The sequence below is a fragment of the Vulpes lagopus genome, chromosome 7 (assembly GCF_018345385.1).
Source record: "Vulpes lagopus strain Blue_001 chromosome 7, ASM1834538v1, whole genome shotgun sequence".
Classification (NCBI taxonomy): Eukaryota; Metazoa; Chordata; class Mammalia; order Carnivora; family Canidae; genus Vulpes; species Vulpes lagopus.
The window spans coordinates 71,512,559-71,770,354 of NC_054830.1; the positions used below are offsets into that span (position 1 = coordinate 71,512,559).

The 257,796-nt window shown below is 39.2% G+C and overlaps 1 protein-coding gene, 2 non-coding genes and 1 pseudogene across 7 annotated transcripts; 1 reads left to right on the plus strand and 3 right to left on the minus strand.

Annotated features, from left to right (window-relative positions):
* Positions 1 to 2,649: 2,649 nt before the first annotated feature.
* SLC44A1 (solute carrier family 44 member 1) lies at positions 2,650 to 204,394 on the minus strand. Of its 5 annotated transcripts, none has more exons than XM_041761058.1 (16): positions 204,212 to 204,394; positions 150,446 to 150,535; positions 140,520 to 140,662; positions 113,576 to 113,712; positions 100,966 to 101,059; positions 93,433 to 93,602; positions 91,410 to 91,499; positions 86,311 to 86,450; positions 84,922 to 85,108; positions 83,841 to 84,006; positions 81,947 to 82,103; positions 81,141 to 81,224; positions 68,826 to 68,963; positions 61,163 to 61,399; positions 58,949 to 59,029; positions 2,650 to 3,518 (listed from the first exon to the last, which is right to left on the minus strand). In XM_041761058.1, the coding sequence occupies exons 1-16, from the start codon at positions 204,245 to 204,247 to the stop codon at positions 3,504 to 3,506; spliced, it is 1,965 nt and encodes a 654-aa protein (XP_041616992.1). In that variant the 5' UTR covers positions 204,248 to 204,394; the 3' UTR covers positions 2,650 to 3,503. The 5 variants fall into 5 exon arrangements, with proteins under 5 accessions (XP_041616992.1, XP_041616991.1, XP_041616994.1 ...); XM_041761057.1 differs by lacking the exon at positions 2,650 to 3,518 and adding an exon at positions 53,510 to 55,935; XM_041761060.1 differs by lacking the exons at positions 2,650 to 3,518; positions 140,520 to 140,662 and adding an exon at positions 53,510 to 55,935 and having other exon boundaries at positions 204,212 to 204,231.
* Positions 204,395 to 217,453: 13,059 nt separating this feature from the next.
* Positions 217,454 to 217,525, minus strand: TRNAR-CCU. The gene has a single exon. It is a non-coding gene; the product is annotated as a tRNA-Arg (tRNA).
* A 21,185-nt stretch (positions 217,526 to 238,710) lies between these two features.
* On the plus strand, positions 238,711 to 239,771 carry LOC121495501 (annotated as a pseudogene).
* Positions 239,772 to 245,733: 5,962 nt separating this feature from the next.
* On the minus strand, positions 245,734 to 245,871 carry LOC121496417. Its single transcript, XR_005989223.1, has one exon. It is a non-coding gene; the product is annotated as a U4 spliceosomal RNA (small nuclear RNA).
* Positions 245,872 to 257,796: the final 11,925 nt, after the last annotated feature.

A 257,796-nucleotide genomic window follows, 5' to 3' on the forward strand; every position in this document is an offset into this window, starting at 1 on the left:
AAGTGCTTACCTAGAATAATCCCCGATTTATGGAAAGTACATAGTATATGGTAGCTATCAATTATTTTTATTTTTTGAGGAAGAGAGCAAGAAAAAGAGCAGGAGCAGGGTAGTGGCAGAGGGAGGGAGAGAGATAACCTTAAGCAGGCTCCACTCCCAGCATGAAGCCCAACGAGGGACTCCATCTCAAGACCCTGAGATCATGACCTGAGCTGAAGTCAAGAGTTGATCACTTGACTGACTGAACACCCAGGTGCCCCTATCAATTATCATTTTCTAAAATAAACCATTCTCCTGAGCACAGCACCAGGAAATAATGGTGTCTGTGAGCCCTTCGGTATTACTGTGCTCTTATTGTCAGGTTCAGATGGTGCCATGTCAGCACTTCCGAGGGAAGTAAATCTCTTGAAATCCACCTCTCATTCTGCAGGGCACTATATGAACTTTTCCTTAGCAATAGGAGTTTTCAAAGGCTGGGGGTGGGGGCGGATGACAGAACCAAAGCTGGACGGGGGAACGTAATACCAGCAGACATGACGGGAAGACAAAACCCTCTCCAAGCCAAGGAAACAGCATGAGCGAAGGTGAGAACCAAGAACTCCCCTGGGGAATGGAGATAGGAGATGAAATGAATGGAAATAGGAGGCCTCAATGTCCTGATACCGGGGAAGTATTAGGAAAACATTGGAACATCTAAGTCATGGACTGTTCTGCAGCATGAAAAATTTTCTTTATGAAAACTACATGGTAATGTGAGAGAACGCTTGTATTACAATTTAAAAACAAAACAAGGGGACAGCCCTGGTGGCTCAGCGGTTTAATGCCGCCTAGAGCCCAGGGCCTGATCCTGGAGACCCAGGATCGAATCCCATGTCGGGCTCCCTGCGTGGAGCCTGTTTCTCCCTCTGCCTGTGTCTCTGCCTCTCTCTCTCTCCTCTCTGTGTATTCTCATGAATAAATAAATAAAATCTTTAAAAAATAATAATAAAAATAAGAAAATAAAAATAAAAAAATAAAAACAAAACAAGGGAATCCCTGGGTGGCTCAGCAGTTTGGCACCTGCCTTCGGCCCAGGGCATGATCCTGGAGTCCTGGGATTGAGTCCCATGTTCAGCTCCCTGCATGGAGCCTGCTTCTCCCTCTGCTTGTGTCTCTGCCTCTCTCTCTCTCTCTCTCTCTCTCTCTGTATGTGTGTGTCTCTCATGAATAAATAAAATCTTTAAAAAACAAACAAAAAGGAGCTTACTAGAGTATTTTTTCCAAATATAAATGGATAGATAAGGTCAACTGTAGAAAAGTAAATAACATATTTATAAATTTTTCTTTTGTGGGCAGCCTGGGTGGCTCAGCGGTTTTGCGCCACCCTTGGCCCAGGGCATGATCCTGGAGATCCGGGGTCGAGTCCCACATCAGGCTCTTCTCCGTCTGGCTGTGTCTTTGCCTCTCTCTCTCTGTCTCTCTCTGCCTCTCATGAATAAATAAATAAAACCTTTAAAAAATTTTTTCTTTTGTTTAGTTTTAACTTAGGTACAGTGACATCATATATAAAGCACAGCCTGGTTTCCTGTTATCAAATACTTTTATATGCTTACTTTTCTACTTATATAACAGTGAATCAGGGGTGCCTGGGTGGCTCAGTTGGTTAAGCATCCAGCTCTTGATTTCAGCTCTGGTCATGATCTCTGGGTCTTAAGACTAAGCCCCGTGTTGGCCTGTGGGCTAAGCGTCTGCTTAGGATTCTCTCTCTTCCTCTCTTTCCCCCTCCCTGGCACCCTTGCCTCAGCACATACTTTCTCTCTTTCTCTCTCTCTCTCTCTCTCTCTCAAAAAAAAAGGTGAATCAAAGAGTGGGGGGATTGGTGAAATAAACAATGGGGATTAAAGAGCACATTTATCATGATGAGCTCTGAGTAATGCATACAACTGTTGAATCACTATATTGTACACCTGAAACTAATGTAACACTGTATGTTAACTATATTGGAATTAACACTAAAAAACTTTAATGAATCAAAGACTAGTAAATTGGCTTTGAAATATAAATTCAAATTTGGCATGACTTACTCATGATTTTTTTAAAAAGGAAAGGAGTGGAAAGAGAGATTAGTAGGGGTCAGATTGTTGTGGTCTCTAAATTCCAGGCTGGAGTATTGGGATTTGAGCATGTTGTAAGTGGGAAACCACTTACAAGTTTATGAGCAAAGAGTTATTTTAGGAAACCTGATTTGGCAGGAGGAATAGGAAGGGCATGAGTGGGATGCATCTGGGGTGAGGAGTTGACTGGGGACCCAGAGGCTCAAACATCTCCCTTCTACTCCCTATCCCTTAACCTTCTGGGGTTAGATCTCAAACCCTCCACCCCCATTCAGACTTGGACACCACCATTAGAATACAGTGATTACCTCTGTATTACAAATCTTCAAGTAGTTTTTCAGTCCAATGGAAAAAAAAACAAATCAGCCTAATGAAAACTATTGGCTTTCTTCCTAAGTCATCTGAAACAGGGATCAGCTACCTTTTTCTGGCAACACCCAGATAGTCAATATTTTAGGCTTTGCAGGCCGTATGATCTCTACCACAACTATGCAACTATGCATGAGAGTTGCATGAGAAATCAATCATAGACAACACATACAGGATTGGAGATGGCTGTGTTCCCATAAAACTTTATTTACAAAAAATAGGTTGGGGGCTGGATTTGGCTCACAGGCCATAGTTTATCAATCTTTCATCTAAAAGCATATTATGTTATTTTTCTTAGAAAACAATTCTGCAATTATTCAGTGCCTCTAAAGCCTCCCTGACCCTCCCTCTCAGACACTTCCTACATATACCCCCATCCCTGTCTCTAGTTATGAGAGGAATACCAGTAATGATATGATGGGCTAATTATCCCTGCAGTAGTCATAGGCAAAGCAATGTGTTAGAATGAAGGGGCTTTAGACCTAGATCTAGACTTGAGCCTTGACTCTGCCAACTGTGTGATCTTATACATAGTGCACAATCCCTCTGAGCCTCCATTTCCTTGTAGGCAAAATGGATAAAGTAGGTGTTTTGTGAAGCGTAAATATTTTAAAGCATTCAGCCTAATGACTGGCACGGAACAGGCACTCAATAAATAGTTATGAACCCACACTGGCTCTATAAATAGCCTGAATGAAGAGAATTTCATTGTGGATCTAGTCTTCAGGCCAGTAGTGGCGCTTGAGGGAGAAGCAGCAGAGATCACGCAAACATACACAAAGCTAGATAAGAAAGCAACACCAACTTTGAAGACACTGCTGCAAGACAGACTTGCATCAAATTCTTCTGATGAATCATTTATTAGGCAGCCCTACTGTGCCAAATCCACTTGGCTGTTGGTGGTTCAGCAACATGGTCCCCCGCTTCCATTGAAGTAATAAGATCCTGCTCTTCATCCACAGACTCTCAACAGCTGGTGAGTGGGAGATCCTCATGTAAACAGCCTCTTCTGAGTTCATTCTTCCGGGCTCATGGGACCAGTCACCTTCGCTTCAGCTGAAAAATAAACACATCAAGAAAATGAATGCTTCTCTCCTAGGGGAACACAACACAATGAGAATCAATCAATAACAAGAAATAGCATGGGGTCATCTTTAGAGAAGACACTGTGAAATGTAAGAAGGCGAAACACACACACACATACACATGCACACACGTGCACACAGATTAACAAATAAGAAAAGAGCTTGAGTTCAAATCTTGATTTTTATGCCACTATCAGCTGTCTATTTGTGGTCAACTTAGTTAACTTCCATGCCTACATTTCCCCCTGTATCCAATGAAGATAGCTGTGGTATGGTCCTTTACAGTTGTTGTGAGGATTAAGTGCATTAATAAATATGAAGTGCTTAAAACAGTGCCTGACGCAATAATGAATGTCCAGTTAGTGTTTGCCAATATTGGTATCAGCATTATTCTTTGTTGTTTTTTTTTTCAACATTATTCTTTGAAAAAGATGTTTTCAGAATAGCTGAACAATGAAGTCAAACACATAGTGAGTCAAATTCAAAAGTAATCTGAAAAATCTGAACCTTTCGTACTCTCAAAGACCCAAACCTGAAATTCAAATAAGACTTTGGATTTCTCCCCCCTGTGACTCAGCAGTAGGACAGGTCAAACCAGGATAATAGGTGTTCCCACTGTTCAATTCAAGAAACAGTGACTGTGTAAAGTGTACCAAAGTTGACAACTATATACTGTGGTTTTGTAAAAGGATATCCTTATTCTTAGGAAATACACAATAAAGTCATTAGGACTAAAGGGTGGGGATCCCTGGGTGGCGCAGCGGTTTGGCGCCTGCCTTTGGCCCAGGGCGCGATCCTGGAGACCAGGGATCGAATCCCACGTCGGGCTCCCGGTGCATGGAGCCTGCTTCTCCCTCTGCCTGTGTCTCTGCCTCTCTCTCTCTCTCTCTGTGACTATCATAAATAAAAAAAAAAATTAAAAAAATTTAAAAAAAAGGAATAAAGGGTGATGGTGTATGCAAATTATTCTCTAATGGTTCAAAAATATTGGGTGTGTACACATACATATAAATAAATAAATAAATAAATATGTATATAGAGAGAGAAATATTTAACAATATGTGTAACAAGAGTTTATATAGTGTTCTGTGTCCCATTCTTATCCCTGTAGCTTTTCTATAAGTTTGAAATATTTTCCAAAAAAAAATTCTTTTTAAACCCATTAGGATGGGTTAAAAATAGAAAAGAAGCATTGACTCCAGCTCAACGATCAAACAAGTGCAGTGCGGATGCAAGGACAATCAGAGGTGACAAGATGCAGTCCAGACAAGATGCCAAGAGAGCTTGGACTTGAACAAGGGACATAAAGTAGTCCTAGGATTCAAATGTGCAGTGGAGACAGGCTAAGATCTGCTAAGAATAATATTGCTTGAAACCCTTGCCCTGAGTTTCATTTTAGGTTTTTAGTCTTGAAGCTTTTGTTCCATATGCCAGTTATTGCCTTTTTGCTGATCCCCTGCCACAGATTTCTCCCCATCTTCAACGCATTCTGCAAACATCTGATAGAATAAATCCCTAAGTCATTGCTCTCACTATTTCAGTTCCTCAATTAAGAAATTACAATGCTGGGGCACCTGAGTGGCTCAGTGGTTGAGCGTCTGCCTTTGGCTCAGGTCATGATCTCAGTCGTGGGATTGAGTCCTGCATCAGGCTCCCTGCAGGGAGCCTGCTTCTCCCTCTGCCTGTGGCTCTCTTGAATAAATAAATAAAATCTTTCATAAAAAAACAAAGAAAGAAATTACAATGTTTTCCTATGTATCATACCACCTTTTCTAAGCATTGCTGTCTCATCAGTTCCATGCTTTATGATTTTACATATTTCGATTTGCAGTTTCAACTTCCAAGATTTTTTTTCCTGCCACTGAAAATAACAGAACCTAGGATTAGACTGACATCCGATAGTGGTTGATGTGTTAGTTACTGTTGTGCAGTCTGAAAACTAGGCTCAAGCCAAAGTTGTAATTTATCTGAAATTGAGACAAAAGTTTTTCCTCCTTTTTTTAAATTTAAATAACCTTTTCATTTTAGAATAGTTTCCGGTTTATATAAAAGTTGCAAAAATTATATAGAGAGTTCCCATATACCCCACACCCTACTGTTTACATTTTATGTCCCTATTGTTTACATCTTATGTCACTATGTACATTTGTTAACACTAATGAGCCCATATTGGTATATAGTCATTAATTAAACTTTGTACTTAATTCATATTTCATTCATTTTCTTTAATGTCCTTTCCTATTCCAGGATCCCATCCAGGAGACTACATTACTCCTTTTTAAAATTATAAAATATTGATTAAGAAGCTAAATATAAATAATGTGTGTAATCTGATTGAATAAGATTTTATACAACACTTTAATGGAATCATTATCTTTCCTACTGCTCTTGAACATGAAAAAACCCACAGCATCTAACTCATCCTGAGACATGATTATAACATTCATTTCAAGGCTCCCTGAATTTTCCTGTTATGTCAGATCCCCAGATTTCATGTCCAAGACTAGATCTAATTAGCTGATCCAAGGAAGTTTTGCTTCCTATACAGTATACAGCAGTTTTCTACATAGAGATTCCTGAAGTCTCATGTTTAGTACAAATACATGGTGCTAAAATAAGCTCTCACTACCACCTGTGGAAAGTACCTCAGTAATATCACTGCCGATATTATTCCCTCACCAGCCAGGGGTATTAGAGTGTCCTTTATGAAAAACTGTGGTATCAGCTGCCATTAAGCTGCCAGTAACTCTTCTCTGATTCAGTTTTAGGGAGTCTATTCACCTTGTTCATAGAGCTCATTAGCTCACAGAGCTAATTAATAGGCAAAGTTTAATGGATTTTTCTAGCCTCCAATTTGACATTGGCTCTGCATTCCTTTCGACACCCTCATTTTCCTCTGCATAGCTGGAGTAAAAAAGAAAGCGTTCATGATAACATCCAACCAAATGGTCATTTTTTCCCACCAGGAGAGGTAATTTCCCATTCTCTCTCTTAAGGAAGAGAAAGAAAACCCCTTTGTACAATTTTTTGGATGGCCCCTGAACTTAAATACAATGCCCTCTAGTATCTTACTAGCAAATAGTATCCTATTAGCAAAGAGCTAATAGTTATAAAGATTTCAGATAATAAACATCTTTGACAGCAACTCTTTCCAAATGAAATGCTTGGCATAGAATTTTAAACAGCCAACATAGGATCTTTACCAATTCTGTTTTTTAAAATTTTTTTTTTTTAATTTTTATTTATTTATGATAGTCACAGAGAGATAGAGAGAGGCAGAGACACAGGCAGAGGGAGAAGCAGGCTCCATGCACCGGGAGCCCGTCGTGGGATTCGATCCCGGGTCTCCAGGATCGCGCCCTGGGCCAAAGGCAGGCGCCAAACCGCTGCGCCACCCAGGGATCCCTGTTTTTTAAAATTTTTAATGTTTTCCTTGTCTGTTTAAAAACCCAGCATAAAATTAAAGTGAATCTTTACAAAAAGAAAAATTTATTCATAATCTCACCATTGTAGCATACCTATTTTAGATTTATGACTTCCCTTTTATCTTTGGCCAAACCTGTGTTCTTCTCACCTCACATTATATTATAAACATTTCCTATGTCTCTGGTATTCATGTATATTTGTAAAGGTTACATAATATTTCATTAAGTAGATGTATAATTATTATTTAAATGTTTCCCTAATGTGCTTTATAAGGGCAAAGACTTTTGTCTGTTTTCACCATTGTACCTTGAGCATTTAAAACAGTGCTAGCAATGGCACCGGTGTGGCTCAGTTGGTTAATCATCTGCCTTCGACACAGGTCATGACCCTAGGGTCCTGGGATGGAGCCCGGATGGGGGGGTCCCTGCTCATCAGGGTGTCTGCTTCTCCCCTCCCCTCTGCTTGTGTTCTTTCTCTCAAATTTAAAACAAACAAACAGTGCTGGCAAAAAGTAGACACTAGGTACATATTTGTTGAATAAATAGCGAATTTAAATGGTTTCAAATTTTACTCTCATTTTTTTTATAATCCTGCTTTCTTTTGACCTAATTTTTCTCATTCTACCTCCTTAAAATAAAAACAGTTGATCAAAAAAAAAAAAACAGTTGATCATGATTATCATTTCTTTTTATGTAGAAAACATTTAGAATGATCAGTTGTCTTCGATTATGATCTGGTATAATTGGTATGACTGCATGTAAATCCCTTGTATATCTGAAATGTCTTTATTCTACTCTCACATAGATTTCACAGTCTGGATAGGTGGAGAATCTACAATGGAAACCACTTTCCTTCATAATTTTGCAAGTGTTCTTTCATTTTTTTGTAGTTACCATTTTTTTTGTAGTTTCTGTGTTAGAAAGCCATTGTCATTCTGATTATTGATCCTTTTTCTATGTATAACAGTTTCTCCCTGCCCCTCCCCCTCCATCTCCCTCCTTCCCTCCCTCACTCCCAGGCGCCTCCCCCACAACCTCTCTGGAGTGCCCTGAATTTGGACGTTGAATTCCCTGGAATGAATCTCTAATTTTATCTTTTCCATCTTGTTTTGCCCTACTTTCTGAGAGATTTCCTCAAATTCATCTTCTAACTCTTCTACTGAATTTTACATTTTTATTCTATTGCTAACTTTCAAGAGCTCTGTTTTTCTGAGACTCCCTCTTTTATATATAAAGCTATTTTCACTACATAATCTTTTCTATGATCTATCTGAATTTAGTACTTTTTAAAAACAATTTATTATTTGAGAGAGAGAGAGAGCATGCAGTGGGAGGGGCAGAGGAAGAGGGAGAGAGAGAGAATCCTCAAGCAGATTCCCCCTGAGTGCAGAGCCCACTGTGGGTCTTGATCCTAGGACCCCAAGATCATGACCTGAGCCAAAATCAAGAACTGGCTGCTTCACTCTGGAAAACTGTGGAGGTTCCTCAAGAAGGTTAAAATAGAGCTAACCTATGACCCTACTATGCACTACTGGGTATTTACCCCAAAGATACTGATGTAGTGAAATGCCAGGACACCTGCACCACAATGTTCATAGCAGCAATGTCCACAATAGCCAAACTTTGGAAGGAGCCATGATGTCCTTCAACTGATGAATGGATAAAGAAGATATATATATATATCTTTATCTCCTATATATATATATATATGTGTGTATATATATAATCTCCCTCATGCCCCATCTCAGTCAAAACACTCCACAAAGTAACCATTATTCTGTTCTCTTTTATCATAGATAACTTTTGCCTGTTCTTAAACTTGAGTTAAATGAAATCACACTGTATATACTCTTGTGTTTAGCATTTTGCTCAATATTTCATCTGTATGATTTCTTCATGTTGTTTCAAGTTAGCTGTAGCTCATTCTTTTTTCACTTCTGTGTAGTATGCTATTGTTTAACTATAACACAATTTATTAATCCATTTGACTATTATAAACATGAATTATTTCCAGTTTTTACTATTTTTTAAAATGGAAGTATAGTTGACAATACTTAAAAAACAACAGAGTTTTTTCCAGTTTGGGCTCTTTTTAAAATTTTTTTATTTGATTTTTATTTTTTTTTCAGTTTTGGCTCTTATAAATAATCCACCCGTGAAGATTATTAAACATAACTTTTGGTGCATGTATGCATGCACTTTCATTGAGTACATACACAGGAGTGAACTTGCTGGATCTTAGGACATATATTTATTTTTAGATTTAATAATAAAGCCAAATAAGTTTCCAATGTGCTTACACCACTTTATTTTCCCATGAGCAGTAAATGAGAGTTCCAGTAGCTCTACAACCTAGCCAACACCTTAAATTTTAGCCATCTTGTTGGCTGGGTTGGGTAGTAGTATCATTGTGGTTCTAATTTGCATGTCCTAGATAAATGAAGATGTTACGCAGCATTTTATATGCTCATTGGGCATTTGGAAAGTGCCTGTTCAAGTCTTTTACTCATTTGGGGTTTCTTTTATTCTATTGCAGAGGTTCTTTATACATTTTGGATAGGAACTCTTTATCAAATGTGTTTTGAAAATGTCATTTTTCCAGTCTGAGGCTTCTATTTTCTCTCTTTCCATGGTGTCTTTTGATGAACAGAAGTTCCTAGTTTTTAATATGGCAAATTTAAGACTCAATTTTAAGCAACTTAAAAAGGAAAATTTTTATTTAAAAATCAGGGCTGTCTTGGGGTGCCTGGGTGGCTCAGTCAGCTAAGCATCTGACTCTTGGTCGTGATCTCAGAGTTGTGAGATAGAGTCCCGTGTCCAGCTCCAAGCTCAGTGTGGAGTCTGCTGGAGATTCTCTCCCTGTGCACCTTCCCTGGCTCATGCTCACACTATTTCTCTCTCTCTTGAAAGAAAGAAAAAGAAAGAAAGAAAGGAAGAAAGAAAGAAAGAAAGAAAGAAAGAAAGAAAGAAAGAAAGAGAAAGAAAGAAAGAAAGAGAAAGAAAGAAAGAAAGAAAGAAAGAAAGAAAGAAAGAAAGAAAGAAAGAAAGAAAGAGAAAATCTTTAAAAAAAAAATCAGGGCTGTCTTTCTGGGTTTGCTGTAATGTACTGTAATAAAACTTGTGCTGAGCAGAAAACCATCTTTGTTCCAAAGTTCAGGGTTACGATTCTTGTTCCAGCTGTGATCATAATAGAACATTATCAGACACAAACTACATACCATGCTACTCTATGATTTTTGGTACCAGGAAAGAAGAAAAGAGGGATCCACCTTTGGTTGTTCTTTCTGGAAGAGCATATTGCAAAAACACTTTGGTCCCTAAAGACAGAAGAACAAAATTTCCAGGCCCAGAGAATCATTGTCACTGCCCCCCTTCTTTATACCTTGCTTATTAATGACATGATATCATTTTTGGATGTTTTCTTCAATCTTTCAGATGCTTCCTCCCAGCTACCTTCAGCAAAGTGAAATAGAACAACAGGCATTCTATTCTATATCAATGGTAAGGTTTTATCACTTCTAATAAGGAGTGGTCTGAACAGACAGTTGTTGGCCTACAAGGTAATCATTGACAAAAGAGTAGGCCTATAAAGCAATTATTCAAAAACTAGAGCCACCATTTAACTGTTTTTAACCTATGAAAAATGATAATATAGCCAACTTCCTGTTTTTGGTAATCTTGTAAAATGCTGGAAGTATGCCAGAAAAAGAAGTCCTCAATGGTTTACTGTGCAAAGTACAGAATAGGAACTCAATTAACATTTATCAGATGAATTTGAAGGTACTGTGATGACATGTGGAGTTATACCTGCTTAAAATTTACTAGGCTTCAAATTCTCTTAACTATACCCTATGGACTGGAATTTGGGTCTTATTTGACCATTTGTCTCTAGGAGGCTCTTGGAACTGGTCAGAGTTACTCTTTTCAGGTGCAATTCTGAATGGGAAGAATAATTATTTTAAAAATAATGTTTTCCAAATTAATTTATAAATCTAGTAGTCTTCTAATTAAAATTGCATGACCTTTTTGACAGTAAACAGTTATTAAGTGATTCTATATATCAAAAGATAATAAGTGGCATATGGAAAAATTAGAGATATGAACCCGACAGGGAATGTGGTGGTGGTGTTACTATTTTCTGTAAGTAGTTCAAGGAAGGCCTTACTGATAAGGTAACATTTGTACTGAGACCTAAAGCAAGTGAGTGCATGAGACACGTGGAAGCAAGTACAAAGGTCCTAAGATATATACCTGGCTATACAAAGAACAGCAAGGTCCTGGGGGAGGTCTCATGGCTGAAAGAGAGTGATTGAAGGGAGAATGGTAGGAAATGATTTGAGAGCAGCAGTAGGGGGGTGAATCATATAGGGACTTTGAAATGTAGTCAATTTATTTTGAGTGAGATGGTAAGCCTTTGGAGAGTGTTGAACAGAGGACTGATGAAATCTGACTTAGATTTTAAAAAGATCACCCTGACCCTTGTGTTGAGAATAAAATGTAAGGGGACAAGGCTGGAAGCAGGAAGATGAGTTAGGAATCTGTTGCCATTTTCCAGGTAACAAATAAGGGGTAGCAGCAATGGAAGAGGTGAGAATGACTGTATTATGGCTCTCTATGGAAAAATAGAGTCCACAGGAGTTGTTAATGGATTGGGTGTGAGGTGTGAGAGAAAAAACATGGTCAAGGATGATTCACAGCTTTTGTTCTCAGCAAATGCCAAGGGCAGAGTTGCTATTTACTGAGAAGAGTTAGGTTTGGGAATGTTAAGTTTGATATGGTTATTAGAAATCCAAGTGGGGGTGCCTGGGTGGCTCAGTCAGTTAAGTGTCTGCATTTGGCTCAGGTCATGATCCCAGAATCCTGGGATCAAACCCCACATGGGGCTCCCTGCTCAGCAGGGAGTCTGCTTCTCCCTTTCCCTCTACCCCTCCCCCTGCTTGTGCTCTTTCTGTGTCAAATAAATAAATAAATAAGTAAATAAATAAATAAAATCTTTGAGAAAATAAAAAAGAAATCAGTGGAGATGGCAGGTAGGCAATTGGAAAGGCTTAAAAGTGAATCTACATTGCACCTGGAAGAATAATGGGCAAGAGTTGCTATTAAATAAAATTTCAAAATAAAGATTAAGGTGGGAATGGCTTCACAGATATGAAAGTGCAATCTAAAACTACAATAAACAAACCTGGCACAGGAAACCAGAGAGATTGATGAAACAAATATGCCTTGAAACAGTTCTTACAGGGCTTCTCCGCATTTACAGATTTAAGCATTGATGTTTTACTATTTGCAATGAGCTCCAAATGTTGGTGATGATTAATCTCTAACTTTGTTTAGGTATGCAGTTTTTCCAATGGAAACTTCTTTATTATTCTTCCCTTAATATACACAATTATTGTCAAAAAAAATTAAAGTAATACAGAAAACTTTACCCCCAAATCCCTTTAGCTTTTGAGATAATCTGTTTTTTGTTTTGTTTTGTTTGTTTGTTTTATTCTTCAGGTCTTTGTTCTAAAGCATAATCTGAATTGTATGCCCTGTGGATGTGGAAGTGTATCATTTAGTTGTGAGTGGAGCCTCACTAAAATCCACTGTGGAGATATGAATGCAGCTTTGTTTTATTTTTTAATCAAATTCCCAGTAACTCATTACAGGTTAAAACAAATGCAGCTTTATTTTTCAGATTCCCAGTAACTCATTAAAGCTTTCTACATCATTCAAGAACATTGAGATTTATTAAAAAATGGAATAACTTGGGACGCTTGGGTGGCTCAGCGGTTGAGCATCTGCCTTTGGCTCAGGGCGTGATCCATGGTCCCTGGATCAAGTCCCACATCAGGCTCCCCACATGGAGCCTGCTGCTCCCTCTGAATACATCTCTGCCTCTCTCTGTATCTCTCATGAATAAATTAAATCTTTTTTAAAAATATGGAATAACTTTACCAATATCACGGTCATAATCATAGCAACTAATATGTACTCTATAGACTACTTCCCAGGTGACACACCTCATGCTAAATGCTCTGGATGCACCATATAATATAATAGAGCCCTCTCTACAATACAATCCCTCTTTTATAGGTGGAGAAACAGGATTCAATGAGCTAAGTAATTTCCCCAAACAAACAAACAAACAAAAGCAGAGCCAGAGGCAGAGCCAGAATCTGAACCCAAATGTGGTTGATCACAAAGTCCAAAATCTTGGCTACTACTATCTTTCTTGAAAATATTAAGGAGTCTACTGCATACAATAAAACATCTTTAAAAATCAGTGAGGGAAGGGATGAATAATTCAATAAATGATTTGGTGGAAATTGGTTAAATATTTAATATGGACCTCATTTCATGTTATATAACAAAAAGACTTCCAGCTATTAATAAATATGAAAAATGAAAAATAAAACCACTAGAGACAGGCATGCCTGGGTGGCTCAGTGGTTGAGCATCTGCCTTTAGCTCAGGGTGTGATTCTGGGGTCCTGGGATCGGGTCCTATGTCACTCCCCGCAGGGAGCCTGCTTCTCCCTCTGCCTGTGTCTCTCCCTCTCTCTCTGGTGTCTCCTCATGATATCAAGAAAGAAAATCATTAACAAAAATTAAAAACTGACCCTTACATATAAATAAATAAATATATATATATATATAGAGAGAGAAATATTTAACAATATGTGTAACAAGAGTTTATATAGTGTTCTGTGTCCCATTCTTATCCCTGTAGCTTTTCTATAAGTTTGAAATATTTTCCAAAAAAAAATTCTTTTTAAACCCATTAGGATGGGTTAAAAATAGAAAAGAAGCATTGACTCCAGCTCAACGATCAAACAAGTGCAGTGCGGATGCAAGGACAATCAGAGGTGACAAGATGCAGTCCAGACAAGATGCCAAGAGAGCTTGGACTTGAACAAGGGACATAAAGTAGTCCTAGGATTCAAATGTGCAGTGGAGACAGGCTAAGATCTGCTAAGAATAATATTGCTTGAAACCCTTGCCCTGAGTTTCATTTTAGGTTTTTAGTCTTGAAGCTTTTGTTCCATATGCCAGTTATTGCCTTTTTGCTGATCCCCTGCCACAGATTTCTCCCCATCTTCAACGCATTCTGCAAACATCTGATAGAATAAATCCCTAAGTCATTGCTCTCACTATTTCAGTTCCTCAATTAAGAAATTACAATGCTGGGGCACCTGGGTGGCTCAGTGGTTGAGCGTCTGCCTTTGGCTCAGGTCATGATCTCAGTCCTGGGATTGAGTCCTGCATCAGGCTCCCTGCAGGGAGCCTGCTTCTCCCTCTGCCTGTGGCTTTCTTGAATAAATAAATAAAATCTTTCATAAAAAAACAAAGAAAGAAATTACAATGTTTTCCTATGTATCATACCACCTTTTCTAAGCATTGCTGTCTCATCAGTTCCATGCTTTATGATTTTACATATTTCGATTTGCAGTTTCAACTTCCAAGATTTTTTTCCTGCCACTGAAAATAACAGAACCTAGGATTAGACTGACATCCGATAGTGGTTGATGTGTTAGTTACTGTTGTGCAGTCTGAAAACTAGGCTCAAGCCAAAGTTGTAATTTATCTGAAATTGAGACAAAAGTTTTTCCTCCTTTTTTTAAATTTAAATAACCTTTTCATTTTAGAATAGTTTTCGGTTTATATAAAAGTTGCAAAAATTATATAGAGAGTTCCCATATACCCCACACCCTACTGTTTACATTTTATGTCCCTATTTTTTACATCTTATGTCACTATGTACATTTGTTAACACTAATGAGCCCATATTGGTATATAGTCATTAATTAAACTTTGTACTTAATTCATATTTCATTCATTTTCTTTAATGTCCTTTCCTATTCCAGGATCCCATCCAGGAGACTACATTACAGTTAGCTTCCTCCTTTTTAAAATTATAAAATATTGATTAAGAAGCTAAATATAAATAATGTGTGTAATCTGATTGAATAAGATTTTATACAACACTTTAATGGAATCATTATCTTTCCTACTGCTCTTGAACATGAAAAAACCCACAGCATCTAACTCATCCTGAGACATGATTATAACACTCATTTCAAGGCTCCCTGAATTTTCCTGTTATGTCACATCCCCAGATTTCATGTCCAAGACTAGATCTAATTAGCTGATCCAAGGAAGTTTTGCTTCCTATACAGTATACAGCAGTTTTCTACATAGAGATTCCTGAAGTCTCATGTTTAGTACAAATACATGGTGCTAAAATAAGCTCTCACTACCACCTGTGGAAAGTACCTCAGTAATATCACTGCCGATATTATTCCCTCACCAGCCAGGGGTATTAGAGTGTCCTTTATGAAAAACTGTGGTATCAGCTGCCATTAAGCTGCCAGTAACTCTTCTCTGATTCAGTTTTAGGGAGTCTATTCACCTTGTTCATAGAGCTCATTAGCTCACAGAGCTAATTAATAGGCAAAGTTTAATGGATTTTTCTAGCCTCCAATTTGACATTGGCTCTGCATTCCTTTCGACACCCTCATTTTCCTCTGCATAGCTGGAGTAAAAAAGAAAGCGTTCATGATAACATCCAACCAAATGGTCATTTTTTCCCACCAGGAGAGGTAATTTCCCATTCTCTCTCTTAAGGAAGAGAAAGAAAACCCCTTTGTACAATTTTTTGGATGGCCCCTGAACTTAAATACAATGCCCTCTAGTATCTTACTAGCAAATAGTATCCTATTAGCAAAGAGCTAATAGTTATAAAGATTTCAGATAATAAACATCTTTGACAGCAACTCTTTCCAAATGAAATGCTTGGCATAGAATTTTAAACAGCCAACATAGGATCTTTACCAATTCTGTTTTTTAAAATTTTTTTTTTTTTAATTTTTATTTATTTATGATAGTCACAGAGAGATAGAGAGAGGCAGAGACACAGGCAGAGGGAGAAGCAGGCTCCATGCACCGGGAGCCCGTCGTGGGATTCGATCCCGGGTCTCCAGGATCGCGCCCTGGGCCAAAGGCAGGCGCCAAACCGCTGCGCCACCCAGGGATCCCTGTTTTTTAAAATTTTTAATGTTTTCCTTGTCTGTTTAAAAACCCAGCATAAAATTAAAGTGAATCTTTACAAAAAGAAAAATTTATTCATAATCTCACCATTGTAGCATACCTATTTTAGATTTATGACTTCCCTTTTATCTTTGGCCAAACCTGTGTTCTTCTCACCTCACATTATATTATAAACATTTCCTATGTCTCTGGTATTCATGTATATTTGTAAAGGTTACATAATATTTCATTAAGTAGATGTATAATTATTATTTAAATGTTTCCCTAATGTGCTTTATAAGGGCAAAGACTTTTGTCTGTTTTCACCATTGTACCTTGAGCATTTAAAACAGTGCTAGCAATGGCACCGGTGTGGCTCAGTTGGTTAATCATCTGCCTTCGACACAGGTCATGACCCTAGGGTCCTGGGATGGAGCCCGGATGGGGGGGTCCCTGCTCATCAGGGTGTCTGCTTCTCCCCTCCCCTCTGCTTGTGTTCTTTCTCTCAAATTTAAAACAAACAAACAGTGCTGGCAAAAAGTAGACACTAGGTACATATTTGTTGAATAAATAGCGAATTTAAATGGTTTCAAATTTTACTCTCATTTTTTTTATAATCCTGCTTTCTTTTGACCTAATTTTTCTCATTCTACCTCCTTAAAATAAAAACAGTTGATCATGATTATCATTTCTTTTTATGTAGAAAACATTTAGAATGATCAGTTGTCTTCGATTATGATCTGGTATAATTGGTATGACTGCATGTAAATCCCTTGTATATCTGAAATGTCTTTATTCTACTCTCACATAGATTTCACAGTCTGGATAGGTGGAGAATCTACAATGGAAACCACTTTCCTTCATAATTTTGCAAGTGTTCTTTCATTTTTTTGTAGTTACCATTTTTTTTGTAGTTTCTGTGTTAGAAAGCCATTGTCATTCTGATTATTGATCCTTTTTCTATGTATAACAGTTTCTCCCTGCCCCTCCCCCTCCATCTCCCTCCTTCCCTCCCTCACTCCCAGGCGCCTCCCCCACAACCTCTCTGGAGTGCCCTGAATTTGGACGTTGAATTCCCTGGAATAAATCTCTAATTTTATCTTTTCCATCTTGTTTTGCCCTACTTTCTGAGAGATTTCCTCAAATTCATCTTCTAACTCTTCTACTGAATTTTACATTTTTATTCTATTGCTAACTTTCAAGAGCTCTGTTTTTCTGAGACTCCCTCTTTTATATATAAAGCTATTTTCACTACATAATCTTTTCTATGATCTATCTGAATTTAGTACTTTTTAAAAACAATTTATTATTTGAGAGAGAGAGAGAGCATGCAGTGGGAGGGGCAGAGGAAGAGGGAGAGGGAGAGAGAGAATCCTCAAGCAGATTCCCCCTGAGTGCAGAGCCCACTGTGGGTCTTGATCCTAGGACCCCAAGATCATGACCTGAGCCAAAATCAAGAACTGGCTGCTTCACTCTGGAAAACTGTGGAGGTTCCTCAAGAAGGTTAAAATAGAGCTAACCTATGACCCTACTATGCACTACTGGGTATTTACCCCAAAGATACTGATGTAGTGAAATGCCAGGACACCTGCACCACAATGTTCATAGCAGCAATGTCCACAATAGCCAAACTTTGGAAGGAGCCATGATGTCCTTCAACTGATGAATGGATAAAGAAGATATATATATATATCTTTATCTCCTATATATATATATATATGTGTATATATATATAATCTCCCTCATGCCCCATCTCAGTCAAAACACTCCACAAAGTAACCATTATTCTGTTCTCTTTTATCATAGATAACTTTTGCCTGTTCTTAAACTTGAGTTAAATGAAATCACACTGTATATACTCTTGTGTTTAGCATTTTGCTCAATATTTCATCTGTATGATTTCTTCATGTTGTTTCAAGTTAGCTGTAGCTCATTCTTTTTTCACTTCTGTGTAGTATGCTATTGTTTAACTATAACACAATTTATTAATCCATTTGACTATTATAAACATGAATTATTTCCAGTTTTTACTATTTTTTAAAATGGAAGTATAGTTGACAATACTTAAAAAACAACAGAGTTTTTTCCAGTTTGGGCTCTTTTTAAAATTTTTTTATTTGATTTTTATTTTTTTTTCAGTTTTGGCTCTTATAAATAATCCACCCGTGAAGATTATTAAACATAACTTTTGGTGCATGTATGCATGCACTTTCATTGAGTACATACACAGGAGTGAACTTGCTGGATCTTAGGACATATATTTATTTTTAGATTTAATAATATAGCCAAATAAGTTTCCAATGTGCTTACACCACTTTATTTTCCCATGAGCAGTAAATGAGAGTTCCAGTAGCTCTACAACCTAGCCAACACCTTAAATTTTAGCCATCTTGTTGGCTGGGTTGGGTAGTAGTATCATTGTGGTTCTAATTTGCATGTCCTAGATAAATGAAGATGTTACGCAGCATTTTATATGCTCATTGGGCATTTGGAAAGTGCCTGTTCAAGTCTTTTACTCATTTGGGGTTTCTTTTATTCTATTGCAGAGGTTCTTTATACATTTTGGATAGGAACTCTTTATCAAATGTGTTTTGAAAATGTCATTTTTCCAGTCTGAGGCTTCTATTTTCTCTCTTTCCATGGTGTCTTTTGATGAACAGAAGTTCCTAGTTTTTAATATGGCAAATTTAAGACTCAATTTTAAGCAACTTAAAAAGGAAAATTTTTATTTAAAAATCAGGGCTGTCTTGGGGTGCCTGGGTGGCTCAGTCAGCTAAGCATCTGACTCTTGGTCGTGATCTCAGAGTTGTGAGATAGAGTCCCGTGTCCAGCTCCAAGCTCAGTGTGGAGTCTGCTGGAGATTCTCTCCCTGTGCACCTTCCCTGGCTCATGCTCACACTATTTCTCTCTCTCTTGAAAGAAAGAAAAGAAGAAAGAAAGAAAGAAAGAAAGAGAAGAAAGAAAGAAAGAGAAAGAAAGAAAGAAAGAAAGAAAGAAGAAAGAAAGAAAGAAAGAAAGAAAGAAAGAGAAAATCTTTAAAAAAAAAATCAGGGCTGTCTTTCTGGGTTTGCTGTAATGTACTGTAATAAAACTTGTGCTGAGCAGAAAACCATCTTTGTTCCAAAGTTCAGGGTTACGATTCTTGTTCCAGCTGTGATCATAATAGAACATTATCAGACACAAACTACATACCATGCTACTCTATGATTTTTGGTACCAGGAAAGAAGAAAAGAGGGATCCACCTTTGGTTGTTCTTTCTGGAAGAGCATATTGCAAAAACACTTTGGTCCCTAAAGACAGAAGAACAAAATTTCCAGGCCCAGAGAATCATTGTCACTGCCCCCCTTCTTTATACCTTGCTTATTAATGACATGATATCATTTTTGGATGTTTTCTTCAATCTTTCAGATGCTTCCTCCCAGCTACCTTCAGCAAAGTGAAATAGAACAACAGGCATTCTATTCTATATCAATGGTAAGGTTTTATCACTTCTAATAAGGAGTGGTCTGAACAGACAGTTGTTGGCCTACAAGGTAATCATTGACAAAAGAGTAGGCCTATAAAGCAATTATTCAAAAACTAGAGCCACCATTTAACTGTTTTTAACCTATGAAAAATGATAATATAGCCAACTTCCTGTTTTTGGTAATCTTGTAAAATGCTGGAAGTATGCCAGAAAAAGAAGTCCTCAATGGTTTACTGTGCAAAGTACAGAATAGGAACTCAATTAACATTTATCAGATGAATTTGAAGGTACTGTGATGACATGTGGAGTTATACCTGCTTAAAATTTACTAGGCTTCAAATTCTCTTAACTATACCCTATGGACTGGAATTTGGGTCTTATTTGACCATTTGTCTCTAGGAGGCTCTTGGAACTGGTCAGAGTTACTCTTTTCAGGTGCAATTCTGAATGGGAAGAATAATTATTTTAAAAATAATGTTTTCCAAATTAATTTATAAATCTAGTAGTCTTCTAATTAAAATTGCATGACCTTTTTGACAGTAAACAGTTATTAAGTGATTCTATATATCAAAAGATAATAAGTGGCATATGGAAAAATTAGAGATATGAACCCGACAGGGAATGTGGTGGTGGTGTTACTATTTTCTGTAAGTAGTTCAAGGAAGGCCTTACTGATAAGGTAACATTTGTACTGAGACCTAAAGCAAGTGAGTGCATGAGACACGTGGAAGCAAGTACAAAGGTCCTAAGATATATACCTGGCTATACAAAGAACAGCAAGGTCCTGGGGGAGGTCTCATGGCTGAAAGAGAGTGATTGAAGGGAGAATGGTAGGAAATGATTTGAGAGCAGCAGTAGGGGGGTGAATCATATAGGGACTTTGAAATGTAGTCAATTTATTTTGAGTGAGATGGTAAGCCTTTGGAGAGTGTTGAACAGAGGACTGATGAAATCTGACTTAGATTTTAAAAAGATCACCCTGACCCTTGTGTTGAGAATAAAATGTAAGGGGACAAGGCTGGAAGCAGGAAGATGAGTTAGGAATCTGTTGCCATTTTCTAGGTAACAAATAAGGGGTAGCAGCAATGGAAGAGGTGAGAATGACTGTATTATGGCTCTCTATGGAAAAATAGAGTCCACAGGAGTTGTTAATGGATTGGGTGTGGGGTGTGAGAGAAAAAACATGGTCAAGGATGATTCACAGCTTTTGTTCTCAGCAAATGCCAAGGGCAGAGTTGCTATTTACTGAGAAGAGTTAGGTTTGGGAATGTTAAGTTTGATATGGTTATTAGAAATCCAAGTGGGGGTGCCTGGGTGGCTCAGTCAGTTAAGTGTCTGCATTTGGCTCAGGTCATGATCCAGAATCCTGGGATCAAACCCCACATGGGGCTCCCTGCTCAGCAGGGAGTCTGCTTCTCCCTTTCCCTCTACCCCTCCCCCTGCTTGTGCTCCTTCTATGTCAAATAAATAAATAAATGAGTAAATAAATAAATAAAATCTTTGAGAAAATAAAAAAGAAATTCAGTGGAGATGGCAGGTAGGCAATTGGAAAGGCTTAAAAGTGAATCTACATTTCACCTGGAAGAATAATGGGCAAGAGTTGCTATTAAATAAAATTTCAAAATAAAGATTAAGGTGGGAATGGCTTCACAGATATGAAAGTGCAATCTAAAACTACAATAAACAAACCTGGCACAGGAAACCAGAGAGATTGATGAAACAAATATGCCTTGAAACAGTTCTTACAGGGCTTCTCCGCATTTACAGATTTAAGCATTGATGTTTTACTATTTGCAATGAGCTCCAAATGTTGGTGATGATTAATCTCTAACTTTGTTTAGGTATGCAGTTTTTCCAATGGAAACTTCTTTATTATTCTTCCCTTAATATACACAATTATTGTCAAAAAAATTAAAGTAATACAGAAAACTTTACCCCCAAATCCCTTTAGCTTTTGAGATAATCTGTTTTTTGTTTTGTTTTGTTTGTTTGTTTTATTCTTCAGGTCTTTGTTCTAAAGCATAATCTGAATTGTATGCCCTGTGGATGTGGAAGTGTATCATTTAGTTGTGAGTGGAGCCTCACTAAAATCCACTGTGGAGATATGAATGCAGCTTTGTTTTATTTTTTAATCAAATTCCCAGTAACTCATTACAGGTTAAAACAAATGCAGCTTTATTTTTCAGATTCCCAGTAACTCATTAAAGCTTTCTACATCATTCAAGAACATTGAGATTTATTAAAAAATGGAATAACTTGGGACGCTTGGGTGGCTCAGCGGTTGAGCATCTGCCTTTGGCTCAGGGCGTGATCCATGGTCCCTGGATCAAGTCCCACATCAGGCTCCCCACATGGAGCCTGCTGCTCCCTCTGAATACATCTCTGCCTCTCTCTGTATCTCTCATGAATAAATTAAATCTTTTTTAAAAATATGGAATAACTTTACCAATATCACGGTCATAATCATAGCAACTAATATGTACTCTATAGACTACTTCCCAGGTGACACACCTCATGCTAAATGCTCTGGATGCACCATATAATATAATAGAGCCCTCTCTACAATACAATCCCTCTTTTATAGGTGGAGAAACAGGATTCAATGAGCTAAGTAATTTCCCCAAACAAACAAACAAACAAAAGCAGAGCCAGAGGCAGAGCCAGAATCTGAACCCAAATGTGGTTGATCACAAAGTCCAAAATCTTGGCTACTACTATCTTTCTTGAAAATATTAAGGAGTCTACTGCATACAATAAAACATCTTTAAAAATCAGTGAGGGAAGGGATGAATAATTCAATAAATGATTTGGTGGAAATTGGTTAAATATTTAATATGGACCTCATTTCATGTTATATAACAAAAAGACTTCCAGCTATTAATAAATATGAAAAATGAAAAATAAAACCACTAGAGACAGGCATGCCTGGGTGGCTCAGTGGTTGAGCATCTGCCTTTAGCTCAGGGTGTGATTCTGGGGTCCTGGGATCGGGTCCTATGTCACTCCCCGCAGGGAGCCTGCTTCTCCCTCTGCCTGTGTCTCTCCCTCTCTCTCTGTGTCTCTCATGAATCAATAAAGAAAATCTTAAAAAAAATTAAAAACAGAATATAAATTATACCTTAATTTTTTTAAAGATTTTATTTATTTGGAGAGATAGTGAGAGAGAACACGAGCAGGGGGCAGAGGGGGAGGCAGTCTCCCCACTGTAGGCAGCCCGAGGTGGGGCTCAATCCGAGGACCCCGAGATCATGACCTGAGCCAAAGGCAGACGCTTAACTGACTGACCATTCAGGTACCCCATACCTCAATTTTGAAAATAAAAAAATTGAAAAAATAGAAGAATATATAGGTAAGTATTTTATTGATTTAGGGGAATAAGGAAAGACTTGAACAAAAAAACTGGGAAAATAACACAAAATAAATCAATTTGTCTATCATAAAAATTTAGACCATTTATAGATAAAATATCACTAACAAAATTAGACACATTATAAATAAGTAAAAATATTTGCAATGAATATATGACTGAAAAGATGCTAATATCCCTAATATATAAAAATAATTTATCCAACAGTAAGGAAAGCAGTGATATCTCAATAACAAAATTGGCAAAGGACATGAATAGAGAATTTACAGAAGAGGAAATATAAAAGGCTGATAAATTAATGCAACATATTTAATTCACTAATAAAGAAATGCAAGCAAAAACAAGAGAGTGTCATTCATCTTCTGCCGTTAGGGTTATCAGAAGTGAGTGAGAATGGTGTCCTGAGTAGCTGCCAGGTGTGGGAAAATGGGGACATTCATAGACCTTAGTAAGTATTTACCTTAGTAAATTGGTACCTTTCTTGAAAGCAATTTGGCAATATGTATCAACATTCATAAAGAAGTACCTTTACCTTTTGATCTAGTGATACCATTTCCAGAAGTCTATCTTAAGGAACCAATCAGCAGTATGACAAATACATCCTACAATCAAAAGATTAAAATAATCTAAAAGTTTAATGATAAAACATTAACATAAGGAAATATAAATCCACTATTATAAATCATGTTTCTGAAGAATATTTAATATCTGAAATATGTTTATGTATATGTACATCCTATATATAATGTTATATATAATGTTTAAATGGCGAGGACAGGATATGAAAGCTTCTATGTGTATATATTTTATTATCAACTCTGTGGAAATGAGACATATGTGTAGATAAATATTACATATACATAAATATATAGCAGGAAATAAACATCATAAAAGTAGTTAATTCTGGTAAGGGGGATACAGCATAGTTTTTCTTTCCTTTCTGGAAATACTTGCTACATATATTGAAAGGAAAATGAGTTACTTTGATCATCAGGTTAAAACTTTAACTTAGGGGCACCCGGGTGGCTCAGTGGTTGAGCGTCTGCCTTCGGCTCAGGTCATGATCCTGGGGTCCTGGGATCGAGTCCTGCATTGGGCTCACTGTGGGAAGCCTGCTTCTCCCTCTACCTCTGCCTCTCTCTCCATGTCTTTCACGAATTAATAAATAAAATCTTTAAAAAAATAAAAATAAACCTTTAATCTAACAAGAGCCTTTTAAAAGTTCATTTCTTGTGGTGCCTGGGTGGTTCAGTTGGTTAAGCATCTGCCTTTGGCTCGGGTCATGATCTCAGGGTCCTGGAATCAATCCCCACATTGGGCTCCCTGCTCAGTGGGTAGGATCTGCCCCTCCCCCCTCTCATGTTTTCTCTCTCTCTCTCACCCTCTCTTTCAAATAAATAAAATTTAAGAAAAAAAAGTTTGTTTCGTTTTATCTAATAAGTCATTCAAGTTCCAGAGATGTAACCTTAACAATGGGCAGAAATAAAGACAAAGATCTCTATACAAAAGTGATCGTTTTAACATTATTAATAATTATCTAATTTCGAGGGGGAACTACTAATTTCAATTATAGAGGAAAGACTGAAGAAAATATAGTACATAAAATGAAAGAAGATTATAAATCTATTATAGCCTTGTTTGCAAGGAATTTTTAATAACACACAATAAAATTCTCATATTTTATGTTAAGGGAAAACAGAGGATAGAAATTATTTAATAGGTATCTAACTTACTGTAACCTTTTATTTTTAATATGACCTGAATTAGATAGATAGTAGATAGATACACACACACACACACACACACACACTCTCCCTCTCTCTCTCTCTCTCTCTCTCTCTCTCATTTATTTATGTATAGCCATTTATTTACTCCTTTATTTGCTTAGTTTTCAATTTATCCATTTAACAATTTCTTTACAGAGACTGGGCTTGAATCCAGGCTCTGGCAAAAAATAACTGTGGACTTTGGGCAAATTACCAATCTTCCCTTAGCCTCTATTTTCTCATCTGTAAAATGAAGACCATCCACTGTGCAAGAGTAAATGAGATAATATATATAAAGACCCACCACAGTGACTTAATCATAGAATGTTTTCAGGAAATATCAATTGATATTATTTGTTATTTTAGAAAATGAAAAAGATTTAGGAAGCAAAGTGGTGAGGAACCAAAAACGTATGGGCGGAGAGAGACCTTCACTTCCTCCCAGGCAGGGGAATTACTTACTTCATAATTTAAAAATAAAAGCACAAAATATATTACATTTCTAGGGCCTAAAAGGAATGTAAATGCCAACGTAGATCAAAGATCAAATAAGAAATAACGTCAGGAACGATGCAATGCACTGAGTAACCTCAGCAAATTCTCTCATGCGGCTTAATGACTATGATATCGCCCCCTTGTGGATTAGCGATGCATTTCACATCCTAGGGAATTAGAGATTTTATTTAGAAGTAATTTATATATAAAGCCTAAATTCTACAAATATTCTTACCAAAAAAATTAACATGTAACTAGCGGATATCAGACACAAATTGTTCAAGCACGTAGAAATGTACTAAGTGATATAATAGGGAGTTTGGTTAACAAAAGAAGCCATTTAAAAGTATTTTTTATCATTTCATCCCACTTTTTAAATATCTAAGTTAATGTCATATCATTAGTATTTTAAAGGCTGTGGCATCCTTCATAATGATTTTTTAATGGTTACCTACCATTTTATTGAATTGTTGTGCCACAACCCAGCTCAACAATCCCATAACACTGGACATCTAACCTATTTCCAAGTAAAATGTCAGTTTACTGGGACAGTTTCTGTACAGATGGATATTAATGTATTTATTTAGTTATAAAAACCAAAATGTGTTCTTATTATGAAGATAATACACACTCAGTATTTAAAAGATAAGCAAACATAAATTATAATTTTGCAACCCAGAAAACCACTGTTGCACCTTGCATATTTTTTAATACACACAAATGTATGTGTAGTATATATAGTCACATTTTTTATTTAATTTAATTTTTTTAAGATTATATTTATTTATTTATTCATGAGAGACACAGAGAAAGAGAGAAGCAGAGACACAGACAGAGGGAGAAGCAGGCTCCATGCAGGGAGCCTGATGTGGGACTCGATCCCGGGTCTCCAGGATCACGCCCTGGGCTGAAGGTGACACTAAAGTGCTGAGCCACCCAGGCTGCCCATATTCACATTTTTAGAAACAAAAATGGGATTATATTACTACATAATCTGCTTTTTTCATTTAATTTTACATCATGTGCCATTTTACATGCCAATCAATATTATTTTATGACAAAATGGTACTCCATTTACAGATTAATTAATGGCACATGTGTACTACATACTACTAAGTTCTGGTGTGTGTATTGTTGAATGTGATGATTACAATTTGATGGAGGTAGTAGGCATTAAACAAACAGGAGAAATAGATGCAGGTGGCCGAATTAAAAGGTAGGCCACCATTAAAAATTCATTATGGAGGATGGCACAGCATGGCAACATACTTGAAGGCCCTGAGGTGGAAAATTTCTTAGCAAGCGCTGGAAACCGAAAGATGGTGTCTGTGGCTGGCATTTGTTGAGGCCGAGACAGCAGGAGCTGGAGGGCACCCACACCATGGCACGGAGTAGACACCACCTTGTCACACCATGGCAGTTACATGATCCGATTCACGTTTGAGAAAGCTCACTCTGCTTATCCTGTGTGGGAGAACGGACTGGGGGACAAGAGCATACGACAGGAAGCTAGTTAGGGGAGTACCACGGCAATCCACCTAAGAGGGGACAGGGCCCAGAGTAGTGTAGAGGTAGTAATGGGTGCAGATGAGATATGGTGGCGTTGGGGGGGAGGTGGCAGGAAATACCGCATCCAGGGTGGCTACTAGCACTTGTGGGGTCAGAGGCAAGAGGACCCATTCTTTTCCCATCCCTTGCTCCAGCCCCCCTCTGATGCTCCCTGCAGACTCCTGAGCCTACTAGTCCAAGATCCATCCACACCCCTGCCACAGCCAGGATCCACCCTTGGAGGAGGTACCTGGAGAAGAAACCCATTCAGGCCTTGTTGAAGGAGAGAGTTCTGGGGGCTTGGGTTTCTTCAGTGTGGCCTCAGGGGAAGGAAGTGGGCTTTGGGGGGCCATGTCCCTTCGGCTCTGTGGACTTCTTGCCCTCTGAAGGGGTCCAGAGGGAGGAGGGCAGGAGTGAGGACCTGATGCTCAGTGCTACTTCAGGCGGTACTGAATGCATCTAGTCAAAATTAACTTTGAAAAATCTCATAGACCATCCATCAAGCATAGTACAGTATGTTTTATGTGTATGATCCTGTATCATTGTTTTCTAATTTTTCCTTGTCCATGTTTCTCTATGTCTCTCAGTTAATTTCATCCTACCTGATGTTGATGGAGTCATCATTACCCGCTTACCGTTATTGGAACAATGTATTTCCTCGTATCATGACAAGTAAACCCTTGAAACCTTCACAACTGTTTCATACACTGGCTTTTAGACTTGACGGCATCTAGTGCCGGCTTGGGCTAACATAAGATGACTTCCTGTGTATTTTGGAAAATGATAGGATTTGGAATAACAGTTGAAATGGAGGGAGGGAAATTTAGGAATGATTCTAGCTTCCCAGCCTGAGCAGCTGGCTTAACAGTCATGCTATTTACTGAGATGGGGAAAACCAGAGGAAGAACAGCTATAGATGTATTGTGATTCACCAATCTGATTCCTTCTTGTTGGACATTTAGGTTGGTTGAAATATCTTCTCACTGGGAACAATGGTTTGTGGCAAAATCTTTTTGCACGTCTTTAATTTCTAAATACAGAAGTACTTGATTAAGGGATGTGCACATTCTTCAGATTTTAATGCACATCGCCAAATAACTTTTAAAAGAGCTGTTTCTGCACACTGTTAACCTTAGGGCAGATTTTGAACACTGAAGTTCTAAACTGTCCTCCTGCTTTCCTTCTCTCCCTCCCACTTTTCCTTTGTCCACTCAATAAGTAGCCTTTGTTGAGTACCTACTATGTCCCACACAGGGCCTGAGATAAATCTAGCTTTGTTCCTCGTTGGGGGCTGGGAGATGACTGGGGAGAAGGAAAAGCTATGGAAGATTCTAGAGTTTTTAATTGGGTGACTTGTATATCATGCCCCAAACTTCTTCTTTAGGTCTGGATAGTAATCTAAATAAGTTAAAATTCTTTCTTTGTTTAGATTGGTGATGGCACTCGAAGAATTTTGAGAGAAAATGTTTAACTTCATGCAGACCACAAATAGGACACCAAGTCCAGGTTTTGCCCCAAGGAACTATAATTTGGAGGGCATTATTTTACAATGAGCTTTTAAAACATAATGCAAATTTTACTCTTAGCCAGTGGCCACATCACCTCACCAAGACTTGTGACAGGATTGCCCTAGCCAGGGGTCTGTCTCTTGGCAGCTGATGGAACAGGAGACCCCACATCAGAGCATGAGGCCCCTAGGGGCAGTTCTTACATTTGAAGTAGGAAATGTACTTCAAATTGAGAATGAGTACTTAAATTGGTACTGGAATGAGTACTTAAATTGCTAGATTTGACTTTGAGCTTGAGTTAAAAGAGGTGCTCGTGGACGTCCTTATTGTTGTAACTCAGGAAAGTCCAACCCAACAACACCATCTTGCCTCCTGTCAGCTGGCACCTAGTAAAAGATTTCAGCAAGCATAACACTGAATCTGTGGCTAGTTATTGGAAGACTTGGGCCCTATACACGGTTGGAAAACATCATACCCAGGCGCCAAAGAAATTACAAGGAGATGCCTGGAGGATTACGAACCTAAAGCAAGACTGGATCATGAATATTGTTGCTCTCTTCTCTGAACGTGGGCTATTATATAAACCCCCATAATCCAGAGGTCTGTTAATCACTGTGGATCTAACACTTCAGTAACCTGCTAGAGGCCCTCTGATCTGAGTCATTGTGTTCTTATCTTTAAAATGGGAACTGGGGCGCCTGGCTGGCTCTGCCGGTAGAGCATGCGACTCTTGATCTCAGGGTTGTGTTTTCAAGACCCCCATTGTGTGTAGAGGTTACTTAAACACGAAATCTTTAAAAAAATAAAAATCAGAAAATAAAATGGAGGGAACGCCTGGGTGGCTCAGTAGTTGGGCGTCTGCCTTTGGTCCAGGGCATGATCCTGGAGTCCCAGGATCCAGTCCCACATCAGGCTCCCTGCATGGAGCCTGCTTCTCCCTCTGCCTGTGTCTCTGCTTCTCTCTTTCTCTCTGTGTCTCTCATGAATAAAATCTTTTTAAAAAATAAAATAAAATGGGAACAATTCAGTGTCTCATGATTTATAAGGATGTAAAGAGATAATCCACATAAAGCCCATAGTGCTGTAGCTCTCACTTAGTAAGTGTTCAGTAAATGGTGGCTGTTCCTGGAACAACATGCACCATACTAGCACATCTGATTCACAAAAGACTAATGCGTTTTATTTATCAGACCATCTATTTGAAAACCAGAAGGATCATTCCCAGGTATCGTTTTATAATGAAAAAATAAGTTAACATAAAATGATTTTTTTAAATGCCTAACATCTGCCTTCTTAAAATATATAATGTAGTTACACCTCTGGAACTCTAGGTATCTGTCAGTTTATTCAAATTCTGCTGAACACTTTTTATCTCCCAAAATTATGCTATCTACCTATGTCTTCAAATGGGCTTTTGCAGTTCTTTTCTTGGAGGCATATCAAAGCAACCCAAAAGCAGATCTATCTAGACCATGCTATTTAAATAAATATTATATTGACTATAATCAGCTCAACTTTCTGACACTGGAGACTTCCTTACTTTGGAAGAAAAGAAAGGGATGTGTATAGAAAAAGGGATATGTGATTTCCAGTGAAAGGAAAGAGCCTTTGTAACTCCACTCTGACTCCTGCATGCACACATTTCTGTTTCCAGGACAAATTACGAATCTCATGATAACTTTAATTTTCCATTCCCAATAGTAGGCCAACGCTTCGTAAATAACAGAAGTTACAGATAACCATGATTTTTATTTAATTAAGTCCTGTGTCTTCCTCCCTCTTCCTTGGAATCTAACAGGAAGTTAAACAGGACATTTGGTGTCTCCCCTCTCTTTCTGCCCCAATGGGGGGTGGGGGGGGGTGGTTGCGGCTGCAGGCAGCAGGATGCTTTCCATCCAGACCAGGGGATCCTGGACTGGATGGGCTCTGGGGACCATGGCATCTGTCCTGAGTAATAGCAGACAGAAGAGCCCTCTGAGCAAATGATTGACAGGTTTCAAACAGCACAGGCACCAGCTGTTCCAAAGACAGCTGAGTATACTATGAAGGGTGCAAAGCACCAGATTCTGCTCTCCAACCGTCAAAGCAGGCAGCATGCAAACATGCTGCCTTCTACGAGGACTCCTAAACCGGTTAGAAGGTAGGGATTACTAAATTAATTTCTATTAATAATTTAGCCATTGTATGTACCTGTAAATTAGAAGTTCCAGAGCAAACAAGGTGCTTCCTGGAGTGTAGTGTGTTCAAACCTTTAAAATCCCAGATGGGGAGATACGGTCTGTCCAAAGGCTCTTTCTCTTGACTCGTGTATTTCCTGAAAGGTGCTCCCTTTGTAAAACTACAATGAAGGTACAATCTCCTTTCCAACCCTTTGAGCTTATTAAACACAAAAATAAAAAAAAATTGCTTTGGGAAGCCTGGGTGGCTCAGTCGGTTAAGCATCTGCCTTTGGCTCAGGTTGTGATCCCAGGGCCCTGGGATAGAGCCCCACATCTGGCTCCCTGCTCAGCAGGAAGTCTGCTTCTCCCTCTCCTCCTGCTTGTGCTCTCTCGTGCTCTCTGTCAAATAAATAAATAAAATCTTTTTTAAAAAATTGCTTTGAACATACTTTAAAATCCTTCAAGTACAATAAAGCAGAGTAATGTTTGAGTATCATCATTATCTCCCCATGTCAGTCACCAGCTTTGTCTGTGGTAGGTAGCACTAATATAACATATAAACACCCCCTCAGGCAGGTGTATATTATATAATTTATATTAGTGCTATTCGGAGGTACCGAAGGTGTGCAAACCAGCACAATTCCTACCACACATCTGCATGCCACCATTAGGATTCTTCATCTTCTAAGTCTTTTTCTTTTGTGGTTTTTCAATCTTTTGTCACTTGACTCTTTTTTGATTGTCATGTCCACGGCCAAACTTTGTTCAGGCACAATTTGCCAATATCTCTGCATTTCTGGGATATTAAGAGTAGATGACTACCACAGAACAGAATATATACAATTTTGGGGAACTGTCTCCCCAAATGTTATCCCTTGAAGTCAAAGATTAACTTTGGACCAAATCTTTGAGAGTAATGTCCTTTAGGCTGTTGACCTGGCTAATAAGCAAGAACCCTCCATCTGTTAGGTAATACCTGTTAATAAGAAAGTCACACTTCGGCATGAGTGGCTAAGAGACCCTCTCCTGATTTGGGGCTGGGCCAGTCAGGCACAAGCTACTTATCTGTGCTGATGGGGCAGTCCCACCCCCAGGTCAAGAGAGCCTGGTTCTGGGGATCACATCAGAGTTATGGTCCATGGCCAGCGGTGAGCAAATATTGACAGGACTGGATTCCTCTCGGAACAGCTGGTTAATGACCGTCAGACTCCATACTTGAAAGAGCTCAAACTCTTTACAGAGCGATTGGGACAGAAAATCTGTAAGCTAAGAAAAGGTCTCTTATTTAATTAACCTGTTTCAGAGGTAAACCCCATAGAACAGCACAGAACAGCATGAACTAATAGCCACTTACCACTGTTGCAGTCTGAATGCTGTGTGCTTCCTGGTCTTTTGATGATTCATCGATATCAAGGGAAGGAAAGAAAAAAGGGAAAGGACTAACATTTATTAAGGGCCTGCTGGGTGTTGGGTACTGGTCTCAGTCATTTTATACATATTTTTCTCACTCAATCCTCAAGAGAAGGTATTATTAGCTCCTTTTGCCCAGTAAAAAAAAAAAGGAAAAGTTAAGTGGCTTGCTAACATAATGGCAGGGAGGAGGCAATATTCAAATTCAAGTCCATCAGTTGAAATCCATGCTCTTTCTGCTGGCTCAGGTCAAGTGTGTAAGGATATATACACAGTGTGGCTGAAGATGGAGCAGAAGGGAGGAGGGAGAAATAAAAAGATTGTGTTTGTCCATCTTTCACGAGGAAAAGTGTTGATTATGTAGCTTGAACACAAGGTGAGCACCTTATGCTGCTGTGAAAAGCAACATGGAAATATATCCATTATCACTTATTATTTTTTAAAGATTTCATTTGTTTAATTATTTGAGAGACAGAGAAAGTGCACAAGCAGGGGGAGTGGTGGGCAGAAGGAGAGGGAGAAGCAGGCTCCCCTCTGAGCAGGGAGCCCAATGTGGGGCACGATCCCAAGATCCTGGGATCATGACCTGAGCTGAAGGCAGACATATAACTGACTGAGCCACCCAAGTGCCCCAATCATTTATTATTTTTAAAAGGTGAACAATTATGCACAAAACAATGAATTGGTTTCTTTCCTGCCTCTGGCTCTATGAACCAGTGCTAGCTTTGGGTCCTGGGAAGGATACTTGAGGGATTTTGTGTGACAGGCAAAGCTTCATGGAGGGTCCTGTTAGGACAGGAAGAGAAGGCAGTGCAGAAGCTCTGAAATAAAAGGCATGATGGGGCGCCTGGGTGGCTAAGTGTCCCACTCTTGGTTTGGGCTCGGGTCAGGATCTCAAGGTCATGAGATGGAGCTTCCAGCTCCACGCTCAGCATGGAGTCTGCTTGAGATTCTTTCTCTCTTCCTCGCCCTCTGCCCCTCCCCCTGCTTTTGTTATTTCTCTCTCTCAAATACATAAATAAGTACGATCTTTAGAAAAAAGGTGCAGAAATCCAGGCCTGCCATCTATCTACATAAAAAGAACCTCCTGTTTAAATACACAGGCCAAATCTAATTACTAGAATGTTAAGAGATTTTCCAAATGGACTAGAACATTTTGTGTTGAATCTGCACAAAATTCTCAACTACTGTATACAATCTTCAGGAATTTGGACTCAGATTTGACCCATTAGTTACAAAGGAAGTCCTGTACTTACTGCATTGATATTCCAATGCAATAAATTATCTGATAAAAAGCAAATCTTAGGGATCCCTGGGTGGCTTGGCGGTTTAGCGCCTGCCTTTGGCCCAGGGCACTATCAGGTCCCGCATCAGGCTCCCTGCGTAGAGCCTGCTTCTCCCCCTGCCTGTGTCTCTGCCTCTCTCTCTTTCTGTGTCTCTCATGAATAAATAAATAAAACCTTAAAAAAAAAAAAGCAAATCTTAAATTTCAACTTTTCAGTGGTCATTCACACCTATAGGGTGAAATCTAATCCTCTTGGCAGGTGGATGAGGCCCAGCCTGCCTCCTTGGCCCCAGCACCCGTCACTTGCAGCCTCACTCTTCATAAGAGCAAATTAATTGGAGGTTACCCCGCTCCCAGTGCAGACACCCCAAATCCCATTTCACACCTCTATGTTTTAGCACATACTTGTCTCTATTCTCAGAACTTCCGACCTGGGAATGTCTGTGTAGGATTCAGAAGAATGAATTTGTTGCAGGCTTCATCATATTTCTGGATTCCACCTCTATCCCCTCACTGCTTCTACACATCACACGCACTTCCATGGCATTGACCACACCCACCCCCTCTCTATTCCTGAACTTTGAACTCCCTGAGAGGAGGGCCGGCATAGAGTAGGTGCTCAGTAAGGAAAGGAACCAATTACACTAAGATATCTTGAAACATTTTCCTCTTTATCCTGCCTGGAGTCTTCAGTGAGAGATAAAAGTTGGCTTCTCATGATTTCGTTAAAACAACCACAAAGAATGAGCTCTCTAGTTGAAGTTTCAGTAAATCAGAGGAAATCCAAAACTTGTCAGTGTTTCATAGGAGCATGAAATAAGAATATTTGGGGGCCTGGGTAGCTCAGTCAGTTAAGTGTCTGCCTTTGGCTCAGGTTATGATCTCAGGGTCCTGGGATCAGGCCTGCATCAGGCTTTCTGCTCAGCGGGGAGTCTGCTTCTCCCTCTGCCTCTCCTCTTGCTTTCTCTCTCTCTGTAATAAATAAATAAAATCTTTTTTTAAAAAAAGAAATAAGAATATTTGCTCTAAGAAACATATAAGATAATTGAAGGACCATATTCTTCAAGAATCTCTTGATTCTACCCAGAGCTAGTGAAAAGAGGACAGAAATGTGAAAGCAGGTGTCCCCCCAATACCTGGGGTTTGGGGATATTATTCACTGCTGTTAGAATTCAAACACTAAAATGCAGCACCCACAGTATTGTAGGCCCCATAAGAGAAAACACCTGTGCAGTTGGAGGGGCTGGTGCGTTTGCTAATTGTCACGAGCAACCAGCAGGTGTCGTCAGACACAAGCACATCTGCTACGGCTGCTTCCTCGAGGATGACCACCCAAAATCCTGCTCCAGCTGGAATTCCTGCTCCTTTCTAAGGTCCCATCCCTCTTTGGAAGCTTTAACCAGAACAGCCAATATACACACCGGTGGTGCTAGAGTTCATCACACAGGAGAGCCGCTGGGAGGGCAGGGATTGTCAAAATGCGGATTCCTGAGGCCCAGCTGCAGAGATTCTGAATCAGCAGGTTTGGAGTAGGGCCTTGAATGAAAATTTTCCATTTTAGGGACGCCTGGGTGGCTCAGTGGTTGAGTGGTGGCCTTCGGCTCAGGTCGTGATCCTGGGGTGTGGGGATCCCATCGAGGAGCCTGCTTCTCCCTCTGCCTATGTCTCTGTGTCTCTCATGAATAAATAAATAAAATCTTAAAAAAAATTTTTTTTAAATCAAAATTTCCATTTTAAGCACCACCTTCTTATCCTCCCTCCATCCTCCATTGTGATGCACTTTGAGAAACACTGATTTGCACCCCACGCAGCGCATATGATAGCATCTCCCAGCCTTGACTCAGGGATAGTCAGGCTGGAAAGGGCCTCATGTGTTCATTCATTCCCCCAACATCTACTGAGCCTTTCCTGCTTGCCAGGCTCCACTGGGTACCTTCACAGAGGCAGCCCCTCCTCAGGCTTGAGATACCCCCGGAGGTGATCTGACACGGCCTCCAGGAAGGACTGAAATGGTCCTTTCTTATATTCACCCCATCAAAGAACCCAGACTTCGATACAAGAGGAAAAAAACCCTCCTTTCGCATGAAGAACACCAACCACCACATTTACAAAAACTCTGCCAATAACCTGATCCCTAATGGTTAGTCCCTAGGACATACAGTCGAAAAGGAATCCTGTTACCAAGATCCATTCTTTAAAACACGGACAATAATAAAGCCATTATTTTAAAACAAAGACAAAAATAATAAACCCATTAGTATCTGAAAATCCAAGCGCTGCTGAGTATAGGTTCTGCTGTCGTGTTAACTTTGCAAACCCAAGATAAATAGAAACCCTAGTAGTGGAAGAGTGGGATAAATTACTTTACTACGAATAAAACATAAACTAAAATTCCATTAGAAACTTAAAAATTGGCATGACATGGTTACCCAGGGGGGTTCAGGGAGAGCGCTTTCTTAGAAACTAATGAAGATCGTATATTCCGGTGCAGTCTACGGCTGAAACACACCATCTGTTCAGTGACCAACACTTAAATGCCCTGAGCCCACCTTTTTTTTAACGAACTTTCTGACTTTTGAAAAGTTTTTGTTCTAGAATGGACTTTAAAGGCCCTTGAATCCAACTCTTCACTCAACACTGAACACTGCTTTATAACACGGCAGCTACAAAAGTGCTGGGACGCCCGGGTGGCTCAGTGGTTTAGTGCCTGCCTTTGGCCCAGGGCGTGATCCTGGAGTACCAGGATCGAGCCCCATGTTAGGCTCCTACGGGGAGCCTGCCTCTCCCTCTGCCTGTGTCTATGCTTCTCTCTCTCTCTGTCTCTCATGAATAAATAAATAAAATCTTAAAAAAAAAGAAAAAGTGCTTCCCAGCCTCTGCATGCATTCCTCTAGGGTCAAGGAGATCACTTCCTTTCCCCCAACTCAGTCCATTTGTTTCTGGGAACTTCCTCCTCACCTTCTGACCGAGAGGCAGGAAAAGCCAGTGACTCCACGAGCAAGCCTTTCCTGACCCCCTCAAAGTCAGCATGGTGCCTGGGCTGGGACTGCATCTCAGCTGCACAGGCAAGAAACCTGTTACCGTGGCCTAAACCAGGAAGGCATCAATCTTTCTTAGGTAACAGGAAGCACAAAGGAAAAGCTGTATAAGGAGCTGTCCTCCAGGAGCTAGGCTCCTCCCATCTTTCTGCTCTGCCATCTTTCACCTGTGGTTCTTCCTCCTGCTTGTAAGACGACTGCTGCCAATAACCTGATCCCTACTGGTTAGTCCCTAGGACATACAGTCGCAAAGGAATCCTGTTACCAAGATCCATTCCTTAAAACACGGACAATAATAAAGCCATTATTTTAAAACAAAGACAAAAATAATAAGCCCATTAGTATCTGAAGATCCAAGTGCTGCTGAGTATAGGTTCTGCTGTCCTGTTAACTTTGCAAACCCAAGACAAATAGAGGCAGGCGTGGCTGCATTCCAGACAGGGAGAAGGCAGGGAAACCTGGAGGATGGGAGGCACTTCTATTAGAAGGCAAACCTTCCTTGGAATTCTCTCTTATATTTCACCTCATATCTCTTTGCAAGAATGAGGTCACATGACCACCTCAGACTTCAGTCTGAGAAGGTGGGTGTTTTAGTTGGGCACTTGGGTGACTGGAACAACATCTGGGTTAAACTCACGGGGAAGAAGGACAGAACAGATATTGGGTAGGACAATTAGCAGTCACTGCCAGAGCCTGATAGTAATAGGTGATTAACATGTTAGTTGGCTGATAAAATCTGTCTTTCTAACCATTAGAACCCTTCAAGGCCTTAGGACAAGATTATAGAAACTCTTCTTTCTCTGTAACATCCCTTCGGATAATTGAATACAGTGATCATTTCTTTTCACGTCCCTCACCCCAAGATACCTCTTTTCAAAGTAGATGTCTTTTCCAGGCTTGTCTTTGAAAACATTCTCATTTGTTTATATTCCGGGTGCGGATTGACCTATAAAAACTAATGCAGAGTCATCGCTTCCTTCCTGCTGGACACCGTGCTATTATCAGAGGCCCAAATCCCTTGAACTGAAACATCCCACTATCGATTTATACACAGCATGCCTTGAACTCTGATGCTTGTGGGGCAGGGGTGGGGCCATGGGGACACATACATATACCCTGTGAAGCCACTCTGCTGTCTCCTTTACAAGACATTCCATTCAGGAGACCCCAAGGCCATATCAACCTCATTTGGGCCATTGCAAGGCTGGTTTTATGGACCCAAGGAAGCACTTTACACAATCATTGCTAAACTTCACGCTGCCAGATTTAGTCCATTGCTCCGGAGCTCTGGTTGTTATCCAATAAACTATACAGCTAGCTTTTTTAGCTCTAAGTCACTAAAATATGATCTATTTTTAGTATTAGTTAGGATTGTGCTCAGCTGTAATGGCAAAAAACAAAACAAAACAAAAACCCCATTCAAATAACAGTTACTCACAAGTTTATTCAAGAAGTGTGGAGGGTGGGGGTACCTGGGTGGCTCAGTTGGTTAATCATCTGAGAACTCTTGATTTTGGCTCAGGTCATGATCTCAGGGTCATGAGATCAAGCCCAGTATCAGGCTCCACGCTGGGTAAGGAGGCTGCTTAAGATTCTCTCTCTCCCTCTTCTTCTGCCCCTCTACCCCCTGCTCCTTGCTCTCTATCCCCTCTTTCTCTCTCTCTCAAAAAAAAAAAAGTCTGGAGGTTGTCAGCCCAGGGGTGATATGATATGCCAAGTGTCAAGGACGCAGGCACCTTCTACCTTGTTACTCTATTATGAACTTCTGCAAGTTTCAAGGTCACTGCATTGTCCACGATGGTTGCTGGACTTGTAGCCATCATGTCTGAATCCCAGCCAGCAGGGAAGAGGAAATCAAGGAGGAGACAATGGCCCTTCCTTTTAGACATTTCCTGGTAATTACATATCATTTCCACTTATATCCCACTGGCCAGAACTGAGTCACATAGTCATAACTTAGCTGCAAGTGGAGCTGGGAAATGTAGTCTTTGTTCAGAATGGCTATATATCCATCTAAAAAATCAGGTAAATGTCACCATTAAAGACTGAAAAAAAAGGATATGGGGAGACAAGTTGTAGTCTTGCCCACTCCTTCCATTTCCTTCTTTCTTTCTCCCTTCCTTCCTTTTTCTCTTTGCTGTTTTTTTTCTTTCTTTCTTCCTTCCTTCCTTCCTTTCTTTCTTTCTTTCTTTCTTTCTTTTTCTTTCTTTTCTTTCTTTTCTTTCTTTCTTTCTTTTTCTTTCTTTCTTCTTTCTTTTCTTTTCTTTCTTTCTTTCTTTCTTTCTTTCTTTCTTTCTTTCTTTCTTTCTTTCTTTTTTAGTAAGCTCCATGCCCAACATGGGGCTTGAACTTACAAACCCAAGATCAAGAGTCACATGCTCTACCAACTGAGCCAGCCAGGCGCCCCTCTCTCCATTTCTTCATCCACATCAGCGGGAAAAATATTAAACTGTCCAAGACTAAGGCAAAAGACCAACAACAAGAGTTAATATTTACTGAACATTCACTGTATGCCGGGAGCTGCTTTATGCATTTTGCATGTAATAATGGAGTTAATAATCATTAAAAAAAAAAAAAAACTCTTTTACACTGGACACTATTTCTCTATTACCTAAGTGGAAAAACAGAGGCCTAGAGAGTCTGAAGCCCAAGATCATATAGCTCCTAAGGGACACAGGTGTGCTTGAATTGGAGCTCATGCTCCTAATTAATCACTGTAATGCACTGCCTTAGGGCGATGTGTGAGAAATACAAACTTCTGTCTTCTTTCAGCAACTGTTATTTTGGGGTTTTTTGTTACTCACATCTGGCGTCTGCCGCCTCTATTGGAGCCCTCCCTTGGGTTGAAATTAATTAGCAAGTCTTAGGTTTGGTCCTTCAATTAATGACTATTCCACCCATATTTCTTCTCAGGTCTGCTAAGCTCCTGAGAGCCTTGTTCTTTGTAATTTAGATAAACAGGAAGGGCTCCCAGAATCAGGCTTATGCTGAAGAAAAATCCGAGCTCTGACCTAAATGCAGGCAGCAGGTGTGGCAGCCCAGCCAACACATCATGGCAGGATGGAGTGCCTTTTGTATGGTAACGTTCAAGGTCTTTGCAGTAAGAAAGACCTCAGGTTGAATACTGGATCTGCCATTTGCCACCAGAGAAACTCCTTAACCTCTTTGTCTCTCAATTCCTCAGATAAGACCCACTTTGCACATTTGTCCTGAGAAGGCAAACACATCTACATGCATGCACAAGCACACATCTCTGAACCATATGTGGTTCTGCTATGCTATAGCACAGAATCTGGTGCCTGGTAGGCACTCCTTGCTTTATGACTTTGATGAAGACCAGTGAAACTCCAACGCACTGTTGGAGCTCCAGGCATCCTTGGAGGAGAAAGAAATGTGAAAGATTAAAGGTTGAAAAGATAGTGAGGAAAAGAAATTGTGTTACACTTAAAAAAAAAATCTTTTTTTGACTTCTGGGAATTTATCCAGAGGAACAAATACAGCTGAAGAAAAAACATGGATGCTAGATTTTCAGAACCATCTCTGAATAGCTAAAACCTAAAAGCCACTACATGCCCACACTAGAGAAAGAAGAACTTAGTACACAGGGCACAGCTGCTCAATGGAACTCGGGGAAGCCATTTGAAAGGAGAGGGATTAAGCCCTTGTAGCAGCACAACAGCATATTTAGGAACAGGATTTAACATACGTGAAAAAAGGAAAACATAGTGATATGACATATGGTTGCAACTTTGCATATATAACTATATATAAATGTGCATATATATATATGCACATTCCTTTTTTTAAAAAAATATTTTATTTATTTATTCATGAGAGAGAGAGAGAGGCAGAGACACAGGCAGAGGGAGAAGCAGGCTCCATGCAGGGAGCCTGATGTGGGACTCGACCCTGGGACTGGATCCTGGGACTTGATCCTGGGACTCCCTGGGCCAAAGGCAGGCGCTCAACCGCTGAGCCACCCAGGCATCCCAATATGCACATTCCTATGTAGGATTAGAAATCATATGTACAAAATAAAAATAGAAGTGGCACAAGGACGTAGGCAAGGGGTGGAATATTTTCAGTATTTCTGTATTTTGTATTGCCGTTTCAATAAAACAACAAAAAAGCATTGTATAGTGCCATTAGGTGAAGTCAGCTTTCTGTATTTTCAGTAAAAGCTACCACAATGAGTACTTGTAGTGCCTAGACTTTGGTTTCTAAATACCAACTTCCATCAAAAGGAACCAGGGTTCCTTTAAGAATTAGTGATTACAGAGCTGAGCCAGGGCAAGCCCAAGATGAGGTTGGAATATCTGGGTTGTGTTAGTAAACAAGAAGTACTCAAAGGCTCATAGAGACAAGTCAAAGTATACAGAAGCCAGTATGGATGTGCTCTCATTGGGCAAATGTGAGACAATTCAGGCATAAAGACAATGAAGATAGAAAAAAAAATCCATAATTTGATATTTAGTCAATGAATAAATATATAAGTGGGAGAGAAGATAAAAAGTTCTTCCTTCCAGTAGAACACCAACTAATAAACATAGAAGGAATGATGGTATTAGAAAACCATCATTAGGCAAAAGTCACAGTAGTGGTTGTTTCAGAGAAGAATCACGAAGAGTTGCTAAAGCCAATGGGTGAAAGGTTGATGAGAAACAGGATCTTGACATAGTTTCAAAATACCTCTTCATGGGACACCTGGGTGGCTCAGCGGTGGAGCATCCGCCTTCGGCCCAGGGTGTGATCCTGGAGTCCCAGGATCGAGTCCCACGTCAGGCTCCCTGCATGGAGCCTGCTTCTCTCTCTGCCTGTGTCTCTGCCTCTCTCTCTCTCTCTCTGTGTCTCTCATGAATAAATAAATAAATAAATAAATAAATAAATAATCTTAAAAAAAAGTATCTCGTGAAGAGGTTTTTTTTTTTTTTAAAGATTTTATTTATTTATTCATGAGAGACACACACACAGAGAGGCATAGGGAGAAGCAGGCTCCATGCAGGGAGCCCGATGTGGGACTCGATCCCAGGTCTCCAGGATCACACCCTGGGCCAAAGGCAGGTGCTAAACCACTGAGCCACCCAGGGATCCCACGAGATACTTATTAACTACAAAGGGAGAAATAGCAAATTTATAGTGGAAAGACCAGGGAGATCCACCCTAACCAGATGATCAAAGCTAACATCACCAATAGTGGACAAACAGATATTACGCGCCTCCTGATATGAAGCACTGAGAACAATACAACGTGATGTCTGTGGTAACCCTGCCAATAATGCATAACTTAATCTAATCATGAGGAAACTTACACCCAAATTGAAGGACATTCTATCAAATAAATATCCCGACTCTTAAAAAATGTCAAGGTTGTAAGTGATGAAGACTGAGGAATTGGTAGTTCTTCACCTTTATTCTTTTTCAAGATTGTTTTGGCAATATGGAGTTCTTGGGAAAACTCCATATGAATTTTTGAATTGCCATTTCTACAAAAACAGGCCACTGGGATTTTGATAAGGATTGCATTGACTCTGTCAACCACTTTGGGTAGTATTATCATCCTAATAATATTAATTCTGGCTCAGTTGGTAGAGCATGTGACTTGATCTCAGGGTTGTAAGTTTGAGCCCCATGTTGGGCATGGAGCCCACTTCAAAACAAAATTTAACTCTTCCAACCCATGAACATAGATATCTTTCCATTTATTTATGTCTTCATTTCTTTCAATGGTATTTTGTGTAAACATCTTGTTTACGTTAAAAATTAAATTTTTATTGGTTAAATTTATTTCTCAGGATTTTATTCTTTTTGGTGCTGTGAATGGGATTGTTTTCTTCATTTCCTTTTTAGATGGTTCATTGCTGCTGCATAGAAATAAAATTGATTTTTATGTATTGATCTTGTATCCCACAACAATGCTTACTTTAATTGTGTGTGTGTGTGAATTCATCATGATTTTCTATATATAAAATTGTGTCATCTGGGAAGAGAGATAATTTTACTTCTTTCTAATCTGGGTGCCTTTTTTCTTGTTTTTCTTACTGAATTGCCCTGGCTGGAATGTTCAGTATAATGTTGAATAGAAATGGCAAGAATAGGCATGCCTGTCTTTTTACTGATCTTAGGGGGAAAACTTTGCATCTTTTACCAATGGGTATGATATTAGCTGTGTGGATTTCATAAACACTCCTTATTAGGTTAAGTTCCCACACTGCTACCACGGTGATTTTCCCCCCTAAAATGCTCAAATCATCAAACAACTCTTCTGCTTAAAATCCTTCAGTGAGTCTCCATTTTCTTCAGCATAAAATCAAATCCTTTAGCATGACCCACAAGACCCCCAAGACCTGACTTGCGTTGAGTTCTCCAATTTCAGGTCCCTGCACCCATTCTCTGGTACATGTCATTTCTTTATACATGCTGTTCCCTCTGCTTGGAACAGAGAACCCACCTCCCTTTCTCTAAGGTTTACCTCATGCCATCCCATTTCTCTGTCCCTCCACGCTGCTGAGCTAACTCCATTGGAGGGTCTGGCTCACTCCATTACAATCATCTGCTCATCCCTCTGCTTTCCTAAATGCTGTGAGACTTTTGAAGGCAAAGCCTGGGTCTCTCATTTCTGTGTCCTTAGCAAATATAGGACTTGGTAAACGTCTTTGGAATAAATGAAGAGTCTTTCCTGTTTAATACTTAAGAATGTGTCTTTTAAGTCCCAATAGAGGAGGATCTGGGTAAGGATAAAGTAACACACTCAGTTAAAGACTCAGGGAGTTACATGCTGGGACTTTATCAGCTCAGCACTTCCAAACCCCAATTTGATGGTCATATGCAGATTAATTTTGCTCTCACAGTAACTTGAATAATACATACACTTACATCAAAAAATAATAGTCTATAAATCTCGGTGTTTTCCTCTCTTTTCAGGATGCCAGGAAGCTCAAAATATTAATGCCTTATTTTGCTGTGACAATTAGTCCTAGGGTCTAGCATATTTGTTTCTTCTCGCTTATCCTTTGCTTTTCTATTTTTTTTCTTTATTTATAATCTCTACATCCAACGTAGGGCTCAAACCCACGACCCCGAGATCAGGAGTTGCATGGTCCACCAATTGAGCCAGGTAGACACCCTTGCTTTTGTATTTTTAGTAATCTTGTTTTATAGATGCCTCTTTGGAAAAAAGTAGAGCACATATATGTAAACATAAAATACACCAAATATATTGCATTATTTTTTGTTAGTGTAGAAGTGTGCAGATGATTAAGGTAACAATCGGCAGATCAGAGATCTAAGGCCATGGAGACAGTTTGCCTGCAGCTACCTGAACTGCACAGCCATTGTTAGGTTGGGATCTCTTAACTGAAAACCAGAAATTAGGTGGATTTCTTTTATCAGGGAGTGAAAAAAATATTTTGTTGACAGAGAGAATTTTCTTCAGGCCCTCACACTCTTCTCCAATTGACTCCTTCTTATCTCTACAGAATTTTTGTATCAGATAGCATTAAGGAGAAAAGGTAAATATTTCTGATATTCACTCAAGTAGAGAATCAGAGCCTGGATGAATGTGACCACCCGGTGCAAGCCCCTATCTTTAAGTGCAAAGGTGACACGCACCACTCTGAGTATAGACCTCCACAATTTTTCTTTCTCCCCACTAGTTGGTCATCAGGCCTGTTAGATTTTCCCCTGGAATATTCCTCTTCCTCTTCCTCCTCATTCTCAGGTCTCCTTCTTCCTGTTCCAGGCTCCTGACAGCTCTTGGTTCAGATCTGAATGCACATGCAAGACTCCTGTATCCTCTCTGGGGTCACAGGCACCTCTAGCTACATATCCACATATTCTTGGCTTAGGACATGCTGAACAACTGGTGTTCTTCCGTGTTGCTGTAGGATCGCTGCTATTCCTGAGTAGAATCTTCTCCCCTTCCCCCGTCTCTCCTTTCATCATCTGGCTAATTCCTGCTCATCCTTCAAGTCTCAGCTCAGGTAGCTCCTAATGACCCCAATACCTCCCTATGTGCTCCCAAAGCACCCTGTTCTCATCCTAACACTCACTGCTGCCTATCTCCCTCATTAAGCTGTGAGCTACCTAAAATCAGGGAGTGAATATTCACCACTGAGTTCCCACATTATAAATCTGGTTGACCAGAGGAGGTCTCAGGAAATGCTCGTTGAGTTAAAGTGGACACACTTAGCAGACTGCTGTAGATATGCTTAGTAAATGCATCTGAAATGGGCCTTGCTCATTACATTTTCCACAAAATGTGGGACAGGATCTCACCACTCCCACCAGTCCATGCTTTTTTTTTTAAACCTAATCCTTCTAAATTCATTAAGTCCCTCCCACTCCTTCCCCTGATCTTTCCTTCGTCTAATAGAAAAAAAAAAAAATTCTTAATCCATTTGGATTTAACTTAGATTTGTTTTCAGACTGAAAGTCAATTGTTTTTAACACCATTTATTAAATGAAATTTCTTTCCTTATTCATTTGAAGTCCTTAGCTTTTATTAAATTATTATAAAAATATAATTTGTTTTGGGAACTATCTCTTCTACTCCATTAGATCTATTATCATATGGGTTTAGTTACTACCATTTTATGATACTTACCTAGCTATTTGCTTTTTAATGTGACTATGTTTTTTCATATTAAGAAACTGTAGAGGAATATTTTAAACATACAAATAAGCAAAGAAAAAATAAATTATCCACAATCCCATAATGCAGAGATAACCATCACCATCATTTTGATATAAATAGAGTGGCTTTCTTAGCTGACTTCCACTTCATCATCTTGCCAGATTAACTGCCATTCTCCACTCCCTTGTAGAAGGAACTGGTTGATTTCATAGCAGGCTGAACGTTCCCAGGGGCACTGTACACTGTTTTCGGCATCAGTGGACTATGTTTAGCAAGAGTCAGGTGTGTTTATTCCAACATGTTATGCCAGGTGCAGTGTTGATTCTAATGGTATGGTTATTTACATTATACATATTGATTAAAACAATGAGTATGAAGAGAGTAATTGCAATGAAAACTGAGTTGAATGCTTTGCTTTGGAAAGACTATAAAGATACTAAAAATATTACTCTCAAATTCTGTGTGTGTGAGGATTATAACAAATGGAAAGAAATTATAAAAATCTGGGAGTCCATACACAGCTGGCTTCATATGCATGTCTAAACTCCCTATCCACTTTTAAAAATCGATATTCCACTTATTACATTTTTAGGTGGTTACATTATCGGTGTGGTTAATGAAAAAAAAAAGGACAAAAGACAAATTCAGAGGAGTCAGTCATAAAAAAGAACTACACTATGTCAAAGATTGGCCAATGAATACTTACTTGTATTTAAACTTTTTCATTAATAATGATTCTCTTCATTAACCAATTTTTTCAATTAACCGATTAAGTACCAGCGCTTACAGAATTGCATCTACTGTACCATCAGTTATTTAAAAATGTATAAAAATATTGATTTTGCATAAATGAGATCAGGCTGGAAATACTGCTTTATCCTTTTTTCATTGACTATACTGTAGACATTATGTCAAGTCATTAAACATTACTCATCTTTAATACCTGCCCAGTCCTTCCTTATTAAAGTTCTATTCAACACTTCTTTTTATTAGGCTTGTAAAACTATGTACCTTTCTTGATTTCCTCTTTGCAGGACTGACAGACAACTGGGAATTCAGTCTTAATGCGCATCCTTGGGTTTCTTACGCAGCTAATCTTCTTTTCCCAATTTTCATTTGCCTTTTATTTTTAACTTTGTTGTTAAATTATTTGATTATAAGCTGTGAGAATCCTTCCTAGCAGATGGACAGTAGATCAAACACAAACTCTTAATATCCTGTCTCCAAGTGTAAAGTTATATGATAAGTATGAATGACTAAAAGCCCTTTTGTTTTGCCTTGAAGGCCATTCCTTACTGTCGCCTCTCTAGACTGACATACCTGGCCAGGGAGCTGATAACTATCCAGAAAGCTTTAAGACTTCTATTGAAATTGCTGATAAGTCCATGAAATGGTCTAATACCTTAGCTTTGTGTTTTCTGAAAACCCAAATGCATTCTAGGTGCATCTTCTAAAGTTATTTTTCTCAGGATTTGAATAGTTAACGCATAATATCAAATTAAAGGCACAAAGCACATTTGCTTTCACTGCTACTTGCCACAACCAACCAGAAAACACAAATGATGTGAAAAGGCACTGAATAGTTTCATAGCACTTGATCAAAGATCTAAGGCCAAAGATTCTCATAGGACACTGGCTTCTTTCTGAACTTTTCAGCACCTGTAAGAGCTTCGATCTATACAGCTAGTTGAAGCTCAAATTTCAATCCTTACTTACATATTAACCTGGAGTGTGCAAATAGTAGCTTCCTGGAAGAAATCCTATAGATTTTTCTTTATTCTCTGAAATTTGAAATTGAATACAGAGTATACTTTCCACAGTCAAAGAAAAAAATTCTGGGTTCCTTTTAGGAGACATGAGGCTTTTCACAGGATCTTTAATCACTAGGTGGTCTATAGAACAAGAAATTATGTATATTTACATCAGAACCACCCAAAAAAAGAATTAGCAGTCTGGAATCATTAATATACTCCAGTACCTCAAGTACCTCCAGTGTTTGAGGAGGCCTCACAAATGTTCTGTAACAACTTTTGGCAAGATGGGTACAGATAAACATCTATGATCTGGGCATCATTCACATTTGCTAATAAAAAGTAGTCTGTACAACAGCATCTTAAATAAAGTCCAAAACTATGAAACAAATTAGAAGTTTATTGGTATACCAAAAGGTCTTCCACTTATGCACATCCTCTTCTTTAGTTCCCAGTACCATTTAAAATACAATTAGTTTTAAACAAGCTTGCTTTTTCCAAACTTTAATGGGGCACAACCACTGCATAAATGATGGCATACCACAGTTTCACAAACCCACTAACAGCACAGATCCAGGCTTCCATTTACGTGCAGGGCGTACCAGCCAAAAGTGTTTTCCATTGTAAATGTTATCCAACAGGCTTTTTTCTACTCCACCTAATGACTTAATTCAGTTGTAACCTTAGCATTCACAGGGCAAGTCAGATTCAAGCCTGGTCGGGCACTGGATGAACTTGGTACTTCTTTGGTTTGTAGTGCATTTATATTTTGTATCTCAAAGACCCTAGGATATGCTGAGAGGTGCTAGAAAGGAAGAGCTGGGAAATTCTAGGGTACCCTTGCAGCATAATGACCTAATCTGAAGACAAGATGTTGCCCAGGATCACTATTTCTACTGAAGAGTAGAATATGCCACCCCAAAATATGACTCTACAGTCTACAATTTCAAAACATGCCACCCCAAAAATGCCATTGTGGTATATTGATCATTTTGAACTGTAGGTACTTGAAAAATAGCAAATGCAGGAAGAGGCTTTCTCTGAATGCTCCTTATCTGCCTAAAGACAGATCCTCCAAAAGGAACTCTAGTGTCATCAATTCTCTTCTTGGGAGGTTCATCAACGAGGGAGAATGGACTTATCACTGGAGACAAGAAGTCGACACCATACCCAGGCAAACTCTCTCACAAACTCTCTTACCCCTTCTGTATTCTTCTAAGGGCCCACTCATCTTCCCTGAAAATCATCTCCTCTTCTCCATGAGACCTCCCCTTTCCCTAGTAAGATGGTGTTTAAGCTTGAATTCTAAGTCACCTTGGCGGGGGACGACTCAATTTTCCCTGGGTATCTCCCATGTATACATGAGGTATACATGTTAACACATTTCTGCCTGCTTTTCTCTCATTAATCTGTCTTCTGTCATGTAGGGGTCTCAGCTAAAAACTCAGAAGGGTAGGGGGAAAATTATTTTCCTCCCTTACAGTGCTATTTATCACCATCCTGGGCATGGGAAAGGGTTCCAACACAGTAGACAATGATATTCTTTCCTATAAAATTTTATTTATTACATAAAAAATTCTATACATTTTTTAGACTAAAATACAGTTTTCATTATAATTCTGGCAACTGAGTCAGTACACAGAGAAAACTTAGCATTGGATCAGCACTTTTTTTCTAGTTCATATTTCTGCACAAGAAAAACATTTCAAAGCTCCATTTCATATAGGCTCATTGTACTCTGAAGCCAGATGGAATTCCATCCATTTCAGAGCTCTTGTAAGTTAATTTCCCAGCAAGATTTGATAACTCCAGAAAGTTAATTGCTTAATATACATATTTTTAAAGTCCTCTGAGAGCATAATGCTCTGTCTGTAAAGTCTGCACTGTGTCAATAATGACAGTCACAAATAGTAGGGCTACAACCGTGTCTGTGGGGCATGTTCAAGCACCTACATGTTTGTTTCCCCACCTGAATACAGTGTAGTGACACTGTGATAAGGAAAAGCTCAAAATAACGCTAAAGTAAAGGATCCCGAACTACAGAATTCATGGAAGGCTGAACTGTGATCCCATAGTTCGTAATGGACAGACAGGACGTGATACAAAAATTCATTTTGACACTATGAAATAGGATGCAAATGGCAAAAGAAAATGACAAAGACAAAAAAAGGCATCAGATAGAGAAATATGTGGTACCACAACATACTTCTCATGCTGGATCACACAGCAGTGAGCAATCGAGACACTGATGCGTGTTTTCTATTCATATCACCCCTTACACTGCACTTCCGTACACTGGGCTGGGCCTGACACTGGATATAAGGCTCAGAGCTTGAGCGATCAATAGCAGGTCCCTATTGCACTGACTCATCTTAAAGCTTGGCTGCCTCTTCTAGGAGCTCTATTCTCATCTCCAGAAGTTCAGATGGGCTGTGCCAGCAAGTACTTAAAGTTGGACCTTTGGTCTTCAGAAGATATGCTTTTGTCTTTGGTTGTTTTTCCAGAGCCCCTATTATTTTGTTAGGTGCCCTCTATGCTTTTCTCCCTACTTTTTTATTAGTTGTAATATTTGTCCTCCTATAATCAGATCAGCTAACAACCCACTGAACTTACCTCACTGGGTACAAGACCTGTTTGAAGTGTACTCAATGGTCAAGAATGTACTGAGATAGTACAATTGAAACTTCTTTTCATTATGGAGCTCCCAGTATCCTTTTATAAGAAGGAAGAAGTCAGAGAACCTCAACAACATAATATAACCTTGTAGCACTAAGGCAACATAGAAGAAAGGTAACTTTCCCCATGCTAAGTCTCTGAAAACCAAAACTAGCACAAAAACAAGAGGAGCCAAAAAGAACTCTGAGCAGACTACTGGAACGCAGAGGATGGGGAAAATTTACTGAATGGTCCCTGTCTCAAATCATCAGCCCCCAAAGTTGTCCTATTATTGTCTCATTCCTGCGAGGTATCTAACACAATTTATGAATCCTGGCCTGATGATCAACACGGCAAATAGAGTGCTCACATTTTCTAGTAGCAGGTAGAATGGTCCGTGGGATGCTGGCTGTAGCTTCCACTCAGTTCCATGCCCATTTATTCAAGTCTTCTTTTCAGTGCTTACTTTTACTCACACAGAATGGTTTAACACAAATTCCTGAAAAAAAAATATAACTAACTCCAACTACATTCCAATCTGATGGGATGGGTGGATCAGATTCAGATGTGAAGATCAGAACATTCTCTCTAAGTCATACACATCTACAACAAAAGGAATATCAAATGTAGATACTTACACTGGACTTAGGCCCTTTTGCACCCGATATGGGAATTTCCACCCATGGTCTCTCCATTTGCTACTGCAGAAGGTTCATTAAAGCTCTTCTGGAGGTATGGGGTCGGGGAGGGAGCTGAATTTTCTCCTTTCTTCTCCAGCCAGTTATGAGATTCCCACTGCTTTCTTCAGCTTGAAAATGTAGGTAACGGTTTGATGTCTGACTATAAATGACTCACTGGAACCCAATCTTAAAAAGAACTTCAAACTCCTTTAAGGATTTCTAGCTGCTCCTTTAAGGGCCCCGAGGGCCCTCAATGTAGATGCAGCACCCTAACTAATAGTAAGGTTGAGATGTAAAGAAATCTACATGCTTCCCTAAAGAAGACCGGGTGGCTGCGGGGCAGTGGAGGCACAGTCTCATTAGCAGAGTGGCCAAAGGCTGCTCTAGGGGGTGACTAGAAAGGCAAAACAAAGAAATACCTCCCTGATATAAGGAGGGAGAAAAATAACTTTTGAATTCCCTGCCCTCCACCCCCAGCATCTGCTCCTCCAACTTTCTACTAAAATGTTATCAACTGTGAACTATACTGAGTTTGCTCATTGATCATCATCTTCAACTGTTCTTGGTCATGATGACTGATATATTTTTAGACAGTGATCTACTGATAACGTTTGTCATATCTGAGCAATAATAAAAAGAATTGAGTGTTTTGGTAGATGTGATAATTATAAGGATTCCTTCTTGGATTTTCTTGTCCATGCCCAAGAATTTGGTAGCTTGCTAAAATCCCCTCTCCGACACACACCATCATACCTCCAAGGAAAGAAATCTTACTGTCCTGAAGATTCAGTGTTGACCATTTTGTTACTCACTCAGATTAGTGTGGTTTCGATTTCCAAAGCTGGTACTAAATCAAAGTCTTCAAGTTATACAAATGATTCCAAGACAGAAGTTGGTAAGTACTATCTTAGAAGTATCTTCAGTGGACGGCCTAATCACTACTTTATTTCAAAACATGTTATCACACCAACATTAGAGCAGCTTTTGATTTGTGTGCATTAGGCTCCAAGGGGCTGGTGGGGTGGAGGCTGGCAGATGGAGGGCCCTGAAATTCTATTACCATTTTAAATGTTCATAGATGTGCTATGAGCATTTGAGAGACAGTCCATTGCTTTCATAAGCTTCTCAAAGGGGCCCATAGTCCTCTCAAAAGATTAAGAACCTGCTTAGGAATATCAAATATTAAAATCAGGTCTTAGCAAATAAAAGTGAAAATTTTCTGAAACATTTAGGAATTACAATGTTTTCATATTCAGCCAGATATTGACTAAACCTTTAGTTTAGTCAATTTAGTAACCGAAAAGCTTTATTATTCTGAATGCTCCGGCCTGGAGTATTTATTCCTCATGAAATCATTTTAGTTGTAAAATTGAGTATCAAAATGGGAAAACATTGTCTAATATTTTGGTTCCTAATAATTTCACGTCTTTTCCACAAATTTACTAATGAACTCCTTTAGAAAATATCAAACTTAAATCCTGTCCGTGTAATTTACAAAAGTGATCATTGTTCATGCAATACTGAAACTGAACCATGATTTGTCTTTTTTTACACATATAAAAATCACGAAGATGGGAAGAAAAGGTACTATAGTATTTCTATAGAAAGGTTTTCCACAGAAACTCTCAAATTTAAAAACTTGGCATTGAAGTTTTCTGTAAGAAAGATATTTTTAAAGATTTGAATCTTGGATTAAATTTTTCCTCTTAAAATGTAGAGAATAAGAATTTGGCTCACATTTATGAAATCTGAATGGGGAGAGTGTGCTATTTTAAATTGACAAGCATATGCAACATGCTTAGTTTTCTGATTTGCTTTTTAAGTTTGTTACAAGCTTTAGATTTTTCTCTTGACCCATTCAAGGGTCTTGCTTTCAAAATTTAGGCTATGTGCCACTAATCAAAGATGAGCTAACTCCAAAAGCAGCCACTGTATCTGAACAGTGCCTACTTTTCAAAAGGGCTAATGTGCATACTTAGTACACAAAGACACATGAATATGCATTTAAAGCAAAAGGCAGTCTATGCTGTGAATATATAACACATTTATATATGTATTTACTTTGAACCTGCAATTTTCCAATATATATTCACAGACCACGTCTTAACAACTCTAAGCAAGCCCTTGTACTGCACTCCTGTCAGATGGAATATATGAAAAGAATACAGAAATTAACTGTGGCAGGTGCATCAATAAGCCTCCAGACTCTCAGGATTTTTTTTTTTAAGTAGCAATAAAAAAAGCAGTAGAGAACTTATTGAAAGGTGAAAGCTTAAAGACTTTTCTGAAGGAAACTTCTCACAGGCTATGTTAAGGCTACTGGAAACTCCAAAAATTCAAGTGAGAAGGTTACTGACCAAAGATAAAATTAAATGTTTGGGTCACCATAATTGGCAACTCTGGTTTTGGAACTGACCGCATAGTTTTGTTTTGTAGGTGGAGTGGGTGGAGAGGACCTCCTGAAATGGATTTTATTAGCTAGTACAGGTGCCTGGTGGAAATGGCTGAAGCGCTGGGGGCACTGACATGGCCTGATATTTGGTGCCAGCAGTTCTGGTGGGAGAACATTGCTCCGGTGTAAAGCTGCAGCTCAGGACCAGGGCAAAGGCAGGGGTCAGCTCTTCACTACCCCCTGGTGGGATGAAATCCTGAAACTGCTCTGGAAAGACAAGGGCCCCTGGCAGATACCAAGGTCAATGGTATCAGAAATCAGCAGCTTAATGTTCTTTGCTGAAAAAAGAAAATATAAGAGTAAGGGGATATTTCTAGAGAAAAAAACTTATTTCCAGTATAATTTTAAAATAGACTTAGTGAGGGCCTCCTCCCCAACCACTATGGAAGAAGTTTGGGGAACAACACACAGTTAAGCTACTTAAATTGCAGTACGTGGGGTTTAATCATGCTATAGGATAGGATAAAAGCTCTAATCCTAAACATGAAGCATTGCATTAAATGATTTAAAGGAACAACCTGCTTTGAGCTCTGCTCATCCATGCAAGGATTATATAATCTCAATGCCCTAGCTAAATTCCTAATGTTTACCTAAGGCGCTGGTTAAGCCTCCCATAGAAGATGGGTCTTGTGGATTTATAACTGAAATATATAACCTTTTCCCTTCCATTTTATATTACAGCAGCGCTTGCTCTTGAGGCAGGAGCCTAGAAAGTCTAAATCATGTATCAGAGCCTTTTTCTGATAACAGAACCCACAGTGATACTCTGGTCACCATGATCAGTATTTACAGTAGAGAACCCTAACTGTGACTCTGGAGATGTAAGTACTGAACACAGTTTTGAAGATCCACCACAGAAAAAGACACAAACCACAACACAGAGTCAATGGCTTATAAAATTATTCAGGTCACCACATATCACAGATAATTTTTGTTTTTCATCTATTCTTCGCACTTGGGCAGAAGATGGAGGCAGTGAGCGAATAGCAATAAGGCAGCCCAGAGCTAGCTGGAGAATGACTCGCAATGAATGAAAGAGGCAGCAGGAATATCCAAACATAACCTCAAAACATTTAAATATTGCTAAAAAGCCTCTGTGAGGCTTTATAACACGTATCAAGGAATGAAGCTCATAAGAGAGTGATATTCTCTGTATTAAATATCTCTCTGCGTGTGCCCGTGTAATGTATATATGCACAGATGCATATATCTACTTACATGGCACACAAATTTACTTAGGGAAAACAGCCTGGCAATTAATTTGAAACTCAAATGACATGGTTACACATAGATCATAATTTCTAAACACAATGTTAGTAAAACAAAATTTATTTGTAAAACAGGACCTGTTATATAAAATGGCACACAATCAAGTTATACAAAAATACAAAATTTCTTTCTGATTACAGTTCTAGTTGCAAATGATAATTAGAAAGCATTCCTGGTGGCTTCCAAATAGCTGAGATTGCGAGCAAATGCAACAGGGAGCAGCAAGAGTCCATGATGTTGGGATGTCCAAGTGAGTAGAACCTAATTTCCAAATTCAAGACTTCCATCACGTCACTTTGGAGGGACATCTCCTAAAATAGCTAGCTCCTAGAATGTCTTCTGTTCTGATACTCGTCTTCCAAACTTTTTCCAATCCTAAATTTAGTTCCCAATGTTTCTTAATGTCCAAAATCTGTGTGGCTATGAAACAGAAGGTATTCCGAATTTTCTCACATTATTTGCTCTCTCATCTATTTGGATAATTGTTAGTTACATCATTATATTTATTCCATTTCAAATGATACAAAAGAGTACAATGATACTGTCTGGCTGATGTTAGATGTTAACTTCTGGAGAATTACTGTTTCAAAATAGCTATTCTCACAATGTTGGTTTCTCAGGTCTTGCCAAGATATGAGCTCTTAACTGTGTGTTTTTTTTTTTTTTTAAATCCAGACTCTTATTGCAAATATTCTGAAAAATCAGAAATATTACATGAGCTTTGAAAAGAAACCAAGGCATTTAGCAAATTTTAGCCTAGCTAGAGTAAAGAACACGGATACTAAAAAAACAAAAACAAAAACAAAACAAAACAAAAAAACAACCAAAAAACAAAAAACAAGGAAACAATTTACCTTTTGCAGCAATTTAAAGGTCTAACCCTTTGAAAGCAAGCACATGAGCAAATCGCTGCTTATTAAGCCCTAGTGACATTAATTGTATGCATTTCCATAATACCGGTCTAATTCACTAATTCTGGTAGGAGGCAATGCTTTCTTTCAAAAGATTCTTCTTCTATGGAATGATAAAATGCTGAGGCTTTTTTTTTTGTACAGAGCCTGTATTTAGTGCAATAAGTTTAAAAAATTTGCTCTGAAATATTTACTTTACATTAACAAAAATAGCTTTTTTTAAAAAAATCGTAACAAAAAGGAGTTATCGCATAAACAGATCATGAATTATTCTTAGCAAATTACACTTTTTTTTTTCTTAAAGCATTCACCATTACAATAAGCAGAACAATGGAATATTAGCCATTCATATCTGGTAAGCTTCAGGAATAAAAAAGAAAAACAACAAGAAACAAAAAACCCCAAACCCATTCCCAAAGAAAAAGAATATTCAACACTTGAGGATCAAAAAAATATAACCAATTCTTCAGTGAAACATTGTAGGATTCTGGATACTGAATGAATTGCCTAGGAGAGGAGCACCTGCCAGTATGTTTTCAGATTTTACAGCAAGCATTTGAATAAAATGGCCACTTAAGCCTGAAGCCACTGAAGTTCCTTAGAAGCAGAAGCCCAAGCACTGGAATCTGCAATGCTTTGTGTTCCATGATTCTCTCCCTTTTTTATTCCTCCCAGCATTACTTAATCAGCAAATCAATACACAGAAACTTAAAGGCTAAAGTTGCTGGGCACCCCAGCTTCCCTTCAAATCAGGCACACAAATGTGTGGAGGATGCTACTACAGTAAAAAATGAAAAAAAGACAAACTATAAGAACAAAGTTTGCATAAGAAAGATTATCTACCCTTTTCTTTTTAACCTACTCTCTTATAGAAGCTTAGGGTAAACTACAAATACCTGAGGAGTTGGTTACTTTTTAATGTTGGCTGACAAATGCATGAGCTATTATGAAAATTCCCATATTGAGTCCACTAGTATGTTTCTAAAAGTAAAATGACATGGCTTCTTTGATTGGGGAAAACTGATTGGAGTATCTCCTTATTTATCTGAAAGCATATGCCTAGTCTCATACCACTAGGACTTATGCATCAGTAAAATAAGACCTTGATTTTATGCATACATCAGGGAAAATCACCCCTGAATAAACTTTAGACAGAGAATTCGGTACAATCATTTTACCTAATTTAAATAACTAAAGTTAAAATCTCCTCTAAGTTATTAAAAATGTTAATCAGATATGAATCTTAACATTTCCATTAAGACAATTACAATTGAAAACATTAAATGACGGCAGTTGCCTTGTAAAAGCCACCCGTATGAAAGGAGTACATGTTTGACAAAAATAAGCATAAAAAAGGTATTAAATCCCTGTTCCTTTTCTCTGATTTTGGCTGATTATGTGTGTGTGTGTATATACATATACATATATATACACACATACATATACATATATACACACACCCACACACACAAATACATAGTTATGTGTATATATTGTTTTGGAATGTCAATGGGTTCCATAACGGTCGGCTAGGTTCAAGCAGAACTTGCTCCCGAAGCCTAGAAAACAAAGTCATACAGAGTATAATCTTAGACAATTACCATTAAAAGGAGATCATGAATGATGTTACAAATACATAGATGGTGATAAGCGGCAGCAAAGCAAAATGGACTGAGAGCCTTTCTCCTTGAACTTCTCTATTCCAGGGGCTGTAATTCCTATGAATGTTGAAAATCACACTTCCTTTTGGGGGAATCTTTGAGATATGTAGAAGAATACGTCTATGGCCTAAGTTGCTATAGTGTTCAGGTTTCTTTTCTCCCCTTTCCTCTATAAATTCTTTCCTGTACGCGGAAGGCTGGAATGTCTCTTTCTTAAACTTCTACATCACATTTGATCAATTTTTCTAAAATCATTTTCAAAGATTTATAGGATGACCTCACAAACCTTTAAAGTTTCCTTAACTGGTGAGGTTCTCTCAAAAAAAAAAAAAAAAAAAAAAAAAAAAAAAAAAAAAAAGCCCAAGAGTTAAACTGGAAGTACTTATTTACTTCAATGGTCTCCTGTCAAAAGGGAAACTTAAAACCTCATTTTTCCTGAATGTTATTCTATAGGCAAAAAGTAAACCCTAAATTAAAATATCCCATCAAGAAAGAAGATAGACAAGTGAACTTAAAGAGCAGATTGTACAGATACAGCAAAATAGGTATGACACTTTTACAGAATTTTCATCTAAGGGAACAACATGTGAATTAAACCAAGCAAATAAAAATAAGCAATCCTAAATTCTATCAATCCCTAAATTTGAGTGACGAATTTCTCAGATAATTATTTAGGGACACATCCAAGAGAGTGGTCAACTCTTATCATGCTAATTTAAAAAGAGAGCTAAGAATCAGAGCTACTGGTTATGCTTCAAATTTTTAACTACCCTGTAAGCAACATCTCAACTTCTCTCCTGGGAAGTTTTTAAATCATATAAAACATCATTCTTAGAGATCAAATGCTATAATGTCCAAAGCACCAGAAGAACAATGCACATAAAAGATAGATTTGGGGACATAGTGGAGGGTTTTGCCATTAATCAGCAAGCAATGAACTGATGAACAACATAAAATAAAAGCAAAATATGAATGAAGATTTTAAAGCAGTGTTTGAGTTAAGGGACATTAATTTAAAACTGAAAGTAATATTGGAAAAAAAAATCTTTCTAAATCTTGGCTTCCGGTAGAATGCCCCATAACTTGGGCAATTCTCCTAGTATTATCGCCAATGAATTAGGGGTTTAAGTAAGAGAATTCTGCATTCTGGTCTACCGCAATTTATCTTTCACTAAAGAATGATGCAGAAATACATATGCCAATTCATGGTCAAACTAAGCTAGTCTAGACCTCCAAATACTTCTCCCTTTTAAAAAATGATTATTACCGACAAATGATTTAATAGAAAAGTGTCAACCAGTGGAAAGGCAGAAAAGGGAGAGAAAAAATGGCTTGCATTTTAAGATTTTATGTTTTACCTTTTTAAGTTATAGGCTGGGATCCTTATTTACTGAACAAGAAAGACGAACAGTGGCAAGAAGAAAGCCTTCCTCATTTCCCCATGCCACCAGAAGGTTGGCAAGAACCTTTATTGCTGTCCCCTCAGCCAGTGTCAAGTAAGAGGGATACAGAAAGAAAGAAAGGGAAGGCAAGTAACCAGACTGGGGGGGTTGCTGATGCCCCTCGCTCACTCAATGCAGTTCTGGTAGATGCAGGCTTAATTAAAACTAAGAGCTCGACATCCCTTTACTTATGATTAGAGTGATCTGTACCTTGGGAAGTAAACATTGAAGTCTTGACTTTATAATCATCAATGCTATTAAAAGTAACACCAAAACATGCCCTGGAAGGGGTTATGGAGGAAAGAGTTTATTCTAAACATTCTGCTGAGGTTTTAATTTAGGTTGAATATACAATTATTTTGCATATCCATATAGCCTTCCTCCCTCCCTATCTTAAAAGGACCCATTTTCTTTACTCTTGTATACTTAAATAGGGTTGTTTTATATTATGTATTTATTCTTAAGATGGAAACCTATGAAATCAACCACTTACTACACTATAAAGAAGAAAGAAGAGTCTTCATCTCATACTTTTGGAGGTTATGTGCAATTAGAAGGCACATTATTTAAAATGAACTGTTTAAGGAGGTAGGCAATCATATAATATCTTGTAGTAACATGCCCTTTAAGAACAATACATTTGTAAAATATGCAGTAATTACACAAATATACGCAAGAGACATCTGTCATTATGCAGAGGTGGGAATATCTGTGGGAAAAGCAACTCAGGACTCTTTTACAGTGATTAAGTTGCTTTTTTTTTCTTCAAATGAAAGTAGAGTACTTATAATACATATATCACTGACCAGAGATCATTTATCCTTCTCACAATTAAGCTGAGGTTAGAGAAGACCAGGTTGTCTTACTGAGCGGGAACGTGAGTGCTGATGGAAATAAACCTTGTTGGCTACTGAAAAATAGCTTAAGAAACAAAGAAAGTACAATCCAGGCAACAGAAGAAAAAGTCAGCAAAGGGTAAAAGACAGGAACAGAAACAAAACAATATTTAAAAAGTGGGGGATATGAATTTTAGCAAGTTGAAAGGAATTATCACCTTCCAAAAATGACAAAAATCAGACTGTCCATTCAACCGTATAACCACATGTTCAGTCTGATGAAAACCAAACACTGACAGTTAAAAAGACACCCCCCCTTGAGCCCCCCGCCCACCTCCCTGCCCTGCGTTGAACCAGCAGTTTTACTTTAGGGACAAAAGAGCCTCTGCCCACCACAGGCACAGGAAAACGATGCTGTTCCTTTCAGCTTACTTTTACAGAAGGTGACCTCAGTTGTGACAAGAATTCTGCAATCCAGGTGATGGGTAAACACACAAACAGAAAGAGCAGCACGTCCTGCGTGATACAGATAACCAAAGCTTCTCCCGAAGAAGTGCAATCAGTGAAGACAGAGAGAGAGAGGAAGTGAAAATGAAACTCTTGGAGGCCGGCCACCGCCTCATCTCCACCTACCATCGGTTTTAGCTCTCTGGCATCAGCAACGCCTCCCTTACCAGCTTCTTTCATTGCTTTTCTACTGTTTTCCACAAACTCCTGCAAAATATGGACCAGATTGCATGAATTCTTGGGTCCTTTCAGATGATGGTTGGTAGATGACTTCTAAGGAGCATTTACATTTTTTATTCTATGTTAGTAAATGGATGGCCTGAAAACATAGCAGTAAATTATATTTATTAACTCTACACAAGAGCTGCTAAATTTGTGTGGATAGGCTGCAATTTGTCAAGATAAAATCTTTTTGATCCATTCGTTGTGACCATAATACTGAGGCTCAAGGTGAGAATGTTACTTCTATTTGGAAGAGAAAATACCTAACTTTTTTTTTTTAAAGGACTGTTTTCCCAGACTTAGGTTATTGTTTTGTTGTTCTACTTTTTCCAAATCAAGGTTAAACGGAACAACAAGAGCATTTTACTCCATACTCCAGCATTTACGCCCTCTCTTTAACCTTAGAAGGTAAAAGAAAGCATCGATACTACTATGTCCAGAACACAGTTTTTACCAAGCCATAAATGAGCTACTTAAAAAAAAAAAATGCCTATCTGGCTTTGAAATTACTCCATAAAGCAGGAAGACAGGAAGTAACAACCAGAACTTGTGGTCAAAAGTAGTTAAAATGGGATTGTGCCCCAAAGGAGACATTTCTATCCTGTCAAAGTTTATGGAGTACTTCTCTATTAAATATTTCTCATCATTCTTACAGGAAACACTAAAAGAAGAAAAAGTGTATTTTTTTAACTCAGCTTCTGATCAGGGGTTTAAAAAACAAAAACAGATTCTTCTTCCTTTTTTTTTTTATCTACACCCACATGGCACTGGAATTTATAACCCCGAGATCTAGAGTCACATGCTCTACCGACTAAGCCAGCCAGATATCACCAAATTCTTCTTCTAAATGCCTTCATCAGCAGGGAGGTAGAATGCTCACAAGTCAAATTCCATCATGAAGACAACCAGTTAGAATTATAATTTAGACATTATGAAAAAGTCCAAAATTTAGCTGATGGTGTTCTCAGTGAAAGAGATCATCAGTACCAAATATGTCCGTTAAATCATTTACAACTTTTGCAATTGGGGGAAAAAAAAGGAATCTATTTTATTTATTACCACATTTATTTTAGATTTAACTAGATAAACCATACTCCTGGGCAGAGGACTTGTTATCTTAGTGTCTAATATTTAGTCTTCAATGTTACCTACTCTTCAGGTAGGAATATTTCACTGCTTAACAGCAAAGTATTATTATTAAGAAGTATCCTTAATTTGGTAGCATTTGACATTGGTAACAGTATTTGAACCATTTAAATACGGTTTCTAAATTTTTAAAAAATTTCTATTGAGATTCGAAAACAGGGAAGCTGCAGAGGCTATATAAGTATAAAGAATGTAAATGTTAATACCTGTGTAAAGATGTGGATCTTGACTAATGGAAAATAATACAATCAGGGTCTGTTCATCTGTATTCATTACGCAACACCCTCAATTTGGCCTGGCATACTTAGGATAGTGAGTTTTAGTGGGGTTGATGGCAATAATATTTGGAAAGGTGATAGATGGAGAAATACAGACAGGTACTACAACCTAGGAAGTCTTTGAGCTCCACTTTAGGAAAGGGCACTGAGAACATCAGTGGTCCAATGTTCCAATTCAAGGGCTAAAACTCGGTTTAAAAAGTCAATTCTAGGGATCCCTGGGTGGCGCATCGGTTTGGCGCCTGCCTTTGGCCCAGGGCGCGATCCTGGAGACCCAGGATCGAATCCCACGTCGGGCTCCCAGTGCATGGAGCCTGCTTCTCCCTCTGCCTGTGTCTCTGCCTCTCTCTCTCTCTCTCCGTGTGTGACTATCATAAATAAATAAAAATTTAAAAAAAAAAGTCAATTCTATTCCATCTAATAGCAGAGAGGGAGGCAGTAGTATGACATAATGTGAACTCAGGGCTAAAGTGGGTATGGCTACAGCTTGGTGTATTTAAATTTTCCCATCCATGCCAAGGATGGGACCTTCTTCCCTGATTTCCCTATGACTAACCTCATTCCTGAACACTACAGGTATAACTCCAAATTACTCAGTTACATATACTAGGAGTGAATTACAGAGAACGTTTTGCAAAATATTTTCACTAGTATTTTTACCCCTAAAGCAGTCGAGGGCATTTGAAGTACTTACCATCAGCACTTTATCCATATAGAATTCTCTGCCAGGGCTCCCATCATTGTATTTTGTATCAATGGCAAAACACAAGAATAATACATCCACTACCATTTCGTAAATGGACAGGAAGCAATGAGCGACTAGGAAAGCAAAGAGGCAGACGATGATCAGAGGCAGCACCCATACTGTGTAATCTTGCTGGTAGTTGAGCAGCATAATCCCAGCTAAGCCTGTGCTGCAGACTATCAGCACCTGAAGCAGAGAGAACAAAGAGGACACTTAATAGCCTACAACAGAAAATCACCATTTCTTCATCATTTGCAGACTTCAAGTTCCCTTCAACATTGTAAATGATGGTCGCATACATTCATTCTACCTCAAGTTAGGAAGTATAATTCACATATATCCACAGACACGTATACATATATATCACATAAATAAAACAGAATCCGTTAAACACGTCTGGTTTAAATGAAAAATAGTCATGTTTTCCAAATGTTATGCTGGTTCCTTAAAACTTCCCATATTTAAGCACCTTTAAAACTTCCCATATTTAGCAATTTTTAAAATCAAGGTATGCATATTTTAGAAAATTCCTCTAGTAGCACTTAGAAGAAAATTACTGACATTCCAGGGTGTTGCTAAGTACTTTTTTCTAAGCACTTTTACATATATAAAACAGTATTATATATGAATCATTAAAATCTATTCATTAATATTTATAGCATCATTCTAAATGTTTCATAAATACTTAGCCACATAATTTCATTTTAGGGCTGATTTAAAATTTGACTGGGCTTCTCCAACTGGAGACTTCTATTGTTTTCTGGTATAAATAATGCTGCAACAAACATCTCTAAGGGTTCTTTCTTTGTTTCGTATTTTATTTCACACAGCATACGTGGTGAATTTAATATGATTTGCCTTGAAATTTAGATTTGGATTACCTTGTGAGGAAAGAGGTTGCCACAAACATCCATCATAGAAGAATACAAGAAATAGCCAATTTGCTTATTGTCAAGAATGACCTACTCTGATCTTTCCCATGCAGCACTTTACATTTCTTGTGGTTCTTTTAATACATTTTAGTTCGGTTTTTCAATCTCTATGAATGGTTTATGGCGAACATTATCATCCTCATTTTATAGACTGGGAAATGTGCTCAGAGATGCTAGGCAACCTGCCCAAGGTCACAGAGTAGAAGAGCAGACACCACCCAAATAACGGTGTTACAATGCCAACTCCAGCACTATTTGTAGGTAAAAACTCAGGAAATGCTTGGATTTGAATATAAAGCAGTAACAGGTTTTATTGAATCCTGAACAGAGTTTTGCTCAGCCCCTTACTTGGCCTACCACCCAGCATTAAATAACAAAGGAAAAGAAAGAATGCTCTAGAATAACAGCAGCCTTTCCTTGTCCAGTGCTGAGAATGGTTTGATTGAGAATTCTCTTGCCTTTTCCCTACTATTTATCCACACCAAAGCACCTCTCCCTCATCATTTTAACCAAGAGTTATAAGGCATTAGGTGAAATATTGATCAGGCTATAAATGACCCTTCTCAGATTTAGGGAGCAAATCTGGGTTTGTCCAAAATTTGAAAGACCCTCCACCATTTTTTGAGGCACTCAGGAATCCTCTTTAATAGTTACTTATTTTCTGGGGTGACTTCTACAGATAGCTAATTATATCTGTTTTCTTTCACTCTTTTTGGTTTTTAGAATCAGTTATTTCTTATACTCATCTTCAAATTTTTGATATTCATCCTGCAGGACTGAGGGTCTTTTGCTCTCATTATACCACCCGAAGTTAAGCCACATTTGAAATGTTAAAGTCAATTAAAGGGAGAAGGTATGGCTCAGACAAACCAATGCTGAGACCAAAGCTGTTGAGGTGGGAGGCTAGATATTGTCATATGAGAAAAATCTTCAAGAATTAATGATATTTAGCCAAAAAGGTCAAAGAAATATAATAATTACTTCCAAATATTATGAAAGGGTATCATCCATTTATTCAAGCAGAGGATACATTAACGGTTCTCAAACGATAGAGGAGATAGGTATCACTTGGGGAGTTTGTGAATAACACAGATTCCTGGGCCCCACCCCTAGAGTCCAATAAGGGGAAGCCCAGCAATATTCATTTAAAAAGTACCTAAGGTCATTGTGATAAAGTCCACAGCCTGTAAGAAGTACTGGTCTGTATCAGTGATCTCCATACTGATCACAAATACCCGAGGAGTATTTGAGGGGATCACCTAGGACTTCAAATTGTCTTTCTCATTTATTGAAATTTTTTAATACTATGATTTAGAATACATAAATTATTAAACACAGCACATATATTAATAAATATAAATATATTAGGAAGTGGGCTCAAAACTTTTTTCTAATAAGACATATGATTTAAAAAGTTTTGACTCTTCTGCAGGAAGGAAGGGGTGCTAGTTTTGTAATCAGAAAGATGTAGATTTGAATCACAGAGTTAATACTTTTTAGTTTTGTAACTCGAAGCAAGGTCAAATTTAACCTGAGTCTGTTTTTCTGCCTTTAAAGGAGACATAATAGTACACACATCCCTAAGTATTAAAATAAGGCATTCTGAAACCGTACAGTGCTTGGCAATCATTGTTTTTTCCTTTCATTTCCACCATAAATCTTGCATTTATGATGTCCTTTCCACATGGAACTCAAAGTTTTGAAATATTTTGTTTACCAGTAAAATAGCACCTATAAGTAATAATTCATATCCTCATTTTTAATTAATCAATACCAAATAAACTTCCAATGATTAATGTTAGAAAAAGTATTATCAAATAGAGATAAAATAATTTCACACAGAAGTAAGGAGCTTGAGATTTTGTGGGTATTTTTGTATAGTTTTATTGGGCAAATATGCACTATCTACTGGACTTGAAAATGTTTAAATAGCTTGTAAATCTCTATTTTTATCTGTGGGGGCCCTATAGGCCAGTGATCACAGTTCACAAGCCACTACATTAGAGGACCTAAGATCCCTCCCAAATCTAATTTACCATGCCATGAAACTACTTGGGTTCCATGGAAATGGGATCCATGGCACTGTCTTTGGTTTTCTTTTAAATTTAGGGATTTTAAAATTAAATCTTAAGTTTTAAGACAATTTTGAATTCATGGGTAGGTGTGAGAAATAACACAGATGATTCCATGTACCCTTTACCTAGTTCCCGTCAATGATTACATCTTGTAAAACTACACTATAGTATTGTACAATCTCATAACCACAGTATTGACATCAACATAGTCAAGATACAGAACATTTTCATCATCACAAGGATCCTTCACCTTACCCTTTTTATGACTATTCCTATTCCTCCCCCAACCCCATCTCTAACTGGGTGACCACAAATTTGTTCCCAATTTCCACAATGTTGTCATTTTAAGACTGTTTCAAGCCCCACATTCGGCATAGAGCCTACTTAAAAAAAAAAAAAGGTATCTAAGAATGTTATATAAATGGAATCAATACAGTATTTAATTTTCTGGATTGGAGTTTTCCACTCAGCAAAATTCCCTCATGATTAATCCAAGTTGTATATTATCAATAGTTTGTTCCTGACACTTTTATTTTTTTTAAATGACTTTATTTATTTGAGAGAGAGTGAGTGAGTGAGAAAGAGCACAGGCAGGGGGAGGGGCAGAGGGAAAAGCAAACTCCTTGCTCAGCAAGGAGCCGGGATGACATGACGTGGGGCTTGATCCCAGGACCCTGGAATCATGATCTGAGCCAAAGAACAGACAGTAGGTGCTTCACCAACTGAGCCACCCAGATGCTCCCTGTCCTTTATAATGCTTATTCAGATCTACCCACTTGAACTATCTGATCAGAAAACTATTTCTGCATACTAGTAGCCACTTTTAATTGTAACGAAAGAAATGCTTTCAAAAGATTTCCTGCATTCTGTGATCAGAACTACATTTTTAAAAAGATAACTAAAGAATATTTATCTCAGTATGTTGAAAACCCAGAAGACTTTATTCCCCTCTCAATTTTTTCCCTCCTTTTTTAGTATCTCGATTAAAAAATAATTTATCATCCGTGGCTTTTTTACAGTGTTACAAATTTTGTATTATTCCAACTTATATGTTTCTGGAAAGCAATTTAGCAATGTACATCAAGAAACCTATTATGTACTTTGACTCATTAATTCCACTTCTATGATTCTGGGCTCAGGAAATAAGGATCGACACAGGCAAGGATTTGTATACAAAAGTTTCACAGTATCATACTTTATATTCATAAATGAGAACAGTTTAACCGTAAAAAGAAATTGGAGGTTTGGTTAAATAAATGATGATACAGCAATTGCTTAACCATGTTTAAAACATTTTTAATAAAATAGGAAAAGCTCATAACATAATATGAAGTGAAAAGAGGGATATAAAGCTGCCTTTTCTACTAGATTTTAAATTCTTTTTATTGACTAGTATATAACCAGTACCCAGAAAAGTCCCTCACACATTAGTAGTGGGCATTCTAGAATATTTGTGGGATGAAAAAAAGGTTATGATAAAACTAGAGAAAAAATTTTGACAGGTCACTAAGCTGCTGAAAAACTCAAAGTCAATTTTAAAATATTGTATTCTATCATCTCTATATTTCTCCATTATAGAAAAATCCATATTTATTTATTTTTAAAGATTTTATTTATTTATTCAGAGAGAGGTGGAGACATAGGCATAGGGAGAAGCAGGGTCCCTGTGGGGAGCCTGATGTGGGACTAGATCCCAGGACTCCAGGATCACGCCCTGAGCCAAAGGCAGACACTCAACCGCTGAGCCACCCAGGCATTCCAAAAATCCATATTTTATAGAGATTATTATGGTAACATAGGGGAAGGGGTTTCGAATCACTCATATTTTCAATATCTAAAGATATTTTCAATTCCAAAGATAATCATTAACATTTTGAGATAGTAATTCTTTTTCATATGTACATTCTTAAACAGTACTTAACAGTACTAACAGTTTAAGTACTTAAACAGTACTTAACAGTGATAGTCCAGTAGTTTTACTCAGCCTTTTCGCTTATCATATTATAAACTTTTAATGAAAAATATGGTCTAATAGGTGAATAATAGTCTGCTATTATTTCTAACCATTTCTCTATTGTTAGGCAGTAGATTTAAAACAATTTTTTTTTTAAACTTAAATTCAATGAACTAACATGTAGTATATTGCTAGTTTCAGAGGTAGAGGTCAGTGGTTCATCAATCTTCTATAACGCCCAAGGCTCATTATATCACATGACCTCCTTAATGTCCATCACCCAGTTACCCTGTCCCCCAGATCCCCACCCTCCAGCGACCCTCAATTTGTTTCCTAGAGTTCAGCATCTCTTATGGTTTGTCTCCCACTCTGATTTCATCTTGTTTTATATTTGTCTCTCTTCCTCTATGGTCCCATTTTGTTTCTGGAATTCCACGTATGAGTGAAATCATATGATAATTATCTTTTTCTGATTGACTTATTTTGCTTAGCATAATACCCTCTAGTTCTATCCATGTCATTGCAAATGGCAAGATTTCTTTCTTTCCTTTTTTTTCTTTTCCTTTTTTGATGGCTGGGTAGTATTCCATGGTGTATATCCATATCTTCTTTATCCATTAATCTGTCAATAAACATCTGGGCTCTTTCCATAGTTTGGGTATTGTGAACATTGCTGGGTGCAGGTGCCCCTTCAGATTAAACATTGGGGTGCAGGTGCCCCTTCAGATTACATCTGTATCTTTAGGATAAATGCTTAGTAGTGCAATTTGTTAGGCAGCAGATTGTTTGCAATTGGTAACTATTAGAAATAATACTCTATTTTTCTGTATTTAGAATTATTTCTAGTAGTGGTTTACCATCAAGAGAATTCCTGAATCAAAAGACTTCTTAAAAAAAAAAAATCCAAGGGCAAACTTAATGTCAGAGCATAGTGACTTAAAACTGAGAAACTAGACAGACCTAAGTTTGAACTCCAGCTTTGCCACATTCTAGTTCTTTAAATTTGGGCAACGTATCTAGTTCTCCTAACTTTGGTTTCCTCTGCTATAAAATGAAGGTAATAACAGTGGCTCACCTTACAGGGGAGGATGATTAACACTTCACATAAAATACATTCCTCAGTACCTAGTGCTGAGCAAGTGTCTCCATCAGAGTTTACTAAAATCACCATCATGATCAAGTGCTGCTCCTGAATATAATTTTCTGTTACTTTTCTAATATGGCTTCTCTTTTATTTTAATTGCTCTGTGTACACATGTTCTTACTTTAAGTTGCCTCATATCCTTCTTAGCAGTAGATAAATTATAAATATGTAAAACATAAAATAGACAAAAAATCTGAAGCCTTCTTAAATTAGTCATATAGCATATAAATAACAGCAATAGTTAATAAGAGTGTCAAACACTACACTCAGTCCTTAACATGGATTAACTCATTCAGTCCTTACTATAAAACATTTCCTCTTGTAAGAACATGACAAGGACAAATCCAACAGTCATAATGTAAGTTGAATTACAGATTCTCAAAATAACTGCACAGTTTTTTAATAAAACTTTTCAGATGACAGTTGCCTGAGAACTTGAAACCACACTGTGCTATCCATGCCTCTATACATCAAATATTTTTTCCCTTTCAAAAACATTTTCAAAACACAGTAGCTGGAGTAACCTAAATGTTTAGCAGTAAGAGGATATTTAAGAATGGCATTTGATAAAATACTTTCCATCATGATAATGAATAATTATGAAGATTATCAGGGCAATATGAGAATTGTATATGATATAATATGAAGTACAAAGGACAGAACAAACTGGTATGATGCTATGATTGTTATTCTACAGAAATATAAGCCTACAAAAAAACACTGGGAGGGAATATATGAAAATGATATTATTAGGCTATAATGGTGTCAGCTCAATTTTTCAAATTTTCTGAGTATTTAATGGTTCAAACTACAGATACAAAGAAATCCATTATATTGTTATTTATTATTTTGCAGATTTTAAAAGTACATAAAAATTACCTCTTTTCAGACACTTTAAGGACAGGTAAGTCTCACTTCCTAAGAGCTCTGTTTTAAAGGCATTTATACATAATAACAGTAAGAGCCAACATTCATCGAGAACGTAAAATGTGTTGAGCACTGTCTTAGGTACACTACCCATATTATGCATCTAATCCTCATAGCCCTACAGGTATGACTCTATTATTATCCCACTTTCATACACGCACAAATTGAAGCACAGAATGGTTATGTACCCTGCCTTGGTCACACAGCTAGTAGGTAACAGAACCAGGATTTAAACTGACGCAGTCAGACTCCTGATGCAGTACCCCTAACCACTAAGCAGACTGGTTCTGAATTCTTTACAGATCAAAATATGTAAGAAGAAACATGGGCAAATTACTTAACTGCTGTGTCTCCGTTTCCCCATTATAAAAATGAGGATAATATTAGAACTTCCTTTACAAATTTGTTGTTAGGATTAAATGAGCACCATAGATACTTAGAACAGTATCTGACACAAATTAGGGCTTTGTAAGTGCTTCTTTTATATTACATATATTTAGTATTTTGGTGAGCAAGATATTTTTCATATATAAATATGCAAAAATTGACTTTATGTTTCAGATAACATATTTGGTCTTACCTTGCCTAGGAATAACATGAAATCCCCCACTGTGTTGATGGCAGCCACCCGTAAAGCATTCTCCACCAGAATGACAAAGGCATCCTTCGCGGAGGTGCAGAAGTTGGTGCTGTTGATAGCTGTGGCTGTGTATGCATTCTGGACCAAAGCAAAAAACAATATTTTCATCAATAAATGTAATTTTACTCTGTTAAGATATAAACCAAATAATATGATTAAAGCATAGCTTGTGAAAACAGTTCACAGTTAAACTCACGCCTTTGGTGAGATATAGGTTAAGACTTAGCACAAGGAAATGCTAGACATTTAAAAAAAAACTGATATGGTAAAAAGAGCTTTTTGGTTGGCTTAGTTTTAGTCCTTCTAAAATACTGATATTTATTAAAGCATGCACAAACCTTTCCAACATCCATTAAGTTCTTCCCTGCCTTAGGTAAATCAAACATAATTTAACCTTTCCTAGATGTCTCAGGTTCATCATTATGAATATCAGTGATGCATTATTACCATTCCAGTGATGCTTTAAAAGCTACACAAATAGGTAAAAGGCACAGGGATGCTGTGTTGTTTTATCTGGAACACCTGCCATCTACCTCTTTGGTGCCTTCCACTATGCTATCATTTCTCACAGTACTTGTGGTAGACAGCGGTTTGTTGCAAACATACCCTCCTGGGAGTAGGACCCCACATCCCCTTTGAGAAAACAGTCCTTCCCCATTCTCTTAGAGTCTGAGTGAGGGACACTAGCTCTGGCTCTGGGGGTGGGCCTAGACTGATGTCAGCTGATCAGCATGTTTTACCCACCTCCACAACAACTGGTTCTGGGATTGGTACATACACTAATAGAGCCAATGAAAGCAAAAGATGTTCCCTAGGGCTTCTGGGAAAAAATAAGTTTCCTTTCTCTTCCACAGGAGCTCCTGACAAACCAGCTCTCATTTTCTTGGATAGCAATGTGTGAGGGTATGAACTGCCATGGCTGTTTTGCCAACATAATGCGAAGAGCCTGAAGCTGCTGGAGGTCCCAATATGAAAGGGAGGGCAAGGCTTCCATCACGGGGGCGGGGGGCGGAGTGGTAGGGGGAGAGAGCAGAGAGAAACCAGTTACTTGTACCTGGTGACAATGTTTGCATGATTAGGAGCCACATTTCTGGACTTTCCAGCCACACAAGCTAATACATTGCTAAGAATCTTTCCTCCCAATCTCTCTCCACCCCTTCCTCATGCTCTCTTTTTTAGGCCAGATTGAGCTGGCTTTCTGTCCCTTGTCATACGGAGTCCCAGCTGACACACTTTTATTCAATTATACCTGCTTCTGCTGCTCCATGTCCTCTCTGACCCTCTGTCACAGACTCTGATTTTTTTCCCCCTTTTTATACTGCATTCTAGAATAGGATTGACATTTTCTGGGAAATGTGAATAAATACTAGAACATCAAATACATCTAAGTTTTAAGAAGGGAAAGTATGTAGACTTTGTGACTAAAACTTATCCTGGGGAATTTTTGGTTTAGTGCGGACTTAAATTGTTGGTGAGTCCAGAATGTTACAGCTGTTGGAAAACTGCCATATAAAGGGCTTACTTTACATTGTCCTCTTTTTTTTAAAGATTTTATTTATTTATCTATTTGTTTGTTTATTTATTTATTTATTTGAGAGAGACAGAGTGAGAGAGAGGGAGAACATGCACCTGGGAGCAAGGTGGAAGGGAAAAGGAGAGAGAGAATCTCAAGCAGACTCCCCACTGAGTGTGGAGCCTCATGTTCAATCTCATGACCTTAAGCCAAAGCTAAGAGTTAGACACTCAACCGACTGAGCCACCTAGTGCCCCTGTAAGGTTTTTTTTATTTTTTTTTTTTTTTATTTTAAGAGATTTTATTTCTTTATTTGAGAGAAAGAGAGAGTGAGCACAAGTTGGGTATGGAGCAGAGGGAGAAGGAGACTCCCTGCTGAGCAGGGAGCCCAATGTGGGCTTGATCCCAGGACTCTGGGATCATGACCTAGGCTGGAGGCAGATGCTTAAGGGACTAAGCCACCCAGGTGTCCCTAAAGTCTTTTTCTTAAACTGAAGTATACTTAACATACAATGATACATTAGTTTCAGCTATACAATATAGCGACTCCACAACTCTGTAAGTTATACTCTGTTCACCAGAAGCGTGGCTACCATGTGTCACCATACAGTATGACAATACCACTATCTTCCCCATTCTGTACCTTTCATCCCCATGACTTATTCATTCCATAATTGGAAGCCAGTACCTTTCATCCCCATGACTTATTCATTCCATAACTGGAAGCCAGTATCTCCCAGTCCCATTTAAACACTGAGCTTGGGAGATATAGTCTTTAATTTATGAATGTTCCTATTGTATGCTTGTTAATAGGAATTTGGCATGAAATTTGAGTCACCAAAGAATTAACTTGTTATTTTACAGTTAAATTCATCGATTGAAAACACAGAATATTATAGGGCCAAGGAAAGAAGACTATACGGGTAGGGCACTACTTTTTCAGCGAGGAGGCAGTAGGATATAATGATGCTCTTTGAGAAAGATAACATGATTTTACTACATATCACTCCATCAAACAAACCAGGGTAATTTGTTATCAGAATATACTACTTCATTATGTTTACAGTTCTTTTTATCTCAAAAGCTAATATATAGAGTGTTTTAAAGAAATAATACTATTAAATTGTTCTGGTAGCATTAGTTTGCTGCTTGCTCTCATATATTGTCATCTGCCATTGCTTCTTATCAGCTAAAAGATAGCAGGCACCAAAGAGTCAACTACCTAACTGCAGTGCAGTGGTCTACATTTTACCTATAAAGCTTCTTTTGAAATATTCTACCAAATGCCTCAATGATATCAAAATAAACTATACTTTTGATCTTATGTAACAGTAACTCTGCTGAAAAATGATGGAGAAGAACTTCCCAGGCCTGATCTCTTCTCAAAGAACCAAGACCAACCAGTTCCCTCTATACTCAAACACACAAAAAACCCATTTAACAATTTATTCTAAAGCAGAGATTGTCAAACTACAACCTGTGGGCCAAATCTGGCCTGCTGTCTACTTCTGTAAATAAAGTTTTACTGGAACACAGCAATTTTCATTTGTTTACATAGTGTTTATGGCTGTTTTCATGCTACAATGGCAGAAATGAGCAATTGTGACAGAGTCTATATGGCCACAAAGCCAAAAATATTTACTATTTGGTCCTTTACAGAAAAACTTTGCTGTTGACTCCTGTTCTAGAGTATTGCCCAGTATCAACATCAACCTTGTTTATAGTCCACGAACCCCATCTTCTCATCCCTTTTGAAATACAAACCACATTTCCTCATTTCCAGTCTTTTAGTACCTTTCTCTACGACTTCTGACAACTGACAGATGTCTGTGGTGATTTGAAACAGAACATCCCATAAGGAAAATACCTTATTTCCCTTATTCTAAGACATGATCAGGAGACTAATGAACCATTTAATTAATAACAGGTTCTCAGGGGGAAAATACCTGCCATATTAACTATGTATTATTAGATGCTTTCCGAAGCTTAAAAAAAAAAAAAAAGGCACTATAATATCTAGAATCAAGGATACCGGATAACCCATTTAAATCAAATAGTTACTCTCTTAAACTTTACCTCCTCAATGAGTATCAAGAACTCACTCTTAACTAAGCTATTCTCCCCTCCCAGTTTGTTTATTTACTTATTTTTTAAAAAGATTTTATTTATTTATTCATGAGAGACACAGAGAGAGAGAGGCAGACACAGGCAGAGGGAGAAGCAGGCTCCCATAGGGAGCCTGATGCGGGACTCGAGACACAGAGAGAGAGAGGCAGAGACACAGGCAGAGGGAGAAGCAGGCTCCCATAGGGAGCCTGATGCGGGACTCGATTCCAGGACCCCGGGATCACAACCTGAGCCAAAGGCAGACGTTCAACCACTGAGCCACCCAGGTGCCTCTTTACCCTTCCCAGTTTGACCATGACCTTCTTTGAAAGATATAGAAGCAAGAGAGGATCCACATACCTCCAACCTCTCTCCTCTGTTATCATCAGACCAGCAAACTCAAAGAGGGTCTAACATCTCCAAACTACGCCACAGAAGTTTTGTTTTTCAATAATTCAGAAGAAATTATTATTCCTCCTCTGACCTGCTTCTTTCTTCTCTTCCCATCCTGCCCCACCCATTCCATCTACCCTTTGTGGACATGGAAGGAGGCAGCAATAATTTCTTTTCTCCACTCCTCAGTTTCAGGGTTGGATATATCACAGAAATTTAGCTTTCTTGGCAAAATTCCTACAGATCTGTGCAACTCCTTTGTATTCAACCTAACTGAAAAAAAGTTAAGTGGATATTTCATAAGCTCTTTCTCCCACTCCTAAGGCAGGAAGATGAGCTGCATGTGACACACAAAGGTCAAGATGACCTCTTCAGGAATAAAATTGTGCTACAGATCACAGCAGGCCAATGAAACTTTCCTTTCACTTCTATACCTCCTAGTCTGAAAGGATTCACGCTAAGGCTCTCAAGAAATTCTGAGTTCTCTGTGGCTTTCCCTATTACTGTTCTCTGAACTTTCTGTTCAACTACTTGGTTGAGATTTTTACAGCCCACCTACCTTCACAGACAACCTTCCTGATCTTGCGCTCAACTGCCCACAGAGAGGCAAATGATGAACATTTAGCCAGTGCCCAACATCTGCTCAGGCAGGATATAGGCTTGAGACTGTATAACTCCCAGAAGGAAGATAAAAGGTGATTGCCATCCAGGAAGCTTTTTAAAAGGATGACTGTTAGGCCCAAGGGGTCCCTGGTAGCATTTGTATGTGACAGGATGAGGTATAAAAGTCCTGGTCGGGGCACCTGGGTGGCTCAGTGGTTAAGCATCTGCCTTTGGCTGAGGTCACGATCCCAGGGTCCTGGGATCGAGTCCTGCATCTGGTTCCCTATAGGGAGCCTGCTTCTCCTTCTGCCTATGTCTCTGCCCCTCTGTGTTTCCCATGAATGAATGAGTGAATGAATGAATAAAAAGAAAAAGTCCTGGGCATGTGGAAGAAAATGTTAGGGTAGAAGGTCACCATGTAGATAACCCAGGCCTGCTTGGCCACATGTTCCGGAATACTGCTTCCACATTTTCACACCTTTCTTTTCTTCACTTACAGAACTAGAAATTCTCTTGAAATTTAAAATCTGTATATAATAACTCACTTACTAGGGCAAGATAGACAACAATGGTAGGAAAAGGGAAAAGGTACATGCAACTCTACGTGTGGATCATTATAAATTAAATAAGGGAAAATATAGTGAAAATTATCCCTTTCTTATTTTGAGTGAGGAATGGGGGACAAAAAGCCCAACAACCTATACCATACATTTCATTTAGTTTGGTTCCTTTATTTTTTTTTAAAGATTTTATTTATTCATGAGAGACACTGAGAGAGGCCAAGACACAGGAAGAGGGAGAAGCAGGCTCCATGCAGGGAGCCCGATGTGGGACTCGATCCCAGGACCCCAGGAGCTGAAGGCAGATGCTCAACCATTCCTCAAGTGTTGTCATCTGCCATTGTTAGTTTGGTTCTAAATTCTTAGGACTTTTTAAGGCATATAAGAATTAAAAATATGTTGTAAATCTTAAATTGATTGTCATTAAAACCACTGCTTCTCTTACTTTATAGCACAAAACATGAAAATTTGAGATGTTTGCATGATCTCTATAATAATCTGTACTTTAGTATTTTTTATGATGCATAAAATGAGTATATATTTATATGAGAAATGGTGATCTCATGGCAAGAACTGGGCAAACTTAGTTTTGAAAACTCCCTCCATCTCTAGGTCATACGATTTGCCACAAGATGCTAGTCTCAACTTTCTCATCTGTAAGACAGAGGAAATGAGCCTTCCTTACAGAGTTCTAGAGAGAAAGTGATAATATATATTAAGTGCTTAATGTAGTATTAGGTAGTAGGTGCTCAAAAAATATCTTTGCAACTGCATAGAGAAGAGCTTTATAATCTTAAAAGCTTGGCAGCCAGAGAGCAGATCCGTCTAGTATTAAACACACTACTTCTAAATGGTGTCAAAGCAAACCAAGGGCTGAGTAATGCCCACAAGAAACAGATTTTAGTTGTAACAGTCTCTCCACCTAAAGTGAATTCTGTTAGATGAGGTGTACAATCACCTTCCTGGTCACTTAAGATACGCACTTGCAGAAACAAAGAGCAGTTCACAGTTCACTCTTTTTATGTGCAAAACTCTAGCACCTATGCTATAAATAATAAATGGCTTATTTTGAAAATCCAACGGTCTTTTCTGAAGCCAGCTGTATTTTCCATGCAGTTTGGCACTGGACCATGGCTTGGGCTTTTAGAATTTCATACCATGCTGCAAAAGGATTCTGGTCTCCTCTACCTTCATTATCAATACTCCTCTACTATTAACCTCTAAATTCTCTAAAGCACTGGCAATAAGCTGATGGCTTATGGACAACTGACTTTTTTTTTTTAAGATTTTATTTATTTATTCATGAGAGAGAGGCAGACACAGAGGCAGAGGGAGAAGCAGGCCCCATGCAGGGAGCCCGACGCGGGACTCGATCCCAGGTCTCCAGGATCATGCCCCGAGCCAAAGGCAGATGCTCAACCACTGAGCCACCCAGGTGTCCTGGACAACTGACTTTTGGTGGCCTAAAGACCTTATTTGTCTGGCTCATTCAGTTTTTTTTTTTTTTTTAGTTGTCAACATTTTAATAGCAGGAGACAAAATGCAAACATCCAGAATTCTGGCTTCACTTGAGAAAGTGGAAGAGTTAGCAACTGTCTAGAAATTCTCACATGGCAAGAGTATATCAGAGCTAAAAAGTGACTGCCCTCTGGGGATGCAATATGAACTCCCCAGTTTACTAGTCTCTACCACTCTCTACTGCCTTGGGCCCAGTCTGCTGCACTCATTTCCATGAGTAACCTAATGCTCCTCAACTGTCCTGCAGGGGTCTGCACTGTCCAGCCCTACTCAAGGCTTTTGACTTCAAAGTTGCATGATGGGCAGCCCCAGTGGCACAGTGGTTTAGCGCTGCCTGCAGCCCAGGGTGTGATCCTGGAGACCCAGGAACGAGTCCCACGTCAGGCTTCCTGCATGGGGCCTGCTTCTCCCTCTGCCTGTGTCTCTGCATCTCTCTCTCTCTCTCTCTCTCTCTCTCTCTGTGTGTGTGTCTCATTAATAAATAAATAAAATCTTTAAAAAAAAAAAAGTTGCATGATGATCTCAGGAGTGACAGCAAAAGAAAGGACAGGAGGAAAACAATGCAACAGGCATTAACTAATTGTTAACCATTTCCAAAGAGTAGACACAACAAATCTCTGGATGGGAGACTCTACATGTAAAGTGTGAACGAACCACAGTGCCTAGCACATGGTAAGTGTTCAATAAATATTAGCTGGCATTAAAATTAGTATTATTATTTCACTGTACTCTATTAAACATTCCAAAGATAATTTCAGAATATAAACAGGTGACTTGACAATAAATTTTTGAAAAATAAGAATGAGAGGAATTTGTATTATAAGTGTTAGAGATATATAATGAAGCTATAAAAAATAAAAAAAAAATACCCATTGTATCCAGAAGAAGAAGAAGAAGAAAAAGAAAAAGAAGAAGAAGAGGAGGAGGAGGGGGAGGAGGAAGTAGAAGAAGGTATAGTAATTAGATATTGCAGTACTGGTGTAAAAGCATAGGCAGATCAATAGTACAGAAAAGAAAGTCCTAAGACATACTCAAGTATGATGTAGAAGAATTTAGTACATGATTAAAGTGACGTTTCATAGCAGAAGCAAGAATAATGACTAACTGGCCATGAGACAACTGATTAAATCCCCAACTCAAAAGTATTAAAAAAAAAAAAAAAGGTAAACATCTGAAATATTAGAGTAAAAAATACTGGAATAATTATTTGACCTTGAGGTGGGAAAAATCTTTCCAAGCATAAAAGCTAAGTAAGAAAGCGTTAAAAAAGTCTGAAAGACCTGCCAGGAGAAAAATAAAAACCACTGCACATTAAAAAATGTAAAAGAAACTAACTGTGAACAGTACTATACAATAAGAGTCATCATTACAGAGGATTTGCTGTGTCCAGGCACAGACTCAGAGTACTACAGATACCATCTCTGCATCCTCATGGTAATGGGCACTACAGATACTATTATTATCCTCGTTTTACAGATGACTGTCTTATCAGTCTATAAGCAATGTCTGATAAGACATTACTACACTGAAATAAAATATTAGAAACTTTTTCTCAAAGCTAATAGTACATATTTCAATAAAGGTCACTTTTATTAGCACAGTGAGATCATGGGTGACTTTGTTTTCTCTTGGTTTTCCAAACTCTTCAGTATTTTACATTATATTTACTTTTAAAGAAAGTAGATACATCTTTAGAACTACTTCTCGTTTTATCTTTGCCAGAGCTCTCTTATCTTAGAGTAAAACATTGGGAGTTCTTTATAAAACAATAAAATGAGGGGAGCAGGAGAGAGTGATAACGGTTACTAGGTGATGATCAAGAGCCAGGCACTGTAAGAGGTGATTTATCTGCATTAATATTTCATCCTTGCCTAAAGCCTATGAGGATAGGTATATTTTTCTCTACTCAGTGAAGAAGGAAACGGAGATTCTGAAGTTTCACTGGACTTGCCAAATAATTAAACTGTTGGGATTGAAACACACCTTCAATATCTGGGCTTTCTCCACTGTATATCCCCCCAATTATCCATCTTGTCTTCTCCAACAAGGCTATAAAAATATGGACTCAATCCAATGCGTATGGGAAAAAGAAACTTCATTTTCAGGAAGTGATAAATACTAGAGACAAAAGGAAAGGTGTGAGCTGCCTGTTATCTTGGTGCCAGCTCAGGCTTGATCTCTAGCACAGCACTAATCTTGTAACTGCCAAATGTTTGTGACAGCACTGAGAAGAATGTCCCTTCAAACACTTATACTCTTAGACCTTATTGGTTCTTTTTTTTTTTTTTTTTTTCAAATTTTAGAAGTCTCTAAAGCTCATCTATTCAGTACTGCCATGATTCCTGTCATCTTAAATGCTTTAAACAGACGGGTGCCCACCCAACTCTGAAACATTTCACAGGAGCAAGGGTTTAAAAAAATTCCACTGGTAGGGCACCTGGGTGGCTCAGGTCAGGGCCTTAGGGTCCTGGAATCAAGCCCTGCAACGGTTTCTCTGCTCAGCAGGGAGTCTGCTTCTCCCTCTGCCTCTCTCCCCTGCTCATGCTCTCTCTCTGCTTTCTCTCAAATAAATAAAATCTTAAGAAAAAAATTCTACTGGCAACAGATACTTCTGCTTAACCTGGCAGGAAGGGTTCATTAGAACACTTTTTTTTTAAATTTCTAAAACAGATTTAATTAATTTATTTATGAGAGACACAGGGAGAGAGGCAGAGACATAGGCAGATGGAGAAACAGGCTCTGATAGGGAGTCTGATGCAGGACTTCATCCCAGGACCCCAGGGTCTAGCCCTGAGCTGAAGGCAGACGCTCAACCACTGAGCTACCCCCAGGTGCCCTGTTCCGATGTCTTCAGTATGTTGACCTCAACTCCAGTGAGATTCCTGTGAGAAAAGGAGACATGAAGCACTCTGGTAATCAGGCCTGATAGCGTTTCATTTCCAAACAGAACTAAGTATTAGTTCAGAATCACTCTCTCTAAACCTAAACTCACTTATTTATTACTATTTTAACAGTTCCCTTAAATCTTCAATGAAGATCCAAAGTGTACAAAACCTGTACAATAAAGACCAACTTGAAGTTTGGATATACGTCTCAGGACTGTCAGTACTAAAATGATTAATGTTTAGCATGGGATGAGCTGAGAACCTTGGATTTTTTCACTTGCTTACCGAGCATGTTAACATCGTGTGATTTGTTCTCTTCCTTTTGTATACCTGTACATTTCCTTTTTGAGACTCTTTCTTCTGGTTTTACATCACAATATTAGTCTTTTAAAATCCAGGTATTCACTGATTAACAATTCATTTGGAAAACATTTAAAGACCACCTGTTCTATACCAGATACTGGAATAGTTTCTAGAGAAACAAAAATAACTATGATCCCTGTCTTTAGGGAGCTAAAGGTCTGAAGGTGGAAATAAAGAGGTAATGGGATCCCTGGGTGGCTCAGTGGTTTAGCGCCTGCCTTTGGCTCAGGGTGTGATCCTGGAGTCCCAGGATCTAGTCTCACATCAGGCTCCCTGCATGGAGCTTCCTTCTCCCTCTGCCTATGTCTCTGCATCTCTCTTTGTGTCTCTCATGAATAAATAAATAAAATCTCTAAAAAAAAAAAAAGAGGTAAACAGATGATTTCCATGTAACATTGTTAGTGTTTTCATAGAGGTATGAATCTGTTATGTGGAGGGTCAGCAGGGGGGCTAGGATAATGAGGGAAGACTTCTTTGAAGCGAAGCTCAAGGTAGAATCTTTAAGGATTAGTAGGAGCTATTCAAGTGTTAGAAGGAACTCATTTCAGGCAGGTTTGGAAAACTGCAAAGAGCAAAAGATTCCTCTTGGGAAGATGGTAGAAACTGAGAATGAAGAGATGGGTTTTGCTTCTTCTCTACAGATGGGCAATTTAGTGATGGGTACAAAATGTAATGATGATTATTTTTAGTACTGCATCCATCAACTCTTCGATAAGGATGACTTGGTCCCAAACCAAATTTTAAAGAATGTAATTTTTCAGATTGCTATGGCTATTACTAATTTTTTTAATAATGACCTTCCAAATACTTTCCATCCATACAATATTACAATTGACAAGAATTTATTTTGCTAATGAAATGTCATGCCTACTTTTTTTCATATTAACCATAGAACTCCAATAAAGCAAAATTCCAGTCATGCTCAATGCCACAGCGAACAGGACTACCATCCTCTGACTACCCTCGAGTGAATGTAAGTACATTGCTACTCTTGAATCACTTAGAGGTAAATGGTGAGAAAGCCCATTTCTATCTTTGGCCTATTAGATGAGGGCATTGGCACATTACAACTGATTTTCAAGTAATGCAGAGAAGTTGTAAAAAAAAAAAAGGAAGAGAAGAAGAAGAAAGAAGAAGAAAGAAGAAGAAAGAAGAAAGAAGAAAGAAGAAAGAAGAAAGAAGAAGAAGAAGAAGAAGAAGAAGAAAAGATGGGAAGAGTGCTTCAGAGAGAGTCCTGTGTGCCTAGACACAGCAAGACATAGCACTTCCTCTGAGACTATCTCCCAGGCTAATATCATAGTCTTTTTTTAAAAATTTTTTAAATTTTTATTTATTTATGATAGTCACAGAGAGAGAGAGAGAGAGAGAGAGAGGCAGAGACACAGGCAGAGGGAGAAGCAGGCTCCATGCACCGGGAGCCTGACGTGGGATTCGATCCCAGGTCTCCAGGATTGTGCCCTGGGCCAAAGGCAGGCGCCAAACCGCTGCACCACCCAGGGATCCCTAATATCATAGTCTTTAAGCAGCTGGATCTCCCAGAAAAAAGTATCAGGATAGACAGCACACTAGTCTTAGACAATAGTAGACAGAGCAAAAAAGTGAGTTTAAGTGTCACAATGACTTTTTACTAAACTAAAGCTTTCAAACAATATTCTTTCATTCATTCACTCATTCATTCATTTTAAAAGGTAAGCTCCATACTCAACATGGGGCTTGAACACACGACCCTGAGATCAACAGTCACATACTCTATGGGATGAGCCAGCCAGGTACCTCTCAAACATTTAAAGGAAGAATTAAAGAAATATGGCTAGCTTAGACAGATTCTTAGAGAAAATCAAAGATGAAAAGATGTGAATTAAGGGATAAATGTCTTTCCTGAAGATGAACCCTAATGATATTTTATCCTTATGTTACAATTAATTAATTATGAGCCTTGACAAGAATATACATCACTCTTAAGAATATGACAGGGCACTGGGGTGGCTCATATCTGCCTTCAGCTCAGGTCATGATCCTCAGGGTCCTGGGATAGAGCCCAGCATTAGGCTCCCTGCTCAGCGGGGAGCCTGCTCCTCCCTCTCCTTCTGCCCCTCCCCCTGCTTGTGCTCTTTCTTCCTCTCTCTCAAATAAAGTCTTTTTTTTTTTTTAAAGAATATGATAGAAATAGATATACACGAATAAGCCACAATGCATAACATCATGAGAAATATGTAACATCTTTCAAGTAAGCTCAATTATTTTATCTTGGAAGAAGAAATGATGAACCTATCCTTGAAAGTGAGTGTTAGATTTATTTTTTAAAATACTTCACCTGATTTAAATAGTTTAGGCACTTTTCAAGACACCAAAGGCAACAAATGCAAGATTTCAGCACACATCGGGCACAAGCATTTTCCTGGAAAGGACAAATTAGAAATAATTAAAAACCATCATATAGAATCAAACCATCATATAGAATATTCCAAATGTTAGAAAAATAAATAAAAGTAAAAAAAAAAATCACAACCTATGTTTCAAAGGCCTCTGTACCCACCCTCTTTTCCCTCAAAATGTAATAGCTAAATTATTTTTAATCAATTTAATTCAACAGGTATTTAGTACCTACTGCATATATGATAAAGTCAGGTATACAAGACCAGAAAGGAACTTCTACTATTGTAGAAGAAAAAAAAGCTAAACATAAAAAAAGGTTAGAAACAGAATATGCAATAGATACTAGTGCTATAAGAGTGGAGGACAGAAGGAGATGATGTCATCGAGGAGGAGGAATCAGGGAAGGTTTCTAGGAAGGGGTGGCATATGAGCCAACCTGTGTTGAAATGTGTATTATCTCCACAGTCAGGGATAGGGAAGAGGTTCCAAGGAGGAGGTGTGAGTCAACACAGAGGAAGAGAAGCACAGGATAACTTTGGGAAACCAGTGACATGATGGATTTTGCCACAGCATGTAGAGAGCAAGAGTAGGGGACAAAGCAGAAGGACTAGATTCTGCTTTGCAAGGATTTTGAAGAAAATGTTCACAGCTATGGACTTAGCATCACTGGGAGCTTTACCACACACAGAGCTGAGGTCTGGGGGATATGACCACAGAAAGCCCAGAAAAGTATTTTCTCCTTACCTTTCCTTTGAGCTGACTGTGCATGTACATAAGGATCATTCGTGGAATTTTGACTAACGTGATAATGAAAGATCCTTTTGCCACAGTACCCAGGTGATAACGAATAAGGCGATTCACCGATGCCAAAATAGGTGTAAATGGCAAATTCCTTTTATCCCTGTTTAAAAAAATAACCAAAGACATTTAAAACAAAGGCTAAATACAGGAATGGTTCAGAGCCCAATGCAGTGAAAAATTAGTTCATCTAAAAAATATTCGAGATTTGTGACAAAATGGGAAAGTAATATACAACTAATACAAATGCTGCTGATGTACCAAATAGAGTTAATGTTTCATTTCTCTATGGTAGTTTCATGGGGTTCTTAGGCTCTAAGACGTTAACTAAAATTAAACTGTGCTTTGAAAGCTTTTACTAGTAAATACAGAGTTAAATGTACAATCAAAAAATGGAACTTAAAAAAGATGTTCTGGGGTGCCTGGGTGGTACAGTTGGTTAGGCATCCAGCTCTTTTTTTTTTTTTTTTAAGATTTTATTTATTTATTCATGAGAGAGAGAGACAGAGAGAGAGAGGCAGAGACACAGGCAGAGGGAGAAGCAGGCTCCATTCCGGGAGCCCGACACGGGACTCGATCCCGGGACTCCAGGGCGGCACCCTGGGCCAAAGGCAGACGCCAAACCGCCGAGCCACCCAGGGATTCCCCAGCATCCAGCTCTTGATTTCAGCTCATGTCAGGATCTCAAGGTCGTGGGATGGAGCCTTACGTCAGTTCCATTCTCAGCATGGAGTCTGCTTAAAAGACTATCATTCATCCTCTGTCTCTCCCCACCTGCTCTTTCTCAAATAAATAAATAAATAAATCTTAAAAAAAAAAAAAAGGAAAGATGTTCAATCTAGACCAGGTACCTCATTTTTTTTTTATTAATTTTTATTTATTTATGATAGTCACAGAGAGAGAAAGAGAGAGAGGCAGAGACATAGGCAGAGGGAGAAGCAGGCTCCATGCACCGGGAGCCCGACGTGGGATTCGATCCCGGGTCTCCAGGATCGCGCCCTGGGCCAAGGGCAGGCGCTAAACCGCTGCGCCACCCAGGGATCCCCAGGTACCTCATTTTAATAGAAAACTAAAAGGCCTACAGCTTATATTCATCTCTGAAATTAGGAATGGGAGTCACAATACTGTTCTGACCCAAATAAATTACAAAGGTTTGTCGGGACGCCTGGGTGGCTCAGTGGTTGAGTGTGGCATGATCCTGGAGTCCCAGGATAGAGTTCCACATTGGGCCTGCTTGTCCCTCTGCCTGTGTCTCTGCCTCTCTCTCTGTATATATCTCATGAAAAAATAAAATCTTTAAAAAAAAAAAAGGCTTGTTGTCCTTTGATGGACCTTTATTTATTTAATTTTTTAAGATTTATTGATTTATTTTAGAAAGAGTACAAATGTGAGGGGCAGAGGGAGAAGGGGAGAGAATTTTAGGCAGATTCCGTGCTGAGCACCCCACCCAGGGCTTGATCTCACTACCCTGAGATCATGGCCTGAGCCAAATCTAAGAGTCCGATGCTTAACTGGGTGCACCACCTAGGTGCCCCTGATGGACCTTTATATAAAGCAAAAAGTACATAAGACACTACAAGATTTATTTTTCTGCCTAATATAATTGAAGTTATGTCATGACCTGCTGTTCTAACTTTTTTGAGAAACTTACAGAAAAGTATAAAGATTAAATAACAACCTCCCATGTTCCTACCTCTCAGGATTATCAGCTATAACATTTTGTCATATTTATTTCCAATTACTTTTTAAAGAAATAAAACCCTTACCAGCCTTACTTCCATCTCCTTCAGACACAATCACTTAGAAGATCTTAAGTTTTCTGACAAGAATAAATTCTCACCTAGTAAAATAGTATGTTACCACAGCTCCTGCCACAGTCATCTGCTGACACGCTAGGATAAATTCACTGATCCAAATCAGGCCCACCACATGGTACCACCACATGTATTGCAGAGGCCCAGAAACTTTAAACTCCACAAAGCCTTGCTCATTCTGAACAGCGCTGCCTGGGAAAATAATCAAGGAAGGAAAGAAGGAGCTCATAAAGTACAAACTAAGAAATATGGCTGTTAAATATAAGAGATTAATCTAATTTCCAACAACAGTCCCTCCTACCCCCAAACCACAAAATTTATGATCACGGTGCTATTTAATTAAGAGACAAAAATAATTATCACTTGAAAAGCTGTGAAGCCAGACATTATACATTTAAGCATTTGTTTTCCCCAAAGGCATCATATAGCTTTTAAAAAGTGTTCTATTTGAATATAGTTCTTACCACGTCAGTTAATTTAGGCATGAATTTTCAAACACTTCAATCTTTTTTCAGGGCTCTTTTATTACTCATCTAATAATTACAGATATCTCAATTATTAGCAAAGGACAGAAATTAATATTATATTCAATTAGTGAATGCGTGTTGAACTGCCAGAGAAGTTACATACAAGCACACTATCCTTATGCCACACATCACTATTAATTCCATTTAGGGTTAACTTCTGATATAAAGTGTAGCTACATGCAAGTCTGAGAGTCTAACTACAAACAATATCATCACCAGAAACTCTACCTAGGTTCAGATCTTTTCCAAATTAGAAAATCCCGAGGAAGCAAGTTGATCTTTGGCTGTAACTGGGGTTTAAGGCTGCCCCACAGCTGCACGGAGTTCATTTGTCCATCTTAGAATGAATCCTAACGTCTGAATCAGTACTGGACTTCAAAGCCATGACCTGTCTGGACTTACTTTGGGAGGAGGATCTAAAAATCATGAATAGGGAATGGGCTGTTGAAGAATCTTAACCAAATTCATTGCTAGTTCCAATGGCAATCAGAGGTCTAAGAATTCTATCTGAAGTTTTAAAATAATTTAATACAAATCAGATTCATCACGAATAAGGGGAAGCAGCAGCAGGTCTTCTTACCAGTAGTGCCAAGAAAAAGAAGTGTCATGATCCAGTATGCCCAAAACAAGACAAGAGCAAAGAAAGTCCAAAAGGGTTGGAAGACTAGCAGTGGCAAGTGGATGAAGACTTTGCCAGCCACGTGGAACAAGGCAATGGTGAGAGCAACACGCTTGCGCATGACCAACATTATCAGGAACAATATCACCTGTAAAGAGCAAATGCAGAGAAAGGTTCCAGTTACTGCCCTAAGCAGTGAATACAGAAACCAAATGATGGTGGAAATTTTGAACATTACACTTCATCCCACATGGGGGAAAGGTTATTCTCTGAATCCCAAAAATACTTTATCAGTGTTGTGGCATTTAGCATTCTCAATTGAATACTGAAAATATCCTTAAAGCTAAACATAAAAGGATTTCTCAGTTTATTAATATCCTAGAATTCTCCTAACTTTCCTTTCCTACTCATTAGGAATCAAAACATGTTGTTTGTCAGTCAGGATGAGGCTCTGAATTTATTTGAATAGATACATGCCTGTCACTCTGAAAACAGGGGAGATCATATGCCATGACTACAAAAGGAGGTATTTGCACTTCACCTCTGTTATCAGACCAAGAGCTCCTAAAGAGCAGGGTCCGTGTCAGATTCACCCCTTACACACCCTCACTGTGCCCTGGGTGAGGGTGAGTGAACTATACTTAAAAAAGAGGGAAAAAAACTATTTAAAAGACGATTAATATGTATTTGTATAATAATAACAAGCAAATACCTTTTGGCACCAATGGTTTCATGTTGCCTTTATTTTTTATTTCTAAAGCTCAATTAAAAGCTTGGGATTGGTCCAAGAAGTGGTCTGAGATTTTTTTTTTCTTTTCTCAGAGAGGAGAAGGAGATGAATCAAAGATATGGGTACACATTATTTAACCACACGTTCATCAGTAATTTACTCTACAGTGCCTAGGCAGTGAAGTTCATCTCTAACTTGGAATAATGTTGTGAAAAGTTTAAAAGGAAAAAAAGAGGAAAATAATTAGTACACAAGGAAATGAAATGATATGAAGTGGTGTATTTCTTAACATACTTTAGTAAAGAAAACCACTTTTAAAAAGGGAATTATATTATGACAGCAAAATAATATGTTTTTACTAACAAAGGATAATATAAATATTCTGGGGGAAAATCCCCTCTTAATGAGCAGCCAATGCAGAACCAAATGTTGCATCAAATAACACTTATCAATTAGGGAAGCCAACTGAAGACTTTTTAATGTTCCATGCCTATGGGACAGAGATTTCATCTAATGCAGCTCAGGGTTAGGCATGCAATTGCCAGAGGTGGGTTTCTGCTTCATTAATGATCCCTGTAAATAAAAACATAAACCTAAATGATCCACCCGAGCCCACTCACTGTGAACACCGTGGCTGAAATGGCATAGATGAGGAGGGCCCGAAGATTGTCTTCAGCTATCTGAAGCTGCTCAGGAATAACTGTTTCTTTGGGAGACCTTCTTTGCTTTGCATACAGCCACCACAGTACCCCAGTGCCACCTGCATTCAAAAAACAATTGTTTTGGAAATAACAAGCACAAGGAAACGCATAACATAAATCTTCACTTTCCCGGATCCTTCCTATACATCACCATGGGACTAAAGCAGCAACAATCCATTTGGCTGGGAGGTGTGTGGCTGTCACTTTTTGCAGGCATAAGGGGAGCTCCAATTACTCCATTATCATCATTCACACTAGGTAGTTAAGATATCTTTCAGTACACCAAATAAATGTCCTTCAATGGTATTTATTATTGACACTGAAGCTCAGAGAGAGCCAAGCAAAGACAAGTACCCCTGAGAGGAACTGACCATACAGAGAGAATCAGTGCCTGCTGAGACTTGAGGAGCTTGTACGGAGTTAGTAAGGGTCACAGAAACCAGCAATGAAGCTGAGGAAGGCCCAGATCCTCTCTGCTGTGTTACCACAGTAACCCCAGGGCCTCGTGCAGACACAGTCATGCAGTTAAGACAGTATTTGTACAAGGAGCAAATGAAGATGAAAGAAATGATTCCCACCAAAAGTAGGAACAGATAGGAGATCTTTGATAGCTTGGTAGTGGTGTGTGCTGGATGCAGGTTTCTCCCTATCACTGGTTCAGAGATTCCAAAAGTTAGACTAAAGATGGGGGAAAACCCACCTCCACATGAGAGAGCTGCATCAAACACCTTCTTTCTGAGTGCCCAGAGCATCAACTATTTTAGGTCCTGGGGACAGAGCTGTGAACAAAACTAAATCCCCACCTTCAACCCTCAAGGAGCTTATATAGTAATAAGGAAACAAAACAAATAAGGAAATAAGTAAAAATATAGTCTATGAAGCCTAAGGGAAAAAAAGTCATCTTTTAATAGGGATAGAAAGTGCTGGGGTTGGGAAAGCATTGTGAAAGGATGAGTAAGCAAGGTTTCAGTGGTGAAATGGTATTTGAGCAAAAGAATCAAAGACAGAAAGAAAACAATTTATAAAGCCATCTAAGGAAAGGATGTTGCAGGCAAGAGGTACTAGCAAGTTCTAAGATGCTGAGATGAGACCATGTCTGGCAGGAGAGAAAGGAGAAGGCCACAAGCAAGGGGCAGAGTGGTAGGAGCTGTGGGCAGAGGGGCTCTGGGGACCAGATCATACTAGAAGGCCTTGTAGGCTCTGGTTAGGAAATGGAAGATTCTGAGTAAAGATATGTATGAATGGGCAGACAAGATAAATGTCTGGGAGATGAGAAATTGGACCAAGAAGTATACAAATCAACCTGACCTCCACCTGCACTCAAGTAAACAGTGAGCAGGGTCAAAGGGAAATGCCAACCCTACCTGGTGCCAAACAGCCAGAATCAATTTTTTTTCTATTGAAGATGAGTAAACAACCTTAAAACAAACACAAGTCTATGAAAAACATTTGAAAAAGGGAAATATTTTCATTTTGAAATCTTAAAGAAAAGTGTCATTGCCTCAAACAACAGAATAAAAAATGTTCTCTACAAATGGGAATAAAAAGTTACGAGGGAAAAGGGCACCTTGGTGGCTCAGTTGGCAGAGCATGTAACTCTTGACCTCGGGGTTGTGAATTTGAGCTCCACGCTGGATATAGAGATTACTTAAGAATTTTTAAAATCTTTAAAAAAAAGTTATGAGAGAAAGACAAACAGAAAAGAAAACAGAATGAGATAATAATGAGGACATCAAGGAGGTCACTGTCCATAAGAGCCACAATAGACATTGCTTATGTAAATTTGTGTTCGGAAATACACAGTAGAGGTGACCAAATTGAATCACCGCAATACTATTAAGTAGGTATTAAAAGTCCCACTTTATAAATAAATGATAAAATTGAAATTCAGGAAAGTGAAGTAACATGCCAAATGTGACACATCTAGTAAGTGACAGAGCTGGAATGCAAATCTACTTTTATTATAAAAAACTAACCATCTGCTATAAGCTGAATGTTTATGACCCCCTTAAAACTCATAGATTGAATTCCTAATCCTTAATGAGATGGTATTTGGAGGTGGGTCTTTGGAAGATGATGAGGTCATGAGAGTGTAGCCCTCATGAACAGGATTAGTGTCCTTATAAAATAGCTCTCAGAGAGCAACTCTCCACTTGCACCATGTTAGAAAATAGCAAGATGACAGCTGGACAAAGGAAGCCAGACCTCATCAGATTCCGAATCTGCTGACACCTTAGTTTTGACCTTCCTGGTCTCCAGAACTATGAGAAGTAAGTATTTCTTGTTGATAAGGCATCCAGTCAATGGTACTTTGTTATGGCAGCCCAAAGTGACTAAGACAACATCTAAACACAGTACTAGACACAACGGCCACACGAGGGCTGGAAGAAGTAAGAAATGGAATCACAAAATGAGGTAAGTCAAGTACAGAAATGACAGTGAGGAAAACAAAATCAGTGATCTGGAAGGTATGCTTGAAGAGAGCTTCCTGAGTGTAAAGAAAATGTCAAAGGATTAAAATGATAATTTAGAAGAAGACAGCAGAAGAATGAACAATGATGCTAAGAGGAAAACCACTGGAACAGAAATTGTAATCAGATACAGAAATAAGACCACTTTTCAAAGTTGTAAAAGACACCCCCCACCAAAGAAAAGAATTCATTGGCAAATTTAGTTAAGATTCAGAACTAAACGGAAATTTTAAGTTATAAGGATAAGTTAAAAATTAGATACACAACAAGGTAAGTGAGATGGTGATGGGCAAGGGCACAAAATTAGACTGGTCTCCAAAAAGTAAAGTACAGACACAGGAAACATTGCTGCTTGAGAATTTTATATGCAGCAGATTCAATATTCAGATGTAAGACAAAGATAATCTTAGATAATAGTTGAGAAAATACACAACCCACAAGTACTTCATGAATAAGTTACATGAATTCAAATTCTCATCAAAACAAAGATGAACCAGAGCACCCGCACCCCAAAGTTTATAGCAGCAAGGTCCACAATAGCCAAAATATGGAAATAGCTCAGATGTTCATCCACAGATAAATGGATAAAGAAGACGTGTATACACACACACACACACACACACACTGGAATATTACTCAGCCATCAAAAAGAATGAAATCTTGCCATTTGCAACACTGCATGGAGCTACAGTGTATGATGCTAAGCAAAATAAATCAATCAGAGAAAGACAAATACCATATAATTTCACTCACATGTGGAATTTAAGAAACAAAACAGATGAACACAGGGGAAGGGAAGAAAAAATAAAATCAGATAAAAATAGAGAGGGAGGCAAACCATAAGAGATGCTGAACTCTAGGAAACAAAATGAGGGTTGCTGGAGGGGTGGCGAGTGGGGGGATGGGGTAACTAGGTGATGGGCATTAGGGCACTTGATGGAATGAGCACTGGGTGTGATATGTAACTGATGATTCACTAAATTCTACCCCTGAAACTAATAATACAGTTTATGTTAACTAAACTGAACTTAAATAATGAATTAAAAACAAAGATGAACTGAAATTAAGAACTCAAGAATGAAGTTTTACAAAAATAAGACCAGTAGTTCTCACTAAAACTGGGGCAGAAGAATGTAAATAATTTTATAAACATTATTATGAAACATTTCAAGGCAAAGTAAACATTCTTTAGAAAGATACAATGTATCAAATAATATTTTAACTTTAGTAACCTGAATACAAAAACTTTTTTTTTTAAGTTTTTTTATTTTTTTATTTATTATTTGTTAATGGCTAAAAAGTGGGAACAGGCAGATGAGAGGAGGGTGAGAATGGAAGAAGTACATGTTGAATTTAAAGGAAGTAGGGTAAAACCCAACATATACCCTTTCCATTTCACCCTTTAATAACAAGAAGATTCTAGATTAAAGAATATTTTCTGAAAATGTATAGATTATCTACTGTAGAAGTAATTATAAAATGTATACCATCCAAACCAAGGGTAAAAATAACCAATGAAAGCATAGTTTGTATAGCAAACATAGAGAAAACAAAATAAGAAAGCATAGACTTAAAGAAAATATAAAATAGATGACATCAATAAGACCAAACACAGCAGGCAGGATTATACATGTAATGGGGGCAAACTCCCCTAATAATAAAGTTTCATATTGGGTAAAGCATTGAAAAAACAATTTTCAATGAACTTGTATATAAGTTCAATAAACTCATATATAAATATAAGTTCTGAATTTCAATGCTAGTAGTGGTAAACTGAGGGGAAGTCAGGTTAAATTGTGAAAATTTTAAAGGCAAAAGCAAACTCTCTTTAAAGAAAAGAGGTGTTATGTGAAAAATAAAACTTCTTTCTTTTTTTATATTTCTATTTTCTACCATGGAAGTAGCTAGATACCATGAGTAGGTATCACATTTATAATTGGGAAGGGGGAAGAGGGAGGGGGAAGTTATTGTTCTCAAAAAAAGACAATAAATACAGAAAACCCAGAAGGTTTCATTAGAAATAGTAAAATAAAAACATTACACAAAATAGAATATCAATAGATAGAAAAACGAGTAACAATATTTTACACACATTCAATTATTCCGCCAGGAATATTTCAACCAGAAAGAATCTCAACACTTTTGGACGGCGTGTTCAGGCCTTTAAAAAGTTTAGGATAAAAAGAAAGGGTCGCTTCCTCTGCCAGGCAGGGAACACTGACAAGTATTGAGTGAAAAATTAAAGAACAAGAAGCAGGGGCACCTGCGTGGCTCAGTGGTTGAGCGTGTCTGCCTTTGGCTCAGGTCGTGATCCAGGGTTCTAGGATCCAGCCCCTTGTTGGGCTCCTGCTCAGCGCAGTCTACTGGTCTCTCTCCCTCCCCCTCTGCTCCTTCCCTAGCTCACATGTGTGTACCCTCTCCCTTTCTCTCTCAAATACATAAATAAAATATTTAAAATAATGAACGTAGTTCTGAATTGAGGGGTTGTTAAAAGCAAACTTAACTCTCAATTCTAATTACTAAAAAACAAAGGAATAAGCAGCTTACCAAGTGAACCCAGTATGACCAGAATTGTTAAGATCCACACAAGTACTCTTGAAATATACCTGATTATCACCATCAGAATCATGGACAGAACTGCAGGGAAGATAGAGAACATGTAGAATATTATTTTAAAACATTAGAAAACATAAAGAGAAACTCTTTCAATTGTTTTCTCCTAGGGATATAAATTGTTGCTCTTGACAAGACCCCAATTTTGGTAAGAAAGGTTAACTGGCTACTTTTGCACTTTGACTTTGGTACTTGCGCCACTGGAAGAGCGTCGCTTGAAACTCAGGTTCCTAACTGTGGGTTGATAAATGACAAAGAACACATGCAAATGCAATATGGTGACTCAAAAACAGCACAGAACTGTTGTGGATTCACCACAGGAAGACATCAGAACTCACATGCAAACATACATGCCGACACACAGAGTGTAGAGAATGACGTGTCATGTTGGTGATCAGAAAAATTGCCACACGTAGGCAAAGGTCAGTTAAAGTAGCTGCTGTACTTCCCTAGAGTAATCCTAGCATTTCAGGACCAACTTCTCTGATAGCTGGTCAACAAGCTAGACAGTATTTTAATCTTTTTCTGGTCATTTCTCCTCTAAAACTCCCAAGAAATGCTCTGACTCTACAGAATAGTATCCTGAAGCCTACGAAGGCCCTAATCCAATCCCTCTGACCTTATTTCTCAGTTCAACTGGGGTCAGGGGTCCTGATTGACAGATCTTCAAAAAAAGAGCAAAGCCTAGTTGAGTGATTTAGCCAACACCTCTACCCATCCCAACCTAAATTCGGACATGCTAAAATCTTGAATGAAAATCTTAAAGAAAGAAACTGGGAAGATTTGACCTTTGCATGGGGAAATTCATTTCTAAAATCATAATTTGTTCATCTTTAATTATCTAAAGGCCCAACTCACAAACAAATGAACAAAGATCTTAAGCCTAAAGAGAACCATTCTAATAAAAACTGGAATTCCAATGGTTTAAAATTACTATCACCATTTTTAAGGTTTGGTTTTCTTTTTTTCCTTAAAGTATTCAACTATTTCAGAGAGTAAATAATTTTTTTTTTATAAAGCCAGACTAATAGTCAAGTTTTTGGGGTCCATTTGCAAAGCCAAAAAATGGTTGGGATCTGTGACTAGATAACATTATCACTTTTGCAATAAATGTACAGGAACCAAAAACAGATGGGAGCGTTTCAAATATCACAGAAATAGATTTCATATGGACAGCATTATTTCAATTGAGTCAAGTACTACCTAAGCAAAAAGAAAATAGTCTCTAATGACAAGATGGAAATTCAGCTAGTCTTCTCAATGACTATAATTGTTGCTAACAGACAAAAATACTCATTTTACTTATATAATGAAAGAGGTGCTTGGTTCCTACCACAGTTTACTCCTCTCAACTAGAAAGATCTCTAGATTCTGATATGGCTACATATAGAGCTCTAGGATAATACAGGCAGTTTACATCTTGAAAATCACATTTATTTGATTATATTATCTAATGACAGGAAAATTCAGTGGCTACCAAGTGGAGATTTTCTAACTTTCCCAGCAATACAGTGATATTATGAACTGTAGCAATGAAAAAAAAAAACCCATATCTCAAAAGTAATCAGAAAGCTATGCTCTTTGATGAAAATATAGAAGAGAATATGTGGCCTCTTTGTATAAGCCTTTGGAATCATAACAAAAAACAAAGGGGTGTTGATTCATTAGAAGAAGCCTCCTGCTATCATAGTAAAGGTTATTATAGACAGTCACCAAAGTTTGGGAAAACACCAGTTTTCTCCAATGAGAGAAAAAGAAAGTTTCAGATATATAAATATATATATATATATTTAAATATGTATATATTTGTAATTATATATAATCTGAAACAGTTAGTTTGGCTATGGGAAGTTAAACATTTTACAGGTATCCCGGCTATATTCATATTTTGGTTACAAGACAGAACAGTCTTCTACTGCGGTACTATGCAATAGCTAAGAATGAGAAAAACAATTACCTAGTGATAACAAGCAAAGTCCCAATATAATTTCTTTGCTGGTCATTACTCCACTAATCAGCCTGTGTAAGACACTATTGTCACTGACAAAGGTGATCAGGGCCTCTGCAAACTTGGCATAGCAGGAAATGTTCACGGGAGCACAGCGATGGAAGAATGGGATAGGTGCACTGGTGATACAAGAAAACAAAAATCAGAAAAAAAATTACTCCTCCTTAATATAAATGCCACATCCAACACACAAATGAAAGGTGACTGTGACTGCGATACACTCCACCCTCCACGCATCACATGGGGGCCACGAGCTGGAGCTCAATGCCGTGAAGATGACTGTCATGGGCAGGGATGCGCATCTCACCACAGGCCTCATCACAGAGGGTGGAGTGCATATTCCGAAGGAAGACAGTACCCTCCCCTTCTGAAAAGAGACACACGCACACACACATACACACACACGTACAGAACTACCAAAAGCAAAACCGAACACATAAACGCCTAGCCTGCACATCTATCAATCAATGGGCAGATGACAGAACTTACAAACATACACTTCATTGAACTGAAAATGAATTTTTGCCATAAGCTATTTAAACATAGAAAACACACATGCTTTTGCTCAAAACGTGCCACTGTTAATAAAATGTTTCCTCTATCAGAACAGCATACAAAACCTGGCATGAAAAGAAAAGGTGTTTGGGGCACAAGCTTATTAACGCTCATAGAAATTAATCATGCCGAGACATCAACATACAGCATAATACATAGCTGTTTCAAACAATAACTATGGGGTGCCTGGGTGGCTCAGTGGGTTAAGGTTAAGCGTCTGCCTTCAGCTCAGGTCATGATCTCGGGGTCCTGGGATCGAGCCCTGCGTGGGCCTCCCTGCTCAGTGGGGAGTTTACTTCTCCCTCTGCCTCTGCCCCTCCACCCCCACGCTCTCTCACTCTCATATAAATAAATGAAATCTAAAAAAACACAAAAACACAAAAACAAAAAAACCCAATAACCATGGATATTAATGTATGGAAACACTTTATGAGGTAATAGTACAAGGGGAAAAAAAAACCCAAAGATTTGTATCTAATGTGATGGTTGCTGTCTCTGTACAAAAGATAAGATAAAAGATAAGAATGAGAACAGAAAAAAAATAAGAATAAATGAAAAATCTCTGGTTTGTTAGGGTCATGAGATTCTGCACTGTTTTCTTTTTATATGTCATTATTATTGTGAGATTATTTATGTCCAAAAAAAGAGGTAACCAGTTATATCAGGTTACCTCTTCACAGCTCTTCTTGTGAAGGAACACGGCTGTGTGTGAACAGAGACATAGGTCTGGTTTGTTATAACATATTCTACTTTAGCCTTTGAGAATATGGTATACGTCTGACCAATGAGAGATTCTAAAAGAGCTCTGTGACTATGCCCTCAGTTGTGATTTGTATGGATTCCACGAGATTCCATATGCCTGTCCATACACATATACACACTTCTGTGTGCATTAAAAGTTAGCTATTGCTAACATAAATCTTGTATTTTCAGAATTATCTGTAGAACTCAGAGAAAGCTCTCATATAACACAGCTGGCTGCAGTGAGGCAAGTGTGCTCTCATTCTTGGTTGGCGCTGTATTGTGGTCAAGTTAGTGGATAGGAGTACATGACTGAATACCAAATTCCAAGGTTTCTGATCTCAGCAAAGCAATTTTGGATGACCTAAAGCAAAACACTATCTTTTGTGTTTCCTTCCTCAAAAAAACAACAAAAATATTTCTTTCCAAATAAAAATATAAGTGTGCTAAGTACTGATTTTCCTTAAATGCTGGTAAATGAGCACCAATGGGAGTAAGAATAGGCAACATCTTCATGCTTCATGTTCCATCTTCATGGAACAATAAAATAATAATAAAGACCTAGTCTTACCTTCGTTATGCTTCAGTAAAATGCATCCCAAAATAATGATGTGACACTATGACATAGTGTTTCCTTAAAAAAAGAAGTGTCTCTTGTGACTTGTGGGTTATTCGTGTGTACCTCTAAAATGTTGGTGTTGGTGAAAGTGAATGCCCAAGATTTGATATTCTGTCAGAAATTGCAGAAAGTCAGAGCATTCTGAGTAATGTTTAAATAAAGGTATATAAGTCAATGTTTTTGACCAAACTTGTTTCACTAATAGTATAAAAAAACTATAAAATTATAGCTACAATAAGTGAAATGAATTTAATCAGAAGTAGCACAGGAAGGAATCAAAAGAATTAACCATAAGTTCATGGTGGCTGACTTGGGACAGAAACCTTTAAACTGACAACCTTTTGTGACCTACACCTGTTTTTCTTCCTGATATTATCTAACTAGATGATGTCTCTGCCAGGTTAATGTCCCTACGTAAGGAGTTCTAACCATATTTTAACTAAAGCGTTGTTCTCTATCCTTCAAAACTGAAGTCTTCTCTGCTCCACGATTATCTACATCTTCATCTGCTTTACTTATCACCCTATCATTTCGGGTGTAGTCTCTGCTTAACTCACTTGCCCTCACCCTGGAACATAAAATATATCTACCTTGAGGATACAGATGCCATTTTCCCATTTTCAATATCTACCAATTTTGTTGGCCCTTTTTCCTGTCATATAACCATAAGTGAAACTTATCCTCTGTCCAGAGGCAGCTCTGCCTCTATCTCCCAAATCCTACCAGAATGCTGCCATAGTTTTAGACTCAAAGAGAAATACACATCACTTCCAAAAGATAGTGGGGCCTGTTATAATGGAAACAAACCTGGATGAGTTCAAAAGCCTGCGGTGATCCTCCTACCACTACATAGCCGCCTGTTTCTCCTCCTATTAGCTGAAAGAGTGGGAGTAGTAATAATATAATAAATAGTAATAGAGCCCAGCCATATAAGTCAGTGATTCTAAATTAACAGGAGCAACATGCTCAGTAATGTTGGTGTTTTTCTGCTTTTCAGACTTATAATGAGGATAAATGGCTTGAAAGGGAAGGATTATATTCTTAAAATTCTAATCTTTCATTTCTATTTAAGAGTTAATGCTGAGTAATATCTGCTCTTTTACCCTTTGAAGTCAATTTTAAACTATACCTAAACACTTGGCTAATTGGAAAGAGTACTTTTACAAGTCTCCTTCAAAGAACTGAAGCAAAGTAACAACAGTCCCTTACCTTATAATTTAACCTATGTCAATTAAAAAAAAAAAAAACAAACCACAAAACCTGACAGCTCTAAATTTGAAGGCATAAAATTAGCATAAACTGATTACATTGTCTAGCTGATGGTCAAAATCTGCTCTTAGTGGTAAGGCATATCAAAAATAGGAGGCAAATAAAAGAGAAGATGGTATTTGGACACAGTAGTCAAAAACAAAGTTAAATAGTTAGTTTGAAAGTAAAAAACACTACACTCCCTGCTCATTCTTTTCCTACTATTCCTCCAACATAAACAACTTAACCAGCCATGAATTTTTAATACTCAAATGACATTCTTGTTAAAAAAAAATATATCTAAGTAATCATGGCATTGAAATGGTTTGTCTTATATTTTACCATTTAAGACCTACATGATATAGTGAATGTTTGCTGGCTTCATATACCTCTCAGAAAAGAATACTTCTGAGAACCTGGTATGTGAGATCTTTTCTACTTTAATGTCTAACCTAAATGACACACTCTGTGCTTCTTAATTAGGAGGACAAGCATAAAGAATTCTATTTATAGCAACTTTTTCTACCTTTTGAAGCCCACAGAATATTGAATCTTTAAGAAGTCAATGTAGTCCCATTAGGAACTGATGCTGTTTCACATTATTGAAACATAAGTCAACAAGAACAAAATGAATTTATATAAGTCTTCTAAAGATTTTTAAAAATTAGCCACTCAGAGGGAAATTGTATCTTACCTTGGCAAACACACTGCCCATTGGCCTTAAGTCCCGGCTATCGCAGTTAATGAGCTCTCCTCCCTCAAAGCCTGACGACACATGATGCCTAATATCTCTTATCCATATGCCGTCATAAGAGAAGACAGGGGTTTGTATCTCACACGATTATCTTAAAAGTTCAGGTTAATAAGCATGTGTAAATAAGCAGTTACACATGATTTCTAAAGAAAAGCTTTATTTAATGAAGAATAACAATAAAGACTTCTAGCAGTATCTCTATAACACAGAAAATGAAGGAAATAAATCAAGAATCTAATTGCAATACTCAGTGGTTTTCATACATTTCATTTATTTTCTCTCTTCTTTCCTTTCTATACTCCTTTTTTTTTACTTTTACTTTTTACTTTTTTATTAAGTAGGTTCCATGCCCAATGTGGGGCTAGAACTAATGACCCTGAGATCAGGAGTCACATGCTCTACCAACTAAGCCTGTCAGTCGACTCTACCTTTTCTTTTTTTTTTTTTTAACTAACTGTAGTATAGGACTATGTCGTGGGGAAGAGGGCAGAGTAGGAGGACCCTAAGGTCACCTCATCCCATGACTATAAGTAGATTAACACTCATATAGTGTAAAACTATGGTATAGATTTTACAAGATCTTAGATTAAAAACTCTGATTCCCAACAATTAATTGTGTGACTTTGCACAACATTTAACTTCTCTCATCTTTTATTTCCTCATCTATAAATCAGGAACAATATCCTCATAGGCTTTTGTGAAGATTAAATAAGACAATACACATGAGAAGCTTCATATGGTGGCTGGCACACAGTAGATGATTTATAAATGTTAATTTACATTGAATCCTTCATTTAAAAAATATGAATATATAACACTTTTTTTCCTTGGCTATTAGTTTCTCATTTCCATATCATACTATTAATTTCCCAACACCTAATATCTTTTCTGGCATCCAGAAGTATCAAAATAAACATCTGGTGAATAAACTGAATTTATGTAATCTCTTTCTACTACTGCAGTTTTCTTTAGCTATACCTAAACCTTTTAAGTGTTTTAAGTGTAAGGGCTAGTCTCCCTATCACTACCACACTCAGCACGCCACCAACAGTTACAAATTTGGATAAAACATTGCCCTTTCCAGGCATTTGCTTTTAAAATTCAAAAGTTCTTAGAAATAGTAATCATTTGGCATTGTGTAGTGTTAGTTTTATTGTAAATTAGTTTCCAATTGCTTTTCTCTAAGACAAGGCATTGCTTTCAATAGCAGAAGGTGCCCACGTACCCAGGAAGGTGAGGGGCAAAAGGGGAGGCTCTAGAGGTTGAGAGAAATACTTTTCCCTATGCCGGATGTCAAGCACAATAATGGATGCTTAAAACATATTACTTTATTTAATTCTTACAATTCCATGAGAGAGGTATTAATATTCTCATTTTACATGTGAGGATGCTTGGTTCACAGAGAGGTGAAGAGACTTGCCCAAGGTGACAAAGAACAAGTGGTGACACAGAATTCACCCCCAGGCCTATCTGGACTCAAAGTTCAGCTCTTTCTGTCCCGCTAGGGTGCTCCTAGAAGGAGAGCAACAGAGATATGAACAATGCTCAGGGCCATTTGCCTGCATCATGGGTTTGCCTGGTGCCAGTCTTCTAGTGTTATATAAAAAAGTCACCAAAACCAGTTCCTTTTTTTTTTTTTTTAATTGACAGAGTTTCTTAAGGACAGAAACTAGATCTTACTCATCTTTGAAGAGCTGATATCTAATATGAGGTGTAGAATGTGGGATTGCCCCAAGTTTTTTATTAAAACACATTCACTGTTTTCTGATCTTTGCTCTTTGCTTGCCAAATGCTAAATGGTATTTACAAGGTCCTAACTTGATTTTTCTTGTATCAACTATTACTTCTTTTTTACTTTGCAACAGGTTGAATTCAGATAAAAGTGCTAAGATACTTAGACTATGAGGTATGCTAAAATAAGTTAAGCATGAGGATCTTTAAATACAGCATAAACATTGGGTATAGTCAATTTTCAGATGGCATAGGGTCATCACTGCTTCTTAGATTACTGAGACATTAGTGGATGATCTTGCTAGAAGCCAAATCCGTCCATGTTTGGTTTTTTTTTTTGTCCATGTTTAAAACTCAAGTCCTAATATTATGTTTCATCTTTCAGTGAATGCCCCTTAGGACACTGTATTTGAGATGTGTGAGTTCTGTACACCCAAGAATGGAACACTTAAGATAGATAATCAGGAACAGGCAGTTTTCAACATGGTAGAGCCAGAGGTCAGAGGTAAATGAGGATTTACCTGACCCCCTGTCCCACCCATATTACAAAGGAGCAGAGCAACCTCATCCTCACATCTAGGCTTTTGGTTATCCTTTTATAATATGCTTATGCCTTAAAATATGACTCTATACTCATAGTATGCATTTAAAACAGACTTTTTAGCAGTTGAGTTGATAAGAGGACAGAGCCTTTCCTGTTTTTACATTGATAAATTTTCTCCAATGACTCTATTCTATTCTCAATGGTCATGAATGGAGTCTCTTTATCTATTGGTCTAAGCCCATAATTTATAGGTCCTACTTAGTATCTTTTAAAACAGTCCCTTAATTTTCATTTTCATAGGCCTTACATTTTAATTTCAATGGTGACTTGACAAGACTAAAAGAGCTGGACATTAAATGGATATATCCTTTGTCTACTTTCCAACAGAAAATTTCATTCAAGTTAATAAAGCAGCACAAGTTACAACCATAAGCAAGCCAAAGGAATGCACACATAAAATCAGTCTCAAAATTTTAATCAGTAGCTTGCTGTAATATATCAAGATATAATAAAAGTGGTTTCAACTTCGTATTCCTGGTGAAGTTGACTCGTGTCATACATGCTTAGTGATACACACTTAAGGTTCTCAAGATCAGACATGCTCCAAATCCTATGCATCTAATTCTGAGGATATATTCTATAATACCTGCAAATTTATTTCCTTGTCAAAAAACCTATTTATAATTTTAAAGTTGGCTTTACTCATAACTACTCTGAGATCCTTCAATACAAAGAGTATTTCTTGTCTCTTTTTTGTATCCATTATATGCAGTAAGTACTGAAATAATAAATGTTTGTTGAGTAAGACCTTGGATAAGATATGGCAAACAGTGTATTATTATAGAGAATGTACCTTAAGATACAGCCTGAAATAAGGTATAGAGAACAGTCACTGGCATATTTTCTAAATTTACAAAGTAAATTAAAAATAATCCTAGGAAGTATTATAAGGATCAACTTCAAGGCATCTTTGGAGACTATGAGACTTGGCTTCTAATTTTGCTGTAGATTTTGCAATGACTCAGTAGTTCTACATACTTAAAAATTATGGCATTAAAAAAAAAAGTAAGCCCCCAAAAGCAATTTAAAATCTGAGAATGAGAAAAAGTTGTTTCCTCTGTGTGTGCGTGTTTTAAGATGAAATACATGTTGTCATTTCTAGTACTACTTTTTAAATTTTGTTGTAAAAGTATCGGTCCTGAGCAACAGGTATCAGGTTACTCTTTCCCCAGTTTAAAATCTACCTACAAAAACAAAAGTCACAAGTGAACAAAATACAGTAAAATTTACCTCGCTGGAACTGGTAGTTTGGGGCACAGAACAGAAGCTTTTGAAGATGTAGTATATTCTGAAGGCTTTAGGTTGTAGCTACATAGTGCTGAGCCTGTTGAAAGAAAAGCTGTATGTTAGCTAGGAGAACAGAGCCTAAATAAATTCTCATATTGATCCACTGTATTTATTTTATATGTTAATATTAATTCAACATATCGAACTTTCAAATACTATAGAATTAATAAGAATTTGATTTGGTCTTTAATATCAATCCTCAATCATTTAAAATGGATTCCTCTCAGGTAATTAATATGCAAATTTTAATTAATAATATTAAGGTAAAAACAACAAGAACTAACTTTATTGAGTGTCTGCCACATATCAGGTGCTATATATATATATATATTTTTTTTTTAAGAGTCAACTTTTAATTATAACTGACCAAACTGTCCAAGAATGTCTCCAAACAACACAACAATAGAAACATGACAAAATCCTCCTACTGAAGAAGCCAACCATCTTGGCCAGCCTCAGTACTTCTGAGGATCAGGCCAAGAACAGCCCATTCCCAAGGCTGATTCTATTCCCCCATGCAAGTTTCTCATCCCAGCAGGAAGGCTGGGGAAGGACAAGGGGCCTGCCCTCTCCTTTCATCATACTGGGAACTCTTAGAAAGTCACTGGTGGAGTGGTTGTGGGGAGGGCCCTCTTCTCATCTCATACATATTATTAACTATGTATTGACTATAACTCTATTATGCAAGTGTTATTAAGCCTACTTTAGAGAGGACAAAATACAGGCTAGGAGATAAGGTACATAACTTGCCCAAGATGACACAGCTGCTATGCAGCAGAGCTGGGGTTGAATCCCTAGATCTCTTTGACTACAAATCTACCCTCAACTATATTTGCTGTCCCTCTTCCCTATGCTTTCCAATACTAAACATTTTAAGTGACTGCACATAGCACATATCCTTTCAGACAATACATCACTTTTTCCTTATTTAAAAGGCAAGAAATACTAGTTGCAAATAAACTTAACAGGTTGATTAAAGGACTCTCAGTTTTCAGATAGTTTAAGACAGCTCATATTCCATCATAAACTGGGTTATGCAAACAGCCATCTATTTCTTGGTCTCTGTGGCTAATAGGTGTCGCAATAATATATAAAATTCAGATGGACGCAGTCCACCAAATCCTTGATAAGTCTTATTTTATTGACCTGCTAATTCTGTCATATGGCAACTAGAATGTTGTCAGGTTTGTCATACAATAGATATCGCTAACTGAGAAGACCTAGGTTCTAGTTCTAATTTTGCTGAGGACCTACTGTACTCTATCAGGTAACCTGTTTATATTTCATTAATTATAGTTCCTACCAGATTACAAATTTGGTCAAATACTTATTATTAAATATAAATGGAATAGCTTTGTGTTTATATTACAGTAACAATGGACTTGCACACTGTATGACCATGGAAAAAAATTGAAGAAAAAAGGTGAAGTGAAAACAGCAGGTTTTAACATTGAGCTAATTATAGAAATGTCACGTGAAGATGTAAGAAAGAACTAGAAGGGAATACAGAAAAAAGATTTGCTAGGATAACAAACAACCTTAAGAGTGGTTTTATTTCATTTATATCTTGTCCTACCAACCAAAGAATTTTTAAAAAGCCACAAACCTGCATTTTATTCAGTAATGCTGCTCCAAAACCAGCAACCAACTTGCTAGGTATTTAAGTACGTGGGCTATAAATATCATCATTACAAAAATACATATGGCATCTATTTTATATAAAGATATTTCACGTAATTTGACAACACAAGATACTTTTTAAAAAAAAGATTAATTAATTAATTTATTTGAGAGATAGAGAACAAGGAGAGGGACAAAGAGAGAGGGAGACAAGCAGGCTCTCTGCAGAGCGGAGAACCCAACGTGGGGCTCTATCCCAGGACTCTGAGATCATGACCCAAGTGGAAATCAAGAGTCAGATGCTTAGCCGACTGAGGCATCCAGGTGTCCCTTGACAAAATAAAATATTTTAAGAGAGATACTTGAAAGTTACATGGCAATGTTCAAGTTTCTTCAGCTTCTTAAGATAGATTCTGTAGGAAACGAAGTTTCTGAAATTGTTTTTGAACATTCTTTTCCATTTTAATGACTTATTATTTTAAGTTAAGCATGAATATTAAATAGCTAATCTTCTAAAATTAGCCTTTCACATTTGAAGATAATGCCACTAGATTCTATTTACAGCAATTTTAGAGAAAACATGACAGCAGTGGCAAGCAAACATTTTAGATTAATCCTGAAATATCTGGGAGTCTTACTATAGAATTGCTCATGAAAAAAGCAGCAACTGTGCCAATAACTGCAGAGCACCCAACGTGATCATCAACTTCCTGATCTGAATTGTCAACTTATTTCTTTCAGAGTCCAAGATGGAATCGATTTGCACAATATGAAAGGGCCAAACCAAAGCACTCTGTGTCAGGGCTGTCAAACACACTGCTCCGTCTGAATTCAGTGAACATAATCTCCATCCCCACCCTTTCTTCATTTAAAAAAGGAGGTCAGCAGGTGCAACAGAGTTCAATTTTATAAATACTTTCCCAGGATAATGCTCAATGAAAGGATAATAGCCTTATCTCTGATGGTATTCTGGGACATAGGCCAGTACTAAATAGATCCTGTACTAAATAGATTAAAGGAAAAAGATCTTTACAATGTGTGAGTAGTAACAATCAGAAGAAACCTTATAATGCTTCCTGTTCAAAGGGCTGATGGACACAGAAGTCTCAATGCAAAACATTAAAACAACCCAGTAATGGCAAACATTTTACAATTGTTTTTCTTTTCATGTTTATTAGCTAATGCATTTTCAGCAAACACTTTTAAGGTGGTATCCATCTTATTTTTTTTTTTATAGTGATAGTATAAACAATACTTAGCACAAGAGGTTTCGTCATAAAGAGTAAGACAAAGTTTTTCTTCTAATGTAAAAGGCAGGGAAAACCTGTACTTGAGTAATGGAGTCTAAAACCAAAAACAAAAGCTTATCTAAACCACACCAGAGGCAATTCATGCATCTCAGCCAATGTTATTCAAAATGAGTGATCTTAGGAAGCCAACTTGGGTATATAAACATTTATCTTGGTAAACAGTTGCTATAGTCCCCAGAATGTTTAACTACTATAATTTTTCAAATGCCTTATAATATTCAATTATTTATTCTTTAGCTCAATATCACTTATAAGAATTCTTCTAAGAGGTATGTTTCCATCATCATGCTCCAAACACTACAGATGAAAAAAATAAGTAATACTTCTAAGGCCTTATAAGCAATCACTGACAAATTTAGAAATAAAATTCTTTCATCCTAGGCCACAATGCTTCTTCTGTGCCATTCTTAATAATCATAATCAGACAAATATTCAATAAGCTTCTGGGCAAAAAACATCCATTCCACAGATACCTCAAAAACAACGTTTGAAAAAAAAAGACATTTCTGTCACATACTCTTCAAATCTGCTCTTCCTCTCTCATACATCATCTATGGTTGGTAATGGCTTCACCATCCACAAAATCCCCAAGATGAAATAGGAGGTCATCTTCTATTGTCTTCTTTAGCCACCGTCTCCATATAGTATTCAAGACTTCAAATTACCAAGTTCTGACAATCAGATCTTTCTATGTTATATCAGACCTTCAAGATCTCCTATTGGTACAAACTATTCTCCCAAAGGGTTTCTTCTCTGCATGCTGCACACAGCCTTGAGAATGGTCTTTGTAAAATGGTCCTTACTTGTATTATCCTCTGGCCCTCAGAATAATTTCCAAACTCCTTGGCTTCAAAGCTCTCCTAAGGTAGGCCTCCACCAAAAACTCCAGCCTCATTTTAACATAATATACTACTTACAATTCCTGCTGTTTGACAAACTTCTGTGCTTTTCACATGCTGTTCCCTCAGCTTGGATTATCCATTCCTAACTACCATTTGAGTGAGTATTCAAGTTTGAGCAGAATTTCTACAAACTACCAAGCCTCACCATCTTCATCAAGCTTTCTCTGATGCACCCAAAGCTTTTTACTGTTTAATTCTATTATACAACTTAGTCTATTATTTTGTGGGTTTTTTTTTTAAGCTTACATATCATCTCTATTTGTAGAAAGCAAGCTCTTTGAGAACTGGGATCTTATGCCTTCAAAATATGTGGGACTCCTCTCTTCTGGCACATAGACAGTAGTCAAAAGCCATCTGTTGAATACAACAGACATCTTGATTGAAAAAAATGAAATAACCTATTTTTAATCTCTTATTTGGGTGTTACATGTTATATAAAATGTTTATATGCTTTTCACTATTCACTACAAATTATACTATGTAAAACAAAATCTCTCAACCTTGGTATTATGACAATTTGAGCTGGGCAATTCTTGCTTGCAGGGAGCTGTCCTGTGCATTGCAGGATGTTTACCAGTCTCCTTGGTTTCTATCCACTAGATTACAGTGCCCTCTCCCTAACCCTTCATTCAGTTTTGACAACCAAAAACGTCTCCTAACACTGCTATGTATGTGTATGGAGTGAGGGGTGTAGGGGGGAGGCATACAGTGGCAAAATTACCCTTAGTTGATAACTACTGGTCTAAAACACCAAATTATTTGAAACAAAAATACAAAATGGGGTTGGTAAGTTGGAGGCTAATTCTTCTTGCTTTAAAATTTTGCTTGATTTGCTATCAATGATATTAGTAGGACACACTAAATTAAAAGCAAAGATTCCTTTAAAAACATACTTTAGAACATTGTAGTTAATAAAAAAAGAAAATCTCCCAATGCAGAACAGTGTTCATTATGAAAAACAAATTACATTGCTGTGTGAGGTCCAATGAATTTAACCCCTTTCTCTCTAATTAGGAAAGCCAACAACCAGGATACCAGTAACCAGCAAAAAAAGCATGCATTTCCCAAGAAGCACCCATTAACTAGCTGGTGGTATAACATTATCTGTCAACCAGTATTAGCACATACTATGTACCTAATAAATATTTGCTGAGTGAATTAATTTTGGGCATCTATGTGTAAGACTCCTAGGTATTGTGGAGGACAATGAAAAGTTTGTCTTCTATCATGCAAGTCCCTTAAAGGGAACTGTACTTTTTCTTTGTTTCTCTGGCACGCACTTAATGGGTGCTAATTAATTGCTGAATGAAGGAATTACTTAAAATTGCATTATGAAATGTAAAGATTTTTTTTTTTTCCCTTAACAATCAAGCTTCCCTTGCTGGCTTCTGAGTTGGAGGCAATTAAAGCAGTTGCTAGGGTTGATCACTTCATTCCTTTATAAATGATATTAAGTCCAATCTTTTGATTCACCGTGCCAAAAAGAATCCATACTAACTCTCTGGTTTAAGTTATATAGTTACTGACTGGCAAGAAAGAGGGTGATACTCTTCATCTATTGATACTAACTTTAAACATAACACCTAGATAATGATAATCAAAGGCTTATTTCTATTCACAAATTTTATCTGATGTACCACATCATCTTTCGAGGTTTTCAAAGACAGAATAACGATAGCTGAGAAAGCACCACGCTGGATGGCCCTACTCGAAGTATGAACACGGTCTAAATGGTAGTTCATAAAGCTCTCAGACTTTTCACAAAATACAGTGCACCAAAGAAGCACTCTCAGATGGGAATCATTTCTCACATATTGGAAATGGGACATGAACAAGAAAAATAAGATTTCTTCCATTTTACTACCGTTAGGAAAAATAAAAATCAGGTATCATAAAAAGTTTGCTAAGAGTAATGCAAAAGGTGTAAAATATTAGCAACGACTGAGAATATGCAGTGGGCTCCCAGCTTTTAGGTTGTTCTTATTTCTAAACTGCTGTTTAGAATTTAGATTGCAAGTGGAAAGAATAAAATGACATGCAAAGGCCATCTGGCACTGTGCTTGGCACAAAGTAGGTACTGATAAATGGCACAGTAAAACAATGCAGGGCTTAAGTCTGATTTATATAGACCCAGGCACCCATCCTGACTAACGAGGATAGTGGAGTAAAGCAAAAGACGAACTAAGGGCCATACTCAGAGCAGGGAGAGAAGGGGAGGGACTGTTCCAGCAGGCATTACGACCTGGCATGGCTAGGCTGGGTTGAGGTAAAATTCTCATATCAGGCTGACAAGAGCTTCAGAGGGACGGGCATTCTCTTTCTCCCTACAACGGACACATTAGTTGATTTTTCAAAAATAACAATAATAAAGTATGAAGGAAACTTGTTCACCAGAAACTAGAGGGAAGTAAAATTAGAGTAAGATGGAATTCATGCTCTGCTGAAAATAACTCATGTGAGGGCTCTCACCAGATGGTTGCAGTTTTCTCTGTAGGGCACAAGGTTAGGAAAGACAAAAAACAAGAGGGCTTAGGAAAAAAGAAAAGGTTATGAATAATCATGTGGATAGCTGGATAGAGAGAGAAATGAATGAATAAGATGAACTTCTGCGAGATGAAGAAGAAGATGACCAAAGATTCACATCAATTCTGGTTAGAATGAAGCTAAACATTTTACCCTGGTGGCAACTGATGCAGATTCAGAATTGAGCGAAGGTTAAAGTGTGTTGAGAGAATGAGAAATTCTGAAGTGCTGAGAGAGATGAAGAGGGAAGTCCAGGGGCACCTGGGTGGCTCAGGTCATGATCGCAGGGTCCTGGGATAGGAGCCCAGCCTCCAGCTCCCTGCTCAGAGGGGAGTCTGCTTCTCCCTCTTCCCCTCACCCTGCTCATGCTCTCTCTCCTTCTCTCTCTAGTAAATAAATAAAATCTGTTTTTTTTTTTAAAAGGAGGGAAGTCCAATCCATTATTCTTTCAAAAAACATAAATAGCTACTATGTGGGGTCCTGTACTGGGCTTGCATATACAGAAGTGAAGAGCGCAATCCTGCCACACAGGAAACTCATGCACTACTGCAGGAAGATAACAAACAAAGAACCAAAAAAGTTTAGTACTGAGTCATAGTACTTGACAACTTTAATCTTTAAAAGACAATTTTTAACTTATTCTCTAGCATACTTACATTGGTATCATATAAAAATGACAAATCATAATAATAAAGTGTATGCTTGTACAGCTACCACTCGTGTCAGAATTTAGACTTTTCCATTTGTCTAAATTCTTCTGCTTGCCTTTTAAAGCTCTTTGTAATATGGCATCTCCACATGACCATCTCACGTCCAGCTATTTCTTCTAAATTTTCTATTTTAGCCGGACATATTTGACGGAGGCGTTTTACAAACTGCAGTGTCCAAGAAAACAACTCCTCTTTCTTATCTAAAAGAAAGAGTTGAGGAAATATTTTTTGCCTCATAAATGCATTTCTTACAAACATTATTACAGGAGCTTAAAAGTTGGCTTTCGCTTATTAAGATTTTAAGTAATTTGTGAAGGTAATAAAAGGTCACACAAATGGATAGTTGTAAATGCTAAAAAGCCCTTTCAAATGTTGTCATGGAAACTTAACACTCTTTGAAATGATTTATATTGTCGTTTTTAGTCTGGTAAGAAAAATGTTGTTTTACCTTATATTTTAAATTAAGGTTTAAAATTATCATTTAAAAAGTTACTACTCTAAACAGGATCTTTCTCTTTCATGATCTTTTTTTTTCTTTCATGATCCTTTTAATTGTAGTAAAATACACATAATAAAACATTTACCATTTTACCACCATTTAAGTGCACATTGCAGTAGCTTTAAATACATTCACGTTGTTGCTCAACCATCACCACCCTCTACCTCCAGAACTTCCCATCTTGCAAAATTCAACCTCTTTACTTATAAAGCAGTAACTCCCCATTCTTCTCGCCCTGCAGCCCCTGGCAACTACCATTCTATTCTGTCTCCATGAATCTGACTACCCTAAGTACTTCATATAAGTAGAATCATACTGTATGTGTCCTTATGTGACTGGCTTATTTCATATAACAATGTCTTCAAGATTCATCCATATTGTAGCATGTATCAGAATTTCCTTCCTTTTTAAAAAAAATTGTGGTAAAACATGTAATACAATGACCATCCTAACCAGTTTTTCAGTGTATATAGTGTTAACTATATGCACATTGTTGTCCAACAGATCTCTAGAATTTCTTTTCATCTTGAAAAACTCAAATTCTATAGTCAGTGAAAACCATCACCCTATCTTCCTATTACTGGCTTATTTCACCTAAAATAATGACTTCAAGGTTCATCTATGTTGTAGTGCGTATGACAGGATTTCCTTGTTTCTTTTTAAGGCGAATATTCCATTGAAGGTTAATACCATGTTTTCTTTATCCGTTCATCCATCAGTAGACAATTAGGTTGCTCCCATCTTTTGGCTATTATGAATCATGCTACAGTGAACATGAGTATGCAAATACCTCTCTGAAATCCTGTCATCACTTCTTTTGGATATATACCTGAAAGTGAGATTGCTGGGTCATATGGTAATTTACTTTCTTTTTTTTTTTTTTTAAGATTTTATTCATTTATTCATGAGAGACACAGAGAGAGAGGCAGAGACAAAGGCAGAGGGAGAAGCAGGCTCCCCACAGGGAGCCCAATATGGGACTCGATCCCAGAACCCCGGGATCACAACCTGACCGGAAGCAGATGCTCAACCACTGAATCACCCACGTGCTGCGGTAATCTACTTTCTAAAAGACTATTTTTTACAGTAGTTTTAGGTTCACAACAAAATTTAAAGGAAGGTACAGAGGTTTCCCACATACCTCCTGCCTCCACACATGCGTAGCCTCCTCTATTATAACTTCCCCACCAGAGTGGTACATTTGATACAACTGATGAGCCTCCCTTGACACATCGTAATCACCCAAAGTCCACAGTCCTATGGGCATGGACAAATGTATAATGATGTGAATCCATCATTAAAGTATCATACGAAATATTTTCACTGCCCTAAAATCCTCTGTGGTAATTCTATTTTTAATTTTTTAAGGAAACTCCAAACTCTTTTCCATAATAGACACACAATTCCATATTTCTACCAATGATGCACAAAGATTCCAATTTACCCATAACTTCACCAACATTTGTTGTTTTCTGTTTTGTGGTGTTTTGGGTTTTTCTCTATGAAGCTGTCCTAATATGTGTAAGGTGGTATCGCACTGTGGTTTTTATTTGCATTTCTCATATGATTAATAGATTGAACATTTTTTCATGTCCTTATTATTGGCCCATCATGTATCTTCTTTGAAGAAATGTCTATTCAAGTCCTTTGCCATTTTTGGCTACTTGGGGTACTTTTTTTTTTTCCTGTTGTGTTCTAAAAATTCTTTATATATTCTGGATATTAATCCTTTATCAGATATATGATTTGCAAATCTTTTCTCCTATTTACCTTTTCACTCTGCTGTGTCCTTGGATGAAGAGAAGTTTTAAATTTTGATGTAGTCCAATTTATCTATTTTTTTCTTTTGTTGACTGTGCTTTTGGTTCCGAGCCAAGAAATTATTGTCAATATAATGTCATTAAGTTTTCCCCTATGTTTTTTCTAAGAGTTTTATAGTTTGCTCTCACATTCTGACTCTGTTGTGGATTTTGGACAATTCTTTCTTATAGGTTTGGAAATTCCCCCACTTAAAACTAAAATCATCTGTTCCTTCCAAATCAATATCCACCTCAAATGACAGACAAAAGAGGGAAAAAGGATAATGCACAAAATAGACACAGAATTCTCTCCATGACAAGAACAATGTTGGAATTAAATCTTACAGGTCCAGTATTAAGTCACCAATCCAAAGAACAACATAGATTTCTTTTTGAGAAATTCAGAATTTTCAACTTAGGGTTGCTACTAAAATAAAAGTATTTAGGTCCCTCCACCAAAGGCTCCCTTCTTTATTACAATTTCATAGTTTTTCTATTGCCTTTTAAAATATTTATCTTCTCTATCCTCCACTGCTGTGTTTCTTGATGCTGCCATTATTAATACTTTTTATGCCTAACACGTTAACTTATTTTGCAAACAGCTGCCTCAAAAGCCTAAGGGTGCCTGTATAGTTAGGCACCAATTTAAGAAGTCTGTTTTCTGGAATAATATTTATTCATTAATATTCTTGAACACCTGCTTTGTGTAAGACACTGTGAAAAAAAAAAGCTGCAAAACTCACCAGAAAGGTCTTATACACTGGCCATAATAGGCCATACTCAGTATCATAATCACTTAAAAGGATAATGGCCTGGAAATAAACATACCAGCAGGGCGGCATGGGGGATTTCTTCCCAGATCATCACAGCAGGCAATACAGTTGACAATGAACTAACTCTCTTCTGGCCCTCCAGATGACATGTCAAGTTCAAGGGACCAAGACTCATACCCAGTGGGTTCAAGAAAACGTGTTAGAAGATAGTTTGACACTAGGTCATAGCTTTGAATGCCAAGGTAAGACATATAGTTTCTTTCTTTCTTTCTTTCTTTCTTTCTTTCTTTCTTTCTTTCTTTCTTTCTTTCTTTCTTTTTTCCTCTGATGACTTCTAAGTAAGGAATTAATAGTATTGAAACTCTGGCAACATTAATATGGCAGCAATATGTAAGGGGCTAGAAGTAGAGAGAGACTACAGGCAGGAAAATATTACATTCCACTGAAGGAATAAGAACATTAACAGTAGTAATGTAACAGGGGTAACCAACACTTTTTTTTTTTTTTTGCCAATTTGCTATTTGCCAGACACTCTACCAAGCATTTTTCATTTATGAGGTCCTTATAACAACCTATGAAATAGTTTTTGTACAAATATTATCTCCATCATAAATGAAGAAATTGAGGCATCTATAGATCAAGTAACTTGCCCAGGGTCTCATGGCTAGTAAGTGGTAGGACCAACATTTGAACCCAGATAATCTGGTTCTAGAGCCAATAATCTTAATGACTCAATACCACCACCTCACAGAGTGAACTGTGCATGCTCACGCTGCCTAAGATTTTAGAAAATTCTGTAAGGGATAACACATTCCTCCCTAAGAAACTTGATAACGATAGGGCCAACTGTTGCACTATTAGACTCAGCAAATCAATACATGTAAGGATATCCTGTGGGAATAAAAAATGAGATCTTGAAGGATAGTTGGTACCTCTTTATTCAGTGCCCACCAAGTGCCAAAGATTCATGCATCATCTCATTTATTCCTCACAACTACCTATGAAGGAGGTATTGCTTTTAATCCATTTTTTCCCCCAGATGAAACAATCTAGTTCAGAGGCTATACCTTCTGTCCCTCATTACAGAGCCAGTTAGTGACAGCAGTAGAATCAGAATCCAGAGTCACATTAATCTCATGCTCTTCCCACCACCTCATGCTGAGGGCATGGAGTGTTAGGATAAGAATACTGCCAGTCTGGAAGGACATGTGGTCCTTCTACAGAGACCAACATCTCGGGAAGACCTGGAGCCACGTAGAGGTGTGTGTGCAGCTACGTTCCTAAGCTGTCTCTTCACCCAGCTAGAAGTTGTACCAAATGCATGCCTGAGTTAGCCCTTGTTCCTAGGAACCAAAATGAGCTTGTCAATTCAGGTAGGGTGAAGGTAGCTCCAGGGATCTCAGCACACAAAATGCAAACATGAAACCTCATGGAAGTTCAAAACTACAGGCTAACAGTTTGTGGCCCTCCATGAAGAGAGGTTAAAAATAAAATTCTCTGAAGAGAATTGAGGTAAGTCAGAGAGAAGTGAGGACAGCTCCTGGAAATTGGAAACCCAAGGGAATGGAGTCAGAGATCTGGAAATGGACTATGTTTTCTCAGCTAATTCGTATATGTTTAACCTCAAAGTTTCGCAAAACTTTACTCTTACGAAAATGCTTATGTGGGCAGCCCAGGTGGCTCAGTGGTTTAGCGCCACTTTCAGCCCAGGGTATGATCCTGGAGACCTGGGATCAAGTCCCATGTCGGGCTCCCTGCACGGAGCCTGTTTCTCCCTCTGCCTGTGCCTCTCTCTCTGTGTGTCTCTCATGAATAAATAAAATCTTTAAAAAAAATAAAAAAATAAAAGAAAAATGCTTATGAGACAGTGTTGAATTTAAAAAAGCAAAATGCACCAACATAATTCGAAGATGGTAGAATTTTGGTTTTTACTTCATTTTCCTTTTCCTGAATTTTTCAAATTTCTTATAATAGACATATATGATTATCCAGGGATAAAAACAAAATATACTCATTGAAACACTTTTAATCAATACTTAGGAAGATAAAAAGAAAAAAAAGACATTTCACAAAGAATAGTCTCTAGTAATTCCCAAATGTCAAAGAGGCTACATCAAATCACCTGAGACATTTATAAAAAAGAAAACAACAACAACAACAACAACAAATTTCCAGAACCCAAAGACCTACTCAGTCAGAATTTCCCTGGGGGGAGCCTAGGAATCTGGAGTTTTAACAAGCTCCCCAGGTGACTATAATCTTTTTCATCAAGAAAGTCCAAAAGCACTTTCAATTCTCTTTCTCTTTTTTAAGGTTCTTTGATGATCTAACACTAGTTATATTGGAAAGCAAATACACAATTTTCAACAGTGAGAGGAAGTGACCAGCGTGAGGACCTGGATGGCCTCATGTCTCACCATTCATCTCTGCAAACTTCTGAACATCACTTAGGGTTTTCAATTCTTGTCTTGGACATGCTGTTACACAGAGTGCTACAGACTTGATCTTTCGGTTTATCAAGTCCAGATTGCATGGATCCAAAAAGAACACATACCTAAAGCATGGAGAAAAACATTGAGATGTTATTTCACAAGAACACATTCTGGTCCACTGCCTAATTTGACTAAGCCTAAAAGCAAAGAACATCTATTCCATACTCATTCACAAATTTTATCAAAGATGAACAGACATTTCACCAATCTAATCAGTTTTCTTTTAATTAATTAATTGTAAATAATGGGGGCTGGAGGAACTGGAGGACTTTTATCATGATGCATTTTTTTAATATTTAAATTTCTGTAATGTATACCTTATAATTAGAAACTATTTTAGTTTTTAAATAATTAATTTGTTTTATTTTTTGTCAAACTTGTGCCTAAAAATTACTAGAGTATCCTAAGACTGCCAAATAACATGAATTATAGTTTATATATAAACATTAGCTAACGAAAATATAATTATATAAAAAGTAAAATTATAAAAATATAAACTTTTGCTAATGAATATATAATTGTAAAAATGAGTTATAAAATTATATAAAATTGAATATATAAGGTTATGAGTTATAAAATTATATAAAATTGAATATATAAAGTTGAATGGAGACTAGAGGGGAAAACATCAACATTTTAACTACAGTCATCTCTGGATGTTAGAATAAAGTGATTTTAATTTCTTTCACTTTTCAGAATTCTCATTTTCTAGAAAATGTAAATGACTTTTGAAAAGAGGTAACTACAATAAATATTGTTTATTAAAAAGGTCCATTACATATCAACAAAATAATGTCCAAATCTTAAATCATCCCTTTTATATGCTATACATTTATATTTTAGAAAAGGAAAGATTAGTCAGAAATTACACTGAAACAGATTTTTTTTTAAATGTTAAAAAGTAGAAGAGAGGGGATCCCTGGGTGGCTCAGCGGTTTAGCGCCTGCCTTCGGCCCAAGATATGACACTGGAGTCCCAGGATCGAGTCCCACATCGGGCTCCCTGCATGGAGCCTGCTTCCCCCTCTGCCTGTCTCTCTGCCTCTCTCTCTCTCTGTGTCTATCATGAATGAATGAATGAATAAATAAATAAATCAATAAATAATCTTTTTTTTTTTAAAGTAGAGGAGATGGCAAAGATTGTGGATGTTCTCATCTACCCAAAAAGAAAGTAAGAGCCAAATACTCTTAACTGAGAAAAGCAAGGTCTACCATGGATCAGTGGTGTGGGAGGTACAAGTAGGAATGCTTTTAAGTAAGAGAGCAGTCAAAAGAACCTCCGGTGCGCTGGTTTCCATTCTACTGGGTCCGCAGAAAGTTTTATGAAATCATCTATCTGCCAACAGCCTTCCCATGTTGTTAAACTCTGTTGCTTTGCTATATAAAATAGGATTCAAATCAGGAAATATAACCAAATATAAGAACTAGGTGAGAAAATTGAAAAGCAAGTCAATACACATGCTGGAATGGACAATATAAAACGATACCAGAAAAAAAAAATTAAACAGAAAACAAAAGTGCGTATGTCACAGGGAGGAGGACCTGAGAGGCCTTTGCAGGTGCAGTCATGTCACATACTGCAGAGGTTCAAGCACGAAGGCCAGGGATAAGCTACAAACCACCCAACTAAAAACAAACAAACAAAAAAAACCCCGAATTTGTAATAATGTTCATGACTACAATACCATTAATGTTCTACATAGATAAGAAGAAAGAAAGAAGCCAAGCAGAAAGATGTTATTTGGAAGTGGAATTCACAGACTGTTCCTGTGTCTGATGACAGGGAACTAGCACACAGAGAAAACCTTCTGACCATCTTTGTGTGGAAACAAGTACTCCCCTACTCCCTCTCTCTCCATCGATCCTGTGCACGGGAGTGAGCTTGCCATGCCTGGGAAATCTGGCAAGGGACGTGGCACAAAGCCAGCTCCAGGGCAGAGAACACACAGGTCCTTGTGGGAAGTGTCATGAAAACTTGGAATCATTTACCAGCACTACCAAGGATACTGTTAACAAGAACAATAAAAAATAATGCCAGCCAAGGTTTATTGAGTACTTACTATGTGCCAGATGCTGTATTACACCTTTTACACATATTAATTCACTCATCACACAGTCCTCACCACAATCCTGCTGTCTGTTTTTGTGGGGAGCAGGCAGGTGGGCTGTGGAAATGGGGTGGGAAGAGGAGTTAGATGCATAGTTCTAAGTGATGAGCAATGCCTGGAGAAGTATCTGCAGAAATTACATGACAGGGATGCCTGGGTGGCTCAGTGGTTAGGTGTCTGCCTTCGGCTCAGGGCATGGTCCTGGGGTCCCGGGATTGAGTCTGGCATCAGGCTCCCTGCATAGAGCCTGTTTCTCCTTCTGCCTATGTCTCTGCCCCTCTCTGTGTGTGTCTCTCATGAATAAATAAAGAATCTTTAAAAAAGAAGAAGAAGAGGGATCCCTGGGTGGCGCAGCGGTTTGGCGCCTGCCTTTGGCCCAGGGCGCGATCCTGGAGACCCGGGATCGAATCCCACGTCGGGCTCCCGGTGCATGGAGCCTGCTTCTCCCTCTGCCTGTGTCTCTGCCTCTCTCTCTCTCTCTCTCTCTGTGACTGTCATAAATAAATAAAAATTAAAAAAAAAAAAAAAAAAAAGAAGAAGAAGAAGAAGAAGAAGAAGAAGAAGAAAAGAAGAAGAGGAGGAGGAGGAGGAGGAGGAGGGGGAGGAGGAGGAGGGGGAGGAGGAGGAGGAGGAGAAGGAGGAGGAGGAGAAGGAGGAGAAGAGGAGGAGGAGGAGAAGGAGGAGAAGAGGAGGAGGGGGAGGAGGAGAAGAAAGAAGAAGAAAGAAGAAGAAAGAAGAAAGAAGGAAGAAGAAGAAGAAGAAGAAGAAGAAGAAGAAGAAGAAGAAGAAGAAGAAGAAATAATCATCACATGACAATAGGAAAACAGGCTTGGGAAAAAGGAGGGCCAGAGGCTCCTAGGCCTTTGCTGTTGGATCAGTGACCATCGCCTTTCACAACCTGCTGAGAACAGATACCTTGTCTGACCGTCCTGCAGGAATCTGCCTTCTCCAAGGCCAAAAATGTTCTCACTGTATTTGCAATCTCTTATATACCTTAAAGCACACTCTTGATTTATCCTAGTGAATGAACAGTAGCCTTCTATCAGGCGTGGGTCAGACCAATCTGAGCCTACTTTCTGGCTCTCTTTCTTAACAGTTCTCTACCCTTGGGGAATATGCTTCTTTCTGAGCCTCATTTTCCTTATGTATAAAACTGCATAGTTTTATAGTTTTTTTATACCTATTTTATAGTTTAATGTTACTGATACTATACATAAAATAGCTATCATGCAGTATATACTCAGTGATGTATATCATTAAGAAAACTATTTGCCTTTTCAGGAATTTTACATATGATAGTAAGGCACTAAATTCAACACTTTCTGATATGGGCATACAACAGGACTCTTATACTAACATTATCCATTATTTGGAAGAAAAATCTGTGTAGGAGTATTCACGACTATTAGGTCATTAGCCATAATAAAAACTAAGTAGGCCTTGAGGTGCCTGGATGGCTTAGTCGGAAGAGTAAGTGATTTTTGATCTCAGGGTCCATGAGTTCGAGTCCCACAATGGGTGTGGAGATTACTAAAAAATAAATAAATGAACTTTAAAAACAACAACAATTAAGTAGCCCTCTAGAAGCGGTCTGGCACAAGGTATAAAATAACACAGCAGGCAGAGAAGAACTCTAGCATGTCTATAACACTATAAAATTAACACCACTCATTCTTCAGCCTATATGTATGGTATGGAAGAATTTACTTCAACAGAAGATGATCTTAAACGATATCCTCAGGAAATAAAATCACTTGCACATATATACACCATGCAAAACAGTCTCCAACCTCCACAGTCTATGAATACACGCCTTTAATTCCTTACACACTCCACATATTCAAATGCACATACACACAACATATGTGTGTGCATACACACAACATTTAAAATGATTTATAGGCCTTAGAGTCCGATTCTAAGAGACTCATGCTCTACTGACTAGGCTAGCCGGGTGAGATTCTGATTCTATTAACACTTACTGGATGTCTGGGTCCTAGGAACTGTCACATTCATGACTTTATTTGATCCTCACAACAATTTTAAGAGCTAGAGGCTATTTCCATTCCACAGAGGATAAAACTGAGGCCCTAGGGACTAACTACATGACCCAAGTGAGCTAGTAGATGCCAGAGCATGAATTTAAACTTAGTCCTTCTGATTTGGTGTTTCATGCCGTGTCCAAACTGCTCTATTCCCAAAATATTTCCTACAAAATAATAAATCATTGTAACTGTTCTGTATTAACATTTAATATTGTTTCCAGCATCCTGAAGTTCATTCAATCCATGGCAACATGTTCGTAAGTAATTAAATTTTAACTGAATGGCATTTAACCGAATATTTGAGTAGGAAAAGTGCATGTGTCAAACAGACAAATTTATGATTCATTAAAATTGCACCTTCTTGCCTTTTGATTTAAAAATGCCATTAGCCAGGTAAATAAATCCTTACATTAGTTTCAGTTTTCATTTCAAACAAAATGAACTGTATTTGCCAATTTCATTTTTTGGGAAATGAAACAAATAACTAACTCTCAAATAAGCATGACATTGGCAAACCAGATTACTTTAACTAACAAATCTACCGATAAGTTGGGTTTTTTTTAAACCAAGAGAGCAAAGACACCAAATAGGAGGCTATAAAACATACTGAAAAGGTTTCCTAAACAGTCTTCTTGGACTCTGCCCCTGGGTAAATAAATGGTTGGGAAGGGGCTGGAGCCCATGGATTCATGATTACATGCCCTGGCTCCTATGCCCCATCCTTTCAAGGTGGAGAACCACTGTCACAGATAACCAATAAACTGGAGTGAAAAGCCAATTTTTTTTTTAAAGATTTTATTTATTTATTCATGAGAGACACAGATTGAGAGAGAGCACAGACACAGGCAGAGGGAGAAGCAGACTCTATGCAGGGAGCCTGATGTGGGACTCGATCCTGGGCCCCCAGGATCATACCTTGGGCCGAAGGTGGCGCTAAACCACTGAGCCACCCAGGCTGCCCCGAAAAGCCAATTTTCATTGCTATCTCAAGGAGTCTTTGCTAGACCTACTAACAACTTAAAAATTTCTTTAGTTCATATTAGCTCATATTCTATAGAGGAGCAAGAATGAATAAAATACCAAAAGTGGGAATGAAAGTAGGAAGAGATGCAACAAGAGAAAAACAAATTCACAAACCGACAGCCCAGACACCTACAGGCATTGGCACGTATGACAGACATGCAGCAGTATCATGTGGTATCGAGAAGGACACATTTGCAAAGAGCACTACAAAGCAACCTAAGAGAGTTTTGAACTTCAGTTACAGGAATGGTGAAAAATGCTGAACACTGAACTGTAAGGCAAACATTACAGAGGACGGCAGGTAGGGCGTGGGAGCATGTATTAGAGTCGAGATATAGTCCTGGGAACCGCTGAAGGTGAGAAATGGATAAATTCATTTTAAATTGAAATTCTTGAAATACAGGGTATGCCCAAAAAGGCAGGACAGAGTAAACTCATGGGGACAGATACACCAAAGACAAAAACAGGCAAGCACGGAAGTTCGGGAAAAGGGACAAGAGACATAGAAAGAGGCGATTTCTCCAGCTGTGCTCAGGGCAAGGCAGTGGACACTGAGTGACCCAATGCAGATAAGGATGCTAGAGATGGTGCAAACTATTTAAACTTCTAGTTTTCTTTCATTTTCTTCAAGGAAGATAGGGCAAAGGAGAGAACCTAAGATTTACCAAGAATTTACTTTGGGGCCATAGAGCATCATAGGCACTATCCTCACCCATCCTAATTCAACAAGAGGGAACTGAGATTTACAAGCCGGTCAAGTAACCAAAGGCCACACTGACTTGAACCCTTGGGGGACAGGATCCCAAGGGTGGCTCTTTCCGCCAGCGCCCCTCCGATTCAAAATGGAAAGTGGAAATAAATAAATAAATAAAAGGTGAATGAGTTACAGACCAATTAGATCGGCTCAACCTTCTGGAGCCTGAGAGCAGATGAAGCCCTAGCCAGACACGACACAGTCGGTCCTTTACGTGGCATGCGACGCTCCCAGGATAAGAAGTACGTAGGATGATGTGGAAACACTTCATTCCCTCAACAAACACTATGAAGTGTTTACTACTTGTGGGCTAGGCCTGGGGATACAAAATTCATTAAAAAAATAACAGTTCTTAAATGCAAATAACTTACAGTCTAGAGAAGAAGAAACAAAAATACAGTCATTTCCAAATCAGGTGATACGTAGCAAGGCTGAGATGGCAGAGGAAACTGCATAATTCTGCACGGAGCATGAGGGGTTAGAAGAAGCACTGTGGAATAAGAGGCAGTATCTAAGCCACATTTTGAAAATGAGTAGGAATTTTCCAGACAGTTGGGGAGGGGAGCATTCTAGGCAGAGGAAACTGCATGTATAAAAGTACAGGAGCATGAAAGAGCATATTTAAGGAACTGCAAATGATTTGATAAGGTGGACTGCAGGATGGGACTTCAGAGGGCTACGCCCAAGGGGAAACAGGAGACAGAAGTGGCCACCCTTGGAATCTGAAGGCCCCTCCAGCCCCAGGGCATCACACGTGTGCTCTCAGCAGCCACGGCACACGGATACCCGGGGGTACCAGGCCCTGGGGTTGACGGCCGGGGAGGGGAAGGCTGGGGCCACCGGCGGCGCTGCTCCCCGAGCTGAGCCTTTGCCATTAAATCCTCTCCGGCTGCCATGGCAACTCTGCGGCAGGGCTTTTTGGAGCAAAAAGTGGCAAACAGATACTAGTCTACTGGCCACCTCCTGCCAAATTTGGATTCTCTCCTCTCTAATCAGGACGGAAGCACTGCAGCACTAGAGCTGGAACGCTGGCTGAAAAAGCCCTTGCCCGTCGCCCTCTGCGTTAGTGATTCCTGACGCATGTTTCCCCCCAGAGGAGAAGAAAAACGGAGTCTGATCATTTTTCCAATTATTACCACCTATCAATTTACAATTTGCAGCCCCTATCCACAGAGCACGCTGCCATTAGTGAATCGCACCAAAAGGAAGGACACAACAGCCTAGCAGAGGCTTCTCCCATCGCTAAATATAGACTTCAGAGAGCCCTGGATCTCTGCCCCACCCGCAGTGGGACTGTGTCCAGAGGAGGCCTCTCACTTCCTGTGTGGGGTGCCAGCATCCCAGGGGAGACCCACCCTGAAGTGCTGTGTTCCACAAGGGCAGAGCAACTGGAGTCTGCATATGGAAGTCCATAAAAAACCCAAACTAACTCAACACACACTAACCCAACACATAATTAACTGAAACCCCTGTTGGCCCTCTACTTTCTGGAACAAAGCCAAGCGGAGAAAGAGAAACAAGTTGAAAGCAGTGATTTATCTTCAAAACTGTCACTCTAGACAGTGGCTGAGAGAACTGTAGGATGTTCACGATGCCCCCAAGATGGCAAGAACACAGACAAAGGAACAGAAACAAAGGGCGGAGGTGAACTGTGGGCGACCCGACCTGCGAGGTTGACGACGGCGATGCCCTACTTTCCCACTGCCCGCCCCCCAATGCCATTGAGGAAGAGGCAAAAAAAACGTCCCCAGGGGTATCACCTGTTAAAGAAGTGCCTTGGCACGTACCTCACCAACCTGGCAGCCCTCTATGCAAGCACTTCTGTAGCCCTTGATTCACAGATAACTGCTAAGAAGGGAAACTTTCTTCTCGTTTCTGGTAAATTCACAGCATTGAGAGCTGAAAACAGCTTCCAACTGTGGAGGAAGCCCAGGGATCAGATTAAGACAGAAACACTCTGAGATGTTTACCTCTCTGACCTCACCTCCCACAGGCCTCCTTTCTGTTCCTCTCTTCCAGCTCACTCGTGCCTAGACACCTCTGCCCTTCTATCTGCCTGGAGTGTTCTTTCTCCAGAGAGCAGCACAGCTATTGGTAGCCTCCTCATGTGCTTCAAGTCTCCATGAAGGTGGGGCAGCCACCTCTCTAAAATGTGCATCATCCATCTTTCCTGTCTTCTGTTTCTCCTTAGCACTTAAACTCACATACTCTCTATTTTACTTATTTATCTGTTTATTATCTGTCTCCACCCATAGACTATCAGCTCCCAAAAGGCAGAAATATTCGCTGTCTCATTCATCATTATTATCTCCAGTGCTTAAAACAGTGCCTGGAATAAAGGAGTTCCTAACGTATTTGTTGAGTTAATCAATGGACCTTAACTATGTAAGATTTTGCCAAGCAGGGCAGAGAGTAGAGAGAAGGTAAGTAAGAAGATAGTTTAGGTAGAAGGAAATACTCTTATTCATTCAACAGAAATATATTGAACACCTCTGCCAGGTGCAGGGCTAAATACGCACTAGCGATGCCATGATAAATAAGACCAACATAAACAGTGTCTCCCTTCCCAGCATTGAGTCCAGAGAGAGTAGGGAGGTAATTACAAAAGTGTACAAACGCTATCGCAGAGGAAGAAGGATAAGTGAATGCCTCCAAAGGGCTCTATGAATGGACAGGTGTCCAGAAGAAGGGAAACCTAAAGCCAGGACCTAAAGACTGAGTAATGAGTTTGCAAGGTGTGGGGGAATGGAGGCAGAAACAGGGAAGGAAGAGAACATGCAAAGACATGAAAGGGAGAGACGGCGTGGCATAACAGAGAAAATGAAAAACGGACTGTGATGAAGAACCAAGTGGCCAAACAGGCCAGCTGGAGCTGCTTCACACAGGCCTCGTAGATGGTGGCAAAGAGGTCAGAAACTTGGGAATTCAACCTAACGACACTGGAGAGCCACTGAGGGTTCACCAGCTGTCATGTGGGGAATGAATTAAAGGCGGCCAAGAGAGAGAGAGACTGAATCTCTACCGAGAGGATGACTTCGACTAGGTTGGGAATGGGAACAAAAATGAAATTTTGGAAACACAGAATTAACACAATTAAGAAACCTGATGATTGATTATATATGGAGGGAAAGGAAGAAATTAAGCACGATGCTCATTTATGGACAAAATTAAGAATGGAAGAAATTAAGAATGATCTGGTTTAGACTAGAGTAGCCAGAGCATTGTGGTTTGGACTCCTGTTCAATCAGACACTCATCTCAGGAGGAGAGGTAGAGTTTGGAAGGAGAAGATCATGTTCTAACTGTAGACTATCTACAGTTAGTCCAAAGTGTAGTGGAGTGTGAGTCCAAAGTGTCTGTGGAGTGTCCAAGTAGAGACCCGGACAGTTGGTTGGGATGTCCTGGCACAAAAATCTGGACAAAAGATAAAGACTGTGGAATTACCAGCATATAAATGATAACCTCACCCCCAGGAGTATATGAGATCACCAAAGTGAGTGTGCAGAGATTTTTTTTTTTTTAATGTATTTATTTGAGTAGAATGAGCAAGACCAAGCAGAGGGAGAGGGAGAAGCAGGTTCTCCCCTGAGCAGGGAGCCCAACGTGGGGCTCATCCCAGGATCCTGGGATAATGACCTGAGCTAAAGGGAGATGCTTAATTGACTGAGCCACCCAGGTGCCCCCAGAGTTGAGATTCTAATCCTTGGTGAAACCTGTAACCCTCTCGAAATTTTTTTGTGTGTACCCCCCTTGAAATTATAAGCAAAATTTGGTGCACAAATTCACATGCAGTTTTCTGAAGAGAGATTTCTTATAATTTTGATCAGATTGTCAAAGCCTCCTAAAGAGATTAAAACTAAGAGTAAAGTAAGATGAACAAAGAGACAAAACAAAGGCATGGACCTGAAACGGCATGGGGAAAAAATGATTCTATTATTTAGCTAAGTGTCTGTCGGCTCCTTATGCATATACTATAAAGGAAGAAATAATCGCCAGAATGATAACCAAGAGCTAGACAGTAAATTGTGTTCCTCACACTAAGCTGAAGCCAGAAAAAAAAAAAAAGCAAATTAAATTTTTAAGAGATTTATTTTTAAGTAATCTCTACACCCAGTGTGGGGCCCAAACTCACAACCCTGAGTTCAAGAGTCACATACTCCACCAACTAAGCCGGCCAGGTTCCCCTAAAATACCTCTTAAAAATAATCCACAAGACCTATAAGAGAGAAAAGCTCTCTATTTAATCTAGTCAACTGGAAAAACATCCCTAACCCAAGTTCAATGGCAATACTACACAGTCACGGGGGGTACTCTCAAAATCAACTTGTTCCAGCACTCAGGCTGAGAAATAATATGTGCTAAGAGTCAATGACCAGAGATTTATTTTTCTTTTTAGTTTAACAGTTTTATTGAGATATAACTCACATGCCATGAAATTTTCCTATAAACTGTATAATTCAAAGTTTTGTACAACTCAGTTCAATTAAATATTTTAAGTATATTTTACAGAGTTGTTTATCCATCACCACAATTTATTTCTGTAACATTTCATTACCCTCAAAAGAAATCTCACCCGTTGACAGCCATTCCCCATCCCCCCACTTTCTAACCCCCAGCCCCAGGCAACCAGGAATATGTTCTCTATCCCTACAGATTTATCTGTTCTGGAGAGTTCATATAAATAGTATCATAGAATAAATGGTCTTTTGTGACTGTCTTCTTCTACTTAGCATGAGGTCTTCAAGTTGCATCCATGTTATAGCATATATCGGTGGTACTTTTTTTTTTTTTGGTACTTCTTCTTTATGGCTGAATATTATGTTGTACAGAGAAAATACATTTTGTTTATTCATTCATCAGTTGGTACACATTTGTGTTGTTTTCCTTTCTCGGCTATTTGGAATAATGCTGCTATGAACATCTATATACAAGCCTTTGTATGGATGCATGTTTTTATGAATAGAAGTAATGAGTAGAATTGCTGGGTCACATGGTAATTCTGTATTTATTATTTTGAGGAACTGCCAGGCTTCTCCATAGCAGGTGCTTCATTTAATGTTCAGAAGACCAGCAATATATGAGGAATCTGATTTTTCCACATCCTTGCCAACACTTGCAACTGTCTTTTTTTTTTTTTTTTTACCATTAACTATTCTAGTGGATGTGAAGTAGTAACTCATTGTGATTCTGATTTGCATTTCCTTGATGTTGAATATCTTTTTATGTGCTTATTGGCCATTCAACCTCTCTTCTTTAAAAAAAATTATTTCTAAAGATTTTATTTATTTATTTGACAGAAAGTACAAGCAGGGGGAGTGGTAGGCAGGAGAGGGAGAGGTCCAGCAGGGAGCCTAAGGTGGGGCTTGATCCCAGGACCCTGAGATCCTAACCTGAACCAAAGGCAGATGCTTAACCATCTGAGCCACCCAGGCACCCCTCAACCTCACTTCTTTGAAGAAATGTCCATTTAAATCCTCTGCCTGTCATAGACTTCTTAGTCTTTGAGAAGGACAGAATAAGGCAGAAACAGGCACTAGATATGATCACAACAGCATGAAAAATTATAACAGAAAATAAGGACAAAAGAAAGAAAAGCCGTTAGGAGAAGGTACAGGAGTCAAAGAACTAAAGGTCAGAGAATGGCTCCAGTAGGCAAAGAAAAACAGACAAGCAGGAAGGAGAGAAGGCTGTGGTCAGAGTGGGGAGTTCTTGAATTAGTTTGAATTGATGTTATAGGTGGAGCAATAAAGGGTGATGACCAAAAACCAAGCTGTGACTCCGAAGAGTGAATCCTGAAAGCCCCCACTGAGAAGAAATTCAGAGTTCCCAGGGCTAGAGTGAGAATCAATGAGACAATATGTGAAAGTACTTTGTAAACTCCACAAATGTAAACTTGGGGAAAACTGCTAATTTAGCCATCTGGGTTAAAAAGGGAAGAAGCTTTGATAAGTAACTTCGAAACCTGCTTTGGAAAATAATAATAATGAAAATGATTATAATAAATAAGAATTTAACATCTATGGTTCCAGGCAGTGTGCTAAGAAGCATACATCATTTATCGTATTTATACCTCCAAAACACCCTAGGAAATAGGGTGTTTATTATTAACTTCATTTAACAAATGAAGATCTTTAGGTCACACATATTAATGTTATTTTCTCCAGTGTAAATCATCCTTGGTGAAAATGTAAACCATTGTTGGTTATCTATCTACTGCATCTACCCTTACGGATATATCTCCAATTACAGGAAGAATCTTACTGATCATAGAAAAACTACAAACACTGTTCTCAAGGTACTGCTTTTCTCTTTATATCAGAGAATCAAATTTTTTAACAATCAAACATACCCACCTTGGTTCTACTTTACTCCTTTAATGCTTCAATAATATATAAATGGTTTCCTCTCCATAACAAAAGTAAGTATAATATTTGTTTTACAATATTTAACTCATCTAAAATTTATTTTGCATGGTGTGAGATTAAAATAGCTCTAGATGTAGCTTCCTTCATACTATCATCCAACAATGACTTTTGTTAAACACCAATTGCTATTAGTTTTTATTTTATTTGATTTCTCATATGCTGCTATCAATTTATTTCTGATATTTCTATTGTGTTTCCATCACTCTTACTAACCTGCATTCAAGTGGTCTTGTTAACATACTTTTTGAATGGCAAAATTCCTTTTTGTTCTGCTCTAACCTACACAATCACTAATTAGACAACGAGTAATCTTTCCCCCCTTCCTGTTTTGTTTGGCCAATACATTAATTGCCAATATTTAAAAATCAGAAGATCAGTAAGTGCTATAGTCAGAATGTATGCCCCCACATTTCATATGTTAAATCCTAACTTTCAAAAGCGATGGTATTAGGAGCCTCTGAGAGGTGATTCGGTTATGAGGGTGGAGCCCTCATGAGTGGGGCTAGTGCCCTTATAAAAGAGTTTCCAAAGAGATCTCTATCCATTTCCACGACATGAGCACACAGGGAGATATTAGCAATGAACCAGAAAGAGGACCTTCACGAGACTGTTATCATTCCAATGTCTCGACCTTAGACTTCTAGTCTCCAGAACTAAGAGAATTAAAATTCCTGTTGTTGTTTATAAGCCTCTCAGTCTGTGACATTTTGTTTTAACAGCCTGAATAGACTAAGGTGATTGGTTATGTGTGCTCCCCTACTCTCCTTCCATAAATAGATTTCTGGCTTCTTTTGAAAAAGGAGGACCACTGGGCCATCCATCCATATGCCAAAAATCAGCTAGGACCAAGTAGAAACTATTCTTTAACTGGGCACACACATATCAAGTTCAAAGTGTCCAACATTCCCTATGATCCCAGCCCCCTTACATGACTTATAGTGCCTGCCTAGAGGCCTTTAAATAGGCAAACTCTGGTGAAACCCAAAAGTTTCCCTTTCTACCTCAAAGCCAGTAATTTCAGTTAATTTGATGCTAACATTTAGGAACCACACTTAACTTAAATTTCTGGTCTAATCTTACTTCTCTACTTCCATTGTATGGCTCCCTACTCTTCTATCTCCATTTAACTGTCTCAAAATATATATGCTCCTAATTCTAATCCTCTCAAATTATTCTGTGAACAAGCATAATTTTTAACATGTTCTCCCCTGAAGTTCTTTCCTGCTCCTTTATTCTGTGATTTATACTCTCAATCAAGTCCAATTCACCATCCTATCAGGATCTTAACTGGTATTGTATTAAATCTATAAATTAACTTTGTTAGTATTGTCATCCTTATTAAGACTACTCAACTAGGAGTAGATTATATTATCTTATTATTCGTTTTCTTTTCTTTTAAGATTTATTTATTTATTTATGATAGACATAGACAGAGATAGAGGCAGAGACACAGGAGGGGGGAGAAGCAGGCTCCATGCTGGGAGCCCAACGTGGGGACTCCAGGATCGCACCCTGGGCCAAAGGCAGGCGCTAAACCACTGAGCCACCCAGGGATCCCCTGTTTTCTTTTCTATTAAAGTATTATAATTCTCTGTATTTGGCCCTCTATCTTGTTGGATTGTTTTCTCATAAGACAAGTATTACGTTTTTCATTCTATTTTGTCTAGTGATAAAATAAATTACTGAACTGAGTTAGATGTATGTCTTATAATTCATGATTTAAGCATCTCATTTCAAGATATGTTTTTGTTAAATCTCCTAAGCATTTAGGTTACCGTCCCTCGTCATTGGCAGATAGTATTATCTTTATCTCTACTGACCTACACACATTCCATTTATCTTTTATATAATTTGTTGCAACTAGTTATTTAAAACAGTGTTACAAAAAGAGGTGATAGCCTTACTTTAATTTTTTCCGTAATACCGGTATCTGCCGCTACCAGAAACTCTATCAGCTTCCTTTAATGCCCTAGACTTAAAAATCTATTTTTTTACAAAGGTGCCAAGGTTATTCAACAGGGAGGGCAGTCTTTTCAATAAATGAAGCTAGAATAACTGGGTTTTTGTATTGGGGGAAAAAGAAGACAAATCTTGACCTCTTTACACAGTATGCAAACATTAAATCAAAATGGATCATAGGCATAAACATAAGAGCTAAATACAAAATGTACAGAAGAAAATGAAAGAGGATGTCAAGTACTTCCATTTGAACCTCAGTCTGTACTTTCCAACTGATTAAGTTCTTCTTTCCAGCTTATCTCTTAACTCAGGCAAAAGACCCTGCAGGTAAAGCATCCCCTGTTGGGAACCAAAACCACCCTCTCAAGCAAGAAGACTGCCCTGAGCCAACAAGACCCCACGTGACTGACCCCAAGACAATGATGACCTGACCTTTACAGCCCACCTGCATGTACCCACCCACCTTTGTCCCACATTCTCCTTATATAAACCTAGAAGTATTTTCAGCACTTTGAAGATGGTCTTTGAGACGTTAATCCGCTGCCTTCCTGGTGTTGGCCTCACTGAAATAAATTCCTTTCTTGTTTCCTCACATGTGTCTCTCTGCCTTTGGATTTTGTTAAGGGCAAGCAGCCTGAACCTGGTCTGTTTGGGGCCCCCGGAGCCAGGGGCTCCTGTACCCCTGTGCACTGGCTACAAAAACATAGAAACAAATCTCTATGACTTTGGGTCACATCGATGATTTGTCAGAGTACAAAAACATGAGCCATTAAAAAGATACAATTATGTGTATGTTTTAAGTATATCTAATGGACAAATGAGATTTCATCAAAATTAAAAATTTATCAAAAGATACCACTAAGAAAACAAAAAGGCAAACCACAAATTAGAGAAATATTTGCGAAACATATACCTAATTAGGGTCTTGTAAACAGAATATATGAAGAATTCTAAAAACTTTTTAAAACAAACCAATTTGTCGAAATGTGCAAAGGATCTGAACAAATACTTCACAAAAGAAGACTTATGGATGGTTAACCAATACTTTAAAAAGATGCTCACCATCACTGGTCACTAAAACACGAAATTTAAAACCATACAGAAATACCATCACATGCACATGTGACCAGCTGAACCTGGTCCATTTGGAACCCCCGGGGCCAGGTGCTCTTGCACCCCTGTGCTCCAGCTATGGTGAGAATGCAAAATGCTGCAACTCCTTTGGAAAATAGTTCCGCAATTTCTTATAAAGTTAAACATAACCTTACTATATGACTCAGCAATCCCAAACCTAGGTATCTACCCAAGAGTAATGAAATACACATCTATATAGCATCACATGCATAGGTTTCCAAAGCAGCGTTATTCACAATAGAAAAAAAATTATTTTAAATAAGTAAATAAACCAAATTACCCAAAACTAGTGAACAGACAAGCAAAATGTGGTATATCCACAGAATGGAATACTACTCAGTAATTAAAACAGAACAGACTATTGTATTTAACAACATGGGTGAATCTCAATAACATTATTATGCTATGTTAAAAAGGCCAGACACAAAACACAATATACTACATGATTCCATGCCTATGAAATTCTAGACAAGGTAAAACTATACCATCAGAAAGCAGATCAGTAGTTACTTGGGGACAAGGATGGGGGAAGAACTGGCTGAAAAGGGGCATAAAGTAATTTTCAGGGGGCAACAGAAGTGTGGATTGTGATAAAGCATGTATGAATATACAGTTACTAGTTACAATAAATTATTATATGTAAATTATACTGTAATAAAACTATAAAAATAAAATAGCTCAAATTTCATCTTGAAAAACGTACTTTACAAAATCCAAGAATCCCCTAATTAAGTCCTACACATTTGAAGTGCATAACAAAGAATTTAATCTACTCAGAAAAAGGTTTCAACTTTGCCCTGGGCAAAGGAGTGTCTTTATTTGCCAGGGACCTTGGGTCATGGCAGATACTCCAACAATATGATTTAGGGTGTGGGCAGGCCTCACCATATAGAATTTAGGGCAGGGACTGATCATTCTTCTTCTTCTTTTTTTTTTTTTTTTAAGCTTTTAAAGTAATCTCTACACCCAACATGGAGCTTCAATTTACAACACTGAGATCAAGAACTGAATGCTCTACCAACTGAACTAGCCAGCTGCCCAAGGGGTTGACCACCCTTAGGAACACCAGCAATGTCATGTAGACAAGGAATTTGGGGATCATGTGCTGTCAGTTTGACAAGGGGCTAGAGATAGGATCAGCCACATGTGCAATGAATCATGCCTGCATAATGAAGCCACAATAAAAATTCTGAATATTGAGACTTGGGTGAGCTTATCACTTGGCAATGTGTCATGTATACTGTTACATATCAAGGCCAGGTAAGCAAATGCCCTGACACCACAGAAAGAAAACAATGAACACTCTGCCCTGTGTACTTCTTTCACTGGCTGGTGTTAATCTATAGCTCTTCCCTCAAACTGTAGCTGTGAATATAATAGATTTCAGCAAGTTCTGTGAGTCTTAAGAATGGTCGTGTGGACCCCTTGAATTTGCAAGTGGTATCAGAAGTAAAGGTAATCTTAGGGATCCGATCTTGCAATAAGTGTCGGAATTGAGTGTGGTCATATGTGGACTGTGGACCCTCACATCCGGATAAATAAAGAGGTGGCAAACTAATGACTTTAACATTCATAGTTGAAGTGGTTAATAATTATCTAAAGTATATTACAAAGGTCATATCTATGAGCTTATATATAATGACAAATGCTTATTAGACTCTTTACAGTTGCCTGGTTAACCTGGAACCAACCCAAGTAGTGAAAGTCTGGACTGAGCATGTTTAACTCACTTGGGCGGGATATACACCGAAGCAGGTAACACAGAGAAAAACCAATCACCTCATCCTTGTCTCACTGCATGCATGTCATCTACTTCTAAGTGGCTTTTTACTTCCCTATTTTGAATCTGCAAAACATTTCAACTTTCAACTCCTGCATTTTCTAAGGTACATAATTGAATCTCTTCTTTCAAATTGCTAGCAGTATTATCCATAGCAAATAATATCCTAGAATTAGACTAGTAATACAGATGTTATCTTTGTAGAAAGCTTTAAAATTCAGGCTAAATCGTGGTATGAAAAAAAAAATAGTGGTGTGATCACAAAATACAGCAAAAAAAAGAAAGAAAGAAAGAAAGAAAGAAAGAAAGAAAGAAAAAGGAAAAAAAGAAATTCCAAAGATGCCTCCATAAATTTGCCTTCAGAATATTTACCTATCATTTTTACAATGTCTCACATTTTCCATGAGAGTACAACAAAGTTTAGGGAAAACTGCATAAATAATACAATAAGTTTCCATTTAGAACTTCAAAAATGTTACTCTTTTCAAATGCTTATCAGTTTATGACAAAATGAGTCCACAAATACAAGTTCATGTGTAGTATCTAGGCTGCTCTTTTTCGTGTTGAACCAAACTAGGAGAGATGGTAGGTTAATGTTAGAATCAGAGATTATTTGACAGGAAGCCAAGAGGACAGGGCTTTCCCTCAAGGCAAAGCCAATATATCTCCATTTGTTCAAACTCATCTCAAACTGTAGGAATAAGCAAGTGCTCTATTGGGCTGCTCTGGAGAAAACCCTGAACACTGTAAAACTCAAGCATTAGCACCATGGATAAAATGCACTGCCTCTCCTCTTCTAAGCCTCTACAACTCCACAAGATAGAATTAGGAGCTCTTCATTATAGGTGCCAGTTGTCACCCAGCTTTAGCATGTCCTACAGAACTCCAACCTGTAGACTCAGCCCACAATGTTCTTCAGCGAATAAGAACTAAACTTGACATTCTAATTGGAATTCCATCCTCACTGGAGATAGGCTCTTGAGCTGCCACATAGCCCAAGAACCCCACACGACCATCCATTCACCAGTTTCCCCCTCATCACCACTACGTATGCGTTTCTTCCAAAAGCCTCCTTTATTTGATTTTTGCCTTGCTAGAATGCAAGTCCTGCTCTGGACCTCCAACGTAAGGCTCTAAAACCCTACTTGAAATGACTCTGTCCCTGAACCCCCCAAGTCTTTGGCTGAGAGAGATTCTTTCACACAAATGGACAATCTAGAACCAACATGTTACCCTGAAGAAGGGGAGGTCAGAGACACCGAACCATGAGAAGGATCTGGCCCATTGTTGCTAAAGGATGGATCATGAGCCACAGAATATAGGTTCTTGAATATATAGGCTGCCTCTAGAAGCTGAGAACGACCCTTCGTTGACAACCAGCAAGGAAATGGGACCTCAATCTGACAACCACATGGAACCAAATTCTGGTAAGAGCTTGAATGAGCTTGGAAGAAGATTCATTCCCCAAAGCCTCCAGTAAGAAACCTAGCCCTGCTGACACTTTGATTTCAGCCCTGTGAAACCTTGCACAGGGAACCAGTTGAGCCTTACCATGCAGATTTCTGATTTACAGAGAACTTTGCATTTCAAGCCACTTGGTTTGTGGCAATTTGTTACAGTTGCAGAAGCAACTAATAATAGAGTAGTGGTTCCAGTGCCACCATCAAATTGCCTTATTTTTCTGTCCCCACCAGCCTGCTGTTAGGAATCTAGGAAAAGGCACTCACCACACAACACTTACAGGATGTCCCACATGGCACGGTCATGGTTTATCTGCATATTCTGTCTTCCTTGCTAAAATCCAAGCTTTTCAAGGACAGGGATTATGAATGTCTTTTTTCCCCACTTTTTTTCATTACATAAATAATATATATTGATTGAAGAGAACTTAGGAGAAACAGTATAAAATCAAAACTATCCAAAATGTAACAGTTAACCACACGTTAACATCTTCATGTCATTCTATATCTTTCTATGCACGTTTTTATATGTATATATAAAAATCATACTATTTCTGTTGTTCTGTAACTTATTTTTCCCTTCATAATGTTATGTGGCTATTCCATATCAATGGACATGATTCTACACCATAATTTTCCATTCAACAGTAACTCGGACTGGGCCAGGTCCTCCTACTACAACCTGTCTCAAGCCTTTATGCTTCTCCCTTCATAACACTTAAAACAGCTGTTAATACTATGACTGTCAGATGACCTTATTAAGTTCTGTTTTGTTCACTAGATTATAATTTCCATGAGTTAAAGAGTGTGCCTCTTTTGCTCAAGATTATAGTCTCCAATGCCTAAACAAAAGAAGATGGCAAAAAATAGAATGCCTAAATAAATGAATTTAACCAAACCTCTTTTGTCAGCCATTTGGGTTGTTTCCTCTTTTGTTTTTCCTAATGGAGATCTCTTGCACACACATTTTAATAAATGCTGAGGACTAAATAAAATAATTAATAGAATTTTCAAGAATGGTGAAGGATAGTCATTCAGTAAGCAGTAATTTAAGTCATCTGAAAGAGAAAGATGTCCTAGTTGAATAAGAACTAACTGTAGTTGGCTGACAAGGATCCTCAAAGCAAGAAGTTTAGCAAATTTTATTCTAGTTCCTTTTCTTCTTCAAACAGGGACAGGTATGCACAGTCAAGAAGACTTGATAACTCCTTAAAAACTCTTCACTAAAGGCATGTTTTACTTATTAACTAATTAAAGAAAAACATTCTTTCTAATATAGATGGGTATTTGGTATGATGTAGGCACAGGAAACTTGCCAATCTTCTTATGAGTAGTTTAAAGAGTAAACACATTCTCCAAATTGGTACCATATCAGTCCCATCTCCCCAAAAAGCTTTTTATAAGAGTAAGTAAGCTAACTAGCCATCATGGGGTGGACTGAGCCAGACACTAAACCTACAGAGACCTGAGCTTTAGGGAAGGTAATCAGTGGCCACTACAGTCCTATCCTGTGTCCATACAGAGATGGTAAAAATAGAGTGTTTCTTTAAAATAAGACTACTGTCTATTAAATCATCAACTATCTTAAAAAAGTAACATTGTCAGGAGAAAAAAAGTAACATTACTAGTTTAAACTACATGTTTTTTGGGCAGCCCAGGTGGCTCAGTGGTTTAGTGCTGCCTTCAGTCCAGGGCATGATCCTGGAGGCCCAGGATGGAGTCCTGCTTTGGACTCCCTGCATGGAGCCTGCTTCTCCCTCTGCCTGTGTCTCCGCCTCTCTCTCTCTCTCTCTCTCTCCCTCTGTCTCTCGTGAATAAATAAAGTCTTTAAAAAATAAAAATAAAAAAATAAACTACATGTTTTTCAATAGGTATTTAAAACACACAAATGCTAAAAATGCTCAAGTGTGAAATAAGAACAACATATTTCATCAATAAAATGCATGTTCTTCATCTGACAGAGAGAAACAGACAAGGCTGCCTTCAGATTATTTGAAGCCTTCATAGATTGTATAGGTTTCAAAGTTTCTTTAGTTATAACTTTATTAATTTATATTACCTGCCCTTTCTTCTCTGCATGTTCTACTAAAAGTTTTTCATCTTTAAATGTCCAGAGGGAGAGACCCCAAAAGTAAAAAGGATGGGAAACTGAAATCATTGTGTCGCTTACCAGGGGTGGTGGAGTACATAATGCAAAGAGCACTAGACTGAGCGTAAAGAGTGGGGTGCTAGTTCTGATACTACTGTTTCAAGCCACTGACATTTCCTAGACCCCAGTCTCTTTATCCGAAAAATGAAGGGGCTCAGTGATCTCCACGGCCCTTTTATGCACAAACATTCTTTACTGTGGATTTCCGGGGAATGAGACAGTTAAAGAAAAGTAAAACTCATAGTAGATATACCCTGCCACAGGTTATGAAGGTAATTGAAAAAGGTCTCAAATAAAATGCCCCCTATAGATTTTACTTATAAATGTATGCCATCAACCTCCTCAGACCTCTACTCCCTGTACATTCTGTTAATACTGATTATCTGAAATCTGAGAGGCATTTTACAGTCAAAGAGCCTTTATCAGTGATTGGGGCTTTAAATGGCTTCCTTAGAGGAAAGATAAAAAGATAAAGAATAAAGTTAGATTTGTGCAAAAAATAAATCTTTGGAACCTCTATGAAAAAAATCAATAGTGATAAGTGAGATCTATCTCACTTATCTCACTGAGAAAATTTCTTAAGAGTCACAAAGACTCACTAAGCTCTGTGTTAGGACTTTCTGCAGAATAGAGAAAAATTTCTAATAATGATATAATACCTACATTTAAAAAATGAAAAGCAGTTCTCAACATACCCTTATCTGGTTTTACAATAACCTATGCATACTAAGAGCCACTACCATCTTGCCATAGCCTCTCCCATCCCGGGCACCCAGAACAAGGTAACATCCATGGTAGAAACATAATAATACCTCCTGCTCCTCCAGTTGTCTCCCAGGGGCCAACAGAGCTAGATGCTTTGCCCCAGTATAGTCCCCATATCGACAAATCCAGATATCTTAGAACTAGAAGCAGCCTTGCTCTATCTAAATTGATATGGAGGATATGGGGCTTCCCCTTTGGGAACAATTTCTATAATAATAATAATTCTCTGTGTAAAAATTGACACATATACTGTAAGGCTAGCTTTACAGTTCTGAAAATGGTAGGCAATGTAGAATGTGGAAGAAGAGATCTTTTTGGAATTGTCCATCAGACTTCAAATATATTATTACCACTACTCCCTCCACCAAAAAAAGAAAGGAAAAAAGACTGTAAGCCTTACCTATGTTCTCTAGCATCTCTGCTACATAATAATAGCTCAACTACAAAATAAGTCATTTTCAACTACAAAATAAGTCATTTTCTCTGAGCCTCAGTTGGCAACAATATTTGATGGGCTGCTTTACCGAGGTTACACACAAGTTTACCAATACTTGATGGGATGCTTTAAGGAGGTTACACACTAGATAATCTTAAAAATCCCTTTCATCTCTGACACTCCTTGATTCTAAGACAAATGACCTTTCTGAGTTAACCCAGCCTCAGAACCTTATTTATAGCGTTGTTTCTATGCAGAAGATTTATACGTATCTCAAACAATTTAAAAGTGAACTTTGGGAACATAATCCATTTGAAGTTGGGGCCTTCCTGTATTTCATAAAATATTATCTACCATTTTCTTTCACATCCTTACTAAGCCCCTGTGAAATAACTCTTGGATGTTTTAATCTGGCAGCTGTAAAAATATGGCACTCCAGGGAGACAGAGTTGGGTAGGGTGGCGGAAGACTATAAGATGCCCCAATTATTCCCACTTCTTGGAATTCACACTTTGGTGTAATTCCCTCCCTTGACTTTGGGTGGGACTTGTGATATGCTTCTAACACGAGAAAATGGCAAAGGTAACAAGATATCACTTCTATAATTATATTACATAAAATTTAATTTCCATCTTGCTAGCAGACTCTATTGATGCTTTCCCTTGCTGGCTTTTGAAGTAAGCTACCATATATATGGAGTGGCTCTCACAGCATGCACTGAGGGTGGCCCAGGCTTACAGCCATGAAGAGCTAAAGCCCTGAGTCCAACAATCCTGAAAGACGGGGTGCTACCAACTCTGTGAGCTTGTCAGGAGAACTCTCCAACAGAGCCCAAGGCCTGACCAACACCTTGATCGAGGGCCTGGGAGACACTCCGAGGCAGAAGACTCAGCTTAACCATACTCATATTCCTGATCCACAGAAACTGTGAGATAGTAATTGTGTCTTGTTTTAAGCCACCAATTTATAGTAACATTGTTACCTAGCAAATGATAATTAATGCAGGCAGAAGAAACACACAGTATATTGGAGAAGAACTCCAAGGCAACAGAAAAACAGATTTGAGATAGGAAATTTCAGGTAATAAAAGATCACTATGGGATAAAGTTTGTTTTGAAATATTTCATGAAGAGGTTAGTTACAGGACCCATCTTATTAAGTCTTTCAAGAATTCAGACTGGCAGAGAAGTAGAGGGGACAGCACACAAATAGAACGAATATCTTGGATAAAAATACTATCTACTGCACTGAGAAATAGTGGGAAAGGACTGAGTAGGTACAATGGGTCTAGATCATGGGAAGCCTGCAAAGGCAGGTGTTGAATAGACTCCCCTTTGATAATATAGGCATCAACACTAAGGAAAGGCTCTTGAGCAGGGAAATGACCATAAAAAGTATTTGAAAGAACTTAATCCTATCACAGCATAAAGGATGGAGAAGATTAGAGATTAGAAGACCAAGAATAGATATGCTACCACAACAGCTGTCCTGAGGTCAACAAACATGTGAAGGAAAAAGGCTCATGCTCATGAATAACCAAAGACTTGCAAATTAAAACTATAAAATGCCATTTTTGGTTAACCAAATTAGCAAAAAATAAAAACTAGTAATACAAGCAAAGATAAAGCAGCCTCAGACACTGGTGGTAATGTAAATAGAATGGACATTATGGAAAGCCATATTCATTAGCAATTTTTATTAATAATCTTAAAATATTTATTAGTAATCTTAATCTTATCCTCAGACTTGGTAATTCACTTCTTAAAAAATATTTTAAGAAAATAAATTTTTTACCCATTCAACAAACATTTACTTGAGTGCCTGCAACATTCCAAGTACTACAGATACAGTCTGAATGAAACAGACTTCACCTCTGCTCTCATGAACTTAGAAAACACAAACATTTAACAAATAATCACAAAATAAATATGTTATTACACATATTACAGGACACAATGGGAATCTTTTTATTTATTTTCATTTATTTAGTTTTAAAGTAAGCTACACTGAACATGGAGCTCAAACTTACAACCCCAAGATCAAGAGTCACATGCTCTACCAACTCAGCCAGCCAGATGCTCCATGAGAAAGTATTTTTAAATACCTGATTTAAACTGTGAGGTCAAAAAAGACTTTTCTGGGAAATAACATATATAATGAGGACTGAAGGATGAGTAGAATGCAGCCACATGAAGAATGGGAGAAATATTTCCTTTTGACAGAGGAAATAATACTCATGAAGGCAAGAAAGTATTAGTTGTATTCAAGATTTTAGAGGATTCATTTATTAACTTATTCAAGAAGTATGTATGGAGGTAGGTCCTAGTAAATATCAGGTATTAGGGACTGAGGATTAAAAAATGAGAGAAAATAGTGATCAAGGTCAAGTTGGGGTAGAAGCAGACAAAACAGGTATAAAAAATTTTTATTGCTTATGGTAGGGCCTAGTATCATAATGGAGACAAACATATATTAGGAAATGAATGAAAAACTAGGAAATGAATGCATTTGGCTGAAAAAATAAGAGGACGGAGTAAAGGTGACAAACAGAGACACTATGCCTTCTTTCAAATCCAAACAATATAGACTTACCTGAGAAAGTTATGTTAAAAAATGTATTACTCATTAAAATATATATGTAGCATTTTAAGATAGAAATACTTAGATGGTTCAGCACTAAAATGGGTAGCACTGTTGGTTGAGCATCTGACTCTGGATTTTGGCTCAGGTCATGATCTCAGGGTTGTGAGATCGAGCCCTGGGTCAGGCTCCACATTGGACATGGAGCCTGCTTAAGATTCTCCCTCACCCACTCCCTCTCAATAAACAAACAAACAAACAAACATGTATACTTAAGGTATAGCTACCTGGGAAACTATTTCCTCTATAGCTATCCATGAATGGCTCCCAACTATGCTAACACTCAGGGAAAAGTCACCACTTTTTTGGAATAAGAAGTAGGCTCTCTTTGAAAGAGGCCAATTATAAAAATATATATAGTATGTGTACGTACACATACATAGTGTATTGAGTATATAGTATGAAGAATATATAGTACACAGGAAATAGCTGTATCAGTATTTAGAAAATACAAGGACTTGAAATTAAAAATTGACCAAATGAACTTCTATAAGTTTAAGTGTGAAGAGTGACATTTACACAAATCTTATGGTGACGATATGTTTGGAACCATCAGCAAATTATAAAGGGAGCCATGAACATGAGTATGACCTCATGTGAGCAGTAGATCTGAAGGAAGAGATCTCTTTTCCTCCTATCTCTTCAGTTACCTAAATGGTAATATTTTATGTTTGGTACATGTCAATAGCATTAAAGAGTCAAAAAGTGTTTGACAACATAGACATTACCTACAACAACAAAAAAAGATGTGGAATTCTGTACTATTTTTGTAACTTCTATGAGTCTAAAATTATTTCAAAACAAAAAGTAAAAGAAATATATATATATATATAAATATAAAAGAAATACACACACACACACACACACACACACACACTTATATAGGCTGTCTTGTTATCAGAAATAACACAAGGCCTAAAAGTGTTAATTCTATAAAGCAATCAAAAAGGGGATAAATGAAAATCCTCCAAATTACTCTTTCTGAGTCCAATTTTCACTTCTGTCAAGGGATGCAGATGCTTATCAAGAGAAAAAGCTCATAGTCTGTATTTGATCTTCCACTGACCAACCAGACTTTTGAGAAAATCATTTCAATCTCTCTAAACCTCTGCTACACCTACCTCACAGCATGGTGTTATATGCTTGCCAACTATGATATGCTACACAAATATTCATTATTATTATTTAAAATTATATTTATTTGAACTGCATTACTCCATTCAATGGGGGAATATTTCTGAGATCATATCATAACTATTTGGATTTCTTCAAGTTTGTGAAATTATCAAATTAATCTTATACTTTCCAGTAAAGGCACTGATTTAATGAACGGATTTATCTAATAATAGATATAGTTACTATATCCTGGAAAATGCTTCTTAAGACAACTACATCTTTAAAAATAGTTTTCACTGCTTAGCCTTTTCTTTTCCTATAAAGTTCATAAACTGAATTGGGTAACCCATTACTTTAAAATGTTTGGTTAATTTTGAAGACTTGATTTATTTATTAAACCTCTCTAATCAATTGTGATGGGGCATAAACATACAGTGTGGACAAATATACTGGCATCAAATCTAAAATATGTATGATGACATTTTCCTCACAGACGTTAAAAATGAAGTAATAGCTCCTCTGAAGAAAAAAAGGCAATTAAGTCAGGAATTTCATGAAATGTGAAAGATGAAACTTGCAAATTCAAAACAAATTTTAAAGTCTGAGAAAGAAAATGTATCTTATAAAATTGGAAATTGATGTGTACTGTACTTATAAATGATGCATCACAAAATGTTTCGTTATACCTTTAATGTTTCAAAATCCATTATCATCCCTCTGTCTCCCATCAATACAGTCTTAGGAAGAAAAAGTATTACGTTATTTCCTGATTTAAGACTTCATGTATAACCTAAAGGCTAATGGGAAAACAGAGTATAGGAATAATCCTCTCAAATCAAGCCTATACTCATTAAAACCTCAAGATAGTGCATTTTAACTTGGCAGCTAATTTTATTTCCTGGAAAATGTATTGACAGACCAAAAACAGGAATAATTCGAGTGGGAGGTTAAAAAAAATAAAAACACCAACAGGAGTCATATAAAAATAATATTCAGTAAGATATTACTGGAAAAGCAGGATTTTCTACCCCCCATTCAAAGTTTCCACAGTGTTCATTCAGCCAACAGTCTACTCACTTCCGATGGGTGTGGTCCATACCACTGTTTGGTATTGCTTCCAACTTTGCATTTTTCTGCCCACAGATATTTCCATAGCTGTCGTATCCTGACACTAGTCTCGCTGCTGCACCTGTTGCTACTGAAAAGCCACAAATAAATCCCTAGAAAAAAAAAAACAGAAAAAACATACAAATAAACCAGTTCAATAGCAACAGTCACTACTTGATACGATAATGAGCTTCTTTTTGTCTGTTGAAGGGAACAAAGAGCCATCTTTCCTTATTGCAAACACTATTCAACTGTTTTCCTTGGATTTCACATAAGCAGCACAAGAAGCCCACAGGGAAACACTATTTACTACCATAACAAAACAAATCTCAAGCTTTTACATCATAAGATAGTCTTTGCATTTTATGATAATAATAGCTTCTCTGTATTGAACATCTGCACCGTGCCATGCTCCTACTAGGTGCTTACCAGACATTATAGCTAATCCTCAGGAGGGAGAATGAGACCCAGAGAGATTCAGTAAGTTGCCCAATGCCACAGAAGCTAGTAAAGATCAGACCATAAAATCAAACCCAGCTTGTTTCATTCTTTAGTTTTATTTGGTTGTAAAGGAGTTCTGTTAAATGAACAATAGCAACAGATGAAAGAAAAAAAAATCAAAGAACATAGGTATGTGGGTTTTGAATTATTATCATTTTGGTCCACGCAACACTTCTGTTTCCTTTCTGCAATAAAGCTGTATACAAGCCAAAGAATTACACCATACAACACCACCATGCTTTTAAGGTCGCAGACTCAAGAGAGTGAGGCACTGGGTCTGTGAGCCACAAAGGTCACTTCATTTCACAGGAATAGGCTTCATCACAGTGCCAAAGGCAAATAAATGGTAGACGCTTCGGAACTGTATCGTGCCTGCTAAGTCAAGTATGCAGTGACCGAGACAAAGCAATAACAGCCTATACTCACTGCAGGCTAGCAGTCATAAGAATAGGAGGTAAGTGACTCACTCCTGACAAAATGAATTGGGAGAAAAGACTGGGGTTAGAAAATCTTGCAACATGGTCATTAAAGGGTTAAGTTTTTTTTGTCCTTATTGAAGTGGCCAATGAAGGCAGAGATTATCAGTGTTTAATGTAGGATAGTCAAGACTCATGAGTAGTGTGTGTATAAGCAGCCCAGTGAGATCTCAGGCCTATGGTGCTCAGTGCTGTACTCATATGCAGTTCCTCCAAGGAGACTATTTCCTTCCTAAACATACTTCTTAAAAAGGCAAAAACTCTTTTTTTTTTTTTCCTAAATAACCCCTCTATTTTTTATCTTGCAGGTAAGGAAGGTAACTTGCAGGTAACTTTAGTTAGTAGAAACTGCTTGAAACTACAGTCTGTAAGAAAGTCCAATTTCAGAGGGAGACTATCTCTGATTTGCTACTCTCATGCCTACGGATCCTTGCCAAGTGATTTCAACTCTGCGTCTCACTCTATTCAGGTAAAATGGAGATAGTGGGTGTATATCTCATAAGAGTGCTATATGGATTAAATGAAATAATCCAGTAAAGTGGCAAGAATCCTGCTCAGCACATAGTAAGAGCTCAATAAATATTAACTATTATTGTTGTTAAAAATGAGAACACGTAACGGAAAAGACCATGGGTTCTAGGGTCAGATAACCTTCACTGATCAATGGAATACTGATCACTCCATTTTCTACTTGTGTGATACTGGACAAACCTGCTTAATGTTCTGTGCTTCAGTTTTCCTGTCTATAAATTGAGGCTAAGACCACTTACCACAAAGGCTGCTGTGAGAATTACATGAAATAATGCATGTAAGTGTCTGTTTCAATAAAAATGTTAGTACCCTTCTGCCTCAAAGCAGCAGCTAACTGCTCGCAATAGGGTTAGGCAGAGGCTGGTGGGGACTCACTCATTCACCCTCGCCTTTTGCCCCCTCCCTCTCTCCTGATTCCTCCATGGAAAATGCAAGATAGTTCCATGACAGGACTTCACGCCAATACTAAAAAAAGAGAAAAAAAAAATACTTAAGCCCCTGTACACATACAGAGATGCAAACCAGCATGCCATTTTAAGCATATCATTACTTCAAATTAGGAAATCCTACACTGAACAAAAACTGGAAGTGATTAGGAGGTTTAATGGCTAACCTTTCCAATACAGTTCTTTTACAAGAAGAATCAGAGAGTAACAGAAAGGGAACCCAGAGAGATATGGATTTATACCCTCACTCTACCACTTACTACCTATGGGACTTTGATCCAATTACCTACTTAGAGTGTTTCTTCCTCATCCCTAACACAAGTACCATCATCTATTTCACAGCCTGATGATGAGGACTAAATGAGATAATGCATATCTAACCCCTAGCTGGGCTGGTGCATGACTGGTCATCAAGACAGGGTAGCTGTTAGTGGGAAATTTGAAAGACAAAGCCAGACTAAAGAAGTTGACACCAGTAATTGGGGACTAACCAAAAACTCCTTTAGTTCTCTCCTTTAGAACAAAAATTTCTAGGGAGGAAAATGAGAAAGCATGTCAGTAATTCTGACACTATACAGAAACATTCAGACCACAATTACAATCTTCTTTCTCTACTAGTCTAAAATAGCAAAGCCCTTGCATAATTAAAAGGTTATGTTCTTCTTTCACTTTTTATAGAAATTTTCTTCTTGTGTTTGATAAGTACTTTGTGTTACAGATTCCTTTAAATGGTTTCTGATTTCCCTTTGTGACTATTTTTAACAGTACAGTTGGATATGTGAGGGTTTGTTGGTTTTTGTTTTTTTATTTTAATTTTTTTAATAATAAATTTATTTTTTATTGGTGTTCAATTTGCCAACATACAGAATAACACCCAGTGCTCATCCCGTCAAGTGCCCCCCTCAGTGCCCGTCAACCAGTCACCCCCACCCCCCGTCCTCCTCCCCTTCCACCACCCCTAGTTCGTTTCCCAGAGTTAGGAGTCTTCATGTTCTGTCTCCCTTTCTGATATTTCCTACCCATTTCTTCTCCCTTCCCCTCTATTCCCTTTCACTATTATTTATATTCCCCAAATGAATGAGAACATATAATGTTTGTCCTTTTGTTCCGACGTGGATGGAACTGGAGGGTATTATGCTGAGTGGTTTTTTTGTCTTTTAAATCATAAGCCACCTCATATCCCTCTGGGATGTAGACAGAGTATAAATTATAAATGTTACATATATGTGGTAAAATGGGACACTGACATATTTTCACACAGGCCATTTAAACTTCTTAGTAGCTTCCAAAGGCATTAGAGAAGGGAGGGTAAGAAGCTGCAGGGGAGAAAGGAAGGAGAATAAGTAAGGTAATAAGATAGGAGGAAACCATGACTGTTATCCCAGGGACTTCCCATATGGTACAAGTACTGATGATGGGGAACTAGGCCAAATATAATTAAAAATACGATCGCCCTTAAAAAAACACACACAACATTCTGAAATCCAAATACAGGAAGCAATACAGTTTCAGATGAGAAAAAAATGTGGTACATGAAATTAAAATAGGACGAGAGAAACTTTACAGAATGCACTCAGTAATTTAATGGCTGTGAGCGGGGAGAGGAAGAGGCATTCAAGAGAAGGAAATCATATTAATGAAGCAAATGATAAGGGGGATGAGGAAAGCTTTTATATGCCTATAGTAGAGAGCAATCACTGCAGAGAAAGTAAGCCTATTAGTAAGGAAGAGAACCATGGCTAAAATCTTAAAAGGACTGAGTTACTGAAGTGCTGGCAGAACTGCTCTTCTGAGAGAGGGAGAGAAGGAGCAGACAAATCTAATCACAAACAGGAGGTGACTCAAATCAGATCAAGGCATCCAGTGGTGGTGGATCCCAAGCTGGATTTGGCACACTAGGAAGTATCTATTGTCTACGTGGGAGAAAGACAATTTGCTAATTAATGAACTGTGCTCATTACTTCAACGTAAGAAGGAGGATTTGCTTAGTTTCACTCACTATTAGTCAAAAAAAGGGACACATTTTATTTCACAAGCATGTTTGAATTTTAAACCTGGAGCCTTAACATGCAACTGAGCAAGACAGAAGGCCTTAGTTTTGGTTTGAGGGGTGGGGGAAAAAGTCAACAAAAACATGTGTGGCAGATGGCAATGAAATATGAATATAACAAAATGTGAATATTCAAAATAAAAAGATGGGCAAAAAAGATTGACACTTATAGCTTTCTCCCAAGGACTAATGAAAATATATCCAGACTCTTCTCCTCAAATATAACCTCCTTTAGCTCTCTACCTAATCCTACTCCTCTATCCCTAAACTCAGTCAAAGCTTGGAGTCAATCTCCTAATAACTAATTTGTCAAACCTTGAAGTAACATTTGGCTTCTGTTCCTCCTCTTCTGAGAGCCCTGAAACAAGAAAGGCCATGAGGACCCAGCAGACAGGATAGCATAAGAATGCCTAATGCAGAACTAATATTTATACAAACAAACAAACAAAGATTAAAAAAATTTTTCCAATCTGCCAAATTTCTAGATTTCTTTAAAGTTTAATAGGATGTACTACTCTAAAAGGAAGAAAGAAGCAATAAGCAAAAATGACTGGAAGTCTAGGAAATGTCTAGTTCATAAGCATTTATCGAGCATAATCAAACACAAGATGCCAGGCAGGGTATGAAAGGGTTATAATACATAAAGTTTACCCTGAAAGAACTGAAATGTTCTCAAAAGATCAGAAAATAATGAGGTGTGAGGAAACAGAATCAGAGAAGCTCAGTTTCATAGGCAGCTTGAACAATGAAAAAAAGAAATAAAACACACAGACAAGGAATACTAGGAAATGAACCCGGCTCTGCCACAAATACTCCTTATGATCGTGGGGAAGTCTCTGTAAATTCTGAGCCTCAGTTTCCTTACCTGTCAAGGGGCTTGAACTAGATTAATCTTTAAAGCCCTTTCCTCTTCCCAAATTTTATGATCCTAAGGGAAAGTAGATAAAAAGTAAAATGTTTCAAACTATACTTGCTGGAAGAAGTATAAACCCATTTGGTCCAGCATAGTGACCGAAAATACAAAAACAAGAGTGGATCAAAAGCAAATTGATTCAAACTATTTTAAAATAGTTAAAATAGTGAATTTTATGTTATGTATATTTTGCCATAATTTTTTTTAAAAAAGGAAAAAAAAAAAAACCCAAAGGATTAACAGAGGTAGGTAGGTATTTGGATCGGGTAACCTTAAGGTAATTTTTGGCATGCTGTTATTCCTTTTCTCCAATCCTGCCAAAGCACAGACCATCACACAAATGACTAAATACTGCAGTGAGTCTCTGAGTCTTTCACTTTGTGCTGCATGCTCGACAATAGTTAATGAGGTAGAAACACTATGCTCTGGGAACTAGACGAATGCTATCAAATAAAGAAAGGTCCTTGAAAGCAGTCTGAAGGGACAAGGTATACAGGGAGGTCTCCTACACCCAGCTCTAGTCCAGATCATTCTCTAAAACCCCAACCCATTACTTATCTTTACCCACACCCTACCTCTCCCAAACTCATCTTCTCATTCCACATTTCCCCAAACCACTTCCCTTTTCCTACATCTACTCTGTCTGCCTTTGTAGTATCATTCTTCACCAGACTGCATATGTGAGATACAAAGTCAGAAGGACTCCTCAGTCTCCTGTCTCCACACTTCCAGCCATCACTCTCACTTCCTAACTTCATGGGAGGAAGCAAGAATGCTAAACTGTTTGCTGAAACACTGACAAGACCACGTTTTGCTGGCAGGTGAGGTTACCGCGTCCATGTTCTAAACAACAACTTTCCTGTTGTTCCCAATTTCAGGCAACAGAGGACCTCTTGAGGCCTCACCATCTACCTCTTCTCTTCTGGGTCGAATACTGCCACTATGTAACCTAGACAAGTTATTTAACATAGCTCTGTGCCTCTGTTTTCTTAACTGTAAAAGAGAATGATGTTGACAACAGAATCTACTTCATTATATAGTTGTGAAGTTGAAATGTTTCTATGTCGCATGCCAAACACCCCCTAGTCCACAGTAAATAGGACTAAGTATCAGGGGTAAGTTGTAGGCATCTCTGTGCCTTTTACTGTTTGTGGGGAGCACTCCCATTAAGGCCAAGTAGCCACCTCTTTCCTGTCTTTCTGTGGTAAGCTGATCTGGGCAGATAGGGTCCAGACGGATCTCTTTTCTCTTCTCACTCATACCTCTCTCTCCCTGAGACAAAATTAAGTCACACAACCCAAGATGAGAAGGACCTTCAGGCCACATGGCCCATGCTTCATTCTACAAGTCATTTTTACCAAGGAGTTCTTTATTTGGGTATAATCAGGGTACAGCCTCACTACGAATATTTTGTTTATCCATCTCATTCTTCTTCCTGCATGTGTATAGAAACTGTGGTTTGGAACTTATAAGCTGGGGTCAGATTTGACCTGAAAAACCTTACCCTGAACCCCTAATACAAGAACCTCTTAGTCATGCATACTCTGCCTCCATCTTATCTACAACATTGATGACACTCTATTCCTTTCCTTTATCACTACTTTATTTCAAGTTTTCCACATGTTATCTGGACTATTACAGCCTCTAAAGTGCTTCCCCTTTATAATAGCATTATAAGCTATCTATAACATTGGCTACCAGGGCCATCTTTGTAAACTCATCATTTCTTGCTCATAACTCTTCAGTGGTTGGGGCATCTGGGTGGCTCAGTTCAGTTAAGCTTCCAACTCTTAATTTCTGCCCAGGTCATGAACTCAGGATTGTGAGATTGAGCCCCCTGTCAGGTATGGAGCCTGCTTAAGATTCTCTCTCTCCCTCTGCCCCTCCCAGCTCTCCCTCTTCAAAAAATTAAAAAAAAAAAAAAAATAGGGCAGCCCTGGTGGCGCAGCGGTTTAGTGCTGCCTGCAGCCTGGGGTGTGATACTGGAGACCTGAGATCGAGTCCCACATCGGGCTCCCTGCATGGAGCCTGCTTCTCCCTCTGCCTGTGTCTCTGCCTCTCTCTCTCTCTCTGTGTCTCTCATGAATAAATAAATAAAATCTTAAAAAAAAAATAAAAAGAACAGAAAACTCTTCAGTGGTTTATTGGTGCCTAAAACAGTAGTCTCAACCCTGGATAAACATTGGAAACACAGAGATTAAGTCAGAATCAGAGGAAGAACCCAGGAAAGAATTGTTTGTTTGTTTTAAATCCCAGCTGATTCTGGTATGTAGTCAACTTGTCCAATATGAGAACCACTTGATTGCTACCTTAATGGAAAACAGAAATTTAGAAGTACAATGCTACATGAAGTTTTTTAGAACAGAGTAAATGTATGTCCAATAATTTCAAAATATTGATAAAAGTTCAAATGTGGAAGATGATAGCTCTCAAAAAGGCTGGTAGCAATTTGCTTTGAAAAAAACCCTAAGTTCTAGACAAGGCAAGCATGGAAAAACTGAATGTAAGGGAAGAAATAAAAGAGAAGCCTCTACTTATGAAGAGGTGAATACATATAAAAAAGACTTAATGGTGAAGATGAATGAAATAAGAAAGATCTTAAAATATTTCAAAGAGTAGATATCAAGGAATGAGCAAAGAACTTCAAGTAAGGACAGTGAATAAAGATACAGCTTAAATATTAGGCCACGGAGATGACAGAAAGACGCAGACCACTGGCTACTAGGTTAAAGAGTATTCCAGTTCCTATTCTACCTTTGTCACATGTTACCAGTATTCTATTCTTAGACAAGCTAATATTTAATCTTGTTACACCTTGTTCATAAACTGGGGATAGAATCTATTTCATAAGGCAACTGGGAGAATTGAATGAGATAAATACATACAGAAGCATCAAGCACAGGATAATGCTCAACAAATGTTTGGTGAATGTTTCTCTGAAAAGTACTACAGAATGAAATCCTAAAGGAAAAAAAAAAGGCTTTTAAAAACCATACAAAACAAATACACAGAAGACAAACTTGGCTCGAACTGCTGTGCCAGTATGGTGGGCAACAGAATTTGGAAATTTCTCCAGTTTCCACATAGCAGAATGTGAGGTTAGCTCAACTCTATGAGGGTAATCCAATAAAAAAAAAAAAAAAAAAAAAAATCATTCCAAAACAAACAACACTATGCCTGCATTTAAAAGTACACACAGTGGGTCTTAATTACCATGGCACCGAAATCAGCATTATATTAATTACCAATGCATTAAAATGTGTCAGTAAACAAATAGCTCCTTACCCTGAGTCACTCCCAAATCAGCCTATCAACATTAATGACTGCACTTTACTGAGCTATTTTAGCATAGAAAAATCAAAAGCACCTAGAGTGGCAGGTACATGTTTTTATAAACATAATTTTGAAAGGTCAGCTGCTGTCTGTCTCAGGGATAATTCAGGGAGTAGAGAGAGGTTGCTCTAATTCTGTTAGCAAAAAAAAAAAAAGAAAATCTCTCCCACACTCTGCATGCACACTGCAATTCAGGTGCTACTCCATTAAACTAAGTAGACTCTTGAACCACATCTCAGAAGTTCTAAGTGAGGAAATGGGTATTTTGAAGTTTTCTAAATATCTCAGGTTTCATGAAACTGAGCTATTATCTTTAAAACTAGCACTCCTCATTTTGCCCAATTTATTACATATCTTTTTAAAGTCTGCTGCTTTCTTTTCCTTTCTTCGGGTGTATAACTGGTACCTGCAATTATGTCTATTAGGATTAGGGTGGTTCTGTGATTTTTCAAAGGGCGTTTGTGAGGTGTGCAGTCGCAGAGAACACAGAGTAAGATTATCCTTAAAGAAGCTCTATAAAAGGTATGGGGAGCTGGGGACTAAAAATACTCTCACATTTGTGGAAAAAGGCTGCCAGAGAGGTAGCATGTTTGTGTTTTTGGTTGTAAAGACTAAGAAAGAGAAAGCAATGCCCATCTGCACAGTCCCTTTAAGGAAGAGGAAACAAGCTGACAGAAGAGAGCACCGCCCTGGAAATAAGGAGAGCAGGGTTCTGTTACCAGCTCTCCCATTAACTAATGATGTGGTTTTGGCGTGGTCATTTCCATCTCTGGGTTTGATGCTTTTAATCTGTAGAAGGAGGGTGATGAACCAGATGAGGATTTCCAACTCTACTCTGATTCTAGCTCTAAACATCAGCTAGCTTGAAAACCACTGTTTTCAACCTTTTTTTCCAGCTCAGCACCTTGTGACTCTAGAGTTCCAGAGGCCTGTGTCAGAAATCCTGCAGGGCAGGGTGGGGATGCAATTTGAATAAGCACACCCCTGACACTCTGCACCAGGGGCTCTGTTCCTCCATCCTCTATACCCAACGGAAAATCACCAGGTCCCTGGATCTCCAACTGAGAGATGCCACTCTTTCCAGCAGACACAGCAGGCAGCAGGGCCCTGGTATGGGCAGAAACAGGGAGCAATCAGCCTCCCCTCCAAGAACTGAAAGATGTCAGAATTGGAAACATTGTAGATATCCTCTGGCATAAACTCTAATTTTATACAAAGGAACACCAAATCCCCTGAGAGGAAAACTGGTTCAAAAATAACCATTAGGTTTGTGTGACTGGGTTGGATAAATACTCGGGACTCAGGGGCCAGTGCTCTGCTCAACACTCCACCAAGATCACAATCCACAGAAATTTATGTCAAATGATCTGGCTTTCTCAAATGATCTAGGAAAAGAGACAGAGTTCCAATCCTCTTAATTTGTCTCATGGAGGCTTAAGAAAAAAAAAATCAAAGGGTACCAAATACCAATGAATTGTATGGGGCAAAATTAAGCAGCTTCAATGTATCCTAGAACCTCTAGTTATAAGCAATGCAGGAGGGGTTAAATATAAGTAAATAACAAGCTCCCTCTTTAAACCAATTCCCCATCATTCCCTTGGATCGTGAATTCATTAAGTTCTGATCATCTGTGAGAGTATCCTTACCATCCCAATGCAGAAGAGGATAAAAAGCAGCAGCCATGGTATGTCTGTACAGCTACGATCCTCCAGTGGCTTCCATTCTCGTTTAGAGCTCTAATGGAAAATGAAAAATAAGAGAGTGGTGAATGTTAAATTTAATTAAAATGAGGAAGGCACAAACATACCACATATTCCTAGATCCCATCTTGCCTGACAAGTTTCTACTGAACATTTTAATACACAACTCATATATGTGTCACCTTCCTGGGAACTTTTCCCTAACTCCCACCTTTCTTCTGGCCAGGAAGAGTACTGATTCCAATGCTTTTTTTTTGTACCTCTATTACATTTAGCATGTTGAATTAGAACGTGCTGAGCTATGTCCTCAGAAGATCATGAGCTTCACAAAGAAAGAGACCTCTTCTCACTTCCCAGCATCTAACATGACACCAGCAATCATAACATGTTCAAGATATATACTCAGTGTTAGCTCTTTATTTTTTTTTAAGGATTTTATTTATTTTTATTTTTTTTTTAATTTTATTTATTTATTTATGATAGTCACAGAGATAGAGAGAGAGAGAGAGGCAGAGACATAGGCAGAGGGAGAAGCAGGCTCCATGCACCGGGAGCCCGACGTGGGATTCGATCCCGGGTCTCCAGGATCGCGCCCTGGGCCAAAGGCAGGCGCCAAACCGCTGTGCCACCCAGGGATCCCTAGTGTTAGCTCTTTAAAATGAATAAACAGGGGTGCTTGGGTGGCTCAGTCAGTTAAGCTCCTGATTCTTGTTATCAGCTCAGGTTTTGATCTCAGGGTTGTGAGTTCAAGCCCCAAAGTAGGCTCTATGCTGGGTGTGGAGCTTGCTTAAAAATAAATAAAATAAAATAAAATAAAATAAAATGACAAATTCTTCCAACTTCAATCCTAGTGGTACCTTTCTTGTTGTGTGTCCAGATGTTAGATTTACAAATTTAGAATGTGTTTTACATGTGTTCTCTTCTAGGAAGAAAGTCCATTAAAATGAATTCTAGTAAGATTCAGGAACGAAAAATTAAAACTTTTTTTTAAGATTTTATTTATTTATTTACTCACGAGAGACAACATAGAGAGGCAGACACATAGGCAGAGGGAGAAGCAGGCTCCCCCACAGGGAGCCCGATGTAGGACCCGATTCAAGAGCCAGAATCAGCCCTGAGCTAAAGGCAGACACTCAACTGCTGAGCCACCCAGGTGTCCCATAAATTAAAACATTTTTATAAACTGATCTGGGTAACTCCTAAACCACCATCCACAGATTTTCATTCTGTTTCTGGAAAGTTTAAAGAGTTTCTAGATTAAACAGAGATTCCCTAACTAAAGAACCAGCAGCATTCTTTTTTTTTTTTTTTAAGAACCAGCAGCATTCTAAAGGTGAATTTGCAAAGTATTGATTGGAATCCTGATTGTATTTTTTTTTCTTACAGCAAATAGTCTTATGTTTTCAAGTCAATGTACAAATTCCTTTTAAACAGAATGTAATTGAAATAACACCCCTAAGCTTTCTAATGAACAAAAATCCTGCACCCTCTGCTAGAAACAATAAACAGAGAAGGGAGAAAGACAGTAGCTTTGGAAAACCTACAGGAAAAGTTCCTGTAAGAAGGCCAAGGCCTCCAAAGGCTTCCATGACAAGATCCAGGAAGCCATGTGGGAAGTCTTGTCTACTGGAAAGGGCACACAAGCAGAAGGTGGCTGGAGATAATAAGGAGCCCTCTAGTATAATTAGTATTTAGAGTGCAAGAGTGAGGAGCTGGTTCTCAGGTTTTATTAGCTTTCCCTCCCTTAAAAAAAAAAAAAAGAAAGAAAGAAAGGTTTCAAGCTACGTACCCTTTGATAACCTGATGAAAGGTACACATTCTGGTCTTGGGAGGTATGCATCTATTTGCATAATTTTCATAAAACTTTAGAAAATTCAGACCCCAGGTTAGGAAACTCAACTTTAAAATACCTGCCTATCAACACTGAGGGCAAAGAGTCTGAGCTACAACCCTTCCTCCTGACCCTTCACATGCTAACCAGACAAATGCTTTTTCCTTGTTCAGAGCCTTACAATGTTCAATTGTTCAACAAAAAACCCCGCCACCCTTGATAGCTTGCTCCCAGACACCCACACAAGAAAACAAAAGAGCAGTAGTGAGTCATGGGGAAAAAACCTTACCCCAAGACTCTAACTAGCATTAAAAACCAAGAGTGAGTAGGCAGTTTTTTCCAGAGGAATGTAACACTATGGAAAATAGATGAAGGGCTCTGTTCTCTCCCTGGTTCTGTCATTAGTTAGCTACAGGACTAGATAAATCGCTTCATCTCTCTGGGTGGCAGGAAGGAGTTAGATTGGATCTCTTAGGTTCCTTCCAACTCTAAAAATCTGTGATCATGAAGACAGTTTTGTGAAAATTTTTATGACCAAAAAAAAAAAAAAAAAGCTACAAAAATAATTTGACATTATTCCTTGTACTATTCAAGTAAGAATGCCTGTATTGTGGTCTGTGTTTTGGAACACAGTTGCTCAGTGTATGAATAAAGAATGTTTCTTTGTATTAAATAATTTCAATCTTGAGTAATACCCATTACAATAAAATTATTTACAAACACAGAATTTGGACACTTCTGTGAAACTCATTATATTTATTCTAAGGTAACCTCTAGAGCAACAGCTACTTTAAAATACAGTATTTGTTTATCTTAAACAGTCGAGGATGGGGTGGGGGGCTCAGCCTGATTAAGCAGTTTATTTATCCACAGCTATTTTCTTAGTAGTTTTACTTTAGACAAATATTCCATTTTAATGCTTAGATTTTCACCTATAACATAAAGAAAGTGGGATTTCACTCTTGACCAGAAACATGCAAAGATTCAAAAATCTCAACAATTCAACTCACTGTGGGCCACTTCTAACCTTATATATATAAAAAACCCTTCATTGGGGATGAGAAGTGGAAAAAGGACAGGAGTTATATATAAAAATTGCGATAAAGTACAAATTAGACCGGAAGAACACAAAACGGGGTGGCACACTCATTCATATAAAGAAAGACTTCTCAGAAGAGTGGCAGCTTACTTCACGGAGCTATTCTGAGGATCCCGTCACACAGCAAACACAAATTCTTGGCTATTATTCATCCACATTCATTTTTTAGCCCTCTCCCTTTTGTTAAAATACTCTGGGGCACCTGGGTGACTCAGTGGTTGAGTGTCTGCCTTCGCCTGAGGTCGTGATCCTAGGGTCCTGGGATCGAGTACCACCTCAGGCTCCCTGAAGGAAGCCTGATTCTCCCTCTGCCTCTGTCTCTTGCCTAAACTAAATGCCTATGTCTCTGCCTCTCTCTGTATGTCTCTCATGAATAAATAAATAAAAATCTTAAAAATATATGTGTGTGTGTGTGTGTGTGTGTGTATACATGTTTTTACCAGATGGATCTTTTCAACTAAAAGAAAAAAGAATATTAAACTTGTCTTTCCCCTTCTATTTACTAAAATTTGACTTAATAATGGCATATTTCCATTTTAGCTACTATTATTCTTAATGCCATATCACTCATTGATCTCTATTAACTAGGCACTATACCCAAAGCTTCACATACTTTATGTATATAAACATTGTCTTTAAAACAGCTGATGTAGGTATCATCCTTATTTCACAGATAAAACAAAAACTCAAGCTCAAAAGTTAAATAATCAGCCCAAGATTTTACAGCTGTGTAGCCAGAATCTGAATCCAAGTCTGTGACTACAAAGGCAAATCCAATGAGAATAACATTCATTTCCACCAGTCAGTAAGAAGAAAAACCTCCATTAGTTTTTCCTCACAATGCAAAATTTGGGAGCCAATCCAATTATTTAAAGTCCTATATGCACAGAGAAAGAGAGTAAGATGTTTTATGAGCCATGACATTTCTCAAGTGTGTCAAGAAACCCAACAGTTGAAAAATTTTAATGACTCTTTAACAGATTTAACCAAGTGGCAACTGGATTTAATGCTGTCTGTTTCTTTCAATTAAAATCCACATAGACCTGGTAAAAGTAAAATGTTTTACAAAAGCGCTTTTTAAATGTGATTTTTATCCCTTTCTCAAATTCTACATGAGATTAATATAGGCTGTCAGTAAATATTAGGTCCCTTCCCCTTCACGGAATCTTACAATTTAGGAACTAAATAGGGTCAAAGTAATCATACCATGCAAGCCTTGAGTGACAGATTGAATCATGGGAAAGGAGAGGTAGGAACTAGTCCAATGGATCATATTTGATTCTCATAACAATTCTGTTAGTTATTATTATATATTATTATTATATACATATATAATGATTTTTTAGTTTATAAAAAAGAAAAACAAGGTTCAAAGAAAATAAGTGGAAAATCTATTTCTGAAACCTGAGACCTCAAACTCAAGCAGAGAGATGGACATGTAAGTAAGAGTTAAGGAAATGCTAAAAATAAAAAAACATGGTAACAAGATAAAGAATGCCTTTGTCATGCTCATCAATATACTAAACACAGCCCAGGAAGAAATCAATAAACTCAAGGATAAGTCAATAGAAATTACTGACAGTGAAACACAAAGAAAAAAAGAATAAAAAATCAAAAACCCACAACAGAACATCCAAGAACTACAGGGAAATATCAAATGGTCTAACTGAAGTGTAATTGGAATCCTAGAAGAAGATTGAATGGAACAGAGAAAATGTTAGGAAAACTAATGACTGAGAATTTTCCAAAATTTGTAACTAATAGCACAGCTATATTTACTAAATTTATAACAAAAGAAATCAAAGCAGAGATCCAAGAAGCTCAGAGAATCCCAAGCAGGATAAATCCAACACACACATGCATGTGTGTATACACACACATACATACCCTACACATATTATATTGAAACCCTTGGAAACCAAAATTACAGAGATCATCTCGATGGCAGTGGAGGCAGGGGCAGGATACAAAGATTAAGTAACCTTCTTGTCAGAAACTACGTAAAGCAAAAAACCATGCAATGACAGCTTTAAATTACTTTAAAAAAAAGTAAAACAACCAATACTAGGGGCACCTAGGTGGCTCAGTGGGTTAAGCACCTGCCTTCAGCTCAGGTCATGATCTTGCGCTCCCTGCTCAGCAGGGAGTCTGCTTCTCCCTCTCCCTCTGTCCCTTCCCAAACTCATGCTCTCTCTCTCAATCTCTCAAATACAAAAAACCTTCAAATAAACAAAAATAAGGAGCATCTGGGTGGCTCAGTCTTTTAGGCATCTGCCTTCAGCTCAGTCATGATCCTGGGGATCTGGGATCAAGCCCCACGTTGGGCTTCTGGCTGGGAGGCAGGGCAGGAGCCTGCTTCTCCCTTTCCCCTTGTTTGTACTAGCTCTCTCTAGTGCTCTCTCTCTCAAATAAATAAAATCTTAAAAAAAAAAAACACACACAAAAAACGAAGCAAAACAAAACAATGAACACTATTAACCCAGAATCCTATACCACCCCCCAAAAATGTTTTTCAGAAATAAAAACCTTTTCAAACAAATAAAACCTCAACTACAAAAAAAAAAAAATGTTTTTTTACAAATTCTTCAGATTGAAAGAATAAGATACCAAATTTGAATGTATACAAAGAAACAAAAGTTTTGAATAAAATGGGTAAAATTAAAGTTTGACATTTTCCATAATCAAGTTTTTTGTTACTTATTTTTTAAAGAATTATTTATCTTAGTGAGAGAGAGAGCACATGAGTGAGGGGAGGGGCAGAGGGAGAGGGAGACAAGCAGACTCCCCACTGAGCAGGGAACCAGATGCAGGGCTCAATCCTAGGCCCCTGAGATCATGACCTGAGTTGAAACCAAGAGTCCAACTCTTAACTGACTGAGCCACCCAGGCCCCAAAGTTTTGTTTTGTTTTTAATTTTAAAAATAAGGGTGCAAATATGTATGTACAATGACATTCACATCATATAATCTTTTTAGCTATACAAGGTTAATAATCTAGAAAGTAGAATTGTAATTTTTAATATTAGTTACTAGACCACAAAAAACAACTCTAAGACCATAACTGACCTCTACCTCATGTTTTGGAGGGTTTTTTTTTTAAAGATTTATTTATTTATTTATTTGAGAGAGAGAAAGAGAGAACATGCATGCATGAGCAGGAGAATCTCCAGTAGACTCTATGCTGGGCATGGAGCTGGACCCAGGGCTTGCTTGATCTTCCAACCCTGACATCATGACATGACCCAAAACCAGGAGTCCAACACTTAATCGAATGAGCCATCCTGACTCCCTTGACATCTACCTCATGTTTATGTTTTATTATATTCATATCTTTACAGTTAGGAAAGAACAATGTTTAGTATCTTCCCATTCCTTCCTATATTTAGCATATCATAGTTGAAAAGAAGGAAGGAGGAAGGAAGGGAGGAAGGGAAGGAGGAAGGGAGGAAGAAAAGCTTCCATAGTATCTCTCATAGAAGTCTTAGCAGTAGCAACTATGCCCTAGCCTCTACATTCACTATGAGCCCTAATACCTAAGGCCTTCTGATGAATTTGATAGGCTGTAGTAGGAATGTGTATTTTTTAGGAACTAAACCTGAAATAAGTTTTGACTTAAATTTCTATGTTATCTCTAATGAAAATATAGTTGTTGAGTAAATGTAACACAGGTTTGGAGAAATGATATGTTATAACCTGTTAGGTCAAATCAGGTATCGTTGGAGGCCATCAGCCCTCATAGGGCAGGCAGGGTGGGCCAAGCATAGCAAAAGGTCTAGCAGATGTGAATCTAGTTCATGGAAGTAGGCAGGGCACGAAGGATCAGGAAAAAAAGAAAAGAACAGAGACGCAATACCAACAACAATCCAGAACTGAGACAAGCGGGTCTCAATTATGGAGTTGAGGAAGATCCAAAATCCAGGCAGTCACAAGTTACCCAGGTGATATCTAACAGCAATGACTGAATGCTTCCAGCCCTCTTTTGATACTCTATGCTTACTCTCTGTATGCCTTTCTCCTAATTAAAAGTACAAAGCTTCCCAAAAGATTCTTACACTAATCTAGTAACAGTATTACCTTATGCTATGAATCTTTCCTTGACACACCAGACTTGTGTAGATATGGTCTGAAAATAATGAAAAATGTGCTACAAAAAGAGTACAATTACATTAAGAAGTTACTCGATTTTCAGACAATACCTTTAAACATTCCACTGATTCTTCAGATCAATACTGAGCACCACACAAGGTACCTGTGATTCAAAGCCAACTGAGATAGCCCTGCCCTCACTGAGCTCCAGTTTCATGAGAGAGGGACTAATTAGGTACCATGATATCTCATCGAGGGATGCCAAAATAGAGATGTGTACAAATTACTGCAGAAATAGAGATGCAGAACTATTGAGTAAACATTTGTGAGATCTGTTGAAATTACCTCACAAATTCTGAAGCAAACACTGAAAAACGATCCTTCGGTGTCTAAAATAGAATGTGTTTTGTGCCCAAAATGTGAGTGAAAATTCTTGCTCACTATGATGGGGAAATACCGACTGCCAAATAAGAATTATTCCACTCAGAAATGTTTAGTAGTAAACAGAACATTAAGTTGATTTAAAAATACAAAAATCAGCCATTTCTTTACTTTGTATCCATTAAGATTTCTTTATACTAAAGATTCTATGGCTGCTCCAGTTAGGAAGCGGCCTTTCAGTCTTCAAAGAAAGGAAAACCATTTTTCCTTTCTTTTCTGGCACAATTAGTGCAGCACTGTATTTACTTAGCCGTTGGAATATTTTCATGTTCATGTCACTGGTGAGATTCCCAAATACTATCTGGTCGCATACATCTAGAATTGCTTCAGCTTGGGATTTCTGTTGCAATAACTGGCCACAAGGTCCCTTGTCATTTCCCCTGAGGAACCCAGAGGACTGCAGCCTACTACATTCAAATAAGCATTAAGTGTCAACTTGGGAGGCTGGTTCAAAGGAAAAGAAGTGGTGTACAGGCGGTGTTAACCCTGCAAATAAAGGGCAAGCCAGCGTCAGCTCCAACACCGTTAGGGCCAAAGTCACAACTATAGTTGCCCATCCTTGTATGTTTTGATCAGTCGGGAGGTATACCGCAAGTATTCATTATGAATAATTAAGTACCGAAGCTCAGAAATTTAAGCAGAATCAAGATTATCCTTTTAAGATACTCGACACATGCCCACACTCTCCAGCAATGAGAGTTAAACTAGTAGGTCAGGAATTGCAGTAACCTGAAGCCTATAGTTCACGAGAAGCATAGAGACACCATGTGTACCTAGATCTCTGCAGCACAGATCCATCCTTTCCATCCATGCTGCCTTTTCCAGATTCCAATGAAAAGCCAACTATGCATGTGAAGGCCAAAACAAACTGAGACATGCGTGGCCTCTCTTGTAGGACAGATTCCCAGAATGTGTATCTGTGGGGTGTGTTTGCTAATTTGTTGGATAATCAATTCTCCCTCCCCAGTGTTTTGTTGTTGGGTTTTTTTTTTGGGGGGGGGGGGGTTGTTTCTGTTTTTATTTTGAAATCACGGTCTTTCTAAATAGATCACCTCTAAAATTGGCTCCATGGTTCCAATGGCTCTGCTACAGTTTCATTGCCCTGGCTGCTCCTTGGCACATCCAGAAAGCCTCTAAGGTAGTCACTGAGTGCATCTCCAAGGTGACTACTACTAGGTATTTGTGTGACTTAAGTACATATGTGGCAAACACTGGGCTATCTTTGAGGACTTGATTTTGTTCGTGCCAGTCTGTTTTACACAAAAATCTCCAGTATTAAAGACAAATAGTCATACACTCCAAATCTTCAAAGCTCCCTCCAAGGACATACTGCTTCATTAAGTTCCCCAATATGCTTTTATTTGCGCAGAGTAGTAACAAAAGAATAAAAGAGCTGATGTGTATCATTTTTGCCACAATTTTCAATAGAGTGAGCAGACCTGATGAAGTTGGGCAGCAATAAAACATGGAGGCTTTCAGCCTTCTGTTCATAGCACCTGCAAATAAAATCCTGTAATAGGATTTTGAAAGACATTGCCTGCCCTTTGGGAAAGCTCTCTCAAGGATTTGGAGTGCATAACTACTTACAGTTACCATAAGTAATCCGTTTCATTTGCTAAGCCTGGTGATGGCAATTTATATTTGAAAGGTAAAAATAAAAGCATGATTTTAACAGGCAGTTAAAGGTAATAAGATACATAGAGTGGAAAGATACAGGCATCTGTGTCCAACCGCTTTTCTTAGTTCATGAACTTTATACTAAATCACAGACATTCATCCGTTTAAGAAAAAAGAAGGAAATGGCAACTAGAGCTGCTTTATAAGTTATTTAGTTACATGGAGATAGAAAGATCATGGGGAGATATTTTGCTTCTGTCTTCACCCTTTCTCCAACTGCTCTAAAAATAAATAAATAAATAACTGAGGGGCCTGCTAAAAAATGTTCTTACATCAGACTCCTCAGTGGCTGTCTTTCTTGCACACAGGCATGTGATAATTACTGGGCAGAGGCCAAGATCATCTTGCTCTGCAACATAGCTTAATAGCATCTTTTACCACCATCATCAAATGAAACATGATCAAAATTGTACAGACAAGCCTTGTCTGTGTCCTCAAACAGTATTTCTTTATTCTGAATCAGTGGTGAGCAATGTTTTTAATTTGGAATTACTATTTTTTTAATTATAAATTTTAATGGCCTTTGTTTTTCCCCCATTACATCTTGTAAGTATCAGAACTTCTTCAGTACTTGATGATACCAAGGACAGACAAACAAGACCAAGGTCTACTTTGCACCACTTCCCTGCTACAGTACAGCCAGTTTCCAGACTGCTAATGGATTTATGAGTTTCCTTGCTATGCCAAAAATATTTATGAAAGCAGGAGTTCACAGGTACTCAGTTTAGGATTCTAACTCACATCTGGCTTCCTTTCCATGACACAATAGGTAAGAACTGACTTGAAGTCTATACTGACTAAGGAGAAGAAATGTGAAGATTACACTGACTATAAAATAGCTAATGAGAGGATGGAATTGAGTAAATTTATGTTTTAAATCAGAATAAGAGGGGTGCCTAGGTGGCTCAGTCATTAAGCACCTGCCTTGGGCTCAAGTCATGATCTCAGGGTCCTGGGATCAAGCCCCGCATCGGGCTCCCTGCTCAGTGGAGAGTCTGCTTTTCCCTCTTCCTCTGCCCCACCCTGCAGCTCGTATTCTTTCTCTCAAATATAAATTAAAAAATCTTTAAAAAAAAAATTAAGGTGTACAGAATCCTCTGCAAGGGAATGAACATATAAGGACCATTCTTCCCACCTTACTGCCTACTTAGGGGCAAGGACTTGTTGGTTTTATTCATAGCTATATCCCCAGTAGATGAACAGTGTCTGGCACACAGCAGGCTCTCTAAATGTCTTTAATGAATGAACGAACGAGGTTAGGTCCCTTACCATTAGAGTGACGTAATGTTAGAGCAAACATCCCTACTTGCCTCCCCTGCACAAGATCACATTCCTAAAGAGCATTCTACTATGTCATAGGCTGGCTCCTTTTCCCACAGATATTATATAGTATGGTATTCTCATAGACTTATTAATAAGTCTATGAGAAAAATAAATTTCAGATTAAAATAAGTTTCAGAAATGCTAACAAATCTAGCTTTGAAGTAAGACTTCTCTGACATCTTAATGTGAGACTCCTAAAAAGTTATGCGGTCAGATATCCATTGGGAGACATGAATACAGACAGTGCCAACCTCTCTAACAATACATTTCTGGAAACCACAGCATAAGGGTTCATGCTCCCACTGAAAAACACTTTGAAAAGTGAAGGCAGGTAGCAAGCAGCACTAGTTAAGACTATGCTGAAACTGAAAGCAGTTTAAACTGGTTACTTTTAGAAAGTGATTTGGCACTACATTTCAAAAACCCAAGGAAATAATCTAAAATGTTAAAATAGGGATCCCTGGGTGGCGCAGCGGTTTGGCGCCTGCCTTTGGCCCGGGGCGCGATCCTGGAGACCCGGGATCGAATCCCACGTCGGGCTCCCGGTGCATGGAGCCTGCTTCTCCCTCTGCCTGTGTCTCTGCTTCTCTCTCTCTCACTGTGTGCCTATCATAAATACATAAAATTAAAAAATAAATAAATAAAATAAAATGTTAAAATAACTACATGTAAGATGTTCAATACAGGGCCATTATGAAAAAAGAATTAGAAATTTAACTAACAGGAAAATAGTTATACAGGAGAATGGAATACTGATCAATCATAAAAATACTTATGAAGAGTTTGCATTGTAACAAAAAAAAATGGTAATGATAAAAAGTTATATATATTAAGAAACATGGTAGGAGGGGCAGGCACCTGGGGGGCTCAGTGTTTGAGTGTCTGCCTTTGGCTCAGGTTGTGATCCCAGGGTCCTGGGATGGAATCCTGCATCCAGCTCCCTGCAGGGAGCCTCCTTCTCCCTCTGCCTATGTCTCTACTTCTCTCTGTGTGTCTCTCATCAATAAACAAATAAAATCTTTAAAAATTTCTTTAAAAAGAAACATGGTATGAAAGCATATCTATGTTCTAGCTCTACAACTTATAAAATAGTATATGAAAATGTACAAGCATTGGAAGGAGGTAGTGAAATTTTTAAATAGTTTGACTTATAATGCATTTTCCTCACTTTGATTTCCATTAATGCTATTTAATTATGGAGGAAATAACAACAAAAAGTAATACTGGCTCCCATTTCTCCAGGTTATTCTTTTTCTACTTCCTCAGTATAGTATTAGCTATAAATAGACACAGTATCAAAAGCACCGGAAAACGTTCACTCATCCTGACACTTATTGACAGGAGATCAGAACATGTAAAACGTCACTTGAAAGCTATATGTTGACAATCAGCCAGGCAGAAGCAAGGTTCTCCTAAAGAATGCAGAAGTGGCAACATGACACAGATAATAAATATACTGGCAAACATTATAAAGGTGGTAATACACGGGTACAGTGAGAGGGAGCAACATAAACTTGGATTTGAATCCTACCTTCTCTTATAAATAGAAGTATAATCAGCTGACCTGATTTCCCCACTTGAAAGGTAAAGGAGACTATCCCCACATCATGTGCTGTGGTTTAAAGGACTAAATGAATTTAAGTAAAGCTCCGAGCTAGGACCAGGCCCTAAATCACTATCAATGCCCTTTCACAACTGGCAAAGGGGGGAATCTTCCCTACAATGCATCTTAAAAATTTATTTCTGACCAGTACTCATGTCAAACACGTAAAAATTGCTCCCATATTGCATACATTCTAAAATGTGTGCCTGAAAAATATGAAAAATTAGTTGTATAAGAAAATACAATCAGGAGAAACTAGGGGCACCTGAGTGGCCAGTCGGTCTGCCTTCAGCTCAGGTCAGAATCCCGGGGTCCTGAAATCCGAGCCCAGATCCAGCTCTCTATTCAGTGGAGAACCTGCTTCTCCCTTTCCCTCTCCCTTTGCCCCTTCCCCTGTTCACACTCCCTCTCTGTTTCAAAATAAATGGATAAAATCTTTAAAAAAAACAAAAACAAAAACAGGAGAAATTAATGAGTGCACAGTTATAGCAGAGATTATCATGGTAAATGTTAAGAAATAAATAGTAACCTTCAAATGGCAATGGCCAACAAGAGCAACTGAAATGCCTTCCTAGGTCTTAAATTTGTTAAGAAATATGAAGAAAACTTCAATTCTAAAACCCAGAATCAACCAAACTACACAAAAATCCATCCATTCGATAAATAGCCATTACCACATGAAAGGAACCGCACTGCGGCCTAAGAAATTTGGTACTTGACTTTCACCTTTCTGTTCTCTAACCTTCCTCATCTCTAGGTTTTACCTTTTCTTTCCTTCCTTTTATAAATATGCAATTCATTTGAGTTCACACATGAAGCTTGGTGAAATAGGTAAAATGCACATGTTTACTGAAGGTGGGAAAAGGTTATCCATCAATCTCAGCTAAGATTACCAAAATCAGGGGTGCCTGGGTGTCTGGGTTCAGTCAGTTGAGCATCTGACTCTTGCTTTGCCTCAGGTCATGATCTCAGGGTTGTAGAATGGAGCCTGGCACCCAGCCCTGTGCTCAGCGCAGTTTGTCCCTCTCCCTGCCAGTCTGAAGGCACATGCATGCACTCAAGCACTCTCTCTCATTCTCTCTCCCGCCCTCTCTCAATAAATAAATAAAATCTTAAAAAAAAAAAAAAGGATTACCAAAATGTTTTATCCCAAGCGCTTAGTAACTGTATGACATTAAATGAAGACTATATCTTATACTATCGAGCATACCCCATATGCCAGACACTTTACTAACATTAACCTATTTGATTTTCACAACAAGCCTGAGGTTGGTACTATTATTATTTCCATTTCATTGATGACAAAACTGAGGCAAAGAGGGAGTAAGTAACTTGTCCAAGTCATGCAGCCAGTAAGTACTGAAACAGCTGGCATGTGAAGCAAGCAGTTGAGCTCCAGGGCTGAGGACCCCATTGCTCTTCTCTGCTGACTGTGGTTAACATCCTATGTGGATACTGTGAAATGATGATATATTTGAAAGAGAACAGGGAAAATAGAACAATGAGAGGCATAAGAATTACAGCCAAATTACTATAGTACATTCTGTGGCTTATTTTATCTAAATTGATTTTTTTGCATGGTTAACATTTTTCTTACAGGAAAATTATAGGCCATAACGAAGAATAACATGTTATTAACATATTTTGGATTTTGAGTTCAAAGATAATTTCCAAATGTCCAAATATTGCTGTTGATATTTAAGTAAACACCTGCAGTGATGTCTAACAGGTAGAAACAACTGTTGTTTCCTCCTAGCCTTCTACAGCTTCCATCCATATTTTCTAAAACACTGCTTGGATTTCAAAATGAAAAACAATGCTAAGGAGCTACTTTGCTAATAAGAAATCACATACAGGGACACTTGGCTGGATCAGTCAGTAGGGCATGTGACTCTTGATCTCAGAGTCATGAGTTCAAGCACCATGTTGAGTGTAAAGCTTACTTTAAAAAAAAAAAGAAAGAAAAAAAATCACATACAAATGCCCATCAACTGATGAATGGATAAATGCAGTATGGTAGATCCATACAGCATGGAATATTACATTCCATACAGCATGGGATATAAACTTTGGAATAAAAAGGAGTGAAGTAAAAAAAAAAAAAAAAAAAAGGAGTGAAGTAGTGATACATACTACAACATGGATGAACTCTGAAAACATTAAAGCGAAAAAAGCCTGACACAAAAGGCCACATATTACATCATTCCATTTATATAAAAATGTCCAGAATAGGCAAATCTATAGGCAGAATGTAGATTAGAACTTGCCTACAATAGGATGGGAGTTGAGGGGAAATGGGAAATGATGACTCATGAGTATGGGGTTTCTTTGGGGGATGATAAAAATGTTCTAAAACTGATGGAAGTGTTGGTTACACACTCTGAATATACTAAAAATTACTGAACAATAAATTTTTAATGCACAAATTGTATGGTATAAGAATTAATCTTGGGGCACCTGGGTGGCTCAGTCAGTTAAGTGTCCAACTCCCGATTTCAATCCAGGTCATGAGCTCAGGGTCGCGAGATTGAGCCCCACGTTGGGCTCTGCACTGGGTGTAGAGGCTGCTTAAGATTTTCCCTCTATCCCTTCCCCCACTAAAAATTGTATCTCATTAAAGCCGTTATATGGGGCAACATGGGTGGCTCAGTGGTTTAGCGCCACCTTCAGTACAGGGGATGATCCTGGAGACTTGGGATCGAGTCCCACGTCAGGCTTCCTGCATGGAACCTGCTGTGTCTCTCTGCCTCTCTCTCTCTCTGTGTCTCTCATGTATAAATAAATAAAATCTTTAAAAAAAATAAAGCTGTTATATGTATAAAAGAAATCACAGAAAACACATAAAAGGAGGCCATTTTGGCTACTTCACACATGGAGTTCTGATTTCATAACAGACTTCATATAAACACTTAATGTAGTTACATTAGATAGACAATAAGATAAAAACAGTAATTTTAATCAAGGTAGAGAGTTGGGTAATAATGAAATTTGATGAAAGGAAGCATTTTTGTAAGAAATCAGAAATTACAAGAATTACTAGATAGTGCTGATTTTCATAGACTAGTTCAACCCTTCTGTGGAAAGCACAAGAGGAAAAAGAGAAAGAAGTTTGTACAGAACTGAAATAAAACAGATCAAAGTAGAAATAGAAAAGACATCTTAAAGAGGCCAAAGGGTACACATGCCAAAGTAAAACTAGGCTGTGGTATAAACATACCTAGAGAAAAAATGTACTTGTCAGAAAAAAGGGCTGGGAAGGGCAGGTACACCCACGGCTACTATTTATTTAGCAACTATTAGGTGGCAGGATCTGTACTTGACCAGTTACACCGAAAAATAACAGTCTGAGAGATAAATGTTGACATCGCCCTTCCAAACTATCTTGAAGAAGAGGTGCCAGGGCAGCAGACTCTAGATTGATGAATAGACAATTCAGGCTACTGACATGCTGCTACACGGTGAGTCATCCAGACTGCTCTGCTCATCTGATTCCATGTCATTAGGTAACCTTATGACTGTCCTCTAGCTTCTTCCCACAAGTTAACAAGTGATGTGCTCTAGAGAGCTATAGAAAACTAAAGCCAAGAGAGGAGCAGAGGCTACTCCATGTGCAGAGAGTCTGGATGACTACATCTAGACTCAGTTTTAACCATTGTTATTTCACAAGGTAGGGTCAGAAGGACTTTCGACTTACACATTTCCATATTTGGATTGAACTATTAAAAAAAAGTACTACTTTCTATTAAGAATATAATTTTAAAATAATAATTCAGCTTTACCTTAATACTAGCTAAGATGACTAAAATTTTCTGATCAATATGTTCAATTAATAAATTAGCCCCCTGAGTTGACATGTGTCTTGTTACTTAGGTTTGCATAATTCTACTATTAAGAGAAGGATGCACTCTATATACTAGCAAAATTGACTCTTTGAGCCTAAAAAGCTCTAGGGCTTGGTGAATTCTAATATCAAGGATACTCGGTAAAGCCTCCTGGCAGCCATCAGTTGGGCTTCCTTGGTAAAACCCAAACTACATCAACTATTCTGCAAATTCTATAAGCAGGGAAGCCTGGGTGGCCCAGCAGTTTAGTGCCGCTTTTAGCCAGGGCGTGATCCTGGAGCCCCGGGATCTAGTCCCACGTCAGGCTCCCTACATGGAGCCTGCTTCTCCTTCTGCCTGAGTCTCTGCCTCTCTCTCTCTCTCTCTCTCTCTATGTGTGTCTCCCATGAACAAATAATAAAATCTTTTAAAAATAAATAAAATCTTTTTAAAAAAATTCTATAAGCAAAAAAACATTAATGAGCTATAATTTAGAACCCTTCTAGAGAACTTTCCCAGCATTTCAGCATAATTTACAAACGGGTAGCTGTTGGACCTACAGACTGGCCTTATTAGAAGGCAAGCCTGGGAAAAAAAGAAGTTGGTTCTATACCACCACCAACCTCAAACACCCTATCTCCCCCTACAAATAGATAAGAACTATGGAGGAAGCCCTAGGAACATGAGAGTCCTGGGTTTAGTCCAGGCCTAGAATCTGGGTCCTAAATCCAACCACACTGCCACCCCTGCCTAGAGTTTAAAGTTAAAGGTCAGAGTACCCAGTAGTAAGGACGACCAAATGGTATCCATGTTTCAGCCTTCAGCCATCCCTAAAGATGACTAATTAGTTATCTCCAAGTGAATGCTGGGTCTGAGAATGCTATACTGCCACAAACCCTCAAATCCCACTTCTTGATAGACCCAACTATTAAAAATCAAGATATTATGTAAGGCTGAAATGGAAGAGAATAATACAGGGGATTCAAGCATCAAATTGAAAGTTGGATTAGAAAATTATTACAGTCCTTTGCAACTCTGAGATACAATGTTCCATCATTAGGGAAAGTTTTCAAGAAAATATGTGGGCACATCAGGAGCTAAATTAATGAAAACCAGCTAAAGATCTGAAGTGATTAAAGAAAACTCATACAAAAAGACTAGAAACACCCAAATAAGAAGGAACACTGAATCATCAAATTAATAGCCCTATAAATGACAGATACTAAACTTGCTCTTAAAAAAAAAAAAATCAACCAAGAAAAATGAATGTTAATGGACCAAACTTGAATAAATAAATGCTCTAAAAACATGAGTATCTGTAAACTTCCATGCCCAATAAGTCACTAAAATATCCCACCATGGAGTGCCTGGGTACCTCAGTCAGTTGAGCGTCCAATTCTTGATCTCAGCTCAGGTCTTGATCTCAGTGTTGTGAGTTCAAGCCCCCCATGTGGGTGTAGGGCCCACTTAAAAAAAAAATCCCACTCATAAGAAACAATGTTTGTCCATCTCCAAAGCCAAGTTCCAAACCAGGTGACCTCATTCATACCTCAAATGGTCTGTATCCAAATCTGGCAACCCATCTTTCCAACCAACTAGTCCTCTGTATGTTTAAGTTACTTTTCTCACATCATAAGATTAATTTTTATTAACCCCTTAAAAGTAATTATTTTCTCTTTCCATACACCTATCCCACTCCATACCAATTGGTTCTGTACTGCCTTAAGTATGTAATGATTCTCAATTACAGGCTTCCAGCAACTATACAACTTCTAACTATATTGCTCCCATATTCAAAAAGTCTCTACCTCCTTGAGATCCAATTAAATCCTAATTCTAATCTATTAGAACCCCATATATGATCACAAAGAAACAATCCATTCTAAAATGATAAACCTAAGACAGGGCTACCAAATAATAAGCTAGCAATCCATTATGGAATAAAAGGTACAAGCCCCTGCTGGAATCCCAATATCCAACAAACATGAGACAGGACCTCAAGTCTCCATACCGTGAAGCCTCCCTTCTTGACAATACCATGATTCCCTGATCACAATGAGACACATCTTTGGCCTTCTGGTCTACTACAAAAAACCACGTGGCTCACGTCATCACTTTCTAAACAAAAGCCTTTGTGCTCTCACACATCATAATTCCCACCATGTCTGGTCTTCCTGAGGACCATACTTATGAAAACTACTATAGACAGTAACTGAACAAAGGGAGAATAAAAGAGAGATAAGAATATAAATATGCAGAGACAGAAGATAGTAAAACACATATCCACACCAACAGTACCACGGGCTTCAGAAGAAACCAAGGAGGAAACAACCTCTACTTTGGTCTAATTGTTCTTTTACTGCTAAGCATTTACCTAGCAATACCTTGCCCCTTTAGTCTTCAACCAATGTATGATTTTGTTTCCAAAGAGGCTGCTCCCAGGTGGGCCCTAGCCACCCCACAGGCCTCTTCCCCGCCCCGCCCCCCGACACCTTTTGCAGGTTCAGCTTCCTTCTACTGGTACTGGTCCAGTGCAAGGTATCTCCATGATACAACAGAGTAAAGTTTTATTCTCAATTCTATCTGATGCTTCCTGAGGAAGACAGTTTCCAGCAGGAATGCGTTCTGGCTTAGGATGATCACTAGATGGTTTCTCAGCATGCTTTGCCATTTCTGAGCAAGTGGCATGCTACAGCCAGATTGTACCAGTTCATGAGAGCCAGCAATGCACATCTCCTCCCAATTCCTGCTCACTGATTTCATGTTGGTAGCCCGAAATCAGCATGGCGGGAGAATTATACCAAGGAAATCTACAGATGCGACCAACCTGGGCATCTGCTTTCCTCCCTCACAGAGCTGGTTATTATATATTGACCAATATACCACTCCTTGTGCCTCAGTCAATCCATTTGACTTTGGATCTTTTCTCACAGCTTAAGCTCTTCAATTATTTGATACATTTTTTCTATTTGTTTATGGTTCCATGGAATTTATTTTGATGTGGAATACGAGTCATCCAAAATTTTTAACCTAAATATCTAATCAACTGTCTGATTCAAAATGGCTCCTTCAGGGCAGCCCAGGTAGCTCAGCAATTTAGCCCAGGGCACGATCCTGAAGCCCCGGGATGGGGTCCCACATCAGGCTCCCTACATGGAGCCTGTTTCTCCCTCTGCCTGTGTCTCTGCCTCTCTCTGTGTATCTCATGAATAAATAAATAAAATCTTTTAAAAAAAATGGCTCCTTCAATAAGTAATTAGTTTTTATATATGTTATGGTCTTATGTTTATAAATTCTCTTCCACTGACATGTTTTACTCTTGTGTCAATGCAAAATAAGAACAACTAACATGTTTTGGGTACTTTCCATGTACCAGCAATTTGCTCAGCTCCTTATTTACAGTATCTCATTTAATCTCATGCTTTACAGGTGAGAAGATTTAGGAGGAGGGATTAAGTAACTGGGCCATGGTCATCTGCCTGGTAAATGCCAAGCCTAGAATCCAAGGACTCTACCTCCAACACGTGACATCATGACCACTATGCTAACTGTAACACACAATTGATTGCTATGGCATTAAGTTTTGTTATCTGTATTAGTCTCTCCTTTATTACTTAGAATCATTTTCTCAAGTCCCTCTACAAATGTACATAATTTTTACTCAAATTATGTTAGATCTGTAAATTAACTGGGAAAAAAATGACTATTCCAGCACTATTCCAGTTTCCACATCCAGGAACAAGGTGCATCCCTCCAGTTCATTAAAGTTTTGCTTTAGAAATCCCAAGTTTTACAGTATTCATGATTTTTTTTTTAAGATTTTATTCATCCATCCATGAGAGAAACAGAGAGAGAGAGAGAGAGAGAGAGAGAGAGAGGCAGAGACACAGGCAGAGGGAGAAGCAGGCTCCACGCAAGGAGCCCAATGCAGGACTCAATCCCGGGTCTCCAGGATCACGCCCCAGGCCGAAGGCAGTGCTAAACCACTGAGCTACCCGGGCTGCCCAAGTGTTCATGATTTTGATACCACACACTTCTTACTAGGCTTATTTCTATGTATTTTATATTTGTTGTTACTATACTGAAGGATGTTCTTCACATTTTATGTTTCGAACTGGTTATTGTCAACACTTGGGAAAGCTATTGATTTTTTAATACTTAACATATATACTGCTTATTAATAATTTTAATTGATTTTCTTGGTTTTTATATTTTATCTCTTTTCAAATAATTATAGTTTCTTTCTTTATAGTTTACTTCACCAGTCAGAACTTCCAGAATACTGTTAATGGCAATAGAAGTCTTGCTAATATGCTCCAGAAGTAAGCAGAAAATCCTCTAGTGTGTCATTATCAAGTGTGATATTGGCTGTTGGTTGGTTCAAGAAAGTGGGTCTCATTAAATATGTAGTTTTCACTTCCTGCTTCTTAAATGAATAGATGTTGAACTTTTTCAAATGTTTTTTGAGTATACTATTGAAATAACATTAGGATTTTTCTTACTAAACCCCTCTTTTATTTTTTAACGCACATTTTTTTAAAAGATTTATTTGAGAAAGAGAGAGAGAGAGCACCTGAGCAGGGGGAGGGGCAGAGGGAGAGATAGAATCTCAGGTAGACTCCCCACTGAGCAGAGAGCCAATGTGGGACTCAATCTCACAACCCTGAGATGGTGACCTGAGCCAAAATCAAGAGTTGGATGCTCAACCCACCAAGCCATCCAGGTACCACTTGATTACATATTTTAAACAGAAAAATTCTAGATTATACAATAAAGAAGTAGATCCAAGTTTGTTCCTGGACTGTACATCAGCTCTCAGGAGTCAGGAGGCCCAGCCTAGCAATATAACCTGTTCTGCAGCAATGTGTTTCTTTGATCCTCATTATCTCACACACAACTGGCAAAGAGATGAATGACATTCGCATAATGAAGAAGTCACACTGGCTCCCATGTACTTTTTCCCAGCATGTTAATGTTTCCGAGTAATCAGACACAAGTTTTCTCATGATTGTTAAAGAGAATGCCTTAGCAAGTAGAACTTAACAGGGAAAAAAGCTGAAAAATCTATAGAAGTGACTTACTTTTAAGAGGTGGCTGATTCATCGGCTTCAAATACAACTACACTCTCCATCTTCTAAACTAACTATCTGGCAAAGCTGTAAATACAGATGAGCAAGATGCAAAGACAGCTTCATTAATCCATGAAGGCTATATAACCTGGATCAGATTTTTAACTTTGATGAAAAGGTCTCTATTAGAAGCAAATACCCCCTAAGACCTACTTCTCCAAAGAACAAAGCATGAACTCTGGAGTTTAAGGTTACAAAGAATTTTCTCACTCCATACTGGGTACAATACCAATAAACTATGTGAATTTTTTCTTAATACTTCTATTAGGACTACCTGGCCACAAAGTTCCTTAGTTTTAAATGTTCTGTCCCAACCCCATTTCTCCCATCAACCTTGATTTTACACAACATGAAGTTGTTTATTTTACTTTTAAATTATTGAGGCTTTAGTTTCGTTCTGTTTTTGTTTGCTTATATTTTCCAGGTTCACCTATAGGGTGTGGCAGCAGAAACATCTGTATTCCAGAACTACTGAGTCTACTACAACTTGCTTATCAGAGGGAAACCACTTGAAATGTGAGATTCTTTTTTAACCTAGTAGCTAAAAGACATGAAGTACCCGCCACCAAAGAATTTAAGATGCTTGATTTAAATATTGAAAAGTTTAAACCATTTGTCATCAGTGGAGTACCTGGCAGGGGAGAGGGCATATGCAAATTTCCGAAGAACATGCAAGCAGAGAGTGTGGCCACACCCAGCCCCATTGTCTCATTCACAAGGCACACAGAGCACCAAAACTCCAGATATTATCCCACACAACCTGCTCCAAAAGCCTTCCCCATCTCTGCAGTCATTCCATCTTCTCAGGTGTTCAGACTAAAAACCTTATGAACTCTCTTTCTCACACCACAAATCCCATTCATTAAGAAATGCTGAAGTCAGGATGCCTGGGTGGCTCAGCGGTTAAGCACCTGCCTTTGGTTCAGGGTGTGATCCTGGATCTGGGTATGCAGTCCCTCATCAGGATCCCGGTGAGGAGCCTGCTTCTCCCTCTGCCTGTGTCTCTGCCTCTCTCTCTGTGTCGCTCATGAATAAATAAATAAAATCTTTAAAAAAAAAAAAAAAAAAAAGAAAGAAAAGAAAAGAAATGCTGATGTCTTTTATCTTCCAAACATGTCCAGAATCTGACCATTTCCACCACCCTGGCTCAAGCCACCTTAATCTGAATTACTGCAACAGCCTTCTGTTTTTATCCTTGTCCCCTCAACACTAGTTTCAATAAAATGAAACCCTTTTCATCAGAAAGCCAGATCATATTATTCCTTTGCTCAAGGCCCCACAATGTTTTCTAACCTCACTCAGAGCAAAAGCCAGTTTTTATGATGGCTTACAACATGCTAAGTGCTCCGGTGCCACCCATCTCTGAGCTGTTCCCTCCATACACACCTCCAACCACTATAGCCTTGCTACCCTACCCCTCTAGTCTCTCAGGCTTGCTTCCAACTCCTGACTTTTGCACTTATGGTTCCCTCTGCCTAGAACAGTCCTTTCCTGGGTAATAAAGCTAGCTTGCCCCCTCACTACCCTTAAGTTTTTGCTGAAATGTCATCTTAGCGAGGCTTCTCCTGACCACCATTCTGTATATCTCAAACACACACTCCCTAACTTACTATTCTCCACAGCAGCATGCTAAACTGTCTATTTTACTTATTTTGTGCACCTGCCTTGTCCACTAGAAAAGAAGCCTGGTGCTTGCTGTCTGCTGTATCCCCAGTACCTAGAAGAGTTGCTGGTACACAGAATGCTATTGAGTTCAACAAATACTGAATGAATGAATGAATCAGGTTCACTACATGAAATGATAAAGGAAGTGACAGATTATAACTCCAGGTTATGGCCTTCATCATCACAAATTCAAGGAGTATTTGGAAGAAGGTGAAACAGTGCAGAGAAGTTTACTTTATTTTAATGCAGGCATATGGCTAGGCTGTGAAGACTTATTTAAGAGATTTACTGAGCTGCTTCCTCAGATCAAGGACACTTGGAATTAAAGGGCTTTGAGTGGCTCGACTTGTCAGACCCCCTGGCGACTCACAAGATTGTTCTTCCATGATGTGACAAGACATTTGAACACACCAAAGCTGAAACTGTAGGAAAACCAGAGCACTACTGATATGACCAAGGCTATTCAAGTGTTCTGATTCAAACTAGACATGTGAACCAAGCCAATGGAAACTGCATTCATTTTCCACAGCTGACAAACACCCACATTCTGTGGAATCACTGAATTTAAAAATTAGAGAATCTTATCAATTAATCTCAAAAGAGTATCTGTCGTTACCTCTAAAGTGCATCCCTCAGAGACAGGCCTGAATCATCAAGCATTTGTCCCACTGGCATGGTTCACATTTTCATGAACAAAATGTGAGAGCTGAAGACAAAATTTAACCAACAAAGAGTCAATATTTAAGATAGTCTGAAGATGAATTTACAAGCTTAAAGTTATCCTAAAACTTCAGACATGTGCTGAATTCTACAATGTGTCTACTACTGTAAAAACATCTCTTTTTCAGGAAAGGGCTGAAATTAACACTGGAGCTTTACATCTGTGATGTGGCCCTAGAGTAAGGACAAATTGAAATATGCCTGACTATATACCCTATAGCTGCAGAATATGGTTGTTTCTTAAATGCCACTTTCCTATCAATACATCAAGAATGCTATATGATTAGTTCCAGGCCTGTAATTTTGCACTTTGGGGATTAACTTTATTAAATTATATTTCAAAATTATTTCAAGTTAATTCTGAAACCTTAATTTCATAAATATGTTTTGCATCATTATCAAGAATTTTTTTTTTAAGAATTTAGGGGCGCCTGGGTGGCTCCAACAGTTAAGCATCCAACACTTGGTTTTGGCTTAGATCATTGGGATCTCTGCTCAGTGAGGAGTCTGCTTCCCCACTCTCTCCCTCTGTCTCTCCTCCTGCTCGGGCTCTCTAAAATAAATTTTTAAATCTTTAAAAAAGAAAAAAGAATTTAAACTTCATGTGGACCTACACATAGGTGGATTTCAAATAATGCATAGATTTTCCCTGCTATCCAAAAATTCATTTTACTAAAAAACTACATTTGTTCTTTTTTCCTCAAATGAAAGAAATCCAAAGAGGATTTTTGCCTTTATGAAATGGTAACTGTTTCTTCACTTTTCAGCATTTCAGCTTTCATGGGACTCCTCTACTTTTGGATAGTGAGGGAACCTGTAATTCATTACTTCAAAGCATATGTGCTTACTTTTCAATAGAGTCAAGGTAATGAAATAAAAGAAACACCTGAGAAACTGTCATAGCTTGGAGGAGTTAACTAAGAAGATATGATGGCTAAATGCAATGTGGGATCCTGGACTGAATCCTGGGATAGAAAAAAAAAAAAAAAGAAAAAGAAACAACAATGGAAAAACTGGGAAAACCCAAATAAAGACTATAATTTAATTAACAGGTCATACCAATGTTAATTTCTTAGTTTTATAAATGTATCATTGCTATAAGATGTTAACATAAAGGACGCTGGATAAAGGGAACACAAGAATATTCTGTATTCTTTGCAACTCTTCTGTAAATCTAAAATTATTCCAAATAAAAATGTAAGCCTGGGTGGCTCAGTCGGTTAAGTATCTGACTCTTGATTTGAGCTCAGAGCTTGATCTCAGTGTCCTGGAATCGAGCCCCAAGTTGGGCTCTCTGCTTAGTGAGGAGTCTGCTTCTCCCTCTGCCCCACCTCCCTGCGCTCTCTAATAATAAAATCTTAAACACACACACACACACACACACACACACACACATAATGGTTGTTTCTATGTGCTGGAATTATGATTTTTTTTAAAGATTTTGTTTATTTATTCATGAGAGAGAGACAGAGACATAGGCAGAGGGAGAAGCAGGTTCCCTGCAAGGAGCCCAATACAGGACTCGATCCCGGGACCCCAGGATCACGCCCTGAGCCAAAGACAGATGCTCAACCACTGAGTCACTCAGACGTCCCTGGAATTATGATTATTTTATTCTAAACTTTTCTCTAAAATGAGCACATAAAGATTTTATAAGCTGAACAATAAGAATACACACATTTCAGTGTTAGTGCACATGATCTTGAGGTGAAATAACAGGAGGTTATTTCTGCTCCTGCACGTCTCAGCCTCTTATTCCCCTTACTCCCCACCAACCTACACTGGTTTGGATTCTCATCAGTTTTCCCCTAGTCAGCTGCATCATCAGTCTTCCCATACCCCTCCACTCATCTGCAGTCTAATTTTCCCATTCTATTATTTTCCTAAAGTTCACGTTACATGACATCACTTCCGTGAAAACAAAACAAAAATACAAAACTCGAATGGCTCTATCTGTTGTCTAAGGAAGAAGCAATAACATTCTGAGGATCAAATGACTCACTGAAACCATAATTTCCAATTTGCCTTTCAAGGCTCAGCCCACTGTGTACCATTATATTTAGTCCCAAAGAGACTAAAACTCTTCCAAAAACTTACTAGTCACTTTCAAGCTTCTTCTAAGGGTTTGTTCATGACCTTTTCATTAACAAAATTACTTTAGCTAACATTTACTGAGAGCTTATTATGTACTAGGCACAATGCCAAGAGATCCACATATAATTTTTTCCTAGAGTCTTCTCATTAACTCCTAAAGTCAGAGCTATTGGCTAATTTTCCCAAGGTTACCTGGCTAGTAAATGATGGTGTAAGAAACTGAACCCCAATCTTCAAGTTCCAAAATCCAAGCTCAATACAATCTTTTTTTTTAAGATTTATTTATTTATTTGTGATAGACATAGAGAGAGAGAGAGAGAGAGACAGAGACAAAGAGAGAGACAGAGAGAGAGAGAGAGAAGTAGAGACACAGGAGGAGGGAGAAGCAGGTTCCATGCCAGGAGCCTGAGGTGGGACTCGATCCTGGGACTCCAGGATCACGCCCTGGGCCAAAGGCAGGCGCTAAACCACTGGGCCACCCAGGGATCCCCCAAGCTCAATATAATCTTACTTCCAACTTCTGTCCTTCCATCAATCCCAGAATGCTAGCTTCTGGTCCATCTCTAATTCTTCCAGTTGGAAATGATAATCTCTTCCACAGACCTATAGGACTATTTAAGTTCCTCTTTCCTCTTTTTTTTTTTTTTTTTTTTTTAGATTTTATTTATTCATGAGAGACACAGAGAGACAGAGATAGAGAGAGATTTTACATAGGCAGATGGAGAAGCAGGCTCCCTAAGAGGAGCCAGATGTGGAACTCGATTCCAGGAGCCTAGGATCACGATGTGAGCCAAAGGCAGATGCTCAACCACTGGGCCGCATAGGTGCCCCTAATGTCCTTTTACAGATCTTATTTCATCCTTCCTTGTATATGGGTAACAATACATAGACCTATATTAGCCAATTAGATTCAAGTGCTTTGAGGACAAGAAGGCAAAATTATTATCCATCACAACCCTGACCCATGGTAATGTCATGTTGTAGTAGTACTCAGCGTCTATCAAAGAAGAAAATCACGTTCAAAGAAAGTGAGACTTCTACTTTATTCCTTCAGTTATACACACATACACATTTGAATTAGAGGTACAAAGACTTTCACACAGTACAAAGAACACTGGTTTTGAAGCTTGGCAAACCTGTTTACAAACCCCTGGCTCTACTACAAAGAAGCTACTATCTGACCTTGGGGCAACTCACTTAACCAATGTGCCCTTAATTTCTCATCTGTAACATTGTGAAAATATGTACAAAATACATAGCACTACATGTAGCAAAGTAAACTGATAGCAAACTATCAAAGTAACTTGATACATTTATGTGTTAGTATTCTGTTTTTTTTTTTTAATTTTTATTTATTTATGATAGTCACAGAGAGAGAGAGAGAGAGGCAGAGACACAGGCAGAGGGAGAAGCAGGCTTCATGCACGGGGAGCCTGATGTGGGATTCGATCCCAGGTCTCCAGGATCGCGCCCTGGGCCAAAGGCAGGCGCCAAACCGCTGCGCCACCCAGGGATCCCGTGTTAGTATTCTTTGATTCTACAATATGTTAATTAAATTGTGGACATGAGAATTTGCTTCATGCCCAGAATGGACAGGACCTCATTTCTATGCTTTTAAGTAGTATTTCTGTAGGTAGATGACTTGGAACACTCAGGTAATAATACTTAGGCTAGTGAGATGATTATGTGCTAAGTGCGTAGAGATAGGAGTAATCAGTATAGACTAATGAGAAAGACTTCTTTAAAGGAAGGAATATAAAAAAAAAAATGGAAGGAATATGAGCTGGCTCATTGGAACAAAATTACATAGAATGGAGAGAAAGTCCAAACAAGAGAACATCATAAGGAAAAGCAGTGGGACAGAATTACATTGCTTATTGGAAAAGGCCAGCATGCCTCAAGTGCCATCTTGCTCATTGGACAAAGATCATATGAAGAAACTGAGGGCAGAATCCAGAGGAAATTTTGAATCTAATGCTGGAATAAAAGATACACTGTTCAACAGGATAAAAGTGGGAAAGGGAAAGCTTCATATTGCTTATAGGAAATTATCCAATAAAATGAGAATTAGAGATTTATCCAATAAATGCATTAAGAATTTGCTATAATGAGCATAAACAAATCTTGAGAGATATATCCTTTGTATTGATTAGTCTTCTTCACCATTGTTATCTCTAACCTCAAGGTCAGTGGTCTTATCCTATCCCATCTTTCAGCACTATGAAACATATTTGTACGCAGAGAGAAATAATAATTTAGAGAACTCCCATATTCATTCACATGTATCTGTGGGTATGGATAAAATGCAGAAGACACAGGGTTGAGGGTTCCTTACAACTAAAAAATGCTACCTGATTCAAAAGGCCATCAGAACCAGGAAGAGTAGTTTACCACTAATATTACCAAGAACAAAAAAAAAGAAGAAAAAAAAAAGTTAGGCACACTCTGTGGAGGGAAAAACAAAAGCCATAATTTTAGAGCAATGGCAAACTGGTTAATGAACTCTGATACTGATATGTACAATGGTTTGAATTATCACTGCTCTGTGACTGCAGATTAAGAATTAGACAATATACACAGAACATAACACTTTTTTGCAATGGACTCACATCTTCAAGACTCCCACTGCTTGAATGAAATTCACTCAGTTGCAATTTTACACAAATCATCCACCATGAAATGATATAAGAGCCCAGCATCCTGAGTTTACATACAGATTTTTCAAATCAATGGGCACCTATTCAATCAGAACTGGAAAAAAAGAAAAAAGAAAAACCTAGTTGACAAGTATTAATAAGCAAAATGTAGTCCACTCACCTCCACAGTCCATACTGACTACATTGACAATAAAGGAGTAAGACCTCCACCTCTAATTCATCAACATTTTATGTCTTAGAAATAAACTTTGGTGGGGCACCTGGGTGGCTCTGTCAGTTAAGTGTTTGCCTTCCACTCAGGTCATGATCCTAGGGTCCTGGGATCAAGCCCTGCCTCAAGCACTCTGCCCAGCGGGGAGTCTGCTTCTCTTTCTCTCTCTCTCTCTCTCTCCCTTTCTCTCCCTCTCAAATAAATAAATAAAATTTTTTAAAAAAGAAAGAAACTTTGGTTGACTCTAACTAATCAAAGTTATCAGTATCAGTTTCAGTTTATGACAAATGGAGAAAGCCCTTTTGAGAATTATAAAGTCCATGGTGAAAATCCAAGGGAAGAAAATTAAAAATTAAACATGTGAAATAGTTATTTTAACATAATATTTAATGTGGTAGAAATTTTTTTTGTAAAAGATTACATTTATTTATGTATTTGAGAGAGAGAGAGCACGCACACAAGCAGGGGGAAGAGCAAAAGGAGAGGGAGAGGGAGAGAATCTCAAGTAGACTCCTCACAAAGCATGGAGCCCTACTTGGGTCTCAGCCTCACAACCCTGAGATCGTTACCTGAGCCAAAACCAAGAGTCAGATACCTAATCGACTAGACCACCTAGGTGCCCTTTTTTCCTTTTTCTTACCCATTTTCATGCAATTGTCACAAGAAAGGCCAGACACTTTGAATTTGCCTGTAACTCTCAGCAGATGGGAAGGTCCACTTTCAGCAAGTATCCTAGACACTGATGCACAAACTGCATTTTTTTTTTCAATTGGCCAGTAGGCTACTCATCAACCTTAAGTGGGATTTGGGATACCCAAAACAGAGAAAACAACAACCTAAGACTTATGTTCTAATTCCATGTCATTTGTTTACTAAGTAATTTTAGACCTTTGACCTCTATCACCTCATTTTCTTTTTTTTTTTATTTAAGATTTTATTTATTTATTCATGAGAGACACAGAGAGAGAGGGGGGAGGAGACACAGGCAGAGGGAGAAGCAGGCTCCCTGCAAGGAGCCCAGTGTGGAATTTGATCCCAGATCCTGGGATCACGCCCTGAGCTAGAGGCAGACACTCAACTGCTGAGCCACTCAGGCCTCCCTGATTTTCTTATCTATAAACAAGACCATTATACCTAACATGGGATAATCCATAGTGGCTCCAGATTTTCTTCTCTGAGGGAAAGAGAATTCCCTGATTGGAAGGGAGTACATGAAGATGGCCCTGTACAGTACTGCACTGGAGATTATGGAAATATTAACTGTCCTATCAAGAATGGGGACCTGATGGAGATACTGAGAAAGCTAAGGTCCCTCCTTGATTCCAGTACTGCTTGCTGTGATAACATAGATTATAAATGGAAAAGCGACATGTAAGAAATAAAGACACCAAAAAAATGAACATCCACAGTGCAGATGCATGAGGTATACAATACAAAATCATTTATCCCCCTTTTTAGATTAATTCAATAGAAAAAGTCTGGCCTTCTAGATTCTTGGGGAGATTAAATCTTATCAAAATTCAATTTAACTCAACAGTGAACACCTATTATATGCAAGCTGCTATGTAGGGTGCTGTTGAAGACAGGAAAAGAAATTAAGAGATATTCACCTTCAACCAATACGTAAAAAGAATTAAGTAATTCCCAAACTAACAATATAAAAATAGGGGAACATGGGTGGCTCAGTGGTTGAACTTCTGCTTTCGGCTCAGGGTGTGATCCTGGTGTCCTGGGATCGAGTCCTGCATCAGGCTCCCCTACAGGGAGCCTGCCTCTCCCTCTGACTATGTCTCTGCCTCTCTGACTCTCTCATGAATAAATAATAAAATCTTTTTTAAAAATAGAAAAAAATAAAAATAGTACGGGAGAGAGTACAGAACCTCCATAATCCTGAGCCTTCATTTAAGGTCACAATCTACTTTTCAGCAGACCCCCATACTGCTGATAAACACATACTCCAGTCATCCCAGACCACTTCTGCAAAACTCACTGTGTGTTGTACCCTTCTGTGCTTTTGCTTATGCCATTCCTACAGACCAGCAGAGTTCCTTTACCTAGTCCCACTAAAGTTATTACTCATCCTCAAGACCAAACTCCAATCCTTTTGCTTCACAAAGCCTTTCCCATGACCAGCTGGAATTAGGGAAGTGATTTTAAAAAAATACCATTGAACAGGAACATAGAGGAAGAAGAGAATAAAAAATCTGGACTAGAGGAGATATAAATATAGGACTAAAGATTTGCAGAATCTTCTAGAAGACCATTATCCCATGCTAAGCAGAAAATTAACAAGTCTAACAAGTTTCAACAGGAGGAATCCAAAAGGTAAGAGAAAGCCTGTCAAGATTACAGGATACTGGGGCATCTAGCTGGCTCAGTCAATACACATAGAAGTCTTGATCCCAGGGTCATGATGAGTTCTAGACCCACACTGGGCAGAGAACATTAGGCAGAGAGATTACTTCAAAAACAAACAAAAAGATGATCGTGTGTTACAAAAAGCCTAGCAGTAGAAACATATCTAAGAATTATGAAACACAAGGAGTTAGAGCCGCAGTTGGTCTTTTTATCTATTATTCCAACAGGACTAGGAAGCATGCAGAAAATTAACCACTGGTTACACAAATGGCATCAAAGAAGAGAATTTAATTTTTTACAGTTTAAGACACAACTCTGCCAGCAGGTACCTTATCAAGTCTGGAAGAATGCTTTCGCTCACAAACTGGCCTATCTCATCAAAAGGGCCTTAAACTTTAAACGAATAAAGAAGAGGTAGAAGAAATGATGTAAACCAATACTGTAATGCATCACTCATCCAATAATAAACATTATTTGGCCATCTCCTAATTGCCACAGCCTTCTGAAACATTGGGGATACAGCATTCAACCAAACAGAAAAATTCCTGTGCTCATGAAGCTTATGGAGGGAGAAAGCCAGTAAATATATGTAAATAGTTCCAGGTGATGATCAGCTTAAAGAAACATACAACCAATTTAAGAAATAGCACGACAGGGTTGAGGTAGAAATGCCATCTCAGAACCGAGAAAGCAAGCCTGACAAATCTGAGGGGATAGTCAGGCAGACAGAAGAAAAGCAAGGCTATGACATGGAAGGATCGACATGTCTGAAAACAATAAATCTGGCCAGAACATAATGAATGGAAACTGGTAGAGGGGAGGTGAAGAGATAGGCAGAGCCAGATCAAGGCAGAAAGGAAGTCTGGATATCACTGTGAAGTGGGATGGAAGTTACTGATGGGCTGCAGGCACAGGGGAGATGGGATCTGAGTTAGCTTTTTGATCACACAGACTGCTGTGTGGAGAAAGCAGTGCAAGCCCATAAACACAGGACAATGTTGACTTGGACTAGGGTGGTGGCAGCAAAGTTAGCACATGCCAGACATGTTACATAAAGACTATGTGCATAGGATGGGTCATGCATCAACTTTACTGTCGGCCCTTCTTCAGTGCTTTCCTCCCCACTGAGTCGTAAGCTCCATGAGAGCAGGAACCGTCTTAGGCTTTACTATAGATCCAAAAGCCAGCATAATACTTGGAACATCCTGACACTTTAAACACAAGTGAGAAAGTATCACAAAAATTTAGTAGAATGAGACTCAACATTAAGGTCAATAGGTGAATAGGTGAGGAAGTCCAGAAAGAAGGTGAAGCTGTTTCAAACAAACAAACTCAAACATTTACAGAATGTCTTCTACATTAGACCAGCACAGTGTGCTGAGAACACAGGCAGATCAGACATTGCCTCCTTTCCTATCTCCCAGGCGAGAGTTCACACCCTGGAGAACCAGGGGAAATACGTTAGCCTCTCCAGTTCCAGAAAGGGGAATAAAGTGAATGCCACAAACTGCAATTGAGCATAACTTCAACTCTGAGTAAAATTCTAGAGCGAATTAACAAAGGAGGGTTTGTGGGCTCTTAAGAAGAAGTAAATAGTAAGAGCCGGCACCTATACCAAAGCAAGGCATCCCTAGTTAATGTGATCTCTTTTGACATTACGAGAATAGAGACTGGGCAACATATGATATAGCTAAATTTTACTAAAATGTGTTGATCCCATCCTAATCCTATCTCTGAAGACAGGGGAAATGGACTCAAATAAGTGTCAGATGTAGTTGGAACTGCTCAAGTGGTTTTTGTTTTGTTTTTCTTTAAGTAGGCTCCACACCAGAGTGGAGCCCAACACGGGGCTTAAACTCACAACTCTGAGATCAAGACCTGAATTGAGATCAAGAGTTGGACGCTTAACTCTCTGAGCCACCCAAATGCCCCACAATTGCTCAAACAGCCTTAAGAAAAGAGATGACCAACTAGAGACTGGGCAAAACCCAACAGTTTTAAAAATCCTAGGTAAATTCAAGCTTTGTCCTGTTTTAAAAACCCAACATTACAAAAACATCAGGATAAAAGATGACTTAGGGCTTTTGGTAGACTGCAAGCTAATGTAAGTGAAGTTATTAGAAAAGCTAATTCCACCTTGGGCAACGTGAAGAACCCAGAAGGACTGACTTCATCTAGGTTAGGGAGCTCCTTTCTGTGCACCACACTTTAATGAAACTGTTAAACTAGAATTCATAAAGATGAAAGAGACTTGGATAGTAAATCCAGTAAATGCTGACTTATTGAATACATGCATTTAACTCTGCTCTCTTCCAAAATGCCACTAAAATGACAGTAAAAGGACTTAAAATATTTGGAGCTTGGAAGTGGGTAGGAAAGACATAATTGACATACAAGAATCCAAAAACCTAAATTCCGAGTCAACAGTGAAAGCCTGGAAGCATACCAATGTATGGCATAAAAATCCCCAAACCTCAGGAATCAGTGGTATATCATATCTCTAGAACTGGAGGTGACAGTAGACTTAAATGGGAGAATTTAGCGAAAGGATGCTCAAGAGCAGTTACACTCTGTGTGCAGCTGAGCAACTAACAGCCCCTTGTCTGTCCAGAAGGGTTATGGCCAGGGGTACTTCATGGGAAACAAAAAACTTAGGTGGAAGTTTACATATTAACTACTGAGACCAAATCCCATCCAACTTCCGTTCACCCCTGTATCCCAGAACTCTGGCAACCTTACTAGTAATGCCCTCCATGAGACAGGAAGAAACTTCTTTGGAAAAATCTGACTAGTCCCAAAGATACTGACTCTGGACATTTCCCAAGGAAACGGCCCAGCCAGGCCACACCACAGTGGAGCCCAGTCAACTGTTTCCAAATGAATACAGTATTTTCAAACAGTCTTTTAGAGCCCCACACTTAAATAATGAGCAGATAGCTAAGATTACCAGACATTTAAGGCAAGTTTTAAGGTGAATGCAGAGACAAACAGAACAGAGTACATTAGAAGAAACAGATGATGCAGATAGAGAACTGAATTTAAAACAAATGCGTACACATATGCCCAGAGAGATAAGAACAGAGGATCCAAAAATAAAAAAGAACATTGAAGAGAACAAAATAAAATACCCTAGGAAATTAAGTTCCACAGCAGAAATAAAAATACAATAGAAATACTAAAAGATAAACTGAGGAAATCTACCAGAATGTGGAGAAGACAAGGAGTTCAGAAATGATGAATAAAATTAAGGAACAGGGGATCCCTGGGTGGCGCAGCGGTTTGGTGCCTGCCTTTGGCCCAGGGAGCGATCCTGGAGACCTGGGATCGAGTCCCATGTCAGGCTCCCAGTGCATGAAGCCTGCTTCTCCCTCTGCCTGTGTCTCTGCCTCTCTCTCTCTCTCACTGTGTGTCTATCATGAATAAATAAAATAAAATAAAAAATTTAAAAAAAAAAAGAAAATTTAGGAACAGAGGAAACAGATGGGAAAGTATCAAATAAAATTCAGGAAAAATTTTTCCAACTGCAAAATGCAGATTTCCAGATTTCCAATGGTCAGCATAATGGATAAAAACAGATCTTCAAAAGACACATCACTGAAAAATGTCAGAATACAGGTTACAAGGAAAATGCTAAAAGGCTCCAGAGAGAATAAAACAAGTTGAATACCGAAAAATCAAGAATCGGAATGGCAAGAGTCAACAGTCACCCTAGAAGCAAAAACAACAAAAGAACAACACATTCTAAAATCTGAGGAACAATAATTTCCAATCCAGAATTCTAAATCCAGCCAAATGTAAAACAGTTAGGAAATAAGAATAAAAACATGCGAGGTATATAAAAAAAATTACCTCAAGTATCCTTTCTCAGGAAACTACAGAAGGAGGTATTTTACCAAATCAGGGGAATAAACCAAGACAGAAAAGACCAGAACAGTAACACTAAGGAAAGAAATCAAAGGTTTAAATATACAGAGAACTATACCACAATCACAGATATGAAAACTCAGTATTATTCAACAATTCTTCCTTAATTGATCTACAGCTTTAACGCAAGACAAATAAAAACCCCAGCAGGATTTTTTTTTGGTAGATATTGACAAGCTGATTCTAAAATGTGTAAGGAAAGACAAAAGAACTCTAACAGCCAAAATAGTTCTTTAAAAAGCAGAAAAAGGTTAAAGGAATCACAGTACCTGACTTCAATATACAGTATAAAGCTACCATAAAACAGATGAATGGGGCACCTGGGTGACTCAGTTGGTTAAGCGTCTGCCTTCGGCTCAGGTCATGATCCCAGGGTACTGGGATTGCGCCCTATTTCAGGCTCCCAGCTTGGCAGGGAGCCTGCTTCTCCCTCTCCCTGCCATTGCCTCCGCTTGTGCTCTCTCTGTCAAATAAAAATAAAATCTTAAAAAACAAACAAAAAAACCCCAGATGAATGTAACAGAATAAAAAGTTCAGAAATGGACCCACACGCATATATGGTTGATATCTGAAAAAGGAACAAATGAATTCCAGTGGAAAAAGTATAGCATTTTCAACAAATTGTACTGGAATAATCAGAAACCCATATGCAAAAATGCAAACAAAAAATCCAACTTATACCTCAAACCATCTACAAAAATGAACTCAAAATGGATCAGAGACCTTAATGTAACATGTAAAAACAGAAATTTTGAGGGCAGTGTGTTATCTAGTTGCTTGGCTGGGAAGTGATCCAAGGGTCTATCTATTCCTAACATACACTGTCAACCAATTTTATTGTTTTCAGCATCTTTTCTCAACTATGCCCTCAGTGATCCTCGACCTCAGATTCTAAGTGATCTGGATCCATATTTATGCCATGCCAAGGAGTTTGGAGAAGGAGCAGAGACAAGTGCATATTGAATCTACCATGTTGACCAGATTCACTGGTCTTGTTTCAAGCAGAGATGTTCTGAACTCTCCCCAGATCTTGCAGTTTGAAGGCAAAAAAGCAGCCTTCTTCCTCCAGTTCTTTTTTCCCTTCTTCCTCCTTTCCTTCATTTTCCTTACACGAATTTGTAAAATAAAGCCACACAGGCACTTTAAATATTTTTAAGTAAATTTTTAAAAAGTACACAACATCCAGATAACTGGGACTCCAACACAAGAAAGACCAAGGTAATCTCTGGTATGAAGGGAAATCTCAAATTAAGAGCTTTGCAATAGAGGCCTGAAAAGTGGCCAGCTCGGATTAGAGTTATAGGAGAGATCTAGTCAGGAAATTGAAATAGAAAAGAGTATCTAAAGTACCTGAGCTGACTCAAAGAAATTCACACAACTAGGCAAGAATTTAGAGGTAGTCATTAAGTCCATAGAAAACTAGGTAAAAAGCAAACAAAACAATTATCTCCAAGAGCAACAAAAGATTATGTAAGATTAATGAAATATTACATGATTCAGCTGTGAAGAGCATTTACAGAGTCATAACGTAAAGCCTGAACACTGACCCAAACATTATGATAGGTCTACAGCAGATGGATAACAGGGACTGGAAGTGTGCATGTGGGATGGTACAAAAAAGGGTGTTGCAAGAGAGCTCAATCTTCATCATCCATAACAGAGGCCAAAATTAATGTCAAAAACTGAAGAGCCAGGAGGTAGCAATATAAGCATGCTAGAGATACAGAGGGAAAAGCAAAAGATTTAGTTCAAAGATTTGAAAGTGATGGCCTCAGGGCAACAAAAAATGGGGGAGACTTAAAAAAAAGCTCCTGCTAGAAATGTTTCTTTAAAAATATATGCATGTATAGCTTTGATAGGAATAAAAAAAATTTAAAAATCAAAGCATAAGAGAGAAAAATGGGGGAGCCCAGAATAGTACAGGATCTGGAATCATGACATTTAGAAATAGTTGTATAAGGGTTTTTAAGTATAAAACACACACATACATTACTTGGCACACATTAAAGGTTGATTTCAGTTGTTCTATCTTCAGTTCAGTTATTTTATCTGGCTAAAGGGTGCAAAATCAGAACCAACCATAAAGTTGCATGGACACAAGAGCTCAGCTGTGCAAAAATGAAGACATTTCCACTAACTGCCTGAATGCAGAATTAAGTATCTCAAGAAGCAGTGAGTTCTCTGCTGATGGAAGTATTTAAGCAGAGCCTGAACAAAGTCCACTTAGTGGATATGATACTTTGGTGGGTTGGGCTATAGACCTCAAGTCCCTGACAGTTGTGGGATTCGGTAAAAGGATTCCATGTAATAATCTCCTTTGAGTTAGTACCATTCGAAAGTAGGGCTAGGAACTCTGATAGGTAAGTTTAGGCGCTTAGGACATGTGTGCCTCTTTCTTCTTTACCACCTCCACCTCCTCTCCTTTTAGCTTTTTATTTTTCATCTTGAAACTCTTAAATATATTTACATTTGTTAACAAATCACGTAAAATATTTTCGGAAACAGATAGCAGTGTAAATACTTAAAGAATAGAAGAGAAAATGCCCATTTCCGTGGGAGAAAACTGGAAGAGAAGACAAGAAGCTGGTCTGATGCAGCCATTAGAGACAACTGAAATCTACTCTGGGCCCTGTGGTTCGGTGGCTGTGGGACATTAACAGGTTACAGTATCCAGTTAGGTATGACAGTACCTGGGCTTCCTGGCAGGGTGAAAGGGGAGAGATCTGGGACTCAGTCTACAGATGTAGATAAGCAGCAAGAGCTACCAGAAATCAGTGAAAACAACCTAAGAATACCTTTGATTTATTCTACTTTAAATAAAGTTACGATAACCTTGCACTATCAAAGAACAAAAATCAGCTTAAATGTTGGTCATTTCAATGCAGGAATAATAAAAATATTAAACAAATGGGGCACCTGACTAGAAGAGCATGTGACTCTTGATCATGAGTCGGAGCCCCACATTGGGCGTAGAGATTACTTAAATAAATAAAAACTTAAAACATATATATATATATATATTAAACACATTACAAGTACTATCTTTTCTATGGGACTGCCTCAGGAGTCAGTGTGACCTGTCTATGGACTTTAGGGAAGCTTTATTTTCTGGTAAAGGACAATATTTTTCCTCTTGCTCAGTGTAATAAAATACTACCGCACCTATAGACACAATAAATTTATCGCAAAGTTTACTGAACTCCACGCTTAGTAGTTAAGAATTGACACAGATCATACGTCATAATGTCTAGTTCTAGCTCCTTATTTTTTTTTTTTAAGATTTATTTATTTTAGAGAGATAGCAAGAGCAAGAGCAGGGGCAGGAGAGGGGCAGAGGGGAAGGAAGAGAGAATTCTAAGAAAAAAAAAAAAGAAGAAGAAGAAGAAGAGAGAATTCTCAGGCCAACTCCAAGCTAAACAAGGAGTCCGACTTGGAGCTTGATCCCAGGACCCCAAGATCATGATCTGAGCTTAATTAGGAGTCGGCCGAGACTGCTAGCTTATATTTTTAAAAATTAGTTTAGGATCTAATGCCTGCCTGGGTAGTGATGCCTGCCTGGGTGGCTCAGTGGTTGAGCATCTGCCTTTGGCTCAGGTCGTGATCTTGGGGCCCTAGGACCAAGTCCCTGCATTGGGCTCCCTGTGAGGAGCCCGCTTCTCCCTCTGCCTATGTCTTTGCCCCTCTCTCATGAATAAATGAGTAAAATCTTAAAAAAAAAAAATCTACCAAGAAATTATCAGTGCTTTACACACTGTAAACAAGTTTAACTTCTGGCTATTTAAGAAACAGGGGTGCAGGGGCACCTGGGTGGCTCAGTGGTTGAGCATCTGCCTTTGATTCAGGTTGTGATCCCAGAGTCCCAGGATCGAGTCCTACATCAGGCTCCCTGCAGGGAGCCTGCTTCTCCCTCTGCCTGTGTCTCTTCCTCGCTCTCTGTTGCTCATGAATAAATAAAATCTTAAAAAAAGAGTTGCAGGTGTACCCCAACACTGTGGAAGCCCCTACACTCCTCTGTAAACTGTACACTTCTAGAGGCAAAGTCTCATTCTTAGTTAAAGCCAGTACTAAGCAGCCTGAGCAGCATACTCTCCAGTAAACGCTAAACTAAACCAAAGCATGTGACCACCCTAGAATTTTCTATTTTACTAACATTCTTGATGCTTTTATTTTTTTCTTCTCAGTGCCTTCCCACTGGCTTCAGAGCTTCCTCACTGGTGCACCAGTCACAGGCAGGGCTCAGTTCTGCTATGCTTTTTGTCCTTCCAGTCACACTTTGAACAAAATACATAGGATCTGTGGCTGTACCCACTCTGCTCCCAGGAAGGCATAGTGAAGACAGGCCAGAGGAGCTTCCTTCACGCATTTTGCAACATGAGCCAGTAAAAAAAGAAATGGGGGGGGGGGAGGGGCAGGAGGCAGAGGCAGAAGGGAAGGCTTCATTCCCATCATAAATCCATCAACCAGTGCTGATTACGTAGCATACTTAGGTATGGACCAGCCGGAGGTCTCTAGTTTATGATGTGCTTTTTTTCCCCCCTAACTTGCTAGCATTAAGGTCTTTACCAAGACTTCATTATAATGAAGGGAACACATGCTAACAAGGTCAGGCTCACAATCACAAGGATTAAAACAAACATTTAGAATAATGGCTTATTGTAATTTTCAGGTTCATTCACATTTCCTCTCCACCACAGGTTATATTTGTTTTAATAGTAATTTTGACAAGTATTATTAGCATCCTAAACTGTTAGCCCCTGAATACCCCATGCCCCCATCACATTTATTCAGTGTTCATTGAGAATCTATTATTTGCTTAGCCCCTCCCTATAGCTTCATCTCCATCCTCAATTCTTTCTCCAACAAAAGACAGCATCAGATCACCAGGTCTCATCTCTGGATGGCCCTTTGGAGTGTTTAGCAGCAGACCTAGAGGAAAGAAGAAAACCCCCAAGCACAAATGTCTAGTTCCCTCTCTAGCTCTTGGCCCAGCTGGCCTCATAGCAGTCCAGATTCCCAAGTTACAAACTGGTTGGCTCCTTTTTAAACTATTAACTCTTCCCCAACTTCTTGGGAGATCTCAAGCTACAAATTTGAGAAATAATTCACATGAAGGCTTTTAGATTATAATACAGTAGAGTGACTTGAAATTTATTTACATTGTCCTGTCAATATTTTAAAGAACATGAGGTTTCAAATGTGGTTTCAGATCTGCTGAGCACTTCTACCTAAGGGCTACCTATCTGTGTTGCTACCACTCTCTCTTTTGTTGTCACTTAAGAGAATTGAGAAGAAATACTCCAAGAACTATTTCTCAAAGTGTGTTCTGCATAATAGTTCCTCAAGATGTGAGGGGCACCTGGCTGATTCAGTGGAAAATGCTTGCAACTTTTGATCTTGGGGGTTGTGAGTTTGAGTCCCGTTGGAGGTAGTTTACTAAAAAAATAAATATACTTAAAATAGATGTAATGAAAAAAAAAGTTTAAGGACAAATAATTTCAAAAAGGTCAGTTATGCAAAGTTAAATTGGTTTCCTGGGGTTGGGGATGGGAAGTGTGTAGCAACGACCCTTTAATACGCTGATATGCACTGTGACCCAAACAAAAGAGGTAAGGAAAGGGAGATGTTGGGGAGGTGGTATGGATGGAGCAAGAACTTCCCAACTTTTCTGACCTTAGAACCCTTTTCTTGGATGATCATCTAGTAGCTCTGGTGTTGGGGAAGCACATCCTTGGAAGAAACCCTCAAGGCATTCTTAGCTAAGTAACATTTGTATCCTTAATGTGGAGCACCACCCCTGGAGCATAGAACCTGATAAGTAGCCAGTAGGAGGGTATGAGAAAGTGAGAGAAATATGCCTTTCTACTAGCTCTTGGCTTACCTTCTCAGATTAAACTTTAACTTTTAAAAATTATCACTATCCATTTAAAAACAGAATTGTATTCAATTTTAACATGAAAGTATTCAAGTATTATTTCTAAACTTTCACAACTGAAATCTACTTCTACCACCTGTGTCTATTCCAAAGTGTTTTTCTTGATGTAGAAGAATGGTTAGTTTCAATATGTATTTAATATGCTAGACCTAAAACTTGATATCCTTAGAATTGTCTTCCAACACTTGATGTTTTTAGACTTGTCATGGAAATAGAAAATCACATGCAAAACAGATTTGAAAAAACTTCAGAGCCTAGAAGGAATAAAACTCTCTTAAATATGCTGAGTTTTTAAAGTATAATTTAGTTTGTTTTTTTAATCCAGTTTTTGCCCTGGTGGTGAAAATCTCTGCCTTCGTAATTTGATCCTAATGTGCATGCTAATCATTTGTGCTACAAAGTCAACTTCACTGTGGCCATTTTCTTCACCCTTTCCTTTCTTACTGCTCTCCAGAGCCTTGTTGGTACTCACTATTAAATAACACCAGCATCAATTACATTAACCCTTTTAGAGGTCATGGACCTCCAAAGACTGACTAAATAAACATATATTCCTTATTTAAAACTATATTCTCAACAATCTGAATTATAGGGAAAAGGACACAATTATAGTCACATTTAGTAAACTTACTGCCATGATAGACTTGTTCACACTCAAGGTCTTAGAAGAATCCGTAAAAGGGCCCAGGTATGAATACACGGTAGTCAAGGGTCCCTAGAGCCTGAGGTTTATAACCACCACTTATGCAGACCACATACTCTGCTCCAAATTGTCATTCCAGACCTTTGGGGTAGGCTGATTTAAAACCAACACCTTCCGGGCACCTGGGTGGCTCAGTCAGCTAAGCTTCTGACTCTCAATTTTGACTCAGGTCATGATCTGGGAGTCCTGAGATCAAGCTTACCTTGGGCTCCGTGCTCAGCAGGGAGTCTTCTGGAGATCCTCTCCCTCTGCCCCTCCCCCCTGCTCAATCTCTCTCTCTCTCTCTCTCAAATAAATAAATCTTTAAAAAAAATAAAATAAAACCAACACCCTCTCCTATACACACATACTTTAATGTGAAGGTAAATAGTATATACAATCTATGAATTTAAGAGACAGAAAAGTGGTGTCTGAGGTACATTTAATATATACTATTCAAACATAGTAGAGAGAAACGAATGTGCAGGAGGAAATGCTTTCAACTACTCTGGGCTTGACACTACTTAGGGGAAGTTGGGAGATGCCTGGGTGGCTCAGCTGTTGAACATCTGCCTTCAGTCTAGGGTGTGATCCTGGGGTCCCAGGATCGAGTCCCACATCGGGCTTCCTGCATGGAGCCTGCTTCTCCTTCTGCCTGTGTCTCTGCCTCTTTCTGTGGGTCTCTCATGAATAAATAAAACAATCTTTTAAAATAAAAAAATAAGGGAAGTTGGCCAAACCGCCTAAGCTTTCTCAGCCTCAGCTTCCTCATCTATAAAATGGGGCTAACACTGCTACTCCTCCCAGAGTTGTGAGAAAAAAATGAAATTTATTGTATGAGAGCAGATGGGGATTCAGCACAGGGAAACCCCTAGTCAACGACCAGTCATCACTCATTCTCTAGTTGTCTGCTCTCGTATTTCACGCCCTCTCCTTCCCCTCAGAGATCACCCATCCTGAAAGCATCCACTCAATGCACATGACTTAAAGCATTACTTGAAATCCAGTTCTGGGTCTTCCATTGCCTATGGGAAACTGCTAGCTATATGGAGCTATCAGTATCGCGTCAAAACTCAGTCCACACAAAATTAAACTCATCTTCCCTTCCCCACATACTGGTGTCCATCTCCACCTGTGATGCCTAGTATAATACCCTTCCTCCATTATATGGCATTCTAAACTGGTTTTATCCCTCTCCTTCATCCCACATACCAAGATAAATCAGGAAAGTCTGTCCTATTTCAATTCCATAATATATCTTCTCTGTTACCCATTTGGGAAACACTAGATTGTTTGGTCCAAGATAGTGAGCAGCTTCGTGGGGTGGCATCTGTTTCCCCTTCTCCTACTTTGAGCACAGGCAAGGCTGTCATATTAATCTTCCTTAAATCACTCTGAAAACTCTTCCATGGCTGCCTATTTCCTTCCCTTCAAATATTAATGCCTTCCCTACAAGTATGACCTCTTCTCTCTACTCGGGCAAGGTCTCCTTTGCAGTATGTTAAAGGCTTCCTTGCCTTTATTCAAGCAATTCCTTTCATTGGAATGCCTCCTCTCTCCCTGTTTTCTACTGAAATCTGACTATCCCCTCCACTCTTTCTAAGCTTTATCCTTCAAGGCCAGATCAATGGCCATTTTCAGGTAGCCCACTCACCAACTGGTCCATCTTTTCTTGTTTTCCTCATTCCCTGAATTCCTAAGCACCCAATTTAGCTCTCATTATTGCTATTTCACCCTTAGCACTCATCTTCCTAACATAATTGAAAATTTTTAGAAGTCAGGGTCCCTTTTCCCAAACCCACACAGGATTTTTTTCAGGGCAGGATTAATGTATACAAAGACATGTGACAGATTTAGTTTCCATTAATATCATAATGGTGGAGACATTTTCATGGGTTGTGCAATCTGCTATAAGCCTATGAGACAGGTTTTATAATTGTTCCCATTTTACATCTGGGGAAAGTGAGGAGCCAAATGTTAAAAGAATTTAGTCCAAATAAACCAGCTGGTGACAGAATTGAAATTCAAACCCATGCAGTCTGGCTATACAGCCATTACTCCCATCAGTATAAGAAGGTGTTCAATTCTATGGATTCTAATAGCTCTTCAGGGTAACAGTAGGGAAAGGATATCTTATAAGGAAGATAGAAGGCCACTTAAGCATTAAAGGAGGATCATTAAGCTGGGGATGGGAAATGAGACACATATAATACGCGTTTTTTAGCATAAAAGAAATTTTACACCAAAAATGTTATATTTAAAATTAAATTCTTTTGCTATTATAAATAACACCAAAAGGAAAGATTCTTGCATACAGTATTTATTGTACTTCTGGAGTACTAAATAAGGGATGTCAACTGCTTTTTATGGCTTTCAATGTATGTCATCAAACAATGTCCCAAGAGAGTCATTCCAATTTATTCAGCAAATCAATAAAGTACACTTGAGTCAAAACCACATGAGCAATTAATATTCTGTTAACTTTTACCAAAGTTGCAGGTGTAAGAGAGTCTCTGTACTTTCAGTTAATTTGATTATCTGTAACACTGAACACATTTACATATTAGTTTACTATTTCGTCTTCTGTAAATTAGCTATTTGTTGCAGAGATGCATTTTTATGAGCTCTTTACATCATAGATTTCCTAAATAATGTGAACCTTCAGCTTTTTTATTCTTTATACAAAAAGAAAAATAAAGAAATTAAACAGGAGGGAAAGAAAAAAAAGGTGCTCTCTCTTCCTTCTGTCCTAGTCTATTCCACTCAGTATTATGACTCCTGATGCGTCAGGGAGGGGTGTGAAGAAGAAAAAAGAAAATGTAAGAGAAAAGAGAATAAATGAGTACTGAATAGACAAAAACACATACGGAAGAGGTAGAAAGGGAAACTGAGAGCCATAGGGAAGAGTTTATATAACCCCCAAGATTCTCTTGGACTTGGGGGAATATTAATGAGCTACTTCACCATCATTCCAACCTTAAATGGTCTTCTTTATCCTGAAGCTATCCTGACCTCAGAACGGGAAAGAGGCAGTGGGGTGGGTAAAAGAAATAGGGGCTTCAGTGGTGGCTAGAGCAGTATTACTGGGAGAACGGGAAGATAATTGTGTGACTTTCAGCTATGAACTGTGAAAAGTCTTATAATGGAGCTATAAGCAAAATGTTAGGAAACACTACAGAGGTGTGACTTCACAGGCAGAAGAAAATGGCAAAACCATGTAACAGGTACTATTGGCTGACATACTCCGTCACCATCCCCACCCTCTGCACTGCTGGCAGATTTCTAATTTTGTTCTAGTGTTGCTCCACCCTCCACTTGACTCCAGGAAATCCTGGTGAGCCTAAGCCAACCAATTACAGGGTTCTTTGCCTCCCCCCTCGCTAGAAATTGTTTAGGGATGAGTATGCAGCCCTCCCTATCTCCTCCTACAGGGAAACCACTGGAGGTTGTTGGCTCAGCAAAAGAAGGTCAGAAGAGCCACATCCATCTTGGGATCATGAGGGCAGATAAGGAAGGAGAAGCTGCCTAATTTAAACAATTTTTTTTAAAAAAAAAAAAAAAAGCAAAGAGGGAAGTTAGGTCCTGGTTGACATCATCAAGCCATTAAACTAACCAACTTAGTAGACACCCTACCTCTCAATTTATGAGAGATTAATTTTTTAATGTTGTAACTATTTATTTTTTTAAGATTTTACTTATTTGACAGAGACAGAGCACAAGAAGGGAGAGCTGCAGGCCAAAGAAGCAGACTCCCCACTGAGCAGGGAGCCCGATGTGGAGCTTGGTCCCAGGACCCCAGATTCATGACCTGAGCCAAAGGCAGATACTCAACCACTGAGCCACCATGCGCCCCTGTTTTAGCTACTTAGATTTAAGGTTTATTTCTTACAGCTGAATCATCCTAAGTGGTTCATAATGAAAAATCTTACAAGATCATCATCATTATCACAATGCTACAAAAAAAAAGCAAATTTTCATATCTTCATTGCTACTAGAGTATCAAGAAGTAACCATCTATTTCCAGTTTTTCTTCTTGCTATTTTCTTTAACATTATACTAAAGTATCCAGAAATCAAACACTTCTGTTTAACAATTTTCAGTGTATCTAGTCAAAAATTAGACTAAAAATAGCTTTGAAGAGTTTCCTTTCTAAATAAATGTTCAAATAGTTGTTTGTGAGATGTTATAGAGAACAGCTAAAAAGAGTAATGCTATTTTCACATGATAAATTCCAGTGGTTTATCAACCAAATGTTTTTTAAGTAAATTCTATTATACAACTGATACAAAATTAAAAAGGAGTCTATTAGGGCCCCTGGGTGACACGGTCTGTTAAGTGTCCAATTCTTGGTTTCAGCTCAGGTCATGATCTCAGGATTCTGAGATGGAGCCCTGCATCCATGGGGCTCTGTGCTCAGCAGAGAGTCAACTTAAGACTTTCTCCCAGGGTACCTAGGTGGCTTAGTCAGTTAAGGACCTCCCTTCAGGTCAGATCATAATCTCAGGGTCCTGGGATTAAGTCCCATGTTGGGCTCCCTGCTCAAAGGGGAGACTGCTTCTTCCTCTCTCTCTGTCCACACCCCCCTCTAAAATAAATAAATCTTTAAAAAAGAAAAAAAAAGAGTCTATCTCAGGAAAAAATAAACTAAGACCTCCCCCACCACCAATGAGCATATTAAAACATACTGAAAAGGGATGCCTGAGGTTGCTCAGTTGGTTAAGCATCTGCCTTCAGTTCAGGTCATGATCCCATGGTCTTGGGATAGAGCCCCAAGTCCAGCTCCCAGAACAGCAGAGAGTCTGCTTTTCCCTCTCCCCCTCCATCCCACCTGCCCCACACTTGTGCACCTTCTCTCTCTCAAATAAATAAAATCTTAAGAAAAAAAACTACTGAAAAGTGCAAATCACTCTCAAAAATCACCTTTTAAAAAGAGTACCAAGTTTGACACAATGCATAAATTTAAAATTGGAACATCATGCTGTGCTAAATTCCAAATAAATGAGAAAACAAAAAGTACTAAAAGGGAAGAAATATTACTGTACAAGAAACTTTAACCATTTCCAGAGTGAATTCCCACAATAGAAATAACAATGCCTCTTTAACAACTGAAGTTTTTACCAGTTCCAACACTTTTTCTTTGTAACACTACACATAAAGTCCCATCCATTTGTGCCTGTTATAAAAACACCAGCACTGTAAATCCAACTGGCCCATTATTAGAGTGGACCAGTGTTTTCCCATCCACCTTGACACAGGAACTTACACCTCTTTAAGTCCCCTTGCTTCATGTGAGATGTATATCTGCAACATACAAGCTGCTGAAGAATGCTGCTGAAGATGCTATAGAGAATATTCTTTGAAAGTATCCCTTTAAGAATCTTAAAATAGCAGAATTGCTAAGGTAGGAGTTCATCCACATACATCCACGGAAAAAAGAGAACCTTTGCTAATTTGTTCAAATATTTCCTGAGCACCTATTATGTACTGGGGATCAATCTAGCACAGAGAATAACAGCAATGAACAAAAGAGACATGGTCCTACTCTTCGTCAGCTTGGTCTAGCCCAGGGGTCAGCATACTTTTTTTTTTTTTTTTTAAGGCCACAGAATAAATATTGACACTTGTAGACTACAACCTTGCTTTGCAGCATGAAAGCCGCCACAGACAATATGTAAATGAATGAGTAGGATCGTATCCCATTAAAACTTTGTGGACAATGAAAGTCAAATTTCATACAACTTGTATGAAATAAATTATCATACAATAATCTTTTGATTTTTTCAATCATTTAAATACACACACACACACACACACAATTTTGGCATTCTTAGCTTGCAAGCCATATAAAAAACAGGTAGCTGTCCAGATTTGGCCCATGGACTATATAGTTTTGCCAACTCTCAGGCCAGACAATATCAATTGTATAATTATTTGTTTATTATTTTAAGCATTCAAAGGGAAAATACTTAAGGCTATGAGAATTTATTGAGGAGATGTGGCCTGGTTTGAAAGATCAGGGGAGTCTTTTCCAAAGAAATGACTGGAAGGCTAAAACTTAAGAGTAAGTAGCCAGCCAAAGGCCAGGAAGAAAACAAAGAATCTTCCAAACAAATGAATAGCAAGTGGGAAAGGTCCTAAAGGGAGAAGAAATACAATCTACTGAGGAGTCTGTGAGGTTGGAGCACAAAGAGTACGATGCCTGGCATAAGAGGACAATGACGCTGGAGAGAGGGAGACCAGCCAACAAGGAGTCTTGTTGGTTAAGGTCAGAGATTCTGGTCTTTGTCCTAAAGGCCATCAGAAACCATTAAAGGGTTTTAAGCAGGAGAGTGACACAACCAACTCTGGATTTTTTTAAAGATCACTAAGAGTACAGTACAAAGAAAAATTTGAAGGGGACATGAATAATACAGGGAGATCTGTAAGCAAGGTTCTGGCCAGATGATGGAGGCTTAGACTGGGGTGCTGGCAGTTGAATTTAGGAGGTAAAAGAAGCAAAATGTGGTGACTAGATGAGGAGAAATGAAAAGCAGGCTCCTGTATGCCTCAGTTTCCAGCTTTCACACCAGGATATTGGTATCCTTTAGTGATACCAGAGATTCTGAAAAAGATGTGTGTGTGTACAAATTTTGAGTTCAGTTTTTGACAAGCTGAGTTTGAGCTGCTTCTAAGATATTCTAGTGGAAGTGCTAAGTCATCAGCTGGATATTAGGATCAGAGGCCAGAACAGAGTTTCTTTCAATTCAGTAATTCATTTTGGGAATTGTCAGCATACAAACTGTAATTGAAACCATAAGAGGGGATGAAGTTACCTAAAGAAAGGTATGTTCTCCATGGTTTTCAACCTTGGCGGCAGAGAAGAATCACCGGAGAAGCTTCAAAAAATTGTGATGCCCACGCAGTGACCTAGAACCATTGAAATCAGAATCTCTGGGAGTAGGACCCAGGCATTAGTGTTTTATTTTGTTTTTAAGGATTTTATTTATTTGACACATAGAGAGAGAACACAAGCAGGGGGAGAGGCAGAGAGAGGAGGAGAAGTGGGCCCCGCACTGAGAAGGGAGCCCAATGCAGAGATGCAGGGCTCGATTCCAGGACCCTGGGATCATGACCTGAGCTGAAGGCAGAGGCTTAACGGATCAAGCCGCCCAGGCATTAGTGTTTTTTTAAGTTCTCCAAGTGTTTCTAATATACAGCCAAGGTTGCAAAGATAAAACTTAAAACATTAAGAATTAACTGTACTACAAAAAAAGCAAGAGATTAAGAGTAGGCTTCTAGTCCCAGCTACATCACAACATATTTCTCTGACATCAGACTACTTCATAGCTTCTCAGTTCTAGTTTAGTTCAACAGAAAAGTGAGACAGTAGGACTGGTTTATCTCTAATATCCCCTAAAGTCCCAAAAATCTGAGCCAAAGTTACAACATGGAAATATTTTTCTTCTTGGAAGGTGGGGGGTGGGGGCAGGAGGGGGTGGAGGGTTATATGCAAAAACAGCTATTAATCAATTACCAGTAGCATAATAGAGAATGTATTTTTATAAATAATTATCCTCCCAAGCCAATAACATTTCTAAATGATAGGATGAACACATCAAATAGTATTTGGTAGTATTTTTAAGCCTGGGAACATTCTAGCTAGACTACTTTTGCTATAGTATGTTGTTCCACAGCTAGAAGCTGCAGGAAGTTCAAAATGGTGGCATGACTTTAACTTGGAAATTCCTTAATTCAAAATTGTATTATTGAGTGGATCTTTTTTTTTTTTTTTTTTAAGATTTTATTTATCCATTCGACAGAGAGAGAGAAAGCATAAGCATGAGCAACAGCAGAGAGGATCCAGCCCCATTTCCAGTTCCCGAAATAAGGCTGGATCCCAGCGCCCCGGGATCATGACCTGAGCCTAAGGCAAAAGCTTAACAGACTGAGCCACCCAGGTGCCCCAGTGGAACTTTTCTAAAGACAGAGTAAGCTGCAATGTAAGATTTGGGAAGCATGCATGTGAACACAGGAACACAGAACTGCGATCCAGAAACCAGGGTTAAAGTTTGGATCTGTCACTCGGTAGTTGACTTCAGCCAAGTTTCCCAACCTCCAACTCCTAATTTCCTCAGCTGTAAAATGAGAGTAGAGTCAACTTCGGAATTACTATAGAAATTAATACCTGAAAATGGCTGTGGAAAATAACTGTACAAAAAGCATTACCATTTTTACATTATTTTCCAATTTTAACAGTAACTTTGATTTACATATTTTGAGGAGTGGGTCTTCCATACTAACAGCAGAGCATTCAGAAGTAGGAAAAAAACAAAACAAAACAAAACACATCTTCATGCCATGACTTTTTAATCCCTAGTTGGACCAAGTCTACTTTCCTGGACATATTTTAATGGAACAATTTAGTTTCTGTTGGGAAATCCCATCACACTCTTCAAATGCCATTTTTATCATCTGACTCCAAATTCTACAAAGTAGATGGAGACTACAGTATTATTAAAATCTGTTAAGGAACAGTTAACATACTCAAAAGTTAACCAGTATTAGTGAACCACTTGGCTGTTTTTTATTACTCCCTCGACAAGATGTAAGAGCTAGAAAAAGACAGTTAAATTTATAGCTCTCAGTTTGAGGACCATGGGACAAGACAATAGACAAGCACTATTTCTCCTAAAGTCAGACAGACAAGAGGCGGTTTGTTCAACCAGAAAGACACTCCTCTATCTTTCTCACAATTTCTAAGGTTAGAACCAAAGGACATAGAACTTCAGAGCACTTGCAAAATCTCCTGGCCTCCAAAGCACTGCTGTGAGAAATAATGATCTAGCCATTAACGACAAAGACTTACGGCAATTTGCTAAGTAATCTTTGGAAAGCCTGCTTCATTCAAACGGGTTTGTCAATGGAAAAGAACATTTCATAAATCTGAAGATTTACAAGTGAACTTTGAAGTTTAACATTACAAGAATAGAAATTATGTCAGGTTATAACAGAACAAACGAATTATGGAGAGTTGGGAATAAATTTTAAGAGTCTTAGGGAAGATTAGTGCTGTAAAAAGAAACTCAAGACTATCTCACTTTTATGTTCCCTTCAAAGAGATTTTTAGGCAAAGGCTATCATGTGTTTGGCTCGTTTTGAGCAGCTACTAATATTAGCAAATAACTCATAGTGGTCACTAATAAAAATCATAATTAAGAGTTCTATAAGAGCCCTGACTCACTAGATATTCTTAAGATTCTTAGATGTACATAACTGATACAGCACAAATTATTCTGCCAATAATTTGCTCCTTCCGCAATGAAATGCAAGTTCGTATAGAATGTGACACTTTCCTTTGATCTAAATCCTAAAACAGGGTAATTATTTTGATGGCAAATTATGATATCCAGACACTGCCAAGAAAATGAAAATAATACCAGGACAGGCTAAAAGAGATGAAACAGTTGGGAAGACCATAAACTCTTTCATGAGAGTCTACAACATAGCAAGAGACTAGGAGGAAAAATAAATTACATTTCAAAAGTGAATCGCTACTACAAAAAGGAAACGTACTATATTTACATTGATAAAACCTGCCAGAGCTTTAAAATTGCTGACGATACCACTGAGAAAAGCTAAGCTGAACTGCAGAGTACCCCGAAGCACGTTGTTTTGATGTGCTGTGCAGGTTATCATTAGAGTTTGCAGACAAGCTTTTTAAAGATGTTACAGCCACTGCTCCAGCTAAAATATAGGCATTGAGCAGAGCACCAGGAGAAAAGGAAAATCCTGCTCAATTTTGCAAACTGATGGTACCATTGACAGAATAGGAAGGAACGTGGGAAAGGCAGGTCAGTTTTAACTTAAACAGTCCAAATTTGAGCTTCAAAGAGGATAGCTTGGTAGAATTAGTCAACCAGCCTATGGAAGTGAAAACAGCACATGGGTCAGGGATGGACTCATATTCAATGCTACTTGCAGCCAGATGTTCAAATGTGTGTACATAATTCTGTTTACTGAATATTGCTGAGCAACTATTCTGTACAAGGTATATAACAGTGAGGCACTGCAATGGATACAAAAATGAGGAAAACAAAAACAGTTCCTATACTCAAGAAGCTTACAGTCCAGTAGAAGGGATGAAAAGAAACCTATTCTGCCTGAAATTACCACTGAGGCCTCCAAGAGAGGTTCAAAGTGATGCGAAGTTGCATTCCTATTTTGTTTCAACATAATATATATAGATATATTATTCTAAAACCAGAAATACTCCTGAAAGGGGCATTTAAATGCCAGTAGACTGGTAACATTTCACAAATGAAGAATGATGCCAAAATCTCAAATTAAAAAAACAAAACAAAACAAAAAAAAAGACGAGCTCTTTGGCACAAAACCTGCTCCTCAATGCTCCACTGAACACTACAAGTCCCTAAAGCTGAACTTAAAGGCATGTGACAGCTGTCAATTGGTTATAGGAATCTAGAGAGAAAAAAAAAAATGCACCCCTGAGGGTGCATGACATGCATCTTGTCTGTAGAACGTGGCATGAAGGAAACAGTGACTACAAGAGGAGGAAAAGGCAAAGAAAACGTATGTGACAGCATTCTGAAAAGTAAGATGTGGAGCTGGTCAAATGCAAGACCTATGATTAAAGCAGAGTTTTGGTCCAGCGTTCCTCCCTCCCAATTTTAACTGTTCACACGCTGAACAAGCCATCTACAAACTATCAATAATTTCCTGCCTTAAAGGCATTTCACCACCAAAAGAGGATGTAAAGTAGCCCAGCTCTTATAAGAAAAGCAGTATGAAAACACCTTTTTATTGAAAATAATATGTAAGCAAATGTTAGACGAATAGCACTCAATTAGATTCCCCCTCCCCCAAAACTCCCTAACCAGTGGAAAGGTATTGTGTAATCCAACACCTTTAACTGTTAATATGAAAACCCTGGTCTACCGACCTCTGCTCCATACCACCAACCACACATAGTTTTCTTTGCTATTCCAACTAAATAGGAAGCTTTAACTAACTAAACCAATCAGCCTGACTGTGATCCTAGTAGGGGAGGGGGAAGAAAAAAAAAAAAAAAAACCAGTAAGCAAACACCCCCCCCCCCAAAAAAAAAAAGAACTGGACAAATGGGTTGGATACTTGATAAAACATAAATGTCCTCCATTCATCTGCAATTCTAGTCATTTTCTAACAGATCTCAGATTTTCAGAACAAGTCTGCAGGTTATTTAAAACTGAGTTATATATAGTCATTTAGCAGCAGCAAAACACTTCTGGCATTATCGCAGATGCTAGATCTCTGGAGGAATTTTTTTTTTTTTTTTTCCAAACTAGCATTTTTTCTTCACCAAGAACCAACCAGCCTTTATTTCTAAAAACAAGAGCCCTCGTCTCCCCCAAAACAAACAAACCAAAGACCACAGTTAAATTCTACGCTAATGAAACTGTGAGATTACATCCCAGGCGTTGTCAGAGCCTATTTTTCATACACCACCGCCAGACAGTTTGATGCAGTATTCCTGATTGCTTTTTATCGTATTTGTAAATACACTCACTAATCCACTAAATTAGGTAATTTACAAACAGGTCCTCTCAGTTATTAGTGGCCAGCAGTCAAGTTCCATTACATTTGATCCTTATACAGTTGTCTAAACATTTCCATCCAGGTTCAAGGCTCGCATCGCCAAGGGAGAGGGAGGTTCGCGAAATTTGGATGGGGGCAGGGTGGCAGCTGCGAGAAATCTCTGCATCTCAGCCCTCGGCGACAACACTCAGCCAGTGCCCACAGGAAAACTAAATTCGGCACCTCTTCCTCCTGTTCCACCGGCAACAAAGAGGGAGTTTCCGTAGCGCTCCCGTCACCCAGCAGGTGCCCGCTGTGCCGCCCGGCTCAGGGCAGCGGCTCCGCAGGGGCCTCGGCGCCGAGGCCCGGAGCCCAGGTCGGGGCCCGGGGGTGGGGCGCACGCGGGCCGGCGGGGTCCGCGCAGCGGGCGGTGGACGGGCTCGGGCACGCGCTCCGGCGCTCGGACCCGGGTCGGGGCCACGGGCAAGGGGCGGAATCAATGCCCGATGGAGCAGAAACTGGGATAAGATGGCAAAGGGGGGAGAGCCCGCGCTGGGGGGCACTCGGCCTGGGGGCGCCGCACGCGGCGGCGGAGGGGAAGGGGAGACTCCCAGGGGGTGGGGGGAGAGGCGCGGGGCCCGGAGGACGGGGACCGGGTGCCGCCTGGGGCACAGCAGCGGGCAGGCGCCCGGGCCGCCTCTACCTGCAGGCGGCGGGACGGGCCGCTCAGGTGTGACTGGGAAGAGGAGGCCAAGTCGGGAAGGCGCCCGCAGAGCCGGGGGCGGGGCGCAGAGGCGGCGCGGGGGCACCTGCGGGACAGGCGCCCTCCGGAGTGCGCGGGGGGCTGAAGGGGCGCGCGGACGGGGGAGGCATCCGGGCGGGCGGCCGGGAGGCGGGAGCCCCTCACCTGCGCGGCGGAGGAGGCGGAGCTGCAGCAGCCCATGGCGGGGCCGCAGGAGCCCGGAGGCGGCGCCCGGCGCGCAGCTACGCCCCGGAGCCCCTCGGCATGCGAGCCGGCGGGCGCCCGGGGAGGGCGCGGCCTGGCCCCGCACGGCGCGGCGGCGGCGGCGGCGGCGGCTCGGGCGGCGGCGGCTCGGGCGGCGGCGGGGCGCTCAGGACGCGGCGCGGCTCGGGGCGGGCGCCGGCCACATCCCCCGGCGGCGGCGGCGGCGGCGGCGGCGGCGGCGGAGGCTGCGCGGCTCCGGCTCCGCTCCTGCTGCTGCAGCTGCTCCCCAGCGGAAAGGGGCGGGCGGCGGCGGCGGCGGCGCCTCCCCCTGTCCCCCGCCTCCCGCCTCCCGCGCCCAGTCCCTCTCCCGCTCCCTCTCCCTCTCCCGGGCCGCCGCCTCCTCCGCGCCGCGCGCGTCTCCCATCAGACTCCCCGCCCCCAGTGCAGCGCCGCGCCGACAGCCGGGCGGCGGCGGCCCCAACGAGCCCGGGCCTTCCGGCGCGCGTCGGAGCCTGCGCGGGGCCGAGCCTCTTTGGCGGTGGCACCGAGGCACGGCGCTGCCTCGGAGCGGGAGGGCGCCGGCGGCTGTGGCGCTTCCGGACCCGGGAGGCTCCGGCAAGGCTCGCGCGCTACTCGCTCGCCCTGCTCGCTGGGCGCGCAGCCCGAAGACCCCGCTGGCACCTCCCTGCTTCCGCGGTGGCTTCTTGGCCCGAGAGGAAAGTGTACACACTCAACCTTGCCTGCTGACGGAGCGGGTGGTAGACGACGGGGAGAGACCTGCATCTGTTGCTGCTGGCCCCGTTTTGCTGATGAAACTGAGCGTTTGCAGGAGACAGCCTAGGAAGATGCACGCAACCCCAAGGTCAAAGTGTTTGCAAAGAGCCATGGATGGGGAAACAGGTAGCAGGTTCGCCGAGTCTCCCAGTGCAGAGCGATGTTGGTCTGAACGAAACTTTCCTATGCAGGATTGTCCGCAAAAAGCAATAAGCCAGTATTAAGTCGTTCCTATTAAAAAGAGTTAACTGAGGACGTACTTAGTTCCAGTAACGTATGGGTACTGGGAATGAAGAAGTGAACCAGAATGACAGCTTCTGTGGTCTTAACAGGTCCCCATTGCTACATTAATACCCTGTGGACTTGCAACAAGTTAGAATGGGCGTGGTCGCCACCTTCAAGACACGTACAGCCCTGGGGAAATAGCGTCCAACAAGGAATAGGGGCCCCGGGCTGGCTCCCTTGGTGGAGCATGTAACTCTCCACCTTGTCTTGAGTTCAAGCCCCATGTTGGTGTTTACGTAAAAAAAAAAAAAAAAAAACACAAGGGGATCCCTGGGTGGCTCAGCACTTTAGCACCTGCCTTCAGCCCAGGGCCTGATACTGGGGTCACGGGATCGAGTCCCACATCGGGCTCCCTGCATGGAGCCTGCTTCTCCCTCTGCCTCTGTGTGTGTGTGTCTCTCATGAATAAGATCTTTAAAAATATATATCCTTTAAAAAAAAAAAAAACCAAAAAGGTGAAAGAAGCAAGTGTTTAAAAAGAAAAGGCGAAAAGAAGCAAGTGAAAGGGTGGCGGGAATAAAACTTAAAGATCAGGGTCAAAATTAAGAGAACCACCTGCCAAGTACTGTTGCAAGCCTTTTACAGGTTTCATTTCATCCTGCCAAAGAATGTCTCAAAGACAGAATGGGGGAGGGAGGGGAGTTTCTTTACAAAGGTGCAAAGCAGTGAGGCTTAGAAGGCCTACCCAAATGAGAGACAGCAAATTTTAGAGATTACTCCAAGTCTAGGGGGAAAAAGACAGCACTGAAGTCAGTTGACCTATGTGCATTGAAAGCCAAGGGAAGTCATAACAGGAACCTGGAGACGGCTGAAAAACAAAACAAACAAAAGACCAATGAAGAATCCCTGATTGGTGTATTCCAATACCACTTCCTAGATCTATGACAGCGGATGAATCACCTTTCTAAACTACTTTCTTGTCTCCTGTGACCTGTTGATGATAGGATGACCAGGAAGGGTATCTTCAAGATTAGGTAAGAAAGCTGCTAGTAGGTAGAGCTCCACTCCACAAGTACTGCTTGAGATCATCAATGCTTCCTCTGCATCTGTGTTCTAGTTCAGCCTGCTCCAAAGATGCACTGTACCTCTGGGCTAGTAAATCCTCAATGTGTTACCAGGAACCATCAAGCCACTATAGAGAAGTGAAAAAAATAAAACTTGAATGGCTCTCGTCCCAATTCTGGTTATAAACTTCACAATTAGACTGTAAACTCCCTGAGAACAAGGGAAAGGATTTTCTTCTTTGTATTTCCCTCAGCTCTCTCAAATGTTTGTTGAATTATTCAATGCAGTCAGGAAGAAAAAAACCTTCCCTTGAGATTTTCCCTCAAAGCCTCAAAGTACATCTTGTTTTTAACTGAGGGAGGAGGCTGAAAGTAAAATTACAGTCTTAAACAAGAAGCCATCTGTCTTCCTTCTTTATAATCAAGGAAAGGGGAGTTGTTTCTCTTAGCAGAGTCAATATGGGAGCATTTCTCCCAGATTATAAAAATCTTTTTGGCTAGTATAGCTATTCCATGTAGTAGCTAGTGCTTATTTTGTAATTAGAGCTGCAAAAGCAGATAAATACGTAACAGGCTGTGGCAGTGCTTCAGAAAAAAAAAAATGTATTTCACTTTCTTGGAGGTCTCTTTCGTAGATATGGAGGTTGGGTGAATATACTTGAAGGGAAACACATTCCATTGTGCTTGACTGTTATGAAATCGTTTTCCCTTGAAGGGTTAATGGAACTAGGAGTTCTAAGATTCCGCAAGGGGCTTTGTAAATATACTAATTATGTATGTATGCATCATATATGCATATGAATGTGATGTTTTAAAATTATACCTCGTCATTAGCATAAGAGAAACTAAGGGCTCCCGACTTGATATTCTGTACCTTCTAAGAAGGAGTCTCTTTCCCATCCCCCTCATACCCAAAGAAGCCTCATAAATAGAGGGGGACACACTGCTGTTCCTCTTCTTCACTCTTTCTCATAAACAAGCACGTTCAGGATTCAATGAAAGCTACAGAAAATTCAGAAATCGCGAAAGGTGTTATTTTTTTTTAATTCTAGCCAGTGATCAAGGTACTGATCTCACTACCATGAGGTGTCATCAAGGCAAACCACTTGGGAAGGGCTTAGTGTGTTTTTCTTTTGAGAGAAAGAGCGTGGTTTTTTGTTTGGTTTTTTTATTTTTTTCAACTTATGTAAGAACAGCATCCGCACTAACCAGGATAAAATTATAAGGTCTATCAATCTTGGTGCTGCAGGGTAAAAGCAGATCACCAGCTGAGCCAGCCAGAAATGCTTCCCAGTGGTCTAGTATTGCATAATTGGCCATGTGAATTCCAGGGTTTCCAGTTTCAGATGGAGGGTTTGGTGCTGGTCACTCACAGAAGGAAAACACTGAATCACTGGTCTTTCCTACGATTTTAATAATGCCTGACTCATTGTTTACAGGATTGCTGGTTTAGGGGTGCAAATATAAATGCATCTGTGTATGTGTATGCCTGTAACTGCTCAGAATCATACTCTTTTTTTTTTTTTTTTTTTTTGTAAAAAGTGGCATTTGGTGCTTTTGGCTGTGTTATTTACATTTTAGCACATACTGTGTTCACAGCCGCATCCCATAAGAGCACATTTGCTTCAGCAGAGCCCCAGCCTCCAGATCTGCCTCACAATCTCCTCCTGGAAGCATTGGCATATCACCCCTGGGAAATGCTCCAGAAGCAAAAACTAATTGTAACCAAGGGCTGTAACTGTTCATTCATTACCAGAAAGGCAAGAGCAAGTCTCTATTTGAGAAGATGGAAATGTATCGCAGGCTCCCAGTTAAGTCTTGAAGTTAGAAACCCCTGAAAAGAGCTTGCCTGAACTCAGGCGTGTGACAAAAAAAGACAGCGTTGTTCCCTGCAAGACTCTAAGAATTATAAATCCTTAGTTCTGCGACTTAGTTTCTGCCTGTACTTTAAGTTGATGTCTCCCTGGTGTTAATAACTCTATCTTTTATTTGTGATTTCATGTGGATTTCTCCTGCAATATCAGGCAAATTATAAGTTCTCTAAAAATGCTAGCTGTGAATTTGTGTTGGGAGGTGGTGGTTAGCTTTTCCCTTATTACTTTCCTGAATGACATTTTTAAAATCTGCAGTTATTCATTTATTCAATAATTTTTTAATTGAGTCTTTCTTATGAGCTAAGCATGTTTGATTAAATATCACTATGTAAACATCAGTCCTTGGGGAGTTCAGCTGTTTCCATCATACAGTGAGCATTGGTTTTTATTTTGAGGTGTGGGGTGAGGAAAGAGAGGAAGGGAGACAGGAGTATGAGTATTCATGTGAGAAGGAAAAGAGGCAATTTGTAAAGTAGGGAAATCCATTTATTTAACAATATAGGTCTTGAGCCATTATAATGAGCCAGATACCTAGCTAGATGCCAGGGATTCAAAGATAAATAAGGTACATTTTTTGCCCTTAAGTCATTTACATTTTAGTGAGGTAGAAAGACATTTAAACTAAGAATTAGAGTATAGATTAAATGTAATGAGAGGAATGAGTCCACATGCTATATAAGCTCAGAGGAGGACCACAGAGATTGATTTATTTTGTTCATTAAAAATATGCTGCATTACATTTTTCCCTCTGTTAACTCTTCTTATCCCCACTAGACAAGTTCCCACTGTGTACCAAAAGACTAGAAAAGAGGATGGTATCCAGGAATAGGTCACAAATATTTCTTCAACAAATAACCGTATTTTGTCAATGAGTTCCCAGAAATTGACATTTACAAATGCCTAGAATGTCTTAAGGAAGAGTTATCAGAAATATTATATGATTTTTTTTAATGTTTGGCTTTTTTTTCTGTAAAACATCTGGAATGAAATATATTTATTTTTATAATATTTAAAGTATAGAAGGGTTTTTGTTTTTTGTTTTTTAAGAAACTGTAACCTAACACCTTGGCAAAAGACAGTGTTAACTATATAAATCTCTTTAAACCCCTAGATGCAAAAGCTACCATAAACACAACCAACACAGAGATAAAAAATCCTTGCAAAGTGATATATAAAGTGTTCACTGCTACAGCAAGAATGTTCATGTCCCCCAAAATTCATATGTTGAAATCCTAATTCCCAAAGGTGGTAGTTTTAGAAGGTGGGCCTTTGGAAGTTATGTGGGTTTTAAGGATAGAGCCCTCACGAATGGGATTAGTGACTATAAAAAAGGTTCCAGAGAGATCCTCAGTCTCTTCCACCATGTGAGGACACAGAAAGAAGTTGGCAGTATGAAACCAGGAAAGGGCCTTCACCAGAATTCCATCATGCTATCTAGCACCCTGATCTTGGGATTTGCAACTTCTAGAACTTGGGGAATTAATTTCTGTCGTTTATGAAACACCCAGTCTATGGAATTTTGTCATAGCAGCCTGAACAGACTAAGATTTTTACTATTGTTAATACTCAGATGGTTCCTATTAAAAAAGTAAAAGCCAAAAAATCCCTAAAAGCACTCAATAGAGAAAGAAACAGGCAAAGGACATAGCAGACAAAACCCACAGTGAAAGAAATACAAGGACTCATAAAATGTGAAATGCTGCTCAACTTCACTAGGAATAAAACTGTAAGTTAAAAAATTAGAAGCTATCATTCTTCACCTAACAAATTGGTGAAGATTTAAAAGCTCGATAATATTCAGTGTCAGAGAAAGTCACAGTGCTCTCATATACTATTGATGGGGATATAGTTACCTCTTTCTGGAAAAGGGTTTAAGAATTTATACCAAAATTTAAAAGATGCATTTCTTTCAGTTCAGCCTTTTCTTGTCCAGGAACATATTTAACAGCAATACAGTCTCGTTTACAGTAAGGAAAAATTGGGAAAGACCTAAATTTCTCTAAGTAGAATATGAAGTAATTGGTTAGCTAATAGGAGATATTTTACAGCTATAAAAAATATGAGGTAGGTTAGTACTTACTGACATGGGAAGATAACCACAATACATCATCTACTAAAAAAGGTTTACCAAACAGTATTATGATAGAATCCTGTTTATATTTTATTTATTTACTTTAAAGATTTTATTTCTTTATTCATGAGAGACACACACACACAGAGAGAGAGAGAGAGAGAGAGAGAGGCAGAGACACAGGCAGAGGGAGAAGCAGGCTCCATGCAGGGAGCCCAACATGGGACTCAATCCTGGGCTGAAGGCAGTGCTAAACTGCTGAGCCACCCTAGAATCCTGTTTATACAAATACTGTGTGTTTGTCTCTGTGTATTTGTAGAAAAGACTGTGAAAAATATATACCACTCTGCTGGTAAATATACCATCCACCTTTGGAGAAGATGTGGGGTTAAATTGAGGTGAGGTAGAGCAAGACAGAAGAGAGAACACTTTCTGAATTATGGACTTCTGCATTGCTGTGGTTTTGACAAACCAGGCACTGTTTTTTAAAACTATGTTAAATGTTTTTATAGAATGATTGTAGGGAAAGCAGTCCTCCCAGATGACCTTTTAATCATGGAGAAATCATGCAAAGTGCCCAGAGTACAGAGAAAGAACAGATCGCTATCAAAAGCCATGATTAATAAAGACTTCTTGGAGCAAGTGGCATTCAGCTGATCCTTGAACAACAGGTAGATTTTCAGTAAGTGAAGAGAGGAAATAAAAAGATTTCTCTGGCATAAAATAACTTAAGCAAGGCACAGGCTCAGAAATGAATAAGATCTGTTGGGTGTTCCAATTATATATTGTTGTATCACAAATCAGACTTAAGACAACAATTATTTATTACCATCTCTCACAGTTCTGGGGACTTCTCACGTGAGAGCTCTCATGTCACTGCAATCATACAGTGGATGGGGCAGGAGTCATCTCAGAATTTCTTCATTCACCTGCCTGGTGGTTGATGCTGGCTGTTGTCTGTGAGCCAGAATACTTACATGGACACTTGCCCTATGACCTGGGCTTCCTTGCAGGATGGTGGCTGGGTTCCAAGAGTGAGCATCCAAAGAGGACCAGGCTTAAACTACATTACATTACCTTTTATAACCTAGCCTCAGAAAGCACATAACATGATTTTTGTTATAGTCACAAGCCCATTCAGACTCAAGGAAAGGGATGTTGGTTGCCCCCAACACCTGACCCCAACAGAAGAATTATCAATGTCGCATTGTAGGAAGGGTATGTGGGATGGGAGATCTTGCTATGAGCTCTCCAGTTTGCCATGGTTCCTAACACTGGTCTCTAGAGCGTCTTCTGACAAGAGCCAGCTTCTCCCATCTACATTGCCCTCTGGCTCCATAGACCTTGGAGTTCACACCTCCTACAGACAAGAGGATCAGAGAATTTGGAGCAAAAAAGGTAATAGAACCTTTAAAAACTTCACTGTGATGATATGTTACAGGGAGGTCTAGAAAAAGGAGAGATTAAGTAATAAAAACAGTAGGTGCTAAAGCTTTTGCCCCTAGTCATCAACTCCTCTGCTCAATTCAGCAAAATGATGCCCAAGTATGATTGATGGGAGTCCTCCATATTCTTAACAAAGCATTCAGTGTTCAGGATGCTCTCAACAGGCCTCAATTCTTGTAGAACCAGATGCTCCTATGCCTGGCGGGAAATTACTAGGCCATAGGAAGTAGTTGAACTTTTTGAGAATACCAAGGTACCACTTCAGGGAAACTAAGTGATATTTCTCTGACTGAGCAAAGAGCATAGACTACCTGGGAAGGAAGCCATCTCTTGACCACCAACTCCTCTCCTCCCAAGTGTTGCCGTAGCTGGCCTCCTAGCGTGGTGCTGTGAAGGAAAAGAGGCAGGCAGAGACTGTGAGATCTGGCTGGACTGGCAGTTTGAAGCTTAGCTACAGTCATTCCCAGCTTCCCTCAAGTCCTGTTAAGAGATTTGTGTTAGGTAATGAAAATTGTAGCATTAGTCTGGTTTTTAAAGTTTTTTCCCCCCAACTATTATTATTTTATTGGACAAACTGTCAAAATCCACCTGTTCTTTTTCTCAGAGCTCCTTTCTTCCTTCTTCATTGGCACTAGACAGAGTCATTTTCCCTAATACTGTGTAATTTAGAAGAGGCTGTGTCAATTGCATAAAATATTTCTAATCTCCATAATTAAGATGCTGCTGGTCTGACAGCTTTGCTCTCTTACTCCCCCTCAGCTAGTTGCAGGCATATAGAAAGACATTTTAAAAGAGTACTAAAGCAAAAATGACATGCTGTTCCCTTCCCAAAGGGCCTTCTCATGACTATCACCAGCTTCCCTAGACTCCTTCCTGGAGAGCTTCATTTATGGTTTCTTCAAAAGTAGGAAAGAGAGACTATGCCAAGTTTCTTCAGATCATTTTCTCTCCATTCCCAGAACATGTATGCCCTATCCTCAGTTTGGATTTAGAGAAAAATCCAAATTGCCCTTTCTCATGACCTGTCCTTGGTCATCTCCTAACACAGCATTTGACAGGGAATAGTCACCAATTAACTTGAGTCTAACAACTGAATGATGGAAGTCTGAAGTCAAGGAGAAATTTAGAGGAGTAGCAGAACATTGAGTTGGTGGCAAGAAACCTTTGAATATCATATATGTAGTCTAATTTCCTTTACTTTTGGAAAAAGCAGAGAGACAGTGATTCACCCAGATTGCCATATACTCAACTCCTTCCTCCTACCTCTTCCTAGTTTGACGATGCATTCAGGTATGGCCTATAAAAAGTCTCATTTCATCCTCAAGATAATTCAGTTAAGTAAAAATTATTATGGCTGTTTTAGAAACTAGGAAAATGAGATGTAAAAAAAAGTGATCTAGACAGACTGGACTATGCTGCTACAACAAATTTACCTTCAGATCTAAGTGGTTTAGTAGAACAAAGGTTTCCTTTGCCCTCACAGTATTTATGACATGGTGTGTGGCTCAGATGGGAGAGGATGGTTGTAACTGCTCCATGGAATTATTCAGGTACCCAACTTTCTGGAAGTTTGAATGGATTTTAACTGCATCTTGTAAAACTTCAGGTCTTTCGATCTCTCAAAGTAAAGAAATAGTGGGGTGCCTAGGCAGCTCAGTTGGTTAAGCGGCCAACTCTCGATCTCAGCTTGGGTCATGATCTCAGGGTCTTGGAACTGAGCCCTGAGTCAGCCTCCACCCCACTGGGAGTTTGTATATCTCCTTCTCCCTCTGTCCTTCCCTCCGCTCATTTGCACATGCTCTCTTGCTCGCTCTCAAATAAGTAAATAAATAAATAAATCTCTCTTTAAAAAAAAGAAAGCATTAGATAATTACCCATGGACTTTTCACTGATTTAGCCCGGAAAGGACACTTATTCTTTTGGTTGTATTTCATTAGCTAGTACGTGTCCTCACAGAACAGAAAGGGGGAAGAAATGTAGGAGAAATGGAATATTCTATAGGCATTGCTCACTCACTGTCATTGACCTATGAGGTAATAATTTGCCCACCATCCCATAGCTGTGAAGTGGTAGGATTGGCATCTAGAGCCAAGCTGTCTGACTCCATAGCCCATGTTCTTCCCCATTGCACTTTTTTTAGGGACAGAAGTGGCCATGGCATACGAGGCAGCTATACAGCATAGTCGAAAGATCTCTGGACTTGAGACAGATGGGTTTGTATACCCATTTTGCCTTTTACTAATTGTGAGGCCTTGGGCAAGTCCCTTAGCGTCTCTGCTAACAGCAGTATTCCAGTCTATAAAATAGGGATCAATAAAACTCTTTCATTAGGTCACTGTGAAGGGGAAAGTATGAGAACCTTCATGAAATGTAACTTTTCCTCAACAAATGTTTAAATCTGAATTCTTAGCATTTCTTTTTCCTGCCCCTCTTTCTGTCACACAAATGCTTCATGTGATGTAAGTCCTTATAGTGACACCTTACTGAAAGTTCTAGTGAAATTCTGCCAGAGGAGAGACATCAGTAACCTGATCCCAACACTTCCAGCACTAAAGTTCTGATTCTATTACCAGTCCTTTTTCTGACATCAGCAATTTTCTTCACGTATTGCCAAGCACAGCTCATTCATGACTTCAGGTAAAAGGAAAGGATAATGTCGCAATGGAACTAAAAGTTGTGGCTTGAGAACAGTTTTGCATTTAAAAACACTGGAAATGCTGGAGCCTTTTTAGGAAGTAAATGTCAAGGCACATTAATATAGAGTGAACATAAATGCCTTCTGGTTTCTCAACCTATTGAGAAAGCCCATTTGGTTCATCATTGTAGCCTCTTCTAAACTCTGAAAATAGGTCCTCTATGTTATTTTAATGTTATTTCGAAAAACAAATTAAACATCTATTAAAGCAACCAGGTAATAGGGAAAAAATATCTTATTTAGAAGCTTAACGGGGCTTTTACTCCTGGGAAAAGAAAGTAAATTGTTTCCTGTGGGAAGGTGCATAAACTCTTTCAGGCCCTTAGGTAATAATTGTTTAGGAGAGTGTTGGTAGAGATAATTTACAATCTTAGGAGCCAAGGTTCAAGGCAAAAGTAATGAACTGCTCTGAAGTAAGGCTTCTTTTTCAAAAGAAGCCTGAAACACAACAACTTCTATTCCTTACTTTGCCTTTCTTGTTAGCAGTGCAAACATCCCGACACACTGGTTGCAATCTTGGGCTCTGGAGTCAGACAAATGTGAGTTTCATCACCAGCTTTGCATATTACTAGCTGTGGGTCTTGTCCTAGTCTGCGACATTGCATTGTGATTATTAAAAGGCAGAGAGCACTTGGCAGGTTTACAATGGTGTATTGGGCATATTTGATGCCTGGAACAGGTCATTTTTAATGCACCTCTCTAGGTGACAAAATTATTATCACTAATAATCATTTTCTAATTTATTTTTCTGTTTCAAAACAATTAATAAATTTCAATTTTTAAGAACTAAAAGGTGTATTTTGTGTGAAAAATATACACTTATTCACCAAGGTATTGTACCTTGCAGTTCACAGTTTTACTATTTTGAGGTTTGTTTTAAGATTTTTAAATTTATTTGAGAGAGAGAGAGAGAGAGTACAGGAGATGGGGGCGGAGGAGAGGGAGAAGCAGACTCCTTAATGAGCAGAGAGCTCAATCCGAGGGCCCTGAGATCATGACCTGAGCCAAAGGCAGATGCTTAACCAACTAAGCCACCCAGGCATCCCTGTGTGAAGTTTTTTTTTTTTTTTAAGATTTTATTTATTTATTCATGAGAGACACAGAGAAAGGGAGAGAGAGAGAGAGAGAGAGAGAGAGGCAGAGACACAGGCAGAAGGAGAAGCAGGTTCCATGCAGGGAGCCCGACGTGGGTCTGGATCCCAGGACTCCCAAGTTCATGCCCTGGGCCAAAGGCAGGCGCCAAACCACTGAGCCACCCAGGGATCCCCCCTGTTTGAAGTTTTAAACTATAACTAAAAACCCAAACTGTGACATAAAATGATTGCATTAAATTAATCTAGTTTTGTTTTTTTACCTTTTGAATGACTGTGCTGTTATTGTTTATTTGTACTTGCTGTTTAAATGTAGGGGTGTGTCCTACCAAGGGGCTATAAAGAGGAACACTGCCCTAAATGAGCTTGAACAATTCCTAACCATTATGAACTTACTCTTGAAGCAAACCCATGAAGCTGTGTCTACATGTATCACGGTTGACTGTGCAAGTACGGTTTCTTTGGATTAACTTCTATTTTGGAATACAATGTTTGTTAAGAGACAAGTAATAAACTTTTGCTAATATGAAGTATATATATAAAATATATATTATATAATAAGTATCTTATATACATATTATACAATAAACATCTATAAGGTTATATTTTTTTTAATTTTTATTTATTTATGATAGTCACACAGAGAGAGAGAGACAGGCAGAGACACAGGCAGAAGGAGAAGCAGGCTCCATGCACCAGGAGCCCGACGTGGGATTCGATCCCGGGTCTCCAGGATCGCGCCCTGGGCCAAAGGCAGGCGCCAAACCGCTGCGCCACCCAGGGATCCCCTCTATAAGGTTATATATATACATCTAATATAATATATATACATATTCTCAAAACTCAGCAAGCAGTTTAGAAGGTAGTCCAACCAAATATGTTTTAGAGAAGAGCAATTTCATCACTGACATTGTTCAAAATTTCAGGCACATGGTAATAATAAAAATCAGGCAGATAAAGCTTGATTACTTTTGAAAATTCTCTATAGACAATGCACCTTATATGTCGTTAGCTACTCCCACTGCCCCACCCTTGGCACAATACTATAAAGCTCCTGGTTATAGTATGCAATCAACAAGTGTCAGCTATTAGTATTTTTCTACAAGTCTTAAAAACAAAGAGATTTCTAGGGTCTTTTATGTTGCAGAGAGAGAGAGAGAGAAATGGAAATATGACTTATGCCCCAATAAAGAAGTAGTGTTATCTTTTAAAGAGAATAATGTTTTTCTGTAATAATAGCAGTAGATGCTTTCTTTTTTTGAAAAAGATTTTATTTATTCATGAAAGACACAGAAAGAAAGAGAAAGGCAGAGACATAGGCAGAGGGAGAAGCAGGCTCCATGCAGGGAGCCTGATATGGGACTCGATCCCAGAACTCCAGTATCACGTCCTGAGCCAAAGGCAGATACTCAACTGTTGAGCCACCCAGGTGTCCCAGCAGATGCTTTAAAAAAAAAAAATTATTAGGGTAAAGTACACATAACAGTTGCCACTTTAACCACTTCATTTTATTATTTTAACTAATCTCTACCTACATCATGGGACTTGAACGAGCCCAGAGGTCAAAAGTCACAAACTCTACCAACTGAGTCAGCCAGGCACCCCCATAGCAATAGATGCTTTTTAATTTAGAAAATATGATGTGTAAAAAAAGCATACAAAATGCATTAAAAGTCCCTGTGGCCCTGTTATCTAAAGACAACAATAACTTGTTTATCTACTGTATGTATCCCAAGATTTGTACATTCAATTATTTTCATCTTCACTATTAACCTATGAAGTAGGTCATTTTTTACATTTTTCATTTCTTCACATTCCTCTTCTCCTTTTTCACAGAGGAGATAACTGAGACCTGGAGAAGTTATAGAAGTTCATAAGTGGCAAAGCTGGTATTCAATGACAACTCTGACTGGAAGCCCAATCTCTCTCTTTTTTAAAAAAATTATTTATTTAATAATCTATACACCCAATGTGGGGCTTGAACTCACAACCTGAGATCAGGAGTCACACACTCTTCCGACTGAGCCAACCAGGTGCACCTGAAAGCCCAATCTCTTAATAACTCTACTATTGTATATCTTTATAACCTTAGGGAATACATTCAGAGGATATAAACAGAATTGTCTTTAGATTTATAAATGAGGGTACTTGTCACAGTGATAGTTGTAAAAACATATTTATGTACATATTTATGTACATTTATGTTCCTGAGAAGGAAGCAATAACACATTACTGGTGGCTAACTCTTAGTTACTGAATTACTGATGATTTTTTATTTTATTGTATATAATTTTCAATATTTCCTAATTTTTTTAAAGATTTTATTTATTTATTCAGGGAGAGAGAGAGAGAGGGAGAGGCAGAGACACAGGGAGGCAGAGGGAGACGCAGGCATCATACAGAGAGCCTGACGTGAGACTCGATCCAGGGTCTCCAGGATCACGCCCTGGGCTGCAGGCGGCGCTAAACCGCTGCGCCACCAGGGCTGCCCAATATTTCCTAAAATTTCTATGTTAAGAATGTGAATATTTTCAAATGTGAGATTTTCTTTTATTATTATTTTTTAAAATATTTTATTTATTTATTTTTGAGAAAGAGAGAGAGTCAGAGACACAGGCAGAGGGAGAAGCAGGCTCGGATCCAGGGTCTCCAGGATCAGCCCAGGCCGAAGGCAGGCGCTAAGGCAGGCGCTAAACCGCTGAGCCCTGGGGCTGCCCTTCTTTTAATATTTAGATTTTGTTTATTTATTTGACAGAGAGAAAGAGCACAAGCACAAGCAGGTGGGGCAGCTGGCAGAGGGAGAGGGAGAAGCAGGCTCCCCGCTGAGCAGAGAGCCTGATGCAGGACCCTGGGATCATGACCTGAGCTGAAGGCAGACACTTAAGGGACTGAGCCACCCAGGGGCCCCATCAAATGTGAAATTCCCTAAAAATTTGAAATATATGTCTTTAAAAAATTGCTGGTAAATTTTTGGTGAATCCTCAACTCATCAATCATTGAATCCCAATCTTTCGTATAGCGTTTGATTAAATGTTGTGCATAGCTCACTTTCCAACAATGTGTGGACTAGGCTGAAATTCAATGTCACTTTATTGTCTTCTCTCAGGTCTTTACTCCTCAGCTGTTAGTGGCTTTTATTCTATCAGTTCTTTGATTGTTTCTAACCTTCCCGGGGAGAAGATATTCATTTACTTCTTTGATTGCTTTTTTATAAGGACATCCAATTTCTTTCTCTCGTTAGTAGATTATGGAAAGAAATATTGACACAACCCAAGTTTCTCCAGTCAGATGGAACATTTTTTCCCCATCTTGTTAAAAACTTCCTTGTAGCTAGCTCACTCCAGAAATTTCGGACAAAGTTAGCTGTTTTTATCATTAACATAAGATTTCTAAATATCTGGGTAATGATATGTTAGCTGCATCTCTTCACATGAGGCTCACTCTTCTCATCTATAAAATGAAGACAAACTCATGAAGCTCTGAAGTCCCTGCCCAATCCCAATCCTTAGTTAAAAACAGACCAGTCAAGGAATGGGTGTTAGTTCTTTGGGTCTAGTTCTTCGGGTTAATATATCTAATATACATCGCAGGACAATGTAGATATATTAGCTCTCTGAATGGTTTCTGAGCATAGGGTTTCTAGGATAGAGGATTAATATAGTGTGGGACAACCAGATTAGGTGGAGGCCAACCTTGCAGGCAGTAAACGAAGTCACCCAAGACGTAAAAAGGGAGCAGGGGGCTGCACAGCAATGGAGAGACTGTCTGTGACAGGCGGTGGTGAGGAGCCACAGTGAGTGAGTATGGGGATATATGGAATTTCTCCTTTTTTTGGTAATCTTTGGAACTGTGCCAAGTTGTAATTGGTCAATTAGGGACTATGGTTATTCCAAGGTGAGTCGCTTAATAAGCCTGTATGCACTGCCTACTTCCAATCAGCTCAGTGTTCGCTTGTGGGCTCTTTTGCCTTGCTCTACATGTAGTATTGAGGAAAGATACTGAATTTGGAATGAAATGACCCCAAAAGGAGGCTTTGACTGTCTTTTTTATTGGCTACATGGCCTTAAGCAAGTTGGGTAAGCCACTTTTCAGATTTTCTCTTTGTCTTGGTACTCTGTGGTTTCTGTACAAAGTGTCCATATGTGGATTTCTTTTTGTTTATCTTGCTTGGGAACAGTTGGAATTTTTGAGTCTGTGTAGATGCTATCTTCTTATTAGTTTTGGAAAATTCTCGGCCATTCAATATTTAAAAACTGCCTCTGGGGGCAAAAGCAATATGAACTCTGGAAATTGCTTTAAAACATAGCAACAAAGAAAGACGTAAAGAAAATGAACAAATGTGGCCCGATCTTAATAATTGTGGAGTCTGAATGATGGGTGTATAGGGTTTATAGTATTATTTATCGAGTTTTTTCTTTCATGCATGCTTAATTTTATAATTAAAAAACAAAGAGATAAAAGAGGCATAATAAATATTCTATCTCCTTCTCCATCTGGAACTTCAATGGTATGTACACCAGACCTTCTCATTCTATCCTGTAAATCTCCTAATGCTCATATTTTCCATATTTTTATTTGTCGTGTAACATTCTGGGTAATTTCTTCTGACCTATTTTTAGTTCATTTATTCTCTATTTAATTGTATTTAATCAGTTACTGGGTGCTTAATTTTGGTTATATAATTTTCATAGACATTCCTTTTCAAATGCGCTAGACTATCTTTTTTTGAGATTACTTTGAATGGTTTCCTATTCCTTATCCTTTTTCTCCAATCAGAAGTGGGCTCTCTCCAGAACTTTTTAAAAATACCCTTCCCCAGCTATTCAAACAACAACTAACAATAACAACATACTAGGCATAATTGTGTTATACCCTGGGTCTCACGATTATGACCTCAGAACTCTGTGAAAATCTAATTATATTGTGTATGTGTCCTACTGCTTTTAAAGGATCTTATGCATGGTGCCTTGCTTGTGTGCTTGACTATTTTTGACTGTGTGCTGCTCATATATTTGAAAAATTATATGTGCAATCCTTTATGGTTTAAGATGAAGCTGCTTTCCTCCAGAGAGAATATACATTTGATTATGCCATGTGCTCAATGGCATCGCCCATTTAGGACTATTTCAAAATAAATTCAGAAGTTGCAATTTTTTGGGACCAACCAAATTCAGTGATGTGAAGGAAGGGTGCAAATTTGAGTGTGACTTGCTACGACTTTTCAGTCTTTCCCTACCCAAGCTTGGGCTCAGCAACAAAGCCATTTTCTTGTAGCCTCCGAAGTGGGAAAAGATACAACCCTTTGGTGTCCCATCTTCTTTGGGACAAAGGGGTCTCCCCTTAGAGAATTAATCTTGGATAGGATCTGGGCTTTGATTTCCCTCCTCCTTGCCTTGGGGACCACTAATACTCTGGGGGAAGAAAAGCAGTTTTATTGTTTTCTCTTGTCTTCCTAGAAAAAGATGAGTAGTAAACTCCTTTGAGGTCCAATTTCTTCATATGTAAGATGGGGCTAATATTGCTTCACTCACAAAGATACAAGTGTTCAGATTTAAAAATGCCCTCTGTAAATTGTAAGTCACATTATTAACTTGTTCTGGAACCATGGCCCTTAAAATTTGGGGAACCTCTTCAAGTTTTATGCATTACTTCTTGAATGTGTGCACTTTGCTTTGTGTGTGTCAGAGGGTGCCCATATATTTCATAAGATTTTCTTTTTTTTCTTTTTTTTAAAGATTTTATTTATTTATTCATTAGAGACACAGAGAGAAAGAGAGGCAGAGACACAGGCAGGAGGAGAAGCAGGGTCCATGCAGGGAGCCCAATGTGAGACTCGATCCTGGGTCTCCAGGATCACTCCCTGGGCCACAGGCAGGCACTAAACCGCTGAGCCACCCAGGGATCCCCTCATAAGATTTTCAAAGGACCTACTGGCTTCCAAAATATGTTTTAAAAGCAATTTAGGGGGATCCCAGGATGGCACAGTAGTTTAGCACCTGCCTTTGGCCCAGGGCATGATCCTGGAGTCCTGGGATCGAGTCCCACGTCCGGCTCCCTAAGTAGAGCCTGCTCCTCTCTCTGCCTGTGTCTCTACCTCCCTCTCTGTGTTTCTCATGAATAAATATATAAAATCTTAAAAAAATAAAAATAAAAGCAATTGAAAATAGAAATTATTATTAGAAATCAAACAAGTACAGGAAGAGGGCAGCAGATTTGGCCAGTGTTTATTCATTTAGATGTTGTGGAATTTTAAAAATCTCTGCCAATGACCAAAATCATATTTTTTTGCTCAGTAAAACCATATTTTCCCTGTTCTCTTCTCAACTCCCTTCCACATGTATGAAGTCCAATGGTAAGAGAAAGAAAACATACCAAAATAAATGCATTGGTCCTGGTTCAAGTTTAGCATCTGGTAGGAAGAGCATTTTGTTCCTTTCATAATTTATTCCTTGCAGATTTCCATTCTTAGGTACATAGATTCTTAGAATATTAGAATTGGCTGGATCTGTACAGATCAGATCACTCACCTTCTTAATTTACATTTAAGGACACTGAGGAAAGGACAAAGATAAATTTATCAGGATTGAAAATGCAGCCAGTATTTCTGAGTCTTTCTGCTAATTAAAATGTTTCTTTCCTCTAAAAAGAAAAAAATAGCAGAATCTGAGATTTTCCCTGTTTTCCTTGATAGCATTGCTGAAATTATCCTTTAAGACTCTGACCAGGGATGCCTGGGTGGCTCAGCAGTTGAACATCTGCCTTTGGCTCAGGGCCTGATCCTGGAGTCCCAGGATCAAATCCCATATCAGGTTTCCTGTATGGAGCCTGCTTCTCCCTCTGCCTCTCTCTCTGCCTGCCTCTCTCTCTTTCTCTCTCTCTCTCTCTCTCTGTCTCTCATGAGTAAGTAAATAAAAATCTTAAAAAAAAAAAGATTTTGACCAAATGCCCTCTCTTCTGTGAAACTTCCCTACTTCAGATGAAATGACCCACATAACTATACACAAAGACTTCTTGATATACAAGAATTCCACTATAACTTTTCACCTCTTTCAATAGAAGGAATCTTGTCATATTCCAGAATTAGAGTAAAAGAGAAGTCAATGATGGAAAGCTTGAAAATGTGTAAATGTAATTCCAAAGCTGACAGTCGTCAGTAGTTCTTCAACCTTTCATTCAACAAATATTTATAGAGTATTTACTAATGTGCTAGCTAGGTGCTGAGATTGCAGTGATGAACAAAAGACACATATTGTGCTTGTCCATTCACCATTTGTACACCACCACATTAATCACTGTTGTATCTCTTTTGGGCAATTTCGTTTCTCTCCTGACATATCTGTTTACATTCTGATCTCCCTTTGATCCATTCTCCACCCAACAGCCAGAAGGATCTTTTGGTCATGCTTAAAACTCCTCTTTAGAACCCTCAGGAGCTCCACTTCTAGAACAGTGAAGAGAGGAGCTCTAAGAACCAACTCCTCAGAGAAATAATTAGGACTCATGATATCTTTGGAATTTCTGGAAGTTGTCCTAAAGTTGTATAGCACATGAGGAAAACTTTATTAAAGAAAATCTATTAGATCTTGATAGGAACAGCAAGAGTCTGTGGCACAACCCCCCCTCTCCCCTTCCCATGTTGGCTTTATGACAGAAGCTCTAATCTGGGAAGGTATCACCAAGAAAATGGAGTTCTTTTTCCTCTCAACTCCCAGTAAAGGGAAATGGAGGGGCAGGCCACCTGCACTTCTCATCTCTCAGCTCAGGTTAGTATGGCTTAGAGGTAAGAGGCTCCCTTCCCCCAAAAGATCTCACCTATAGGTGGAGGCATCATCCAAGGCATGGCAGGCCAAGAAGATGAGGATTGGAAACCCTTGCTCTAGCTTGCAAGGAAAAGGTTTTACAGGGATTTTATTTTATTTTTTCTATTTTTATTTTATTTTATTTTTTTAAGATTTTATTTTAAAGTAGTCTCTCCATCCAACTTGGGGCTTGAACTCACAACCCCAAGATCAAGAGTCACATGCTCTATCAACTGAGCCAGACAGGCACCCCTTCACAGGGATTTTTATTTTATTTTATTTGTATTTTTTTAAAGATTTATTTAGTTAGTTATTCATGAGAGACACAGAGAGAGAGAAGGGGGCAGAGACACAGGCAGAGGGACAAGCAGGCTCCATGCAGGGAGCCGGATGTGGGACTCGATCCCAGGACTCCAGGATCATGCCCTGGGCGGAATGCAGGGGCCAAACTGCTGAGCCACCCAGGGATCCCCTTCACAGGGATTTTAAACAACCAATTGGATTCAGGATCCTGGAACACAGAGAATTTGGGACTGCAAAACCAACCTGGGGAAAATGTGATTACCTTAGCAGAACCAGCTTTCCTTTTACTTCCAGGTCTGAGGCCCCAGAGGAGGCAATCAGTCTCCCAGGCAACTTCCTGGTCTGAGGCTCTAAGGCAGTCAGCCTTCTTTGCCTCAAGCCTATCAGAGAAAGGCCTGGAATGTGCTTCCACAGTCTTTTCCATCTGGTGAATTGCTGCTCATTCTGCAAGACCCTTCTTTCCCAGGACTCCATCCTGCAATAAGGGTGTGTCCCGGCTCCTGAGGATTCTTTTGTAATAAGCTGGTCCAAAAGAAAACAATTTCTAAGAGTTAATGAAAAGCTCCTTTTGTATCTCCTACTCTAATTTGATCCTCTCAACTTGAATCCCAGAGGAGGTATGTGTGCTGAATTCTGAGGGTGAGGGAGTGTGTTTTACTTTTAGTTCTCAAAGGTCAGACAGTAAGCCTTAGTCATGCTGATGGGCTCTAACTTTCCTTGGAATCAGTTTTTCAACTCAAGGGATTTTTAGAAATCTTCCAAATGAGGCCATTGTCTCCAAATCACAGTGATAATTACTGGCAGAGTCAGAACTTCAACTCAGGTTTCTGATTTGAAGCCCAGTGCTTCCCCACCCCAGCACTGTTATATAGTATCTGGCTTTCTCGAAGGCTCTGTTAGTACCAACTACCATTCCTGGCACACAGTAGTGTCATGATTACTATTGAATGAATAAAGAAATAGCTGTTTTACTGCCTGATTCTTCCTTCTCCCCCCTCCCCCCCGAATATAGAGTAAAGAAAGAAAACAGCCAAAAATATGTTTTGGGTTTCCAAGCAGTATTACCACCACAACATAATGACCTTTAGGATCTCTGCCAGTCAAGTCATAAAATCAAGTTGAATCTCTGAAGAACTACTGTCCTTTCTTAGCACAATCCTTAAAGGATACAAAATCCTAGAACCCAGCTGGTAGAAAATACTAACCCAGATCTGTGTATAAGTAATATTGCCTATGAAGGTGAAAGGCCAGATACATTTCCAAAATAAGATAACTGTTCATGGCTACCACATGCATCTGGTTAGAAGTAGAAGGCTGCCAGGTACTATTAAGGTATGTTTGTTGAAATTAGTTGAATTTAACTGAATTGGATTTGTTGCTGCTCTGATTATTCAAGGAGTCAGAGCTTTAGTCTTTCAAAGTCCTAGAAGCAGGGCTCCAGAGGACATCTGTTGTTTTCTGCTGCAGTCCATCAATTCACCCTCCTGCTAGAAGTACTCTGCTTTACCTCTGGGAAACTCCCCCTCCTCCGTTCTTAGCTCCTATGGCTTGGGCAAAGCTGAGCCAACTTCAGGTTCCAGAGGGGACTACAGATTTCAGACTTGGCTAGTTAGTTGTCTCAGAACCAATGAGCCATAATGAAGGGTTTTCATAAGACTCGTATAACAGAGACTCTCGCTCTTTACTCTGAAGGTAGATTTGAGAGTTCATAGAGACTTTGCCTGCTGCTGCCATATTGTTATCACGTAGAGCCCAAGGCTGAAATCAGCATAACAGAAGGCAAAACCAAAAGATTGGAGAGGAACGAAATCCATATGACTTAAATTGAAGCCTGAATCCACTTGCCTGAAGCCAGCACCAAGTCTAAAGGTTAAGATATGAACCCCAGTATCTTTTTTTTTGCTTAAAGCAGGTTTAGGTTAGGATTTTCGGCTACTTGTAGTCAGGAGGGTCCTAATTTATGTAAGAGTATTTCCCATCTTTCTTCTCCTTCAGTGTTCTCTCCTGAACAGTCTTCTTTAGTATAGGCCACAGACACCCAGGCAATAGGAAGACAAGCTGGTTCACTGTGATCTCAGATTTCTCTCCAATCTCCATCCTACCATCAGAATGATGGTTTTACAACATAACTTGAGCTAAGAAACAAGTGTTAAAAATAAGTGTTTTATTTAAGATCATATAGCTAAGTGGTGGTGAAGCCAAATACATGGCCTGAGATTTTTGGATTCAAATACTTTGCTATCTATTTAGCACACTTTTGGTCATATTTGAAGTGGCTCCAAATATGTTGATCCCTTTTTCTGGTTGTAATCATGTACTTTGATCTTCCCTATACAAAGATGGTAGCTTCTAGCCTTATGTAGCTACTTAAATCTAAATTAACTGACATTAAATACAATTTATAATCAGTTCTTCAGTCCTTTCAGTCCTGTTCCAAGCACATAGTAGCCACATGTGATAGTGACTGCCATGTTGGACAGCTCAGATATAGAACACTTCCATCATCACAGAAAGGTCTAATGGATGGCACTGCTCTAGAGACAGATTTCCTTCTTTATCCAAAGTAACCAGGCTCAGAGAGCCCAATAGAATCTTCCCTCTCTTCAAATGGCAAAAAAGGCCAAGAGACACATGGTGGACCATGAGCTATTCAGTCATCTATTCCATATTTTCTAAACACTTACATGGGATTGACAGATCCTAGCTACCCATCTCTAGGATGGGTAAATCTGAAATATGCTATTTAGTCAGGGATGATTAATCTGTTGTTACATCAAGCATGCTGAAATTACTATAGAAATAAATGTAATTTAAAAAATGCATCTCTCTAACCCACTCTGGTCTAGTGTGTGAAAATATACTTCTTGGGATTTTGAAGAACATGATGTTTCATTCTCAGGTTGGTGACTCATTAAGAATACATTTCTCAATGACATTTCCATAGATCATCATTCTCCAAGCAGGAACTATCTTCCTAGGTCTGGGCCCATTTTCCTTTCAGATTAAAACCCTGGAGGGAAAAAAAATCTAATCATTTCAGTTCAAACAGGAAGTAAAGCTCTCCAAATGAAAATTTGTACCAGATATTCAAATTGGAAAATGATAACTATGGTATAAAATAAACCTTCTTTATTAGGCAGCATATACAAATGAAAGATTATATTGTCACCTAGATACCACAAGTGAGTTATTTTCTCAGGGAAAAAAAAAAAAGAGCCAGCTTTGCTTTGTTGTATGTCAAATGAAAAAAAATGATAAACAGATAACACAGGACCCAGGGTGACCATTTGTTTTTGGTTTGACATGAATAGTTTGTATTTGCAAACATTCCCCCATTCACTTGTGTGAAATAATTAGAAAAAAAAGCACACAACTTTCACAAAATTGGAGAGGGGGGGTCGGTTTCCAGCCCAAGTACTCCCTCGTTGGGGGAGTAATCTGGTATCAGAAGGTAGTCATGGCGACCATAAAAGTTACTCATGTGACTAACGATGCAACTAATGATGCCCACAATTACTTAATTGCAGGCATGCTTAACTGCTTTTGCCATTTTTGGAGAGTGCTTATGGCTAATTGTGGCTGCAAGTGGGTAACTACAGGTGCAATCAGATGTGTTCCTAATTTTTACATTTGTGCTGACAGCAGGAGAATAAACCACCCCCTCTAAAGAGGGAAATTATAAAAAAAGAGGGCTGAAATTAGTTCTTTCAAGTCCAGGGAGGATGGAACAGCCTCCAACATGAAAACAAACACAAGTCATTTAATGTTTAAGCAGAGGAAAGTTCTAGATCATCAGCTGACTTTCAACTAGACTCCATCTTCTCTTTCCCCTGAGGTTCTCCAACTTGGGTTCCTCTTACTGTCCCTACCAAAAAGGGCCCCTATAGCTCCTGTCCTATCGTGGAATTGATACTATCCTTTAATTTAGATGAAATATAGTAATAGATACTATCTTTTCTATGTTATCTGCATGGTCATTTAATTTACAAATACTTTTTACACATGGTGTAATATTTATGTGTACAAACGAACCCGAATATATACCCTGGGACAGGCAGTTAGCTTTTGAAATTCTCTCATGAGGAATTAACAACCTGAAGATATAGCTACACCACACTTCAAACATCCTCAAAATCTCACTGGAAGGTTTTTAATTTGTATAAGGAATTTAGAAATATTTTTGACGAGGTAAAACGAATGACGGGCCAAGGCACATGGTTGGTTAGAAAGATAGAAGCCCCACTGCTCTTATATGGATGAGAATATGGCTCCAGCAAGCTCACTGGTCAGATTTTTTGTACAGTGATTGGGGTCTAGTATTCCGTTGGTCCTATATATTTCTCCTTCACCAAGTCTGTGGCTTGACCCTACAAAAGACTGGTTAGTTTTGTCATTATCTTGTGTCTACCATAGAACTGATCATGCTTACATTACTTGTGGTGCCTAAGAGAGAGAGTGGATCCCCAAAGTCTGAAATACCAGTAATAGACTGTTTTTTATATCTGCTAGATAGTAAAAATTTGTAGCTTTGGCCAAATTTGGTCTTAAGACCTCACCTGGTGTGGATGTTGTAAGGTAGAGGATGTACGCCACCACCCATCTAAGCACCAGAGGCTACTGATATTTATCCAAGGAGCCTGGCAGTTGCTGAAGGGCCAAATTGGCTTGGATCAGTACAGAACATGTACATTCTCTTAGCATAGCTTCCACAGGCTTATATTTTCAAAAAAAATGAAATAAAAAACAAAGATACATGTAGTTATAATATATATCATGAAATAAAAAGCAAGGATATAAAAAATAGGTAGTTACAGAAGGCACCAAATACAGAGAAATGGACACATTTTCTAGATACAAGAATCACCTTCTACCCAAGGAAGGAAATGTAAACAACTCCTTTCACACACATCTTGCCTGGCCTCTGGCCCTCCTGGGCCCTCCTAAGCCCTGCTGTTTTCCAAATGTTGTGTATCATCTTTTGCCTGTCTCATAAGAGATGCCGGTTAATCACTCAAACTACTCTGTATTCCACAAACAGTATCAAATATCCATTACGTGTGCCAGCCACTGTTCTGGGCTCCGTGGTGACTTGGTGGGATGAATTAGGCTTCTCACCCAAGGGATGGTTTCCTGTAAGTAAGCCCTCTGCTCTATTAATCATCAACTCTTCTGGTTCGGAGCCTGAGGTACAAGCTTTATCCAAATGGCAGAATGGTGAGGACTGGCAAGTAATGAGGTGGAGAAAATGTTGGTCACCAGAGCTCCCTTAGGGAGAGCTTTCTATTTGATTAGAAGAAATACTTTGAAATGACATTTGGGGTGGAAGGTGAAGTCCCAAGGGCCTTCTCCATCAAGAAAAAAATGTCTGTTAAACTGCTTTGCATGAGGCAATTGCTCCTAAGAGGGCGGTGAAGGGGGTGGGCAGGGAGGTGGGGGGAAGAGTGTGCAACCACAGTGCAACAGCAGAGGGATGCCTGCTGCACGATGTAACCCTTCATGGTGATGCACGAATCTTTGCTAAAATATACTAAGTGAATGAAATAATGTTTAGCGTGCCTGATTGTCTTGTGGAGATTGGTGAAGAGGTTGGGTTTGGTAGCTGGACTGCAGCTGGGTTTTTCAGTTTCATAATGCCATGCTTAGTGTGTGTGTGTGTGTGTGTGTGTGTGTGTGTGTGTGTTTTAGCTTAAGCCAGTATGGTTCTCTCTCTCTCTCTCTCTCTGTGTGTGTGTGTGTGTGTGTGTCTCTTGCATATACCACAGTCTGCTGTCCTGCCCCTGCACATTGTGATCCAGAAGGAGCACTCATGGAGGCAGGTAAAAGGAGGATTATTCTATCATGCTGTGACATGACAGGCGGAGGGTACCAGCAGCCTGGGAGAAATGGGCATGGTGCCCAGGGCTTGGGCAGCCACGAGTCAGAGGATGATTAGACAATGGAAATCAACAGCTTTTCAAGGCTAGAGGACAAAGCCACAGGGATTGTTCAAGGTCCAGCAAACAATCACCACTAAGGAGTCTGTGGTGCTGCTGGCTCTAAGTGAGGCAGGGGATCAAACAGTCAAACATTTCCTCCGCACCGGGATGTACCAGGCCAGGAGCTGGGGATTCCAGAGGGGTTGGGGCACTGCCCCTGTCTCTCTAGATGAGAGACTGGATCTCTAGATCCAAGAACCACGGCATCAGGAAGCTTGGAAGGGTCTGGCAAGTTCAGAAAGGCTTCCAAAAAGAGGGAGTCCTTGCTGTCAGCTCTGGAGGACAAAGAGGAGGAGTTGCCAGATGTCTGAGGAAGGCCTTCGAGGCAGGGAGGTTAGCCTGTGCAAATGGGCAGAGGCCTGAGTCAGGAAAACTGAGGCAGAAGATGAGGGGCTCAGAGAGCAAAATGGCTCTGGCCAGAAAAAGACTGAGGCCTGAAACAGCCCCTTTCCTCAAGGCGCTTACAAAGAAATCAACCCCAGGACACCTTGCTCTCGGACCTCTGGCTTCCAGCCCTGTGAGAAAATGGTTTTGGACTGTTTAAGTCACGGGGTCTGTGATACTTAGTTTGCAGCCCGAGCAAGCTCATGGAGCCGGTTGGAGTTCCAGCTCAGCCACCACTGGTCAACCTCCCGGGGTGACATGGCCTAGGCCTCACTTTCCGCGTCTGTGAAACAGGGATAGGAATCAAAGCTAAGTTGTGACAAGTGATACACATGAAGTGTTTAGCTCTGTGCCCAGCTGTCATCATTATTATTGTTATTATATTATTTCTTAGGAATATTTTTAGCTTCAGGATGTAGTTTTAGTGTAATGGAACTTACATGGCTCCAAGTTACTTTGAGGATTCAAACACAGTAAACATGTAGTCGCACCTGTAGGAGTAACTTCTGACACGCTTAGGTGTCTAGGGTAGAAAACTTTTCTTCATGAAAAACCTCAGGCTGGTCCTCTGGGAGTGGAGTGAAGGCCACGCAACAGGGGGCTAGATCCTTAAGGTCATGAGTCAATCTGAGTGGGGTACCTGGGTGGCTCAATCAATTAAGCATCTGCCTTCCTTTCAGGTCATGATCCCAGAGTTCTGGGATCAAGCCCCATGTCCTTAGGCTCAGCAGGAAGTCTGCTTCTCTCTTTCTCTCCCTTTTTCCCCTCTCATCCCCACTCATGCTCTCTCTTTCTCAAATAAATAAATAAAGAGTTAATCTGAGAAGTTGCATCCTGTTCCCTGCACTCTGGACCTCCCCCTCATCCTTGTTAGAGCTGGGAAACCAAGGCTTCCTTACAAGCAGAACACGACCCAGATCCAAAATACACCTCCTGCTGAAACAGACTTTACATGCCTCCTTTACATGCCTCCTGAAGGTAGCCCACTGGGTTTTGTTGTTATTTCACTTATATATTTATTGTTTTATTGTGGAGAATCTCAAACACATGCAGAGAATCTCAAACTACGTAGACAAAGTAGTTTAAGAGCTCCAGGTGTCTATTATCAACTCATAACTAAGGCTGCACATCCACTCCCACCACCATCTTTTTTCTAAAGAATATTCTAAACATTCTCTAATTTCACCTTTAGCATTTAATTATGTATCTTTAAAAGATATGGAGTTTATTTGAAAATAATAGTATTATCACTGACCCAAGCAATTAAAAATATATTATTCATAGCATTATAGTATTCGGTCAGTATTCTCGTTTCCCTTTTCATAATCTCATAATTTTTAATAGTTTCTTTGAATAAAGATTAAAGTTGTCCTTATTTAAGTAAGATCCACACATTGCAATTAATTAATGTATCTTTTAAAATAGTTTTATTTATTTATTCATAAGAGACACAGACAGAGGTAGAGGGAGAGGGAGAAGCAGGCTCCTTGCAGGTAGCCTGACATGAGACTCGATCCTGGGTCTCCAAGATCACGCCCTGGGCTGAAGGCGGTGCTAAACCACTGAGCCACCGGGGCCACCCTAACTAATGTATCTTTTAAGCCTCTTCTAATCTACAGATTTCTCTTTATTTGTTGAAATCTGGTGATTTGCTCTGTAGAGTTACCCACAGTCTGGATTTTGCATTCACTCCTGCAGTGGCATTTAATATGTTACTCTATCCTCTACATTTCTTATTTCTTATACGTTGGCAGTTAAAACTAGAGTCTTGATCAAACTCAGGTTCAATCTTTTAGCCAAACTCCTTCATAAGTCATGTTGTAGTCTTCCAACAGGAGGCATATAATATCTGATTATCTCTCTCCTGCTTATTTGTCCTCCCTTTTTGACTTCTTTCCTTTCCATATCTCATCTTTCTCATTCCAGGCAGAGGATCTGAAGACTGGGAGTCGGTGGGGAGGGACTGCCAGGCTTTTCTGGGCCCCTCCTGGGGTATTGCTCTTTCTAATCCCTTGCTTCCTGTCTGTGTTGCCAACATGGCTTTCCATTCCTCTGGGGGACATGGTGATGCTGCTAAATCTCTTCTCGGAACTGGGTGGGGAACAAACATGCTGACAAAACTTTAGAGGATAACATTTATCTGCTTTTGCCCTTCCACTCTAGGGAGTGCCAAGTTCGAAACCTGCCCCACTTGTTAATCATCCAGATGGCAAACAGCTGTCAGGCAGAGGAGGGACTGCTAGACAGGAAGCCCTTCCTTCCTGACCCATGCAGAATAGGAATGTAATTTCCAAATACAATTTAAATTCAAATTCAGATTTAATTGAAGTCTGAAGTCCAGCCGTAGTTAAGCCCCATAAGAATATTCCAGATCCCTTCGATCTTGGTCAACAAGGGCCTGCCATATATAAAGGATTTGTTCAACCATTTCTTGCCCACATTGGTATAGAAACTTTGCCCCCCCCCAAAAAAAAAAGAAAAAGAAAAAAAAGAAACCTTGCCCAAGATTAAGGCTCTTTTGTTGGAAGTCTAGAAAAAAGAAAAAAAATATTATCAGCCATCACTGCCAGCCTAGCTACAGAATAACCTTTTGTTGGATTCAGCAACATTTATAGAATAACTTGTTTTATTTGACCTCGATTTTGACCTCAACTAATTTTGTTGAATCCTAAGGGTAGCAGATTCTGCTAATGTCCCAACCCGTGTCCCTTTGGTTCACTTTTGAGTTCACATGCAAATGGAGTGCAATAGTTCTTGGGCACACTGGCAGGTTCCTACCTCACATGCCATGGATTTCCTGCTCCTCTTCCTGGTTTTTTTTTTTTTTTTCCTGTTCCACCAGAAATTGCTAGGCTCTTCAGGGCATTGTGGAGGTGCTGGTTATTTAAGGCTCCCAGAGGCAACCCTCAACCACTGGGAGAAAAGAGTCAATGGATAAATGCATCAGCTTCCCCATCCTGCAGCAGGAGAATCCTGAGACATATTCTACATGGTTCTTTAAAGGGTCCCTCTGAGAAGACTGATTTGGGGATGCCTGGGTGGCTCACCAGTTGAGCACCTGCCTTCAGCCCAGGGCATGATTCTGGGGTTCCAGGATAGAGTCCCACCTTGGGCTCCCTGCATGGAGCCTGCTTATCTCTCTACCTTTATCTCTGCCTCTCTCTCTGTGTCTCTCATAAATAAATAAAGAAGACTGATAAGACTAAGAAAGTCACTGATACCCCTTGTATTGACTTCTTTCCCTTTCTTCACTGTCTCGCTTGAACTCCTGGAGGTTACCTCCCAAATAGGCCACCTCTACCCAATTCCTTATGTTGGAGCTGCTTTTGGGAAAGAGCAACTAAGATAAGCAATAACTTTGTTAGTCACTTCAAGCCTTTCAGAACAAATGAATGTAGATAATTAAATAAAATATGGAATATCACAGGCTGAGTACATGAACATGTTTGTGATCTCTAATCCTACAAGTGAGCTATTGAATAATCCATTTCTCAGATAAAACTGAGAATAGAAGACATTAAAAGAATTGTCCAAGACATAGAACTGTTGAAACTCCGATGCAAGTTCATGACTGTCATCAATATTATCTTGCCTCTTGTTTTCTCCATTTTGTTTCAGGTGACAGATTTTCTCTAGCAGCTAGTGGATTTCTGTCTTTTTTCTTTCTTCTTCTTCTTCTTCTTCTTTGAATTGTTCTGTTTGCTTATCTATATTTTGAATGGGAGAATTTCCTGCCAGTTGAACTTCAAGTTGTAAGTAAAAAGGCCCATCTTGATGTGGTCTCCTAGCAACAATTTATGAAACACTTTAAAGCAATTATTCTTCTCAAGCACGTTTCCAAATGTTGAAGCATGTTCATTCACTTCGATCATTAAAATCCCCAAGAACATTCATTGTGTAGCACACAGTTCTGGTAATTATAAGCTTGTCAACAGGTTGCTTAGTGAGCTGAGAGCGAGGACAAGACCACATTCCCCACAGGAGCTGAGCACTTTGTTTCTAGCCTAGGGGGCAGGGCAGATCCACTCTTCTCCAAAGAAGTCTTAATTGGCTTGTGTGGTGGGGGGTAGAAGAAAGAATATTTAAACCCAAAATAGCCATCTGTAAAATATCAAACCCATGACAACCCACAGGCCTAAGGAGGATTTGAATACCTAGGTCCAAGTCCGCTAAGCGGGCAGCTTACGGCTCCTTTTCTGGAGCCTCCCTTTGCTCAGTCTAGATCTGAATATTCAAAGTCAGGCATAAGACCTATCACCTCCTCTGCTTTCTTAATAATGCGGTTATGCCCTAAATTAGCGGCTGGCCCTTCAGTCTTCGTTCTTCTGGTTGTGGTGTGGTTTTTTGTTTAAGATTTTATTTATTTATTTAAGAGAGAGAGTGTAAGTGGGGGAAGGATCAGGGGGAGAAGGAGAAGCAGACTCCCTGCTGAGCACAGAGCCCAATGCAGGGCCAAATCCCCAGGACTCAGAGATCATCACATGAGCTGAAGTCAGACACTTAATCAACTGAGCCACCCAGGTGCCCCTGTTGTTGCTGTTTTTTAATTTAAAAAAAAAAATTGTTTTTTAAGATTTTATTTTTAAGTAATCTCTACACCCAATGTGGGGCTTGTACTCACAACCCTGAGATCAAGAGTCTCAGCTCTACCGACTGAGCCAGCCAGGCACCCCCATTCTTCTGCTTTTTTTTCCCCCTAAGAATTCTCTTTTATTTTTATCTTTTAAAAAATGTTCTAGTATACTAAGTATGGAAGGGATCTGGATTGTTGGCAATCACACTGCAGGTTTAGCAAATTGGAAAGCCAATTTGGCAAGTTAGAGAGTATCCGTCTGGACTGTACTTATGCATGCATCAGGCCTGACTCCAGCTCTACTACTGGTAAGGAAGTCACAACCAGAGTGGTGCCGCTGAACAAAAGTTAAGTAACTCTAGGAAGTTTCAGAACTCAGACGGGAAGATTGAATTTCTTACAAATCTGGTTAATAGTTTTTTTTTTTTTTAAGATTTTATTTATTTATTCTCGAGAGATAGAAGGAGAGACAGAGCCAAAGACACAGGCAGAGACAGAGCCAGAGACACAGGCAGAGGGAGAAGCAGGCTCCATGCACCGGGAGCCCGACGTGGGATTCGATCCCGGGTCTTCAGGATCGCGCCCTGGACCAAAGGCAGGCGCCAAACCGCTGCGCCACCCAGGCATCCCCAATAGTTTTTTTTAAAAAAACTTATTTGGGTATCTTTTAGATTCACAGAAGAGTATACCATTTATCTAGTTTCACTTAATGCCAACATCTTACATAACTGTGGTACACTTGCCAAATTAGGAATCTGTTTTATTTTGGGTGTCCTTGTGGAGAGAGATTGTATGAATCCCAGGCTGATGAAGCTGAGAGCATGCACAAGTACACACACGTGTATACACGTATCATGCATATAGACACACAACACAGATATACACAGTATAATACAGATACATACATCACGCATGCACATATGACACATATACAAACACGACATACATATGGATCCACGTGCATATATGCAGACACATATGCACACCATATATACTGATACACACACATACTGTCTTAGAACTGGGGGTTCATCTTCTACATATGGAGAATGCTTCCTTTCTCTTTTTTTAAAAAAAGATTTTATGTTATTTTTATTTTAGTTATTTATTTGAGACAGAGCAAGAGAGAGAGCACCGAGGAAGAGGGAGAAGCCGACTCCCTGCTGAGCAGGGTGCCTGACTTGGAACTCAATCCCAGACCCTGAGATCATGACCTGAGCCAAAGGCAGATGCTTAACTGCCTGAGCCACCCAGGTGCCCCTAAAAGATTTTTGTTTAAGATTTTATTTATTTATTCATGAGAGACACACACACACACACACACAGAGGCAGAGACACAGGCAGAGAGAGAAGCCAGCTCCTTGCAGGCAGCCCGATGTGAGACTTGATCACCAGACCCCAGGATCACACCCTGAGCCAAAGGCAGATGCTCAACCACTGAGCCACCCAGGCATCCATAAAAGATTTTATGTTTAAGTAATCTCCACACCTAAGGTGGGAGTCAAAGTGACAATCTGGAGGTCAGGAGTTGTCCATTCTACCCAATGAGCCAGCTGGGTGCCCCATGGAGAATGTTTCTTGATGGAACTCAAGCTAGTTGATGGAGACAGAAAAGTGCTAAGAGACTAAAGAATATTGGCGATGAGACAGTCAGGGCAGGGATGCCTGGCTGGCTCAGCCAAAAGAGCATGCAACTCTCCATCTCAGGTTGTAAGTTTGAGATACCACATTGGGTGTAGAGATTACCAAAATAATAAATAAAAACCTAAGGAAAAAAGAGGATAAATGAACAAGGTTGACTCTCTCTAAGTGGAAATTGTTATTTGCAGAGATGGGGCTGAGGTCTACCACTGCAATGGTCTAGGTTGCAAAGTCTGGCCCAGCCATTCAGATAAACTTCCCATGTAAACTGTTCTATCCTCCTCCCCAGGTAGGGCTGGATAGGTATAATCAGCCTAGATGGCCTGGATCCTGAGGTAGGGGTGGGAGAGATGGGTGTGGGAGCAAGAATGAGAAATATCTCCTCCTTGAGACTTTCAGGTAAGACCCTGGATGAGGTAACAGAAACATTGGAGAAGGTGCAGGCTTGCACCTTCCTTAAATCTGCCCCAACCTTGTCGTAAGAGAAGTGAGTATCATTCACTGAGGTGTAGAGACAGATGGGCCTTTGAGACCTAGGGAAGTAGGAAAAGCAAGGGAGAGTGGAACAGAAGTGGAGAATAGTACTTCAAACAATCCCAGGGACAGTGGTCTACCTCTTTGCCTGATCTTGTGTGGATTTGTGTTGATGGGTGTGTCACTTAAAGAATTAGAGCTATATGGATTAAAAAGCTTTCAGAGTTAGGTTAGTGAGTGTGCCAATTACTTATTGTTGTGTTATAAATTACCCCCAAAACTTAGTGGATGAAACAACAGTATGGATTTTTTTTTTTTTTTTTATTTTTTAATGCTTCACTGTATCTGTGGGTCAGGAATTTGGGAATGCCTCAGCTGAGTTGTTCAGATCAAGGTCACTTAGGAAATTACAGCTGAGATGTCGGCCAGAAATGCAGTCATGGGAAGGCTTGACTAGGACTCGGCAATTTGCTTCCCTGCTTGCACATGTTAATGGCCAGTTGATGCTGGCTGTTGGTAGGCTTCAGTTCTTTACCACATGGGTTTCTCTGTAGGACCCCCTGAGTATCCTCATGGCATGGGGACTGGCCTCCCCCAGAAACAGCACTCCAAGAGAGCATTGTGGAAGTCTCAATGTCTCTTATGGCCTGGCCTTGGAAGCTCACTGTCACGTCTGAGGTATCCTACTGGTTACGCAGGTCAGCCCTATTCAGTGTGAGAAAAAGAAGACTATCCAAATATCGAGGCCATCTTGGGACCCGACTATTGAGTGCTTTTTCACTTTTATGATGGTTTCATTCAGATTTAATAAAGCATACTTTACTTATACCTTGAAACCAAGTTGGGGATATTGGTGATAGCCTAGGTGTCCCCTGATGCAGCGAAATTTGCATGGAGCCCTGAAAGAAATGTAAGACGGTAAGGTGAGATCATGGGGTAGGGGTGCATGGAGAGGGCACGGATCAAGTATGCCTTGTTGGTTTTTGTAAGGACTTGGGTATTTTATCCCTTCCATAATATCAGGAGCCTTGCAGGAAATACATATATGGCAGCCTGAGCACTGTCATCTTCTTCCTTTCTCTCTCACCTATAGAGTTCAAATGGTATACAAGATTCAGGGAAATGGGGCACCTGGGTGGCTCAGTGGTTGAGCATCTGCCTTTGTCTCAGGGCATGATCCTGGGGTCCTGGGATCGAGTTCTGCAGTGGACTCTCCGTGGGGAGCCTGCTTCTCCCTCTGCCTATGTCTCTACCTTTCTGTGTGTGTGTGTCTCTCATGAATAAATAAAATCTTTTAAAAATTTTTTTAAAAAAAGATTCCAGAAAGTTGAGAAAAGGAAGCCAGGAAGTGTGAGACCGAACTGGGGGACCTGGTGGAATTTAATAATAGAAGTCATTATTATTGTGAGGAATCAGTGTGTGTGTGTGTGTGTGTGTGTGTGTGTGTGTGTGAGAAAGACAGAGATAAAGGGATCCAAAAGTCTAGTGATATGGATTGGTAACAGCTGCAACAATATTCTTTTGCTTGAAAAAGTTATTTTAACAAATCCTTACTTAATATAAGTAAAAATGTACTTAATACATTTTTCCTGATTACTCAAGTAATATATGTTCATTGTAGAAAGATCAGAACGATAGAGATCAGTGTAGAAAGATGAGGTAATAATCATCCACAATGCCATCACTCAAAAGCAACACTTCAGGGGCACTTAGGTGACTGTCAGTTAAGCATCTACCTTTGGCTTGGGTCATGGATCTTGGGGTACTGGAATCGAGCCCCACTGTGGGCTCCCTGCTCAGCTGGGAATCTGCTTCTTCCTCTGCCTTTGCTCCTCCTCCTCTGCTTGTTTTTTCTCTCAGATAAATAAATAAAATCTTAAAAAAAAAAAAAAAGAAAGAAAGAAAGAGCCCTTCATATTTGACATTTTCTTGGATTCTGTTTTTGTGTATTTTATTCCTGAACCTGAGATCATACTTTCTCTGTAATTTTCTATTCAGCTTTTCATAAACATTTAACTGGGTCACTTAAAAACTTTTAATAAGTATTCTTGTCCCTCGCGTCAAGGCCGGGATGAAGCAGATCCTGCTGCAGGGCCATGAACGATCCATTACGTGGATTAAGTACAACTGCGAGGGAGACCTCCTCTTCACGGTGGCCAAGGACCCTATTGTCAATGTGTGGTACTCCGTGAATGGTGAGAGGCTGGGCACTTACATGGGCCATAGTGGAGCTGTGTGGTGTGTAGACGCTGACTGGGACACCAAACATGTCCTTACCGGCTCAGCTGATAATAGCTGTCGTCTCTGGGACTGTGAAACAGGGAAGCAGCTGGCCCTACTCAAGACCAATTCAGCTGTCCGGACGTGTGGCTTTGATTTTGGGGGCAACATCATCATGTTCTCCACGGACAAACAGATGGGCTACCAGTGCTTTGTGAGCTTCTTTGACCTGCGGGATCCAAGCCAAATCGACAACAATGAGCCCTACATGAAGATCCCTTGCAACGACTCCAAGATCACTGGTGCTGTTTGGGGACCCCTGGGGGAGTGCATCATCGCGGGTCATGAAGGTGGAGAGCTCAACCAGTATAGCACCAAGTACTGGTGAATTTAACGTTAAGGAGCGCTCCCAGCAGATCAATGAGATCCGGTTATCCAGGGACATGACCATGTTTGTCACTGCTTCCAAGGACAACACAGCTAAGCTCTTTGACTCCACAACTCTTGAACACCAGAAGACTTTCCGGACAGAATGTCCAGTCAACTCAGCTGCCCTCTCTCCCAACTATGACCATGTGGTGCTGGGTGGTGGTCAGGAAGCCATGGATGTAACCACCACCTCCACCAGGATTGGCAAGTTTGAAGCCAGGTTCTTCCACTTGGCCTTTGAAGAAGAGTTTGGAAGAGTCAAGGGTCACTTCGGACCCATCAACAGCGTTGCCTTCCATCCTGATGGCAAGAGCTATAGCAGCGGCGGTGAGATGGTTATGTCCACATCCACTACTTCGACCCACAGTACTTTGAATTTGAGTTTGAGGCTTAAGAAGCTTGGATCTCCATCGGGACCAGGGGAAATTTCTGGGCCAGGGCTCACAAAGTTTTGGACTCTGAGAAGTAAATTAGTTTGGAAATTAAAAAAAAAAAGTATTCTTTTTAGAGATGGATGGGGGGGCAACTGGGGGCCTCAGTGGTTAAGTGTCTGCCTTTGGCTCAGGTGGTGATCTCAGGGCCCTGGGGTTGAGTCCTGCATCAGGCTCCCTGCAGGGGAGCTTCTCCCTCTGCCTATGTCTCTGCTTCTCTGCCTATGTCTCTGCTTCTCTGTGTCTCATGAATAAATAAATCTTTAAAGAAATAAAAAATAAAAAAATAAAGGTGAATATGTAGGGGTGCCTGGCTGGCTCAGTTGGTAGAACATGGCGATTCTTGATCTCAGGGTTGTGAGTATGAGTCCCATGTTGGTTATAAAGATTACTTAAAAATAAAATCTTAGGGACACCTGGATGGCTTAGCAGTTGAGCGTCTGCCTTTGGCTCAGGGTGTGATCTCGGGGTCCTAGGATCGGGTCCCATATCGAGCTTCCTGCATGGAGCCTACTTCATGCCTCTGCCCTGTCTCTGCCTCTCTCTCTCTTTGTCTCTCATGAATAAATAGATAAAATCTTTAAAAAAAATAAAATCTTAATAAAAATTTAAAAATGAAGGTGGGTATATATTTCTTCTTTTGATATATATGCTTTTTTAAAAATTAAATACTCTAGAATTATATTGAGAAACAAAATTCCTAAATATCACCTCCTAAACTACTGTTAATGAGTATAGTTTGTATTTTCCAGATATTTTTCTATGTATTGATAAGATTATGTAGATATGCTTACAAATAGATATTTTGATATGCTCTGTGATTTATTTTACTTAAATATAACTGTCATGGACATTTTCTATTGTTCTGCATCCTTTAAAAAATAAAATTTTGGTTGGGCAGCCTGGGTGGCTCAGTGGTTTAGCACCCGCCTTCAGCCCAGAGCATGATCCTGGAGACCCAGGATCGAGTCTCACATTGAGCTCCTTGCATGGAGCCTGCTTCTCCCTCTGCTTGTGTCTTTGCCTCTCTCCCTCTCTGTCTTTCATGAATAAATAAGTAAAATCTTAAAAAAAAAAAAAAAGAATTTTGGGGTACCTGCGTGGCTCAGTCAGTTAAGTGCTACCTTTGGCTCAGGTCGTGATCCCAGGGTCCTGAGATTAAGCTGTGCATCAGGCTCTGCCCAGTGGGGAGTCTGTCTCCCTCTCCCTCTACCCCTCCAACCACTCCTGTGTTCTCTCAAATAAATAAATAAAATCTTTAAAAAGTAGAATCTTTTTCTGATTACAAAAGTAATACATTTTTTTTAAAAAGTATTATTTTTAATGATTGTATAATATTCCATCATATAGCCATCATTATTTATTTAATAGTTAACATGTAATTTCCACTATTTTGTTATTATGAACAATCCTGTGAGAATTACCTTGGTAATTTCCCTCCTGTATTTCTGATTATTTTCTTTGGCACATGGAAATGAGAATTTCCACATCAGGCTTTAATAATTGATAATACATTTTTCTATTACCTTTCCCCCTCAATATTTCATGCATGGCAAAAACAGTAATGTCTCATTCAATAATTTTTCTTAAAAATATTTATTTAATGAACAAACCACATTGTAACAACAATGTAATTTTTTAAAATATGAATTAAAAAGTCACAATACACCCATCATAATAAATCAGCTTTAATTTTCCATATTCTCATTTAATCCTTTTTCATATACATGAATACTTTTAGACTAGAGCTCGGCACACTTTTTTTTTTTCATTTCTATTTTTATTTATTTATTTATGTATATTTTTTTATTGGATTTCAATTTGCCGACATATCAAACTTTTTAATAAAAGACCAGATAGTAATGTTTTAGGCTTTGCATGCCACATAGTCTCTGTTGAAATCATTCAATTCTTGTAGTGTGAAAGTAGCAATAGCCAATACAATAAAACTTCATTTACAAAAATAGGTGACCAGCCTGTGTTTGCTGAATCCTATTTAACCTGAATAGAATGACTGTCTAGTCATTCTTATAATATAGATGAAACTATTTCCTTGGCCATTCATGAACCAAACTTCTTTCTTTTCCCAGATCCTTTTTAACCATCTTGCCATTATGGAGTTGGAGTCCCCAGATTGATATGTTTTTGGTAATGCAATAAATTCAATGTGCTTACTGATTATAAAAATACATGATTTATTTTATTCTAATTTTAATTTTTTAAGTTTTATTTATTTATTTGAGAGAGAGAAAGTGAGAAAGCATGAGCAGAGGGGGATGGTCAGAGGGAGAGAGAGAAGCAGACTTCCCCCTGAGCAGGGAGACCAGATGCAGGCATGCGGTGGGGGGGGGGGGGGGGGGCTTCATCCCAGCATCCCAGGATCATGACCTGAGCCAAAGGCAGATGCTTAACCAACTAAGCCACCCAGGTGCCCCCAGAATTTTTTTATGATGGACTTTAAGGATGACTCTTAAAAGAAAAATAGTCATCTGTAACCTCACATCACAGCAAAAGAGTTTTGATCTCTTTCTGCCTTGGTCTCGAAAAGTACACTTTTCGATGATTATATTGATGGAAAAGATAATATAGCAAGAGGAATTTGAGGGAAAAATCACCTCTAGTTCCACTAACTGAACAGATATAGTTTTAGTTCTTGTCCACCAGCAAATATATTTTTATATGGCTGTAGCTATGTACATCTATCCTTTTAAAATGATTTTTCATTTTCTCTAATGAACACGTATTCTAAGCTTTATAAATTTGCCCATATATTTAATCTTCTAAAGAAATTTCAAAATGCATTCACCTATTTGGTACACCCCTCTTCATCATTCTGAGGTGGCTTAATCCAGTCAAGATTTTTATTTGTATACTTTTACTTTATACTATGAAGAATTTTATTTTTTTAAAGATTTTATTTATTCATGGAGACAGAGAGATTGATAGAGAGAGAGAGAGAGAGAGAGGCAGAGACAGGCAGAGGGAGAAGCAGGCTCCATACAGGAAGCCTGATGTGGGACTTGATCCCAGGTCTCCAGGATCACACCCCAGGCTGCAGGCGGCGCTAAACCGCTGCACCACTGGGGCTGCCCTACTATGAAGAATTTAAAATGCACAGAAAAGTTGAAAGAATAGTGTACTGAACACCTATATACTCACCACCTAGATTCAGCAATCTATAATACTTTATATATACAAGCATAATTTTTTTCTCATTCATTTGAAATTGAAAGGCAGATATCATGATTCTTCCCTTCTAAGTACTCAGTAGGTATCTTCTAAGCATAAGACTGTTTTCCGGCATAACCACAATGCCATTATCATAGTTTAGACAATAATCATCTCTAATATCATCTGACATCTAGTCCATATTCAAATTTCCCCAATTGTTCCCAATTGAGGAATATCTAGCAGTTCCATTTGGAACCAAGATCCATTTGAGGTTTATATCTTGCATTTGTTAATTTGTCTTTTTTTTTTTTTAAAGATTTTATTTATTTATTCATGATGCACACACACACACAGAAAGACAGGCAGAGACACAGGCAGAGGGAGAGGGAGAAGCAGACTCCATGCAGGGAGCCTGATGTGGGACTCAATCCCAGGTCTCCAGGATCATGCCCTGGGCCGAAGGCAGCACCAAACCTCTGGGCTACCAGGGCTGCCCTGTTAATTTGTCTTTTCAATCTCTTTTAAACTAGAAGAGCATCTTGATGTTTTTCACCATGGCATTGACTTTTTGAAGTGACTGGGATGATTGTCTTTATTCCACAGTCTGGGTTTGTCTGAGTGTTTCCTCTTGGTGTAATGTAGATTGTTTATCTCCTGGACTTCCCATACACTCTGCACTAAGTCTAGAAGTGAAGTAGATTCAGGTTAAACCTAAAATATTTCACCATTCACTCCTATCAACTTTGATTCATTAGACATTCTCTTATGTATAAAAATATGTTCCATGTGGCATGGTGGATGAAATCTGCTTTGTAATCAGAAAGGTTGTACAGCAGGAGACCTTGGGAAAATTATTTAACTTCTTTGAGCCTCAGTCTCCCCATAGGTGAAAAGGGAAGTGGTAGACACTTAATAAATGTTTGCTCTCTTCCCCTAGTCTGTAGGTTCTTCGGGATCTCGCAAAGCACCACCAGGATAGATATCTCAAGCACGTCTGAAGAGCTCACGTTTCCTAAGTAAGACAGCAGCAGCAAGACGGCAATCATTTCTGTGGAGACAGTATCATCATAATGCAATATTAGCTACTGTGATCTTCTATCATTTCCTTCCTGGAGAGTTATGACTGTGGCATTGAGGATTTAAGACCTACAGCCCGAACACTACTTACTACAAATCTCTCACAAAGCTGCTGCAATAAATCTCGTGGAGGAAAGTCATTGCATAAAAAATCCCCAACTCCAGGGAGCTGGCCATTTATTTTCCTAGGAAAGAAGGGCTGTGATGAGAGACACTCCATGCTCCTTTAACTCCATGGAACAGAACCCAACAAAGCATTCATCATAGAAAGTTGAGTGATGGGCCCAATGAGAGGAGCTGGGGAAGGATGTTGGTAGGGGAAGTGCCCCCACCCCCGGCCTGCTAGAGATTTCCCCTCAGCCTGGGGATTAGCTCTGCATAGAATCAGCACAACTGAGGATGTAGTTCCTCAAGACAAACTGCCTGCCTTTACTGATACAAAGCCACAGTCTAAACTTGGGCCCAATCTACTTCACAGATTTATTTATTCTGCATAGTGTTTAAAAATGTTTTTATTTAGATCCCCAGCATTTAAAATTTGAAATGTAGGGACACCTGGGTGGCTCAGTGGCTGAACATCTGCCTTTGGCTCGGGTCGTGATTCCGGAGTCCTGGGATCAAGTCCCGCATCGAGCTCCCTGCATGGAGCCTGCTTCTCCCTCTGCCTCTTTCTCTGCCTCTCTCATGGATAAATAAATAAAATCTTTAAAAAAAAAATAAAAAATAAAAAATAAATAAATAAATAAATAAATAAATAAATAAAAATAGAATTTGAAATGTCACAGAGAAAGATAAAAATCCAGATTTCTGGCATCACTAAACAAATTGGAATAGTCAACAACGGTGGATGAGGTTCCTGTATTCCTGCCCCCATAGGCAGAGTGAGTAGGCTCCAGTTTTCCAGTTGCTTCCCTCCTACCTTACCTGCTTTGCAAGCAGTGGAGTCTGCATTCCCCATACTCATCTATTGCCCTGGGGTCCATTCTCTCACCTTCTGCTCCCATCACTGTCCCTGTATCAAAGTGCAGCCTTTACATAGAAAATGCAACCAACTGATTCTTCTTCAATCATGATCTCGTACACTTCAGGAGATACTTTTAACATGGCCAAGAGGCAGCCTAGAGTAAAGCAGAGAACGTAGGCTTTGCCTAAAAGCAGACTTCAGCTCAGATCCCATCTCTCCCTTCCCTGGGATGTTATCCAACTTGCGAAGTTCCTCTTGAAACTTTGTTCAAGTTTGCTTATAGCAAATTGTCCATACTAGGACTTCCCACTTTGGGAGACACCTTAGATGTGCCATCTTCTCCCATATTCTGTGCCCTCATGCTCTCTTGGTTCAGTCCTTTCCATGGCTTCTTTGCTTCATTTTTTCTGTCTTCTTTAAAGGTACTTCTTCCTGGAACATTCCATACATGTCAGTGTTCCTCATGTTTCTGTCCCCGACATTGCTCCCCACTACTCCTACTCCTTACCCTTCCCTCGATCCAATGGTGGTACAGACACACAAATTGATAAACAGATGACAACACAATATGATTTGGTTATGCCTTTTTTTTAAATTTGATCTCTGTAGATACTGTCAAAAAATTTTTTTTTAAGATTTTATTTATTTTTTCATGAGAGACACAGAGAGAGAGAGAGGCCGAGACACAGGCAGAAGAAGAAGCAGGCTCCATGCAGGGAGCCTGACATGGGACTTGATCCCAGGACTCCAGGATCACGCCCTGGGCCAAAGGCAGTTGCCAAACCACTGAGCCACCCAGGGATCCCCAAGACTGTCAAAAATTGTCAATGCCCACTGTACTTCAAGTTGTCACGGTAGGATATGACAAAAAGCTTACAATTAGCAATAATTGTACCTCGTATAAACCTTATTGGCTACCCCAGTGCCATTGTGCAAAGCTTGTTTTACTTTTTTCCCCCCCTTCTTTAAAGTTTCATTTGCTTAATAAATAATCTCTACACCCCCATGGGGCTCAAACCCATGACTCCAAGATCAAGCTCACACACTCTTCCGGCTGAGCCAGCCAGGTACCACCTTTAACTTTTCAAAATTTATCATTATGTATCCCTTTGCTCTTTGCTGTGGCACATTCTTCAGAAGAAACATTTAATGGCTACACAATATTCCGTTGCATGAATAGATAATTCACTTAATCATTCCTCTAACATTGGACAGTTAGGTTGTTCTAATTTTGAAAGGTGAGAATGCCAAGAATGTCTTGTTATAAGTGACATTTTGCTTTGGGATTATTTCTCAGGCTTCTTTCTTCTTATTTAAGATTTTATTTATTTATTCATGAGAGACATAGAGAGAGAGAGAGAGGCAGAGACATGGGCAGAGGGAGAAGCAGGCTCCCTGCTGAGAACCTGACGTGGGACTTGATCCCAGGACCCAGGGATCATGACCTGAGCCAAAGGCAGGTGCTCAACCACTGAGGCACCCAGGTGCCCTCTAAGCATTATTTTTTTCTCACAGTACCTCCATTTTGGTCTTTTGCTCTTCTCTCCTTTTTCTCCTCTTCATGGCCCTCATTTTCCCAAAAGTTTAAAGTGTTCTCTTTGGTGTCAACCTGATGGAGAAAGCTTGATGTCAATAAAGAAAATAGCCCTATCTGTTGACAATTTCTTTGTCAGAAAAACAATTATTGTTGACAATTTATTTGTTATTGGTCTGCATAAGACCAATGTCCACTGGAACTGAGGAGCAACAAGCTTCTGTGTGGCTGTTCTCAGGGTGGGTTTAAAAAAAAATGAATGCCTAGGAGCTTTACAGGTATGTGACATCCAGGCCAGGCAATGTCTGGGAAAGTGGGGATAGGTTTTCTTTACTCATATGGCAAGTCCTGTACAGAGTTGTAGAGAACCGCATCCAGAGTCAGGAAGGAAGAAGTCCCCATGCAGCTGAGAGAAAATGTTAATTTGGAAATAAAGGAGGAAGTGTTGGATTCAGTTAATGAATTTTAAGTGCCTGCTATGTGCTAGGAGTACCGACTAGATAGTTCCGTTGGCCCAGGACTGCTTGGTTGCTGAATGGAAATGCACTGATAAAAGTCAGAAACATAAAGTCAGGTTTGATAGGGAAGTGGGATGTAGCCTCAACCATAGGAAAGGCTGCCAAAAAGGAAGCAGTGGGTAACTAGCTTTTTGTGACAATTTGGCTGTTGGTAATTCAGTTGACTAGCTTGATGACTCTCCTGAGATTTTTACCTCTCCTTATGAAGCAATGTCCCACCCAGGGTCACTAAGGTAAATTACTGAAGACAAACAGCCATCTTACAAGGAGTATTTTTGGAGACTTTATTATCCATTGCGAAGCCAGCTGGCAGCACAGAAGCAGACAATGAAATGTTTCAAGGTCAACTCAAAGTAATAAGCCTTTTAAGGGTTTTCATAGGTTAATTCCTCCCTCCTCACTGTAACATCTTCTCCACTCTCCACCAAATTTAGCATCCTCTTCCTGTTGTGGATTAACAACTGTATCCTGTAAATGGGACTATTACCAAGAGAGGCAGAAAGAGGAGCATTTGCTATTTTTTCTTTGAAAAGCCCATTAAAAAGAAAGAAAGAAAGAAAGAAAGAAAGAAAGAAAGAAAGAAAGAAAGAAAGAAAAGCCCATTTACAGGCTCTTTCTCTTGTGCTTGCATCCCAAGAAGTCAGTAGAGAGATCTAGCCTCTTCTGAGATCTTGGAACCAATGATACCACTTAAATGCATATGACTCTACCAAATTTGAACAGCGGAATCCCATAAATTTTAAATACTAAGTAAGAGAGAAAGAAGTAAAGCTTCCTAACTGGTTGACAAACTGGCTGCAAAAAGTTGTCTCCAACCAAGAGAGAGCACAAACCCGTCCTCAGCTGCTTCGATTCTTTAAAATGAGAAAAAATGCAGTATGTTAGGGATGCCTGGGTGGCCCTGGGTGGTTAAGTGTCCAACTCTTGGTTTCAGCTCAGGTCATGATCTCAGAGTCCTGAAATTGAGCCCTGCTGTCAGGCTACATGCTGAGTGGGGAGCCTACTTACTATTCTCTCTCCCTCTTGCTCTACCCCTCCCCTGCTCTCTCTCTCATCAACAAACAAACAAACAAACAAACAAAATGCAGCATGTTTGGGAAGTACAAGGAAGGCAGAGTTTATGTTTTCTCTCTGGTAGCCGGACAGTACAACTAAACTCAATTCTGCTTGGGTGTCCTCTTTTTAAGCCTAAGTAAAATCTGTAGGTCTGTTGCAAAGGCAATAGAGAGTGGAGGGAGGATTAAGCCTATTTTTGCATTTAGAAGACCTATTTTTGCATTTTGAAAAGGTTCATTTTTTTCCAGGCTAGCTTGGAAAAGAGACTAAAGAAAGCCTTCAAGAGGTCTAGCCCACAGAAAAAAAGTTCTAGAGTCAGGAGAGGTTTGTTTTGCTGTAAGACTTAGAAAAGCTTCAGTGGGCTGATGAATTGAACACAGTCCCAACTATCCTATCCCAGAAAATGAAACTCTGATCTGAAGTCAGATTTCAGGGACATCAGGGGAAAGTTTGTAAACCCAGCAACAATCCCCATTCAGTTGCTCCCTTGTGCTCCTCAAAAGTGCCTCTGCATCATATCCTTTTCTTTTCCTTGGCTGAAGTGGCTGTAGCATGAAGAGCTCACTAGCCAGTGTTTATGGCTTGAGTGTTCTAAGCCTGGTTTCCCGGATCACTCCCTCCAGCCACCCAGACCCATTATGGCCTCGTCTCTGTGACTGAGAAAGCAATCCACTGCTGACCCATGGAGCTGTGAGCTCACAAATGGGTGTTGTTTTAAGCTGCTGCGTTTGTGGTACTTTCTTTCACGGCAACAGAAAACAAACTCACCCACCTTCCTCTTTTCTTACTCAGGAAGAAGCTACCAGAAGACCCACTAACTCAACTATACCCTCTAGGAAAAAAAGGGCATCTCTAGAACTGAGCACCCATACTGCCCTCTGGTGTAGAGCTCCCATAAAACAGGCATGGGTAAGGGCCGCTCCCCTTCTAAGAATCTGGTTGTCTCCATTGCAATGAATGAGACTGGAAATATCGATGCCCACCTAGCACAGGAGTCCCTCCTCTTCAGAGTTTAAAGCAGATCTGGCCTAACAGTCCTGCTATCCTCAAAGTTCCCTGAAATGCGCGGTGACAAACCTATTGCACACAGTAACACATCATGAACCGTGACAGGGTAAGAAAAAGGACAGCTTTTCAGACTGTCATCTTTCCACTGCCCAGGCCATGGGCCAGAGAGTTCTACTGGGGGGCGTCCATGCTCTGCCCAGAGCCTGCTCCCAGGGGCCCCAGGCCCCATGCATGCTGTGTGCCTCCCCTAGCCAAACAGAAGCCCCTGGGGAAGGAAGTGTGGCCATCTCCTTAGCTAATCACCTGCCAAATCAGCTTGGGTTTATTCTCAGTGAGGACCATCCTCCTCCTTCGCTCCCACCCACTCAGGCTTCACTCTTCTCTGTCAGCCCAGCAAACTCAACAGCTGGTGGTTTTACACACCAGCCTTCCCTCCTGGGAGACTAAGAACCTCAGAGGTTGAGAGGGCGCTAGAGCTGTACTTTGGGAACTGCTGAGCATTTAAGTTTGCTTTTGTGCTGGGTGGGCCCTGTACCTGGTGCTGCTAGAGTGCTTCAGGAAGGTGCAAAGGGCATCCTTTCCAGGCAAATTAAGCGTGCATTTCCTCCCCAGGTTCATTCAAGTGCGTTTTGATAGCTCTCAAGCCAAGGTGCAGGGAAGCAGGTGCTTTTGCATTTTGCCTTCATAACCATCTTGTGAGGTAGATAATAGTATCGTCATTTTGTGGATGACACTTAGGTTAAATGACTTATCCAAGGTCGCAGTCAATAAGCTGTGGAATTGGGATTCAATTTAATCTTTTTTAGAAGTCTGTATGTGGTATCACGATTCATTTTTATTTGTATTTATTTACTTTTAAAGATTTTATTTATTTATTCATGAGAGACACAGAGAGAGGCAGAGACACAGGCAGAGGGAGAAGCAGGCTCCATGCAGGCCCAATGTGGGGTTTGATCCTGGGACTCCAGGATCCCACCCTGAGCTGAAGGCCGATGCTCAACCACTGAGCCACTGAGACTCAGTGGTCCCTTATAATTTATTTTTAAATAAATTTTTTATTTCAGAACAGTTTTGGATTTACAGAAACATTATGAAGATAATACAGAGTTCCCATATACCCCACATCCAGTTTCTCTTATTATTAATATCATCCATTATATGGTACATTTGTCACAATAATCCAATGTTGATACATTATTGTTAACTAAAACCCATGCTTTATTCAGATTTCCTCAAAGTACCCTAATGTCCCTAATGTCCTAATGTCCCTAATTTCCCCAATTTTCCCTAATGTCCTTCTCTCCTGTTCCAAGATCCCATCCAGGACTCCACATTACATTCAGTAGTTAAGGTCTCCTTAAATGCCTCTTGGCCGGGGCAGTTTCTCAGATTTCCCTTATTTTTGATGATCTTTAAAGTTTTGAGGAATGCTGGTCAACTGTTTTACAAAATGTACCTCCATTAGGAATGCATGGTTAGACAGGGGTTATGTGTTTTCAGAAGACCATAGAAGTTAAGTGGCATTTTCATTACATTGTATTGGGTTGAATATTATCACTGTTGACCTTCACCCAAATCAAGCTGAGTTAGTGCTCGCCACATTTCTTCTTTGTAAAGTTACTCTTTTTTCATTCTTTTCATACTGTACTCTTTGGAAGAAAGTCCTGTGCAGACCACTCTTATGGAAGAGGGGAGATCTGTTCCTCCTCCTCAGGAGCAGAGTATTTACATAAATTGTTTGGGAGTCTTCTGTATGGGAAGTTTGTCACTTCTCATTCATTTACTCAGTCATGTATTTATATCAGAATGAACTCATGGGTGTTTATTCTATATTTTGGGTTATTATCCAATAGGACTTTATTTCATTGCAGATAATTGAATTTTAATCTCCTGGGTTTTTTGTTTGTTTGTTTTTGTTTTTTTTACAAGATGTTGCTTGTGGTCCTGATTCGATACCATGGAGGTGATATTTTGCCAGGACCTAAGGTCCCATACTCTGGAATCCTTTCCCATCTGGTTCCTCCCTTTGAGGCTCCCAAAGGACATACATGCCAGAGGACAAGGCCAGGCAGAGGAATTCTTATTATCCCTGGATTGACCTCTGACCTCTGTCAAAGTATAAATTTCAAAAGCTGAAAACACGACTTTCTCAAAAATATAGAATAAACACATGTCAAAGATTTTATTTAACTCATTAATTATTGAGGGAACCAGTAAGAAGAGAAACAGGATACATGCAGGCAATTTTAAAAAGAACTTCAGAATAAGGTCACTGTGAGATACAAAACTGGTTTACTGCCCTCCAGGGCAATAAAACCACAACTTTTGGGGGTTATCTTATCTACTAGTTAGAAATCATTTGCATCTCTAGTAGTCACAAATCCACAAGTTAACAGGCAAAGTCACCTGTCTCAGCCTCAATAGTAAATGGCAAAGCCAGAGGATGGTATCTCCTCTTGGGAAATTACATTTTTTTTTTTTAATGTGAAAGCTATGGTCCTTTTTTCTTTTTTTTTTTTTTTTTAAAGATTTTATTTATTTATTTGAGAGCAAGAGAGAGAGAGAGAGCACAAGCAGGGGGAGGAGGAGAGGGAGAGGGAGAGGGAGAAGTAGGCTCCCCACTGAGCAGGGAGGGGAGGGAGCTGATCTCAGGGCCCTGAGATCATGAGTTCTGCTAAAGGCAGATGCTTAACTGAGCCACCTAGGCACTCCGAAATTAGATAATTCTTAAATAAAACTGTTAAACTACAGTTTGGCATGACATTGAAAGGACAGGTTGTGCTCTCTTAAACCTACCGTGTTTTGGATAATTTTTCTTAACTCATAGCCCGATGTCATTTCCTGTGGAACTATGAGAAAGCATTTTGCAGCCTACAAAGGCCTCGTGGCCTTCTCCTAGGATCCACGTTAGTTTTACTCCAGGAAACAGAAGTTCCTTTCTAGGGGGAATGTAGCCTTAGGCCTCTCTAGGGAGACTGGAGATGGCAAAGGGATTTAGCACTTTAGTTAACTTCCCACTCACACCGATAGCACTGCTTCCAGGCACTGTGGTCCAAGAAATATAAAGCCTGATCAATGCATATTTTTTTAATTTATTTTTATTTTTTTATTTTTTTATTTTATTTATTTATTTATGATAGTCACAGAGAGAGAGAGAGAGGCAGAGACACAGGCAGAGGGAGAAGCAGGCTCCATGCACCAGAAGCCCGATGCGGGATTCGATCCCGGGTCTCCAGGATCACGCCCTGGGCCAAAGGCAGGTGCCAAACCGCTGCGCCACCCAGGGATCCCTGATCAATGCATATTGAAGGGATTCAGAACAAGTCTCCCCAAAATGTGCCACTTTGGCATATGGACAATATTGAGCTGAAGGCAGTCAAGAGTGGCAGATTCAAGGAAAACCTACATCTCCCTAAAGTGCCTCAAAGAATCCAGATAGAGGGTCTGGTCCAGAGGGAGAACTATCACCAGAGATAAGCATATGGACTGGGGTGATAAGCTGCTGGGAGGACAGGGGTGGGGGCTGGGGGGTAGGGGATTCGGAGCTCTGCAGGCCTAGAGGTTAAATTCCTCTCCGTGTCCCATTGTCTCTGCAGGGCAAGGCAAATATTTGTTTACCAAACATACGCTCTTCCCATCTTCCTGTGAGTTGTCTTCCTCCCCCTTTGAATCCTAAAGATTTTCTTTAGCTCAGAATGGCATGTAGACTTCAACAGCCTGAGTGCCTGTGGGTATCATATTCTTAAGAGCTCCAATTTGTATGTATGTTTTCCTCCTGTTAATATTTCTTATGTTAACTTGATTATTAGACCAGCCAAAGAACTGAGAAGAGCAGAGGAAGCATCTTTCCTCCCAAGAATTTCAACACCCTCTTTTTCCGATTGTGGGACATAATGAGGCTTGACAGTGGACCGAACCTTGATTTCTCTCTAGAAAGTGAAATATCAGGGCACCTGGGTGGCTCAGTCGGTTAAGTGTCTTGTCTTCAGCTCAGGTCATGATTCCAGGGTCCTGGGGTGGAGCCCCACATGAACCCCTGGCTCGATGGGGAGCCTGCCTTTTCCTCTCTGTCTGCCTCTCCCATTTGTGCTCTCTCTCTGTCAAATAAATAAAGTCTTAAAAAAAAAAAAAAAAAAAGAAAGTGAAACACTCTACATGGCTTTCAAATTTTAACATTACAAAAAAGCACTACTTTTTACTTAAGGTCTTTTAACTGAGTGGTGAGATAGGACTATATATTTGTATAGCTTTGTATTCTTCACAGCATCTGGCATTTAAGTCTGGCATATTGCAGGCACTCTGTAAATGGCAGCTGCGTGAATAAGGGGGTATTATGACTTGGGGGTTTTGGTGAAAATGGGATTATGCAGGAGAAAGTGTTTTGAGAAGCCTGCACCAATGACTTGCTATTTGTGAGGCCATGCTGTGAGGGGATGTCTTGAGGACACAGTATTCCGGAAGAAGTGGTTTCCAAAAGCACAAGAAAGCCTCTTATTTTTTAAAATGTGACCCAGATGGCAATACCAAATAATAATAATTATGATGATACATTTTTAAAAAAAGAGGCCAGGCCTGTCAACATCTGGCTTTAGATGACAAATTGGCTCATTATCAGGAAAAAATATTTATTGAAACATAGCAATGATCAATGACTCAAGATATGCCTGTTGGAGAAATCAGGCAGTTATTTGTACATGTGGTATTTGGTGCACAGCTTTGCAATAGGGAAAATTTCCAAGACGAGCACCAGGGACAGGAAATTGGACTTTGGGGTCCTGGTCTGATCATCTGGAATATAGGGCTAATTGGAATGCCTCCTTTGGAGGTTGCTTCATTAAGGTTTGGTTGAGAGCTCAGAAAGCTTTGAATCAAAGATTCTTCAGCACTGTGCTTAGCCTTATTATTTTAAGTAGAAACCTCAAAGTGTTTGGGCCATTTTACTTGTTTTTCAGGCTTCACTGTTTTTCTGTGACATTAAGCCTTTTCTAGGAATTTACCTAGACTGAGCTCACCGTCCCTTTTCTTCCGTCTTCAAAAACATCTTAAATATTATTTAGCATAGAACATATCGAAAGACTCAGGTACCTCCATGGTCACAGATTATAACACCAGAAGACCAGCTAGAGCAGCACTTGCTACAACAAGCAGCCTTGTGGAAAGAACATAGGCTTTAGCATCAGATGGCTCTCAAACGGAATCAGGAACCTAAAACATATTAGATGTGTGATCTTAGACATCTTTTAGTATTACTGGGTCTCTGTTTCCTCATCAAGAAGAATGGGAATACTACCTGCTTTGTAGTATGGCTTTAAGAATTAGAAATCATATTTGTATAGTTGTTGGATCATAGCAGATACTTAATAAATAATAACAATTATTATCATCCCTCCTCAAACACCAATAGTAAGATGCCTGGTGGGGAGAAGCAGAGGTTTGGAAATTCTTTCCATGATGGTGTCCTGAGCTGGGAACATGGATAGTAGAGATCTCTGATTGTAAACCTGATGGGAGCATCAGGAAGTAGGCAGCTTTGAACTCTTCAGTTGCCTTGAACTTGACCAGCATCAACCATATAATAGATACGCCTCGCATGCTCACAGCTGAAAAGAAAGCAGGCAATGGAATGAGTGAGAACCAGATTGATGGGACCAAAATAAATAGCATTCATTACCTTCAGCTAGGGTACAGATGATCCCAGCTCAAAAACCGGAACTGAAGTTCAAAGAAATAATTACAGTAGTGGTTAGGAGCTCAGATTCTGGAGGACGACTACTGGGCATACTCTAAATATGTTTTTGTTTCCTTATCTGAAGAGTGGGAAATCATCAGGATAGGCTAGATTATGCTGCAGTAAGAGATGACACCCCAAATCTCAATGATAGACAACAAATGTTTCCTTCTTATACACACTACATGTCCTTCATGAGTTGACTATGTCTCTGCTCCATGCCATCTTTATCTTCAGACCCAGGCAGACCGAGCAGCCACTGTTTGGGCACTGCCAGTCACCATGACACAGTGAAAAGAGAACATGGCAAAGCACGCACTGGCTTTTAAAGTTTCTTTGTAGCAATGTCACATGGCACTTCTGCCTTTATTTCACTGGCCAAAGAAAATGGTATGTATGGTCACTCCGTAGTCCAACAGGAATTGGGGGGATGGATGTCTGCTATGGGTGGGAGCACTACAGGAAGGTAAACTAAAGTACTTGGTGACTAGATAAATACAATAATAAAAATCCTTACCTCGTGGGTTGTCCTGACAATGAAATCAGCTAATTTTATACCTAAAGCACTTAGAAAAGGAATGGCACCTATTAAGCATAATATGTGTTTGCTATTATTATTGCTGAACATCATACAGTGGGGTAGTGACAGAGCTGAAATGGATGCTGGGTGTTGAATTGAAAGGAAGAAAAAAATTTGTTGTACTGAGAACCACAGATCCACAACTAAGGACCGGACACATGTAAAAACGAATGTAAAGCAGGTTTTCTTTTTCTTTGCTTTGTTGTTTTTTGGCTGAAACATCAGAAATTTATTTTCTCACAGTTCTGGCAACTGGAAGCCCAAGATTAAGTTGTCAGTAGGGTTGGTTTCTGTTGAGACTTTTCTTCCTGACTGTCCTTTCCTCTGTCTGCACACACCCCTGGCACCCCTTCCTCTCTTTTATGAGGACCCAGTCCTATTGGATTAGGCAAGCAGGTTTCTTTCTTCTTCTTCTTCTTCTTCTTCTTCTTCTTCTTCTTCTTCTTCTTCTTCTTTTTTTAAGATTTTATTTTTAAGTAATCTCTACATGTCACATGGGGCTTGAACTCACAACTCTGAGATCAAGAGTTGCATTTCTACTGATTGAGCCAGCCAGGTAGCCAGCAGGTCTTTAAAAAAGAGAAAGGGAGCTGAGGGAGAAGGGACAAAAGGAAAGGTGTAGAAGGAGACAGAAAGAAGTGAGAGAAAGAGGGAGATGCAGAGGGGAGAGACCCCAATCCTCAAAAGCCAAAGGTCAGAAAGCTTCAGGGGACAGGGAGAGAAGCAACCACACTTGGAACACGCATTCGGTGATGACTGCCTCGGTCAAACCCGTTCTTTTCCCCAGGGTAAATGTCATTCTTGTCGGTTTGTTACACCTTTCATAAAAATGCTGATTTCCTTCAGCAGCTAGGACCCCTTCCATAGTCCCTTAATTGTTCTCATCAATCTTGAGTCTACGGTTGGTAGGATGGTCAGAGCACTCACTGAGGAAGGAAATTTCCTCCAGGGTCCAGCCTTCCATGATGAGAGCATTCCTGTCTCAGAGATGCTCAGTGCTGGGCTGAGATCCAGGTGAAAGCTAGGCTCAGGTAGAGGCTGGAACACTCCATTCCCCAGGCTCCCACTTGTGACACACAAGTGTCTGCGAAGTGGCAGAGGGTAGGGATGTCCGGATCTGAGGCAGGACACTGTCCCTGAGTCTGCCAATAATCATAAGAGCTAACTTTCAAATTGTATGCACCGTTGCCCAACACGCCAGCAGGTGCTCACATCTAATGACTCATCATGTTCACAACCCTAGGCTGTGTGATCATTGCCTCCATTTTACAGGGCGAGAGACTGAGACACAGGGTAAAGTAACTTGCTCTTGCCCGGGCTCAAAGTTAAGGTAAATAGCTAAGCTCACTTTGAATCCAGGCCATTTGCTTCAGAGTCCATAGTATTGATGTCTATAATCTAACATCTGTCTTTCTAATGCCTGCTTGGGGGCACTACTTTGACTGTGGGTATGTGTGTGTGTCCCTAATAAAGATATGAGCCCTGATTTGGGACTCTGGACATATAAAATCTAGAACTTAGTTTTATTTTGCCTCCCAATAGTAAAGTCTTTTTACTTATAAAATAACACATTTATTGTATTTAGAAACTTGCTGTCAATTGTCATGAGTACACTGGCTCCATTCTACCTTTATTTATCTCCAGAAATGTTACCAGCACAAACATGAAGAGCTTCCTTGTAGCCTACCAGGAGCCTGTTTCTGCTGACCTCAGTAAAATGCCCTTTCGGGAGGTGTGTCCCTAGGGCCCTTGGACACAAAGCTTCTTCTCATGTCCTCCAAAGTGTCCGTCTCCACATTGATTGCCTGCTCTGGGCTCCCACCAGCAACTTGCCTCCCCTTGACTATCATTAGCTGTCGTGGGCTAATTTTCTTGCTGAGTCAGACAATCAGTCTTAATTGCCTGTTCCCACCTCCAGCTGTGTCTCTTCCTTGCAGGAGGAAAAACCTCTCTCTCAAGGCTTGGTGCCTGCCCATGATCCCCTTAGATCAGATGTCCAGGGAGGCAGTGCAGGCCACCTAGAGGATTTCCTACAACTTCTGAGCCCTGGGGTTCCCCATTTTCCTGGGCTGTGCTGGAGGAAGATGAGGGTTTTGTTCAAGTGCTAAGCCCCCTCTGCTGCCAGCCCACCATCTTGCCCTCCCTTTGTCTTCTTCTCATAGCTGACTAGTGCCTATGTCCTCTGTTTGCCCCTCCAGACATGCTTCCATTCTTCCTGCACTGTCACCTCCCCTGGGAAGCTGACCTGTTTGGACCTCATCAGAGGGTGAGAAGCCCGAGCAGGACACCACCTCGTTGAGGTCAGGATGTTTTATTCCCCTGGCACCCTCCCTGTGGATGCTCCTCAGGTTCTCTCAGATGGAAGGTCAGAGTTCCTCTCAAGGGAGCCCTTTTCTCATGACTTTTTTGGAGTTCTGCTGAGCACTCCCTCCCTTGACATT

Bases quoted from the DNA above. Each gene is read 5' to 3' on its own strand.
- SLC44A1 (XM_041761056.1), bottom strand. From the start codon at position 204,247: ATGGGCTGCTGCAGCTCCGCCTCCTCCGCCGCGCAG. The intron at 91,500-93,432 runs GTAATTGTTTTT...TCTTCCCTGCAG, and splicing joins ACTTTGCTTGTTATCACTAG to TTCTGTCCATGATTCTGATG. The intron at 86,451-91,409 runs GTAAGCTGCTTA...TTTTGAATGCAG, and splicing joins GGTCATACTGGGTTCACTTG to GTGGCACTGGGGTACTGTGG.